Source organism: Podarcis tiliguerta, assembly GCF_965153285.1.
Source record: "Podarcis tiliguerta genome assembly, chromosome: 2".
NCBI classification, from domain to species: domain Eukaryota; kingdom Metazoa; phylum Chordata; class Lepidosauria; order Squamata; family Lacertidae; genus Podarcis; species Podarcis tiliguerta.
Window position 1 is genome coordinate 50,910,537 of NC_139535.1, and position 288,358 is coordinate 51,198,894.

General features: G+C 43.6%; 6 protein-coding genes and 1 long non-coding RNA gene across 17 annotated transcripts in view; 3 read left to right on the forward strand and 4 right to left on the reverse strand.

Moving 5' to 3' along the window:
• Nucleotides 1-7,719: 7,719 nt before the first annotated feature.
• Nucleotides 7,720-19,506, reverse strand: GPR62 (G protein-coupled receptor 62). Of its 2 annotated transcripts, XM_083429493.1 has the most exons (3): nt 18,636-19,506; nt 17,080-17,805; nt 7,720-9,231 (listed from the first exon to the last, which is right to left on the reverse strand). In XM_083429493.1, the coding sequence occupies exon 3, from the start codon at nt 9,127-9,129 to the stop codon at nt 7,894-7,896; it is 1,236 nt and encodes a 411-aa protein (XP_083285619.1). In that variant the 5' UTR covers nt 9,130-9,231; nt 17,080-17,805; nt 18,636-19,506; the 3' UTR covers nt 7,720-7,893. The 2 variants fall into 2 exon arrangements, with proteins under 2 accessions (XP_083285619.1, XP_083285618.1); XM_083429492.1 differs by lacking the exons at nt 17,080-17,805; nt 18,636-19,506 and adding an exon at nt 10,764-10,904.
• Nucleotides 19,507-29,596: 10,090 nt separating this feature from the next.
• Nucleotides 29,597-48,486, reverse strand: PARP3 (poly(ADP-ribose) polymerase family member 3). Of its 3 annotated transcripts, none has more exons than XM_083429445.1 (11): nt 48,344-48,486; nt 44,292-44,551; nt 43,429-43,554; nt 37,912-38,106; nt 36,476-36,611; nt 35,537-35,763; nt 33,721-33,888; nt 33,434-33,520; nt 32,120-32,297; nt 30,213-30,359; nt 29,597-30,112 (listed from the first exon to the last, which is right to left on the reverse strand). In XM_083429445.1, exons 2-11 carry the CDS (start codon nt 44,490-44,492, stop codon nt 29,943-29,945), a joined length of 1,635 nt encoding a protein of 544 aa, XP_083285571.1. In that variant the 5' UTR covers nt 44,493-44,551; nt 48,344-48,486; the 3' UTR covers nt 29,597-29,942. The 3 variants fall into 3 exon arrangements, 2 of the variants coding, with proteins under 2 accessions (XP_083285571.1, XP_083285572.1); XM_083429446.1 differs by lacking the exon at nt 48,344-48,486 and adding an exon at nt 47,845-47,983; XR_014508534.1 differs by lacking the exons at nt 29,597-30,112; nt 30,213-30,359 and adding an exon at nt 30,369-31,659 and having other exon boundaries at nt 31,724-32,297.
• Nucleotides 33,895-43,387, forward strand: LOC310672412. Of its 3 annotated transcripts, XR_014508544.1 has the most exons (5): nt 33,895-35,361; nt 35,946-35,997; nt 39,166-39,339; nt 41,032-41,167; nt 43,302-43,387. It is a non-coding gene; the product is annotated as an uncharacterized lncRNA (long non-coding RNA). The 3 variants fall into 3 exon arrangements; XR_014508545.1 differs by lacking the exon at nt 43,302-43,387 and having other exon boundaries at nt 41,032-43,271; XR_014508546.1 differs by lacking the exons at nt 41,032-41,167; nt 43,302-43,387 and having other exon boundaries at nt 39,166-39,852.
• Nucleotides 48,487-49,345: 859 nt separating the features above from the next.
• On the forward strand, nt 49,346-59,510 carry RRP9 (ribosomal RNA processing 9, U3 small nucleolar RNA binding protein). 2 transcript variants are annotated; one of them, XM_083429462.1, is made up of 15 exons: nt 49,346-49,599; nt 50,241-50,323; nt 50,714-50,820; nt 51,690-51,757; nt 52,271-52,312; nt 52,833-52,959; nt 53,247-53,371; nt 54,064-54,156; nt 54,751-54,851; nt 54,993-55,127; nt 55,979-56,041; nt 56,141-56,286; nt 57,699-57,778; nt 58,730-58,803; nt 59,360-59,510. In XM_083429462.1, the coding sequence occupies exons 1-15, from the start codon at nt 49,504-49,506 to the stop codon at nt 59,463-59,465; spliced, it is 1,446 nt and encodes a 481-aa protein (XP_083285588.1). In that variant the 5' UTR covers nt 49,346-49,503; the 3' UTR covers nt 59,466-59,510. The 2 variants fall into 2 exon arrangements, 1 of the variants encoding a protein (XP_083285588.1); XR_014508535.1 differs by having other exon boundaries at nt 49,439-49,599; nt 56,146-56,286.
• A 6,388-nt stretch (nt 59,511-65,898) lies between these two features.
• Nucleotides 65,899-154,360, reverse strand: GRM2 (glutamate metabotropic receptor 2). The gene is made up of 6 exons (XM_083429373.1): nt 153,522-154,360; nt 103,914-104,673; nt 80,202-81,039; nt 77,622-78,688; nt 70,549-70,723; nt 65,899-68,632 (listed from the first exon to the last, which is right to left on the reverse strand). Exons 2-6 carry the CDS (start codon nt 104,388-104,390, stop codon nt 68,559-68,561), a joined length of 2,631 nt encoding a protein of 876 aa, XP_083285499.1. The 5' UTR covers nt 104,391-104,673; nt 153,522-154,360; the 3' UTR covers nt 65,899-68,558.
• Nucleotides 91,937-94,180, forward strand: IQCF6 (IQ motif containing F6). The gene is made up of 3 exons (XM_083429572.1): nt 91,937-92,085; nt 93,234-93,317; nt 93,739-94,180. Exons 1-3 carry the CDS (start codon nt 91,951-91,953, stop codon nt 94,096-94,098), a joined length of 579 nt encoding a protein of 192 aa, XP_083285698.1. The 5' UTR covers nt 91,937-91,950; the 3' UTR covers nt 94,099-94,180.
• Nucleotides 154,361-171,657: 17,297 nt separating the features above from the next.
• The window catches only part of TEX264 (testis expressed 264, ER-phagy receptor), a 144,390-nt gene continuing 27,689 nt past the window's right edge, over nt 171,658-288,358 (reverse strand). For all 5 annotated transcript variants that reach the window (XM_083429535.1, XM_083429532.1, XM_083429534.1 and 2 more), the window contains 3 exons: nt 272,493-272,714; nt 207,772-207,955; nt 171,658-178,284 (listed from right to left, as the gene is read on the reverse strand). In XM_083429535.1, coding sequence (XP_083285661.1) covers nt 177,962-178,284; nt 207,772-207,955; nt 272,493-272,714 — 729 coding nt within the window. In that variant the 3' untranslated portion in view covers nt 171,658-177,961. The remainder of the gene's footprint in view (nt 178,285-207,771; nt 207,956-272,492; nt 272,715-288,358) is intronic.

Genomic DNA, 288,358 nt, shown 5'->3' on the forward strand with positions numbered 1-288,358 from the left:
CTAGTGCGCCCTAAGCCAGGCCATCTTCAGTGAGGGCAGCCTGTTGCTATGTGGATGAGAGACATGGGAGCCCTCCCTTGCCTTATGCTCTCCGTTGCCACAGCAACCGCAGAAGGGGTGTTTACTTGCCAGCATGTTGGGCTCACGGGGCCAGCTGCAGACATGTGCAACCGACAGAGCAAAATGATAATGTCGCACACTGCTATAGAGGAATGCTGCGTTTTCATGGGTGGATCAGAGCTTGCAAAAACTGCTTACTGCCAGAAGAAGGCTTCCGTGTGGACCAACCATCCCCTGCTGGAACTGTTTGGTACTTGCTTGGATATAAATTGCAGGGCCTTCCTTTCTGCTAGGTCAGTGGTGAGTAGAGATGGCTGAGAAATGTGATGGGGAACCTGCAGCCCAGCAGATCATGCTGGCTTGTAACTCCTTTCAAACCCAACCAGCATGGATGATGGGGGCTGGAGTCCCGCAATACCTAGAGGCCCCACAGGTTAGCTATTCCTGCTTCATTATTATATATCTTTTCCTGCCACTATCCACTCACTAGGTGTGTGTGGTATTTGAGGAAATAATCAGGAAATGCTTATTCCTTTCAAACTAGAATGCAGCTACCGAATGGTCTATCCTAGTAACTACACTCATAACACAAACTAAAAGTTATCACTAATAAAACAACTAAAAGCAGCTAAACAAATAGTGATCAATAGACTACCTGCAACAGACACAGGAATAATCAGATCAGGGAAAGAATGGCATGCAAAAGTACCCTAAGGAAAACACGTTGTAAACCTCAAAGTCGGGAATCACACTGGCGAAAGATGGAACTCCACAGCGCCATCTGATGTCACAGGGTTATAACACATATAAAATGCTTTTTCTTTACTAATGTAGCTGAGTCCTATGTCTAGAATGCCCTCCCCTCTCAAGTGTGAATGGCACCAACTTTGAGGGAGTCATTTCAGCAATAAGAAACAAAGTATGGCTATTCACCCTAGCATTTGCCAAAGTTTTGTCATTACCTGGCTGGTGGTGTTGATATACTGTCTGATTTTGTTTTTTAAGTTGAATCTAAATTAAATTTGGGGGTTTTTTTTCTATTTTAATGTTTTTCGTCTCTCTGAGATTATTGAACAATGAAAAGCGGGGCTAAAAATAATAAGCAGATAGAATGGGAGGGAAGGATACAGGACCGGGGTAGAGGTGGAAAGAAAAAAGCAAGATTGCAAAGTCTTTCACAGATTTGTTGATGTACTTTCCTGGCAGATGCGTGGATTGTGGGTTCTGCTTGAGGGAAATCCTGGGGGTGGATGGTGGGACTCCCACTGAGCAGATAGCACCATGCACATGAAATTCAACATCACGCTGCAAGAACCAAACTACAAGAGAAATAATATCTGTAGTAATGGAGCTGTTCTGCCAGTATAGATGTTTGCTGCCATTAACATGCTGTGGAATGCTTTCAATAACCACTGTGATCCCTGTGCCATAGCTGTACCACTCATTGCTAACAGCCGGTCACAGTAACAGGGATGAGCTGTACAATGTAGCTACTGTGGAAAGAATAATAATAAATGGGAATGGCTGCTCAGGGGTGTTGTCGTCCCCTCTGTCCCAAAAATAGTTCAGAAGGCTCTCACAACATTATACTTCTGGTCTTCCAAACTAGAAAAACTTCCAACATGACAAAAACGCCTGTGTCCTCAGGTGGGCCTGCTTGTATAAAAAAGTAATGTGGGGAGCTGGCCCTGAGATATTACGGATGTGCTTTTGTCCTCCAAAAGCTGCTTGCTCAGCCACATCTCTCCCAGGTGAGAAGAGGGCAGAGCTGTTGAATTGCAACTGTGCTATGGAAAATTGAATCCTTCCTGCAATGCTGTATATTATTAACTCAGAGGCCTTCTGCAGTGTTTGCCTTGGGACGTGCTCATCTACCCAGCTTTTATTCGCGTGCGCTGCCTTTCTGCTTTAATAAATGTGCCAGCAGAGGCTGAGACAATGAAAGCCAGGCACCTCTTTGATCAAACCACTAGCACTGGCTGAAGCCCTTTGAGCAGCAAGGAACGAGAATGTAGCTTCAGTTATTTACAGGGTCAAAGGCAAAGGGGAAAACATCTTGCTTCCTCCAGCACGACATCTCCAAATGGCGGCACATCATAGAAAGGAGTAAAGTGGTCAAAGGGTATGTGGCATCATTGCATTCCTCTAGAGTTATCCGGGGTGACAAGGGGACAGGATCTGCAAGATGGCATGGATCTGAAGAACCACTGCCTTTTATCTTCCTCACACCCCTAAACCTAAAGCACATTCTGTGAAAGCAAAGCAGGAGGCAGCAGATGTAAGCCTTGAGCTCATCTCCTACCTATGCATTTGGAACATGGAGTGCAATCAGATATGTTCATGCGCGATTCTCCATCTCCATATGCATATCCACAACAAAAATGGGCCGGCAGATTGCATGCATGTACACACCCAGTCAAGAGAGCATTCAATGTCATTTGAGAAGGATAGGTACAAGTGTGGGACTTGCTCCTGTGCATCCCCATGTGAATAGTTTATCCACTCAGGATCTGAACGGATCTGAAATTAGTACGACTTACTTCCATACAATATGCAGTCTGTAGTGGGACAATAAACTGGCCAAAAGTGTCTTTCAGGACTCCTAAAAGACAGTAGGCTATTGCAGTAAAAAAAAAAAAAAGCCACAAAAACTTTGGCATGAGAATTTTACAAGATATTGCTCCATAGAACTGATAGAAAAGTGAATTTCTGTGGCTCAAGAAATGGTATAATAAAGTAAAGTGAGAGGGCACCTCTGAAGGCCATGTTCTCTCCAGCTGTTGTATTATTAAGCATCTTGCTACGTAGGCTGCTAGTAGTGGATAAATAGACAACCCCTTTCTTGGGCGTGTGTCAAAACAGGACCAAGGTTATGAATATGGGGCTTACTATAATCAGTGCAACCTTGTTAGCTTGATGGGTGAAATTGTATCTCTACAAAGGGCTGCAATTATAATACAATGCACACCTTCTGATTCAAAGGTGACTGTTGGGGGGAAATGAAGAGAATATTGTTAAAATATAGATCCTGTGAAGGAAACTAGATTGGCAGAATACCCATGATTATGATAGATGAGTGAAAGGTGGGCCTGTGTATTGGAAGGCTCCTGGTTAGTGAATTTGGGCACCCAGGGCTCTTGCACATGACAGTCAATGGTGAACTTAGTGCACCTCATGTAGGCAATTTTTTCCTCAGTGTCCACATGACACCCTCATCGAAATACTGTTCCATATTCTCCCTTCCTGACCCCACTTTTAATCTAGCTTTACTGTTTCCACAAATACATATTTTGTTTGGGTACTCATAATATGAGACAGCATTTTGACAAGAATGACACCGTGTTCTTTGCAATGGGGCTCTGGCAGTTCACACATAGGAGAACTTTGCGTGATCTGATATTCTGCTGGGAGTTTCTGCTAGCTGTCACTCATTGGATCGTCCTCCTCCTCTCTCTGGCTGGGAGGCTGTGTAAACTCTCAGTGAAGGAGCTTTAAAGCAGGAGTGGAGGTCCTGGGGCCACCCCATGTTGTTGGACTCCATCTCCCATCACCCCCAGCTAGCATGACCAATGGTCGGGGTTGATGGGAATTGTAATCCAGCAACATCTGGAGGGCCCCATGCGTGCTTTAAATGAAAGTACAATAAACTACTGTAGCTTGCTTTATTTTTTTTTCAGTCACCACACAGATCTGACTTTGGACAGATTTAGCTGTCCAAAGATAAGCCATGCTTTGTTAACCTAATCTCTCCTTAATCAAATACTAATGGAAGCAGTAGAGTTACAGTGATTCAGCTGTGCCAGAGAGGGCTTTCCATTTGGGTACATGTCCCCAAATCATGTAAGTGAGACAAGAAAGTGAGGTAAAGTGTCACTGAAAAATCACCCACCAGCAGCCATTTAATGCTTTATTTGTTTTTACAACAGTTGGAGTTTTGTTTTGGATTTATTTATTTTTTTGCTTGCTGGATCCAACAAATTACAGAAATCAGATTTCCATTTTAAAAAAAACCAACATTCAGAGAAAATCTCCATAATGAAGCAAAGTGAGGTGGGTCGGTCGGTTGGTGCACTGCAGTGTAGTAACATAGTCCACCCCTGAGCAAAGTCACAGCATCTTCAACCATTTCCCCCACATAGACTTCTTCTACATGCCATGTTTGAATTTACAGGGAGTTGGCCCCATCAGCAAGTGTTTCTATATGGGTTTGGGGTCATTCTTTGACTGAAATGGGGAGAAGGAGTCTGTGGGTCTAATTAAGGGGCCTGCTAGCTCCCCCCCCCCCCTAGTTATGACATGTTGCGTGTGGTGGAAAGAAGAAGAAGAGGAGGAGTTTGGATTTGATATCTCGCTTTATCACTACCCTAAGCAGTCTCAAAGCGACTCACAATCTCCTTTCCCTTCCTCCCCCACAACAGACACCCTGTGAGGTGGGTGGGACTGAGAGACTTCAGAGAAGTGTGACTGGCCCAAGGTCACCCAGCAGCTGCATGTGGAGGAGCGGAGATGTGAACCTGGTTCACCAGAGTCTACCGCTCCTAACCACTACACCACACCGGCTCTCTTTTCCATCCTCTGGGAGAAGGGACTTCAGCATGAGATGGGCCCAAAGCAGCCTTGCAAGGGAAAGTTGAGCCTGTTTTCTAGTTGCCCATCTTCCCTCGACTTGGCAGGAGATGGGGGACGGGAGAAAAATCATGTGTGTCCTAATGCTGAAGAACCTGCGTAGGTTACCTTCTTTCATTAATGTTATTAGTATGCCCACTCACACCCCTTTCTAGTCTCCTGAGAGCTTGTGGAGATCCTTTCTCAAATTCAGCCACAGCCCTTCTTTCCAGCCATGGACAACTGTTTTCCCCACCCTGCAGCTGAAACTGAAGCAGGGCTCCAAGAACTCAGAAAGAAAACAACCACAGCTCATGGGTACTTGCCTTGCATGCATACGATCTCAGATTTAATTCTGCCATCTCCCTTTAGAAATGATCAGCTACCAGGTGGAACCATCAAGTAGGAGAATTGGCATGCATCCAGCTCCAGGCTCAGGCAGCATAGCTCACAACTGCTGGTGGTCCTCAGTGGGGATGCATGCACTGAAACAGGCTGGTGGGATATGGATGAGCACCGTGATGTGGATGGAGGTGTACATTTATATGCATTTCTGATCTGCATCATGTTCAGATGCCTGCTTTGGCACATAGAGCTCCCTTGTTGGATCAAAGGCAACTGGGCTCCTTAATCAAACGTAAGATGCAAAACCAGAAATAACCTGAAGTTTTGCTTCCAAGAACAAAAGTTAGTTAATATAAGTGTGGATAGTAACTATGGCAGGAATGGGGACCCTATGACCTTCCATTTGTTGTTGAACTCCAGCTCCCAGAAGCTCAGCCAGCATGGCCAATGGTCAGCAATGATGGCTGCTATAGAGTCAACAGTGCCCGGAGGGCCACAGGGTCAGCGTCATTAGGACTGAGCCTTCCTTCCTTCCTTCCTTCCTTCCTTCCTTCCTTCCTTCCTTCCTTCCTTCCTTCCTTCCACAAATGCTTCCTCTGTTGGGAGGTTGAAGGCATGTCATATTCATAATCCTTGTACCAGAATCATCAGCCCACAAGCCAATTCCTGTGCAAGTTTCCTCAAAAGCATGTCCTACCTGAGGCTTCCTCTGAGAGAGGTTGTGCGCCTAAGTTTGTAGCCTTGATACATAACCCAAAAGTCACTGCTGGTGAGAAAGTCAGCTCAAGCCAGCTAAGCCACATCACCACCACCACCTCCATCTCCTGTGATTTGTATAAACAGCACCCCATGTGCATGCCCCTGGAACAAATGGAGTGCCTCTCTACTGATGAGTTAAGGACTAAGTCATGCCCTGACACAAACAACTCTTTGGCATCTTACTGTGACAGACCGAATTTGTCACATGGAGCCAATCAAGAGGAGGCTTTCACTTTAGATTAAGGCTGGCTTGCTAGAAGTGCCTTTAGGCAGGCAGGTACTGTGCTGTCTCGCTCAGCCGGCTGCTGGGAGCTGCCTCCTCCACCCCTGCTTTAAGTGTTTGCTTCAGTGGAACTTTCTTCAAGGTCACCAAGGGATTCAGCTACACAGAACCAATGGCTCTGCTCAGCTGGAATGAATTGGCTCTCGCTTGGCCTCATTGGGAGAACAAGGCCTACAGTGTAGGTTCGCCTCGCTTTCTTTCCTTAATGGTCCTATCTCTGACCAACCCAGGATTATTCACAAAGAGCATGGAAACTGAAAAATGCTTCTTCAGAGAAATTCTGTGAGCACCAATCACTCACTCAACACTAAGAACACTGGTGGGTGCCTCTTTTTGAAAATGCCTAACCCTAAAGCAGAGAAAAATCTGTACTTGGTGTTGCTACACTATGAACAGTCACATCCACATCATACATTTAAAGCACGAACAATCATGGCTCCCCCCCAAAGGATCCTGGGAGTTGTGGTTTGCTAAGGATGCTGGTAATTCTTGGGAGGCCCTATTTCCCTCACAGAGCTTCACTTTCTAAAGTTCCCCGGGGGATTGATAGCTGTTCTACTCTTGAATAAAAAACAAAAAATGAAGGGTCTACAGACTTTTCTCAACCCCCCTGCCATTTTTTAGGAAGACCAAGATTAATTGGCAACTGGCGCATTCTGCCTATGCCACAAAACAAAGTCAGGGGCAAGTGGCTTTGAAGGCTTGGATTATATTATCTGAGTTTGAATAATTTTATGGCAAAACAGCAGAAAACCGTCCTAAGAGCCATCTTAATGCACAAACCTTTCAAGCATCTGTTTGCAAATGCAATGGATTCTGCCCCCTGTATCTACAGCTGCACATACACTATACCTTTAAATCACATTCAAAGCACATTCATTCCCCCCCCCAAAGAATTCTGGGCACTGTAGTTCATGATTCACACATTACAATTCCCAGTAACTATTAACAAACTACAGTGCCCAGAATTCTAGAGTTATTCTTGTCTAGGGCCTATACAGCGGTTGTCCATTTGTTGAGTGTGATGCAGTGAACATTTCCCCACCTAGCAGTTGTGTTCCCTGCTTCCATGCCACAGCGCTGAGTTGTTGGGGAAATGCTGTTTCTTCTCCTCAACCAAAGCATTGTAGTTATGAATCCAGTGCAGATCATGGTTGTTACAGCTCTCCTTAACTTGGTGCCCTCCACCTGATAAGGACTACAACTCCCATCAGCCATAACGCAAACAAACTGCTCTAGTATCAGTGGTGTAGGATAAATGCCACATTCCTCCTTCCCTATCCATGCCATTTTGGAGGGTTTAAAAGCACCCCACCATTTCCAATTCCTTTTGTGCAGGAATGCTCTCCAGCACTGGAGTTCACATTTTAAAAAATAAATAAATTACCACTGCCTTCACTATCTATCCATGACAAAACTAAACCTGCCCTTTCCCAATGGTTGGGGAGAAATAGCACTATTGGCCCAACCAGTATTTTAACACTTACACCAACAAGCACTTTTGGAGAGGGGTAGTGTGGAAAGGCTTCCACTTCCAATATTATGCCTGCAAATATAGTTGAGAGTGCTCTGCTTCACAGTGCCCCCCCTTCCCCCAGGTGGATGCCAACAGTAGCCTAATGGTACACCTGGCTCTGATCCCACCAGTTGCAACCATGAGCAAACAACCCGTTTAATCACATTTATTCTCAGAGAGAAAATCAATTGTTCAATTTCAGATTCCTCCCTAAAGGAGGCTTGGTCAGGTCTTTCAGCGCACTGAACCTTCTGTTCTTCCCCTCTTAACTTAAAAGGCAGGTGGAAAGAGATGGCTGAAGTGACTTGAAAGCACTGGTCTTTCGTCAGTTGGTTTCTTCTGGGATCTGTCCTGGGATACGGAACCCCATTGTAGTCTGGTCCAAAGTGTTCCTAGGGCTGGAATTCACGTACGTAGAACGGGTCTCTGTTGTGCAACTGGTCCTCTGCAGGAACTGGAGGAAATTCTCATGGATGGACCCTTCTGGACTGGAGATGCACAGCTCTTGGCTCAGGGGCTTGCTGAGGCAGTGTCGCCCCAGCTTGGACAGCTCTTCCCTGATTTGACGGTTCAGCAGCCCATAGAAAAAAGGGTTGATAGCAAAGGAGGAATAGGCAAGCCAGGTCACAATAATCTCACCATAACTGGGGATGGTCAAGGCAGAGTTGATGGAGCAGTGGAGGTGGAAGGAGAAGAATGGAAGCCAGCAGCAGAGGAACTGACCTACAATCAGGACCAAGGTGAGGGCAGCTTTATTCCCACCAAACAAGCGTTCTGGTGACAGCCTGGGAGGTGCATTCCTGGTTGTGATTATAGTGACTTGGCTGTGAATGGAGTCTGATCTTGGTCTGGGTGTGGCAGTCCAGGATGGGACAGGAGCATGCTGCAAGGATGCGATCCGGGCCACTTTGTAGATGCTGCCATAGACCGCAAAGATGATTAAGGTGGGCACTATGAAGCAGAGAGTGCTGAAGATGATCACAAATATCTTCTTGTGGGCACCTGGGCTCCAGTACACAGTACACTTGCTGGCACTGCTGGCCCCGTCAACTTGGGGCCAACCCACGAGTGCCAAAGCAGCTACGAGGATGGACTTAACCCAGATGAAAGCCACAACGGTAACTGCGAGCCCGGTGGTCATCTTGACTTCATACCTCATGGGGTGGACAATGTAGTAGTAGCGCTCGATGCTGATGACTGAGATGGTGAAGATGGAGGCACTGATGAAACAAACATTCAGGAAGATCAGAGTCTGGCATTCGGCAATGCTGTACAATACCCTGTTGAAGCAGGTGGAGCTGGATATGATCCCCAGTGGCATGACAAAAATGGCAGACAGCAGATCTACTAGGCAGAGGTGGCAGACAAAGATGAACTTCCTCAGCAAAGGCGTCTTGAGGATGACTACCATAACTGCTGTGTTGGCAACCAAAGCAATGACACTCAGCATGACCATGAAGAAAATGCCAATGGCCTCCTGAAACTGGGACACTCCAAGTGAAGAGAAGGCATCAAAACCCTGGGTAGAGTTGATCCTAGTTTTGTTTACCATTGTCCCCATGGTCTAGTTCAAAGTGACCTGTGTCTTAGCAGCAAGAAGTACCAGTGGATGTTCAGAGTATATGTCACTGCCACCATCTTCCTTCCTGGTAGTTCTTGATTCCTGTGGAGAACAACAAATCTTGGTGACATAGGAATGACTGGAACAGAATGTGCTGCCAGAATCAAATGGGAGACAAAGTAGCTTCTGGGAACCAACCATTGCACATGCAATACTGGAACACAGAATGAACACATTGACTATAATGGGATAGGGATGAGACACAATTCAGTAGGACACACAATGAACTAGGTGAGGGTGTTCCAGTGGTTTAAATACTAGGAGGTCAGAGGGGGAAGCCCCGTCAGTTGCAGTTTTGGAAGACTATAGGGGGCATAATTTTGGGTAGATGGTGTTGGGCATGCAGATGTTGTTAAGGGCCCCCTAACTCCTTCCCCCATTACTGGAGCTTTGGGGTGCTCATTGCTATAATAATCAACTGTGACTTTATCTAGCCTGTTAAAAGGTAATTGAGGTGACTGCAGTTGCTCCTCAGTGGTGTAGCATAGTTTGCTGGTGGAGTGGACAATCTGGCGGTGCTGGGCTGCAGTGCAGCTCCCTCACACACTGGAGCCCAGCAGAGGAAAAACATAGTGATGCTGCAGCTGCCTCTCCTCTCCTGCCCTGGGTCAGGCCTGATCCCAGAGTGGAGCTCTGGCATGTCAGTGCTGGGACATCACACGAGGAGCCAAACAGAGGAGAGGAGAGGCATGATGGGGCAGCGGCAGTAACACCCTCCCCCTCTTGGCTGGTCCAATGGGTGTCCCTTCATTGGCCATGAGCAAAAGGTGCTGCCACCACCCCTGCCCTGAAGGCCCAGCTCAGGTGTGGCTTCCTTCCCTGCTGCTCTGGCCTTGATAAGGGGGCCTGTCATATGCCCAGGGCAGCAGCTCCCCCAGCCCCTCCCATGCTATGCTTCTGAGTAGCAGTGATGCTAATGTCAGGAGTGCAGCTCTGAGGTTTCACCTTATCCCAGCTCATGGGACACTACTGCCTACTTCAACCTTCTGCCAAAGTAGGAAGTCCCCTCCTGCATGTGGCCTCAGCTTACAAACCTCTAATAAAGGAGAGCCCACTATCTTCTGAGACTGTCTGTTTCACGGTTGAGCAGTTTGCACCATCAGGAAGTTCTTGCTCTGGTTGGTATGTGTGGTACTTTCAAAATATGGCAGCACAATTATAACCACATTCTCCGATGAGCCCTAGGTGAAGGCCTTGAGGGGCATCAGTAAATAAGATGCAAGGTGGTATTCAGGTGGTTGAGCTAGCTTCTAACTTTTTTCCTGCAAACATTTATCTGGGCTGGCACAGGAAGAGTCATGACAAGGCCACAGCCTCAATATAATTCTAATTCTGTTTACTTGAGCAATTTTCTTATCGCAGTTGACAAAACCCAACAAAACCCAAGAGTGTATCCAGAAATCAAATTTCAGATTAACAGGCTAGCAGATTTTTGAAGTGGAGGATGGAATCTCCTCAGGTGAGATCCCAATAACCTGAAGAGCCATGGCAACCTGGGAAAACTTTCCTCAACTGAATACAGATAACTGCTGGATTCTGCAGCTGATCTAACAGAGCCAATAAAAAATTCCTACCCCTTCACATTTTGGTCCAGTCAAGAGCCCCTTGTTCTGAGAATGTGATGTCAGGAAGAGTTTGCCATTGACTTCCACAGGGGGAAGACCAGCCCCTTTATATGCAGGGCAAAGAAAATGAAACCTAACAAGCCTGCATTATGAAATCACTGCTTACACAGGAGCAGAAATTGATCCGGGAGGTATTAAGTCACCCTGGGCTGATTTCCCCCTCAGGAAAGAAAGGAAATGCTCCCAGGAGACACCTTATCAGGGTCATTCTTGGGAACAGGCAGTGGTGGCTCTTCTGTACACAGTGACATCATCTTAGTAGGTGGAATAGGTTCCTCATTGGTTGCTATGAGCTCTATCTTCCTGGACTCTGGCACTTTCTGGTAGAATAAGCAGTCTGTGTGTGTGTGTGTGCGCGCACACCCTCTTAAGAATGTTGAGGATGGCTTATCTCAACCTAGAATCATTTTCAATCAAAACTGTCAGTGTTGTTACTCTGAATAGTGTGTGTGTCTCTCTCTCTGCATGTATACCTCATTCCAGTAGTTTTTTAGAAACAAGCTTTAGACTTCATCCTTGTATATTCCCTTTTCAGTCTCCAGTAGGGGTATTCACCAGGCACCCCACACTATCCACCATCAATAAGAAATAAAATGAGAGAGGCTTCATTCCCACCTCTAGATTAGCTAATCCTGGAAGTGACCACACTTTAATCCAGTAAAGTCAGCAAAAAAATAAAAAAACCTATCAAACTAACATAAGAAACAACATATTGAAAGTTGCAGTGTCTACCTCATTAAGGAAGAGGCTTGCAATGATTTTATAGTTTAACCTCATTTATGCTAGTCTGCTTGGCTGATGCCAAGCTAAACCTCTGAAAGTCAGGTCAATCTCCCCGCCATTGATGCTCCCTTCTATTGTTTCCGTCACTTTTTGGGGAGGGTGTAATACTTTTACAGATATTCTCTCATTCAGTCCCCTCCCCCACCGCCCTGTGATGAGCTACCATGTTTGAAATCCAAGCTGAGGGCTAAACAAATGTTAGCATTCAAGATTAGGCCAGTTCTAGGGGAGCATGGGAGTGCCTTCCACACAAGTCTAGCCCTACCATTAAGCAGAGTGAGGCAGTCACCTCAGGTGGCAGAGCTTGGAGGAGAGAGTGGTGTGTGACACATACCCTGCACCCCTAAGCTATTCTGCTGCCCTCAGGTGCAGTGGGAGACACTGTCCCATCACCAGTGCTAAAGTCAGATTCAATCACCAGCCTGGTTTGCTTTTGTATATGGAATGTGAGAGGGCGCCATCTTGACGTTTTTCAGGCGGCAAAATGTGTCAGGCCAGCCCTGCTTCTGCCTGTTGATTTCCATGCCACTCTCGAATCATCTGGAAGAAGGAAGCAAGGACAGTTTGGGGAAATGACATGCTTTCTTTCCAAATCAGCATTGCCAACCCCCAGGAGCAGATCAATGCTGGTAGAGGAAAGAACGGTATCATTATTCACCTGACCCACATTACCAGAGCAGCATGGATAATTCCACCCGTGAGGAAGGAACCTCCAACTGTTCTGGTAACATATAAATTAGCTGTCAAGTCTGCTGTAGTAAACAATAACAATGAAAGCTTTAGCCATTAGCAGAGGTGGATTTAGGGTAGAGCCATCAGTGCAGTTGTATTGGGCGCCGTGCTGCAGGGAGTGCTGAAACAGTGCTGTAAAATGGAGCATGAGAGGCAGGGGAGCACCAAATTTCAGCACTGCACAGGGCACCACTGAAATTTGAGAGCCCAAAGTCCACCACTGCCTTTACAGATGGCCCCATCGATTTCTCTCACCCTCTGTTTGTATAGAGGTGAGTCTCCCAGAGCTATGGTCATATGATTGATACGAGATGACCCAAAGCTTATTTTGTGGTACTAATGCAGGCTCTTTCTTTGTCCCCAGTGCAAAGTAATGGGACACCATGGGACACCATGCCTGAAAGCATGGCAAAACATTAAGACAGAAATGTTGCTAGGACACTTCTAAGGAACATCTTCCCTGTGGCATGGAAACATGAGGCTCAATAAGCGATGACAACATTTTGTTCAGGTCCCAATTCTTGATTTGGGCTCCACCTAAGGACATATGAGGAGCTCTGCTCAGTCAGGCCAAAGGTCCATCTAGTCCCGGATCTTGTTATCACAGTGACCAATCTGATGCCTATGAGGAGCTCACAAGCAGGATCTCAGTGCAACAGCACTCTCTACACTTGTGAGCCCTAGCAATTGGTATTCAGAGGCATACACTCTCCAACAGCAGGTGCAGAATACAGCCCTCTATAACCTTATCCTCCATGAATTTGTCCAGAATGTTTGCATTCAATTAAAAATTGTGGAGTCACACACCATATGCTTCTTTCCATTGGAGAGGAGGGATTTTGATTGGGGAAAATCACACTGGGTGGTGGGTGGGCTGGGGAGGATCCCTTCCTGGCTCCACTGCTGTTTTTAACTAAAAATATAGTACTTAAAAGTCAACCTGGGATTTCCCTTGTCTTGAAAAGAACTAATAGACATGTTTGGATTAAACAGGACCATGTTGCCTGAATAATACATGGCCAATTTCATATCGATTAATAGTGTCATATTCACATCCCCTTCAGATCTTTCCAGCCATTCAGAAGGCAAGCTTTTGAGAGGACTCAGCCAATTTCCCTAAAAATACAACTGCACCTAGCAATTTTGCTGGGTCTAGTAAGGCATCTTCTAGCTTCATTAACACTCTCCTGGCCACCATACGCTTATCTTACAAAAACATAGCCGCAGCACAGTCTTTAACAACATGTACACAGAGGAACACTGGCTTACTCTGTAAGTGACATGCATCCTCCCCCCTCCACTGACCTGTATGTATTCTAGCACACCTAGAACTGCATTTTTTCATACACAGGCATGCCCAGTGCCACACTCTCATCTATCCATGTGCACACATACATGCATAGAGCCCAGAGGAGACCAAACACCGTTCTTCCTCTCTTCCAGGCAGGCAAGGTTAGTGTGAAATGGTGCATAGTCTGCTGATCCAGCAAAACAGTTCTCTCCCCTGCCAGGCAATAACAGTGGAGGAAGATTCCTCTTTAGATTGAGTTGCCTGGGCAACTCAACACTTGCTGAAGAGGGCTCTAGATATATTGGGCTTCACCCCAGTGACAAGACCATCCCAGCAACTTCTCTGCAAGGCAGGCCAGCAGTTTCTGCTTATGCTTTTGTAGCCATGCTGCCGTCATCGTCATCTTGCTCCTTTGCTCAGAATCAGCCTTGGACAAACTCCTAGTTAACAAACAAACTAAATTGTGGTGGTGACAAATGTTTGGCTCAACCCAAAGCTGGGAGGGAGGTAACTGGTTGGTCAGAGAATGGGAGATTGATGGAAATTTCTCCCTGAACCTCTTTAAATTATGAAGGAAGGATGTATGGGATAGGAAAGGCTGTGGCTTTGAGATGGGGAGGGGGGGCTTCTTAAAAAAATTGCTTGACATTTCGCTTGGTAGGACTCAGCGCTGGTTGCCCTAATGGACCAGTGCTTCCTGGCTTGAAATAAGAAGTAGGAGAAATGAAAAGTGGAAATAACACAACTAAAAGACTGGCATTCCAGATCCTCCGTGTCCCTATTTTCCAGGGACAGTCCCGGATTTACAGAAGCCGTCCCTGTTTCTGATTTGATACCAGAATGTCTTGCTTTTCCTTAGGACGTCCCTATTTTCACTGGAGAAATGTTGGAGGGTATGGAGTTAGGCAACCCCCGAGCCAAGAGGATAAGTAACTATACAACATTTCCCTGTATAGGAAAGCTTCTTAATGTTTAAAGTTTTATTATATTTTTATATATGTTGGTAGCTTCCCAGAGTAGCTGCGGCAACCCAGTCAAATGGGCGGGATAATAATAATAATAATAATAATAATAATAATAATAATAATAATGGAATAGGATGCTCCTATTTTCATCAGAGGGTATGGAATTCAGCAAAGTCAAATTTCAAAGGTACCCTCTCAGTGAACAAGGTATAGTAGTAACTTTGGGGGGTACTCAGCCATACTAGGCCCTAATTCTGCACATACTTGTAAATCTGCCTCTGGCCCTTGATGATCCTGTGACAACACAAGAGCAGCCAGTGCCTGGCACAGAGCACACAGAGCGGGAGAGTGTGATCTGTGAGACAGGATTGGCTTGAGACCATCTCAGATGTTGCAGGGGCAGTTTCCCCCTCCCTAAAGGAGAGCGGCTTGCAAGGGTAAGGCAAGTCCCAAACTCTGCAATCTGTCCCACAGAATACTGCCTTCGGAATAAGTTTATTGAGGACTATATTCTCCTGTGGTATAAATTTCAGTGCTGACGAGACACTCGGATGTGAGTTGTTCCTCTTCTGTTGAGGGCCACCTCCACAGCATCCGTCAAGTGAATGACTCTAGCAGAAAAAGTGTTTGGAGCTGGTGGTCGAGGGCTATTCTTCCAGTATCTCATTCTATGTGTGCTTGTCTCTGATGCTGTAAACCCCTTTACTGGATGGCCTTTGGGGTCTCTTACAATGCTACAAGTCCAGCAGTTTGGAAGCCACTTCTGCATGAAGCAATCCCAAACTGCAGTGGGGCAGGGGGAAATGTGTGAATAATGCAAACACATTGAGGGACACACCCAATTGCCCCAACACATGTACTTGCATTATTCCCATAACATGCCCCCCTAAGACACCAGATTGCATCATGTGGGGGTGGTTCTTAAGCTGCAGGTGTGAAGGGGGCCTTAGAGCAGCATTGGTTAAACTGTGGCTTGGGACCACCAGCAGTTCATAGAATCATAGAGTTGGAAGAGACCACAAGGGCCATCAAGTCCAACCCCCAAGTTCTCGGTGCACTTTCAGATAATGCTCTCACTCAAATGTTTAAGAGGCAAATGCTGAAGTGTTAGAGCGTTCTTTGGCATGCCCACATAAGCTGAAATGGGATCAATGTTCAGGTTTGATTTTGAAACTGTTCCCTCCATTTCTGATGTTCAGGCTCTGAGCGCTGCTGCTTGTGTTGCCAAAATGGCACCGTCTACACACACAAGAGGGAAGCACCAAGAGGCTTGAGAGGGCCCAAGGCTAACAAAAGTACAAAAACATTTTTAGGGCAAACACTCTAACAATGGGAACCCCCAAAACAACCCAATGAGTGCTACGTTCAGTAACAACGGAGTAGTTACTGGCTGTTGTGGGGACTGGATGGGTGGAGGAATGGAATGGTCTTGAATCTTCAAGAGGGCACGCTCCAATGTTTAAGCTGAAAAACAACTGCTTTGGAGACTCTTGGTGGCTATCCTCAGAGTTCTCCTCATTGTCTGCATATATTGCATTTTAATCTGGAAGCCTCTGAAGCAACCTCCCACATGGTGTCCGTAAGACAATGGGGTGATCCACAAAGATCAGGCAAGTGCAAATAGTGACCTACAATAAAATAAAACAGGTTGCAAGGAAGGGGTATGAAACAGCTTTGCAGAAAGGATGTAGGAAAGTGGGGAGGGGGGGGGGAGGGTATAAATCCAAAAAAATCTGAAGCAAGCCAACAGACTAACTTGAAAAATCACCTCCATAATTCATTTCACCAGTTTTGAAAGCAGGAAGGTGCTTCTATCAGAAACCTTCCTTTTACTACCACTTGGCAGTTTATAAGGCTTATACAAGTATATATCATTTATACCCTTTATTCCTCACTGCTGTATCAACTACTGAAATGTCATTTTAGACTGCAAACTCCTTTTCACCAAGGTAAGGCAGTTCTTTCCATTTCTCCCCTTGAGCAGCTTTTCTATCACAACCTCCTTTTTTTCCGCTCTTCATTTCAGTTTCTACTGAATTCTCCTTAAATGCAGGTGAGCCAATTTTGACCTAGCATTTCAAGCAAAGGCTTTGCTTGTGCCTTCTTACCAGGGTATTTCTAGATTTCCCTGCCCCTTCTGGAATGTCACACCCAATACATTGCAGATACGAAACTGGAGAAGATGAAGGAAGCTGTTTCCCTCAAAAGGTCCAGGGAGCCCGTTCAGTGGAAGGGGCTTGTATTGCTGAGGAACATAGGAAACTGCCTTATACCGAGTCAGACCTCTGGTCCAACTGGCTCAGTTTTGCCTGCACTAACTGGCAGCAGCTCTCCAGGGTTTCAGGCATACCGGGAATTGAACAGGTGACCTTCTGCATGCAGAGCAGATGATCTGCCATTGCACTTCTCCTTACCAGATGAGGTATGTGCCTTTGCCCCAATGCTGTCTCAGACCTACATCCTCCCCAGAATGACCCACAAAGAAGTCACTCACCTAAGTCGAGTGAGGCTGATGGTCCTTCACTGGCCAGCAGCATCTCTGGCTTCTGTCTCCTCCAGAGCAGCGAGTTCTTCATAACTTCCCAGCAAGGGCAGGAGTAGCGGCTTCAGATCTCACCCCTCCTTCTCAGGAGCTGGCAGGCTTATCAGTTTTCCATGCTCTGCTGTGATGTCCATTTTCCTAGACAGCAAACCGGTGATGCTCCACTGGCTTTCGTACCAGCTCCATAAACGGGGGGAACAAGGACTATTGTCCTGTTTACAATGATCTGCTTTGTTTGTGGAATCAAAGTCCTTTCCTGCTGCAGGGAGAAGGCAGCTTAAGCAAGGCAATTATTGCACCCTGGAGGTAGCCCAAGACTAGGAAGAGGAGATGCACAAAATCCCTAGGAAGGGGTTGCTGCTGTTGAATTCTCCGCACCTGGAATGGGGCTGGGAGGCTGCTGCTGCTGCTGCTGCAGTAGTGACTGCTGTTTCGCTGTGGATGGCACAGGCTGTCACATCTGGGCTTTGCCTGGCCTTTTAAAGCACTGTCTGTCATTCAGAGAGAATTCTACTGGGTCCTAAGCACCTCCCCCCACAGAGATGCATAGGCTTGAGTGACCCAGGACACCCTGTTGTAGGAAATGGGTGTTCCGAGGCTGCTGAACCTCTGGAATTTTCAGCTCTGCAAGGAGGATAATTGGGCCAGGCCATTCCATTCAGATTGTACAAGCCATACCTAAGGGGTAAAAAGAGAAGCAGGATGCAGAGGTGTGTGCGGTTTTCCCCCCTGCAGCGAAAGCAGAGCAAAGACAGCTCCCTGCTAGTTCAATGAGGCCTGTGTTACCAAGCGCGGGGTGGGGGGTGGGGGTTTACTATGAAAAGATGAAGCAGTCTCTTTCCAATCAATGTAGATTTTGCACATGTTCATTCATCCTGTCCCATTTCCACATTAATATGATTTTTTTAAAAAAATTAAAACATGCAAGGAAATTCATATTTAAGTACTTCTACGTGAATTTCATCACAAAATACACATTTACGATTGCACTTTATCTCAATGTATGTAAGCATTCATAAATGTATTTTATCCTAAAATACCGTTTTTTTGGTGTTTCAGTATGTTTTTTTGGATCATAGAATGATATAACTGTAGAATGGGCTATCTAGTCCATGGGCAGGCAAACTAGGGCCCAGGGGCCAGATCCAGCCCAATCGCCTTCTCAATCCAGCCCACGGACAATGCAGGGAATCAGAGCGTTTTTACATGAGTAGAATGTGTGCTTTTATTGAAAATGCATCTCTGGGTTATTTGTGGGGCATAGGAATTCATTCATATTTTTTTTCCAAAATATTGTCCGCTCCCCCCCTCCACAAGGTCTGAGGGACAGTGGACCAGCCCATGGCTGAAAAAGTTTGCTGACCCCTGATTCTAGTCCAACCGCCTGCAATGCAGAAATCTCAAAGCATCCCAAACAGATGACCATCCAACCTCTGCTTTCAAACCTCAAAGGAAGGAGAGTCCACCACCTTCCGAGGGAGTCCATACCACTGTCAAACGGCTCTTACCGTCGAAAAGCTCTTCCTGGTGTTTAGTCGTAATCTCCTTTCTTGTGATTTGAATCTATTGGTTCGGATCCTAGCCTCTGAAGCAGGAGAATACAAGCCTGCACCATCTTCCATGTGAAAGCCCTTTAGATATTTGGCATTCATATCTCTTCTCAGTGTCCTCTTTACCAGGCCAAACATACCCTTCCACTGTTCCTCTACTTTTCAGTAGAGAGCTGTATTGCAAAATTCTGAGAATGGTGAAACCTGAAGGTTAATTAGGTTTTGATCCGCACATTAGTCCAAGTGGACTTCACTTCAAAATTCAAAGAAGTCAAAATCCTCAAGCACCCCTAATTTCTTCCCAGCCTACTTAAAATAATACTTGCCAATTTTACAATATGTATAGCTTGTCATGTATATTTTATCTCGGACTCAGAGCCAGGTGACAGGCAAATGTTAAATGTGCGTACATTTCCATGAATTACCATAGCAAATGAGCAATGGCTCTTTGTTTCATTTGATCTATGTGACAACATTATTCTCATGATTGGCTCATAGATTAATAGCCAGCTGTCATGAGGGGATTGTCGTCAAAAAAACCAGGGAGATGTTTTACTGTCTCCCTTGTGGTGGTGGAAGTGTGGAGCTCTATTTGCAAAAGTAAGGAATCCCTGGCACACCCCTTCACTAGATCCCCCTGATCAGGTAGAGGGACAGCAAAGGCCATAGGGACAAGGAGTTTGAGAAGAGTCCATACATGGATCTTCCCCGCACAATAGCTGCAACAACACAAACCATCATCACAGCTCAGTCATTAAAGAGAGAATTTCCGTAACACTTCAGATTCCTGCAAACAGCTTCTGCATTCAGCTGAGAATCATCCAGTGATGTTTTCAAGTGATGTACAGCCATTGCTGTCACCTAACCAGGCTACCTGGGGTCAGAACTCAGGGATATTTACCGTAAGTGCAGTCAAAACAGCTATTCTTGTTTTCCTAGATAGGCACATGTTAGGAGCTAAAGGTCACAGAGTTTCTCCTGTAAATTTGCTAGAGAGAGCTCTGAGACACACTCCCACTGTGCCCTGACAGGAAGAGGGCGTAGCTATATACCCTCCTCACCCCTCTTTCTGCTTTTTCCACTTTCACACACCAGCAATGTGAGAACACCTGCAATCTCAGTTCAGACTCCATTTTAAAGCTACTTAAGTGCAGGTCCCCCCTTGAGCAGGGGTTACATTCTGGGCCCCCAAAGACATAAGTGAAATTGTGTATAGTGGGCAGCACCCTCTAAGCACCCTTTAAATGCCTTCTCTTATGCTCTCTCTCCATTCCACACCAAAAATACTGTAGCAAAAAGGACCACAACTTGAATTGAAGCTCTGGGGCTGACAGGAGTCTGGAAGACATGTGGGGAAACGGCGACTTCTGCTTTGCTCCCCCAAACATCAGCTGTTAGGCGGGGAGGCTGAGCAGCCTAAACAGAGCCCCACTGTGCTTGAAGTCTCTTCCGGGCTTCCTACGTCCTCAATGACGTCTTCTTTGGGCTCCGGGGAAGGTCTCCTCCCAAGCCACGAGAACTTTCCAGCTCTTGCTTGCCATTTCTGGGTTTGAATTTGTTATTATTTAATGATTTCCTGGCGCCCCGTGTATACAGGGTCACATGTGTGTAAGGGGCGGGGGGAGATGCCTGCATGTCTTTGTAACCAAATTACCATTTTAAGCCTGCCTGAATAAAGCTTCGGTATCTGTTGCTCTTCAAGAAGTATTCTGAGTGCGCAAATGTTATTTTTACCTTTTACATCCCTGTTTGTGTGATTATTGATTTATGGCGGAGAAAAGTGAAATCCCGTCCACCTTAAAGCATCCTGGGTTACTTAAACTAAAAGGCTAAAACTAGCCAATCTAAGCTTCCCTTTTAAGCTGCAAAAGGGATAGCACTCTGCTAAACTCACACACATGAGGAAATCAGAATAATATCCAATATCTCCTCCCAGTATCTAATAACACCCCAACAAGAACACTTGCCTTTGTATCTGGGGTGATGCCTATTCTTGTTGCCTCTCCTTCAGGGTAAATAGTACACAGCTCATGAACAGATTATGATGGGCACTGCTGGCTCCAATTTGAGGGGGAAGCATTTATTCTTCATCACTGATCAGCCCTTTTAAAAGAGGGGAGAAATGAAAATGAATTTTATTTATTTCATAAAATTTATACACTGCTTGACTGTAATAAAAACACACACCTCACAATGGTTTCATATCAGAAACTGTGGGAGGGCTTTCTGGCCTTTAGGTAGGTACTATGTTAAAGGTAAAGGTAAAGGACCCCTGGACTGTTAAGTCCAGTCAAAGGCGACTATGGGGTTGTGGCGCTCATCTTGCTTTCAGGCTGAGGGAGCTGGTGTTTGTCCACAGACAGCTTTCCGGGTCACGTAGCCAGCATGACTAAACCGCTACTGGCACAGTGGAATACCATGACAGAAGCCAGAGCACACAGAAACACCATTTACCTATTTATCTACTTGCACTGGTGTGCTTTCGAACTGCTGGGTTGGCAGGAGCTGGGACAGAGCAACGGGAGCTCATAAATGGTGTGGAGGATTGCTAGGTAGTACTGTCATTTGCTTCTGAGCTACTTTGGGATGTGATAGTATTGGAAGCTGTTAATTGACCTATTAGTAAACTTTATGCTCACTTAAATTTGAGATCTTTTACATGAATCGTTAATTGTTAAGTTGTTAAGTGTTTAAGGCTACTAGCCAGCTTTGACACATGGCTGGGACCACTCACCTGAAATTTCTATCGACAGGCAGATAGTTACAAACAGAATATTTCTATACTTGGACCTCAGCTCAGTGACATCAATTGTTCGTTCCAGTTCCGGGGTTACAAACTCCAACCAATAAACAAACTTAAAAAGCATGCATTTGTAACAAATGCTAGCAATATTCTTGCTCATGTATTGATTGAACACTGGTTAATTTTTAAAGCTTCCAATTTCTCTATCAGAAGGGTCAGAGATAAGAACTGTCACTGATCTACAGTGGCTCACTTCCTTTTGTTTTCCATTATCACTGATTTGCATGTAAGAAAGTGTTTCCTCAGACCTTTCTGTTTGTCCAATTAATTAAATGTTTGCAAAGCCCTCAGTAAAGAAGATTCAAAGAAAGCAGGTAGCAGTCCCTGCCTTGCTTCCTTCCTAACAGCACTGATAAGAACCAGTGAAGAAAGAGAGGCTTGCATGCCCTGAGAAGAAAGGGAGGCCTGTAGCTCACATGAACAGGCAACCCACAGCCAACAGCTCTTCATACTTGCCGAATAATACTTAGTAGTTTATATACTGCTTCACCTAAAAAAATAATTTAAAAGGTAAAGGACTCCTGGATGGTTAAGTCTAGTCAAAGGCAACTATGGGGTGCTCATCTCGCTTTCAGGCCAAGGGAGACAGTGTTTGTCCACAAACAGCTTTCTGGGTCACGTGGCCAGAATGACTAAGCCGCTTCTGGTGCAATGGGACACTGTGATGGAAGCCAGAGCCCACGGAAACACCGTTTACCTTCCCGCCACAGCGGTACCTATTTATCCACTTGCCCTGGCATGCTTTCGAACTTCTAGATTGGCAGGAGCTGAGACAGAGCAACAGATTTGAACCGCCAACCTTCCAATCGGCAAGCCCAAGAGGCTCAGTGGTTTAAACCACAGTGCCACCCACATCCTCACATAACTTCACCTACATTGCTGTTTGATAGGGGATACTAAACCAACCCTACTTACTGCTTTGCCAACCGCCATGACCAAAGCCTCTTACCTTTACATCTACCCCTCCCTTCATGGCTTACCCCAAGTGCCAAACCCTTTTAAAAAGAGGAGGAGCTGCTTCACAGAGAATTGGCGTGTGGAATGCCTCCCTGCCTCCACTAAACCTTGCTGCAGGCGTGCTCAAGCTGTTAAACTGTTCACATAGGCTGTCTGCCACTCACACTGCTTCCTTCCTCACCTACCTGCCATTTGCCATGCTGCAGTTGGTGTGGCCACCAATAGGCAGCTATGTGATCTGCAGCATGATGACAGCACTACAATTTTATTTCCATAGGAAGATATTGACGTACGTGACAATTTACAGAATATAAAACAACACATCTACTACAGCCCTGTGGGATGGGCCAGTCTTATTTCCAAGTGTCAAGACTTAGTAGATAATTTGGGGCATTGGAATTAGGAGAGATGAGTTAAAGCCTGATCAGCTCTGTCCTGCCTGGGTAGCTGCCTCTTTCTCTCTGTTGCACATACTGACTATGCCCTAACAGCAAAACAGAAATATTAATCAATGGTCTGCATAGAGTTGCTCTGAGGATGGTTACAATTAAGTTCAGTAAAGTGGTCTGTGTATTAGAAAAGTGCAGTCAAAGGTGTCAGTAATTCTAGAACATGCTCATTGCACAACTGCATACTGGTTTTCATCCTCTGATATGGGTACAGTACCATAGAAAAATCCAGATAAACATCTGCCCTGGGTGATTTTAGGTACAAGGTATCCAGGGAGCAGATTGGACCAGCGAGTTTATAGGCTCCCTTCTAAATATATATGAATTATAGAACTTGGCAGAGCAACAACAATGGCTGTCATAATGGGCCTGTAAAATGTCAGGCTGTCTCTGAAGCAGCACTGCTTCAATGTTCCAAGGAAACAGGAGCCATCACTCATTTCCCAACTCTTGCAGAAAGCATTGATGCAACCCAAAGTTCAAATTGCTACTGTTATTCCACAGATGTTGGCAACCTACAGTAGCTATTACCAGCGACAAAAGGAAAAATAAGGTACTTAGAAGAAGAATGGAGAAAGTCAAGTCAACCTATGATTTGGTTTGCTGTTTTGCTGAAGCAGTTGCCACTGTAGGAGAGATACATTTTATGCCTGAGAGCTGGGTTTTAATTTTTTATCAATATTGCAAACCACTCAGAACTTTATTATGTGGATAAATGTAAATATAAATATGAAATAAATTTGGTCATGTCCACAGAATGGAAGATGGCAGGATCCCGAAGGCCGTGCCCTACACTGCTTCAGGCATCCGGCCCACTGGCAGACCAATTTTGCATTACAAAGATGCCTGCAAATGAGATACAAAGGGTGGCAATATCAGCCCCACCGTTTGGGAATCCCCGGGAGAAGGCCGCAGTGCCTGGAGACAGACAGATGGGTCATGTATCCACAGCAATGACCAGAGGAGAAATTACTGCTGGGAGGAGCACAGAGAGAAGAAATGTCATGCTATGCTTGCATCAGTACAACTGGTTACCTTCATCTCCTCCAGTGTCTCCCAAGATAGATGGATGCTAGTGATGAGAACTGCTGACATACATTGTTTGAAGAAAGCCTCACATGCAGCTCTTTGCACCTAAAACTAAAGAGCATAATTGTACACAAATCCCCAAAATTATATAAACTGGCCTCCCATAATTTGGTATCCTCCTGATGTTTTGGACCACCACACCCATCAGTCCAGAATATTGGCCACATTGGTTAGAGCTGATGGGATAGCTAATCCAGAACACCTGGAAGGCTGATCTAAAATGCCTGGGCAAATAGGAAGGTGCAAAAGGTTGTTTGATGGTCCTGCAACAGTTTTATCCTGTGTATTGTATTCACATTAACAAAGGCAAGTGTCCCTTGCTTTCCAATTATCTTTTATTCTCTCCCCATTGAGCCTCAACTATATGCATAGGCCCCTTCTCGATCTACTGCATATATTTGTTGAAGTGGGCTATCACTAAAGCTAAACTAGTCTCTAGGGGCCACGGCATACTGTGTGCACTCTTAACCCGCTCTTCCTGGAGAATCTACTCTCTTGTCCCTTGTTGCAAAGCATTTTAAAATTATGAAAAAACAAAAACAAACATTTGCATTGAAGGACCACGGTGCATTGTTATTGCTTTGCACAGTGAATGTGAGGCTTTAGAATATGAACACAGAACTGTTTGTTTGAAGCCCAAACTTTGATTCCTAGAGCATGTTTGCCTTAAAATTGTTGTTTGCAATTAGGTAGTTTAATCTCTCGGCCCTTCAGTCTATCCTGGGAACTGTACATCCTAATTTTATTGGGTAACAGAAGACAGGTGCATATATCAGATTGACCTAATGGAGTGCTGTGGTTTTGTTCTGGTACACTAATGTTGCTTTGACTGATCAGTGATGACATGTTTCTGAGGGAACAGAACAATTAATGGCAAGTGACTACTTGCTGTTGTCAGACACTACTTGTTGTTGCAAAGGGACAAAGGGCAGCTTTGTTATGTCATGGTATTGATGTGGATTGTAGAACGCACGCTCAGTGAAGTGCCGCTGTCATTTTAGCTCTGACTTCTGAGACATCTATGCCTGTCAAACTAATGCCTTCTAAACTAAGGAAGGACAGAGCTACTGCAACATTCAGGGAAGTCACCTGCTTAGCTCACGTCAAGGCATCATCCTGAGTTTTGTTCTCCTTGGTTATATAATGACAATGGATTATGACTGCAATCCTTCTTTTCTACAGATCCAGCTATGGTGCATATTCAACTAAAAAAAAAACCCCAAACCCCTTTCAGTTTAGCATGCTGTTTAATATGCTAAGGCCTGTGCTCTTAAAGATACAACTTCAGTGGCCTCTTCTTCTCTGCCTGCCACAGCTGGTTCATTGGGTGGCAGCAGCAGGGGATCGTGTGGGTTCCCATGCCCTGCAGTCTCAGTGGCTAATTTCTGCATGTTGCATGGTTGTTGAAGGCATAGGAGGAGGCCTAGCTGGGAGTTTTAAGGCAAGCCGAGGGCTGCATTCAACTAGGCTTTAGTCAGTAGGCCCATTGAAATTCAATGCCCCAAGTTAGTCATGTCAGCTCTGAGTAGGACTTAACATTGACTACAACCATTAGTTTTCAAAGCAGAGGTTGCCAATATCTTTGGGTCAATGTGCACATTTAGATTTTCAAGGATGTGCTGTGGGCAAAATGGCTCCCATGAAGTGTGTGGCAGAAAACAAAATGGCTGCCTCATCAAAAAGAACAGATAAAGACACAAAATGTAGATGAACTGGGATAAACGCCTTCCCATGTGTACTCCTGTGCAAGATCACAGAGTCCAAAAGACACAGGTTTTTTCAGGGGTGTGCTCTCATGGCACCCCAAAACATGTGTTTGGGGGCATCATGAGGGATTGCAGCCCTGAAAAAGCACTTGGGGGACAAATTAACAGGAAGGATTTGAAACCGACGGGACCAGAAATTTACCAAAGACTGGAGTAAATTTACGAACTATATGAAAAGTATTTGTGATGATCAGACGACGTTTGTAGGTTTGCAAGAAGTTCTGTGAGGAGTATTGTTGGAAATATTGTAAAAATGGAAAAGGGGAGATGGTAAGTTAAGAGAGGTAAAGACAATATAAAATTAAGTAATGCATAAAAAGAGGTTAAGACGGAAGATCATCGGAGGTGCTGATGGAAGTTCAAAAAAAGTGTATTTGTAATAAGTTGTGTGGTACGTTTTATAATTTGTATGTTAAAATTAATAAAAATGCATTCAAGAAAAAAGAAAAAGCACTTGGGTGGGGGCAAATCACACATTATCCCGACGCCCAAAACTGATGTACTCTCATGGGAAGAAACAGGATGTCCCAGTTTTGCCAGGACACTTGTGGGGTATGGCACAAAGTGTCTGATTTAGTCCTTTAACAGCTCCAGATAAAAATGTTCCCAGCTGACTGATGCTTGGAAATAATTTTGACCGAAACCTTATAGAGCAGCTGCCAAATCAAAGACAATACTGAGTTATATGGACCAATGGACTGACTTCTAATGGGGCAGATTCAGAGGTTCACCAACTGCTCCTTACAATGAGCTTTGACTAGACTTTGTGAACCAAAGTTAAGAGCCCAGCTTAAAGACTGAGGCCACTTTCACATGATACATTCAAAGCACAATGACACCACTTTAAACAGCCATGGCGCCCCCTAAAGAAACCTGGCATCTGTAGTTCATTAAGGGTACCAAGAGCTGTTAGGAAACCTTATTTGCCTCACAGAGCTGCAATTTCCAGAGCTCCCTGTGAAGAGGGATTGTTAAACACTCTCGAAGGGACTAGGGCTCTCCTAACAACTATCAACACCCTTAAGAAACTGCAGCCTTCAGGATTCTTTTGGGGGAAGCCATGACTGCTTAAGGTGGTATCAAGAGTGCTTTAAATGCATGATGGGAATGCAGCCTGAGATTTCATTCAGCAATCTTGGACAAACTCACTCACACAAATTAAAAGCAGCCCTAGAATGTAATCTAGCATTTCCTGCTTCAGGCTTCGAGCATGCAGAGGGTAAAAAAGACAGAGCCATAATTGTTATTTCCCTCTGTAAATACATGAGAGGCTCGGTGATGCTATGGTGATGGAAGCTACAAATATATAATTAGATAAGGAGAGATGATGACTCCCAGACATTTGCAAAAATAAAAGCCATTCATCCTTTTTATTTTAAAAAAGGCAGAATTGGGAGAAGCAGAGTGTGAGCCTCATCTTGGCTTACACCAGCTTCTACCATTGTAGAGTTGGAAGGGACCCAGAGGGTCATCTAGCCCAACCCCCTGAAATGCAGGAGTCACAGCTAAAGAATCCCTGACAACTTCCTTAACTTGTCCAAGCTCATAGTAAGCCATATACTTTTCCTATCATTCCATCAAAAGGCAGAGACGAAGAACCTGTGACATTTCAGATGTGGCCAGACTCCAACTTCCATCAGCCCCAGTCAGTATGGTCAATGGTCAGGAATTGATTGGCGGGGCACAAATTCCTCTCCTCAATCTAAGGCCAGGAGTTTATGGCCATCCTTGGAAAACACACATGTATCCATTTCCCCTGCATAAGACAGTTACTAGAAAAAGCCTCATGGTGGCATTCCGTTCTAATACTGTGTTTTTTACTCCCCGAGAAAAGTGTATGCAGGAATACGATAGCAATTCTCCCAAATCAGAAGAGATTGCCAGGACAGTTCAAGCTCTTTCTCCAAACTGTTCAAGTATGCCTACTAAACTAGCATGCCTGTTGTGTGTACCATTTTGTGCACACAAAATGTTTAAGGACTGTGTGACACCTAAGCCCATTTGTGCATGTATGCCCATATCCTCCAAGAATATAAATACAGTGGTACCTTGGGTTACATACGCTTCAGGTTACAGACTCTGCTAACCCAGAAATATTACCTCGGGTTAAGAACTTTGCTTCAGGATGAGAACAGAAATCGTGCAGGCCCCATTAGCTAAAGTGGTGCTTCAGGTTAAGAACAGTTTCAGGTTAAGAACGGACCTCCGGAACGAATTAAGTGCTTAACCCGAGGTACCACTGTACAACTATTTATTATGGAAAGCTGTTGGTTCAGTATACATTGGCACACCTCTTACAATCCTGTAACCAAATTTTTCGTGATGGTTCCCAAGATCAAAGAGCAGGTTTTCATCTGTGTTCAGATACAATTGGATTGAAGCGGGCATATTGACTTTGGATCAACTGATAGATAATGTAGATGAATTTTTAACATACTCCATGTTATGAAATAAACATCAGCTATTGGATGTAACCCACTGGCAATATCTACTGCTACATTTGTTAACATCTTTGTTTGGACCAGCAGCATTTTCAGCTTCTGAGGCACGCGAAATACTAGAATTGGTTATTTCAAACTAAAAAAATCTATGATTACTTTTAATAGATATTTTTTATAAATAAGTCAATTTGATATTAAGAAATGAATGGAATAAAGAATGAGAGGTTCCTCAACAATGGGATTATTTTAACTTCATGGACAAGTAAAAATAAATTTAGATCTCATTTATACAAAATACAGTAGCTTAAAAACTGTAATTGTTAACAATTAACATATGATACCCTATACCCTCTGTTTTTATTTCAAAAATCTCACTTTCTAATTTATTACTTTGGGATTTTTTTAAAAAAATAAATGCAAGAAAAAGATATCATTGGACACAATTTTGGATCAAGATGAATGTGTGAACTGATTTTTTTGTTTGTTTGTTTCTTAGAATTCTCAAGCAATGCCACGTATGAGGCTAACAAAAAACAAGTAAACCACACCTTAGTTCAATCAAGAGAGAAATTCAAGCTGGAGAAGATCTTCCTTAAGTTTGCCCAAGGACAAATTGTACAGCGGCTGCAGAATTTCTGGTGCAAACATTCTCTTTTATTGCCCTTGTGCACAGAGACAACCCACCTATTCGAACCGGCCTTTTACAGGGGATTGATTGCCTGGCTGGATTTTGACGATTATTGTTGTTGCTGCTCCTGTGGTGGGTTTTATCCTCTCCTTTAATTTTCCTGTTCGCATTTTTCATTATTGCTTCTCTGTGCGGCATTGCATTGCGACGACAGGTGGGTTGAAATATTTTAAATAATGCAAATGCAGTAGCAGTTCCTTGACCAAATGGAGGAAACAACAACAAAAACCCAGCCCATATTCCCCCCGCCCATTTGCACTTTGCCAGATGTGCGACAACCCATTTACCTCAGGGAACGCACAAAGGAATACGTTTCAGTATGACTCAGCAGCATATCATACAAATTCTACTGGATTACTTAGCGGAAGATGTGACTACAGTGGGTTTAGGTCACAGGCATGGCCAAACTTGGCCCTCCAGCTGTTTTGGGACTACAACTCCCATCATCCCCAGGTAACAGGACCAGTTGTCAGGGATGATGGGAATTGTAGTCCCAAAACAGCTGGAGGGCCAAGTTTAGCCATGCCTGGTTTAGGACACAGTGCAGTGGTGTGTAACTGCGTTCGTGTCTGAGCATGCCACGTTTGAACCCAGTCACAGCCTTCAGAGATTCCTTTACTTCATTTGGCCTCCCTGTGTACCTTGACTTCTACAGTGGGTGGGCCATATACGTGGATATAAGCTATGTGCCCAGGTAGACAGTAACAGGGAAGGAAAGACCTTAGGTGGGCTTAACATACATTCTTTTATTTACAGGCCTTAAAGTGCTCTGAAAGGAGGAGGTGCACTTGTCAGCATTTGGTTGTCTTCACCTTGTCAGACTTTCATCTGTATTACGGAGCCTAACACAGTCCTAAAACGAACTTGGAGCGTGGTTCTGCTTTCCTCAGCCCAGCTGGGACCCCAGAATTCCTGAGTGAACCACTAAGAGCTGACAAACATGGCTGGCTACACCAAGGCAGTCCGACTGCGGACTGCCATATCACTGTCACGTGCCTGTTCAGTGCTAGGCAGACGAGGACCTCCTTGCTGCATAGGAGGGGCCCAGCAGGCGAGCCGCTCGAGAAACGCCTCAGAAGCGGAGCTGAATAAGGTAGCGAATGCGGCACTGACTCTCCTGGTAGATCAGGTACTCGCTCTGGGAGAAGCAGGAGCTCTTGTACTTAGCCATAGGAACAGGCTTTCCTTGGGATACCAGCACTTTTTTCCCATCCAGGATGATCTCTTTATCCTGCGCAGGGTCTGGGGATAGCACAGAAACAAAGAAAGCAAGAGGGAGGTTAGCATACGATTAACAGGCTGCAAAGCATCACAACTGTTTCTTTCCAACCTTCAGGCTTACCTGGCTCAGTCACGCCGCGGGCCACGACACTGTCATAACCGTCTGGGGGCTTGCGGAGCGAACAGTCATCCTGGGTGATGTGATGCTCTTTACCAAGGGCCACCTCGTTCAGGAACATAATCCCCACCCTATTGGAGGTGGTGCCAACTGGGGGGGGGAGGAAAAAGAGGTCCCAGTGGTTAAAGTGATGGACAGCAGGTACCCTGCTCGAGTCGCATACACCGTACCGTATCCTTCCCTGTGCTCTGCTTCACATAGGCACACAAATCCAGTGGGATTAGGAAAGTAGGAGGATAAATATCTCACGAACATATTCCAGCTTTCAAAAAATAATAATCTCTGCTGAACAGGACAGACAGATCCCATCATGGATAGTATTGTTTTCAGATGGCATTGCCAATATCCTCTTCAAAAATGCAACCACAGGTTTCATCCTCCTGAATGGCAAAGGATGAAAGCAAAGAAGTTGCTCTTTCAAACTGGGGCTGCTAATTTGGACGTCTCCAACTTCTAACTTCTATGAGGAAGGAATGGCTAGTGCACTAATACCCTGTATTGGTCCAAACAGACATGCACATGTCCTAGATCTTCAGCAGGATAAAAGTTGCTAGTAGCTTGCTGCGCCACATCCCATGCTGTTCTGGACTGTCCCATAACTGTCAAAAGCACTTTTTTCAGTGGGCTGGGGTGGTCTTATCCAAGTAGTATGGATTGGCAAAAAAATGGGATGCCCTGCTTCTGGAAGAGGATGTGCTTTCTGCTAGAGCAAAGCCAAAGACCGCCATGGTGTACATTCTCCAATCTGGAACAGGTTTTCACCCAATTGGTGCTAGAAGACTCTAAACTTCATTTCCAGTTTACAAGGTTACAAAAGACCTAAGTGCTTGTGGAAAGCACCAGAAGGGACACAGCCAGGATCACTTAATGGAAATAGTTACCATATTTTTCACTCTATAGGACGCACCGGACCATAGGACGCACAGGACCATAGAAGGGGGATACCGGGGGGGGGGGGGGAATCCTTCCCCTCTCCGTTCAGCGCCCCTTCAGCGAAGCAGCAGGAGAAATGGAGCCCCTTCCATTTCTCCTCCCGCTTCACTGAATGGGCGCTGTGCAGCTCTCCCTCTCTGCGCAGCACCCCTTCAGCGAAGTGGCAGGAGAAATGGAGCCCCTTCCATTTCTCCTCCCACTTCGCTGAAGGGGCGCTGCACAGAGAAGGAAAACTGTGCAGCGCCTCTCGAGCGAAGCAAAGCCTGGAGAGCAAGAGGGATTGGTGTGCACTGACCCCTCTCGCTCTCCAGGCTTCAGGCGGCTATCCACAAGCCTTCAGAGCGCAGCGGGAACTCCTGCTGCACCCCAAAGGCTTGCGGATAGCTGCCTGAAGCCCCCGGAGCGCAGCGGGAGTTCCCACTGCACTCCGGGGGCTTCAGCGAAAGCAACGCAAAGCCTCCGGAGCACGGGGGGAGCTCTTCCTCTGCGCTTCGGAGGCTTTGCGTTGCTATCGCTGAAGCCAAGTAGCCTGCATTCTCTCCATAAGACACACACACATTTCCCCTTAATTTTTGAAGGGGAAAAAGTGTGTCTTATAGAGCGAAAAATATGGTAAATACAGGCATCTAAATGCACACTTTTCAGTTTTACTTCCCTTTCTCATATCTATATATGCGAAAAGTAGCAGTGGCAGCTTTTAAAAGCATGTTGACATGGACCAGGGGTATCTGTATGGACCTGCCTTCTGCCCTGCCACTATTAAGACCAGAGACGCAGCAGCAGCAGCAGCAGCAGCAGCAGCAGCAGCAGCAGCAGCAGCAGAGAAAGGCAGCAAACCACTGAGAAAACGGTGGAAAGAACAAGAGGGGAGGCAGCCCTTGCAGCCCAAAGGGAGCACAGAGTGTTGGTTGCCTCACCGTATCCTGCCGATTTACTGTTCTCCGATGCAAAGTAGAGGCCCTTGCCCACACGCCCGCCAGAGTGTGGCATGATGCGCAGACCACTCTTCAGGATGGCTGCAATGACAGCCACATTGGTGCCGTGCCAAAGCAGTCGCCTGTTCTCCAGGTGGCCGTGAGCCTTGAAACGGTTGCCCTGTTAGCAGAATGGGGTGGGGATAGAAAAAGAAGTTCAGCAAGCAGAGCTCTCCCTCCATGTGAAGGGTGCAATTTTATGCTTATGGGCAGCAAAATAAGCCTTCTCTTGAGAGTGCTGAGCATGGCTTGCACACACCGCAAAGCTGAACTGTGACTAGTCAGCCATGTGTAGCAGGGCGCATTGGAGCATGAACTGATGAGAATGTGTCCTTCCCACTCCCTCCCAACACCAACCTACCACCTACCAGAGGAGACACCTTTACAGAAAAGGAAGTGGGGAAGACGCTTTCTCCTTCAGTTGCTGGTTGTATTTTCACTCGTATAAATTGGGCTCAGATAGTGAGGCATGGAGAGCCACGTCCCCCTGCTTCCCCCTGACCTGAGTTTCCCCGTCCCTGATCTACAGTGACAATGCTGTGTTAAGAGGCAAAGAGTCCTCCTTTGGGGTTGTAGCTGGACTAGAGGGCCTCTGGTCTCTTCTGCCCCCATGCAGCCACTCTGGGTCTTGGGAATCCAAAGCTGCCTTTTCTCAACTACATCCCAGGAGCACCTCCAGCACCACTGATGACATTTGGACACTGCCCCACAACATACAAGTTCTCTAGACAGCATCGGTCCGCTTTGGCTGGCACCCGCAGTGCTGTGAGTGATACCTCGCCACTAACAGAGGGCTGTAGCTCTTTACACAAAAGCACCTGCTATGTTCATTATGGGCCCTGCTGCTATACAGACCAACAGATGCCAACCAGCACAATGGGGAAGGGATGAGGCTCAGTAGGAGAGCCCATGGTTTGCATGTAAAAGGTCCCATAGAGACCCCTGCCTAAAACCCAGGAGAGATACTGCCAGCCAGTGCTGGAATTCTGAGCTCAAAGGGCTCCATTTCAGGCAGCTTCCTATGTTCCACAAGGGACCCTGGCACTGCTGGAACCAAAGGAGAATAAGCCAGGAACCGCCATTCAGGGCCTTTCCTTGTTGCTATGCTCCTAGGTCTATTCTGTCTGGTGCCAGAGGCAGCTGCAAAGTGAGATGCTCTGGTGGTTTTGCTCAAAGACAGAAGCCAATTTCAGGCAACTGGCAGAAGTACACACAGTCAGTTAACAGAAGGGAAGGGGCTCTGCCAGTTGACCTTACCTCGCCCTCTCTGTTCACCTTCCAGATGTTCAGGACTTGAAGCTTCCGATAAGTGCAGCCTGTCTTCTCTACGTAGTTTACAATCAGCTAATTGCAGGGAGCAGGAGAGAAGCAGAGGAAGAAAGTGATCATTAAAGCACTGAGGCAGACAGAGGAAAATGGAAAGTGCAGAGAATCAACATTTGCCCCCTGCATGCTGCCCCCACTTTTCAGAGGTCCTGGGCTTCCAACACAGGGGCATGCATAGCACTTTACAGTACCACAGCAACCAGACTGGGTCACCCTACCTTATAATCCTCCGATGATGGGTCTACCAGGGTGAGTTCGCACTTTAAGAGCCCATAGTCCTTGTCCACTGGGTGTGGGACCTCTTCCACCTTCATTTCCTCCTCTTCTTCCTCTTCCTTCTTCTTCTGGGCCTGCATACTCTGGGCAAGTTCAATATCTGCCAGTACCTATCAGGAAAGGGAACCAATCTTCACAAACACTGGTGGTGGGAGGAACCATTTGACGCTTACACTGCCATCCTATGTGAGCCTCACTTCCAAGTAAACATATCTAGGACTGTGCTATTGGTAGCCCATTTCAGCTAGGGAAATCTCATTGGTGCTCTAGCTTGAAATCAAAAGGGGGGGAGGTTAAGGTTTTTCATATGTTTTCAATATTGCTATTGGGGGTGGTGTGTGTGTGTGTGTGTGTGTGAGAGAGAGAGAGAGAGAGAGAGAGAGAGAATGAATTCAATAGTGTTTCTTTGTTTTTGGTTGTTAGTTTGCTAATGTTAATATTGTTTTGTAGATTATGAACGCTGTAGTGCTTTGTGAATCTTATAATATGACTTGTGGTTGTGCTGCTTGGCTATGTTTGAGTTGCTTTGTTAGTGTTTTATAAAAGGTGGTTGTTTTACAGATGATTTCTAATTGCTTTACTGAGGATTTGTTAATTATTTTATATGATTTATGTTTTAATTGCGATGTTCTATTATGTTATTGCTGTTTATTGTTTGTGAGCTGCTTTGTCAATTGTGCGAGTGAAATGCCACATAGAAATGTAACGAATGAAATGAAAAAAGAGAGACTCTTGAACTCAAGAGTGGAAGCGATTATTAACCCTGAAGGCTGCACCCACTAAGCAGCCATTTTGAGTACGGAGGGCTTATAGTGCAAAATCATAACTGGACCAGAGTTATTGGCCTTTTTGTTTTGTGAGTTCTCAAGATTATACCCTTCAGTTTTGAAAGGCTGCAGCTTGTTGGCAGAACAGCTGTATGCAGATGGTCCATCACAGGGAGCTGCTGCCAATCAGTGTAGACAACATGGAGCTACATGGACAAAAGGTCTGACTTGGCATAAGGCAGCTTCTGTGTTTCCATTGTTTGCAGGTAAGGCTATGGCTTAATGGTAGAACATCTGCTTTCCATGCAGAAGGTCCCTGGTTCGATCTCCAGGTAGGGTTGGGAATGTTCCCATCTGAAACCCCGGGGAGCTGCAGTTATTCAGGGTCAGCAGTACTCAGCTGCTAGATGGATTCATGGTCTGACTCAGTATAAGGCAGATTCCTATGTTCCTTTCTTTTTGTTGTGGTCTCAGCTCTCATTCCTATAGTACTAAACACTGCAGTAGCTGGGACAGAGCAACAGGGGTTCTTTACCTTTTTACCTTTACTAAACACTGCAAATTGAACTGCTATAAAGGCTTCCATTATTATGTTTAATATTAAGATATTTAGTCTGCTATCTTTTAGCACAGGTAGAAAAAGACTGTGCAGTAGACACAGCATGGGACCAAGTGAGCAGAACCTATGGCCACTGGAGCTCTCTCTCAAACATTTAAAACACATTTCTGGCCAATTACCCACACACCATTTTTCTCATTTGACAGGGTCATTGGGCAGCTTTGGGCCCCAGACAGAACCTGTGGCTGTCAGAGCAGGTAAGGAAGCGTAGCAGTACAGAATTTTTGTGGCAGCGAGGATACTTCATTGCTGCGTAGGCAAGACCTTGGTCTCAGTCTGAGCATGCAGGACTCTTGACGGAGCCTTCCACAGCACAGAGATGTCTCTTGCTCTAATGGCGGGGGGATTGGCCCAGTTCTCAGAGCTCCTTACCAGCAGCATGTCCTTCTTGGCTTGGACAACCTCCTGAGTGCTGATGGGTGGAGGCCGAGCCCGGCCAAAGTTGTGGGGGATGATGGTGTAGAAGCGAGAGGAGAGCTCCTCCAGCTGCTTCTGCGAAGGCGGCTGCTTCTGCAGTGCTGTCTCAATGGCCTCCAGAGCTTCAAAGCCTTTGGCAATTTGCTGCTTGCTCAGTTTCCCCAGGGGCATCTTCTTCACATCTGGGAAAGGGGATTAAAAAGGGTGACACGAGGAAGTTTGGCAGAGATCAGTGTAACAACTCTGTGGACTTCCAAGAATCCTACAAATCAGTAGCTGAAACCACCCGGATCAGAACGCCACTACTTAGTTCAATTCATGCCCCTTTTCACTCTATAACTGAACCACTTTCTGCTCTTCCCAGGTTGGTCTTCATTTGTGACCAAGGACCAAAAAATCAAATCTCAACAGTACAGGTGACCTGAACTTCTCTCCATCTCCCTCCTCCCCATAACTGAGTTTTCTCTCACTAATTGGTTTAGCTTGATGTTGTTACAACTATATATACCAGCTTTCTCTATTAGCCAAATGGATAGCAAACCACAATAAACAGATAATGTATGCTTGATGCCAAGAGCAGGCAAGATGGAGCTATCATAGAGTTGGGAGAGACTCCAGGGTCATCTAGACCCTGCAATGCAGGAATCTCAGCTAAAGCAGCCATGACAGGTGGCCATCCAACCTCTGTTTAGAAACCTCCAAGGAAGGAGAGTCCACCGCCTCTCATGGGAGTCTGTTCCGCTGCCAAACAGTTCTTACAGTCAAAGTTTTTTTAATGTTTAGTCGGACTCTCCTTTCTTGTAACTTTAAGCCATTGGGTGCTTCTCCCACCTGCTGCAAAGCAAACAACAACAACAACCCAACCCACCACCAAAAGATCCCTTGACCCTTTACCTAAATTCATGGTCTGCATGGCATCCTTAAACATGTCATTGCTGAAGATGAGGGAGACCAGCTCCTGAGTAGGCTTGTCCAAGGTGCAGGGCCGTATCCTTTGCTTGGATAGCTTCACTCCATCTACACTGTCCACCTTGGAAACAGCAAAGAACCAACCTGGGTCTGGATATACACACAATTCAGCTTCTTCTAGTGGGGCTGGACTTCACCCTTAGATTCACAGTAGGACACACAAGCTTTTACCTGGCAGTGAACACCTTTCAAAATAACAGGACTTAAGCAAACACCCTTGAGCAAATGGACCTGCACATTAACTTCACCAACCCTGACGCAGTTCACTCACTACAAGAGATTATCCATGTTCTCTAACCCACACAGACCTTGAAAACCTGCAGGAGTCCTCTAAATCACTGATAACTGGGAGATAGACTGTGATTAGGCTGCTAGGATAACTTTGTGAGGATTGGATTGGTGATCGAAGATCGCACACAGCCTCAACCAGGAGCCTTAACCAGGTGATGGCGCTCTGCCCGGCTACTGACAGCATTGTTGCCTCTTACTAATGGTGTGGGGCAGAGACAGAATGGCGACTCGGTTGGGGCTGTGCAGGCACACAAGCAGATTCAGCTAAGTAGTCCCGCCAGTTGAAGCACACCCATGTACTTTCGCCAGCGCAATGGGGCTTTCCACCTCCTTCCCTCCCCCAGCACCCCTGGGTCTGATGGGCATCAGGGGAACCCCTGGAACAGTGGGTGAGAGAGAGAGGAAAGGGAAGATAATTCAATCAGGCAAGCAAGCAGAGATGCTTAATGCTATGCTGAACTCCCTCAGTCACTGGTCAGCCCACAGGAGCTGCCTGGTGCTATAATGCCCAGGGATCAACCATCTGGCTCTCCAAATGATGCCTCCCATTGGTCCTTAGGCCAAAGCTATGGTGTGTGTATGGGTATGCAAGGACAGGGACCAGATTCTCCCAGACACATCCCAGGTCTCTTCCCTGAACTTTGTGCTTTCATTTCAAAAAGTCCACAGCACTGTATGTTCTGAAACAACCAAAAAACCATATGGACAGTAATGAATAAGAAGTAAACCCACTCCTGGGCTTAGCGTGTTCTGGACACAGTGTGCCAAAGTATTGGGACGACTGATAAAGAAGCACTGGACCACTATTTTTTAGTATGATTAATCTGTTACTTATTTTACCATAGTGATTTACCGTGCAATCTTAGGTATGCTTACAGAGAAGTTGCATTCAATTCAATAGGACTCTCTTGCAAGTCGGATTGCACTGCCAGCAAATCAACTAACCTAATTTTAAATGTATTAGTCTAGACTGTTTGCAATTAGGCTTTGTTTGTTTCTGCTGTTTTGCACTGACTTATGCCTCTCCCCAGTGTGCCAGTCTGCTCCCAGTGTATTCCTTGGCTCAGTACCTTCACAGTCACCTCCTGCTCGTCTTCATCATCTGCATGTTGCACCTCAATCAAGGTGTACTTGCCATCGTGAGCCACAAAGTTCTCCCGGTCACCCCAGCTGTTCTTGGTCTTATCCCGAAATTTCTTCTCAAAATCCTTCTTGGCCGCCTCCAAGGATGGAAAGGCGTTGAGTTTTGACTGCCCTACTTCTCCCTGCGAGCAACGAGAGGAAAGGAAACACACATCAGCAAGAGACAGAAACTTCTGCATCTTCTCCCATGTATCTTGTGCTTCCTTTCTTAGTCCTGCAATGAAAGAAGGGCAGGAAAGGATGGGCAGGGACACGGCCATCCTCACAGGCAGGAACACTCATACCTTCCACAAAGTAGGGTAACCTATAGAGGGGGACATGTCCTTGCATGCAATTGTACACTTTAGAAGGACATCTTGCATCATCTTGTCTGCTGGCATATGTAGGTTCTAAAGGGACCACAACCTCTTTGTAGAAAGCACAATCCACCAATCCAGCCTTTGATACATGTTCTTCCACCAAGCTTCAGCCCTTCCCAGAGGAAACAGAGAACCTGCCAATTGCACGCACAGTGAGTCTCTGGTGCAGGCTTCTCTGTTGTACACAATGGTTCCCTGAAGTCCTTAATCTCCACTTTGAAGTGGAGGTAGATTTCCTTGCCCACTTAGTCCCATTTGCATTCTTTGCTCCCAGTCTTAGGGTGTTTAATCCTCCCCTCCCCCACCTTCTGTAAGTGCAGCATATTTTAGAAAGGTGAAAATAATCCAGCAGTGACTTCTCTTGATGTCTGAGCAACGATGAATTGTAATAAATATAAAGTGCCTCCAGAGTGGAAACTCAATTTAGGTCATTAGCAGCTGGAGTCTGGAGGCACACAGATTTATCACCTGGATGTCTCAGAGATGCTTTTACAAAAAGAAAGAGAGAAAAATACTGCCCAAGAGCCATTTTAGCATTTGAGGCTGCCATCTTCTAGCCACTTACCTAGGTGCAAGCCCTATTGTACTCATTGGGACTTACTCCTGAGTAGACGTTGCTTATGATTACCCTAGTGCACTGCAAGAGACTTGCAGAGTAGATAAAATCATTCTCTATTTTTCCTGTTACCTCTATTTCTTACAGCACCTCAAGATTCTCATAAAAGTTTTAGTGAAGTAGCTAATAACATGTGCCTAATTCTATATTTCTTTTTTCTCTCCCCACTCCTTCTCCCTTTCTCATTTTGCCTGGAATTTTCTCAGATCAGCATCTGTTACCAAATATTGGAATCTCTCTCCAACAAAAGCAAAGGCATATGACGATAAAATTATCCTACTGATTTGCACTGTTCTACAAGGTTTGGGATGCACCTCCTAGAGCCATATATTCTTCTTGTACCAGGTCCTCTAAACTTGGCTTTCAGGTTTTTAGCATGGGTATGTAAACAGCTGTACATATTGTTCCTCTTTAAATATTTTATACACATTTTTTCCCTACTGTAAAGGAAATTTTGTATTAGTTTTTATTGAATGCTTGTCATCTGTTTACAAGGGACGCGGGTGGCGCTGTGGGTTAAACCACAGAGCCTAGGACTTGCCGATCAGAAGGTCGGCGGTTCGAATCCCTGTGACGGGGTGAGCTTCTGTTGCTCGGTCCCAGCTCCTCCCAACCTAGCAGTTCGAAAGCACTTCAAAGTGCAAGTAGATAAATAGGTACTGCTCTGGCGGGAAGGTAAACAGAGTTTCCGTGTGCTGCTCTGGTTCGCCAAAAGCGGCTTAGTCATGCTGGCCACATGACCTGGAAGCTGTACGCCAGCTCCCTCGGCCAATAAAGCGAGATGAGCACCGCAACCCCAGAGTCGGTCATGACTGGACCTAATGGTCAGGGGTCCCTTTATCTTTACCTTTGTCATCTGTTTATGGAGGCAGTTCTGGCCAGGGGACTCAAAAGGTTGTCCTTCTGATTATATGACAATGAGGATTCATCCTTATCTGTTTGCAGGGAAGTCATATGCCTGCCTGTCCATCTGTTGTTACCCAACACTTTATAGTGCATTTCCCTGTCACTTTCCTAACTGCGAAAGACATTTATATATCTATATCTGTATCTATATCATTTTAAAAAGTGGTTTTGTTGCACTTGAGCACTTGAATACACTTTCATTGTGCAAACCTAAATTTACAGTGTGCCTGTGTCTGGAGTTGGCTTCTACTGTCCTTCTGATTGACTAGGTGACTGGAATGATGAATCATACATATAAATGATGCTGGCAAACAAGCAGAGAGTGATGGGAGAGCTAGGAAACAGAAAAAAGTCACAGTTGCTGAGAATCCAGATTCCAGGGACAAAAGAAGCTGAGCTGAAAGCACTGAGGTTGCCAATGAATTAGGATGGAGCAAAAGGAATTCCTTTCTTATTTGGTCTTAAGCTAAAGTAGGGAAGCAGTTTGTATAAGCCTTACGTAGATAGACTATAAAAATAGCATGGGGGAAAAATGCATCTAATTGCTCTTATCGGCAACTGCTAAAACCACAGGAGCGGATAAGTTAGCTGGTTTGTTCATCTGCTCCTCATGGAGAAGGTTGCAGCCATGCTACTATAATGTCAGCTACAGCCAGTACGGAAAGTTAAAGCTATTGTTAGTTTCTGTTTGCCATCTCTATTTATGTCAAATTATTCAGAAGGGGTTTCTTTTGGCTTGGATGTTCCTTGACAGCAGCCATGAGATTTCTTCCTAGCATCAACTTATAGCGATTTTATCTAACATCTTTTTCCTTCCCCGCCACCCCAGCTAGAGCATAGAGGGACCACTCTGGAATACATAGACATGTATTTGCGTTCTCTGAAGAATAGCAATGGGCCTATCAGAGCTATTAGCCTCTGGAATAAGAGAAAGCTAGCTACTAACTTCAGCTCCTTACCTTGGTCTCCAGAGAAGTATGTTTTGTGTTTCCGCCTAAAATCCCAAGGGTAGGGGGAGAAAGTGTGTCTCTATGTGGCACTCACTGTAGGGTGCATTTGGTATGCAAACAAAGCAAGAGGGGAGGAGGACATGTGGTGAAAATTAGCAAAAGGGTGGCGGGAAAGAGCCTATTGTGATGGATGACTCAGTAGAGCTCCCACTCCAGGTTCTCAAGCACAGAGTCCCTGCCAAGTTATGACAACCTAATTCCAGGAATAAAAACCTTTTGAAACTTGAGCCTCGGAGGAGGAAAAGACTACTGGGAGAGAACAATCCTAGCCACCCACACCCTCAACGGTCAGGTAGGCAAATAAAACCTGAGTCTAAAGGCCTGACATAAAGAGGGTTTCACCCAAGGGGGCACATCAGGTCAAGACAAACTTAATCAGCTTGCATTTATGGCTGCCTCACAGGTTACAATAAAAGGCTGCTTTAAGGTGGACACACAGCTGAAAGTTTTATTCAGAGGAGACGTCTTGAAATTAATGGTCCTAACTTAGTCACGTTCATTAATCTCAAGGGGTCAACTCTGAGTCTCTCTTAGTAGAATACCACCCAATGTTCCTTAAAAGAGATCCCCCCCCACATCAGAAAATGCTGGATCCCAACTCCCAATAGGTTGTCAGGGATGGCAGGAGCTGCAGTTTAGCAAACCTGGACACTCTTGAGTCTCCCATCTCTCCCTATAGCTTCAACAAACACTATTGCCCTGGTTACAAAATTGCAGCTTGGGGAACTGGGACACGTCCTAGGAGTTCTACTGAGAAAATTAATTAAGGCTGCAGTCAGACACCCACCAAAGACCCACCTGATCCAAAGGGACTTCTGAAAAGACATTTGTGGGATTGCAACCATGGCTGTTAGGAAATCTCAACTGCTGAATTACGTTGCAATTTAACAACAACAACAACCTGATCAACATAAGATGTAAACATTTCTTTCTCAAGAGCACATTGTCTCAATGTTCTCTGCATCGATTAGTTTACCGCAAGCTCATGTCTAATTTTAATAGATAACTGAAGAATGAACTTGTGCAATTTTGCCATTGCAACACAGGTCCGGAAGAAGCAAACAACAATTGCCTTGCATTGATTCTCCAAGGTCACTGGCCTCTTACTAGATTAAACGCAAACAGCTTGCAAAACAAACTTTAGGGGGATGGCTCTGAGTGCCCACAAGCTTATTTGAGCCAAGAGCACCAGGAGCTGCACCAGCGAGCTCTGGATGGGAAATGTGCTTAAGCTCCCAGTCGTTCCTTCGCAGTAACACTTTTGCCTCTTCACAGTTTGGGTTAAAACAGCCCCCTGGGCTTAGTCAGGCTTGCAGGTCACCTCTGACATCTAGTGACTGTTGCTGTTCTGTGTTCCACAAGGGCATAGCCAGGAGACAGCTGCCCCTCAAATCAAGTAAATAAATAAAAACACTTAACTGACTGATCGCAACGCAGGTAGCTCAGTTCTGCCCCCCGAAACATAAATCTGGCTGCACCCATGGTGTTTCGCCTTGTTAATTTAAAATGTTTTGCAATATTAAGAAAGCAGGGCAAATAAAAGGGAGAAATGTGTGGCAGTGCCATTAGCCCAAAGCATGCTACTATGCTACAGCTTTCATGATCTCTGACCTTTGGGCCACACTTGCTGGGGCTGATGGGAGTTGTAGTCTTAACAGCATATGGAGGGCACCCTGTTTGGCTACTCCAGGCTCAACAGGGAGTCATTTTAGAAGAGCGTACCTGGATTAGACCAAAGGTCTGAAACACAGGACTTTATTACTACTGGAAAAAGGCTTGTTTCCTCCCCCCAATCGCAAATGCTCAGAAGCCGCAGACCAAGAGAGCTGCACACTGTGGCCATCCTACCTATTACCCTGAAGTGCTGCTCCAAGACAATTATTTTGTGAAACCATTATCTGTAGCAAGTCCGCTGAAACACTGCGCCTGATATACCAACAGCTCTAGGCTAAGCGAAGCGAGAATCCACATTACCAGGCTAAAGGTGTTTACAACCTTGTAAACAGTTTTATGGCAGCAGCAGTAGTCAGCTTGCTTCAGCATAAGAACTGAATGATCTCAGCTCCATAGCCACTTTACCCCAGGGAATCTTGTACCACTTAAATGGTGCCCAGAGGCCCCAACTCTTAGGTGTCACGTATGTGAAACTATTCCTTTCCTTAGTTCCAACTGCTGCTCATTCGACTTTCTTGACTCACTCTCTCCCGTGTTTCAATGGTCAATGAGGAATGGTATTTTCCAGATTTTCTTAATGCTAGGCCCGCCACCTCGCATCTTTTAACCAACCTGGGGAATATTAAGCAATAAATATGGCTAGGAACACAGGGTCTGGACGTGTTATGGCTCTGCAAACTGTCATGCTGGAAGAGTTAAAGCTTTCTTTTAAATTGGCTAAGGTCTGGGCTATCTTTCCCCCTTTATTCCAGTGCTAGGCATCACTATCCACAGCTGTATATAATTATTTGTGTCAGTCTCAGAGATGAAGACCCCCACCCCCACAGATTTTTGAGAAAAGAACAACTGAAGGAGCCATCCTGAGGGCAAGCTACTCACCACACGGCCCCAGCGGTTCCAACAGCTGTACTTCCCATTCTGTTCTATGAGTTGGATGATGTAGAACTTGTTGTTATTGTGGCCAATGTTGGTCTGGTTCAGCATGCAGTCGTAGTCCTCGTGAATCTAAAATCGTAACCGGCAACATGAACGCCCCTAAGACACCCACAGCAACCTCTGTGTGGCTAAATTCCAGCCTGTGATTGACATCTGGCAAAACGGGAGGACAATCAGAGCCTGGCACTTAAAGAGTATTGCAAGAACTAACAAATACCAAGTGCTAATAAAGTCTAGGCTGGACTCTCCCAATGCCATCCCCACCTTGATTAGTAGTTTTTGCTAAAAGATCTATGCAGAAGACAAATGGGCAGAAGGGGTCTTGAAGGACAGAACACTGTCCAATCCTAATAAGACTCTGGTGGAGCAGGGCAGGGACAAGTTTTGGTTTCATTAATTTCCCCCCTCCTCTACTTGGGACAGGCAAAGGCAAACTCGTCCCTCCAGATGTTTTTGGCCTACAACTCCCATGATCTCTAGCTAGCAGGACCAGAGGTCAGGGATGATGGGAACTGTAGTCTCAAAACATCTGGAGGGCCAGGTTTGCCTATGCCTGACTTGGGACATGCAGCCCTGGCTGCCCTGCTAAAGGAAGGCAAAAAAAAGCTTCAGGAAAAGAGAGAAGCCTCAAGATTCAGTGTGAACTTTGACCTTCACTGCCCCACCACAGGTGCCCATAAGAGACAGGAGGACTCCCATTATGCTACACTATGCCGTTGCAGGGCCAGCTGACAGGGGGAATGACCCCTCCCCCCCCCAATGGATGCTGGGCATAGGGAACACTTCAGCCAGAGCTTTGCTCTCACCTTGGCGCTATCAACGTTGCTCAGCTGACAGGCAGAGTCAATTTTGGCCTTGAGCTTCTCTTTGGGAGCTGCCTTCAGTGCCTCCACGGTGGAGCGGAAACTGTCTTCTTCAGGTTCAGCCTTTAGCTCCGGCTCCTGTTTCACTTTCTTGCCCTTGGCTGCTGCCCTGGTTTGGGCAGGGGCTTTGCGCTTTGGTGGCATCGTTCCCTCCAGAGCCTTACCCTGTTTCCCAAAGGAGTCAGGCTGCTGCTCTTATTCAACTGCAAAAAAAAAAAAAAAAAAAGGGAGGCCAGTTAATTCTTGACTCAGGAGGTCACTAGAAGTACCAGTCCCTAAATGACCCACACTGACCTTCTCTGTGATTTCGTTTAAGTGAGAACAGGGAGAAGACTTGTCTACTTCAAACATTACCATTAAATAAATTTTATAAAGGAATACTGGAGTAATTCCTTTCTGCCGACTGATCAGGCTCTTCAATAAAACTCTGGCAAAACACAGACTTTCCGAAAGACTGACTTAGCGGCAACAGCACACCGCTGGGTATTACAACAGCCAAGACCCCAAGGTGTGCTCCTGCTGGCATAATGTAGCTCCAAAGACTTCTGCTTTTCTTTCCTGACAGATTTGGATGACATTCCCACATATGAGAATTCTGAGTGTGGCTGTGCACTCTGCTCAGATCTAGCAAAGGCTGCATATAGATACCTGCTGCATTTAGAAGGCCCAACTGCCTTCTAAATCTGGCCCACGGACGGTCCAGGAATCACTGTGTTTTTACATGAGTAGAATGTGCTCTTTTATTTAAAATGCATCTCTGGGTTATTTGTGGGGCATAGGAATTCATTCATTCCCCCCACCCAAAAAAATATAGTCTGGCACCCCACAAGGTCTGAGGGACAGCGGACTGGCCTCCTGCTGAAAAAGTTTGCTGTTCCCCGATATAGGCTGTGTACATACCATACGGGTAAAGAATATTTAAAGCACATACCTTCCCCTAAAATATCCTGGGAACCATAGCTCTGGGAATTGTAGCTCTGTGAGGGATAAACTACAGTTCCCAGGATTCTCTGTGTGGGGTGTGCGCACGCTTCAAATGTATAGTGTGTGCACAGCCATAGAATATTATGTAAATGTAGAAGCTCAACATGCAAATTGATTATTTATGAAACAGCAGCAACATTCTAATCTAACACTGAGGAGGGAAATGCAAACCTTTGGGTTAACAGCCAGGTGCACTGACCCATTGTGCCACAGAGATGAACATGTTGTCTTTAGTCCTAGGCCCACAGGCCCACACCCTAGGCAAACAGCCATACGACAACTATCAGAGCCAAATGCCGGTTTCATAGCTGACTCAGCCCCAAGCCCTCTCCTTCCTAATCACCCTGTTAGTTCAGACCTTTATTCCTTTGACAGCAGATCTTCCTTTTCGGTTTTTAACTGTATCAATCTGTTAACAAATCAGCCTTGGGAAATCTGGAACCTTTGGCTGGACCTTATTATGCTTCCCATCACCTGTAGGTTTGTCAGCTACTCCAAGCGTTTTAAATTCTGATTTGCTAATCCAATGCCAGGAACAGGCAAGGAGCCAACTTTTAACTTGCATACAGCTGACTGGCAGTCAATGGCAGGAGAATATTTTCCTAATGAGTCACAACTGAAAGTGCACGGTTATGTTCGTGCTATTTCAATAACAGTGCACAGCTTTCACTAACAAGTCACAGCTTTATTGCACAAGAGGAAACTGTCTTTTCTAGGCCTTAGAAACAGTATACTTGCATACAATATAAAGGATTTTGCAAGCATTATAGCCAGAAGGTAAGACTTGGAGAGGAAAGGTGAACCAACGGATGCTGTTTGAGAACAGGTGAAATAATGCTTGAACACAGCAAAGGAAGGAGTCCGAGAAACAGACTGATTATCTGGTGGAGGTGAGAGAGAATAGCAGGTGAGATGGTGGATGGGATCAGATGGCATCAAGAAAGCATGCGCAGGGACAGAGTGAGGAATTCCTAAACTATGGTCCATGGGCTTCAGTCAGGTGGTCTATGGAGCATCTATGAATTGGTGGCTAATGGTGAGAGAAACAACACGTCTACCTCACTAAATAATCACATTGATTTTTAACTATGTTTTGGCAGCTTTTTTATTGCTTACGTTTTATCATGTTACAATTTGAATTCTACAACATTCAAATTGTAATACAATAAAATGCAATAATAGTAAAAACAGCCATACAGTGTCTAACACAGCGCATCACAATTGCTACAACAGTTAGGAAAAACAAATGGTCTGCCCAGACCCTCATCAATTGGTCTGTGGGGAGCTTAGCCACAAGACGGGGGAATAAACAAACAAGTTTTCTAAAAGCCAGGTACAGTGATGCAAGGTTTTGAAATGTAACATCATTGCTATGTAGCATGGTTGGAGGCAGAAATATAAGACCAGCTAACAACAGATGAATGTATGATACTCAGCAAGCAGTCCGCTAGATGCACTAGTGCTCTTTGAACTCAGAACAAAATTATTTGAGTAATAAACAGCTCAAAGTCTGCCAGTGCTCCTGGGATCTGCCTACCTACATATTGTGTTCCGGTAGGACTCAACCTGCTAGGACTCAACCATGTCTGCTAGGACTCAACCATGTGTACATTCACTAGTTTCACTACAAAACCAATAGAGATACCAAATAACAGAAGTAGACAGATCAATATTATGCAAATGTTCTTATCTCTCAGGATCACTGGACTTGCCTCTATGCTTTGCTACCTATATTAATGAAGAGGCAGAGGCAACTTCCTTTGCCTTCATGCTAGTATCCTCCTCCTGCTTGAATTAAGAATGTGATCTGCACCTTGAATTGAGGAATTTAGTGCAAATCTAGTAGAAAATCCTGTTCTTTAGTATTATTTAACATCTTAAAATTGCTGCCTCAAATCAGGGTTGTTTTGTTATCTACACCTCCCGACTCCGTAAAACCAGTCTACACAACAATAATAATTTTTACTATTTATACCCCACCCTTCTGGCTGGGGTACCCCACTCAGCTGACAGCATACAGCAAGCTCAACAGTTCTGGTCCAGAAAGGTGCTTGCTGAATAAATAAGCATACTCAAACAAGCAAGCCAAACCACACAAAGCAAAGATTTAAAAAACAAAAAGCAATCAAATCTTACCAGAGAGAAAAAACCTTCTGAGTCATGTAAGCATGATTGCTTCCATAGCCTGCTGTATGCAAAATGTATAGCATACATACTCTGATGATGGAAAGTATGCACTCTTGATGCACAAATGAAAAGCGCAAATGGTCTTTTTGGGGGGATGGGGCGGGGCAATTAAGAGCCAATATTGGCATCATACTACAGATGGGCAGCCCACCGGCTGCTTTCACAGGTTGTCTCCGAACTGCGCAACTTTTGAAAGACTTGCAAATAATTTCGCCAAAGGTTTCTAGCCATGCAAGAATTTTTGCTGGCCCACCAATACTGTATGGCTGTATTAATAATGTGGAACATAATGTGTGTGGGGAGGAAAGGGGAATAATTTACTTACTGTATTTCTCTCCTGCCCTTCTTCCTGAAGACCAAGGTGGCAAGAATCAGCACTTTCCCCAATTTACCAGATAGGTGTTTACACTCAAAGGATGCTATGTGGGGATTTGCCCCTTTAAAAAGTGGGTAGCGACCCATTAACTTGCGGAGGAGGGTCAAAGCAAAAAGCGCACAGCCCTGTCAAGTACTCGCTTAGGATCAGCGCCAGCGAGGGCGCAACTACAGCGGAGGTTCCAGCCAGGATTAAAAGGAATCCGCAGTACCCCGTTATCAAGATACAGAGGCTCTACGTTGCTTGGGGACGTCTCCTGCACCTCTCTCTAATTCGAAGAAATCAGATCCGGTATAGACAGCTACGGATTCTGTCCACGTTCCCCGACTGTCGCTTTGGGAACGAACCAGAGACAAACAAGATAAAGGGCCAGTCGTCGCCACCCAGCTATTTATTTACTTCTCAAACCCCACCCCACCTCCCGCCTGCCCAGAGTAGCAAAACTCACCGCGGTGTGGGTGGGTGGTGCACCGGCTCTTCGTAGCCCGGTGGTCCTCCTAGACGCGGAGGGCTGCAGAAAGAAGCCCGGCAAAGTGGCAGGGCAAATTTGGGCAAGTCGGAGGGCGACTCTCCCTCGCTTGCCGTCCCCTCCTCCCGCCTGGTGACCTCAGCCTTCGATCAGCGGCTGCAGCAACACGCCTCCCAGGGAAGGAGCCAGCCCAGCGCAGAGGCAAGGAAGGGGCTGAGCAGCAGAGCCCGGCTGCACGCCGAGCTGTCCATCAACGCGTGCTAGAACAGCCGGACCAGCCAAGCCCACACAAGGAGCGCAGAAACTTCTTCTGCATCCACTCACTTGTTTGGGCACTAAATTAAAATAATGTTTTTTATTTAATTAACCCCCCCCCCCAATCTCCCATGCATGAATGAACAGCGATAAGAGCACCAGGGATTATTGAGGGTTGTGCGTGTCCCTGAAAACAAGGGCACCCAGAAGGGGAAACTCTTGATTCATGTCATCCCGTGCAAACTAGCAAGCTGCACGGGCAATCTGCGGTCTCTTCGCTCCCCCGGCTTTGCATAGCTCTGTGGTTCACCCGCCCTGCGCATTCCAAGGGCTAAGCCACGTCCCCACCCACTCCGCCAGCTGGCCTCTTGTGCCTCCCAGCGCCGCCACCTTCCCACCCCTCGTCCCTCCTCTTCTGCCATAAGCCTCCCCAAAGTCCGGGCATGCAAAGGTGCAAGCGCATCGGTCCCCGCGGGAATTGCTCCCCCGCTGCTGCCGCTCCAAGCCCGCCCCCAACTGGTGCGCGAAGCACGATGCAGAAGCTGCGCGCGCCCTGCCTGTGCATTCCCCGCCTACAGAGCAAAGGGGAGCGCACCGCGCTTGCCCAGTCCCCCGCTTCCACAGCAAGACGAGCGGCTTAGCGGACCATTAAAGAAGGCAGGTAGCTGACTCTACGGACCAATGAAAACGAACCCGGCGGAAGGAGGCGTGACGCTACCAACCCACCCGTCTCGGCCTTCCTTCCTCGGGAGGAATCTCAGCCAATGAGGAGAGACCGGAGGCGTTTCCGCCCAATAGGAAAGCGCCGAGGGGGTTGGCTCGGCGAGCCGCGTGCAGGAAGTGCGCTGCGGTGAAGCAGCAGTAGCAGCAGCTCCGGGAGCGGCATGGCGGCGGCGGGGATGAAGAGAAAGCAGCAGAGGCAGCGCGGAGCTTCCGCTTCGGGCTCAACGGCGGGGGGCGCAGCGCGCAAAAAGCGCAAGGTCAGTGGGGAGTGCGGTAAGTGGGGGGGAGGGAGGGGAGAGCGGCCGAGCCCCCCATCCCGGGGCGCCGCGTGGCTGAATTACTTGGCGACATGCTGTCCCCTTTCGGCCGTCGGGCTCGTTTAAGGGGTCCCCCCTCCACTGCCCTAAGCAAGTTATTCTCACGGGGGCAGAGACCAAGGGTGAGGAGGGTGGTGGGGGGAGCGCCACGTGCTTTTTTCCGAAACAGCAAGGAATAGGGTGGAATGAGCACCGGCAACTGTGCAGCGAGCCTTAGCAAGTTTACTCGCGAGGAAGTCCACTGGTTTCAGTCGAGCATGTTGCTATTTTCGCTAGCGGCCTTAAGCGGTACTTGAGGGTACCTCGCAGGCTTAAATTACTTGTTAAATAAGCAGTAGGGGTCATGATTCTGTCGTTTGAGAACTTGCCATTAGCTTTGTACTTCATACCCGTACTTTGGTGGTTATGAGTATCCAGAGAGAGAATTTTGCATGTAGAATGGGTTTTGGTTGCACAACTAGTCAGTTCTCCAGTTACTAGTCATTGGCCATCTTAAAACTCCTGTTCCTCAATACTGTATAGCAATGCTTCATCTTAGTAGACTTGCAATTGTTTTCTAAAATGATTGTTTTGCTTCCTAGCTCCCTGCTGCCGATGAGAAAGCGTGGCAGAAAGCTGGCTCTAAGTTGAATGAGGAGATTTCCAGTGATTCTGAACCAGACATGTAAGGATATGCATTGGTCTCCCTCTGTAGTTTAGAAGGAAAGATGCATGATCTTGAATAAAGATGCATGTTCTCAAAAAAAATGAATTCAGAGAACCAGACTTGGTATGAATCCCCTCCATAAGGGGGGTAAGATAATAAGAGAGTTGGGTGAGAAAATTATGTTCTCCTTGCTGCAAAGCAGGCTGTTATGTTCTTGCATAGGTCTAGACATTTGTGTAATACTTTGCAGTGCAGCTCGCAGGGATCCTTGGAACACAACGCTTTCTTGACCCTTAGGGGCACTGTGGGAGAACTGAAGTCTCCTTTGAGATTGTGAGAATGTTATTTCTAGCTAATGGATGATTGTAAGAGAGAAAGCTTTATGGGTTGTATCTTTCCCACCTGTAGCCCAGCAAGAAAAAAGAACAATGAAGCAGCAGATGAAATCGAGGAGACAGCACAAGAAAAGAAACTAAGATTAGCAAAGTTATATCTGGAGCAGCTTCGACAGCAAGGTGAGATGTTGGATATGTTGTGATATAACATGACTGCAAACTCTGTGAAGTATTATAAAATATCAACCAAATGATTGCAGAAATGTACTGAGACAGTATAGCTTAGGTTGCTGACATATCTCAACTCTTTGACTTTTAGAATCTGCTTAAGAGAAACAATTTTTTTAAAAACTGTGTTGGGAAGGGAGATTGGTTTGGGGTACTTGTTCTCCTCAAAGTGTCTGGAATGGCCTGTGTTTGGGGTCGATTCCTGTGGTTATACAAAAAAACAACTCTGATTCTCTTTGCCACAGCCGCTTTATCTGATAAGTCAGCTTTTGCCAGGGAACTGGTACACCCAGCAATTTCAAGTGGCAGCCATGCATTTTTGGGATATGTACAAATTGACCCCTAGTACCTTGACAAATGGCTGTTCTAGGACAGTATTCTTCAAATTTTGGGTTGCTGGACTGAACTCCTGTCATCCCCAACTAGTTTAGTCAATGGCTGGTGATGGTAGGAGTTGTGGGTTGCATTCAGGCAGCACTTCATTACATTTTCCCAACGTTTCTTTACTTCGTAATTGCTGTGTGTTACGTGATCTGGAAATCTAACAGAATGTAGTGGAAGTTTCATGCTGATTTCCATGCTAATTGCTTCCAGAAAAAAATAGTTTGTGTTGTAATTTACCTACTGTTTGTCATTCTTCATACTATGTGATGAAATTTAGCATGGTTTTCCAGCCATGCCAATTCTTTCCCATAGTTTTCATGGGTGAATCAGGGAGGAACAGAAACACACATATACATCAAGACATTCACATGTTCAATGGCATTCACTCTTTCAAGCCTTGGGTCTTATGGCCTGTTTGTATGTGTTTCCCTGAGCAGAAGAGGAAAAAGCTGAAGAAGAGGCCTTTGAGAAGGACCTGGTTGCTGGCCGGCTGAAGGAAGATGTGGTGAGTAGGATACTGTACTTGGTAAAAAGGTGCTGGGTTTCAAAAGGGCAGAGGAGAGCCAGATTTTCTGCTTTAATGGGGTATTTTCATTAAAGAGTAAAAGAAAATTCCTTTCATGTTGTAGCTGCTGACTGGGGGCTTGGCCATTTCAACAGGCCCTCTTCCACATGATAGCAAGAAGCTGGTTGGTAAGGAGGAAAATCATCTCTGTCAGTCCATCTCTGCCTACCCATGCTTGCCTTTCAAACAGCAAGTGGAAATGAACAGCAAGGGCTGTTGTTATTGGTGTGCAGTTTTCCACCCCTGTCTTAAAGCATATTTGTAACTACAGTCCTCTAATACTTATTTCCACACTCATGAGAGCTGGAAACATAAGATTTTTTAAAAATAAAAGATAAGACAGTTCTGTTAATTCTGAGCAGTGTTGCTTGCACATTGTTAAAACTACTTGGTTTTGGGAAGGGGGAGAGAGGATTCTGTTCCATCCAATTTTATTTTACTTTTCTCCCATAGCTCGAACAGAAAGGAAAATTGCAGCGACAAATTGCCAAAATCGTAAGTAGATACAGCACCCCTTGAGCCTTTTTGCTGCATGATTTCAGAGCAGCTATAGCTCTGTTCCTTGAAGGAGAGGTGGCGTATTAATTTACCAGATTACACATGACACTCTTTCTTCTACTACTTGAGATTTCTTAGAGATTTAGTCATCGGCTTTTAAATGAAAATTGTTCTCTTCTCCTTGGCCATTGTAATGTTCATGGAATAGTTCTGCCAGAAACTGCAGTTTCCAAATTCTGATCGTTTCAAGTTAGTTTTCAAAGAAGTTGGTTATTTTGGTGGCACAGTGCTCCAGTTTTACATAACAAATGTGGCTTGGTATTAAATAAGAGCATTTAGTGCTACTATTCTGTTTATCAAATATGGAAATAGGAGACATAAAGTGCCTCAGTTTGCAGAGTCAGTGGAATGGAATGTTTCCTTTGCGTACTGCAAAGCAGTTAAAGTTTTATCTCTGGGCATGAAATTATTTGTGATGCAGCCTCAAATATTGCTCTTACTGGTACTCTTTGAACAGTTGCAGCCTCCAGACGCATCTGAAATCAGGGTACTGCGAGGTCACCAGCTCCCCATCACCTGTTTGGTCATCACACCAGATGATAAATACATCTTCTCTGCAGCCAAAGACTGTTCAATCATCAAATGTGAGTCTTATTCTATACAAAATGACATAGTGTTACGACTGAGTGTTGAGTTGAACTTAGCAGTATACAACCCTGTGCTGTTGTTTTAAATTTCACCATCGCCTCCCTGTGTGATCTCTGCTAATTTCTCTTTAACTACTGTTAGAAGGCACCTTATTTCAAAAGGAAATCTGCCACGTTTTTGCCTCCTCAACCATGGATTCTACTGCAGTAACTCAACTCCTTGAAAATGACTGTGTGGTATCAGCCTTCTTGTCCAACTCATTTTAGCCCTTGTTGTATCCTAGGGGATGTGGAGAGTGGGAAGAAGGTGCATGTGATCCGCAGAGGAAAGAAGGGGACAAAGGACAGTCACGTTGGCCACACAGCACACATCCTCTCCATGGCTATTTCATCAGATGGCAAATACCTGGTAAGAGAAACTGACACTTTCCCCCCAATAGACAGAGGACTATTTGAGTTCTCAATCTTTGCAGCTCAGATTTCGCTTTGAAGAGGGAAAGCCAGACGACCCCTCCTCCAGTTGTCCTTATTGCTCCTCTTAATCCGCTTGGGTGGGCTTTTGGCTAGCATGATGTCCCTTTGGCAGGTGGTTGCTAATCAAACTCTTGTGTTATTGGTCATGCCAGCAAGTGGGTGCATGTGTGGTGCTCAGGCATTCCTGCGCTGTATATCTGTCCTTTCACAGGAATGGATAAAGTTAGGTACTTCTGTTGTCAGCTGCTAATACCAAGCCAGACCCTTGATCCATCCAGCTCAGGAATATCTACACTGATGGGCAGTGTCGCTCTGGGCTTTTGGCTGGAAGTCTTTCCCAGCTCTATTTGGAGATCCCGGGGACTGAACTCGGGACCTTTTGCATGCAGAGCACTTAACACCAAGTGGAGAATCTATTGGCTTGGATTTTAGTGTGCCCTGGGCCTCTCTAGAAGCTTGATCTAAAAAGCCAAGTAGAGTAAAGGGGAGGGAGCCAACCCAGCAGCCAGCATGAATTGTCGTCGACTGAGGGGTTGTCTTACTACTGCTGATACCAGTAAACGTGTACAATGTTGCTGAAGGGTTGTGGGTACTGATAAGCATCTTGCCTTGCCTTTTCTCTCTTAGGCAACAGGAGATAGGAACAAACTTATTTTGATCTGGGAAGCTGCAACCTGCAGCCACCTGTATAAGTTCACAGGTCACCGTGACGCCGTATCGGTATGTTCATTGCCTTGGTTGTAGAGATGCTGTAGCTTAGGCAGGCACAGGATTTGGGTGTGGGCTTTTCTGGATTTCTTTTTTAAAATGTGAGCTGTGTCCAGCTATATCTTATAGGAAAGGTGGGTGGAAATATTTTAAATTCAAAGAAATTACTGTTAGATATAGATAAATGCAAGGATGTGCCTTTTAAAAGGAATTTGGGACTTTTTGCCTGAGGGTATGTTGCAAAATAGGTGGTGTCCTACATTGTGTAGCAGAAAATCTATCTCAGCCCTCCTTTATTTTTTGGGTCAAGTGCCATGTCACTTGAGTTTAAGCTCTTGTCCCCACCTGTAGCTTGTGCCGGTTGCTTGTTCCATAGTTTTGAAATCTCTGGAGATTCAACTCTGCCATGATTGTGAACACCAACCAAATCCCTGCTTATTTTCATTTTTTTATATTTTTATGTATTTTATATATATATATATATATATTTCTTTTGCAATGACTTTGACTAGACCAGATAAATAAAATAAAAACCCCTGCCAATCTTGCCTCCTCTTCTGCACCACTGTCCCCCTTCTTCTTACTCTCCCTGTTCTCCAAATGCAGGGCCTGTCTTTCCGGAAGGGGACCCACCAGCTGTACAGCGCTTCGCATGATCGTTCAGTCAAAGTGTGGAACGTGGCTGAAAATGCTTACGTGGAAACTCTGTAAGGAGCTTGCCTTTCCCCCCTTCTTCTTAGTGTGTTTATGGGATTACAGAAATAAATGGATGGGATTACAGAAATAAATGCACACTGCACAGCTGAATCTCATCTACTTTGCTATTCCCACACCTGCTTTCCTCTCAGGTTTGGTCATCAAGACATGATCACAGGGCTGGACAGCTTGAGTCGGGAGTGCTGTGTGACGTCAGGAGGGAGGGACGGCACTGTCAGAATCTGGAAGATCCCTGAGGAAGCCCAGCTGGTGTTTTATGGGCACCAGTAAGTACTTACATAGAATTGGTGGGGGGAAGACAGGTTGGTGGGCTACATGCAGCATGTCACACATCCAGCAAGGCACCCTGTGATTTTTGCTGTAAGCTGACCTACACTGAGTCAGACTATCGGTCAGTGTCCACACTAGCTGAAAGCAGTTCTCCTGGATTTCAGATGGGATACTTAGCCCAACCCTTCCTAGAGATGCTAGGCATTGAGTGTGGGACCTTCTGCATGCAAAGTAGCTATTCTACCACTGAGCTATGTTCCTTCCCCAGTTCCTAATGTATATAAAAATAGGACAGGAACGCTAAAGGCTGGAAAACCATGTTGTATGCGCTGGTTTCTTCACAGTGGTTAGGGGCCTAAATGCAGGACTATTTAAAAAGGGGGCTGTGAAGGCAAAGGTTTTAGATATGGACATTGTTTGAGGCACCCAACATACATGAAACTGCTAATCCAGGGGAAGATAGCAGAGATTCTTTCCTGCCTCAAAACCAGCATCCCCACCCCCTTCTTGACAGTGACCCCACACCTGTAGAAATGGCAGTTCATTGGTCTCTATCAATGCAGACCCTTAAATGGGTCCTCAAAGCAGATCTGTATGTTGTGGCATTCTCATGCTAAGGCTTTTCATTGGGCTGTTGAATCTGCAACGCTGTTCTACACTTTCATTTTTTAAAGAAATAGGACCTGTGGGTTAATGGTTGTTGTTCCTTGCTGGTATTCATTCATTCATTATGTGTAAAAGATGGCTGTGGACACACATCTTGGGAGGGCTTGGTCCTAAAAGGTGGTTTTATAAATACTGCAGCATGCTGTCTTAAAAAGGTTAATGGCTTCCTCTTTTGAATTAGGGGCTCCATTGACTGTATTCAGCTGATCAATGAGGAGCATATGGTGTCTGGTGCAGACGATGGGTGAGTACTTCCTCAAGCCTTAACATTGCTGAACTAGCACTTTCACCCCATAGCCTCTTCTTGCACATATGTCATATAATTGTTTGCTATTTCCTGAAGGTCAGTATGCCTCTGGGGTCTCTCAAAAAAGAAACCGCTAACCACAGTGAAGAAAGCCCACAGGCTCCATGGCACAGAGGGCCTGGAACAACCTTACTGGATCTCTTCGGTTGCTGCTTTGCTGAACAGTGACCTTGTAGCCACAGGTACTTTATACTTTGGTCTTATTTGCACATTACTGTAAACCGTAGTTAAGCTTCACTGTGCCTTAAAGGTGAAGGTGCAGTATGCTGGTGCGCAGTGTTAAAATGGAAGGCGCTCTGTTTCTGCCTCGCTCTTGCTGTGTTTCTGGGAGCTAAGCCATGGTTTGGTTTACAGTTATATCTGAACCCAGGCTGGTGGAGAAGGAGTAAATTGCTTGCAAATTTTATTCCATGAATCACCATGCTGTGCATCCATCTTTAAACCAAGATATCCTTTAAAGCAGATATCTTCAATTGTTTCAGACGCAGGACCACTTTTAACCCAAACATTTGAGCACCAATTTCTTAATCTTTTACCATATACTTGTATGGTGTTAGGGCTCCTGTTGTGATCCACATTGCTTCAGGCAGAGACCCACTAGTGTGTCGTCACCCACCAGTTGAAGACTGGTGGTTTAAAATGATGTGTGAACCCAGCATTTGAAACCCTTGCCTTGCTTTTCCTATTGTGCTGTAGCTAAAAGAAGGGAGGTGGTTTTTTTTTTTTTTTTAAGGCCTGCTGTAGTAAAAGGTAGCTGTGTATTTTAGGCTGCATTTCTGTACTTAGAAGCAGGGCTTACTGAACTCAGTGGGATTCAGTGCTGCGTAGATTTTTGGTTGCACTTGTACACTCTGCTCAATTGGAAGCCTGCCTATATTTGGAACATTGAATAAAGCCATACAGTGGTACCTTTGGTTGTGAACGGGATCCGTTCTGGAGTCCCGTTTGCAACATGAGCAGTATGCAACCCACGTCTGCGCGTGTGCACGGGTCGCGATTCGCTGCGCCTGTGCATGCGTCTGACGTCATTTTGCATGCCTGCACCTGTGCGAGCGGTGAAACCCAGAAGTAACCCTTTCCAGTACTTCTGAGTCGCGACAGGACGCAACCTGAAAAAACATATGAAGCAAACGCAACACGAGGTATGACTGTATTCTCCAAGCCTGCCTAACAGGTGTGAGCTCGGAGCTTGCATTTCAAGATCCTTGTTAGGTGTAAGTGGGCCAGAGTGGCTGGGTAAACCCAGCCAGATGGGCAGGGTATAAATAATAAAAAAATGATGATTATTATTATTTATTAGTATTCTTCAGAAGAACTACATGTTAATAAACCTCCCTCGTCTTCTGACGGCTGCAATGCGAGTGTCCTAAAAACAATAAATAATCTGTTTGGGGTTTTTTTGGTGTTGGTGCAAGCTTTTTATTTACGCATATAGGTGAGTTTTGCTTCGCAAGCTTCTCTTCTAGGTTCCATTTAGCAAGGATGTCAATGTCCTGTCCTGTGATGTTGAAAGACATGGCTGGGTGTGTGGGGAAAACTTCATTCTAGTCCCTGAATGTGACAACAAACCCTGACACGCTTTTGTTCTTGGCAGGTTCGCACAGTGCCAGTGTGAAGTTGTGGAAGTGTGGAGAGGGATTCCGGAGGCTGGAGCCACTCTTTGAGATTCCCCTGGTGAGGAAATTGGGGGCATGGAGGAGGATGGTGTTCTTTTCATCAGTAGCGTTCCATTGTAAATCACAGCACACAGTGTTGTTGATAGGCTGAAAGTGACCCAGGGGACTTCTTTGCACAGAGCTCACCTTGACTGTGAATTCTGATCATGGCCCCAGCCTTTCTCTTAGCTCCTCCCCTTGCAATATGCAGATAACTATTCTAATGCCCTTGGCCCTGTTGCTGCAGGGATGATGGAGATCATGTGTATTAAACACTTTGAAGGCTGTAAGTTAATAAATTAATAAATGCTTATTAATTGGGGGCAGTTGAGTGGTAGATAAACTAACCATTGTATTCAGTGGTATATCCTGCTGAGTAGTCATGTGAGCTTACTTTGATATAGAAAACCCGCCCACTTTAAGTTTCCAGCAGCTCCAAACTGCACTATGTATAGCAGAATGACCTCTTTAAAGTTTCCAAAACAGTATTCCCTTTCTTCTGATAGTGTTCTGGCACAGAGGCTTCAGAAGGAGAGCTGCTAGCTCAGAACTTAAAAGAGTTAAGGAATCCTTTGAAGCAGTTGCCATGTTTGCTACTGTACGGAAAACTTGTAGGTTGGCCATAAGGAATAGTAAAATACTGGCTTAAACTACAGAAAGGGGGCAAGAAGGTTGGGACATCCTGGAAATCATGAGTGAAAAATAAAATGGCAGTAGGACTGTGATATAATGATCAAGACACTATGCCAGCTTGGAATATACAGAGCACTTTCAAAACATCTCAGACTTTCCATAATTCTGGTGTGCTGGTGGCTCATTTGCACACTTTGGATGGAGGTGAAATGGAAACTGTCTGCCATGTCAGCATATCAAAGGGAGGCTTCTGGACCAATCATAACTTTGTTGTATCAGTAAATAAGATTTGTGTAGCCTCGAATCTGAAGTTTATATCTCTGGGTGTGTTTCTCAGGTTGGCTTTGTTAATAGCTTGAAGTTCTCGAATTCTGGAAACTTCCTAGTTGCTGGAATTGGACAAGAACACAGGTATCCCGTACTCCATTCCTGTTTTATTACAATGTGTGCATGATTCTGAATTGTATTCTCCATCTTTAAAATAGATGTAAATAGCTTTAAACTGTCACAGTGTGTCCGCACTACAAACTTATCTTGAGGTCTCAGTTTCAAGATGAGATTGGAACTGCCTTGCAGAATTCTTAAATTTCTCATGGAGTTTGGTAGTACTCCTGAAAATTTAACGGTCATAACTTTTTAGCACTTCTGTGCCCTTAAAGAGATTTGTTCCATTTTCCATGAAAAAATATGCCCTGCTTAGCACTCTTATGGGAGAAGTCTCTTACTGTCTTTGCAATTATTAGTGTTTTAGAGTCAACTTTAATTAAATCTAAGTTCCTCTGTTTTTAAGGCCAGGAGTGAGAAATATATGCCTCTGTCTTTTTCTTTTACTGATGATGGCTTCTTGCACCATATAGGGGTTGTGTAATGTTTACTTGATTGTTTAAATTCAGATATACTTTATCACAGCACCTAAAAGGAGTGTATTAGTACCAGATAAATTTATTTCCCCTGGGTTTTATTGCAGATTGGGTCGCTGGTGGAGGATCAAAGAGGCCAAGAACAGCATCTGCGTTATTCCGCTCAAGAAGACTATAGCAGGAAACTCACAGATACCTGATGAAGGCTCCTAATATTCTATAACCTGTTTATTAAAGCCATATTTTGTGTTTGTAAAATGGTAATGGTCATCTTTTAATTATAGTTTCGCTATTTTCCCCACAGGAATTGTGGGTGAGGTTTTCAGAAGCAAGGGGGCTGTGGTTTCTGAAATAAAAGAGCAATCATCTGTTGTGGTCTGGAGGCCCCTTTAAAACAATTGTGTTCTACCTTTTTCTTGAAGAATCTGGAAAGTATATGACATTCTCAGGCTGGTACTAGCCAGACCCAGATCTTTAGAAATATTTGGTAGCTTAAGACCATTATTTGGATATTTTACTCTGGCCTTTATTCAGGAAACCAGGAGTCAGATTATAAAGTCGACTACTGTCCATTTGGACTGGAAACAACTCTCTCAAGATATTAGGTAGCAAGATCTGCCCATAGCTTTTAAATCAGAGATTGACAGTGCAGTCCAATGCATGTATGCTCAGAGAAAGCCCACCTAAGTTACACCCCCACCCCCACACCCCTCCCTGGAAATACAATTGCAGCCTAAACCCTAGCAACTTACATTTGCAAAGGGTGTGTGTTTTCTTGTTCTTTCATTCTGCTTCCAGAAGCTTCTGGGCTTCTATCTAAGAATTTCGTCTAGTTTCAGATTTTGGCACTGCATGACTTGTGTAAAGTTCACATTCAGGATATTGAGTGCTAATTAGTTCTTTTGTTATGAATAATGGCACTTAAGCATGTTTTCTCTCCAGCAGGGGAGACAGTGGGAGAGAGATGCATTTGCAAAGGTCCTTGAAGTTATGATAAGGGTTGCCTGAGTGAAAGCGGATTAGACAGCATGCTGCTTTGAGGGAGATCAGTTGCCCAACACTAGCAGCTTCACAAACCTGCTCCTGGAGCTTCAGCTGTGAGAGCCTAATCAGGGTGAATTGGCTCCTTTTGTGCTGCAAGTATGCTTATTTCTGTATTGGGTTAGGCCATGGGTAGGCAAACTAAGGCCCGGGGGCTGCATCCAGCCCAAATCGCCTTCTAAATGTTATTTGTAGGGCATAGGAATTCATTATTTCCCCCCCCCAAAAAAAATAGTCCAGCCCCCCACAGTGGACAGGCCCCCTGCTGAAAAAGTTTGCTGACCCATGGGTTAGGCATTCACAAGCTAGCAGTTTTGTGTGTGGGTGAGCGGGCAGAGTAAAATTACACCTTGCTCATAATCCCAAGCAAGTCCAACATTTGCAGATGACAAGATTGACTTGCCACTGACATGATGCAGTCACTTAGCTAGAATCTGAGGGCAAGTAAGCAGTTGAAGCTTCTATGGTGGGCTCAGTCAAAGTTGGCCTGCTTGTTTTTGCAACCTCCGCTCTCCCAACTACAAAGAAGATGCTCTTGTCACACAAGGCTTCAATAATAAAAAAGCACTTTATTTACATAAATTACAAAAGTCACAAACTTTCCCACAAAAAAAGCTACTTTAAACTTTTCCATTTTTTTTAAACAGTATGTATCACAATAACACTTGCGTCTTTAGATAAAATTCACATTCTCCTTACCCCATCCCACATCAAACATTTTTGTTGTTGCAACAGCCCCGTCTTCCTCCCCTGAGTGCCTTCACCTTTCACAGTTTCCAATACTAAAGGGATCCCTAACCTCTTATTGGCCTGTTTGCAAACTGATAGAAACTGCTGGGTACAGTATACACCAGGGGTGGCCAACTCCCAAGAGACTGCGATCTACTCAGAGTTAAAAACTGGCAGTGATCTACCCCCTTTTTTTAGGGATTCAGGTCAAAGTTGTTGAGCTTTTTTGAGGCAGGAGGAAAACCCTGTTTTTTGGGCGGGGTGAAGAGCTAAAATTTTGAGCCTTTTGGGGCCAAGCCAAAGTTGTTGAGCTTCTTTGGGGGGAGCTAGTCAGTGATCTACCAGTAGATCATGATCTACCTGTTGGACGTGCCTGGTATACACTGTAATCTCTTCACAGACTGCTTCTTACAAGCTTAATTTCAACAAAGGAAGGGGACCCTTTGTGTGCTGGGAAAAGCCTCATCATGTTGGTGATTCCTGTGGTAAAAATAAAACGATAACCCGAAAAGGTGAACCTTCTATCATTTTATTCAAAATGTTTCCCTTTCATCTAATGTTTTCTTCCTGAGGTGGCAAAAAAGTAAATAGTATGCAACAAATAAGAGAAGAAGTTCCGAATGGTGGCTGTAATTCTTAGAGGAAGAACAATGTGGGCAGTTAAAGAGCTTAGTCTATCTGGGAATTTGATTGCCACATGCTTGTACTCTCCTTTTGCTTGCTTTCTGGATAGAACTGAAACAAATAACTAGGTTCATATTCCCACTCAGCCATGGAGCTCTCTAGGCAATCCTGGACCAGCCAATGTTTTTACCTAACTTCTACCTCACAGGCCGATTGCGAGGATAAAAATGGGGAAGAAGGAAGCCCATGTGTACCTCCTGGCAATGCTTAGGAAAATGATGGGATAATAATACAATAAAGAAGCAAGTGTAGCAGTCTGCCTGAAAACAGCTTGTGGTTCTCCAGCAATGCTTTCTGCATGACTCTTCCTTTGTTCTACTCTTGTTCTTTGCCACAAAGTACATTCTTACATATTCATTAATAATACAGTTTGAAAATCTTACAATGCACAGACCACTGTTTTAAGACCTTTGAGAGTAGACCAGATCCGATTTTGGCATGTCTTCCCACTTTATCCAAAGTGGCTTATAGCAATAGACTTCTGTGAATTTCAGACTCACTGCTTACATAACAACAGTAGAAAGGGTTAGAAGAGAGGAATAGATAGAAGAATCCCACGGGTATATTCTGGAATCTCCAAGCAATGTAGGAACTTCTATACACAATTACAACTGTTCTCTTTGTTAAAGCAGCCGACTGAATGGGATAGGAGCTGCATGCTTTTACTTGTAATCCCGTTTAACTGGATGGCGCTGGTCTGCTAAGGGGTGTCAGGAGCCACAAATTGTTCCTCCCACCTAGGGTTGGGCATTTATACTTTGGGATGCGGGTGGTGCTGTAGGTTAAACCACAGAGCCTAGGACTTACCCAGAAGGTCGGCAGTTCGAATCCCCGCGACGGGGTGAGCTCCTGTTGCTCGGTTCCTACTCCTGCCAACCTAGCAGTTCGAAAGCACGTCAAAGTGCAAGTACCGTATTTTTTGCTCTATAAGACTCACTTTTTCCCTCCTAAAAAGTAAGGGGAAATGTGTGTGCATCTTATGGAGCGAATGCAGGCTGCGCAGCTATCACAGAAGCCAGAACAGCAAGAGGGATTGCTGCTTTCACTGTGCAGCGATCCCTCTTGCTGTTCTGGCTTCTGAGATTCATAATATTTTTTTTCTTGTTTTCCTCCTCCAAAAACTTGTGGTCTGGTGCGTCTTATAGAGTGAAAAATACGGTAGATAAAGAGGTACCGCTCTGGCGGGAAGGTAAACGGCGTTTCCGTGCGCTGCTCTGGTTTGCCAGAAGCGGCTTAGTCATGCTGGCCACATGACCCGGAAGCTGTACACCAGCTCCCTCGGCCAATAAAGCGAGATGAGCGCTGCAACCCCAGAGTCGGTCACAACTGGACCTAATGGTCAGGGGTCCCTTTACCTTTTACTTGAGACAAATGTTCCCTGATGAGGCCAGATTTCCTCTGCCAAGTACTAGTGTAGAGCAGTGTTTCACAATGTGCTCCTCCAGATGTTGTTGGACTCCACCTCCTATCGCCCCCTGATCATTGGCCATTCTGGTTGGGCCTGATGGGTGCTGATGAGTCCAGCAACATTTGGAAGGGTAGTTTAAAGTATTTGAGCAGGGCTTCCACATTTTTTGGTGGGAAGGAGGCGTTTCTATTTATAGGCCCCTATTGAGTCTCGTAAACCGCAGTCTCATGTCCAAAATGTAGGGAAAGATTTCCCTTGCATGCAGTAGAGTATCCGCTCAGCATTTGCTGCAGGTCTCAGGTTCTAGGTAGGGACTGGGAACAACCCTGAGAACCACTACCACTCAACATAGGCAATGCTGAGCTATATGAACCAATGGTCTGATTCAGTATAAGGCAACTTCCTATGTTCCTATTGGTTTAGAATAATAATTTCTAGGCCATCCATTTTCTGGGTCAGAATTTTGCACACAGATTCAGCCCCAGAAAGTTACTACAATGAGATGTTAAAAAGCAGACCTGATTGATTAAAGAAATATTCATGCAAAATCCCACCCCCCCTTTTTTAGGAGGGAATGAGGAAATATCTTTCTTCATCTTGCTGCAACAAACAGGGCTATGACATGTAGTGGCACCTTACAACATTTCACACCTGTTGTCAATATGGATGGCACAGGCGAGGCAGGTCCACGGTATAGTGTAGGTGCCTCAAATCATCACTTGCGGAAGAAATCTAGTATAGACATGCCATAGGTCTACTGCTTTATTTTTTAAAAAATAGTGGCACTGACACAACATTTTAAATGGTATTCTATTAATTATGCCTTGCCTATAAAAAAAACAAAACACTTCTACTGCGACTCATTAGAATACATTGCCTGGTTCAAACATTTACATGAATACATAGGAAATACTGCAATTTGCAAATACCTCATAAACACCCAATTCCCTGTTTTCAGTGTCTTCACAAGTTCGAATAATGTAGTTGCCATTCTACTGATGGCTCCCAACATGAGTTCACAATGGTAAAGTAATAGAGTGATTTTAAGCTCTGCCTTTGAGTCAGTTTCACAACTATGAACTGGGATTCCAAACAGTATATTTTTAAAAAAAGAATACTCCTATCACTTGAAATGTTGATCGTCCAGGGATTGTGAGGTAGCTCCACCTTCCCCCAAAGCTGTAGGGAGAATTGTTCATTCCAGAGGCAAGACTGAGGCCTGCTGCCTGTGTACAGGGGGGAAAACATTGTCCTCAAGCTTCTTGATTTGTACCGGCTTTGGAAGCTGTATAGAATGATTCTGTATAGTTTTGTTACGAATGGAATTGCTTTAGAGAAGAAAAATTGTGCTTCTGACTTGTTTTATTTTAGCTTCCCTTTATTGTGAACAACTAAGGCCTTGAAGTGTTCCCCTTATGCCATCCATTTCCTAAGCTATAAAATTTGTCCAGGGGAGGGGGAAGCAAAGATCTGCCATAGCAATTGCATTGTATCTCATCTTAAGAGAGAATTACATGGGTGATTTCATTTCCCTCAGCTGCTAGGAATTCAATCGGCTCACAAAGAGAAACTTCAGCCCAAGTGATTGTCGAGCATCATAGATAAACAGAGGCGTATAACAAAGACTTCACAAAGTTTGCTACTGCTTGATAGACAACTTTACCCATAAGTGAGAACTGGCAGGTGGGGAGAGGCGATGGTTCGGCAGAGCTCCGCTAGTGGCTAAGTGCATCATTTTGCAAAGCTGGAAGGCTTAGACCAGTATTGAGCTTTGGATATGAGACCTACTGGTCCTAAGCATACATATGGGGTGTGTTTTATGCTTCCAGGAAGAGGTTACATTCCACAGTATATAGTAGGCGTTTCTGGATTTGTGTACAGAATAAAATATAAAGGAATCAAAGTAATTAATGTTGCGTTGATGAGTTCAGTGCAGAGTTGGGAACCTTTTCGTAAATTACTATTTTCCATTTTAGTGGTCTTTCATTAAGACTCCTCGTGTATGTCTCAATCGATGTCAATCTACAAACCAGGTTCACTGTGTGATGTGACATTAAAGAAATGGAGGGAGGGTTACTGTTTGTTATATTCTGAAAAACTTGAGAAACTTAATAGCAAAACGGAAGTATCATTTGCCTTCTTAGCTAACAAAAATGGATGGGACTTGGGACTCAATGTTCTAATGTAGAGTAAACCCTGTGGTACTCAAAACCAGGCATGTTTGTTGTAAAGAAGTGAAAGATGAGTGCCAAAGCTGCTGCCAGAAGTGGGGTCTCTGACCCTTAAAGGACCACCACCAGAACCTTAGGATTCAGTGCTACCATCTTGGTTTTCACGGAGAAGAAGCCCTGACTAGCTCAGAGATGGGAAGTTGTCTCCTTTCATGAACAAAAGAGGGCTGGTAAGGCCCATTGGCAGTGGTGCAGAGGATTCTTAAACCATGCCCCCCTTGTTCACAGTGCCTCCAGTCCAGTGGCGTAGCGTGGGTTGTCAGCACCCGGGGCAAGGCAAGTAATTTGCACCCCCCCCCGCTGCACTGTCCCTCCCCCAGATAGTCCCTCGCTCTCGCTCTCTCCGCACCGCACCGCACGCCTGGCACCCTCCCCTCCACAGTGGGCGGCGACCCGGCGGCTCGGCTCGGATTCGCACAGCCAGCACTGCAGTGAGAGAGAGAGAGAGTGAGCCAGGTAGGGGCAGAGAGCTGCGAGTGCGAGCGCCCCCCCCCATGTTGCGCCCGGTGCGGCCGGCCCCCCCTGCACCCCCCACGCTACGCCACTGCTCCAGTCTTATCCTGACAGGCTTAGGGAGTCCTCCCAGGCCAAAGGTCCTTCAGAAGCTGGAGTCAGCCTTCAAGTGAATCTCCCCTCTCCCCATTTACTTTCCTTTTCTAGAGGTCATACATGTAGCACTTTTTTCATGCTAACTTTTTAGAGGAGAGGAGAGTTTACACTGCAACTACAGAGTACATAGAAAAAAGAAGTCCTTATTTGCAGGGGGCAGTCAAATTTTCCCCTTTTCGCTGTTGGGATGTGCTTCTTGTAAGTAATCATCTGAGAGATGACTGTCTTGGTTTTTGATTCAAAGTCACATTTTTGCCAAACAACTTCCCCTGTGATAGTCTGCTGGGGAATATTCGCTTCAAATCCGCATCGTTTAGAATAAGTAGAAGATATCTCTGTTGATGGCAGTGAGGTTCAGAAAGGTTTCTGGAACAACACAAAATGGTCTGGTGCCCTGGTTATACTGTGAAATCTGTCTATATTGACTGTACAATTTACTATGACTGCTTATAACAGGTTACTGTTAAGCATAGCTAATAACTGACAATGTTATTCAGCACCATATATACTTTGGCCTGAAGTGTTTTCCATTGAAATCTTCCAGTGCTATTTGTAAAGCAAGAGTCTAGGTAATTATGCGCCACTTTCAAGAGCTGTGTGACTGGTATTGACAAAGGGAATTTTCCTTCCAATCTATTCAAGAATACGAGCAATCTGTCCATCATATTCCTTATAACACTGAGCAGTTTGGTTACTCCAGTGGCCTAGCCTTGAAGGATAGAACCAAGATGATAAGAAGAGCCTGCTAGATTAGGCCAATGGCCCATATAGCCCAGCATCCTGCTCTCATAACCAACCAGATGCCTATGGGAAGCCCACAAGCAGCACATGAATGCCACAGTACTCTGCCCTCCTGCAACTCTCATCAACAGGTATTCAGAGGCATTTCTCTTTCTAGGTCAAGTACTTGTACCAGCTTGATACCCTCCAAGATTTGGATGTTCCTGGTCATTTGCCAGGTGCTTGTGAATGATGAACACTGGAGTCCAGAACACCTGAAAGGTACTCGGTTGGGAAAGGCTGCTCTCGACCAGGGCCCTAATATTCTCCAAGTGACCTAGGAAAAAATATGGAGAAACTTGACTCTGGGGACATGCTGGCAAAATGGTGTCTCTCCATTTGGACTCATATAAATAAATCACCTTCCTACACTTCCCATGGCCTTATCATTTGCTGTTTTCTTTGTGAATTCTCATTGCAAGGGAGTCATGGGCGACTTACAACTGCCAGGAGCAGCTCCTCAATGCCTTCCACATGTGCTGTATCAGGAAGATTTTGGGCATCACGTGGCACAATAGGCTCTCAAACAAAGATATGCTCTTCCAAGCCCACACTCGCAGCAGGTTTGCACTCCTGTCTTTCGTGACATCTGTGCTGGCGTAGCCATGTCCGCAGAATGGAAGGTGGCTCTAGGCACCAGGCCTGTTGGCAGACCAACTCTGCTTTACAAAAATGTCTGCAAATGTGACATAAAGGCTGGCAACATTTAACCCGCCATATGGGAATCCCTTGCAGACCACCACAGTGCCTGGAGACAGTTGGGATGTGTATCCATAGCAGTGATCAGAGGAGGAATGACTGCTGGAAGGAGAGCAGAGAAAAGAAATTCCATGTTGCACCTGTAGCAGCACAGCTGGACACCTTCACCTGCCCCAGCTGCAACAAAACATGTCTCTCCCATATCGGTCTCTACAGCCACAGCAGCTGCTGTAACCTCCTAACAGTTTGACTTCACCCACAAAGGTGCACTTCTCCATTGTCTCCTGAGACAGATGGATGCCAACCAAGGGATAATACTGGGCTCATCTGGGATGTGTGTTTTCTTTGTCTCATCTTGTTTCGTTCTGCAGAGCGGCATATAAGATATAACTCACTATTCTGTTAAAAACCAGGTGTGTGGTTCTATTTCTCTTCTCAGATATTATCACAGGAGCATTTTGTCAATTCATTTCAGGAAGCTTCTCACAGAGATTATACTTGCAAACAGCTGGTAGACATATTACAAATATATGTATGTTTGGAGTCATTGCAAGTATCAGTGTGTGCCACCAGGTTTTTAAATCGTGAGGAGATTCTATCCCATCTTTTCAATCCATAGCACCACGGATTCCTTGGTATTCTTCAGAGTTTTAATACTGATCCTCCCTCTTAACAGCAGAAGTATTGTATACGTTGAGGAAAAGTTTGAGGGAATGCAGTTTGTTATAAACAACAACAACCAACAGCTTCACCATTCCTTTTCAAGTGTAGACAAGATAAAGGAATATATGTGGATTCTTCATTGTCACCCTAGTAATCTGATACGGAATCAGTCTTGCATCCATATCATGAGGGCAACATCATGGGCCTCTTCACAGATACATTCTCAACTGTGCCAAAGTTTCCTTGCATCTCTAAACTGGTGCTGGACTTTGGGGGTAAAGGATAATCTCTGTTCTCTTGATTTTTCCTTGGAAAAACCTGTTCAATGGATAGGCATGGGGAACAGGGTTTCTCTCTCTCTTTTTAGGAAACAAGAGGCCCAGTGGGAAAGAAGAAGGCATGTGTTCATAGGGAGCGAGCACAGAGGCAACATACGGTAACCGACAGAGAACACAGAGGCATTCACAAGGATGAAGTTGTGGAGTCCACCACTTCACGGCCATTACACACTGTTGGCACAAATTGAGAAGATGACCCTGTGGGGCAGAGAACAGAAGGAGGTTTCAATGAATAGCAGTTTTTAACAATCCTGCACTTACCCAAACACTACCATCTGCAAGCCACCACTCCATCTCACCTGGTGGTGCTGAGTTCCTATGGATCATAGATGAGCTGCCAATCATCTATTTTCAGCCATGTCAAATTCTAGCACATCAGCTCTAACACAATCATTCTGCATCAATACATTTCATTGATATAAACACTGAGTTGATTTGTTTAGAGCTTTTATTTATATACCATGCAATATGCACAGCTCTGTCTTCATCCTTACAAGATAGGTAAAGGACCCCTGGACGGTTAAGCCCAGTCAAAGGCAAGTAAGGGGTGCAGCGCTCATCTCACTTTTCAGGCCGAGAGAGCTGCGTTTGTCCACAGGCAGCTTTCTGGGTCATGTGACCAACATGACTAAACAGCTTCTGGTGCAACAGAACACCGTGATATAAGCCAGAGCACACACAATGCCTGTGGGCTTCTCAGGGCACTGATTGGTCACTGTTGGAGAAAGGAAGCCATCCAATGGTCATGGATAATGGGAGTTCCCCTCAGATCTGACACAGCAAAGCGCTGCTTATATGAAAATCCTGATCACATGTTGTCTCTGTCCAAATGGACGCAAGTAGCAAGGGAATGCAAGATGCTGTTTGTCACTACATTTTCTTCTAACATACTGCCACTGAGAAGTAGCAGATCTAGCAATAACACACCCTTTTGTTAGGACTTGGACACAGCTAAGAAAAATTATTATTAGGAGTGTTTTATTCTTCCCAGAGGAGGGGATTCGCCACACTCTATGGCCTGTTTTGGATTATCATTCTAGGCTTCTGGAAACAATTGCCTTAGGAAGCCAACAATGGGTGCCAGGATCAAGTCCTCTTCCCCTCCTCTCACATGCCAACCTTAGTGTGGAGGTTTTGGCTTGTTTTAAGCTGAAGTTCCTCATCACATCTGAACCAGGAAACCAGGAAAACAAGCCAAGGCCAAACCGGTTTCCTGCTTTTGAAACCGAGTTGTAATGGCTGAACTGCAAACCCCATGACATTTCTACCCAAGTGTACCTTTACAGGGGAACAGGGAATAAATGGTCTGTGTCATTAATAGAAATGTGTTCTTGGCTTATCTATACTGTTTGCATACTGCAAAGTATAACATGCACAATACTGATTAGCAAAACCAAGCTGTCTTTGTAGCCCTGTGCTTGACCATTAACACACACAATTTTATACCTGTGCCAGAATCAGTATCCTTAGATTTGTATGTTTCACTCACTCAAATTATTTTGTTTGTCACCAGGTGTTTCCAGGTTAGGGTGGGAGGAGCTTAATTTGCAAATGCATCGTTGGCAATAGGTCTGTTCATTTGCTTATCAGATTTTCCCTGGAAAGGGTAGATCCAGATTAGATGGTGTGGGGGTGGGCATGTGGGCAATTCAACAAACTTGCATGCATAGGAGGAGCTCCAATCCTACAATAATGACCCATCTCAAAGCACCCACCTTCGTGGATGAATTACTGTGTTAGAATCTCATGGAAAATGGCGCATTTGCATAGGAACAGTGGATCAGCTGCAGAACATGGTAGACTTGGAACAGACAAGGTGAAGTATTTCATCACAAAACACAACTGGGGGTGTTACTCATTTTTATTCTTATGCTATGTATTTTATGTTTTTATGTTGTAAACTACCCTGTGATATTTGGATGAAAGGCAGTATATAACTTTAATAAATAAAAAACAGCTTATAAAATTCATCACCACTGTGGGGCAACAGGAAGTAGCTTAGATGTTGTAAATAAGGATTAAATAAATTCATGAATCCATCAATCGCTGTTAGGCCGCAATGAGCCATTCAGAATGCAGAGAACAGTACCTAGGGGGAATCCTATGTTACTCACCATGCGAGTGGCTGGAGCTTGCAGCGGTCACACTAAAACGGTTGGTGGAAACACGATGGCTGGCGACATTCTTCTGGGGCTGGAAGAGGATGATATGTAACTTGGGAGTAAAGAGGCAACCAAGGACCACTGTGCCACTGAGGCTAACAGAGATACACATGGTGGTGGTCTGGACCTGTGCAGAGGCAAAGAAAGAAAAGCAGTGTATCAATCTGTAAGGTAAAGAAAGAAAGTGTGCTGTTTACATGTGTCCCTACTTATGTACCCCCACATATAGGAACTACCCAAGTACACACTTCCAACTGGCAGAGAAATAGGCAAGTGCCATTTGATTCTAGACTAGAAGGAGCATGATCTTCACTCAATAAATCTTCCCAAATTGTATAAGCCTATGCAATGCACTCTGAGGAATTCTCTCCTACCAACCATCATTCTCTTGTTTTCCTAAGGGTATGTGCATTTCTGAAGGTTTCTTTCAAGGTTTGGCTTCTTTGGCATGTGGGCAAAAGTCATACATTACAAACCCAACCTATTCACAGTGCTGGTCGCTTAACTTTAGAAAAGGACATGGGGGGAATTAAAAGGGCAACCCAATCACATTCTTGAAAATAAAACAAATGAAAACAAATTTTAAAAGTTGTTTCCGCCTAGGGCTGGACATGTATTGGGTCCCTTGTCAGCAGTCCTGTGCAGCACCTTCAAGACTAACTGATTTAAGCTGCTGTCTTATAGGTGCTTACCAGGTGATTGAGCAAACCCCATGAAATTCAGTCGGGCTAACTTCTGAGTAGAAATGTGTAGGAGTATACAGTTATAAAACTACGCTTGTCCATATAAAGTTAAAGGTAAAGGTACCCCTGACCATTAGGTCCAGTCGCGGATGACTCTGGGGTTGCGCGCTCATCTCGCTCTATAGTCCGAGGGAGCCGGCATTTGTCCACAGACAGTTTTTCTGGCCAGCATGACTAAGCCACTACTGGCAAACCAGAGCAGCGTACTCAAATGCCGTTTACCTTCCCACCGGAGTGCTACCTATTTATCTACTTGCACTTGACGTGCTTTTGAATTGCTAGGTTGGCAGGAGCTGGGACCGAACAACGGAAGCTCACCCCGTTGCGGGGATTTGAACTGCCAACCTTCCGATCGGCAAGCCCTAGGTTCTGTGGTTTAGACCACAGCGCCACCCGTGTCTCCCATATAAGGTTATGTCACACTAAACAAGTTAGTTGTCAGTGTAGCCTGAAGGAATAGGAGTACAGCCCATGAAATCCTGAAACATATCCTTCAGGAATGCAATCCGATAGATCAGAATTAAGCCTCATTGAATTAAGTGGAAGTCATGTATTAGTATATATCTGATGGTTTCAGCTATAGGTTTATGTCCCTGCATATATTTTAAGTCTTGCTCTCTCATTTCTTATTGTTGTTCTCTCCAATTATCTGTCTGTATCTTATCACAGATATGTGGACAACCAGCTTTATCATTTCTTCCTGTGAATGTAGGATTCACATGCCACCCTTGGTCTGGCTCAATTTAGTTTTTATGTTTGTGTCATGAAGTTCTATTTTGTTATTTGGGTTTCATGGATATTTATTTTATTTTATTTTATTTTTTAAATCAACTTTAAAATGTATTACTATAGCTCCTTTGTTGCAATCTAGTTCTACATATACTAACTCATTGGCTTGCGTAAGGTGCGGAAGAAGTTGAAATTCCCTGCCTTTGGATTGCTAAGAAACAAGCATGCTATCTTCTGATAAAATTAATATACTTCTGCAGTTTTTGCACTCAGTACATTCCCCATACTGATGGAAGACAACTCCCATGGCATATAAATGGATTTAATATAACAAATGAGAAATATGAATTGAAAGTTATTATCACAAAGACTCAGGAACTGCCAAGAGATTCAGCTGATTTCATGAACATATACATATATATTTCTTAAAGAAAACGAATCCTTCAACAGATTAAGGAATTACCAAGATGAGTGTGTAGAAAGAGAAAGCAAGTCTCTGACAAAAAGCTAATAATGTCAACTACCAGTTGGTTCCTCTCCTGAGACACATCAACACACTCTCTAAAGTCACAAGAGCATGTGATTTTCCAATCACAGGATGACATCTACTATTATTCCCTGATGCTTCCAGCAATAGCAATTGTCCTATAATTTTTGTGGTTCCTTAGATGGTGGCCTTTCATAACTTAAGCTTGTGGAGGGCATTGGGGGGGGTGACTATTGTAGAGTTTTCATAATCATAAATGCAGTTACCATACTAACATAGTATAGGTTGCTGATGTCATGTCATGGGCCTGAATATTTTTTTTTATATAGAAAAACACTTATTGAAAACTCCCTAGGGCTTCTAGCCTCAGATGATTTGCACAGCAGACTCAGTAATTAAATCAACAGAATCCCTGCCTTGACCTCCAGCTCCACTGAGGACTACTGTACTCAATGGCTGAGTTGCATCAAAGCATCTATAGATACAGATAATCAGTATTTTATCTTTAACATATGCATCTGAGGAATTGTTCTGTGTAACTTAACATTCTCATCTATAGTAGCTGATGCAGCTGGAAGAGGGGCCACAGCTTCTGGTTTACATGCTGAAGGACTCAGGTTCAATCCCTGATGGCTCCAGGTAGGGCTAGGATTGTCCCATATGAAATACCAGAGAGCTGCTGAGTGGAGTTCTGCTCACAGAATTCTGCCACAAGAGTTGGGGAAGGAGGGGGATTTTCACTGTCTACAGGGCTCCTTTGCCAAAGGGTCAGATTTATGCATTTATTTGAGCAGCAGCTAGGAGAACTCTACTCTTGGGTAGAAAAATACGGACAGATTGTTTCAAACACGTGCTCTAAGCTTGGAGCAAAGCTTAAAACACCCTTTCTCGTAGATTACATGACAATAAGAGAGAGGAAACAGAAAGAGAAGACTCCACTTCCTCCCTAATTGGAGAAAAGGGGACATATCCTATCTGAATCTATGAATCTAACTCTGTGATCTTAACCCCTTCATGCACTAACTAGCACTCATGCATAGTTATGTTTGACTGCAATTTCCCACAATGAGAACAGTGAAGACAAAGGAACAATCTCCCTAACAAAACAAATGGATGTGCCAACCGAGAAAGCGTCACACCCCATATTCTGTGTACCCCCTATTTCCCCCAAGAAGGTAGCTACGGTGTAAGTACGTTGTTTCTTTAAGATTTGCTGAGTATACATAATTGATAGAGTGACTGGGGCAACCCAGCCAGATGGGCGGTGTAATAATAATAATAATAATAATAATAATAATAATAATAAATGACTTAGCTGAGATTGGCTCAGTTATCTGGCAAAGGAGTAGAAGCATACTTTTTAGTGATAGCTCCCCAGAGCACAGCACATGTTAGCTTTGCAAGTTTATAAATATTACTACTTTTCTAAAAAATAGTTAATTCTGGTTTAGGAAAACAACACCATACTAATTTAAATGCGTATTTGCCATTCCCAGCTTGTGCAAAGCAAGTCCTTCTTTGCATTTGACTATCTGGTAACTTAATACAAGATGTAAAGTAAGAAGCAGCCCTTAATCCCTCCACAAGTCCAGGGGTACTTTTAATTGTACAGTTGCTATGAAACCACTCTTACAAGTTTCTGTGAAAGTGGGCTTGACATGTCATTGATCTGACCCTCTAGCAAAACTCTGATGAAACATTTCCTCTTGCTTTGGAGCCTTCTGAGACCAGGTATTTGGCAGGCTTAGTGAAATTTTCATTCTAATTTCCTGCCTGTGGGAAGTCCTTTAGTCTGACCCCACATGGGAAGATGAGAGAAATGCTGTTTTCCTCTGTCACCACCTCAAGCTCAGGAAGTGGAGACCCAGCAATGCAATAGCAAGACAGTGGGTCTCTTGCCACTACTAGGTCTTAGCAGTTTGCTGGACTAGTAGGGTTAAAACTTTACAACAAGCTTCCTGGGCTGCAAAAGTACAACATTCAAGTTCAAGCTCAAACCTTGCAAACAGTTGTTGCACACCTAATTTCTCCTGTGAGTTTATTTATTGATTAATACGTGATACAGAAGTCTCTTACCCCTCCACCCCAATTTGCCTTTTGACTTGCAATTATATGCACTGAATGACCCATGTCTTTCTCCCAGATGAGTCTACCTCACAGGGTTTTTGTGAGGATAAAATGGGCAGGATGAGAACCATGCATTCCGCGTTGAGTTCCTTGGATAAAAGATGGGATGAACATATTGTGAATGGGTTTTTTAAAAAAATGCTGCCTTGTCTTATTAAACACCTTTGTGTTTAGAAACTTCTCCTTGAGTTAGTCTAGTTTCAGAGTTTGGGATGGATATTGGAACAACATACATATTGTGCAAAGTGTTGATGAAACAGGGGTCCTACATTATTTAGAGATGGTCAAATGCGCAGCACAACAGAGAGGGGGGCAGCTAATGGCAGTCTTAGAGTACACATCCAAGCTTTTACTGGGCCAGCCCTACCATTAGGCTGAGTGAGATGCAACCTCAGGCAGATTTGAGGTGTCATGAAAGCACAGAAGATGGTTATTTAATTTATTGTTGTATTCTTACTGCCATGGATTGGGAGGAGGGACTTTTGCCTCAGGGATGTTCTGCCTCGGGTACCACAGGAACTTCCCAGCCTTGGGCTTTCTTCACATTGACTTTGATGGGGAGGCGGCACTTGCTGCTCTGCCTCAGGCAGCGAAATGTCTTGCACCAGCCCTGAGCATGCTTGGGTGCTATGCTGGGCTCTAACAAGCAGTTGGGGAGAGATGCGCGGGGAGATGGAGGACAGCAGAGATGTTTTATAAAAGCTTTTATAGTTTTGTACTAGTTTCTAAAGTAATTCTGGGAGCCGAGGGCACAGAGGACCCTGTCACTCAGCACTTCAGAAGGTAGCTGCATAGCAGGATTTTTCCATTAGCCTAATCAAATTACAAACTCAAGTTCCCACATTTCATGCAGGCAAGGTCCCTGCTTCCGGGTGGCTTCAATGGAGCTGTGCTATTCAGCACCCATTAATAGCACACAGGTACTCTTTACAGAAATCAGAAAGCTCTAATAAGGTGCCTTTTGGGCCAAGTTTCTTACAGGCATCGTTCCAAAGTTTCTCACAGCATCATATTAACAAGCTCCCTGAAGACTCTGCAAGCTTCTCAGAAATGCCAAGTGCATTTAACCGAAGACCTTATGGAACAGGTGCCTGCTACCAGTACCAGATTTTAGTATCTATCCCTATACCAGTGACCCACCTCTACAGAAGATGGAACCCAGCTTAAATTGGGATGTTGCCATAGGATGGGTTAAACCAGAAGTGGGCAATAGGTACATTTCAAGCTAGTGGTGGATCTGTGGGTTAGCTCAGTTCTGATACTGAAAGTGGAAACAAATTCATGGTCTGAGCCATGTACTCAGAGCACCCTGTTCCTTAATGATCAGAATTAATTATCTTAATTCCACCACCATGCATCTCTATTTTGCATTCAACTCCAGCTGGTGAACCTTGAAGCTGCAGGAAAAGAATAAAGTAGATCCCAGAAGCCTGCCTGCCTATCCCTGGGTTAAACTGCCAACATCTTTGAAGGGGCTTCAAGATGGAGGTTTGTTTGAATGTTGGGTGTATTAATCTAGTGTTCCCAATACCCACCAGCCAAGCAGACTAGCATGACCCATGACTTTGGCAATAGTCCAAAGGAGCGACTGTCACAACAAATTCCTGCACCTCTTTTTCAGATACCTCATCTTTCCCAGTGAAATTGCCCTAACATAAAACCAGTTGGGGGGACGCGGGTGGCGCTGTGGGTAAAACCTCAGTGCCTAGGACTTACTGATTGCATGGTCGGCGGTTCGAATCCCCGCAGCGGGGTGCGCTCCCGTCGTTCGGTCCCAGTGCCTGCCAACCTAGCAGTTCGAAAGCACCCCCGCTAGATAAATAGGGACCGCTTACCAGCGGGAAGGTAAACGGCATTTCTGTGTGCTGCGCTGGCTCACCAGATGCAGCTTGTCACACTGGCCACGTGACCCGGAAGTGTCTGCGGACAGCGCTGGCTCCCGGCCTCTAGAGTGAGATGAGCGCACAACCTTAGAGTCTGTCAAGACTGGCCTGTACGGGCAGGGGTACCTTTACCCTTTACCTTTAAAACGAGTTGGGGAAAGCTGCAAGGAAGTGTTAACCTAACTCCCTGCCCAACAAGTAGATCAAACACCACAATCCCTGTTTTATGAAGGATAATGTCCCCCAAGGCCACAACAGAGATTGCTTAGCTTTCATATCCAGAAGATTAAAAAAAAACCCACGCAGACCCATATTATAATTATTAAAGATTATTGCATTATTAACAATTAAAACTGTTTTCTGCTTTGGAACTCACAGATATTGAAAACGAACCTCTGTAAGGTCTGCATATCACATTGATGGCCACTGGGGGCTGCTGTTTCTCTAGCGAAACAAACACCAAAGGCAGGGCTGCACTAAGGCCCAGGGAGACTGATGCAGTAGGAATGGAGAGTTGGAAATATTGTACTCATTTTAAAAAATACCTTAAGGTCCAGAAAGTAATTATTTCCTCGTCCCTAATTACCCAGTTGCAGATAATCATTGATGTTCATTGCTAGCAACACACATTCTTCTACGATTCTTGAAAAATTATGCAACTTGCTGTTTTTGACACAATCTGTTGAGTTTTCTTTAAGCAACTGCACATTTGTGCGGGTGGAATGGACTCTACAGTTCCACAAAATAGCTGAATTGCTGTGTCTTCAATATGGCAGTAGCATGCTTACAAACATGCAATTCTTTTCGACACAAGTCACCTCTAAGTGCATTGGAAGTGGCTTTCATGTCACATGAAAGCTCAAATGCAATGTGGAAATGAGCACTTAGCAAAATGTCATGAAAATGGAACAAACTGCAGTGTGGATGCAGCCGGCGTGAATCTGCTCCACCCCCTCCGCCTTATTTTCTCCCCATCCAACAGAATAAGGATAGGTGATCTGAAGGTGCCTCCCACAGGCTACTTTCCGCCCTCATTCGTAGCAAGAGATGACTTACCCTGTAATCGCTAGAGGTGACGTAGAAGATGGGCAGGAAGGCCAGCCAGATGATGCACGTGGTGTACATGGTGAACCCAATGAACTTGGCCTCGTTGAAATTCTCAGGGCATTTCCTGGTCTTGAAGGCATAGACTGTACACAAGACTATCAAGAGCACATTGTAGGTGAGTGAAATGAGCATACTGGAGTCTTGGTTGTTGCACTTGAGTGTGACAATGTACCTTTTGTCAGGTTCAGTCTCCTTCCGAGTGCCGGGAGTCTCCACCAGGAGCCAGATGACGACGATAATGAGCTGGCAAGAAATCAGAGCCATGCAGATGACCACTTGGGAGGTGGGGCTGATGAACCTCGGGCGCTGCACGCCCTCCTTCACCCCGCTGAAGATCCGAGCGATGCGGTTGGTCTTGGTCAAGAGGGCCGAGTAGCAGACGGCGAAGGAGGTCCCCAGCCCCAGCCGCCGCAAGGCGCAGACCGCCGTAGAGGGCTTGGCGATGAAGATGAACGTCATGCTGTAGCACATCAGAACCCCGGTGAGCAGGATGTAGCACAGTTCGCGCCCGGAGGCCTTGACGATGGGAGTGTCGTTGTTCTTCACGAAGACGCCAAAAACAAACAGGGTGGAGATGAAGCCGAGGCAGGAAATGGTGACTGGTCCAATAGCCCAGACGTCCTTCCAGCGAATGTACTCTTGGGGCAGCTCATAGCATGCGTTCAGCATCGCGTTGGGCCAGTAGCCAAGCCCACAATCGCTGCAAGTGAACTCATCCAGCAGATATTCATAAGGCTGGCAGGGAATGCATATCCAACAGCACATGTCTCCCGGCTGCATGCTCTTCATTTCATTCTTCTTGCAGGGATCGCTGCACTGGGAAACAGGGATGGAGGTCTTCACCCAGGGGATGAGGCTTGTGTTCAGGATGAGTCCTTCTGCCCAAAAGCCCACTTTCTGATAGCGATACCTCCCGTTGGCTCTGTGGTAGTTGAATATATTGTAGCGGCCAATCCCATCCCCACAGTGGTCAAATCGTACTGTGCTTTTGGTGTCTAATGATGGTCGAAAGGGAGCTGCGAAGCAGAAGAGCAAAGGCTCATTTAAATGATGGAAAAGCTAAATGATTAGAAAATCAAATGTCCACATATAATTGAATCGCGCTCCACACGTACCTGTCACTCTCCTTTCCAGGGCATGTCTACAGAGGACATACTTTGAAATAAATCTACTTCTGACTAATGGGATTGACAGAAAAATGTTTCACTAAGAAGAGGGGAAAAACACATTTGTGCAGAAAATCCTATTTCATTAGAATGCAATGTATGGAAACCCATTTTTGGTTATTTTTAATTACAAAAATCAAAATGGATATTCAGGACAATATGTTAGAAATGAACCAAAGCCTAATAGGGTGCTTTGTCCCTTTTGACCTTACAGTTTCAATTGCAAGTGCCATAATCATCTGTTTGAGCATGCTAAATGTGCTCACATTTTCTGTTCTGCTGTTTTTCTTTTCCTTTTTGTTATTTCAACCCATAATTTCATGTTCCCAGGCATTGTGATGTTACAGACATGCGTCTGTTGCCCCTACTGTACTTGTTTGCATAGGCTCAGCAAACCTGTGGGTGGAATAGCCCTAAGGACCAATCTAGACGTGACAGTACAGTGGTACCTTGGTTTAAGAACAGCTTAGTTTATGAACAACTTGGATTAAGAATGCTGCAAACCCGGAAGTAGGTGTTTTGGTCTGTGAACTTTGCCTTGGAAGCAGAACATGTTCCGCTTCCTGTTGAGTGTGTTCCATTTGTAAATTGAGTCCCCCGCTGCTATGGGAAAGCACACCTTGATTTAAGAATGCTTTGGTTTAAGAACGGACTTCCGGAACAGATTAAGTTCGTAAACCAAAGTACCACTGTAGTCACATGACTGGCTTCATGTGCTTGTTTTTCCTTTATTAAACAGCAGCCACAAACCCCCTGATCTAGACAAGGGCCTCAAAGGAGCCACAGTGTTAAAGCCTCCCTCCACCAACCTTGCAATCTCAGTCTAGATTAGGGCTCTTCAGGGCTGCTCTTTACAGAGAGAAAACAGGCAAGAAATGGCTAGTTAGATGATTAACACCGTGTCTAGGGAAGATGCAATGTTGTGAGGACTTTCCCCATTTCTTCCTCCTCCTTATCAGGTCGTGTGCTATAAGGCTTCTCACCACTGTGAGTGCTTGCTGGTCAAGAGATGGAGCAGAAATGGAGAAAGGCAACTTTCAGGCTAAGCTTTGTTCCCTTCTCAACAGCAGATCAGAGTTGCATGCAGACCCAGAGCCAGCAATATTAGACGGAATTTGATATCAAGCTAAAGCAAGCATTCTGCCAGGGCAAGCATTTTGGCCGGCCAAACGGAGCAATCCCACATCTCCTCCCTCCCATTGTGCTGTATGTGCCCATACAGAAAAGCACATATTTCTCCCATATAATATGAGAAATAGCCATGAGGCCTCACTGACCACCTTAGGCTGAAGCTGCACCCTTCTTCTCCCATCACACCCCAAACCTTTATTTTCCCACACCCCAAAGCACAACCTCGGCTTACCATCAAATGTCACATTCAGCATGAATTCCTTGTAGAACCTCTTGCCGTTCACAGGCTTCATAGGGTCGCAGAGCTTGGTGGCGTTGGGGCACAGCGCTTGATACATGTTGTGCAGGGCGTGTGCCATTGCGTAAACCGCATTGATTACAAACATGATCTTGGATTCCTGCTCAAACTTGCCTGTCTTCAGGGAGAAGCGGCTGCAGTTCTGGCTGTGGAAGCTGCACTGGAACTTGTGTTCCCAGAACTCCCGGAACCAAGGGTTTCGGCTGTTGTTGTAGGGGTCAAGGTTCCGGAAGTACACTGCGAATTCCTGCACCGGGTAGGAAGCCAATTCAATGGTGATAGCTCCTTCAGCTATTGGCTCACTGCCAGCCACCACACTCTCGAGAGCACCCCAGCCATCACTGGCCACCCACGTGAAGGACACGTTGATCCTCTGAGCGGCTGCCAAGAGCTCTCGGGCATCTTCGCTCCGGGTGAACAGCACAACCACCCTTGCGCTGGGCTTCTGCAGCAGGGCCTTGATCACCCCGTCAAAGGTCTTCTTGTTCATGGAACGGCCCACTTTCTCAGAGGTGGCGATGCAGATGTTGCGAGCCCGGGCTTGTTGCTCAAAGGCTTCAATGCCTGTTTCTCCATAGTCACCTTCTGAGGCCACCGTGGAGACGTAGGTCCAGTTGAAGAAACGCAGGATCTCGGACATAGCCTTTGCCTGGTAGAAGTCTGGTGGGACAGTGCGAGCGAAGTAATCGTAGCGAGTCTTGTCGCTGAGCTTGGCACTGGTGGAGGCATAGCTGATCTGGGGGATCTGGAATAGTCGCAGCAGGTTAGCCACCTGAAGGGAAAGAGAGGAAGGAAGGAAGGAAGGAAACAACTTGATGAGCAACACATAAGCAGCAACAGGAGAAATGGCATAGTTATGAAGCAGCAGTGGCGATGAAGAATATTCTACCTGCTCTGTAGAGGAAAATGTGATAATTTAAACATAATGCCCCAGAAGACTCTCCTGTTGACATTTGAAAGAGGAGGCAGTTCATAAACCTCATGTTCCCCAGATCCTAATTTGAGCAACTCTACCCTGAAAATTCAATTTAGAAATCAGGCCAAACCATTAAGGAAGTTAAGGAAGTTTAACTATGGTTTAGTTTGGGGCCTGAACTGACATAAAAAGCATTTGCAGTCAACCAACAAATCAGAAACCACTGCTTGAAGTGGGTTTCCAAACTATGGTTTCTGGTGCCAGTGGTTTGGCATGACATCTGACTTGACATGCCATAGCTATAGATATCCTTCTGCCTTCAGATGCTGCTTCACCATGTGAAGGAAATGAGCAACATGCATTTAAGAAGCTGAGTCCAGAGAGGATGGAAAATGAAAACGCACAAGAAGCTCTGAATTAAAGCATGGTTTGCCTTCTATATGATTCTCAAACTGTGGTTCAAATTCTAAACTGTAGTCAGTGCAAACCATGGTTTGGTGTTTAGAACAAAATTGATCATAGTCTGTCAGTATACAGTGGTACCTCAGCTTACAGATGCTTCAGGTGACAGATGCTTCAGGTTACAGACTCCACTAACCCAAAAATAGTACCTCAGGTTAAGAACTTTGCTTCAGGATGAGAACAGAAATTGTGTGGTGGCGGTGTGGCGGCAGTGGGAGGCCCCATTAGCTAAAGTGGTACTTCAGGTTAAGAACAGTTTCAGGTTAAGAACGGACCTCCGGAATGAATTAAGTTCTTAACCCAAGGTACCACTGTATCTGGTTTAATGTGATGAGGAAGAGAATGGAAGAACTACAAGGCACAGGTACCCAGATGGCATTGCATAAGCTGGCATCTGAGCCTTCACATACACACTTCCTAACTTTTTGGTGTGAATATGAGGACGAGCAAATTGTCCTCTAAAAATCAGAGCTCAAATTCCGAGTAAATGATATGCTCTGTACCACACTGAGATGTATCTGCACCAGTAGAGGGATATACTGATGGTCTAATATTTAAACCAGTGAAGGTAGGTCCATTAGGGCAATTGGGATGCTGCCCCACCAGCTTCAGCTTGCCCTCAGCCAGCCCTCACCTGCCTGCCTGCCTTCTTGCTTACATCCAGCCCAGAGCACTCCCTGTCAGCTTCCTTTACTTCAGTCTCTGTGTTTCCCCTTGTAAAACTCAGAAGGAAGGCGAATAGGAGCAAAACTAGAATGAGCTAGTTCTGCCTGCCATTGACTCTGGCTGGCTCCACCTACTTCTGGGCTCCTTACCTCCCACTCCACCAGTCGCACCAGCCACCAAGGATTAAAACATTTGCTGTTGAAAGCATATCCTTAATATTGCAACCCATTTCTAAGGCATTAGGTTAACAGCGGTTAACACTGTTGACCTTATTTGCCTTGTCTGAGCTAATCGTTTATGACACATCAATGCTACACTGATGTTTCTTTACTATGGATTTAAACTGTTTCGTATGCAGTGAAAATCTTCGCACAAACGTCTACTAGATGTTGGAGCGCATAAAGAATAAATGACACAGAGTGACACATGTTCAGTGGGCACCTTAAGTCTGAGCCACACAGAATACAATAAGTGTGATGTCCTGCGGTGTTGAAATGGCCTAAATCATCTTCCTGGACCATTGAAATTAACCCCTCGCTGAGATGAATAGGGCATTTAATGGGGAATTTCATTGTGAGCTTCTTGCAGCTTCTTACAGACAGATGTGAACTCATAAATACATGGATGGCATTTTGGACACATTTTCTCTGGAGCTGCAATAGCTAAAACCCTGGGGTTTAATCTTGATCAAATCAATAGGCATTTGCTGCTGGCCTCAATGGGAGGTGGATTGCAAGTGGCAAGATAAGATGATGGTGAATTAGGTAGCAGCTTCATACAAAAATCTGATACATGTTTCCCACTATATGTTCTGACCTACATATGACTGACTGCATGGTTAGCCCTTTATAAGGAACTAGGCTAAATCACACCAAGCTACCACAGTAGAAAAATAAAGCAGGGTCTATTATGTGTTGTACTCAATGAGCCACTCTTCCCATTAGTTTCAAGTTACAGACTCTTTATAATTGGAGACAGCAAAATAACAAGCCTCTCTAGATTGTCAGCATCTTGTTTTGGTTTGTAAAATCCTTCTTTCCTGGCATGTGGAAGAGGCATGGCATTGATTGTCACACACGCAGGAGCACTTCTAACCATGACTGCACATGCAGCCATAACAAATGTATGCATAAGGCATCCTATTGACAGCCTCCCAAGCTCTCTGCATGCATAATTGGTACAAATGTCCATCACATTTGCAGGATATTGCTCAAAGACAGTACTTTGCAACAAGAAAAAAGCTAATAGAAACCTGCCTCTTAATATGAGAGCTCGCTCAAGGATGACCAACTTGGAATGCCAATTCTGAAATCATTTTGAATTTTTACTACGGAAATGTTGCAGTTTAGGCTGCGGAGGGGCAGCCTGCCTCGCCTATATTCAATACCACATATCTATCCGATTACTACGAAAAAACCACATCAAGCACTCTCAAAATACACTACTTTTTGCAATACATCCAGGAAGTGGCCTTTGAATGTTTCTGATAATCTTATTCCTCTATCAGCATGTTCTTGCTCAGTCCACCCCCATGGAAACTGAAATGTTGCATCCGGTCTATTAAGCAGACTCAGAAATTAACGCCCCCTCCTCAGACCATATGCAATGCACGCGCACACACACACACATATACAATGCAACTCAGTATCAGAAAGTAACATAGTATGTGTGCATTTATAGAGTACCCAGGGGATATGGTCAAAGAAAAGGGGAGGGGGAACCCTCCTCTCTAAGGCAATCTTAACAAAGAGTTGTTTAAACACCAAGTTATGAGCATATCCAAGGAGTCTGAATGGAAAGGAAGGGCTAGAATTGCCAACTCTCAGAAGATGTCTGGTCTACCCTTTTGCATTAACAGCATATATATGAAGGCATCAGCAGGTGAGCCATTATCACCTACTAAAGTAGTATCTGTTGATCAAGCTCCTGTAAAAAGGACTATAAAAATATGGAAACCCTAGGAATAATTTTCCTGTAAATATAAAGTAGTAGGTTTATTATTATTATTATTATTATTGCTCAATACTCCAGCATTTATGCACATAACACAGAGCTATATATTCCAAAACAAGGAATTGCACCAAATCTAAATTACTTAACATGTCTCTTTAGTTATTTGAAATATTTTTTCTGCTTTTTGACCAAAAATGCCCAAGGCAGCTTGCAACATATGTCTGTCTGTCTGTCTGTCTGTCTATCTATCTATCTATCTATCTATCTATCTATCTATCTATCTATCTATCTATCATCTATCTATCTATCATCTATCTATCTATCTATCATCTATCTATCTATCTATCTATCTATCTATCTATCTATCTATCTATATCTATCTATCTATCTATCTATCATCTTTCATCTATCTATATGTCTGCCACCTTCTCTTGTCAAACTCTTGGGTCTTTCAGGGACGTGGCAGGCAGAAACTCAACAGATGATGCATGGAGCTTCAAAGAAATGGATATCTTCACCTGTTGAGCTTGCAAACCCTGAGGATATTTCTTATATTTCCTTGATGACGTGGTGCAAAGAAATCCAAAGCTGTTAGCTCTAATGCAGTAAAGGTTGCTGAAAACAAGCTGCTACGACTGAGGCCTGAGTTTCTCCAGAGCATTCATAGAATCATAGAATCATAGAGTTGGAATAGACCACAAGGGCCATCGAGTCCAACCCCCTGCCAAGCAGGAAACACCATCAGAGCACTCCTGACATATGGTTGTCAAGCATCTGCTTAAAGATCTCCAAAGAAGGAGACTCCACCACACTCCTTGGCAGCAAATTCCACTGTCGAACAGCTCTTACTGTCAGGAAGTTCTTCCTAATGTTTAGGTGGAATCTTCTTTCTTGTAGTTTGGATCCATTGCTCCGTGTCCGCTTCTCTGGAGCAGCAGAAAACAACCTTTCTCCCTCCTCTCCTTTTATATATTTGAACATGGCTATCATATCACCCCTTAACCTCCTCTTCTCCAGGCTAAACATGCCCAGCTCCCTTAGCCGTTCCTCATAAGGCATCGTTTCCAGGCCTTTGACCATTTTGGTTGCCCTCCTCTGGACACGTTCCAGTTTGTCAGTGTCCTTCTTGAACTGTGGTGCCAGAACTGGACACAGTACTCTAGGTGAGGTCTGACCAGAGCAGAACACTATTACTTCCCTTGATCTAGATGCTATACTCCTATTGATGCAGCCCAGAATTGCATTGGCTTTTTTAGCTGCCGCATCACACTGTTGGCTCATGTCAAGTTTGTGGTCAACCAAGACTCCTAGACCCTTTTCACATGTACTGCTCTCAAGCCAGGTGTCACCCATCTTGTATTTTTTTTTTGCCCAAGTGCAATACTTTACATTTCTCCCTGTTAAAATTCATCTTGTTTGTTTTGGCCCAGTTCTCTAATCTGTCAAGGTCGTTTTGAAGTGTGATCCTGTCCTCTGGGGTGTTAGCCACCCCTCCCAGTTTGGTGTCATCTGCAAATTTGATCAGGATGCCCTTGAGTCCATCATCCAAGTCGTTGATAAAGATGTTGAATAAGACCGGGCCCAAGACAGAACCCTGTGGCACCCCACTAGTCACTCTTCTCCAAGATGAAGAGGAACCATTGATGAGCACCCTTTGGGTCCGGTCAGTCAGCCAGTTACAAATCCACTGAGTGGTAGTATAGTCAAGACCGCATTTTACCAGCTTCTTTACAAGAATATCATGGGGCACCTTGTCAAATGCCTTGCTGAAATCAAGGTAGGTTACATCCACTGCATTCCCTTCATCTATCAGGCTTGTGATTCTGTCAAAAAACGAGATCAGGTTAGTCTGACATGACTTATTTTTCAGAAATCCTTGCTGACTATTGGTGATCACAGCATTCCTTTCTAGGTGCTCACAGACTGTTCGCTTAATGATCTGCTCCAGAATCTTCCCTGGTATTGATGTCAGACTGACTGGGTGCTAATTATTTGGGTCCTCTCTTTTCCCCTTTTTGAAAATAGGGACAACATTTGCCCTCCTCCAGTCTGCCGGGACTTCGCCTGTTCTCCAGGAATTCTCAAAGATGATTGCCAGTGGTTCTGAGATCACATCTGCCAGTTCTTTTAATACTCTTGGATGCAGTTCATCTGGCCCTGGAGATTTGAATACATCTAAACTAGCCAAGTATTCTTGTACTATCTCCTTAGTTATTCTGGGCTGTGTTTCCTCTGCTGAATCATTTGCTCCAAATTCTTCAGGTTGGGCATTGTTTTCCTTATCGGAGAAGACTGAGGCAAAGAAGGCATTGAGGAGTTCAGCCCTTTCTGTGTCCCCTGTTTGCATTTCACCATCTTCTCCTCTGAGTGACCCCACTGTTTCTTTGTTCTTCCTTTTGCTTCGTGACCAACGGCTGGAATAGTTTACTCTCGGTCATTATTTTACACTGTCATTATTTCCCTTGTGGTCTGAAGCCGTTCTCCAAGCCGTTATGGAACTATATCTTACAGATTAATGGTGTGCTTTTATTCTTCAGAAACCACCAAACAAACAAACTCCTGCCTCACAGGAATGCTGTGCAGTGACACTTGTCCTTCTCTGTTGCACTGACTAGAAGGGGAGGGGAGCGGCTTCTGGCTCTGCAAAAAACGACACAGTACAATGCACTCACTGTGCAGCAAAGCAGAGCCGTAGGCCACTGCACTGTCATGAAAACAGTTGGAATTCAGGTCCTGCAAAATTTCTGGGAGAAGGAGAAGCTTCAAAGCTATGAGAGAGTGGCTTGGATTTTCAGGATCAAGCTTCTGCACCTTCTTTACTGTGTCCAAGATCTTCTCAATGACCTCAGCTGAAAGGTTGGCTGCCCCTGATTTAGAGAAGGCAAACACTCTGCTGTGAGTACCACGCAAACCACTTGGGCTATGTTGGCCAAAGGGGTCATATGCTAGTGGACAAGCCACTCTCTCATAGCTTTGAAGCTTCCCCTTCTCCCAGAAATTTTGCAGGACCTGAATTCCACCTACAAAATATGTCAAAGAGGACATTGAGTCCAGCAAGCTAGAAACCCCAATAATCATTGTGACTGGTAATACTGGGCACCAAAATAAATCCAGTACTGAGGACATGCTGTTGTCCCCCTCTTTAAAATACTTGTGGAGATCTTGATGAAGAATGAAATCAAGGAAACTGTGGCAGTCCATCCCCTTTCTCCACCTGAGGCGAAACAGGAATATGCCGCCATTACCACTTTTACTGTGAGGTGGAATGCCCCCACTCTTGCCAAATTTAGGGAGAGAGGGGGCATTCCACAAGGCCTTGGCACTTGTCTTCTCTGCCCCGTGGGTGAGGAAGATGAGCTGCAACACTTCATGCTTGTAATGCCCCGCTCTTGCCTCACCACTCGGTGAGAGGGTGGATGTGGGCCATGTCAGAGCCAGGGCATCTTCAGTGAAAGCCCTCTATTCTCCCCAGTAGCCATGGAGGAATCTGAAGAAGCACCTCTGGTGAGAATCGATGGCCAGGCACATGTGGAGACAGGCTCTCCTCCAGGTTCCTGTTGGCAAGCCTTAAAGGTCAAGATCAGCATTTTCAAATGGGCCCAGAACCACACCAGTCACCAGTGGTGTCAGCAAAGCAGTGGTGAAATATATATATATATATATTAATTCCCAGGACAGCTTGTTGTCTAGCAGCCATGGTCTAAACTAGCGGTGGAGAACCTGTAGACATAGTTAGGCCTGGCATGCCTCCCCAGTTTTCCCCATGAGGCTGTTTTGGCCAAGCCACACCCACCTGGCCTACACCAAATGTCATATAGGATGTCAGGTGGATGGTAGGGGTTCGCAGCACTGGCAAGCAGAAAATCACTATCAGTACAAGCACTGACAATTAGCTGGTCATCAGTGTCTGAAATGCGCTGTGCCTTTGCCCATGCAATTTGATCTCAAACCACGCAGGCCAAGGAAAGCAGATTACCTGACATCATTGTGATGTTGGGTGATTGATACGTGGGTGGCACTGTCCATCAGTCTAAGTTGGCCCATGGAAGATGAGGGAGGTAAGGATCTGGCTTATGGGCTGGAACCAGTTCCCTGCCATTGTTCTAACTTAACTGCAGTTTCTGAACTGCACTTCCTGAGAGACAGCCCCATGTAAAATACTGCAGTCGTCTCACTAGGAGGTTACCAGAGAAAGGGGTTGACCAAGGCTAGGCCTGATATACCACAAGTTTGATATCAGACATGATGTGAGGTTATGTAATAAACTCAGGTAATTAGTAGGGAATTTGTGAGATGATGCTAACATACTAACGACAAAATGTAAAAGCCGGAAGGAATTTTGCGGGAATGTCTAATATGTAATGTTAGTGTGGAAGATCACAGAATTTAAGCAGAAGTGGTTGCATGGGGTAAAAGCTTCCATTATATTATTAGGAGGGAGAATGACAAGCACCTATTACAGTCTGAAGCCAAACTAGAGCAGACAAAGCAGTACATTTACGGTTACTATGGATGCTATAACGTAGCTCATGTAAAAGGCAGCAGAAGGGAGGCTTCACTAATAAGGTTGTTGCAGATCCGTTCCTCTAAGAGCTGCAAGGCAGGCTACACAATTCTACGACTGATGTAGATCACAGTGATGTACAAGCAGATGTTGTGCAGGGAGAAAGCTAATCTGCTGCCTTTGTGCCTGGCCTAAGAGCCCTTCCGAAAGAGGAAAAACTGAAGAGCAAGTCAAATAATCTACCAGCAGTGAAAATGTGCACCCAGAGCTGCGGATGGTGCTGCTGCAGTCTGCGACTCAAACTCTCCACTTGGTCCAGATGCTCTGCAGTAATGCTCATTATCTTCAAAGGGGAGAAATCCTCACTAATGAGGTTGTTAAAAATACAGACTACAAAAGAGGCAGGCTAGAGGAAAAAGCCCTGCCATCTGATAGGCTCTTCGGAGTTGAGAACCAGAACACACTTCACAGCTCTGGATGTGTCAAAACCTTGCTGCATAATTAACATGCACAAATAAATTTTAAGCAGAAAATTACATTCCATAGCGGCAAGAAGGCACCCGAGATGGCAAATTGCCCTTCAAGGACTCCCCACCGGCAGTGTCAAGGGCATTTGACCTAAAGCCTTGTGTTTAACTGTATACGCTGTGGGGAATGGGAACAATCTTCCACACCTGCCAGGCTTGATTTTAGAATTATTAGCATGATGTTATAATTTCATAACCCCTTGCAGAACCGGGCTTTTGCAAGACTCAGTGCAAAACTCCGGGCTATTTAAGACCTCTACAATAACGCAGCCATTTCTCTCTTGCTAATGGACTGTTGTTTATTTAACAGCTATGATCGTAATTATGGTAGATTGCCTCTGTAACAGCTGGGGGGTGGGGTCTAAGTAGCTCTTTTGTTCAAATGTTAAAAAAGATCTGTAAAAGTAATGCTAGTTATCCATTAGACTTTAGTGAGAACAATTTATCTCTTGTCACCAACTTGTCCTTAGAGCCATAGCATGAGACTCTTAATCTCAGGGTCAGCAGTTTGTGCCCCATGTTGGGTGACAGATTCCTGCATTGCGGGGGGTTTGGACTAGATGATCCTTGTGTTCCCTTCCAGCTCTACAGTTGTAGGATTCCATGATTATCGAAGGGAAAGCACAGATCAGGTAAATCCACTTCCATACTGCATTAGGCTACAATTATCCCCACAAGTTCCAATAGGTGTTTGTGTGCCTACAAATTTGGAAGCAAAACAAAGCGACCCAACATATAAGGGAGTGGTTTCTACATACTGGGGGGACTCCCTTAGGTAAGGACAGATTTAACTAACCAGTCCCACCAGTGGAAGTCCACACAAGGACTTTCACTCATGCAGTGGGGCTCCCCCCCTCTCATCCCCATATGCCCCCCTTCAGATCTGCTCTGGAGGGTCAGGAGACAGCCCCCAGAAGAGCCCCCAGGGGGAGGAGAAGGCAGATCACTTCCCTCAGGCAAGCAGAAGTGCTTGTGTGGCTGGTGATCAGCTTTGTGCTTTAGCATATGCGCCGCCGGGGTGCAAAGATCCGCCCAGCGCCCCCAAATTTAGTTTAGCCCCCAAATTAACTTTGGCATTCATCGTAAAATGAAGAACAAATGCAGCTCACGGAATTCATAGTGTGTGTGTGCTCTAGGTGCTTTTTTGCGGAAATGCGAAACTAAAATTGCGTGCTGAAATGCATGTGTAGAAGAGCCCTAAGTAATAAGTAGTTAGTCAAAGAAAATGCCGACAATTAGCGAAAATAAACATTTTTTTAAACGATTTCTCTAAATGAATTTGAACTGTAAGTGATGAAATTCAAACGCAATTTGCAATGTTTTGCTCGGGGTCAGCGGCACCTTTGACACGACTGATCTCACGCAGCTTGCATGCAGCTAGCAGGAAGGTGCGAGATCAGTCATGTCAAAGGTGCCGCTGACTCACCCCACTGCCACATAGCAGCTCAATACAATACGTAACATAATATTTTGTAAGAGTTAATTTCGCGTGCACGGCGCCATTGAGAATGACAAGTGCCTTTGTTGACTCGTCTGACAAGTGCCGCCATTCTGAATGCCAAGTATCGCCTCTGGCGCGGCGCGTCTTTGGTAAATGAGTGCACAAAGTCGAAAGTCCTTTCGTGAAACAGTAGGTATACATTTCGGTGATACCTAGATATATACGTATTTTGTGTTTCTAGCTTGATCAAAATTATTTATTATTTCATAACAGGTGGATAGTTAAGAGCTTAGGTGGCTTCAGCAGCGGACACTTGGCACCCCCCCACCAGAATTTGGTGCCTGGGTGCCCCACACCCCTTGCACCCCTGGATAAAGATGGCCCTAGTGCAAGGGGTTCCCTTTCCTTTTTGCTAAAGGTTTTGGACGGCCAGAGATGAGATTGCATGGAGTTTCCCACAATATCTCTGTGGTGTGGATGGGGCTGGCTTGAGAGGAAGGACAGGCTCTAGCCACCTTGCAGAACCTCAGGGTTGGCCAGGCTTGTCAGAAGATATTGTAAGCTAGGCTGGCCAAGGTGTCTCTGGTTTGCATTGTCGTTTCGCTGCCTGGTCCTGGACATGGTTGGCCCACCAAGTGCTGTGTTGAACCAGCTGCCCAAAATATTTATTACCCCAGAATGCCTCTGGACCCAGAAAGATGGTGGGGGAATGAAAATGCCAGATGGGCAGAGCTTTGGAGGGTGCCCTGCCTCGTTCCGTTACACACCATGGCTGACCACAGCCACCCCCCAGAACCTGCCATTCATTCACTGGCATCGTTTGTGGGCCCACCCAGACTGCAGCACCCCAGATGCCCCCCACAAAGTCTGACCCTAACAGTGCAACTGCGTCTGGCCATGGGTGTGAAAGAGAAAACAAGACTGAGCCAGGTGCGCCCACAGCCATACAGGAAGGGGGGAAAGGATGGTTGTTGTGCCATCAGTTGGCAGGTGCAGTTGCTTGCTTGTATGAACATCCCTCGCCTAAGCTCAGCCTTCTCTGCCAATTAAAAAAAACTGGCTCCAGAAGGAAAACTTCCTCCTGTTTCCATGGTGCATGCACACACAGAAGTGACATTTCTCTAGCCCAGCCAGTTAAGCAATGACAAATCCTATCTGACAGACTCATTCTTAACTAGTGAGAATTAGAGCAGGGGAGTGTCGGCGTGTTCATTATGACATCAGAGTTTACAACCCAGCTCGATGTTGCGATTCTAAGAGAGCTTCAGTTGCTAGAAGCAGATCATCATTTCCCCTCGAGACATGGGCTTTCCCTGAAAGAGATGATTGCTTTCTGTAAAAAATGTTGCGTAAGTTGAGTGCCGAGTGCCAATCTTCCTTTGCAAAGTGTCTTAAAGGTAAAGGTACCCCTGCCCGTACGGGCCAGTCTTGACAGACTCTAGGGGTGTGCGCTAATCTCACTCTAGAGGCCGGGAGCCGGAGCTGTCCGCAGACACTTCCGGGTCACGTGGCCAGCGTGACGAAGCTGCTCTGGCGAGCCAGCACCAGCGCAGCACATGGAACGCCGTTTACCTTCCCGCTAGTAAGCGGTCCCTATTTATCTACTTGCACCCGGGGGTGCTTTCGAACTGCTAGGTTGGCAGGCGCTGGGACCGACCAAACGACTGGAGCGCACCCCACCGCGGGGATTCGAACCGTCGACCATGCGATCGGCAAGTCCTAGGTGCTGAGGTTTAACCCACAGCGCCACCTGCATCCCCGCAAAGTGTCCTACGCTACACAAAATACAATGCTCAGAAACTGAGTCCTTTGTTGCACTGCCATCCTCATGTCTCCAATGGTATCAGTGGGAGCTTTCATCCCCAAGCCAAACAACAGCTGGGGCAGTTGGCTGTGTTTTAGTTATGATAGTGGAGGAGAGGAGGGTGAAACCAGGGGTGGCCTGTTCAATTTAACCACTTGAGCTGAAACCGGACTTGCCGTGCCACCACCCTGCTGGTGCCACGCCACACCAGCCTTCCTTATTTGCTTTGTGCGGTGGTGCCCACAAAGCACCAGCAACAGTGCCAGCTTTGAATGACGCTTCTCTGCTGGTGAGGGTGGGGAGCCTGGGCTAGAGCGAGCTTTGCACACTGTGAAGTAGGCACATTCAGATACATCAGTAACCCACACAATCTCTGGAATTAGGATGGAACAACGGAACAGTTAGCTTCTGGAACATGCCTGAACCACACATCTATTTTTAGGAAGTAAGCACTGGTTTTCATAAAAAGCAAGATGTAGTGTAGTCAGTTGCTGCACCACCCTCTTGCTCATTAGTCAAGCGCTGGCCTTTTGCACCCAACAAATGCAAAATTACATAAATGGAAGGGCAGCCATTGGTAAAGAGCTTGAATGCTCTTGTAGCATAAGGCTCAGCAGTCCTACAGACTCTTTTGACCCTTCTCTATGCTTATATTTCTTTCTTTTTTCTTTATTCTGGCCATCTTTTCATAAGGCACGCAAAAAATCAACGTCGCCACCACCAACGTCAACGTCACCACCACCTTCAATGCCAGAAACTTCGAAAAAGGAAGTTAAGGTACATGCCAGACTTTCTATACAGGCAATTTTGCCTTCCTAGAGGCATCTGGGGGGCCACTGGGAGAACAAGATGCTGGACTACATGGGCCATTGGCTTAATCCAGCAGAGCTCTTCTTACGTTCTTAAGCGCTTTTCCTTCACTGCCACCATTCCTGCTTCCAGGTAGGTTGTTTTTTTTAGTGAGAACTATAAGGTTGTGGCCTAGCTGTTAGACACAGGTGGGAAAAGACCATTTTCAACATCCAGTTTGCATCTTTTCAGTTTTGTGTCTTGTTTGGCTGACGGAAACTATTAAATGTCTGACACAATATGACTGATTCTTGTATGAGAGAGAAAACTAACAGGGAACGGGATTTGTGCCTCGGCCCCTTTCTGCTTATGTTGTAGTGACAACTGAGTCATTGTTTCCTACTTTTAGGCTGCTATTACCATCCAGAAATGGTGGCGTGGTACTCTAGTCCGCCGTAGCCTGCAACACGCCATCGTCTGTGCATGGTTGGTCCAGAAATGGTGGCGCATGATTTCCTTCCGGAGACGAGAAGAGAAAAGGGCAATGGCATTATCGACGTACATTTGGTCTGAGAAGGCTTCCGTCCTCTTGCAATCAATGTTTAAGATGTGGCTTATGAGAACACGGTACAAGAAGTATCAAAGGGCAGCCCAGATCATCCAAAGTAACTGGCGGCACCACAGCTTCCGGAAATCCTCCGGCTCCTATTCTCTTAGCAACCTGAATCAAGATGGCATAGATTTGAACATTGAGATTGTTGTTGAGTAAAGAGTCTCTGTGGAGAAGGTAGAAGAGACTGCTTTCAAACTCAGACTCCAGGGAGTGAAATAAATGCATGCTTTGTCATACAGTTGTACGGCTGCTGTCTGTTTACTGTGGGTGGACGATTGCCATGGATTTGACTGAAAGCAAAGGCTGATCACACTCTAGGATTTGACAAAATGAATGCTGATGTTCATTAATAGTCCAGGATGGGCAAGGGGTGTCTCTCGATGGGACCCTATTGTTAGATGATTAATTATTAGATTATTTATTAGAGTCTCTGGAATGAGTAAGTCACCAGTGTTTGTAGATTGTGTATGTGTGTCAGCAGTCTGAGGCTGGTAAACACAGGCAGGCACAGCAGATAGGTACACAGAGGGAGCCATGAGCTAAAGGCTGGAAGCATCTTGGAAGCACAGTGCTTCTTTCTAGAGATCTGATGCCAGGGAGCATGAGGGTATGGTACTATGGTGTGCATTTTTGTGTTTTTATATTGTAAACCAACCTTGTGCTCCTTGGCTGAAGGGTGGTATAGGAATTTAATAAATAATCCTAGAATCAAAGAATTGTAGAATTGGAAGGGACCCTGAGGGTCATCTCATTCAACCCCCTGCACTGCAGGAATCTCAACTGAAGCATCCATGACAGATGACCATCCAACCTCTGCTTAAAAACCTTCACGGAAGGAGAGTTCACCACCTCCTGAGGGAATCCGTTCCACTGTTGAATGGCTCTTGCTGTCACAACAAAGTTCTTCCTGATGTTTAGTCAGAATCTCTTTTATTGTAACTTGATAGTTACAAGAATAATAAAAATAGTTTACAATGCATAAATAGCTTCTCACAGACATGGAGTCATTTCCAATGTAATGTTTGGCTTCCGCTGGACAGCTCTTGGGATGTTTCTTCTGGGCAAAATGTGTAAAAGAGTTTAAATGGTTCATTTGCACACAGCACACCCCTAGGCAATCGATGAATTGAGAAGTTCTAGTGTTCATTGTGTAGTCGTCACTCAGAATACTGCATGGATGAACCATTCTGACATGATATTTTCACGTGCAAACATCTAGGAACATTGGAAGCTACCTTATACCAGGTCAGAAAAATTGCCCAGTTTGCTCATCAAGAGACTGGAACTGGCTTTCTAGGCTCTCACAATCTCTCCTACTCAATCCTTTTTAACTGGAGGTACTGAGAACTGAAATTTGGGATAGCCTGCATGAAAACATGTGCTCTGCCATGAAACTATGGACCCTCCACTAAACTAACATCCCTGTGAACCTGTGCCCCCACCCTCTAACCTGCTGTTTTTGGACTACATATCCCATCATCCCTGGCCTTTGGTCATGCTGACCAGGGCTATTGGGAGTTGGCATCCAGCAACATCTAGGGGGCTTGATGTTCCTCAGGGCAGCCATATTAGGAATTATATAGAAGCTGTGCCGCAGAGGCAACACTTTACTACAAAGCTGGCTGCTTGTCCTCCTCTGACCCCAAATTGTGATCCTTTTGCTGTGCTGACTACTGTTCCTTAGATCACTATGACAATGCGAAAGGATGGGTAGTTTGGGGGTCAGTTTGTTAGTTTAATTAGTTCTATCATGACATGAGGCAAGCAAAAGAAGATTCCACAAGAAAGTCTCTCTCTCTCTCTCTCTCTCTCTGTGTGTGTGTGTGTGTGTGTATGCACACCACACCAGGGACTATCACAGCAGGGCCAGGAGGGCCTGAAGCTCAAAGGAGGCTTCAAATTCAGCATTTGTTAAGTTCTGCAACTTGTTTTTATGCACATCGGACCGAAACGCAACATTCACAGTTTAGAACATTTAAGCAAGTAAGAATCGTGATTTGGCAAAATGCTTTAAAAATTTTGTTTAACTGATACAGATAAAGTTATATTAAATAGTTTTAAATGGTAATGACTCAGCAGCAGCAGCAGAAGAAGAAGAGTTTGAATTTGATATCCCGCCTTTCACTCCCTTTAAGGAGTCTCAAAGCGGCTAACATTCTCCTTTCCCTTCCTCCCCCACAACAAACACTCTGTGAGGTGAGTGGGGCTGAGAGACTTCAGAGAAGTGTGACTGGCCCAAGGTCACCCAGCAGCTGCATGTGGAGGAGCGGAGACGCAAACCCGGTTCACCAGATTACGAGACTACCGCTCTTAACCACTACACCACACTGGCTCTCAGAAGGCCTACCCCCCCCCCCTAGTATTATGACTGTGACGTATTATGACCCACATTCCTCTGTGGCAGGAAGTTTGTGCTGGATCATTCTGTGAGCCAAAGTGGTAGGTTGGAGTCAGAGGCAGGCCCTTCTGCCATCTGTTTTCCTTTTATTTTTGGAGAATGTTTGGTTGCAAAAAAAACACACACAAAAAAAAACACCAACACAAAACCACAGTGAAGAACTGATGGCGTTCACCACATTTTGTTGCCTGGAAGGCCTTTTGAAGAGGAGGAGAATGGGAAGCTCTCCTTTCCCCCTTCCCTCATTGCCTAGAATTCCTTCACTGCTATCTACCTAGGCAATTATAATTCCACCATTTCCGCAAGTGTGCCTAGGCGACATTATTCACTCATTGTCTTTGTACAAAAAGGTTATGGTCATTTTGAACCTTAAAACAGGAAAAACCTTGGATCTACCTATCCAAAATTTGGTCGGGTTAATCTCTTGGCTGGCTATTATGTACCTATGTGGGGGGAAACTCAGAAATTTACAGCTGTTCTGGTTTCCGGGCAGAAGTCAATGAGAGGACTGTAGCTTTGGTTTTCCTAATATTGTGAAGGTCTCCCAAACCAATCTGAGGTGAATGTAGCCCCAGTCAAAAGCACTAGAACAAGTTCTGAAGTCAAGTGGATGAGGGGAGAGTTCATGTAGCTCTAGTGCTTCTCCTTGTCCGCATCCCCAAAAAGGTCTTATAATAGTCAAAGTTCTGAAGGATAAATGGATAGGATGGATTGAATGAGAATACAGCTATAGATAAAATGCAAAATTTACCACTCTAGCCAAAACTGGGAGGAGAGAAGAGTGATACTGTATAAGCAACTATTCTAACTAGACTAGTAGTGTAAGTAACTAAGACACAGGAGAGGCAACAAACTTTTTTTTTTTTTAATGAAGAAGGGACAGGAATGGATTGTGAAGGATGGAAAAGAGTTGAGAGGGCTTTGCCCATGGAGGGCTCCTTGAAAAAAGAGGGTGGAAACAGTTTACTGCCTATGGGTGGGCTTTTTCAAAATGGGTGGTGAGTGGGAGAGAAGAAGCATTGGGACTTATTCACCTCCTGTTTGCTTTGCTGGTCTTGCAGAGCAAACAACAGGGACATAATCTCCCCACTGAGGAGTGACTGGAAAACAGGACAGAGAGTGGAAAAACCAAGGGGATTGACTGGTGTGTTGTTGTGTTTACTGTGTTTGTTTTGCTACCTGCCAGCTACATCAAACAAGTATGAAGCTTTTGAGTGTGTGTGCATGTGTTGGAGGAGGAGGAAGAAGCATGGGAACTACTGTGCTTGCTTTGCTGCCTACCAGCCATGTGGAGCAGTTGGCAGACTTCTTGAATGTGTGTGTGTGGTGGCAAGCTTTTTAAATATATATATATGGGAGTGTAGGAGGGAGAGAAGCAACTGCTTGAGATGGGCCTCAGCTGAATGTTGGGGTGAGGATAAGGGAGGATATGGCAGCTCTTCCCTGTTCCTGCTGCATGCCCCATAGCAGGAATTGTTCCAAAGTTGTTGTTCTTTTGGGGTGGGATGCCAAATACAGAGGCATCTTTTTCCTGCTGTCTGCCACACAGCAGGGTACAGGGATTGCTCCCAAGTTGTTGTGAGGTGAGGGAAGCACAGTGCAGAAGCACAGTCATCATTATTATTATCATTATTTATTACTAAAGATAATATGGGGGGAAAACATGACTATTTGTACAATTTTATATAACCGTCTCTCTTCTTTTTCTGCTCTTTCGGAGGTTGCAGTCATTTTGTGTTAGGCCACTACAGTGGTACCTCGGTTTAAGAACAGTCCGGTTTAAGAACGATTTGGTTTACAGACTCTGCAAAACCGGAAATAGTGTCTTGGTTTGAGAACTTTACCTCAGTTTAAGAACGGAATCCGAACGGTGGAAGGGCACCGACAGTAGGAGGCCTCATTAGGGAAAGCACGCCTCGGTTTAAGAACGGTTTCAGTTTAAGAACGGACTTCCAGAATGGATTAAGTTCGTAAACCAAGGTACCACTGTATTTCTTTAAATAGCATAAAAAGTGGTCGTTCTAGAATCTGATATAGTCTGTGTACGAAGAAGACTGTGAGCTGAGGCTTGTAGGCCTGTTGTACTGTGTGACTCTGTGACAACTTCTTGTTTTTTATATCCCTCACTCCAAATAAAGCTTTGTTGCCCTGTTTCAAGATGCCTCATGTGAATCTTTTCTATAAACTCCTTTGCATTAGTGCTGCCAAAGGCCCAGTTCTGAGGATTTCTCCCACTCCATGCAGGCTTCTAAATGTCATAAAATGTGACTCTGAACAAGAAAGCATGTACAGTACGCAGACATGGGGAAAATGTGTGTTACAGTGGTGCATGCTTTGCAGGCAAATTATAATCAATTACATACCCCTGGGCAGTTCTAAATTTTCCCTTTAAAAAGCCCCACACCACAAACCATGTTTTAAAAAATGCAATTCCCACAACGTGGCTAGTGCAATCTTAACCATGTCTGCTCTGAAATAAGTTCTACTAAATTCAATGGGGCTTGATCCCAGGTGAGTGGTGTTAGGATTGCAGCCTAAATACTGGAGAATCTGCAGAGTTTCAATGTGCAAATTTCTCCCATTCAACTTGTATATTTAGTTCTCAGATGTGCAATCTTGCAGATCAATTTTATTTCTTGCACTGGGTTTGAAACAAGGAAGGAAGCAGCTTTTGGTTGTTGAGTAGTGTGTGTGTTATTCTGTTTGCATACAGACTCACCATTTTTAATTTTTATTCTGAGCAGAGCTCTCAAAAGCTGGATGTGGTCCAGGCCTCTTTGAACCCCTGAGAGGGCCTGCGCTCCACTGCTGTAAGCGAGCCTTTCCCTTTCATACAGCCTTTGCCCAAACCACTCTTGGGAAGCAAAGAGGGCTGGAGAGAAGCAGGGAAGGTGTTAATCCACTGCCTGCTTTAGACACACAGTGTCTCAGCTGGATCAAATCTGTAGCTTTCTGTGCCAGTCCTGGGGGATTCAGGGAAAGAATCAGAGGCAGAGAGAGCACTCCGGTCTCCTCCAGCCTGGAGGGGACACAAACCACAGGGGATAGCAGCCAGTGAGAAGAACCCAGAATTATTAATAAAATGCCTTTGTGTTCTTGTTGCCAGTGCAGAACTCTGCAGAGAGGGTTCTGTAGCCAAATTATCTGTGGATCTTTTTAATAAGCTCCCTAATTATCTCACCAACTGTCCCTCGCTCACTTTGTATAACTCCTTGCCCTGCTTTGCTATTTACCCACCTTTTGGGCTGTCAGTTTAGTTAATGATTCCTTTATTAAAAACACAGCCATCTAGCCGGCTGAGCTGGTTATCTTTCTGAATGTTGCGTCCTGCTTTCTTTGTCTGCCCACAGCCAGCACGACACCCTCAGAGCATGAGGAAGGGGGGAAAAGATGACCCCCTTTTATTTCCTTTGTGCCCTGCTCCCCTTAATCAGATCTAACTGCACCTTCTCGGCTCAGCCTCTTTTGTCTTTCATTGTGCTTTTTTTTACTTCCTACGGGTTTTCTTGCTTCATTCCTTTATTTTAAGCAACATCTACTCACTGTACATTTAAAGTCCGTTTAGCGCACATGGCTTTCTTCAAAGAATTCTAGGAACTGTAGTTTGTTAAGGGTGTTGGGAATGGTTGCTCTCTGATGGGTAAACTACAGTTCCCATGATTCTTTGGGGGAAGCCATGTGTGAATGTGTGTGCCATTAAATGTGCTTTAAATGTATGGTGCGGATACTATTTCCCCCACTGTTTATCACCCCTCTTCTTTGCTTCCCACCCACACATCTTTCTTTCTTTCTTTCAGTTATACCTTCTCCTCCCTTAAAAGGTGCGCATGATTTCTGTCCCTCTTTTTTTTTTTTTGCAATTTGGCAAGTGCCTGGTTCAAAGGGACTTCCCTTGAAAGGAAAAGAAATGGTGGTATGGGCATGTGTGGGTGTGATCTAGGGAGTCTGCCATCTACATTTGGCATGGAACAATAATCTATAAGGGGAGAAGGTGGAAGGGGTGGACGGGAAGAAGCATATCTGAGTCTCCCACTCTTCAACTCCCACTGTTGCCACTTCTAAGAAGCAGGAAGGCAGAGGAGTCATGTGATACTCTGCTTCAACAGGGAAAAGGAGGGAGGCGGATGCTGTTCACAAACCACAGCTCAGCAACTTCAGAAACCAAACCAACCCAGAAGAAGAAGAGAAGAGTGTGGATTTGATATCCCGCTTTATCACTACCCAAAGGAGTCTCAAAGCGGCTAACATTCTCCTTTCCCTTCCTCCCCCACAACTAACACTCTGTGAGGTGAGTGGGGCTGAGAGACTTCAAAGAAGTGTGACTAGCCCAAGGTCACCCAGCAGCTGCATGTGGAGGAGCGGAGACGCGAACCCGGTTCACCAGATTACGAATCTACCGCTCTTAAACACTACACCACACCAGCTTCATAGCCCAGAGCAGCAGTCAAGTCATAGGATCTTCTGTGACTTTCAGGGCAGTTATATGGTGGAAAGCCAGTGCACAACCACCTCCCCAAAAAACACTGTGAGGATTTGCTTTGAATTCACCTGCTACCTTCTCAAAATATCAGGACACAGTGGGCCCTGGGGAAGTGTCCTCTGATCTAGCCAATGGGCAGTGCTTAGAGTGCCAGGCCAGAGGAGGGGGAATTAAGGGATGCCCAGCCCAGTCTTCAGCATTGGTGCTGAGCTTTAAAGCCCTAAACAGCCTTGGCCCAGTATACCTGAAGGAATGTCTCCACCCCCATCGTTCTACCCGGACACTGAGGTCCAGCTCCGAGGGCCTTCTGGAAGTTCCCTCACTGCGAGAAGTGAGGTTACAGGGAACCAGGCAGAGGGCCTTCTCGGTAGTGGTGCCCGCCCTGTGGAATGCCCTCCCATCAGATATCAAGGAAATAAACAACTATCTGACTTTTAGAAGACACCTGAAGGCAGCCCTGTTTAGGGAAGTTTTTAATGTTTGATGTTTGATTGTGTTGGGAGCTGCCAGAGTGGCTGGGGTATAAATATATGATGATGATGATGATGATGATGATGATGATTCAGCAGTGCCAAGGTTCTGGGAGCCCTGGCAGATGCCGAGTGTTGCCACTGACCCTGCTAAATAGAAACCCTCTTCTTGCAAGTCCTTCTTGTTTCTTCGGCTCCATCCACCAAAAGCCCAGTTCCAGCAGTGCATTCTTAGTGGCATTTGACTAGGGAAGGAGGGAGGAGGAGTTTGGTCTGGCATATCTGTAGGGAAGCTCCTGAAATTAAGTGACAGATGGCCATGGTCTCAGGTGTCTTCAGAGGGATCCTGTGGTCTTCCTACCCACAGGAATTGGGGTCAAATCTGTAACTGAGGCGAACATAGCATGAGGCTGCAGAGCACAGCAGCAGGAGCTGCAAGCTCTAGGAGAAAGGACAGAACTATTTTGCACTGGCATCGCCAAGGCAAGACCCTCCTCAAACTGCTAGTTTGCTGAGTGCAATGCAAGCCTCCCTCAGAAGGCTGCTCTGCTTTTGGGGAACTGGGCCAGAGACATCTATGAGCAAAGCCCTGGCAACAGGCTCGTCCTCTCTCTGCAAATGAGATAGCTAGCCGTGTTCAGCTCTCTCCCTCTTTCTCTCCTGGCAATGGGCTCTGTACGTGATAATGATATATTAATTTACATTAATTATAGCATTAATACATCCTCAGGGCTTCTCAGGAGCAGCAGCTAATTACTCTGTCACACGGATGCTCTGGGATACGGTCCCTGGGTTAGGAAGCCTAGAATCAGGCAGAGCTTTTGTCGGGAGGGATGAACCCGAAGGCAGAGGTGGCGGTCAGGGTGGGCTATAAAAAGGTCGCTCTGTCTCTCGTACAGGTGTGTGAGTCAGGCTGTGATTACCACGTTCACTGCACCTCAGGAAGCATCACAATAAAACAATGGCAGGGCGTTTGGAAACACCCACAAATCCTGGGCACACAAAGGCTCGCTCAGATAACTGAGCCTGCTGCAAAATATATGCAAAATACTATCCCCAATGGCCAACAGCTATGTTTTCACAAATATAACCTGCCTGTTCTCTGTTCTCACTTCCAAGGTGAGCGTATATCTGATATTAGAATAACATGTGACCTCCTACCATCTCATCCGAGGAGTCTCATCCCACTTCTCATCTCGTTCTGTACAATAGTATGGAGAGCCTTTGAAATCTATAGGGTCCCAATTGATTCCCATTGTAAGAATGCATTGCCTAGAGTTGCAGTTCTGGTGATAGTTTATAGAGAAGCATTCCAAAATATGAGGCATTTTGTAGCAGAAGAATCTGACGTGAGGAGAGCAATTTGGTTTTGCAGAGCTATGATCCACTTGAATATGCAACAGTCTTTCAACATAAGATAAAGTCTTTAAACTTGTGACTATGCCTTCCATAGGTAATCCTGAGAAGCTTCTGCTCTGTCCTGTGCTTAGCTTTATGGAAACAAATTCTTCTGATGCCACCTTATTCTCTTGATGTATCTACTGCACAATCTACAGAACAATCTGCCACACTGAGTTCCAGTGGGCTTCCAAATACGTGTGTAGTACCTGCACCCTTAGCCTGCAAACGCAGAGCCCATTCACTTCTTAAGACATTTAATACAGAATACTGTAGATAGGGAAATCTCGTGATGCCAGGATGGTATTGGTTTTTATTTTCTGACTACTGATTCTGAATTAAAACCAGATAGTGATACCTAAATTGATAATGACCAAAGTGCTTTACAGACATTGTCCCCATCATCCTTGCATCAAGCTATCTAGAGGACCTTTTTCTACAGTAATGCCTCCTTCTACAGAGAGCCAGTGTGGTGTAGTGGTTAAGAGCGGTAGTCTCGTAATCTGGTGAAACGGGTTCGCGTCTCCGCTCCTCCACAAGCAGCTGCTGGGTGACCTTGGGCCAGTCACACTTCTTTGAAGTCTCTCAGCCCCACTCACCTCACAGAGTGTTTGTTGTGGGGGAGGAAGGGAAAGGAGAATGTTGGCCGCTTTGAGACTCCTTCGGGTAGTGATAAAGTGGGATAGCAAATCCAAACTCTTCTTCTCCTCCGACCCAGGAAAGCTGCCCTTAAAAATTTCCCACAATGCCCCAGAATTCCATTGCAGAAATATTTAAGCAGCGGCTTCCCAGACCCAGCTACTCAGTGTGGCCGAAAGCAAGCACCAAGAGATGCCCTACTGGGGCCTCAGCAGCTGCCCAAGAATAACAGTTGCCAAGGTTTGGCATGGAACTGGCAGAACAATATTGGCTTGCCTTAGGACCACTTACTAAACTCATGGCCAAGCAAGTGGAAACCACTATGCTACCTTAATTCACTGAAAGGAAGCTACTTAATGACTTGATTCCTAGTTTCACAGTTGTATTCTATAGCTGCACCCATAGACTCCTCAAGTAACCATCAATTTTCCAAGCCCTCTTATCCAGTGAGCAAATGCCTAGACCTGGCTTCTTTCATTCACACTCATTCTTTTTACCCCTAATACAAGGCCCCAGACACAACACCCCAATTCTAAGCACCACACTCCACATTCCCACCAGCTCCCTCCTGGTTTGCAAATGGTACCTGAATGGAGACGTCACTGTAGGAGCCCCCGATAACCCCTGTGATAGCTGTAGGTACATCATCATGAATGGCATAGGACCCATCAGGGCAGATGTGCTCAGAGCCGTCCACTCTGGTGAGGGAGGCACGCACAAAATCCAGGGATTGTTCTAGGGCATAGGTGTCCTTGGAACAGGTGTCTAGGATGTGAGCTCCCAGGGTGATGCCCGGCAGAAGCTGCTGGTTCTTGTTGATCTCATCTAGGGCAAAGAGCATAGCTTCAAGGCGCTGGATGCCACGATGTTCATTGATCTTGCCACACTCCTCTGTAGGATTTCCTTTCTCGTGGACTGGGAACAGGCCCCCAATAACCAGGTCACCTTCCAAGCTGATCTCCTTCTTGGCTGCCACGTTGTATCCGGGGCTCTGGCCATGAATGCTGGTGTGGCACGCAACAGGATAGACCAGCAGAATCCATAGGGTGGCAGAGGATGCCATTGCACTGCCTCAAGAGGGCAGCAAGCACCTTTCCAAGCCACAAGGAGACCTCCCTGGTCAGAGCAAAGGTGTCAGATAGCCTACCATTTGTTGTGGGCAGTTGTGTCTCTGAAACACCTTTAATTCAACAGCAGTGTCCAATGGCCATCCTGCCGCAAGGAAACTCCAGCCTTAGGTGAATAAACAGTTATATTGTGATGTCCAAATATAGCCAAACAGAAGCAATTGCTGCTGGGAGTTGTGCTTTTTATCAGCCCCTTTGGAGAAAGAAAGACACAACAACCTGTGGGAGACAGAGAAAGAGAGAGGAAAAAGAGGGGAGATAATTAGTTACAGCATGAAAGGCCCAGTGGAGATATCCTTTAAGTTCTGGATCTTTAGTTTTATGGTGCCACAAATGTGCCACTACTGGGTACTATAAATATCATCACTTTTACAGGGGAATCCCTTAACTAGTCACTTCACAGCACATATTCAAGGTAGCTCCCTACTAAGAAAATGGTATTTGCTTAGGATAGGCAGGCGCCAGCTTTTCTGCTGAGCTCAGGCAAGCCTCAGGAAATATGTTCCTCAGGCACAACTAGGATTCCAAGCCATGAAAACTGTACTCATTTCATTGTTTACACAGGCTGATTACTAGTAAAAAAATAGATACCTTATGTCCATTCATTCATTTATTCATTCATTACAATTTCTCAAGAGTTACAAGGCTAACCAGGGAAGCACTATAAACTATATTAGTTACAATAAAAGACAAACAACCCCCCCACTTCTATACAGACTGTTCATATTTTTTATATGATATATACACACACCACATTTTGAAAAACACCCACATGTACTAGTTTGGTTTAATATAATTTGTTATCAGCATCCCTTATTTTGAAGAATTAATGCTTATTTCAAAGAAGTATTCCTTGCTTTAGAATAGAATACCGGGATGGAACACAGTGGACAGACTAGAACAGGGCTCATCAACATTTCAGCCCCAAAATGGCTGCTGTAGGGGCAGAAGAGGGGTCAGCAACATTTTTTGAGGCCGGGCCGGTCCACTTCCTGACAGACCTCTCAGTGGGCTGGAGCGTGCATGCTCACGCCTGTGCATGCACACACGCTATTTCTGGCGCTCTTCCGACCCAGAAGTCCGTCCCTGCAGTGAGAAAAAAATGGCGCCACGGAAAAAAAGCACGGAATCCCCACGCCGATCCACAGAATGGCCGTGGGCCGGTTCCAGGAAGCTCATTGGCCGGACCTGGCCCATGGAGAGGACCACAAAATGGTGCAGGCAATTCAAAGTGTTGGTGTTGACCTTTAAAGTCCTAAATGGCCTTGGTCCAGTATACCTGAAGGAGTGTCTCCGCCCTCATCGTTCTACCTGGACACTGAGATCCAGTGTCGAGGGCTTTCTGGTGGTTCCCTCACTGTGAGAAGCCAAGTTACAGGGAACCAGGCAGAGGGCCTTCTCGGTAGTGGTGCCCACCCTGTGGAATGCCCTCCCATCAGATGTCAAAGAGATAAACAACTACCTGGCATTTAGAAGACATCTGAAGGCAGCCCTGTTTAGGGAAGTTTTTAATGTTTGATGTTTTATCGTGTTTTTAATATTCTGTTGGGAGCTGCCAGAGTGACCTATTATCAGTGGGGGGAAAGGCACCTACATTAGCCACCAAAGCACTTTCACACAGAGAGATGCTCTCAGCACCTCTTCTCCATTCTGTCCTCCAGCAGATTGTGGACATGTTTAAGGGGATGTGTTCAGTGCAGAAGAGGCAGAGCTTCTGCAAGCAGGAGCTGAACAGCAGCAAGAGCAAACTGTCTCTCAAATATTGTGGATTTTTAAGGAGATATTTACTGAGACCGTCTGCAGGCACTGTCATGGGAGTTACTAGCAGTCCAGCTGGGCGGCATGTTGGTGACCCCTGGCATCTGCACAGAATTGCAAAGGAAAACTTCAGTCTAGATTTAATTATATTTTGGGGACTATTCTCTTTTTAATGGATGAAGGTGAATTCCTTCACTTGCTTCAAAATGTGGCAAGGTAACCCTGCTTTGTTTGGAAGTTGGAAGAAGAGATGATAGAAACATTGAAGGGATGGGGAGGGGGAGAGGTTGAGCCACAGGGTGCTCATATCTTGCTACATCAGAATGGTTGAAAATGTATGGCCAGTGCCCCCAAATTCTTTCCATCTTTGCCTCTCCTTTCTCTCTGCTGCTGACAGAATATTCCCCGTCCCATTTTTTAAACATTATATCCTCCTATTTCATTCCTCTAAGGAAATCTTTTACTCCCCATAAGAATATCAGAAAAACCCTGCTGGATCAGGCCAGTGCCCTTCTAGTCCAGCATCCTGACCCCACAGTTGCCAACCAAATGCCCCTGGGAGGCCTCTAAGATGACCCTGGGTGCAAGAGCAGCACTCCCCTCCTCTCCTGTGACTTCCAGCAGCTGGTATGGAGGGGCACAGGGGCTCCAACATGGCCCAAATAGTAAGTGCTTCAGAAAACAAGACTGCAGGCCAATGACCTGCAAACCATGACCAGTTTCTCTGGTATTGTGTTCAAAGTAGCTAAGTGGTTAGCATTTTATGACATCTGTAAGAATTAAATAGCACAACTCGACATAATACGCAATGTTGGTTTTTTAAAAACAAGAAGGGAAAATGTTTTATTTTGGGATGACTAAACATAGGCTGGACAACTGTTTCTTGGACGACTGGAATCTATGCAGGCAACTAAAAAAAAATCCCTTTTACCACTGATGAAGATATAAAACAAAGAGCCGGGGGGGGGGGGGAATAGGCCAGGTGACATCTCTAGCCCCTTGCCGTATGTCAAGTTTTGCTTTTTAAAGTCTGCAACCCTGCAGAGTACACCTTTGTTCCGGAATGTCCATTATTTCAGAAACCCACAGAACAAGTAGCGCAGCTTTGTACTGTTCTGTATTTTAAGACTGCAGATTTCTTCCCTGCGTCCCCCCCTCCCCATTTAACACGAAGAAACTTCTGGCATAGAACTCCCCAGGATTCCTTGTCACCATGGCAACCAGGAGATAGAGAGGCAGGGCGTGTACATGTGTGCAGGGCCAGATTTAACATTTAGCAGCTGTAGGTGCCTTCCTAGGGCAACGCTGTCCAGTGGGTAGTGTTTTCTCTGCAAAATTTGCAGGTAGCAAATACACTGTGCTGGAGACAAGGGGGGAGCATAGTGAGAAAGAAAGAAAGAAAGAAAGAAAGAAAGAAAGAAAGAAAGAAAGAAAGAAAGAAAGAAAGAATCACCCCACTCCTCTTGAATTATTCCATACTCTTTATGAGTGTCTGCTTAGAAAGTGTGCATGAAAAAGGGAAGCTGTGAAAGAGGTTGTCATTTTGACTTTCCGCCTACAATGCCCACTGTCAAAACATCTAAAGCCAGGAAGGGGCATGTGTGCATGTGTAAAACCTAGAATTCCTACAGGGAGAAGTCTGGCTGCCTTTTGGTCAAACCATCTCTTTTCTTTGTTCTTTGCACTATGAGCTGTGTCAAATGTGCCAATTTTATCTGGCACGAGTGCCTCATAGCACCTCTTGGGGTTTGAACTCCTAGCCATTCTGAACCAAATTTCTCTTGCTTGCCAACACCATATATGCCTTGCCTGATGCTTTGCATGATTCTGTTGCTGGAGGAAATAAAGGTTGTTTGTTTTCTTTGGGTTTTTTTTTTTAAAGCTGGTTAAATTCACACCACGTCCTGCTCCCTCGGTCCATCAGTCTCCCCTTGTGACCAAGTGTCTGGGATGAGGGCAGACTGACAAGAAGGAAACACTAGCCAGGATTTGACACTCAAAAAACATAGCTGCTTCCCTCCACTTCTCTCCTCACGTTTCTCTTCCCTTTTCTTCCCAAGCATAGTGCAAAATTTGAGGCTCAGAACACAGCATGTTTAAAATGGGGGGTGGGGGGACAAATTCCTAGGCAGAAACAGCAAGGGATAAACTGAAGTTATAATGATGACATAGGGTGTGGATTTCAAAGGATAGTTGTACAGTATTTTGGTCTGCGTATTGTGTCAGGAAGTGCAAATTAGGTAGTAAAGGGACCCCTGACCATTAGGTCCAGTCGTGGCCGACTCAGGGGTTGCGGCGCTCATCTCGCTTAATTGGCCAAGGGAGCCAGCGTACAGCTTCCAGGTCATGTGGCCAGCATGACTAAGCCGCTTCTGGTGAACCAGAGCAGCGTGCGGAAATGCTGTTTGCCTTCCCGCCAGAGCGGTACCTATTTATCTACTTGCACATTGATGTGCTTTCGAATTGCTAGGTTGGCAGGAGCTGGGACTGAGCAACGGGAGCTCACCCCATTGCGGGGATTCGAACCGCCGACCTTCTGATCGGCAAGTCCTAGGCTCTGTGGTTTAACCCACAGCGCCACCCACGTCCCTTAAATTAGGTAGTGGACCAAACCAAATTAAAACAAATTGAAATTAAATTAAAATCTGAAACGAACCAACATTCTCTCCCATCCCCATCCTGAAGAGAGTGTCAACTTTAGCCTGTTCTTGCAAACCGTGATGGAACAAAAGACACTTGGCAACACTGAGAGCTCACCCCATGATTTCTAGGCACAGGTCTGAAAGGTTTCTCTTTTGTCCTGCCGCTTTCCCTGGGAAAACCCACAGTCTACTGCTTCTAATCAAATTAGAATCCGGGACAGCTTCTGTAAATCTGGGACTGTCCCTGGAAAATAGAGACACAGTTGAAGGGCCTGGATCTGTGCCTAGTAAGCATGGGGCACTAGTAAGCATGGGGCAAAAGTTAAAAGTGCATGAGCCCTAATAGTTGGCCATGTAACAGTGATATTGAAGTCATGCTATAGCTACAAGGCATCATAAAGTCTTGTGCCTTAAGTCCAATGGTTTTCGACAGGAGTTATAAAGCTGCCCGAGATCAGTCACTGCTATTAGCCTGCTTATAGCACTTTAAACTTATTATCACGTTTTGTCTTGTGGTACAAATGTGTTTATCATAATTGCAGTTGATTAAACATTTACAGCAGAAACTCACAGGGGGCCAGAACAGGTTCCTGGATTCTGTGTGGAAGAATTGAACAAATAAAGTTCCAGTCCCAAGATGTACGAGGACCAAAGAAGCATTTCAAATATTTCCTTTCCTGTTGTTCAGGGAGGTTGGTTTCAGCCTTTGAGCTCACTGCATGAGTTGTAAATAGCGTGGAATGTTTCTGTATGTTTTCATTGTTGCTTTAATCATTAGTCAATCAGACTCTCAAGATATTCAAAAGCCAATTCTGCTCCAGTTAGTTTTACAATGCTGTCACCCCAACAATTATTTTTAAACAGATAATAACATGTTCAGAATTTGTGGATAAGAGCTGGTAGAAAGCGCCTTTGAAAAATAGGCATTGTTTAGTGAAATGATCCTCAAAGCATGATGTAGGCTTCCCTAATTCAACTGGATAAACAATTATGCTAAATACCCTCTTGGCTCCCTAGCAAGGCAAGGATTGTGATAGATTGTACAGGCCACATCTAGTTCTCTCTGTGTATATGGCTGTGTATGAAAAGGGCCATTAGGAACCCACTTGTGAAATTGATCTGAGAATGCCTATGACCGTTGTTTAATACCATCAAAGACTCAGGGCCATTGAATTGTCTAATACCATCAAAGACTTAGGGCCATTTAGTTGTTTATTACTATCAAAGACTTATGACCATTTAGTTGTTTAATACCATCAAAGACTTAGGATAACACATGCTGTATATGAGAATAATTATGGGTCTAAGAGAGGTGCTCAAAAAAAATGGCTGTGCAGAGTTTGATGTGTTTTAATTCATTTTGTGGTGTCCTTTTCAGTGGGCACTTGATCTTTGTGTTGTTTATGACATCTCTTTCATAATATATAAAGTCCAGAAATTATTGAGTCCCAGTCAAATGGTGGACTTTCTAGTTACATAATTACTTGAAAGTTTCCAAGTAATTGCCCTTAAAAGAAACAACCAAAAGCCAAAATGGGGCTGAAGAATCATAGAATCATAGAGTTGGAAGAGACCACAAGGGCCATCGAGTCCAACCCCCTGCCAAGCAGGAAACACCATCAGACAACTCCTGACATTTAAGCCTCTGCTTAAAGACCTCCAAAGAAGGAGACTCCACCACACTCCTTGGCAGCAAATTCCACTGTTGAACAGCTCTTACTGTCAGGAAGTTCTTCCTAATGTTTAGGTGGAATCTTCTTTCTTGTAGTTTGGATCCATTGCTCCATGTCCGCTTCTCTGGAGCAGTAGAAAACAACCTTTCTCCCTCCTCTATGTGACATCCTTTTATATATTTGAACATGGCTATAGAAAGAACATACTTAAAATCCACAGTCTATAATCTAGGGAGATGTTGTGCTTCCTCATCCCGTATATATGGTGTGGACTAAGTCAACCGTGATTGCTTCCCATATTCCCGAGCTGTAGCATAGCACTGAAAGTAAGGCTCCATGGCTGAGTCCTGCCTCAGATTGAGCCTTGAGACTATGCCATCAAAATGGCATTATGTACATTTTCGCCTCACAAAAAATTAAATAAGGAAGATATGCAAATTTAGGGAAATTGATTATTCATAATCGTGTCAGACCTATAGCGGTTGAAAACCCCCAAATCTGCCCTTCATATCCCTGTACTAAACTTTAAATGCCATGACTTTTATTTATTTATTTATTTTTAAATGCAAACACAAGACATTTACCCTCAGGCTAAAGCTAAAAAGCTCTGAAGCACCTGTTTAACAAGGACACGCCAGGTGTGCGCTGGGAAGTTTAAATAACTGTTGTCACCCTCTTCTCAAAGCACTAGTTGATAGCCTGCAATTAAAAATGTCAATTTATATGTTACAAGCATAGTAGAACAATTCCCAGCTTGAACCAAATCAGTGTTAATGTTTCCACAATTGCAGTTTCCAACTACTGGAAAGTAAAATTGCACTGTGTAAAAATAACATGGTCCAACCTACCATGTAAGTAACCATCTACTTGTGTGTCTATTTGCCTGATTTGTGATAATAGCAAAGGAAAGGTTGTTTGTGTTTCCGGAAGAGACATTACTCTCTCTCTCTCTCTCTCTCTCTCTCTCTCTCTCTGGGTGTGGGTGGGTGTGTAGGGAAGAGGTCAAATTGAACAAAGCTGGACTTGGAAGGCCAGATTCCTTGCCAAGCAGACGTCAAAAAGCCAGCCATGCTATAATTGTTTTTCCACTGAAAAATGTCAATTTCACACAAATTCAAACCATGAATTTCACTTCAGATATTAGCATAAAAAGATGGGAAATTGTTCCTGCGGTTCTGGGGGTATATCTATTTTTAAACCTTCAGCATGAGGAAGGACCATAGCTCAGTGGTAGAAGACCTGCTTTGCATACAGAAGCTTTTGGATTCGATCCCCGGCATTCCCAGGTGAGGTTGGCAGTGGCCTCTCTCAGAAACCCTGGAGAGCCATGGCCAGTCAGTGTAGACAGTACTGAGCTGCATGGACCAATGGTCTGACTTGACATAAGGCAAGTCATGTTCCATACCTCCCAAGTACCCCAGAAAAATTGGTCATCCAATATTTTCATGTGAGATCATAGCGGCCATTTTGGATGTAGTGATCTTACACTGTGCTCTCATGCCATAATCTTGTGTGGCATGCAAAAACACACACATTTTGGGGCACCGCATAAGCTCTCATCCGGATAAAGTGCTTTTTGGGTTGAGAGTGCAACCTGTTCTAAATCTTCAGTGTTGGCTGAGCCATCAAAAGCATTGTTTCCCAGAGAGGCCCGACCTATCAAGACCTATTCCCTATCAAGACCTATTCCCAGATAGGCACGACCTATTTTGCTGTCTATTAAACAAACACAAGATACAGGTCTAAAGCCTTCCTATGTTTCCCCAAGACGTGTTATGGGGAATCATTCCAGGAAGAGAGCCAGAAAGGTAATGTGGGAAGCAAAGAGTCCACTGAAGAACTCAGCAAAGAGGGAAAATGAAGAGCAAGTACGTAGTTGTAGGGAAAGAGGAGGAGGAGGAGGCAAAAGAGAGAAGAATTCTTTGCCAGCCTCTTGGCTGCCCTCCATGGTGTTGCATCCACAGATTTCCCTACACTGCTTGGTTCTGAACCAAGACTGACAAGCTTATCAGGCCTTGTCACATGGCATCTTTCACTTTCCTAATGCCTCACCAAGGCATCATGGACAGATTGGCTCCCTCCCACCTGCTGCCAGTTTGCCTTTCACAGCATTGACTGATCCTGCCGCTGGAGAAATGAGAGGCTGGGGTGGGTGGGAAGCCTGACTATTGAAAATGATGTTTCCTTGGACCTTCTCAGATTTCACTCTGCGTGGGGGACCAAGCGGTGGGCCTAGAACTGATTACATGGGAGGCGGTGCCAATTCTAGCTTGAAATGGCAACTGCTCTATCACTGTATACCAGGAAGGATTTGTTTTTCTCGTTTTTCCTTTCATCTCTCTCTCTGCCCATTCCTCTTTGCTCGCTGAGGTCAAGCTTCACAACAAAACTTTTTGCAAAAGCTTCAGAACTGAGATTGTTATTTGGCAAAGTGCCGTTGTGCCCGGTGGCCCTGCAGGTTTCAAAGTGAAAAGTGGCCCTGCAGCTAGCAGTTGCTGAAGCTTGGTGCTTGCTGCAATTGTTTTGTTCTTTCCTGGATGGATTGAGGGCGCAAAGGTGTTGCGGGGCTCTTGAGCTTCTTTATTTACTAAACTACATGCGCAATGAGCAGTGGATTAATTCTTTTCTTTGGGAAAGATGCAGGTATGAGAAACAGAGAGATTGGATGCAGCACACATTTAAAGGTGAGTCTACCCAGCTTGCAATATGCAAATCGAAGCACAGCTATCCTACCAAATTTGTATAAAGTGTGCATTAAAATGCATATATTTGTGAAAATAACTTAAATGTATTACAGTGGTACCTCGGGTTACAGACGCTTCAGGTTACAGACTCCGCTAACCCAGAAATAGTACCTCTGGTTAAGAACTTTGCTTCAGGATGAAATCGTGCTCCGGTGGTGCGGTGGCAGCAGGAGGCCCCATTAGCTAAAGTGGTACCTCAGGTTAAGAACAGTTTCAGGTTAAGAACAGAGCTCTGGAATTAATTAAGTTCTTAACCCAAGGTACCACTCTATATTAGGGGTAATACAAATACGCTTTGGAAAATATATAAAGCAAAGTTGCCTTTAAAAAATGTGCATATTGAGAGATATTCACGGGGAAATGTTGAATTTTCATGGGAACCTTTTTTGGGGGGGGGGGGCGGAATGCAAACTGATGTGGAAATGTGGAGAACTTAATTTAAAAATTAGAAACTGAGAGAAACCTGAATTGACATATCCACCCATCCCTGAAAAAGTGTCAGTTTTTCTTGAGCGCTGTGGTTTCAGGTACTTTGGGAACTGCTGGGGCTTCAGATCACCTGCTTTTTCACCAACTCCCTAAGGTAAGGCAGTTGTCAGCAGAAAGTGATCTCATAACAGGGGTCCTCATCGCAATAGTTTTATTTATTTACAAAACATGTAAGTTGCATTGCAGCTGAAGCTTTCAGTATGGTGGAAATACAACAACAAGGCACCATCATTATCTCCCCCTATAAGCAGGAATAAAATTATAAAAATGCCAAAAGCTATACAAAGCCATGCCCTAGGGCAGCTCAAAAGGGCTAATTCCCCCAAAGCACTGCAGAAAAGAATTATTTTCACCAGACCACAGTGTCATTATGGGTATAGGGCGGTACAGAAATAAAATATAAACAAACAACCTGCAGAAAAGCTCCAGAGCAATGAGGGAGATGGCCCTGTTGCAAACCAGTCTGGCTGTATTGATTTAGGTACTTATGACCCACTTTTCAAAGGGGAAAAACCTTTACAGAGTGGCTTATCATATGGCTATACATACAATTTTAAATCAATAAAAATATCAATTAGCACGCCAAACAATCCCTATTCTCTTCCAGTTCCAGCTAAGATTCGAGTAGATGAACAAATATGCCAGAGAAGTTTAGGAGATAGAGGGAGGGTCCTGGTTCAAAAAGAGAAGAAAAGGAAAGAAAAGAACTTAACAAAAAACATCTTTCATATGAAATGTAACTTGAAGCATAGCTGATCATAAACTTAAGGATTTTTCACATGAGTAGAAGTATGTCTTGTTGCAAGGAAAAAATAGCTACAGTATGAAAGGATAAACAAGTTTGGGGCAAGTACTCTTTGGTGAGAGAACCCCAGCAGAGATTTAAAATCGCAACACATGCAGCAAAGGGAAGTGTGGAAATATAGGCTGTAAGACCTTTAGAATATGTCCTTGTGAGTTCCTTCTAAAGTCCCCCTCTTTCCCCAGCCTAGAAAAAGACTAAACGTTCAGTAAGTTAAAAATAGTTTACTTACAAACTCTCCAAAGGTCAGGTTCATGTGTTTTTCCATACATCAGTCAGAAAACACAGATAGCACAGAAGCTGCAACTCAGCTTAGTTACAGTGGCGAAAGTTCTGGTATAAGAACACACGAATGGCTTGTAAGAGCCATGTGGTCTGAGCTGCAGCAACCAACTCAAAACCTCCTCACATTCTGAGCTTCTTGGGTAGAGTGACGGAACAAAACCTTGATTACCTAGACCCTCCCAAGCTGATCTAAGCCTAGCAGGGCAGCTTACTCTGTGGTATTAACCCTTTCATGCATTAATTAGACTTAAGTATATTGGTTATAGGGACACGGGTTCGAAAGCACTTCAAAGTGCAAGTAGATAAATAGGTACCGCTCCGGCGGGAAGGTAAATGGCATTTCCATGTGCTGCTCTGGTTCACCAGAAGCAGCTTAGTCATGCTGGCCACATGACCTGGAAGCTGTATGCCAGCTCCCTCAGCCAATAAAGCGAGATGAGCGCCGCAACCCCAAAGTCGGCCACAACTGGACCTAATGGTCAGGGGTCCCTTTACCTTTACCTATATTGGTTATATGAATCTGTTTATTCCACGCCTCTGAGATAGCCAAGACCTAAAAAATGTTCAGGACTTTTTAAGGGCAATGCCCTTAAAGGTATCTTGAATGGGGCTCAGAAACATTGTTCAGCATTTATTTTTCTGCTAATAGCTGATGAGGGTACATTCAGAGGCATTTTGTCTTCACAAATCATATAAACAAGAGAAATAGCTAGCATTAAGCCTCCATGCAAGTAGTTGCATACACTGATCAGGCATGTATGTCTTTCACTGTGTCCATTATACCATGGCTACCTTATGTGCAAGGATACTGCAGCTGGACACGAGCATACACAGTAATAATATGTAATAATTTAAATGCGCATCTATTTTCTACCTTATTTTCTCTAGCAGTGCTGCTCGCACCGCCTCTCTCAGCTGATCTCTCTCATGCTGGCCTTAAGTAGTTAGTTTTCTCCAGGTGTCTTAGTTTTGATTTATATTTTCTTTTTCTTACTGTTATTGTCTTTATTGCTGAGAGCCATTGCCCTCTAGGAGGTGAAATAATATTTAAAATCAATGATAAATAGATGAGCATATGAAGTGGCACTCCACATTTGAGAAAACTATTCTTTTCCACATTTGAAATCTCTATAATATAACAGAAGCTGTAGTTCTAAGATTACATGAGCCAACTTCTGTTCATGCAAGGGGATTTTTGCTTCCTCTTCTCTGGCCTGCAGCCTGTCCTGCACCCCTCCCAGAACTTACTCTAGAGGGTCTCCCCATCCGGTTGCAGCATATTTTAAGGGGGTGCAGTGGAAGGATGCAATGGGAGGAGAGGAGGAAGAAGAAGTCCTGTTGCATAAGCGGAAGCCTGTTCTCCGTGCACAAGGGCAGAACTGGATTCAGCCATATGTGAAGATGATATAAAAGTAGATTCCACCCTATACGGAGGTGATTCAGAGTCCACTCCTCTTGGGGAGGCAATGTGAGTCTTTCCTTTGCGCTGCTGGCATTATAGTCAAGGTCTAGGTAGTGCTGGAGGTTTTCATTCAAACTATTTTATGTGATTGCATTTATTTCTAGGCAAGTGACCCATTCTGAGCTCATAAGTAAAAGAAAAAGAAAAAAAGCCTGACATAATGGAATAACAGGGTTGACTCATTTTTTGCACATTAAAAAAAAATAGTGGATTCATTGCTTACAAAGAGTAAGTAATGCCTCACATAGCATGGGTTTGTAGGTGTGTGTTTACCCACCCATGTGTTAGATCGGTATGCAGGAAGAGTTGTGCCTCTAGACTTCTGTGCCTCTGTTTGTCATCTCATGGCCTTGCCTGAACAAGATGCGTAGGCTTGCGCACTTCTTACTGCCTATGAGATCGAACTGTTTTGTCTCTTTGTTGCTAATGGGATCAGTCGAAGAAAATGATATAATAATTGTTTAATTCTATAATTAAATCCCCATTAAGAGGAAAGCACTTCTGTTTATAGTGCTGGCATGATTACAATAATGATCGGCATCAATTTGCCTGACCCTTTGGCAGGAATAAGAACAAAGAAGCGGCCGGGCCTGGAGGAACGCAAAGGAGGCTCAATGGGGAGGGAGGGACGCTTAGAGCAGGGGACACGTTTGCTTGCTTCTCCCTTCTCACAGTGTCTTCTAGTCAATTTCACACCAAGGCACCATGTAGTAGCGCTTGGGTGACGCGGTCAATGAATAAAGTGTAGCTCCCCCAGCTTGCAAAGTGAGATGGAATAGAATTCAGGCTCAGTGGCTTCTGCTTGGAGCAGATCTGAAAACTGAAAATGCACAGCAAGATCACCAGGCTGCTTGGCAAAGCATAATGTACATCTCTGGGTTTGACAGGCAGCGTGTCAGGTGCTGAGAATAGAAGGCCCAATCTGGTAGCTTCTCTTGGAGGCAGAAGAAGCAGATGTTGCTCCAACAGCAAGTCACGCCGCAGGAGAGCATGGGAAGCTGAGTCATGCCAATGGCCCACCATCCATCTAGCCTGACTGACAGAAATTTCCCAGCTTCTCAGCCGGGGGTCTTCCCCCAGCTTTGCTGCTGCCTGAGATGATTCTATCTGGAAATGCTAGGGATTCAACCAAGAACCTAATGCTGGTAAGGTATGCACTTTGTCACTCAGATTTTTTTTAAAAATGCATTTATTATTAAAGATTTCTTGGTTTACAAAAGTACAGTGGTACCTCTGGTTGCAAACGGGATCCGTTCTGGAGGCCCGTTCGCAACATGAAAAGAGCGCAACCCGCAGCGGCGCTTCTGTGCGTGTGCGGGTTGCGATTCGCCGCTTCTGCACATGCATGTGACGTCATTTTGCACTTCTGCGCATGCGCGAGCGGCAAAACCTGGAAGTAACCCTTTCCGGTACTTCCGGGTTGCCATGGGACGTAATCTGAAAGAACGTCACATGAAGCAGACGTAACATGAGGTATGACTGTATGTGCAATGTCTCTTTTTTCAAGTTACATTTTCTACAGGTCAATTTCATTTGTTGAGACATTAGTGTTACATTAGGAAGAAAGCGGGGGAAGAGGTGGAGGGGACCATGGTGGGTGGGGTTGGGGTTGGGTGGCGATGTTTCTATTTTACTTAATGTATGGGGGGGGGGGTTGTGTCAGTGTCGTTTGTGCAGGTTCTCTTTGCTATTCGCTTGTCTCCCTTTGGTGGTGAGAGAAGTTGGGGTTGGCCTAGGGTGTGGTTGCTTGGCTGTGGTGGACGTTGTCTCAGTTTTAAGCCCGAAGATGGCTACATGACATCATACTGGTGAGATGTGTGTGTGTGTGTGTGTGTGTGTGTGTGTGTCGATGTTGATATGAACAGAGACTTCATGTAGCTGAATTGCAAGGTGAGACCATTTGTTGTGGGAGCAAGATGAAGGCAAAATTCAGAATAGCTCACATATGAACTACTGTCCGTGCCCTCCAACACTTCTCTGATGAAAATAGGGACGTCTTATTCTATTATTATTACTGTTATTACTGCTATTATTTTACTACTTATCTCCCCACTCATCTGACTGGGTTGGCCAAGCCACTCTGGGCAGCTTCCAACATAACATAATAAAACATTAAACATAAAAAACGTTACTGCGCACAACGGCCCGCAAACGAAGAAATGTATCACCCCACCCCACACATACATGTACAGCATGGGGCGGGAAAACAGCCTTTTCTGCAATTGCATTGTGTGTAAGCAGATTAAAAACAACACCACCAAATGACTATAACATGTGGTCATAACAAATTGGCTGAGAAAAATCTGGGAGATAGCATTAATGACAAAACAAACATACAAAGAGAAAGCTTTAAATAATAACCAACAGGACAAATTCATTGGGAGAGGGGCTTTTTCCTTCCAACTTTGCAATGATAATAAAACCAGATAATATTTCTCCATATACCTCTTTCTCCTTAATATAGCAGTTTATTCTTATGCAGATTTCTTCCCTCCATTTCCTTCAGTTTTTTCAACCCTCCTGTTTTCTCTTCCTGTTTTTCTTTTTCCACATTTTATTCCTCTTTTATATTTCTATTATATAAGCAAATTATAAATATACAATGATGAGACAAATCATGTCACCTGAATTTACTATTATGCAGAAAGCAAAGGTTGCTTCTGAGCAACTTTTTGTGAAGGGGAGGAATTTAAAACAATATCAAAGCCCAAGTATTTAGGAAGTTCTGGGGTGGCTCTTTTGCCTTGTCTAGTGGGACTCCTATGAAGCAAAGCATCAAGCCTCTTAAAACCTTTATCCCAGTTGCTATCAATGTTGGATCCACATTGATTTTATGTATGCTGTTATTGTTCTAAACTGGTTGTTTATTTATAACAGTTTTAAAAAAATTATATACAGCCTGCAATTGGTTTAACTGTTTTCATATATATTATTATATTGCAAGGTTGTTTCGGGATGCTTGATGAGAAGGGTTTCATAAATGAAATAACATCAACAAAGGTAAAGGTAAAGGACCCCTGAATGATTAAGTCCAGTCAAAGGCAACTATGGAGTGCGATGCTCATCTCGCTTCAGGCCAAGGGACCCGGCGTTTGTCCACAGACAGCTTTCTGGGTCACGTGGCCATCATGACTAAACTGCTTCTGCCGCAGCAGTGACTATTTATAAACTTGCAAAAAGCCAAGGATAAAATTTAAAATATTAACAGACGTTAAAGAAAGAGGGGGCTTTGCCCTGCCAGACCTAAAACTCTATTATGAAGCAGCAGCTTTCTGCTGGTTGAAGGAATGGCTACTTCTTGAAAACACAGATATATTGGATTTAGAAGGGTTCAATAATGCATTTGGCTGGCATGCATATCTATGGTATGACAAAGTTAAAGTGCATAGAATGTTCAAAATTCACATTGTCAGAAAAGCACTGTTCAATGTCTGGATTAGATATAAAGATCTTTTGGAAAACAAAACTCCAAGGTGGTTGTCTTCAATGGAAGCTAAGGCAGTAAAGAGACTCAATATGGAGGCAAATTGGCCGAAGTATTGGGAGATTTTAGAACAGGATGGTGACAAACTGAAACTGCAGAGTTTTGATAAACTAAAAAGTAAAGTCCGAGATTGGCTTCATTATTATCAAATAATGGAAGTATTTAAAATGGACAGAAAAATTGGCTTCCAGGTGGAAAAATCAAAATTGGAAACAGAACTATTAGAACCTAAAACAAAAATATTGTCTAGAATGTATAATTTGCTGCTGAAATGGAACACACAGGATGAGGAAGTGAAATCGGCTATGATTAAATGGGCTCAAGACGTTGGCCATAACATAATGTTTGCTGACTGGGAAAGGTTGTGGACCACTGGAATAAAGTTTACGGCATGTAATGCCTTAAGAGAGAACATAATGAAAATGATATATAGGTGGTACATGACACCAGTCAAGCTTGCAAAAATGTATCATATGCCTGATAACAAATGCTGGAAATGTAAAGAAGCAGAAGGTACCTTTTTTCACCTTTGGTGGACGTGCCCAAGGATTAAGGTTTTCTGGGAAATGATTTATAATGAATTGAAAAAAATATTTAAATACACATTTAGAAAGACCCCAGAAGCCTTTCTCCTGGGTATGGTAAACCAACAGGTTCAAGTGAAGGATAGAACTTTTTTTATGTACGCTACAACAGCAGCAAGAATACTCATCGCGCAATATTGGAAGACGCAAGATCTACCCACACTGGAAGAATGGCAAATGAAGCTCATCGACTATATGGAACTTGCAGAAATGACCGGCAGAATCAGAGACCAGGGAGAAGAGATGGTGAAGGAAGACTGGAGGAAATTTAAAGACTATTTACAGAAGCATTATAAAATTACGAACGTTTGAGGTTATCAGATTGAATGTAAAAGAATGTTATTATAAAAATGACAATGTTAAAGAAAGTATATTTAATAAGACATAGGGAAATGTAAGGATAAATAAGACAATAATATTAATCTGAACCAAAGATACGCCAGAGGGAAAGAGTTTACTACCAGAATATAAGACCTAGAATACAGAGTGGGAAGGCATGGGGAAGTCGCAGACCTAAGTTAATGCTGAAGAATATAATGATACAATATTTGTTTTTAACTCTTTTATTCTTACCGTTTTTATTTTTCTTTATGTTTTTGTATAATGTATGTATTGTTTTTCTTTTGCTTTTTTCCTTTTGATGTGTTTGTCGATTTGTTCTTTTTTTTGTTTATTGAATGCGGAAAATAAAATATTATATATATATTTATAAACTTGCATTGGCATGCTTCCGAACTGCTAAGTTGGCAGGAGCTGGGACAGAGCAACAAGAGCTCACCCCCGTCCTGCAGACTCGAACAGCCAACCTTCCGATCAGCAAGCTCAAGAGGCTCAGTGGTTTAGAGACCACAGCGCCACCCGCGTCCCTAACAACAACTTTCTAAAAGCACCAATGAGAAAGGAGCCCTCAGGGTCATTTCACAGCAACAGACCCTACTATTCAACAGGGAGCCACATCCCATTCTGTCTCTTTGGCAATTGGGACTATAGACACATGTTTTCCATATTCACACATGTCAGGGGTTCAGGAGCAGAGGCACAGGAGAGGGAGGAAATGGAGAGCGAAGGGGAGGAGTCCGAAGGAAATGTCAGCGATGACAGCGATCCGAGGTCTCTGAGTCTGTCCAGTGAATCAGAGGATTCACAAAAAGGGGCTCCCATGGTTAGGGCAAGGGGAGTACCCAGGGGGGCACTTCAGGGAGAAGGGGCCAGAGGGGACTCAGAGAGCAGCAGCTGGAAATCTGGACCAGCGTCCACACCAGAGGGAAGTAGGGGGGAGGAGTCCCAGGCATCGGGATCAGGCGGCGCGCTACCAGCGGGAGAACATGAGGCAGGATTGACCACGCCTCCGTCAGGGAGCGAGGAAACGGTTAAGAGGAAGGTTAAACGCGCGCGCGCGCCAAGTTCAAATGTACAGGAAGGCGGCACAGTTGGCAGCCCGGGTAGGGAGCCAAGTCCTAAAGCCCGCCGAAGAGAGCGGGAGGAGTCAGGAGGGTCAACGTCTGCGTCAGAGGAGTCCAGGAGGGAGGCGACTCCGGGGGGCAGCAGGACCCAGAGGAGAAAGGAGAGAAGGGAGAGGTGGAGTAAGATTAGAGTCTTAAACTGGTGTACAGGGGGCGGAGATTCAGACGGAGCTTCGCCGGTCTAGACTCTAGACGTAGAGCTGGGGCGCTGAGGCTTGGAAATGGAAACTATTCTTCAATAAAGACTTTGATACTTTACTACCAGCTAGCGTTGGTCCTTTGTGAGCTGGGACCAGGAGCCAGCTCTGACAGTAAGCTCCGTCTCCAAGTTTTGGCACCAAGAACCTCGCCACGTGAGTCGACGCGGCGAGGGCAGAGGAGGGGTGCTTCGAGAGCTCACACAAATCAGGCAAGATGACTCCAGAACAGCAACTGACAGAACTGCGAAATGCAGTAACTCAACTCAACGCGGAGGTACGCGCCTCCAAGAAAAGGGAAGAGGAAATGGATGCCGCCTGCAGAGATCTCCGAACCAGGTTGGAAGCGCTCACTACACTGGGGCAAATGGGACCCAGGTCCGAGGGCATTGGACTGGGGAGGAGGGGAGGCAGTCTGGTATCTCATTTCGATGGGAGTTTACAGCAGTACCCCAACTTCAGAGCCGACCTGCTGTTTGCGCTGGATCTGCTAGAAAAAGACTTTAGAGAGGAGAGAGAGAAAGTGGGGTTTATCTTGTCCCATTTGCATGGGGAGGTCAAAACGTGGCTGAGGAATTTATGGAGAGATAATGATCCGGCGCTCCAAGATGCGAAGGCTTTCATTAAAGCAATGGATTCGTGTTTTTTATCAAAGATAGACATCGACATTGCCAGAAGAGACATACACGGGCTTAAACAAGGCAGAGCCAGTGTGAGGCAGTACCATGCACGCTTTTTTGGCTTAGTTCATGCACTGGGATGGGAGAAAGATTCTGCTCCAGTGAGAGACCTCTTTTGGGAAGGCTTGAATGCAGATGTAAAAGCTGAGATTGCAAGGGGAGAGAGGCCAAAGAACACTCAGCAAGTGGTCCAGAGGGCGCTGGAGATTGGGGTGCGCTTGGAGGAACGTCCTTGGAACAGAGAAGAAGGACGTTGGGGAAGGGCGCCAGCCAGAGCACCTCCCTTCTCTCCCAAAGATGTAACGCGTGCGCAATCCACACCCTCGCAGGGAGGGGGAGAAGAACCGATGGAGATCGGAGGTGCCAGGGCTCAGTCAGCTACCAGAGCCCTAACACCGGGAGCAGTCAAAACGAAGACTCCTAGAGGGAACAGGAAGTGCTACATCTGCGAGAGTGCTCAGCACATGGCGAAAGAGTGTCCCCAGAGGCTCCACAAGCACACTGCAGCCTCGGCAACAGTCACAGACGCAACTCCACAGGGAACACCGCAACAGGGAAACGACGGAGTCTGGCTGGAGGAAGAGGCACTGGGGTCCAGCCAGACAAGTCAATGAAGCAATCCCCAGCAATTTTGCAGCCCACAGACCCCCTCCCACCCAAACCAGTGGTGCAGCTTACAGCGTCTCTGCAACTGCCCAATGGACGCACTCTGGAAGTGCCGATCACCATTGACTCCGGCAGCAACGCCGACTTTATAGGACTGGATTTCATTCAGCAGCACAACATACCACTACTACCAGCCACGCTGCCCCTGAAGGTTGTCACGGTGGATGGCAGAGAATTGTTGGGGGGGCAGGTGGTGCAACAAACGCAGCCAATGGTGATGCGGATTGGAAATCACCGAGAAGTCATCAGCTTCAATGTCACCCACCTGTCGGACACGCCTGTAGTCTTGGGCATGAGTTGGCTGCACAGGCACAGTCCAGCATTGGCGTGGTACCAGCGCCAACTGACCTTCGGCTCATCCTATTGCGCGGAACATTGCATCCTACCTAGCCCGGAAGAGGGAGGGGAAGACCCGCAGCTACAATTAGGCACGCTGCAAGTAGTGCCACGCAAGTACGCAGCGTTTTTGGAGGTTTTCTGCGAGAAAGAAGCAGACAAGCTGCCTCCCCACAGGCCCTATGACTGCAAGATTGACCTCCTGCCAGGGGCGACGCTGCCAACCGGGAAACTGTATTCAATGTCTGAAGACGAGCTGCAGGAGCTCAAGGAGTTCATAGACCTCAACTTGAAGCGCGGTTTCATCCGGGAGTCGAAGGCAGTGGGGGGCAGTCCTGTATTCTTTGTGAAGAAAAAGGACACGCCCCAAAAGAGGCTTGTAGTTGATTTCAGGCTCTTAAATTCCAAGACCAAGCCCACGGCCTTTCCCATGCCCAAAATAGATGACCTGCTCGCAACGGTGAGGAAAGGACGCGTTTTCACAAAGTTGGATCTGCGAGGGGCGTACAACCTGATTCGCATATGGGAGGGAGACGAGTGGAAGACTGCCATGTTCACGCCCCTGGGCACCTATGAATACAGAGTTATGCCCTTTGGTTTACAAAATGGCTCTCACTGTTTTCAAGCCTTCATGCATCACGTCTTGGCGGGTCTCCTCTACAAGAAATGCGTCTGCTTCTTGGACGACATCCTGATATTCTCAGAATCAGAGGAGACCCACGAGGGAGACGTCAAGGAGGTTCTGCAGAGACTGCAGGAGCATCGGCTGTACGCCAACCTGGAGAAGTGCCAGTTCGACAGGAAGGAGGTGGATTTCCTGGGCTACAAGTTGTCGGACAAGGGGCTCGCCATGGACAGCGCCAAGGTTCGCGCAGTGTTGGACTGGAAGAGCCCGCGCAATCGGAAGGAGGTCCAGCGGTTTGTGGGTTTCGCCAACTTTTACCGCAAGTTCATCAAGGGGTTCGCGATGCAGACAGCGGCCATTACCGACACGCTCAGCTCCAAGAAGAAGAAGTTCATCTGGACGGAGCAAGCGGAGCAGTCCTTCCAGAACCTTAAGCGTCTCTTCTCGTCCGAAGAGCAGCTACTGCACGTGAATCCCAGCAGACCGATGAGAGTTGAAACGGACGCCTCAGACAGAGCCGTGGGCGCAGTACTGTTGCAGCAGGACCCGCATGGGGACTGGAGACCGTGTGCCTTCTACTCTAGGAAGCTCAGCAAGTCAGAGCAGAACTACACCATCTGGGACAGGGAGTTGCTGGCCATTCATGCAGCATTCAAGGCGTGGCGGCACTTCCTCATCGGAGCCAAACACACAGTGCAGGTTCGCACGGATCATAAGAACCTGGAGTACTGGCGTACGGCAAGGTTCCTGAACCAGCGGCACATCAGATGGGCGGAGTTCTTTGCGGATTTCGACTTCAGGATAGAGTACATCCCAGGCGACAACAACATCATGGCAGATGCACTGTCCAGAAAGCCGCAATACCTCGAAGAGGCGGCACCAGCAGCGGCCAAGCACATTTTCGCACCGGAAGCGTGGGCGTGCGCTTCAGCAACCGTGGACCTGGATGCAGTCCGTCGAGTGCTGCAGGAGGACCCCTTCGCACAAGCCAAAACGGAGGAGGTGCACAAGGGCACGGTGAAGGACGACGAGTTCCAAATACGTGATGGATTGCTCATCCGCAGAGGGGCACTCTATGTACCGGGAGACGACCTCCGCGCGAAAGTCCTGCAGCAGTTGCACGACGCACCCACCGCCGGGCACTTTGGCAAAGAGAAGACGGCAGAATTAGTTGCCAGAGATTTTTGGTGGCCCAAGATGCGGGGGGAAGTCGCGGAGTACGTCTCGAGGTGCGACACCTGCCAAAGGGCCAAGTCAGTGCACAAACCTCCGGCGGGACTGCTCGAACCGCTGCAGACACCGAGCGAACCGTGGGAGAGGGTGGCCCTGGACTTTGTCACGGATTTACCCAGCTCGAGGGGTAAAACGGCAGTGCTAGTGGTGGTGGACATGTTCACCAAAATGGCCCACTTCATTCCGTGCGCGAAGGTGGCCACGGTGGAACAGACCGCCAAACTGTTCATAGACCACGTCTTCAGGGTGCACGGTCTGCCACGGTCGATCTTGTCCGACAGGGGGCGACAGTTCATCTCGAACTTCTGGCAGAGGCTGATGGGTTTCCTGAACGTCAAGATCAACCTAGCGTCGGCGAGACACCCGCAGACCAACGGACAAGCGGAGCGCGTCAACGCCATCATGCAGCAGTACCTGAGATGCTATGCAAATCAGCAGCCGGCAACATGGGTGGACTACCTGCCGCTCGCTGAGTTCGCCTACAACAACACGAAGCACGTGTCCACGGGGGTGACACCGTTCTTCGCCAACAACGGGAGGCATCCCAGAACCTTCCCAGGATTAGAGAGACTGGGGGAGGGGGAGCCACAGGCAGCGGAAGTCTTAGCGTCAGAATTGCAGGAAGTTCACGAACAGCTTAGGAGGCAGTTAGAACTTGCTAAGCACGCATACAAACTGCAGGCTGACAAGCACAGAAGGGTCGGGGAGGACATACAGGTGGGAGACTGGGTGTGGTTAGCGGCCCAAGCAGTGCCGACCAGATCATTAGCGAAGAAGAAACTCGGACATAAGCAGCTAGGACCTTACCAAGTTGAGGCACAGATCAATCCAGTGGCCTTCCGGTTGACACTTCCGGAGGGATCCAGAATGCACCCAGTGTTCCATAGGTCAGTGCTCACGCCCTACAAAGCACCTCACCGATTTCAGGCGCAGGGCACGGCACCAGACCCGTATAGGGAGACGCCCCCAAGGAGGGAGTCGCCAAGAGGGGAGCCCATCAACCAGGTCACAGAGATTCTAGACTCGAGATGGGGGGAAGAGGGAGTAGAATATTTTCTCGCCAGTGAAGGTACCCCGGCCAGCGCCAACCGTTGGGTGCCGGACTATGCCCTGAACGAGCCTCTTCTCAAGGAGGAGTTTCATGCCTTGTTCCCACACAGGCCCATGCCAGCCGAGTATTTCGACGACTGGCTTTTCACACCCACGCTTTCAACCAGCACATTCCAGGGGTTCACCTCGGACGAAGAACCGGCAATAGAAACACGTTCCCCGGAGGGATCGCCCTCGGGGTTTGCCTCAGACCGCTCGTTTTGGTGGGACGATCAACCAGAGGAGCGGTGGAGCAGGAGGTGGCTGGGGGGTCCTTGGCAGGCAACGGACCCAGAGGTGACAGAGGGAGAGATGGACATGGACGTGCTGGGGGAGGACGTTGGGTTCGAGCACGGCGGCACAGAGATGGAAGCAGAGGAAATTGAGGTCGGCGAGAGCACGGAGGACGAGCCGGACTTATCCGGCTGGATGCACGCCACGGGGGACGAACTGTATCCGCCATTCACCCCCACAACGACGGAGCACCCAGCACCCACACCTGAGGAAGGGGAGGGGGGGAAGGGGGGGCTTCGAGGGGGGGATGGATGTCAGGGGTTCAGGAGCAGAGGCACAGGAGAGGGAGGAAATGGAGAGCGAAGGGGAGGAGTCCGAAGGAAATGTCAGCGATGACAGCGATCCGAGGTCTCTGAGTCTGTCCAGTGAATCAGAGGATTCACAAAAAGGGGCTCCCATGGTCAGGGCAAGGGGAGTACCCAGGGGGGCACTTCAGGGAGAAGGGGCCAGAGGGGACTCAGAGAGCAGCAGCTGGAAATCTGGACCAGCGTCCACACCAGAGGGAAGTAGGGGGGAGGAGTCCCAGGCATCGGGATCAGGCGGCGCGCTACCAGCGGGAGAACATGAGGCAGGATTGACCACGCCTCCGTCAGGGAGCGAGGAAACGGTTAAGAGGAAGGTTAAACGCGCGCGCGCGCCAAGTTCAAATGTACAGGAAGGCGGCACAGTTGGCAGCCCGGGTAGGGAGCCAAGTCCTAAAGCCCGCCGAAGAGAGCGGGAGGAGTCAGGAGGGTCAACGTCTGCGTCAGAGGAGTCCAGGAGGGAGGAGACTCCGGGGGGCAGCAGGACCCAGAGGAGAAAGGAGAGAAGGGAGAGGTGGAGTAAGATTAGAGTCTTAAACTGGTGTACAGGGGGCGGAGATTCAGACGGAGCTTCGCCGGTCTAGACTCTAGACGTAGAGCTGGGGCGCTGAGGCTTGGAAATGGAAACTATTCTTCAATAAAGACTTTGATACTTTACTACCGGCTAGCGTTGGTCCTTTGTGATCTGGGACCAGGAGCCAGCTCTGACAACACATTACATTTTTAGTCATACACTTTAAGATTATAATGTATGAAGCATCCCACAAACAATGCAATTTCTGGGCAGAATGCAAATGCAGAGTGCCAATGCCAAGTAAATCACCGTGAGCTCTTTTACACGAGACAAGTTATGCATTCTACTCCCAGTTAATTAATTCTTTGTTTCAAACATAATTATTTCAGAATAACAAAAGTATGAGGACTCTGGTGGGGTGCTTTTTTTTTTAACCGTCTTTTTTTTCATAGCTAATAAAGCATTATTTTGTTCCTTGCCATTTCTTTCTCCTCCACCAGTCCCACGGGGATCCCCAGATTATGTATTGATTCCTTTTAAAAAATTTAAACACAATTTTCTCCCAAATTAAATGATATCAAATTATACATACTGCACACTGTCTCTGTACAAATGAATGTGGGGGCTGGGGAATCAAAGCCTTTTGCAACATAACTCCGGTTCTCTTTTTTTGTAATAAAAGTCTCCGTAGAGATTAATTGTCTCTTCCAGACAAAGGAAATGTTTTGTTGTTCATTTAAAGACGCCTTTGAAACAAAGTAAAGATTTCCTTTCAAAAAGCTGTGTTGTTTTTCTGTCTCCCTATAGAATAAACGCAATGGATTTTTTCCCAAGCTCGCATTAGCACATGTAGGGTTTCTAGTCCTTATTAGCATAAGCAGTAAAGACAGACAGCTGCAGGAAATGGGGATGAAAAGAAGAGAGATTCCACTCTGTCCCTTTGAACAATGTGTGCACAAAAACTCATCTTTGAGCAAGGCTGAGTTTACCTTCCTCAGATATAGCTGGTGTTGACCCCTGTATAATTAACATAAGGACTGCCTGGCCAGAATCAACCTCTCCTTCTTTTGGATCTCATAAGGAGAATGGCCTCCCTTTATTGTTAGGAAACTCTAGGCAGAATCCACCAGGGAAAGGGATTCTCTTGTCCAAGCCCAACTTGGACAGCTTTTACCTTGCTCCCATGCCTTTCAATGGGACTTGCACAGGGGAACGGTGTGTTGTTCCCTGGGACAGAATTGGCCCTTTATCTAGCAGTTCATGCAATGCAATCCAAAAAAGGGCTCACAATCAGTTCTGGAAGGTGATATGAAAACAAATCTGTTTCCCAGTCATTTGAATATCTTGCTAGAAACATGACCTACTGCTTGGGTGGTAAGATCCTCAGATAAATGTATTTCCCTCTAAGGTAGAGGTGGGTGGGGAATCTTATCCAGTCCAAAGATTACATTCCCTTCTGGACAATCTTCATAGGAGTGGGGGTGGCACAGATCAGTGGTGAGAAGGGACAAGAGACGAACATGGGTGGAACAATGACCAGAAATTTATCTATGTGCATTACTCTAGCTTCTAGGCACACTTGCACACTCCTCTATTCTGGCAAACAAGAGGCTTTACTTGAGCTCCCAGGTGCAAAGTGTGTGGCGGAGGGGTCAGAGGCCGCTGAATGATGTCACAATGGGAGGCACCAGACCTGATTGCTATCTCTTTAAATTCCTTGCACTCTGCCTCGGGGAGTAGTAAAAGCTGAGTTAAAGACAACATAGGGAGCCAGTGTGGTGTAGCAGTTTGAGTGGTGGACTACAGTCGGGGAGACCTGGATTCAAATGTGCTCTCAGCTGTGAATGTTCACTGACCTACCTCACAAGGTGGCTGCTAAGGATAAAAAGTGAGGGAGGGCAAGAATCATGCATGCCATTTACAGCTTTTTGAAGAAATGGTTGGGTATTATTGTCAGGAGCCAGAGTCAGGGGCAGGTCAGCAATAAAACACCCGGTGTCCGTGAAGTTAACTCTTTATTCAAAGGAACAAAAACAGCGCAGGCCTAGTGATCACAGCAGCTCTTCCCAGTAGGTCTTGCCCCAATGAGGTAGTTGTGAGAACTGAAGGCCCCACCTTTCCACCGTTCTCTAAGGCTCCTCCCCCAGTTCCTCCACCAGCAGCCTAAGGTTTTGCCTTCTTGTCCCTCGTTGCGCAGCCCTTTTCATGTTCTGGGAGACCAGGGTGTGTGGAGCTGGTCACAGCAGGAGGGGGAGACCTCTTGGATTCTTCAGCAGCCTATCTCAACTCTGCCTCTTGGCCATCCTCCTCTCCAGCCTCTGCTTCAGCCTCAGAGTCTGAACTGCTGCCTGACACGGCCTCTTCCTGCTCACTAAACCCGTTACCTCTTCAGCTTCCAATATCTCCTCTTCCCAGTCTCCTGCTCCTTCTCCCTCGGACCACTCGTCGTTGTCCCACCACCAAACCCCTGGCTCTGAGCCTTCTTCCCCTGGTGGTTCCCTTGGGGTTTCCCCAGCTGGTGCCTCCCACCGCTCCTCTGCATCCAGCCAGTCTGTGACAGATAGAATCATAATCCCTCAATAGAACAGGAAATAAGGTATGCCATCCTGTTGCTGATGGAAGTGAATAAAGAAGGACAGATTGCCTGGGGTGGGGTGAGGTGTGCGAGGGAGGCTCTCCAACTGGGCGTAATGGAAGCCTGTGACACTACAGCAGGTGAGTCACAGAGACAGTTAATGAAAGCAATAGCCTTGTCAGCCTTGCAGGCTTTGGGGCTTTAAGTTACAAGAACGAGCCGATCTTCACTTTCAAGTCATGGGACTTGCTGACATCAGTCTCTGAATCTTACTGGATTTCTGCAACTTCTATTATTACCTATGAAAAATACGAATGTACCAAGAAGTGGATAAGAGACAAGGCTATGAAAACTCCTGTACAAAGGAATCCCGACCTCTCTTCTCTGTGGCAAAGTTACCTAATTACAACCCCCCCCCCCAATGTGCTTCTATAACTGTCACAATGTCATGGTGAAGAGTTTTTGTTCAACTTGCTGCTCTTGGCCTAGTTTACATTATTTTGCTGTTGTGTACAACATATAGATGGGCTTCTTCTCCTTGCCTCCCTGCAGCATGTTGCACTTGGTTGCCAGATCAACATTTTCCAAATAAAAGGGACATTGTGGCACTGTTCAGTACTTGTTCTCCAGAGGCTGTAAGCTCCTCTGGGAACTTTCTTAGCTGGAGTGGTGTAAATAGTAAATAAACAAATTACAAAACACTGTATAAACCAGGCCCAACATGCAGCCTGAGAGCCATACACAGCCCATGAGGCCTTTTGGGTGGCCCTTGGCAACATTTGATGCCCCCCCCAGCCTTCAAGCTGCCTTCCCAAAGCCAGGGGGGGGGGAGTGAGGCGCTGGACTTTGGGAAGGAGGTGTGAGGGCTCTGGGACCCTGCCAGAGCCTCAAGCCTCCTTCCCAAAGTCTGATGCCTTGCTTAGCCAACGTTGGGAAGGTAGCTGAGGCCTGGGGGAAGGCATCAAAATTTGGCCTTGCTGCCCTCCACCCTGTGACAAGGCAGTGTGCGGCCTGCGAATTCTGTGTTGAAGTACTCTTGTGGCCCACTTGGTATGAAAAGTTGAACTGTCTTGATATAAACATTCAGTGCAACGGTTGCATCTTTTCAATCCCCTTTAACTTATGACTGTGTTGGCACCATCCACCCTAAGGTGGTAAGAATGAGTCACATACATGTTCATTTTAGTGGTTCTAACATGTCTTCACACCGTTTCTCTCTCTCTCTCGAAGAAAGAAGCCCACTCTAGATACTGGAGCAGGAAAGATGCTTGGAGAGCCTTCCTGCCAATCACATTTCAAGGGTAATCACATTTATCTGAGCAAAAGCTTCTTCTTTGATAAGATGTCTGCCTTCATCTCTACAGAGAACTTAATCAAGAGATGCTGCACCCAAGACAGCAGAGATGCAACGGAAGCTACAAGGAACAGGGGAAAGGATAACAACACCACAGAATGTCAATACCTGGAAGAGAAATAGATGAGGGGGAGGGGTGAGAAGTGACAGGCACCATCAATTAGTAGTTTTAATTGTTTCCCCTCAAGGGAGCCAAAGCCTACACCATACATCCAGCAGTTATTAGTGTTTTAAATGCTGTCTGGAAGGCTGCCAACAGCAGGAATTGGCCACAATTATCTAATACTAATGCAACAAGCTTATGAAGGCTGGAACTATCCTGAGGGGGTATAATTTTGGTAGAGATAATCAGGAGAATCCTCCATATGTATTTCATTAGGGCATGTACGAATGAGCTTGTTGTGTCTGTGTGTGTGTGTGTGTGTGTGTGTGTGTGTAAAATGAGATCAACTTCATTTATACTGTTGTGCTCCTTCTAGACCTGATCATGCGTCAGTAGCATGAGAGAAGGACGGAAGGAATGGGGGAAAGCTGTGCTTCTGGAGGAGGAACAGCTTTGCCTTGGGATAAAAGCCCATTTGCTGTTTGGTTTGTTATGAGGAGGAGGAGGAGGAGAACGCAGGAGTGTGTTTCAGTGCTGGATAGGGGATTGCATAGCCTTCAAATAAAAATGACATGAAAATGTTCAGTAAATGGCAGCATATACACACAAACACAAAGAGAGCGAGAGAGAGCTTTGAAAATAATACTCGGATTTGTGCAAGCATGACTGGCAGGGAAACTGCATTTCTTGTCATGAGAGATGCCACAGGCAGGTACCCATGACAGCTGCACAAGCACATTGCACACAGGATATTAATAATAATAAAAGGTAATGCTATCAAGGTGTGTACGGGGGTGGATGGGTGCATACACATGTACATGCAAGAAGGAAGTGTTTAACCAGCAACACTGGACTGCAACTTCCAAGAGCAGGGTTCCCTGTTTCAGCAAACACACAACTTTAGGTACATGCTATGATCATACAAAGTTGTGGCTAGCACTGGCGCTTTCTAGATATCCCTGATGAAACGCCATTGCTCTTACTACATACCCTCCAACATGGCAAGGTAAAAAACTGGGATGCAATCTTCCGGAGCAGTACTCCTGCACAAATCACATGACCCATGCGAGATCGCAGCCCTGGAAAAAAGCACTTTTGGGGGGGCTAGATTGCAGTGCACAAAATGGTTGGCGTGCTCTTGCACACAAAAATGAGATGTCCTGGTTTTACGGGGACAGTTGAGGGGTATGTTACTGCATGGGAGAACACAATGGACACCCACACAAACTAGCCACATCTGTCTGCGCTTCGGCTCCCGTGCCTGCGATGTTTGCAACTGGATTCGTTACTGTGTGGATTGCGAAAGGAGACATTTACATCTCCTCAAAGTGGTTCAAATAAGAACCACCAAAGGCAGATTGTCCTGAACAAGGCATAGGAATCATGCCACCCTGCGGGCCTCATCGCAGTCGCCAATTACCTCTTGGGGGAGTCCCTTCTAAACACAGGTGAAATTCCCTTGCAGTCCCTGGCAGAGAACAATTCCCACCCAGCACTCACAGCCAGAGAAAGATTTTGGGTTACAAATTCACTGAATAATTCTCAGTAATGAATAAATGCAACGAAGTGCTGATTTGCTCACGGGGATTCCTGAAGCGGAAAAAGAGGCTAAACTCACCCCATGCATTATTCATCATGCCTCTCCTACAGCAGCAAGCACCTCTTCCTTTCTCTGCCTTTCTCTCCCTTTTGCCAAATGCCGCCTAGAGTTGTTCACACTACAGCAGCCCACCCTGGCCTGGTACAGCAGTCTGGAAGCTGGGACTCTGCTAAACAAGGTTGATTTGGTCCCTTAATTCCTGTGTTAGACAATAAGGCTGGGCTGAAATGGGGAGGTGCAAAGCGGGTTCAAGCATTTACTTGCTGGCACTGAGGGCAGGAAGCTCTCTGAATTGACTTTGCCATTTCATATAGCTCAGGGGTAGGCAACCTAAGGCCAGGGGGGCGGATGTGGCCCAATTGCCTTCTCAATCCGGCTCACGGATGGTCCGGGAATCAGCATGTTTTTACATGAGTTAAATGTATCTTTTTATTTAAAATGCATCTCTGGGTTATTTGTGGGGCATAGGAATTCCTTCGTCCCCCCCCCCCAAATATAGTCCGGCCCACCACAAGGTCTGAGCCAGTGTGGTGTAGTGGTTAAGAGCGGTAGTCTCCTAATCTGGGGAACCGGGTTCGCGTCTCCGCTCCTCCACATGCAGCTGCTGGGTGACCTTGGGCTAGTCACACTTCTCTGAAGTCTCTCAGCCCCACTCACCTCACAGAGTGTTTGTTGTGGGGGAGGAAGGGAAAGGAGAATGTTAGCCACTTCGGGTAGTGATAAAGCGGGATATCAAATCCAAACTGTTCTTCTTCTTTTTCTGAGGGACGGTGTACTGGCCCACAGCTGAAAAAGGTTGCTGACTCTCACATGAGTAGAGATTATTACTTCATAATTTCAGGACTGGGCCATACATATGTTATGCTGTGCTCTGATGTGCTCTGGTTCAAATGGAACAATATTTTTTTTCTCTTTGTCTGATGATTGGAATACTTTCTCCTTTTAATTTAGAGGGGGAAATGCTTTTGGATTATGAATAGTTAAGTGTCCCTCACATTTTAAAAGTTGGTGTGTGTTTTTGGCAATGGCTGTGTAGGTTTAAATGATATCTGGGGTTTTTAATGTATGCTTTAAAAAGTTCTATTTTGATGAAAACAGCAAGATTAAAACTTGCAGCCCTGCAAAGCCAAAAGGTTACCAGCCTCCCTGAAGCAGCTACTTGCTCATTGGAAATGCTAATATACACCTCATACACTCCAAGTGTTCCAATTTTCCAGGGACAGTGCTGGAATTACAGAAACCATCCCTGTTTCGGATTTGATCCTGGAGTGTCCCGCTTTTCTTTTTTCCTCCCCTGCATGACTTGGAGAACAAAAGCAGAGTTCTGTTTCTACTGAAAATAAAATACCTGCACCAAATGAAGGAAACAGTGAAGCTGGCATACAAAGCCCTTGCTATAATGTTGAAAGGAAAGGTCACCTATCCGCTTTAAATTCTTTAATTGCAGTGCTTTTGCAGCTGGCCATTTTTAAAAAAGAAACACATGGAGTGTTTACTCCTTTATTATAAGTGGAGCCTGACACTGTCTACTCAGAAGTGAGTCCCACTGTATTCAACGGAGCTGACTCTCAGGTAACTGGGTCAAGACTGAACAGCCTCCCACTGCAATCTGAAGCATTTTTACCCAGAATTAAGTGCCACTGAATTCAATAGGATTTACTGTCTCGTATGCTCCTGGTCATTCTCACAGTTTCTTCCATCACCGTTGTCATCACCCTCCTCATTATACCCCACCTTTCCCCCCTGACAGAGACTCAAGGCAAACTTACAACTAAAATTTTATTTCATTCCATTTATCTGTTGAAGGTGTTGCACATGGTTGCTTCCTTCTCACAATTTTCTTAACAACAACCCTGTGAGGTAGGTGAGGCAGAGAGGTTGCAATTGGCTCAAGGCAACAAATGCATACGGGTCTCTATTTTCATCGGAGAAACGTTGGAGGGTATGCAAACTTTTGCCGCAGTGCCAGATTCACAATCTTGGAAAGAGAGAAAAAATCCCACCCAAATCCTTTGGCTCTTTTGAGACTCAGACAAGTGAAATGCAATAGTAAAATGCTGAGTTATTGAAGAATCCGTGGTGAAAATGTTCATTTCACGTGTATGCAAAAATGTAAACAACTATGCCCAGAATATCGACTGTGCTGAACGATTCCTAGAGAGGTCCCTGTTCAGATGGGAGTGGAGCATCTGCCTTCTCAAAGATTCACACTTCCACATTTGTTGTGCTGCTTGTTGATATGCCCTCTCTATGGCAAACACCTGCCCTGTTTCACAACCCTTCCTCACACGGCTCTCAGTTTATACAGATTGTCTTATGCTTCGTGTATGAATTATAAATGCATACAACTTGCAAACAGGCGGTTCCCTGGCTGTTGACAAACACTTCTCCGCTCATCCGACCTGAAGAATGAACTGTGTGAAGGAACACTAATTACATCCACTAATCTCTGTGTTTGTGTGTCATTAGTAGCAAGCCTTTTCAACTGCTTATTTTAAGGGGGTGTTATTACTTGTGTGTCTCACAGCAAATTCCAGAAGCTCCAGAAAACAAACAGCAGCAGCAACAGCAGCAACCAGATCTGTGCTCAGACTGAGGAATGGCAAAGAGAACCAAGTACTTCTCTTGATCTTTGGTTCCTGGTTTTCCGTAAATAAAAAGGCAAACTCTAAACGCACAGAATAAAATAGGAAAGTGGCAGTGCTGGATGTATTTGGAACACTGACAATCAAGCAACGCTGTTAGACATCCTCCACTTTGCACAGCGTTGTTCACCAGGGAGGGACTAGCCTTTTCACACGTCACATAGCAGCAAATTTGAGTTTGCCACTGTGTTATTCAGCACTCAATCCTGGCTACCTGAAGTGTGTAATTGCATGATAGATGGGCTTGCAAATACATGCTTGTCATATTCAAAACCCTACGCTTTAGAAAAAGGTCATGTGTGCAACAAGAGGCCCCGAACAAAAGCAGCACTCAACTCCATGATGATGACTGCTTCCTCCAAGTTGTACTTTGGGTCCCAGCTTCAGAAAAAAATTACAAGAACCCTGACTCTCAGTTTCTAGTTTTCAATTGCTTATGAAATGTTCCCAACTTCAATATGCCTATGTTTTTGCTACTAATGGTTTTCTATAAGCATGAAGAGTCATTTCAGTGCTGGGTAGATGGTGCCCACCCACCAAGTTTAATTATCCAAATCACAAAATCCTAAAGTTTGAAGAGTCATGCAGTCCAACCTCCCACAATGCATGAATCTCAGCTAAAGCATCCATGACAGATGGCCACCCAACCGCTGCTTAAAAAGCTCCAAGGAGGTAGTCCATTTCACCATTGAGCAGCTCTTACTGTCAAAAAGTTCTTCCTGATGTTGAGTTGGAATCACCTTTCTTGTAACTTGAATGCATTGGTTCAAGTCTTGCCCACTGGAGCAGGAAAATACAAGCTTGTTCCATCCTCCATGTGACAGCCCTTTAGATATTTGAAAATGGCTGTCGTATCTTCTCTCAGTCTCCTCTTATCAGGCTAAACATACATATCCAGCTCCCTCAACTGTTCTCCATGAGGCCTGGTTTCCAGACCTTGATCATCTTGGTTGCCCTGCTCTTCACATGTTCTGGCTTGTCAATATCCTTGTGGCACCCAGGTGTGGTTTGACCAAGGCAGAATAGAGTGTTGCTTACTTCCCTTGATCTGGACACTGCTTGAATTAAGACAGCAAATGCAAAACCCTAGCCTGTAGATCTATTTATAGATTTTATGGCTATGTGGTTCTGTGGGGACTGAGGATCTACAGATGTATGGACCAGGACAGTGCTTTTTTATACATCTAAGGGTTGAGTCAGTGTGTTTTGGGTAATTAAATGTGATGGGAGGCAACTGTGAATGGGGGCTGAGTTTAAGGAGCTACAGGGGCCAGGAAGGGATGAGAGGTGTTGCTACCCCAGAGCACAGCACCAAGCAGGTCAGAGGTCCTGCTGGTAGTGCAGGGGATGCTGGGGAGGCAGCCTGGGGAGATGGGATGTTAATGCATTTGGTGGTGAGCAGAAGCAGTGCTTTGGTTGTTGTGGGCATTGCTGGCACTGTTTTGAATGCCCCCGAAGTCTTTCATTAGCCCAGGGAAGGGGAAATCCCAGGAGCTTCCTGAAACAGGAGCTTATTGATACAGAAGCATGTTTGTCCAGTTGTTTCCCCAAAATGTGAGCACTATCATAAGAGGTACATAGAATAAAAGTTCATGAGGGATATCTCCATGAGCTGGTACTTTAAAAATGCCCAAAATGCAGCTTCTGGAAAGACTGGTCTCAACTTTTTGGAACTCAAAGTCAAGCCACATTTCCCTGCTTTCAAGCATTCTTTGACTTGAGCACATGTTTTTAGTGTTGTGACACCAGTTTTCTGCAATTCTCTTCCCTTCGAAGTGAAGCAATTGCCAACATTGTTATGTCTTTGACATTTGTCAGAAACTTTCTTTTCATTTTAAGAAGTCTTTCATTCTTGCCGGTTTTCAGGCTTCAATACTGCTTTATGATCTGTGCTATATTTTACGTTCCTCTTGTGCACACCACTCAGCTATTCTCTGAATGTAGAATGGTTTATAAATTATGAAAGTAAGTAAATAAATAAGTCTAGCACCTGTGGCACAAGCTGTTTTGAGCTTCCTTCCTTGTCTTCCTTTGCGTAACCAAATTATTTGACCCTAAATTGGTCCAGTCATCCTAAGCAGTCTTCATTAAGCAGTCCAGGTGCCCAGTGTTCACCAGCCACTTCTCCAAAGGCTTAGTAAAAAGGATAGCAGACTCCTAACCTGTTGAGATGATTCTGCAGTAAGAAACAGAGAAAAGAGGCCCCTACTTCAGCACTGCTGAGCTGGTGGTGCTTTAACAGTATTAAGATGCCAATGCTACTGGAGCTGAAGCTTCAGGGTGTGAAAATCCCAGTAATTCCCCTCCGCTTCAGCACATTATCTAGCCACAGTGAGCCCAGCAGCTGTTGGATCACTCCTTGTAACTACAGCTTAATAAGGTCAACTGCCTTAATTTCTGTCTGGCGAGGACTTACAATGCAATCCAGGAGCAGGCTTTGTTTGAAAGCACACTGGCAGGCTGGAAGAAATACAAAGTACCGCACCACTTACTGATGGCTGCTATAAAAGGTAGCAGAGAGAGTGAATTCCTTCCCACGTGAGGAGGATTGTTTTCATCTACCGCTATTTAAGTTAGCTAGAAACTTGCACCAAGGTACAGGTACGTGGCTATGCTTGTATGCAAATCAATTTAACCTTAACTCACTGTCGCTTCTTCTTGGGGGTGGGTGAAACAGACACTGAGAAATTATCATTCTGCCTTCTCCCCAATGGCCCTCTAGTCACATTTGCTTTCTTGGACCTCCGTTTTTAAACTCTAGAGGATGTTAATCTAGGCCACGGCTTGTACATTTTTCCTGTGTGCCAAGGTTACGGTGCCAGCAATCAGGAGAGCACAACTGACATCGCACTGATGGTCACAGGAGCCGGTGTGTGACAAGTACAGCTCCTCTACGAGCCTCACACCCCAGTGCTTCTGGTAAGTAAACCTGCTGGCCTTTCTGATTCTGCTTATTATTTTGCCTCACCGTGTGAGACACGGTAGACCTCAGCCTGCCACCTGACGTGAAGGAAAGGCGCGGAGGTGTCTATGATTAAACTTTCCAAGCTGGAAACCGCATCATCTGTAGAGTACCAATTCTGGGTCTATTTTTAGTAGAGCATAAAACAGCCCCAATGGGCCACTTTGCTCTGCGTTGGCTGCCCGTAGCCAAAGCTGGCTGTTCAACACGCAGCAGAAGAGTGGCACCATCAGGGCAGGACTTTGGGGCAGCTGTCCAGGACCCCCCACCCAGGAGGAATTAAATGAGCAGGAGGCCATAGAGCATTTTGTCCATTAGGGCAAAAGGAACAGTGTCCCACCACCCTCAGTCTGCCCTCAGCCGGCACCCACCTGCCAACCTTCTTACAGCCAGTCTCAGGGATTGGCTCTTCATGTCAGCTTTCTGCCCCTTAGTCTCAGTGTTACCCTGACAGAACTCAGAAGGGAGCAGGATGGGCTTCCCTGCCTTTTGCCCCCCGCCCAGTTCCAAATATCACTAGCTGTCACTGGCAGGAGGGTCACCAAGTGCAGCAAGACTGGCTTAACACATTCTGAGAAATGAAGTAAGATGTATTAAAATACCTCACCCATTCTCCACACCTACATCACGAAGACCATTCAGTCCAGCGCCTAAGATTACCCAGCTGCACCACTGCAGCAGAATAAGGTGCTAAATAAGGAGATGGTAGTATGTTGAAGTGGTTGAATCGGCTGTACCACTTTCAGTTACATATTATTACACAGGAGAGCATTAAAAATGATAAACACGGCACCACAATGCACCCCCTTGCAGGCAGAAAATTACATTTAAGTGCAAAATTGTCTATTTTGCTATTTTCTATTGGTGTGGAGGCTTTTTTAAAACTTATGAATGCACCCCAAAATTTCATCCTCTACTCTCAGTTTGAAGTGCTGCAGTTCGTTTCAACCGCTCAGGATGTTAGAACATCTTATTCAACACCTAAATAAGCAAAGCATTAGGATCAAGCATCAAAGCAGATCACTACGCACCCCATTAGATGAGGCTCCTCCTTAGATAAGGCTGCCAGCTTCAAAACCAAGGGGTGGGCAGCTCAGCCAGGAGACCCATTTTGAGTCTCCTGATGCCAATCTCTCTCCAGTAGCAGAGACGGAGGAAAGGAAACAGAGAGCTTGTGTGGTGTAGTGGTTAGAGGGTTGAACTGGGACCTAGGGGAGCACAAGTGCCCGCTTGGCCATGAAGCTGACTGGCTGAAATTGGGCCAGTCACCATCTCTCAATCTAGCCAACCTCACAGTGTCATTGTGAAGGGTAATACGGAAAAGGGGAGAACCACATATGTCACCTTGAACTCCTTGAAGGAAAAAGGTGGGGTGGAAATGCAATAATAAACAAAACAATTAAAAACAAAACTTTGTTGTGCATTTCTGGTTTCAAATGAAGGCATAAGAAGGGACCTTGGCATATGTCCCAGTCACATCATAGATATCCCAGTCACATCATAGTTGCTCCGTTCATCTCCTCAGCCTTTCCCATCCTGCATCTTCCATGGTGACTACAGTAGACCATTCCAGAGCTGCCATGGAGGGGAAGACTGAATGAGATATAAATAGAACAGAAACAGCTTTCTTGAATTAAACATTTGCTGAACACCCCATGACCTTTCCCTTGTTAATGGCATGATGGGGCAGTCAGGCATGTCCTGGCAATCCATGCAGAATTGTTGGCCTATTGCATTTCATAAATATGGTGAAGCATAATGCTTAAGGAACAGGAGACCTGATCAGATGAACTCAAACAGGCAATACAGCAGCAAAATGGGAAGGGTGAGATACATGCAAAGTGGGTTGAAATCATGCAAGTTCAGGCCTGTGGGGAGCTCAGAGGAGGCTGAAAGACATAATAACTGAGTACGGATATTATTTCTCTCCTCATTGCAGGGAGCCCTGGTTTTGCTCCTGATTAGGCTCACAGCAATGGCTTCTGGCTCTGCACTGAGCATCAGTTGCAGCATCAGGGGTAGACTTAAATAACAAGGAACAGAGACTGCATCTGGTCCATGTTGACAGAGCTACCTCTGCTTTTAGCATTGTGGGGAGGATAATAAACAGCCCATCAACAATGCATCTTGGCTTCATATCTCACTTAGCAAGATGGGACTCACACAACACCATGAGGTAGCTGAATGGACCAGGATAATTACTTCAGCAGAAGATTCTCATTGGCTTGGTAAGGTGACAAGGGAAAATGAGTAAAAGTGGGAGTCAGTACTTTGGTCTCTGGGGCTCAATCAGGTCATGGAAGGATCTCCAAGTTTAGGGGAATCACATGTCCAGCAAAGTTATGGAAGGATTCTGTTCAGACCTAATGACTCTCCCTTGGAAACGTGTGAGCTTCAAATTGCCGCATCATTTCCGTATTTAATTTGCATGTAAGTAATTTAATCTGTATGGGATTTGAATGCATGTATTGGATGCCAAGTCAAGGCTGATGGAGTTTTTGCACTTCTCATGGGGTTGCACAGGTGGAGCGAGATATCAATGATTCTACAGAAAGGGCAGCATTTCAATGTAAGGAAGCACGTTCCTGGAAGCATGACCTACCCCCACTCCCTAGGGCCTCAATCCAGCCAGTTGGGTTGACCAGAAGATTTGTAGTCCCTTTCAGGTTGAGATTAAAATTGTGATGCAGCTCCTCAAAATCATGAGATATTTGAAATCAAGACATCTAGGAAATCTAGGTTGTCCTTCTTTTGCATCCAGATTCCAGAGGCTTTATGAACACTCTTTCATCCCTGTTTGAATGGAGTTTATTTGTGCAGGAAACTGGTATATAGATTTAACCAAAAAAAGAAATTGCACTGAAATAAATCATGTTATTGGAACCACATGACTCCATTTGTGTAACCTCTTCACAGGTTGCTGGTTTGCTTTCAGAAAAATTCAATGTGCTGGTTGAATTACCTTTAAGGTCCCAAATGGCTTAGGGCCAGCACCTATCATGTGAACTTGCCCACTCTCTGAAATCCATGGGAGAAATTGTACCATTTGATGGGAATATGCGATGACAGAGTCTTCTCTGTTGCTGTGCCCAGGCCTTGGTCATCTTTGGTTCCCTCTTGGATGATGCCCCATTTCAGGGGGAATATTTTCTGTTGTGGCAGACTTTTGGTCTTCCTCCACCCCACCCCCACCGCTCCTTTAGTATCACCTGCTTTTAGATTCTCTGTTGCTTTGTATTTCTTATTTTTGTTTTCATTTATATGCATGAGTTTTTATTGTTTGGGACCATTACCTGACAACAGTGGAGAGTACTAAGTACTTGAGAGCAGACACAATAGGACAAAACAGATGAATGTCTAGGAGTGGAGGCATCAAGTTGCATATTTTATGGATATTTTGCACTGAAACTTGGGGAGAAAAAAAATACTTCGGTTATTTTAAAACTTAATGTATCTTAACTGAGTGCAGAAATGTTGGTACCGTTCCCATAAGAAAGCTTCCCTGTTCCCAAGAGCAGAAAAACAGGCATCTAAAATTTCAAGTAATGCAGAAGTACCTATGGACTGATCCAGTCTGCTCTTTATTCAGCTCATAGTGGTGAGGAGGGATGAAATTTTCCCCAAAATATCTGCTTTATATACATTATTTACACAATGGGCTGCACGTGATTGGCTAATTCCGGGATTCTCCTGTAGGCCAATCAGGTTGTGGATTCACTTCCACCTGGAGCTGGATTGGGTGGCTCCTGCAGACCAATCATACTGCTGCATTCTGAATCCTATTGTTCTAGGACCAATCAGACAGCTGCATTTTGGATCCTATTCAACTCAGTACATAACACCCTTGAAAGTGGTAATTACATGTGTGCATATGAAAGACTGTGCGAGAGCTGGACTAGGATCTGGAAGAGGCAGGGGCAGCTGGTTCTGTTTTGCTGCCTGAGATGGAGTGAAAAGGTGCCACACCACCACAGCCTCACTTGTTGGGTTTTTGCAGTGGTGGCTTCCAGCAAGATCACACAGAACTCTCACGAGATCTTGTTGGAAGCCACCACAGCTGCTACTCGACCCTCGCAGCAAAGTTCACTTGGGTAACTTTGGGCCTTGGGCCATCCACCAACTCTCAGCCTAAACTGCATAACTGTGAGGATAATATGAAGAAGGCAAGAGCCATCTGGGCTACCTTGAGCTCCTTGGAGGAGAGATAGCATCTAAATACAATGAGTAAACAAAGACTAGGGGCCAATGAAGTGTGTGTGAGTGTGTGTGTGTGTGTGTGTGTGTGTGTGTTAGAGAAAGGATGTTCTAATCATGAGAAGAGGATGTGGTAAGGAACCGGATTGTCCCTCTTCATTAGTAAGTTGAGTAGATGGAGGAGGAGGAAGAAGAAGAAGAAGAGGAGATAAGTAGCTGCATTCATTTGAATGTTTTTATTGATATGTGGCTAAGTTCCCAGGGGATTAACAAGCAATAGGCACTATAATACTGGCACTAACAAGATTTAGTTGATTAACCATCTGCCTTGTTGTAAACAATTGATTACACTCAAATAAATTTGCCTACCTCTAAGGACTAAAAACAGGCACCTTTCCCATGATGTTGAAGGCAGAGTGCGAGAACTAGCAGCCTAGCAGGAAAAATATTTTTAAAATATGCCATTCCAATTCTCTTTTACTTAACCTGTCCAAGCTAGGACAACTGCAAAAACACTCATTAGTTTTATTAAGGGATTAAGGTACCTATCAAATCAATCCATGCTTGCAGTCCAGGATGTTAGTCTTCTAACTACCGCAGTTTGGCTATGCACAGAATACTTCACAGAATGGAGACTGAGAGGCAGTCATCTTTATTTTGGGCTGTTACAGCATTTGAGATGTTCCTCCCAGCCCGTTATTTGTTTTAACACAAATGGAATGTTGGTCGGTCAGTTCATCTACCCTGAAAGCCTGACGTAGGAGAGCTAGAGAAGGATGTGTTACTGAGTCTCAAATGGCTTAGATCAGGGAATAGGGCAGCCACCAGGCTAGAGAGAGAGAAAAAAAATATGTGATTGGATGCTGTTCCTGAGATACTGCAAACATGATGTTGAGGGAGATTCCAAAGCAGGTGAAATGAGGCCTGTGCCAAAAATCTTGAAAATTTATTACTTCTTTAGATCATTTATATACTGTCATTTGCACAAGCCACAGAAAAGTTTATGATAGGCAAATAGATTTTAAAGTCTATAAAATCATATTACAAACAAGCCTATAGTACATATTACAAATCACAATACATATTACTAGTAGCAGCTGCAACCAGCCATCTCCTTCATCAAATGCCAGCCAAAAAAGATGAGTCTTAACTAGCTGCTAACTACCTGTTTTCTCTTTGTGGAGCAGGGAGTGTGTCCCTTGCCTTTTAATATAAAAAACGCAGGCTCTCTCTGCAGTTTCTTGCCAGCTGAACTTCCTGAAATGCCTTGGGACTGATGGGACTTCCCATTGCATCTTGCCACTTCCAGGGCATTCCAGAAAGTATGGCTGTCAGGAAGTGGCACCAGGCTCTCTCCACAGCTTCCCAGTCATCACATTTCTGGGCAAGACCCAGGGAAGTGAACAACCGCCCACTCTAAAAAAATAATCAGAGCAATATATTCCCCAGCCAAGAAGGTAGCAGAAAACTGGTGACAGTTTTCACAGCAGGAGATTATGAAGTACCACCTTGCTGGCTTATTTAGAAGTTGGTGCTACAGGTAATGATGGCAATGGCGCTTGGATTAATTTGTAGCTCTCAAGAAACCTTATGCTAGCCCTATGACACCTTGCTCTTATCCCCACTTACAGAACAACCCACACAATTCAAATTACAGAATAACAGGACTCAAAGGGATTGCCTTTAGTTGTTGACCTATTTATCCCACTCCCTCTGATAGGATTGTGGCAGCCTACACCAGGAATAATGTCAACATTTTGAATTCGTTCCTGTTGTAGGTTGCTCTGAGATTATCCCTGTGATGGGTTTATAATTAAATAAAGTCAGAAAATGTCAAGATTGTGTAACTATTATGAAAAGAAGCATCATAATATCAAATGACTACTATGACCAGAAAAGATTTTATGCACATGTCCTAATAAACCACCTCAATAGAGCGCAGAAGTTCACCAAACATTTGCCTAGATCAAATGGCCTGTGGAACAAAACAAACAAAAGCCTGTGGAACAATTAGAGCTGGGAATTCCATAGAACTGGGGCCACTACTGAGAAAGCCCTGCTGCATCTATCTGCCTTTGGGCTACAAGCTGATTTTAATAGTTGCACAGCCTCTTCTGGGGAAGAAATATTGCCTCAGAACTGGCAGAGCTATCTGGATCAAAACCAGCATTCTGTAATGGGCCCAGAAGCCAACTGGCACCCAGTGTTGTTGACAAAAGCTTGACTGAATGTGTTCTCTTTCTCCTACTGTTGTTAACAATCAGGCTGCTTCTGACCTGTTTCAAGCACAGCCTCATAAGAAGTGTATTGCAGTAAATTATCCTTAAGGCTACATAGGCAGAAATAATGGGTGTCAGGACCTAGATCTCAGAAAGACCCTGATCTGCAAATAACAGAACTGTCAGAACTGTGAGCTGTGGCTGTTAGTCACTGACAAGCCTGGAAATCTGCCCTGCCAGAGGTAGGGACATTCTGGTTCTAGTGGACAGTGCCTTCTTTCCTACAGACCATCTGGATTTCCCACCATCATTTCCATCTTGTTTAGATTCAGGCACAACATGTTCACTCTCATCCACACAGCTTGTTCAAGTGTATGAAGGGTTTTTAAGAATAATTACTTAATACTTAATACTTAACATAATACTTATATTCTTGCTTTGCTAGGCATGCTTTGATGTCAATGAATGGTTGGGTTCTTATTGGTGAATGAAGAAGAAATGCTGCTTTCTCGCTTATAATCAGTTTGCCTTGGCCTTATACAACTACTTATATCTGCCTTACATCTCAACCTAATCTGCCAGTTCCAAACAGAGGGAGGTAGTAGCACAGTGCATATGTAGAATCAAGGCAGGCCCTGACCACTTGCCATTAACCACTTTTAAAAAAATACACTGCCAAATCCCTTAAGATTTGCCTTCTAGCCCTTCTAAACCGTTTAAACATTTGCTGTATTCACAGGGAAAGAATGAATTGTATTCAAAGCAGCACTGCAAGGATCCTTGTGCAACGAAACCTTCTTACAACAATTATGTGACCATCTCAAGGAGGTAGAGAAGATAGACTGAGGAGTGATTTGACTTCTGACCCCCCTGGTCCCAACCAAGCACTGTGTCTGCCTTTAATGTCAGGAGGTAGACAACCTTGATTTCATTCTGGTGGCAAGGAGGCAGAACCCAGGAGGCAAGGGGGGTGGCATAGAGGGAGAGGGAGAAGAGGGTGGTAGAAATTGTATCCATGTGTTGAACTAAGTGAGAGACTCGGGAAACTAGATAGAGGAGACAGTCATGGAGAAAGGACATGGTTTGAGGGACCTCCCCCCCCAACACACACATACAAAATGATGCAGCACATAGAGCAAGGAGTTAAAGCATGAGAAGGCACATTTAGTCTGCAGAAATAAAGCCTTCATTTTTAACAAAACTCTGGACTTTTAATTAACAGCAAACACTGTTAGAAACATGGTGGCAGGTGTGTAACAACAGGACCCCCTGTGGAGCAAGAAAAAAGAGGGGGAGAGTGCCCCTCCCACTTTTGATCTTGCCCTGCCTGCCACTAGCTCTAACTCCTGCCCCCAGCCAGCATGTGATGCTACACAGGAAAAAAAACCTTTCCCAGCTTTGCTTTATATCCACCCACTCTTTGAGGGAGTCTTCATGGATGCTGGTCTCACACAATTTTGAAGACAGCTTTTAAAACCGGACCTCAATTTTTTTAAAAAAAAAATACAATGTGAATTTCTCCTGTGTTAACAATCCAAATACAAAGGAGAAGGCAGGAATTCAAATGTTGAAACTTAATCAAATTTTAATTGCCATTCGGCAAAATGTGTATAGAAGAGATTCAGAACTCAGCCCCAGTACCTGGCTCCTCCTGGTGAAGTAGTGGTTATCTTTATCATGTTACACCTGACAGATGGGTGGTATCCTGTTATATTTGTATCCCTTGAATGGAAACGTGTTGATGATATTTGAACACATTTGTTTATGTGCAAATATATGTATATATGCATCGATACAGATATGGCTATTTAGATATGGATATAATCAACAGCAGTAAATCCACCCACAGAATGTAAACAACTACCAGATATCATCGAAGCACAATTTGACAACAAGCTACAAGCATGGAAAGTTTCCTTGCAGTGCACCCAGTTAGAACAGAAGTTCTGAAACCGTGATCCATGTGGACTGGGGGTGGTCTGCTAGCTCCATTTAGGTGGTCCAATAAAAGGTTGTGGAAAAGTTGAGAAAATTTGTACTTGGCCCTTCATTTGATTCCCCACCACAACCACCAACAGGAGAGATTGGCTCCATTTTGATTAAGGCTGGATTAACCAACATGCTAACATTAGCCTGTGATGTTCATAATATGATGCTGGGGCTGATTCTGGGAGTTTCTGCAAAATATATGTTCTTTCATTGAGCTCTGACTGCTCTCCAAATGTTTAAAGCTACAAATCTCCATCTCTCCTTCAGCAACTGAGACAACACAGCCAGCCAAGCAGCCAGTCCATGAGGAGGATATAGTTGTTTTGTTATATAGGATCAACAAATATATATTCAGCAACTAAACATTAAAGTTTTCAAGGAAGCATGCAGGTTGCAAAACGTTGAACCCTGGTCTCGATACAAATATTCATTCCGCAGGCAAGAAATATGCTCACAGAGGCAAACTACATGTTACACAGAAAACTGCAAAAGCATAGCAAAACTGACAGTTTCTTCTCCTAGGCAAAGCAGCTTCAGAAAGGGATGTTGTGAAGTGGCAAAGTGCAGGGTGTGCTTAATTCATCCCATACCAGGTGTATTTTCTCCATTTCAACTTCCCCAATTGCCTCTCCACTTACAGGATTCCGGACATGTATCTGCAAATTTATGAGATTGCACGCATCTGGAAACTGGCTGCAGAGTTGCAGAAGGCAGGTATCTGGCAGGAAAGAGTTAAGTGCATGAGCACACCAACTGCTTCTCTCCTACAGACTGTGCTCGCAAACCTCCTTTCTATAGAAGCAGCAGCTATTTAGGTTTCTATTTCCTACATTCTCATGTAACAAGTAGCTTGTTTCACAGAGACAGAATCAATCGGCTCTTAGATTGGAACCAATGCTTTCTCCATAATCTATTAGGACACCAAAGCAAATATTCTGGAGATGGCTCCTGTTTCACTTCCTCATAAGTGTTGCTGGGAACAAGGCACCCATTGGGTATCCTACCCTTTTGCAATGGATTGTGATAGTCAACAATCATGTCTCAGAAAATGTTACAATAAATTAGAAGGGAAGCCCTTTGGTATCCAGTAGTCACTGATCCAAAACTGACCCTTGTTGGCCTGCTGTCTGTAGTTCTAGGAAATATTCACTGCCCTGTGGAGCAACATATCCTCTTAGTGGGGATTAAGTGCTAGAGTAAAAGGTAAAGGTAAAGGACCCCTGGATGGTTAAGTCCAGTCAAAGGCGACTATGGGGTTGTGGTGCTCATCTCGCTTTCAGGCCGAGGGAGCCGGTGTTTGTCGACAGACAGCTTTCTGGGTCATGTGGCCAGCATGACTAAACCGCTTCTGGTGCAATGGAACACCATGACAGAAACCAGAGCTCACGGAGATACCGTTTACCTTCCTGTCTCAGCAGTACCTATTTATCTACTTGCACTTTGACATGCTTTCGAACTGCTAGGTTGGCAGGAGCTGGGACCAAGCAACGGGAGCTCACTCTGTTGCGGGGATTCGAACCGCCAACCTTCTGATCAGCAAGCCCAAGAGACTCAGTGGTTTAGACCACAGTGCCACCCCCAGCCTGATGCCCTGCAGATGTTTTGGACTACCCTTCCTTCCCATCAGACCCAATCATCATGGCCAAGGAACAGAGATGACAGAAGTTGTGTAGCTAAAAATATATGGGAAGCACCAGTTTAGCGAAGGCTGCTCTAGAGCGCAGAAAGTTTGTTCCAATCTGACAGAACAAAAAATATGGTTTCTTCAAGACCCAGTGATAAAAATTTGACCTCTCAGTCTCCTTCTAGTCAAACATTTGTATAATGTCACATTTTAATATCTATTCCTGGAAGAACAACTGTCATAAAGACTTCCAGAGGTTGCAAACAGATTATAAACACTCCACTTCACTGTCCCACTGATAGGCAAGGAAGGATCGCTGAGGCAATTTTACACTAAGAGAAAGCTGTAATTGGATCAGACCAATGGAATATTTAGCCCAGCTTTCCATTTTTTAATAAAGACTACTTCTGCCTGATTTAAATAAAATGTCTAACAGAATGAAGTACTGCCAGAGACATCCATTTACTATCAATCATTTGGAGCCTCCAGCATTTCTGTGCTTAGAAATCCATTCAGCAAGACGGCAGAGATGCCTTGGCCACCTTAATTAAAAGTCTTTGTCAATACGCCTCTCTTTTATGAACTTGCCTTGTTGTTGTTGTTGCTGTTGTTGTTGTTTTAAATCCACTTGCACATAAGAATATACGAAGAGTCCTGCTGGACAAGACTAATGATTCTGTTCCTCACAGGGGCCAATCAGGCGCCTCTGGGAAGCTCATAGGGAGGGCAGGAAGGCTGTTGCCCTCCCCTGTTGCTTTGCCCTCTCAGCAGCTGGTAAATCACATTCCATTGCAAAAGGATCCCAAGCGACAGTTTTGTGGGAAAGAGGGAGAAGAGCTCCTTTTGTTCACTTTGCTGCATGTTCATTTCAGTAGGTGCCCTCCAATTCTGGAATTTTGTAGATGTGCAGTGGAAGAGCAGTTCAGGGGGGGATTTTTAGTATTATTTTGTTTTCCTCTTTTGCCCCAGGCCATTCAGAATTGTGTACATCTCTATCCAATTCTCCCTTGGCTGTTACATATGTAAGAACATATTCTATAATAGATATTTCCCTGTTTCATTAGATTTGCCTTGGTAAGGTGGGGCTACCATAATCGATACACAAAACAGGGGATATAGATGGTCCATGAGTTAATAAAAGGGCTCAGGGATACTGTATTGTCCTCTATTCGTTCCTTCTCTGAAAATGCCAATGCTCTATGTGTTGTTTTGAAGAACCGTAACCTAATGATGCCCTATCCATGCAGTAGCAACAGGGCTCACTTGGCCATTTCTCTATTGCTGAGGCAGAATGAGTCTTCTAGGAAGCAGCGCTGTCCGCCAACCTTCGGATCAACCTGTGGCTAGCTGCTTCCTATGGTTCCAGAAAAGCAGCGGGCATAGCAATCCTAGCCCTCATTGGGCAGCATTGGGCTGTGATGGAGCTCTGTAGCCACCACTATATCTGCAGCCCTGCCACTCACGCTGGCTGACCGAGGGCGGAATGCAATGGGGCAGGCAAACCCCTGCTCCATGTTACACCAGCCTAGATGTCAAGTGATGGCACTTGGGGGGCACTTGGGATCCAGTAGGTTGCGGGCTGATTCAGCCTCTCCCCACAGATTGTTCTGTTTTGGGGGTCTCTGTGTGATACCACTCATGGGGATCCTGTCCATGGTGCTTCCATGATACTTCCACTCACTTGCATTTGGGGTGGGTGAAATAGGGGACTTCATGCTGAAGAGTGACACTAGCGTCACTCCACTGGCAGAGGCTGGCACAGCCCTTTTGGGCTGAGTGGAGACTGCCACCCCATTTCACCCTTTGGTTTCGCAGATCAGGGTTTGGCTACAGTCACAACTGGTAACTGTTATCAGGATCTCCATGTATGGCGAACTCTGGATTGTACTTTTACTTGTCACCGCTTTTAGATCCACTTGTAACATTAATTCCTGCTTAGTTTTTGCAAGACATGTGTTATGAGGGTGTTCAACTCCGTTTGGCCCTGCACTGTATATTGACTCAAGCAACAATTATTTTCATTATTTCTCAGTTCCTCTTAGGCCAACAGGTGTACCTCATTTGCCACAAGTGGATATGGCCCTGTTGTTTCCAGTGAGATAAACTGGCAGAGCCTTCCTCTCTAGACCTCACTCCACACACACCAATAAGATTCAAGAAACATTGTTTTATTTTTCAAATGTTATCCTGCCCTCCCTGTATGGTGCCTGAGGCAGCACCCATGGTGTTTTCCCATTTTATCTTCACAAAAATCCTGCTAAGAGACTTGCTCTATGCCACTCCATAAGTGAACTTCATGACCAAGATAGGATTTGAATCCAAGTTATCATCAGTTCAGGTCTCACACTCTATACCATGCACCACACCACTCTCAGAATCATAGAACTATAGGGTTGGAATGGACCCAAAGGATCATCCCCTGAAAAGCAGGAATCACAGCTAACACTCACACACTCAACTTTAATATAAACTTAAGATGTATTCCTGGATCAGGGCCATGCAGTAAGAAATTGCCCCAGTTGGCAATGCTCTTCCCTTAAGGCCGTTTGGATATCTGCCTTCATACACTTGTGGTCAAAAATCTCTGCCAAGACCCTTCTAAGATCTATAAGTGTCTAGAAGGACATCAGTGGTACATCGTTGTGAGGGCAGGAGCGATGTATCTTTTACATAAGAGCAATGGCAACATGCAAGCTGCCACACAGCGCTTCGATCTCCTGCTTCTCTGCCTTGTTCTCACCCACCCACCAAATATTAGAGTTCTAAGGCTTGGGTTTGGGTGGTGATCTGCATTCAAAAACATGCAAGGAGATTCTGAGGGCAAGAACTAGGCTCCCATGTCTCCTTGCTTAATTGACACCATCAGTCATTTCAATGCATCACCCCAAAAGAGACATTCTGTAGGGGCAGCTTTCTGAGTGGGAGATGCTCTGTCAGTCGTTGTCTGATGGATGGCAGTCCAGGGTGATTTTAAATTCACACAAATTAATTCAGACTGCTTTTCAGAGTAGCTGGTCAAACAGAACATTTGAAAGACACCAGTGGGGAAATGGACATGCTGATCAGACTTTCTATTTTTACAAGTATTCATTGGTTTGTTTTTAAAGGAAGCAATGCAATAAGTTAGACCTTGCTCGTTTATGAAATAGAATCAACTTTTTGGAAAGGTATTTGAGCTTTTTTAAATTCAGTGAATGATAAATAATGCTCTTTGTTTAACATGTCTTACAGCGTGGGCTTCATCTGGCTATTTCTTTTGAGCTGAGAGACAAGCTACCTTACATCCTCTCCCTTAGGAGTTCGTTAAATGTTCTAGCACTCTATTCTTTAGCCTGCCTCTGGCTCTAGATTATAAAGGATATCCCTGCTGGGAACCAAGAAAGAAGGAAGGAAGGAAGGAAGGAAGGAAGGAAGGAAGGAAGGAAGGAAATAGAAAGAAAGAACTTTTCCTGCTCTCAATCTTGATTTTACCTAACTTGTTAATTGTTTTGTGACTTTTTTTATTTACTGTTAGTATAGAAAAATGAGAAGAAATAGATTTTTAGATTTTTATTTCCAAATCCCTGTGGAGGACATCCACATATGTGGCAAAATGTAACCTGGTAAAAGTATTAAACCAAGAAATATGAACACTTATAAGTTAGAATGAAGTGGCAAGGCATTACAGGTTTGGGACAGTGGAAGCAAACCCGTGTGTTCATGCTTGCCTCCTCCTGTCAACATCTTCTCATTTCTTAAGTTGAAAATGTTTCAATTTTTTAACATACATCTTGAAAAGCTAATCATTTGGGGTATTATCAAACACTTTTATTTTTACCCCCACATTTGTCTTCTAAAGTATCAGTGAATAGCTAGAATCACAGAAAATCATCAAACAGGGTCACCACTGTGATACAGCTGATAGTAATGTTAAACACACACACAAAATTCCTTTCCTAGAAGCACCAGTTACAAAACTTAATGTTGTTGTTGCTGCTGCTGCTGTTGTTTGCTACCTGTGAGATCTCAAATAGTGGTTCTCACATCCTGGATCAAGCTCATACAATGAGCTCTGAAGTGGATTGATATGACTTCCAAATTAAACTTTGAAAGATAATTAATTACCAGAAATGGTTGTGGGCGTTTGGCAGAGAGACAACTAGCTTCCAGTGCAATCTTCTATTAGCTTCTAAATCTGTTGGGAAGAATAGGATTAGATGCCAAGGATATCTATAGGATTAAAAAGCAACGTGTTGGACTAATTCATCCCACCACAACCAAATGCCAGAGACTGGCGGGGGAGAAAAGGAGGACAGACGGGAAACAACAGAAAATATCAGTTTGATGATGCGAGATAAGAGCAAGAAATAGCACTGTAAAGCCTTCAGAACCCTCTCGAAAAAGAAGCACTGTGTAGCAGCATGTTTCAGAAAATGACAAAATAAAGAGGCACGGTTTCGAATTCCACTCATTGTCGGCATTTTTGAATAACAAAGCTTACCTTTGCGAAGCAGAGACACCTGTTAGGTGATGGGGAAGCGTCTTTCTTCTGTGCGAGGTTTCCCAGGCGAGCTGGGCAAAGATGCTCTGACTTTCTTTCTCCTGGCGGACTGGATGCCTGCTCCTTGCTGTAAAGATGCCGCCTCTGTCAAGTGCTGGAGGTGCTGCGCCTCCGAATCCTCTTCTCTTGCATAAGTAGCTGCCCACAGCTCTGGTGTTGAAAGCTCTTGATTTGCTTAGCGTACAAGCGGGTCTCTCGCTCGCCGCGATGCTCACACATTTGATTCACGTTTGAAACTCCTCCAAAGACGCTGATGTCAAGCAGCTTGCCAAGCATTTATTATCTCGGCAGGGAGCTGTCCGAATCCAGGGTGCTGAAATCAAACTCCCCGCGCGGGGGCCAGGAGCACAAAGCCTTCCCCGGAGGGAGCTGTCCAACAACGTGGTGCTAAATTCAAGCTCCCGGGGCAAGGGGGCTTCAGCATGCAATGCTTCGCGCAGGAAGCCACAGCGAGCACACCCTCTGCTTAAATTCTTTGCTCCCAGGATACCAAAGCGATGGAAGAAAGGTCTGAACCTTGTAAAGGGCTTTCATTTGTTATGGTACTGATACTTCCTTCTGGTCGTCAGGATCAGTACTGATCCTTAGAAACAATAGGAAGGGGAAGAACGTTGTCCTGTTTGGATTCTGTAGGTGGATCCCAGTACAGAAACCACCATAAAGGGGTCCCCTCCCCAAGGCTATTAAGGGACTGGAGGCAGCAGAGGGTTATCTCAGGATGCCTCTTCACAATCCTCAAGTGGGCGTTAACCTAAAGCCATAAATGCATGTTTGTGACAACATCTATTAAACGTCCTGAAATTTCTAGCTTCAAGGGTTAAGGGTAAGAATGTAAATTAAGGCAAGTTATAAAAGAAATATTAGGGAGAAGAAATGACAGGCAAGTAGATATGGCCCAAAGCAGAAAGGCAAAGCCTTGCAGCATTTTTCACATGCAGCTGCCATGACTCCAAGATAGTAGCTGGTGGGATCTATTTTGTTGTTTCTAGAACTCCAAGATCCACCAGATGGAACCGAGTGCAAAATACTCAGAGAGGAAGGCAGGGCACCCAGGAATTCGCTTTTAGTACCAAAATTGAACTCACTGTCCTTTCACACAAAAGTCCATTCTAGGTTCTCTCCAAACTTTCTCAATTTCAGCAGATCAATGTGGCATTTGAAAAAGTTGTTGCTATTGTTAAACAGCTGGGAGTCAGAAATCCTTCTTCAACTACTGCAAACCACCCAGAGATCTACCAGATTAACGTCTGACAACCCCTACTGTAAGAAATGCACTTGCCTCTCTGGTGACGTCTCTTTCTAATTCCCATGAATTTGTGGGTAAATATGATGGTTCAGTATTTTAAGAGTTTGTCACCTCTAGTTAAATGCATCTCAACTCTTCAGCATTTGTGTCCTCCTTTGCCTGAGCACCCAGATGATCTGTACCGGGAATCCCTGAGAAACATATATTCCTTTAGAAAATATATAATAGATTTTTATATAGAAGAAATTAGCAGCAATTTTTAGCCCAGGATGAAAGAGCTTGAAATACCCCAGATTTAATTATGGAGGGGGGGATCATTCTCTTAAGTTTAATCACATCCTACTGGTGGATAAAGCTATGGTTTGAACTTAATTTACTAAGTGAGCAGATCAGCTTGATGGTGTGGAAAGACAAATTATTCTCTTGAATTGCTCCCAGTCTAGGGATAGTTTGTGTTCAGGGCTGACATGTTTTCTCCCTTTCCTCATGTTAATAGCCTCTTTAATCAGCTACTAATTATGTGCAATGGGGAAACAATTCAGTCAACAGGCCATCTTTCCCTTTCCATTTTTTTAAAATCAATTGAATACCTTAAGTTGAGTACATCTACAGGACATGGGCTAAAATGTATTTATAATATATTATTAGTGATGTGCTCTCAGACGTTTAACATACGTGACTTTGAGCTCTAGGCTCCTGCAATACTCCCGTCCTTGAGTTTTTTCTTAGCAGAAGATCTCTTGGGAAAAGGGAGTAAAGCTCCTACATAGAGCTGCATATTGTCTCTTGAGGCCCCTATCTGGAATTGGGCACAGATTCATGACTTCTTGCTCTCCTACAGCTGTCATCACCAAGGCTGCTCACACACCATACATTTACAGTCCACACAGCCCAATAATCATGGGAGCTGTAGTTTACCTCTCACAGAGCCAGAATTCTAAATATCCCTGAACTACAGTTCCCAGGATTCTTGAAGGGAGGGAATGTGTTAGAAATGTATGGTGTGTACACAGATAGGTTCAAAATTTTAGGTCATCAGGAGTATATATTTTTGGTACTAAAAGAGAACCAGTGATTTCCAATCTGTTTTCGAAGCTCGGTTTATGGTACTAGTGCTTACCTATAAACCCTACATAGCTTGATATCCAGGAATTTGAAGGAACTCACCCCACATATACCTACCCAAACTTTGAGATCTTTCTGTTCTCCAAAGCTTTCTAGAGTTTTAAAGAGTTTACTAGCCTATTGTATTTAGCTACTGGTTTATTGCCTTGTGGGATATCTTTGGGAGGGGAAAAGGTTAAGGAGGAAACCCTACACAAATCCAGAATGGAGTCCCTAAGATGGTTGGATGGCATCTTATAAGCCTCCTTCCAGCAACTCCTGCAGACAAGCTGGTGCCAAACGTATTACAGTCGTACCTTGGAAGTCGAACGGAATCCGTTCCAGAAGCTCCTGCAGCCAATTGGAAGCCATGGAAGCCCCGTTGGACGTTCGGCTTCCAAAAATAGTTCGCAAACTGGAACAGTCTCTTCCGGTTCAGGAGTCAAAACGTTCGAGAACTAAGCTGTTCAGAAACCAAGGTGCAACTGTACTTTGTTTTCCTTTGGACCACATCAGTGATGCTGAGACCTCCAGCCCAGGCAGCTCAGGACCTCCATGCACACTGTCCAGGTTTGCACCCCAGAGAGGTCACTTCGGTGCTGCTAATGCAGCAAAACAACATGGAAGGCAGCAGTTACGAGTTACTGGCCTCTGTAGCAATAGCAGGCATTGTGATTCTCCAGAAGTTCGACTTCACCCCTGGAAGCACACTCCATTGTTTCCTGAGACAGATGGATGCCAACATTATCACTGTGGCAAACTTAATCTATTGTGATTGTATTTCAGCCTTAATTTTGTAAACCATTGTAGAATCTTCAATGAAAGGCAGTAGAAACTCATAAATAAATACATAGGTTTTACTACTACATAGTGAATTTTCCTACTGAGCATTCTACTAACCTGCCATTGCTTTGAATCCTGGTTCTCCAATTGTGAGTTCTATGATGATCGTTGGGACACGGGTGGCACTGTGGGTTAAACCACAGAGCCTAGGACTTGCCGATCAGAAGGTTGGCGGTTTGAATCCCCACGAGGGGGTGAGCTCCCATTGCTCGGTCCCTGCTCCTGCCAACCTAGCAGTTCGAAAGCATGAAGTGCAAGTAGATAAATAGGTACTGCTGCAGCAGGAAGGTAAACGGCGTTTCCATGCACTGCTCTGGTTCGCCAGAAGTGGCTTAGTCATACTGGCCACATGACCCAGAAGCTGTATGCCGGCTCCCTCGGCCAATAAAGTGAGATGAGCGCCGCAACCCTAGAGTCGGTCACGACTGGAGAGCCAGTGTGGTGTAGTGGTTGAGAGCGGTAGTCTTGTAATCTGGGGAACCGGGTTCGCGTCTCCACTCCTCCACATGCAGCTGCTGGGTGACCTTGGGCCAGTCACACTTCTTTGAAGTCTCTTAGCCCCACTCACCTCACAGAGTGTTGTGGGGGAGGAAGGGAAAGGAGAATGTTAGCCGCTTTGAGACTCCTTAAAGGGAGTGAAAGGCGGGATATCAAATCCAAACTCTTCTTCTTCTTCTTCTAGTGGTCAGGGGTCCCTTTACCTTTACCTTTATGATGATGGTTGTGGAAGATGATAGTGATTGTGAAATCCTCTAATGTAAACTGGGTGTAGTCTGATCAAGTGGAAATGAAAGGAAGATTCACCTGAACAATATGCTTGAAGAATAAATTTACCCTGGCAACACACTACATTGCCCAGTGAACATTGCAAGTAGGGATGTAAATCATTTTAGTGCAAAAATATGAAATTTTATGAACATTTAGAATTAATTGAAGCACATTTGACTTTCCATTTAAATTGTTCCAGGAATCCCACAAAAGGCTGTTGCTTCTCATTAACTGGTATTTGGTAGCATACTGCAGATGTGGGGAACCTGTGACCAGCCGGGTGCTGTTGGACTACAACTCCTATCATTCCTGAACACTGGTCATACTGGCTGGGGCTGACGGGAGTTGGAGTCCAGCAGCATCTGTAGGTTCATGGGTTTCCCCACCTCTGGCACAGTACCTACATATTTAGAGATTCTATATAGCCATCATGTCTAATAGCCAATGATAGGCTTTTCCTCCCCCTTCAAAAGCCATTTAAGCCAGTGGTAAACATTACCATACCTTGTGGCAGAAAATTCTACAAATTCATTATCCACTGTTTGGAGCAGCACTTCCTTTTATCTGCATGAATCTATTGCCAATCAGTTTCACTGGATGATCTGAATTCGTAGTACAGTGGTACCTTGGGTTAAGAACTTAATTCGTTCTGGAGGTCTGTTCTTAACCTGAAACTGTTCTTAACCTGAAGCACCACTTTAGCTAATGGGGCCTCCTGCTGTCGCTGCACCACTGGAGCACGATTTCAGTTTCTATCCCGAGGTACCACTGTATTATGAAAGGGAGATAAATATATATCCCTCCACTTTCTCCACATCATCTACAATTTGATAGAACTGTTTTTGCACCTCTTCCAAATATTTCAGCCTTTCCTTGAAGGAAAATCACTCTAGCCTCCAAATAATGCCCCTTTCTGTACCTTTCTCAGCTCTGTGATGTCCTTTTGACAAGAAAGGACTGTAGCACAGTAGGCAAAGGATCTGATTTCAACTCCTAGCATCTCCTGGTAGGGCTGGGAAATACCCCTGTCAAAAACCATGAAGAGTGTCAGAGAAAGTAGACAGTACTGCTCTAGGTGAACCAATGGTCTGAACTGATATAAGACAGTTTCCTATGTACCCAACGTTCCCTTTCTGAGATAGAACTAAGGATTCTTCACAGCATCCTGAATGTGGCTGTGGCATTGATTTATATGAAGGCATTGCAATACTGGCATCTTTATTTTAAATCGCTTCCTAGAAGTCTCCAGCATTGAATTTACATTTTCCACCACCATTCATGATTACTATTGATCTATCCATCATGAGTCCAAGACCACTTTTTTGGAGAGCCATAGCCAACTCAGATCCCATCAATGTGTATGTAACCTGAGGTACCACTGTACTTTGTGCCTCATACATCTTCTAAAATTTACAATGATCACTTGGGCGGAGAATCAGACCTGTAAGCCACCCCTGTCCTAAACACATGTATACCTATCCACCCTATCCACAGAATGTTTCTTCTTACCTGCAATAAACACCGAGACAAGCAAAATGATGCACAACTTCCTTGTATACACTGCAACACAGAAACACATATGTAACCATTTCGCAAGTATTTCATCAATCAAGCTCGTGCCATTGGCAACACAAAGAAATCTGGGGAGATGCATTTTCATCGTAAGAGAGCTGTGACTGCAAAGGAAGGAATTTATTTCCTGTTTCCCTACTACACACTTTTACATTTCACTTTCTACCACTCCCTTGGTGACTGCATGGAAACAGCCAATATTCCGCCCAATCCCCTGAGCACATTTCAGACTGAAAGACAAATCCCCCCAGGGAATTTTCTGTTCATCTATAAAGCATCTCTTTTTACTCCTCTCCCTACAGCCAGCAGATTTAGATGAGATCAGATGAAAACCTTTTACAAGGCACTGAGCAGTATTGAGCAATGCAATTGGAACCCAAGGCAGAGTTGAGAAATGGATAAATGTCCACCACATGTGCCATGGCTGATAACAGCATCTTGTTTGGAAGAATAAGATGTCATTGAGCAACATGGCTTGGTACATACACACCCAATTCTAGGCTCAAATAAACCTTTATTATTATTTTCAAGACAGATGTGTACTTCTGTGCTCACTAAGCATCCCCAGCTCTCACTGGGCTGTATTGCGGTTTCTCAGCTTCCATTATTGTTCTTTTTTAGGTGGGGTAGACACACTTTGTGCTCAACTCCAGCTCTATTACATTGTTTAACATATGTCTGTTCGTAGCCTTTCTTCCATCCCTGGGGACATTTAAAAATGGCTTCTCATCATGAACCAGGAAGTGACTTCCAGACAATTAGATGGTACTTCCTATCCTTTATATATGTGAACTATGTTTCTCTGCTCTGTTCCAGCCACTGCATTCTATTCCCTCCTCCCACCCATTAGTCAGTTCCCCCCTCCACTAATCTTTCTGCATGTCATGCTATTATTACGAGGCTACCATGAGGTTCCTTCATCCTCCCCCCTTCAGATCTATTGTATTTGTGTAAACCTTGAGGTTACTCTGAGTCTGCGGGTGCTTTACCCTTGGTTATCAGTGGTGCAGTTTTGGCTACAAAAGCATGAGCATGGGAAGACTTAAATCAATATTAATATATAGAAAAACATTGCAGTTATTTTCTGACTTAATCTTAATAAAATGTGATGGGGGAAACCAGTTTGCTGCAGGGAGAATGTAAATTGACAATCCTAATTAAGGCTCCTTCTGAGCTCTGTTTGTCAAATGTAAATGGCCATTTCCCAACAAGCATTGTCTTAGGTTGTGTCGCTAGAGCAGTTAAATTGGCATGATTTTGATCTAGCTCCTGGGGCACTGAAGATCAAATAACAACAACCAACAGATCCTTTGAATCCAGATTATTTTTTGCACTTTGTGGGGCTAATAGTCTTACCATAGTCAATGACCATGCTAGACTCATTTTGTTGGGTCCCGTTCATGTATTCATGCTCACCGCGATAATCATGGGGCTGTTCAATGCTCCATGGGTCCAATGCACATTGCAGGACACACTCTTGACCTGAATTTTGGAACAGAGTAGATTGGGAGAGATTTGGTGGCTGGAGGGTATAACCATACCCCCTTGTCATGGATGGATCTCTCCCTGATGTTGTTTGGAGTGATAGCAACTGACTACCCCTGAAGAAATGGGGCTATTAATGTGGTTTGCCCCTAGAGACTTAAAAAATCAAATGTATTCTTGAATACATTGGGAATTTTTCTCATTTGAGTAACTGCTGTTCCTACTGAGGGACTGGTTGACACAACTCCAGAATCAATAGTTTGGCTTAAATAGTTCCAGGGAGGTGCTCCCCTAAGCTGACTTCAAGAGGAAGCAAGGCAACAGTTCTTACCAGGCAAGGATGGAAATAGTAGCTGTCTCCAGAAAAGTGTGACTAGTATGACTGCATGAAGCTCTCCACCCATGCCTTTAGCCATCCACACAATGGCTTCCCTACCGACTTCAGTGACCCAGCAAATCCACAGCCTCCTATGATATGCATTAATAGCAAATCTCCTGAGAGAAGATGCACAGCCTAAGTGTCTTTTTACTCTTGTAGTGGGATATGGAATTGGAATAGATGGAGTGGAAATTATGTGATATCTTATGCCTTGGAAATTCAGGCTGCCATCCTAAGGCAAGATAGGGAGGGAACCAAAGGCAGTTTAATCACCTGATTGCTTTTTCAGGCAGGACAGGAGAGAAGTCTGGAGGAGTGCTATTGTGCTCTTTTTACTATTTCCCCTATTTCATTTGCTTTTTAACAGTTTCAGGGTGGGGGGTTAACAGGATAGATTTATACCAATTTAGGAGCTGCCATCCATCTCTTTGTAGGTTGGGAGCACTGGTGGTGGGGAGAGCAGCAGAGAAGTCCATGGATTCACTTATAACACACCCACCATACACACTACCCTGACATGTCTTCCTTCAAGGCCTGCTGATGTTGGAGCTTTGACATCTGCCAGATCAGGACTGCAGATTTTTCCACAGTGTTGGACAGGTGAGGGGTCTGACAAATAGATTCCCTCTTAATCACCGGACAGAGTAATTTGATAGCCCCAGGATCACAGCCTGACAGAGCAATCCAAACCACACCAGGGCAGCAGTGAAACATGATGAAGTGGCATAGTTACCACCTCATCCATAACCCCATCGCTCACCCCATTCTTCTGGGGCAGAAGGAAGAGAGGCAGACAAATATCTGATGTTGGCTATGCCAGCCTGGGGCTGGGGTAGTGATCAGGTCTACACTTGACTACCTCAAAGAGTTCTTGTAAGGATGAGATGATGGGGGAGAACCACGAACACAGCCATGTGCTGCTTGGAGGAAGGGCAGAACAGAAATGTAACAACTAAATAATATATATTTTGCTTACATGAAGCACCTTTAGTAAAAGATCCAGTTCAAAAGCCTTTTGCTTCCAACCTGAAATGGGCTACATTCTCTGGTCTTGTATGCTTAGGAATGATCCAGAGAATTTTGCTTGCCTAATGATAAGTTATTCACACTCCCTGCTTTGCATTAGTCTAATTCTGCAGTGACTTTTCATCCCACCCTCTGCAACAGATGAGCTATATTAATTCTGAGCCAGTTTGCTGGGGACATGAACTCATGTGAACCACCAGTGTGCATAACGCATAGGCAATATTGCTGCCCCTTTGACTCTGGTGGTGACTAATCCACTGTAAAATTAAATTAAAAGGAAACCCAGTGTGTGTGCTGTTGCTTGAGCACAATGCAGGCTGCCTATCAACATTCCTTTTAGGGATTCCTACTCCTGTACTCACCCACTCAGTCTAGTATGAAAGCACTCCCTACACCAAGCTCCCCAGAGGATTCATTACATACAGATCTGCAAAGCCGTGCATGTATGCAAATGCATCTGCATGCCTACTTAAGGACTGAAGCCTGCTCTATTGCCAATCAAGATGTGGCCCGGTGGATATGGATCATATTCATGCCAGTATGAATTCTACATATAGCACCTTTGTGAGGATCTCAACACAGCTTGTAAGGATTCCTAAAGGAATGTTACTTTCATGTAGTAATGCTAGTTCTCTCACAGAACGACAATACCAAGGACTCACATGCTAGGAACTGGTTTGAGTTTGTAGCACAAGACTTTCCTGAACTCTAGAGAGTAAAGTGAATAAAGAACAATGAGTCAAAAGGGCTAAAATAGAGGAATCATAGAATAAAAGAATCATAGAATTATAGAGTTGGAAGCGACACTGAGGGTCATCTAATGCAAACCCCTGCAACTAAAGCATCCATGACAGATGTCCATCCAACCTCTGCTTAAAAACCTCCAAGGTAGGAGAGTCTACAACCTCCTGAGGGAGACCGTTCGACTGTCGAATCTGAACTGGGCTTCTCTACCCCCTTTTCTGACCAGGGTTGCAAGCATGATAACTGTCTATGTCACACTTCCTCCTAATGCAACTATGGAGCTAGGGTAATCATCTTGACCTTCTGGGTTTGTGTACAGTTAAAACTGATCACATTTTTTTGCAGCATTTGGCAATCATTGGTGAAAAGAGGGCATTCAACAATAAACCTTAAAACTGGTCTGCTCCCCCAGGAGATGGTGATAGCCACCAATTTGGATGGCTTTAAAAGAGGATTAGGCAAATTCATGGATGAGAGGGCTCAATGTCTACTAGCCATGATGCTTATGCTCTACCTCCACAGTTGGAAGCTGCAAGAAACCATGGGAAGGGAAAATGCTGTTGCGCTCATGTTCTGCTCCCACAGGCATTTGATTGGTCACTGTAAGAACAGAATGCTGGACTAGATGAGCCATTGGCCTGATCCAGCAGACTGTTCTTCTGGATAAAGGCACAAGTGATAAAAGAATGTACTGAGGCATATTTAAGGTTGCGATCCTAGAATTAAGCCCCTTGGACTCAATGACACGTTGGAGTAGACTTGCAGGTGTTTGTGCTGTTTAATCACTAGGGATCAATTTAATGCTTGATGTTGACTATTTGATATTGCATGGCCTGAGTCAATCTCTTTGTCCCAACACAATGACTTCTAAGATCAGCTGGGAATGTTTCTTAATGATGAGCCAAGCCAGGATCAGACGGACAGGCGTAGAGCAGCAGCTCACCAAAGCAGTAAGATTGCATCTTTTGGAAGCAATGTAAGACATTTTTATTCAACCTAGAAAGGATAAGTAGAATAATTAACAACATCTTTATTAACCTGTCCTGGGGCCTTAAGACTGAACGGGCTCTAAATTCAACTGACCAAATAAATAAAATGCTGGCACTTCAGTGTTCATAGAAATTGCTACAGCTGTAATCCATTAGTTCTTGGCTCATGCCTCACTCTAGTCACATGATAAGATGCCTTCCTTTTGGGGGCAAGCATCAGAAATTAATGTTTGAACCAGCTCTAAGTTAAAAGAAATAAGAGAGGAAGTGACTGATTGCACAAAAGTTGCAACAGGCATTGCTGGATTGGAATTGACAGAAGATCTAAGCCTTTGGTCTCAGAACTCAGATTGCAAGTGAAGGGAATATTAGCAGGGAAGTCTGAGGGAAACGATGAGGAAGTTGGAAACTGTGAAGATGGTTGGAAACTGCACAGGAGGAATGGTGCCTGAAAAATGCAAGGCCGAGAGAAAGTTAATTCAGATTGGATGAAAGGGAAAATAAGGCAGAGGCCAAAGCAAAGAGGTAACAAGCGATGGGGTGGCAGTGGTGGCGATGGGGCTGGACTGGGATGCTACCACATAGATGCTAAATTGGTTGTGCATGTAACAAGGGGAGAAGAAGAGACAGCTGTGGTCACAATCAAATAGGTGGGTGGGGAACAGATCTGAGAGTATGGCAAGTTTAAAGAGAAATCCATGTGGAGCCTGTTAGAAATGGCTGCATATCTGATGTTGGTAGAGAATTCAGAACCTACCAATTCAGGCTCTGCCAGCTTTCATCTTGTGCTCAGATGAGGGATATGGATGTTGGGCAGATGAAAAGTTAATGTAAACTGAGCGGAGCTGCTGGAGTTTCCCCCCACTCCCTTTCCTGCAGATCACAAAACTGCCAAGTGAGATCAAACATCAGCTTAGAGCTTCTTTTTTTATTGGGTTATGTTTTCCTGAAGATGACCCTTCATGGGATTCTGAGACCAGTTAGTCTGTTTTCTTACTTTGCTTTCCAAAGTGAGCAAGAGGTTGAACAGCTGTTGGTGAGAGACCTTTGCCTGTCACACAGCTGTTGAATTTTATTCCGCTCTCTTCCCCCTGCTGAAGCCACATGGCATCCCTTCTGTCATGTGCAGGCCGTGTTTCTCAAAGACACTTTTATGCACTGTTTCTCTGGTGTCAATAAGGCACTCTGTGTGATAAGAATTTGGAGGCCTAAAGCAAGTGAACCAAATATCCATTATGGGGAAAGGGGGTGTATTACTGAGCACAGTGGATTCCTGTGCTCTGTGATTCTTAGGCTCCTAAGCTCCACTTTAATAAAATATGATACAATGCATTCCACTTACACCATGCATTGCTTACTACTAAATGCTGTACTAGACAAAATAAAAAAAAGTTTGATGATTATTTGCCATCCAGAGCTATGATGACAACTGGCTACATGCATGCTGTCACACTATTATCAGGCCGTGTGTTCACATACCTACATGTTGCTATTTGATACATATTCTATTACTGAAAATGAAAGTTGCATACTTAAACACCAGATCTCACTGCATGCTGGCAAAACTGGAAGAAAGGCCTTTCGCGTGAAAATGACAAGGAAAAATCACCCTTCCAGTCTTCAGTTCGGCACATTTCCATATCAGTTTGCAATTTATTCATTTATTTAAAAAATCTCTCGTGGAAACCCATCTGCATTTTAGCGCCAATTTTTCCTAATGTGGCACATCTCTATGCAATTTTGCCTAGTATAGGTATTGTTGTGAAGCAGTTTCCTTAATATTTATATTTTCCCTAATAGCATGCATTCCCTCCCCACACATTATTTTCACTAATATGTGCATTTCTGTGCACATTATTTGGCTGGAGACCTGCACTGCAAAATTTGAAGAAATGCAAATTACACAAGAAGGCTGTGTTTGCAAATTGTTTTGGAAAGTAGAAAAAATGGGTAGATTTACCTTTTACTCTAACCTGAAACAAAATTGTCCCCCCTCCCAATCCTTACCTTAGGGTGACTTTAGTAAATCAAGAATGAGCATGAGAAATGGGCCTTAGCAAGCGCTTTTTTCTTTTCCAGCTTCCGGTTCTGGTGTTCTTTGGCAACACCAGCAGCTGCTTCCCAAGGCTCTCCACCAGCTGACAAGGTGAGAGGACAAGGTGCCTTTAGGAATCTCAGTCAGGTAGCTGCCCTCAGTACAGAGGCAGCCTGGCATAAATATTTCAGGCCTTTTTGTTGTTGTTTTGTAATAACGAGGAACAAAGACAAACACATGGGGAGAGAAATATTTTCCACCCAGGCTGGAGGATTTTAATATTTTATCAGGCAGAGCACAAAATAGTCCTGAATTATCACATGTCAATTGTTATTTTTGAGGATTATTTCTGACCTTTTCAAAACAGGATGCCCATCACGTTTCCAAATGAATGTGGCTAGAATGTTTGCCTTTCCCTGGAGAAGAGTCACACTCACAACCCCAAAGACACCGCCGATTTCCTAATGAGAGGAAACAAAGACCCTGGCAACTGTCACCTTGAGATGTTAGGGCTCAAACTTTGCATTTGCTTCCAACAATTTTGGTGTTATCTTGAAGCATGATCTCTCTCCCCAAAGAGACTCGGCTTATTGGCATGTGAGAACATCCCCTGCTTTCCCTGGCATTATATTCCCTGGTATTATATTTAGCTCTCTTTTCTAAATATTTCTTTTAAAAAGGAGAATTGATGAGTCCTTTTTAAAAAACCATAAGAAGATGGGACTTGGTTAGCTGTGCAACTGAACTAGATTTCTGCTGGGTTGTTTTTAAGTCTAGTAATTTCCTTTCAGACTTTCCATTTTGCAACAGGAAATCAATTGGACAAAGCTGTTAGAACACAGGAAGCTGCCCATATACCAAACCAGGCTATTGGTGCATCCAAGTCAGTGAGGTCTACACTGATTGGTAGCAGCAGCTCTCCAGACACAAATCATTCCCAGCCAGCCCTCCCTGGAGATGCACCTGTTTGGTGCAAAGGATGTGTTCTACCAGTGAGCTGCCTACAGCAAAGAAGCATCTGCCCAGTATGTCTCTCATTTCTGACATTTCTGAGCCACAGATGGCCCTTGGTCCTTGACCATAGCAATCTGGGACAGACATGACTTGAACAAGATCCAGATCAGTCCTGCACTACTTAGAGAAGCCACGGGGGGAGGAATTGCCCTTGTGTGGGCTCACTAGCCACATTTGATGGGCACTTTTGAAAATGGTCTTGAAGTCAGCATGGGAGCAGCTTTCCTGCCATTAGGTGGTTGAAGCAAACAAGATGACTGACCAGTTGTTCTCATTTCTGTGCTGTGTGGTACTGACCTTAATCAAGAGCCTTCTTATTTGTGTCTTCATCCCTTCTCCATACCCCATCCTCCTTTGCCACTGCCCAACCTTTGAGAGCCCAAACCCTTTCACTGGTCTTAGCTGTCCACATACATTTTGACTCAGTAATCAAGAATGGATTTTCTCCTTAAAATCCCAAAGTGTATTCCTGTTTCTTTCTATAATTTATATCCCACCTTAATAGTGCCAGGCTGCCAGTGTTTATGTGGCACCCCTGGCTAACTGAAGTGTGGTGCTGTGGGCTGCATTAAAACTATACATCTGGAAAGCATCCGAAAGCTCATCTTGTCCGACCATCATACATACTTAAGAGCAGAAACCACAATGTCCTAAATGCCCCTAACAAATCCATCTATTTAACAGATGAAAAGAGCCAATGATCAAACCTTTCTAAATCTACCCTCTGCTGAATACATCCCTAACTGCATATTTTTCAGTTGGCAATACTTTTTTTTTTGCTAGTTTCCTGTCCCCATTAATTCTGCCACACTTTGTAGTCTTGCCAGCTCTCCCCATACCTTCTTGTCTGGTTTCAAAAGCTGCCCTTTCATGTCCCTGCCTGTCTCACCTCTCATGCTCTTAAGATCTTCTCTTAACATCTTTGGCTGGCTAAAACTTTTGTGTAACTTCCCCCACCCCTTATGCCTCATTTGTGCTCTATTTAGCAATACAGAAGCCCCAAAAGGAAAGTTGCTTCTCCCCATTAAGAAAATGGTGAACACTTTGAGGAGGAAGTAAAGAATTTAAAGCCACAAATACCCTTTTGAGGTGGCTCAAATTAGAGTATGGAACATTGCTGGGAGATAGCAGGGGTGAAACTGCCCTTCACAGCAGGCCATTTTGCATGGCAGCAGGAATCGGGGAGAATTCAGATGACCCTTCTGTAAAATCTGAGCAGGCTGGTTGAGTGGGGGTGTGGTTAGGCATGACCCCAGGCACATCAAGAAACATCTGTCATGTACTAAACTTGGATCCTAGAACAATAGCCAGGCAGGATCCTAGAATGCAACAACTGATTGGCCTACAGGAGCAGTCCAACCAGGCTCCAGGAGGGAAGCAGAAGCAGCCAATCAGATGGGACCCATTGTGTAAATAATGTATATAAAGCTAGAGGGTTTTTTTTTGGGGGGGGGGGGTTCATTCACTGTTTGACGAGCTGCAATAAAGAGCATGAAATCACTATGCGACTCTGAATATATTTCAACTTCCCTGCTGTATGCATAACCGGGTGGGGAAACCTCTGGCTCACAGGGCTTCAATTGGTCTCTCTTCCCAGGCCCTGTATTCTTCTTGGCTTTGACCATTTGCTGCCTCAACGGGGGGGGGGGGGAGCGTGTTAACACCCTCCAAATAGTGGGTGCATTGTGCCCCCATACAGCTAAGTTCCACTGGCAAAGGCCACACATTCTGCTCCAACCGTTCTTACTGTTGTTCACTCATGAGCAATTTTGCCTTGCAGGAGCACAGCCCAGATGAATGGAGCAGAACAAGCAGAAACACACTATAGGAAGAAGGGTTGAGTATGATCAGTCACTGCAGACAGTCCCTCTCCCAGAGGCTGCCTACAGCAAAGGAGCAAAAGGAGGCTGAGAGATGTCCACTGGCTGGAGCACTCAGGCATCACTGCTCACTCTTCCTTCTCACCTCTTCACTTGATGCACTGGTGCATCCAGCTTCAGGAACTTGCTTTTCCAGAGGACTAGAATTGTTCATCTCTCTTTCTCTCTCTGTTCTCCATGGATGACACCCAACAGATACAGCTGATGAGAACAAGAAACTGTTCCATGTAGACGATGAAGGAGGCCTCACCAGCAGTGGCCAGATGAAGCCCGCTGTTCCCCAATAAGTCGCCAACCTACATACACAGAGAGAGCAGGCTCTTAAATCCTGGCATATTCCATGACAAGACAGCTCAGGGGAACAGACACCCTAAGTGAAGCTTCTGCTGGGTGCAAGTCATGCACTCCTTGCCCATTTCACCATTGTCTCGGTCCTTTCCAACCACTATCAGGGTGTGTGTACCATGTTTTCCCCTTGACGTATTTGAACCAGTGAGCCTGGGAGAATGTGTGCATTAATTTATGTCTCTGCCTAATGAAAAGCCCCCTTTTCATATAATTATGGTTGCCTGGAAAGGGTAGGGGGTAACCAGAAACTAATTTGAACCAGCAACCCTTAGAGCAAGTTTGCATGTTTGTGTCCACTTTGCAGACCCCACCAGAGTTCCCTTGCATGCTGCTGCTGCCTTCTGAACCTCTTTGAATTTGCTTGAGATTTCATCATCCTGAACAGAATTACAGAGTTGGAAGGGACCTCAAAAGCCATGTAGTGAGTCTGGGAAATGTGTTGCTTCAGTTTCTCTGATAGGTGCCATCCACAAATATGGCTACTCCACTTTTCGCCCCAGATTCCAAATCTGTTATAACTCAATCACTACATGTCTCAGTGTAGGTTCTCAGGGGATCAGGTTCCAAAAAGTGTATCCGGTCCTGTGATTCCTAGTCCACTGAAGGAAATTCAGAACCTCTATCACTTTGAAAGCCACATACTGTTATATTAAAAGCATCAAGGGAACTAGGTTTACTGTATGCAGTATGCATATCTTGTAGCCAGATATGCACACTTATCGTTTGTTGTTGTTTAATCGTTTAGTCGTGTCTGACTCTTCGTGACCCCATGGACCAGAGCACGCCAGGCACTCCTGTCTTAGTCAGTACAAAACAAAGTGAGAAATGGCTCTGAACCCCTCCCCACCTTCCCAATTCACTGCAGCTCCATTAGTTGGCCTATGTAAGTCACATTTCCACTGTGTCGATACCTGTCATTTCCCCTTAATTCCTCTATAGATCCTGACACCAGCAATTTAGTATTCTATTTATAGATCATGGTGTCAAATTGTGTGAGTAGCTTATAGTTCTACAACTGTAGAAGTGGATCCTGCTTTTGCAGCTGTGTTACATGACATCTTGCTGCCCGTAACAGTATTTCAAGCCCATTCTTCTAGCAATTCTGCATCAGGGAAACTGAATAGCACACTAAAGTAAAATATATCTCCTGGTTTTGAGATTATTTTACCTGCTTTTAGTTTCTAGAGGGATTACATTGTACAGAGCCTTAGAACCCCTGATAAGCCCTATAAGGAAATAGTGCAGTAAAGTGCTGCATATGCATATTACATAATTTTAAGATACTTTAGTCACATGGGAGCTTTCATCCACAATCAATTCTAAGCCTCCAACTCAAGTTATGCACTTTCCAATGGGATAATGAGTAAATGGCTGTTTATTGTGGACTCAGTGCTGCTTATACATCTGGGTATTCCGCATGACACCTTCCTCTTAAAAATCCCATCCCATACTATTTTCTGCAGAAAATTGGATAAATAAAAAAACCCTGTTGTAATGGTAACTCTGGATTAAAATAGGGGAGGGGAGAGAGAATGAGATAGCAATTGATAGGGCTGTCATGAAAATGCTATGAAAAACTTGTATGCATGAACAGCACCAAGTCCACAATAAACTGCCAGTGTGGAAGTGCCCAATATATCCCATTATTGTTGTGCAATGGTGCTATTTATACCTCTCAATTATCCATAGGATTTACAGTGGATTTTTTTGCTGGCAAGTGTAATATGCCGTAAGTCCTTTCAAATGAGACTTAAAAATAAACAAATCTCTCTCTCAATGTCATCTTCCTGGCTTCTTTTATTCTTGAGGAGCTACCAAGGCTTCCTGGAGCATTGTTTCAAATTTATAATCCTTCCCAACCCTTGCAATCACACTGGGAGGAAATTATCACTTAATATCAGGTCCAGCATCAACTGATGGCACCCTTGAGCTGAGGGCGCATCAGTGCTGACATCTGCTGTGGACTGGGCCACCTACCCACCTGATCATGAGTAACTGAAACCTACCCATTTAGTTTTTCACAGTGCTGAAAAGCAACATGAGGTCTATTGCCATTAAGCCCACAGGGGAGGGTTGTCACTTTGCTACGGGCCCTTAAACTTAGAGTCATCAGTCCTATCTCATCCAACTCAACAAAGACAATTCTGTAATTATGCTAAACCAAATCCAAAGAGATTATGTCAGCTATGCGTATCTCAGGAATGTTTTAAGTTCAACTCTATTCAGTAGGACCTTCTTCAAAGTACATGAACATAGGATTGAAACCTTGGTAGTTCTCCGCAATTCATCTACCTATAGGCTCAATTAAGAGATATGTGGAATGAAGCATCCATGAGAGCAGGGAACATGTGTGTCTCTCCCCAGATGTTGTTGGGCTACAGCTTTGAGCATTTTTGACTACTAGCCATGCTGACTGAGGCTGATGGGAGTTGGAATCCTGCAACAACTGGAAGGTACCAAGTTCCCCATCCTTGCATTACAGATATTCATTAAGGACAGGAGAAGATCTAGCAAATAGGTAGAGCGCAAAAGGCCTCATCTATGGTTATTGGAGCCTCTGGCTGAATGACCTCAGCTCATAAGGCGAGCTCTTGAGAGAGCCACTACCCGTCAAGAGTAACAGACAATATTGGGCTCAAGGGCCTGACTCAGCATAAGGCAGCTTCATTATGTGCAGCAGAAGAAAAGCATTCAATTTTATAAATCTTGAAAAACCAGAAAGTTATAACACGGCAAATCCATGATATAAAAGATCATTATACATTTCCAAAGTGTTGCTTTTGTAAGTACTATACATATTTCAGTACCTGAAATGTAGTCTCAGGTGTTTAGCAGTGAGGCATGTTTCACTTCAGTCAGAGTTCAGATTTTGTTTTGAAGTGTTCACAGAGTGTGGAGGACAGGGGCTTGCTTTTTGTTTGCCATTTTTAATTTCAACAAGGATTACCCAACCCACCCCATTCCCAACAACTATGTCTAAACCAGTCTGGCACATAGATTACTTTAAGCCTTATACATGATATCAAAATAGTGATTAAATACATAACAGAACAAGTGCTTTTCACTTCAGGACCAAACTAAAAAGCAAACTTCTCTGACAGCTTTGCCAGTATCTTAATGACAAACGGGAACTGAGTTGTCATATCTTTTTGCTTTTCAGTGCAGGCTGCTCACTCAATGACAATTTGGGGCTTTCAGCTCCAAACATAGTACCTACTCCTGTATGCACACACATGTGTGTGTACACACAAACACACACTGCCTTTTGTGTATGCAAATGATTGGATTCAAAGTCATAAACTCTACTTCTGCATATAAAACCCAAATTAACTTTGCTATGGACACTTTGCAGCTTATGACCAACCAGCTTTGAATGCAAGCAAAATGTACCATCTCCAAAACTGTTGCAGTCAAAGTGAAGTAGCCTTGCTGAACTCATCATCTGTACCTGCAAGTATCAGTATTCAAGTTGGGAATGTAAGTGAGCTGCATGCACAGAATGAACAAACACAGAAACGTGAAAGGTGTAATCAAATTTAGGGCAGCTAAGAGTTAACATATACAAATTAGTCCATGGAAACGTGTTCTTCTTTATGTTCCTCAAGCAAAGCCAAATTTCTCAATGTTTCTCTTCCAAGAAATGTTGTTTTCAGAATGTTGTCTGAAAAGCAGCATCAACCATATGTAACCTACGAACTTTTAAAGTTTGGGCTTGGAATTCCAAACACCTCTCTGCTATGATCTGTATGTACCTATGCATTAGCATTTGAATATAACCATGAAGAAAAGAATAGGGCAGAGGTGGGAGATGGCAGTTGAGACCTACCCTTCCTGTAGGTGGCTGGAGAAAGAGGTTGATTGTCATGAATCTAGACATCATTCAGATGCAAGTCTACTATTGTGGGGTGCAGTTGGGATGTGAAGGGAGCCTTCTGCATTTCTCTTCCTGCTAAGGGTGGTTTTGCAACTGAAAAAATGTTGTGACACATTGATAGTTAAGTGGAAGAAGGGAAGCTTAAATGTAAGTAAAGCAATAAAATAAAATAAAACCTCAAACATTAAGATGTCCAGAACAACCATTAGAGGGAATCAAACCTGCACTCCTATAGTTTTTTTGGATTCACGTACACTAACCAAGAAAAATGAACCCACAGGGTGCATTTTGTGTTCTCTAAAAATCCTGTTGCACTGTGCATTCATTTTTTAGATTTCTGGGCTCCCAGGCTGTTATTTCTTAGTATCACAACTTCATTGTGATTAATGACAGACTCTTGTGAACTTAAATGGGCTTCTGATCAGGCATCAGAGTTCTTTCATAACTCAGTGAGAATCTTAGTGATGACACAGAATACGGTGCTAATGAAAGTGAGATGCAGACACCGATGGATATTTATGCCTTCAAAATGAAATTGTTAGGAAAGCTGCATGTCTTCAACTGTAAAATGTCCCAACAGGCAACAACACAAATCTGCCCATGTGTGTTAATTGTGTATCATCACATTCTATCCCAGGTGTTGGCTACAAGGCATTTGAAACTGCCATTATAGCAAACTGTGTCAGCTAGGGTTAGAATGGAAGAGAAGAAACATTGGTACTCCTTGGTATGCTCTGATGTGTTCTCATCACAGATGGATGGTAATTTTATTCATCACCCAGTCCCTTCACAATCGCAGCAAGTGCCAAGAGAGAGAGAGAGGCCAGCCCAGCCACAGAACAAGCAGAGCATCTTAGAGCAGATTGCCAGACAGCTGCCTAATAAGAGCAGGCTCCAGTTATGCCTTCGGCAATTCAATTCTTTGGGAAGAAGTGGACATGTGAAAGATTGCCTGAAGCAGCCTGGGAAACATTAGCGGGCAGGTCTCTCAAATACTGTGACAATCCCTCTATTGATTGTCCCAAGGGATGGTGGCATACAACACCAGAGCTTGTTAGGATTCTGGACTCATATCTGAAATTATTTGTCTGCAAAATGCTGGACGTTCACAAAGATGACAACTCAGAGCTTGTAGACTCCGTTAAGGGGAGAGGTGGGCTTCAGAGGAAGGAGACACTAGGTCATGTGCTCGCTTCTGGAGAAACTATGTATAACTACTCAGGCAACTCTCACACAAAGCACCGTTTCATTGAGGATTTTGACAAAAGGAGAGTATACGTGAAAGTATATGTACGGATGGCTTCTCCTGTTCATGGTTCAGATCATGGCAGGTTAATCAATGTGCTCCTCTCACTAGTTTGAATCTGTACTGGAATATTTAAAGCACAGTTGATGGGAAGCTGTCATTTTTTACCCTTCAACTGTAATTACCATTACGGTATGTCTACTCCAAACTAAATGGCTTGTGGATAACTGCCGTTGTCTACACATGCCTAGTGAAGGTTGCTTCCTCATCTCAGCAGAACCAAAGAAATGAATTCAACAGTGGCTTAACACATTAAACTCAAACAGCTCCAAATACTCAGTGAATCTGTTCATGCTCTTTACCTATTACCAACTCAACTCTTAGGAGGAGGAAGAGTGAAAAGTAACAAATAAACTCCAACCTTAAACTCACCTGTGCTCCTATTCAGAGATGGTTATAGAAAATTTGTACTCTGTCAACAAGCTAACACAGTCCAATTAAAACTTCATACATTAGCCTCTGAGCTATTTGGGCTGGAATGGAGCAGATTTCTTCACATGAATGGAATATATGAGAGATTATTGATGGAAAACTTTTTTTAAAAAAAACCTCCCTGCATGTGGAAAGCTTGCATGTCAGGGAGAAAGCTAAACTAAGATTTCTAAGCTTTATTTTCTTACTAAAATGCAAGTTTTCCACAATACGGAAATTTATCTCATGTTTCCCAAGTGCACATGAATTGTGAGATGATACAGCCAGAGTACTATACATGTGCCTTGTTGACTTCAAACATATAAACAAAAAGATGATTAACATATAAGAAGCACATTCACCTGTGCTTGGCTACATAATATAACAAGGGGCTGTATGCATGTGGGAACACAGAATTTATATACCATGACATAAACACACACGAACAAGAAATGATGTAACTTACAATCATGTATATGTGTATGCACATGGCACACACAAGAGGATTTGTAATGTCCTCCCATATGTGTATTCACAATGGGAGGTAAACAAGCTTTATACAAACAAGCTATCATGGGGGGGAAATAAACAAGTCATTGATGCTGGTGTCTTTGCCTCCATTACTTCAGAATTCACTAACAAGCAGCAGTTATTATAAGCTGAAGATATTTTACCTGCTTCCCCTATTCTACATAACAGAGAGAATAGTATTTTTGTATCTGTCAAATGAAATATGAGGGAAGCCATAATACAGTCCTGTCTATATGTCTCCTGCTAGTCCTGCAACTTCCTCTGTTCTAATTACATCCCTATTACTCAGAAAAAGGAGCATTTATGCATATGGAAAATGGGAAGACCACAGTATGAGGTCCAAATTAAACACGACACCATTCAATACATTGCAATTTCATTTATGGTGTCGTGTCTGTTCTGTTTCCAAGTCTGTGCACATGTGCATACAGGTCTATGCACAAAGTGAGCAGACCCAGGCACTCACAAGTGCACAGAGCATCACACATACCCAAGGGTACTTGTGGACATATACACTCATTTGCATATAGATATACTCACACGTAGAAATATATGAACAGATGCTCTATGCTGCACGTTTGGAAGCCATGCTCAGCAATGGGCACAAGAAAATCTACTGGGTGCTAAATTGGGATAGCTGGAATGATGCTCATTCAAGTAATTCCATGTACCATACTAACATCAACTGTGTAGTGCCAGTGAATGAAATTAATATCTAGGTGGATGGGAAAGCTACCCGATAGCATGTGTGAGAATGTTATACAGAATCCAGGCACAATGGGAATGGAACATATCCAGCTCCCCATATATTCAACATGTGTCTGCTTGCATCATCCCTACTAATTTCAGGGACATTGTAGCTAAAGTGGAATTACTGATTTGGATATCATGGTAAATCAGGATTGGGGGAACATCAACATAGAATTAGATACCAAGGAATAGTAAGTCAGAAGAGAAATATAAAGGTTATAGACCACAGCAACAAGAGCACAAAGAAGAAAGGAAGGAATCAATGGTGATTGCTTGGAGAAGGGAGTTAGCAGCCTTATGGACCACACAGCCCAAGGGAGAAGGTTCTAACACTGCATCCCATTGATTTCCCACCAGGCTGAGTCAATGCTCAGAAACAAAGAAGGTCTTGAAGGTGGCTGAACGTCGAACTTCTCTGCCCACTATATGGATCCAATTCCATTAAGAAACAGAGTGAGCCATTGATCCAAGACCTCCAAGAGAGGATGTAAGCAAGAGTACGAAGAATATGGTGCATTAGAACTTTCCAATATTTCACACGCATACCCCAAATACACACACATATGTATTTCTTTCCTCCTGTGGCCTTGATGCCTTCCTTAACCCACAATAGAGCTCTGAATTCAGACTGTGTGACATGATTCTCATCAGTTGATTTCTCAGTACAAGACCTTCATTAGAGTGACAGCAGTGAAAAATCTGGTACAGAGCCCTCAGCATGGTTTTGATGGAAGCAGGTTTGACCCAGCCCAGCATCCAGATATTATTACCAATGTAAAATGAAGACTATCTTCATTTCATCCTTCTAAGGGGTGTACTGCAATGAAAGCTATAGAAATTCTTATCTTGCATTAAGGGTAGACTCTGTAACTTGTTTCTCTGTGCAGAAATTATTTGTTCCAGAAGAATATGTAGAAATTGTGAGAAGAATTAAAATATAAACTTCCAACACTGGCACACAACATTATGTCAAATCCACTATGGTTACCACTATATCTGGGATATTACAGCAAATCTGTCACTTCACTGCACTGAACACAAGAATATTCCATTCCATTCCTTCCACTGCATCACAGCCTCTGAGAATCAGCACTGGAGAAAACATGGTTGTGTCATTTCAGTTGTATTGTTGCCCTGTTTTATTGCAATAGTACCCATTCTCCACAACCTCTTTGCCCAGAATGCAGGAAGAGGACACCATTTATGTCAAGTGTGGTGGCTATTCCTTTCATGTGGACTTTTTTTTAAAAAAAATATCTGAAACTAGACAAGGAACTTCTCAAGTTCACTTCCTGGAGGCATAGCATACAATGTTAACGGGTGCTACAGTTGTATGTGCATGATCATGCAATCTAAGAGAGAGAAGACAGTGAAAGTGGGTTGCACAGGCAAGTGAAGAAGAATAGGAACGGGAGCAGAAGCAACATGTGAGTGTTTGCGATCATGATAACCCTGCTCAGAAACTTTAACCTTTGAAAGGGAAGCTGTTAAGTGCATTACTGATCAAGAAAACTCAGGCATCCATTTAAGGGTTAAAGGTTTGCACTACAGTTTTCAATTTCAAATGTAACTACTGCTCTTTGGTGTCAATAGATGTGGTGCCAATGAATGTGCGTGAGTTGCACAGAAACAGTCTGATTAGGGGGTAAATGGGAAGGAGCGCGGGAAGCAGTAAAGAGATGCAAGAGGGCAGTCTACACGCAAATGCATCTACTGGCTCATGAAGAGTGATCTCTGCATAGTTATGCACTGACTCTTATACACCCACATACTGAAATACACTGTGCAGTTCAACACTGAAGCTCCCCAGCACTACTTCACACCATCCCACTCCCAGTTTCCTGTTACAGCACACATCTTTAAGTCTGGCTACAGGAGAGTGGAAACCAGCTACAATTCCTCTGGCTATAACTGCTCTTCCTTTATAACACCCCAAATACTTGTCTGCAGACAAAGAGTAGGACAGGTCTCAACATAGATTAGTGACCGAAATCTTTTGGCTGGACAGAAAAGAAGCAAGAGAGATGATCAGTTTCTCTTTCCAATCCCCAAGAAACACGAGAAAAGAAGTGGCTTTATTCTTCGCCCCTTTCTTTCTCCAGGGCAATAGGCTCCTTGGTCCATTTGGCCTTGGCGGTGTCCTGGTCCTCAACAGAACCAAGGTCAGCCGACAGACCTGCCATTCCATCACCATCGCCATTGCCTTCCAAGTCCAGTTCCTCAAAGGAGGAGCCACTAGCCCCTGACTCGCTGTAACTGTGCTCACTGCGATTGTCCACCTCATCTCGGCTGTGGCCAGACGTGAAGGGGGACAAGATGGAGGTAGCCACTGAAGTATCTCTGCTGTTGGTTGTAGTCTCCAAGCTGACAGAGCTGTTCTCACTTAAGGTGTCGGTCCCTTTATGTAAAAGAAGAACAAAGAGTTAATACTGGGGAATGATTATAAACTCAGAACCATGAAGAAGCATCCACTACACATCTCCACCCTTGCAGTTATTTGAACATACTTTGGATTCTTCAAGCAATAGGAGTTTAAAAAAAACCATGCAATTTCATCCCACCAAAAAGTATATCACAAGGACATGGGGAGGGTTTTAAGAGTGTGATAAGCAGCAAAAGCCTATACCAAGCTAAATGGATCCACTGACTGTATAATGGACTGTATCATATGCTTTGACTGTATAATGGACTGTATAATGGATTGACAGTATAATGGACTGTATCATATGTTATCTTACTAATTTAAGACCCTTGGGTTTGGCCAGAGACATAGTTTAGAAGATAAATCTACGGTCCAAAATAGCGATCTTGTGGTGTTCATTCCCACCAAAGCATTCAAGAAGGCAAAGCTAAGGCTTCTAGGCTTAGATGCTTCGCTGTCAGGATCCTTGAAGACCACCCAGATCAGCACACGGCAAAATTGGCAAACCAGTAGCTATTAAAGCAAGAATTGTTCAGGAAGGCAAATCATAATTTAATGCATTAGAAAAAGAAACATTAAATAGCATTCTAATTCATTGTTCTTCCAATCTTGTGTTGATAGTAAACCAGTATTAACCCTTCTCTCTTAAGGACTCTGTATCTACAGTTACTTACCTGGATGACCTGAGAGAGTGACAAACTGTTCCTCCTAGTTGGGCAGAGATTTCATGAGCAAGGGGTGTCTCTGTACAGTTGGTGACCCCCTTCCCCCATATCAGACTGGATTATTCCAGGGAAATAATCTTTTGACAGCTTAGGTCCTCTTAGGAAAGAAAACTGCATGATTGAATCTAATTAAATAAATTTACTAGTAACTCAGGATGATTGACTAAGGCTTGTCTCACAGGAAAGTATGGATGAATTTTTAAGAAAAGAAAGAAGAGTAAGAGCTTTCTGATCTCCATTCAATAAAAAGGCAGCAAACCCCAGCCAAGTTTAGTGGTAACTTGTCACAAGTTAGTACAGAAAATATAGCTACAAAATTGGAAAGCAATTGCAAAATAGTGTAGGCATGGTGCCCATGATTTGGATCACACTGTTATTTCCCTTCTCAACAGAATGACCTGAGAACATTTGTACAACACCGTGGCCCAACATAAAATTGATCTCTAAATGTATTCTCTGCTTGAAATGCAAAAACAATGTGTGTTGGAATATCTGGAACATATCTGGAATGTATTAGAAGATACCTTTACTAGGAAACATTGGTAAACATACTTTCACATACTCTCTTTGGTTAAACCAAAGAGCTTTAGAGAATGTTGACATGAGGAAAGTGCATTCATATTGCCCTCTACTGGACAAAATGCATCTCCTATCTTGCAATCCTGTCCCCTTACTGAAATGTCATGGCTTTCCCCTTAACAGGCTTAGAAGTAGAATACAAAGATTGTATGAAAGAACTTTGTTAACATTTCCAGTTTTGCCAGAGACTCCTTCTAGGGTTTCCTACAGCAGCATTTAGTATGTAACTAAATACTGAAACTGAAACACGAAGAGAAAAGAGAGGAGGAATGGAATCACACAACAGCTGAAACTTGATAGACAGGTAGCCAAGGGCAAGCTTGCTATTAAAAGTCATAAAAACATGATTATATGCTCAGCTGTTTAAAAAATGTATTGTGGAATTCCCCTCATAACAACAGCAGCACTCCAGCAAGGAGCAAGCCAAGGCACACATGTAGCGGATTAGAGTGAGTGGGTGGATGGGTAGTTCCCACTTTGCATGCAACCATTCTTGGACTGGGGCGAGGGCTTCCAGTGGCAGCCAATAATGTGTTCATGTTTGCACAAGGCAAGCTGTGTCTTCTTGCATTTCATAAACTTACAGTTACCAGCTTACCCAGCAGGGACATGAAAATATCCTGCGCATACATATCTTACTGCCTGCTCACTCAAACTACAGAACTCATCTATAGCAAAAGGTGGAACAGAGCCTCCCCCCTTTAAATTTCTATGTGGATATTGACAGATTTTACATGGATACTCCGCAGTGAAGTCTTTGTTTAGGAAGAATCAAGAAAAAAGGGAGCAGGGTGGTTCGCTTGAACCAAAGTCTCTTCCTAATAACAATGTTTTGAACATGTGCTGTAGGAAAATGATCTTTGTGAGCTCCTTAAATTTAACAGGAGGCAGTTACACACATAATATACATTGGGGGTGGCTAAACACCAGTTGGGGGGGGGGATCACCTACATCCAAAGGCAATGTTTCTCAAATTTTGGCAGTGGCAGAAAAAAAAAGTCAAATTAAAGTAGACACAGTAGAGCAGTGGACAGAAATACAAATCATCTGGCCCTCATCTCAACAAATCAATCATGTGATGGGTGGAGAACGGTGATAAGCCCCTCCCCTCAAATGGTTTGTATGGATCAGATGAGAAGGGAGTCTATGTGCCTGTGTGTGTCCTCTGTATGTGTGCATGCATATGACAGTGTGCATATGTGTGTGCATGTGAGAGTGTGCATGTGAGAGCGTGATGTGGCCACACCTACTTTTGTCCATATTTGCTACTGGTATGTGGTCCCGAAGGGTTGGGAAGGATAAATGTGGCCCTCAGCTCCCCGCACACACAAAAATAGCCATCCCTTATATAAATGACTCCAAGACACATTCCGGGTCCTCCAGAACCTTTCCTTCTCCCCCTCCTCTTTCCACTTTCAACTACCAGACCTTTATCCAGTCCTTAACATACTGGTGTAGAATACCGTATAGATTTCTGCAGGATGTTGGTGCTTGTTAGCTATTCTTGTTTGATTCTCCCTTAGTGTTGCCTGGTTCGCAAATAAAAACAGCTTTATTGTTAAGAGAGTAAGTAACTGGCCTGGAAACCTGAGTGCTTTTAAAAGAGCACCTTTATTCTTCAGATGCTTTTTTAGCATTAGGTCCAGCTCCCCGCACTTCCACAAAGGCAGCACTAAAACCTGCCCCCTCCAGCACTTCTATCCCCAGTCACGAGTGACGCATGAGGAACAACAAAGTTTGCATTTTGGGAACACAGTGTGCCTAAGGCTTTTTTGTGTGTGTGGTCAACAAACTTAAATATAACTCCAAAGGGGACATTAGATGTTTGATGGAAAGTTTCCCTCTCCTTTCACTGCAGTTTGTGAAGTGTAAGCCCCCTTGGTGATGGTGTTGCTCTTTAAGCTAAGTCCTGTTATGTGATGCCCCTACACTGCAACAACCCTGATGTAAATAGTTTAGCTCCTCCTGCTAGAATCTGTGGGGCCAGACAACGGCAAAGTATACAAGGAAGTCCAATCACATATTTTAAAAACAGAGAAGGATGCATGCATATATAATGTCTTCTAAAGCCCCCTTTTAGCACAGTTGCATCTGATAGTCCATAGCACATGCTTCCTTGTGGAAGATCCCATGTTCAATCCATGGCATCTCCAGTTAAAGGTTTTTGGTAGCAGGACTGAGCAAAATTCCTGTCTGAAATGCAGGGTTGACTCACTTTAAGGCAGCTTTCTGTATCTCACAGAATTGTGAAGATATGGTCACCAACCTCTTGTTGTTTGGATACCCAGTGCTCGTTGTAAAACTAGATAAGCTTGTTTTCTTATCAACTATATTCTTCTAAGGTTCAATTATTTATTTCTAAAATTTTGGGTCTAATTTTCCCAGTATTATTGTTTTGTTTTTAGAAAACGAGAAACTTTCAATTACGCAAATCTCTGGCATTCTCTATGTTATACATGATCATATTATTCCATACACAACTCATGTGCTCTTCAGTTAGAATAGTGACTACTACACAGGCTGCAGGAAGCAAGCACGTATTCACAAATAGCAAAGGTAAGTACATACATTTTTTTTCTGAGGCAACAAAGCTAAGCTAGTATTACTCCAATTCTTATTTTATTAATAACATTGGTTCTAACTGCAGTTTGGGGAACTTCTCAGCATGGCATGTAGTGGAGCTGAAAGATAAGGGCTACAAGCACCATAAGTTGATCTGGATTCAAGAGAAATTGTGGGAGGAATTTCACGCCACACTCTTATGAACCTTCTGTCAGGGCATGTATTTTGTCTTGCCGGATGGAACAATCTCCTCTCTCCACCCCAGGGGTTTTCTTAATCCTCCAGAGCCACTTTTCATGGGTGCTATAGGGAGGGGCAAAACTCATTGCACAAGTGGAAGTCCTTGCGCAGGGCTTCCACTGATGGGACTCATTAGTTGAATCTTGCCCATTGCCTCCAACAATGGAGAAAGAACATAGCCATTGTGGCCCAGTATTCATTACTCGCCAAGAATTTGTCTAACCCCTTTTCAAAGTGATCCAAATTGGTGGCTGTGGAGAAATGCTGCTAGATAGATATAGATAGATATAGATATAGATATAGATATAGATATAGATATAGATATAGATATAGATATAGATATAGATGATATAGATATATAGATATAGATGATATAGATATAGATAGCTATAGATATAGATATAGATATATAGATGATATAGATATAGATATAGATATATGTCTGTCTAGGATTGTTTATGAATGAAAACATTCTTTGAAAGTTAGATCCCTTGTACTGTTACGATGTTGCAAGTCTGTGTAGTAGGAGATCTTGGTAACAGGTGAGAGGAGAGATACAAAATCATTTTGTCAGAGAGAGAGAGACGGTTGTGATTTGGACAGTTGGGGGTTGGAGCAGATGAGGGAGGGAGTGGGGAGAGACCAGAAATATGTTGAGGGAAATGTTGAGGCCTGAAGATCAGGAATAGGGAGTCAGTGGCTACATTGTTCTGAGAGTAAAGGTTTTACCAGAGGAAGGTTACACAAGCAGGTATTTAAAGTTGGCTAAACAGACAAAGCAGCCAGAAATACAATCAGAGGAGCTTCGGGATGTAGACACAGACTGTCCCCTGTTGCTGGACTGGGTTGTGGGAATATTTCACTGGGGTGGAATTTGGCTCGAGGTAAAAGTCACTTCAATGGAAGGATAGATTCTGAAGCTGAGACTCCAATACTTTGGCCATCTCATGAGAAGAGAAGACTCCCTGGAAAAGACCCTGATGTTGGGAAAGATGGAGGGCACAAGGAGAAGGGGACGGCAGAGGATGCGATGGTTTGGATAGTGTTCTCGAAGCTACCAGCATGAGTTTGACCAAACTGCGGGAGGCAGTGGAAGACAGAAGTGCCTGGCATGCTCTGGTCCATGGGGTCACTATCTACCTGAGGTGTCTTGTGTGAAGGTGCCGCAGGGCCAGGGAGGGATATGCGCCGATGGCGATAGCCGGGTTGTGGCCATGCAGCTGCACCCAGGGGACCCTGGCCCTCCCGCTGGCATGCAAGGAGGTCCTTCCCAGAAGTGCTCGTCCACAATCTGGGTCCCTTCTTCCGCACTGACAATGATTCTTTCCCCCATTACACCCACATGGATGTTGGCATTAATAACAAGAAAAATCTGCTGGGATCTAGGAAAGCAGCCTTTTATAGTTGTTCTGACTATTCCCTTGAGAAGACTCATCAATAGCTATAAAGCACAATCTGTTCTCCCTTAGCAAGCACTTGTCAATAAAAGAATCAATAAAACAATGGACTTGGAAACATCACTATTTCTACAAAGTACACCAAGAAACTTAACCCCACATGTAAGTGTCCTGAGACCTAAGCAATTGACTCTGGCCCCCAGGAACAAATCTCTTGAATAAGAGTCTGTTTACAGTTACTGCCACTGGAACATAATCCTTGTCTTCCTGGCCAATTCAGGGACAAATGGCTTTAATGCACACAATGGTAAAGGCATCTCCTCATCTTTTCTCCCGATCTTGTGAAGTATTATTAAGTAAGAAACATGAACAATTATTTTAAGGCTTCAATCATATACCTGCTTCTTGGGAATAATGCAGGGGCAAGCTCTGTAATTCTCCCTAGCATAAGGTTTTTTTAAAAAAAAAAGTGTGGCTACTGCTTTCATCCCTAACTGCCTTGCATATAGAAAAATGACTGGCCAAAACAGAGAGAAGAGGCTGGAACAGCACATCAGATAAGAATGAAGTAGCCAAACAGGGCTGAGGAATCATACAGGTCTATGTCTAAATTTGGACCCATGGCTGAACTGCGTTAGTATATGAAAATGAAACAGTGGGACTATGCTTCAGACAGGCAGAGCATCTCAGGGAAAACTGAAGTACCAGGTGAAATAACAGAACAACCAAGTGCCAGTAGCATGTCTTCAAATTATTGCCTGGCTCCATGCCTTAGATACAGGTTTGCTGATATTTAGGCTGCTTTCTAGCATTTTCTAAATGCAAGCCCAAAAGGCTTCAACAAAAGGTGTCATGTCATTCCTACAGATATCCTAGGGAGGCAAAAGCTACCCCCTGAAAAGTATGAGGGCTGAGGTAGCAGACTAGGGGTAGTCATTATGATGCTTCTCAAATATTGTGGACTACAGTTCCCATTAGCTCCAGACAGCATGGCCAATGATCAGATATGATGGGAGTTGCAGTCCACAACATCCAGAGTGTATATTGCTCACAAAAGCGCTCAGCTTCAGAAACTGTAGATCCAGAATAAAATAAGGCTTGCGGAGGTGCTTGGCACCCACCTCCCCCCTGCCTTTCCTTATACAGGACTATTAGCCTCCCTGGCAGGAGAGTTTGCATTTACTTTAAAAACAACTCCAGCCTTTCTTTGCACAACTGTCACATGAAGCTAGCTGCGCTCTCTCCAATGAGATTCTCACAGGTAATTGCTGCCCAAGGAGACAAGTGCTTGCATGAAAACCACCGCAAAGCCTGGAGAGGGAATAAGTGATTAGAAAAGCACAAACTTTAGCACAGGCAGGTAGTACATCTTCACCATTCCCTTGAGAGAATGCTGAGAGCACAGGCACAGCGCTTCCTTCCTGGGGCTATGGTGTCTTACAAGCACATCCAAGTACGAAAAATATCTGACAGCAAGCAACACACTGTCAAAAATGGTCTGAGACCTTGTGAGACTCATTTGGTGGACTAAGTAGACAGACTAGCTACAAAAGGGCTCACATTCTGTAACACTCAGGCTATGTATACCACAACAGGTGCCTGTGCATTTTGGAATTTCCCAGGGCCCTGGAGTGGTATCACAGTGTATCCTGCATCATGTATACTCAGATGTTGGAAACTGGTGCTTTTACAAAGACTACCCTCATTGTAGCTAGTGGAGGAGACATTGGTATCAAAGAAAGGGAGCTCAAGTGTTATATTTCTTTATGATAAAGAATGACTATTGGTAACCAAGAGTACCCATCCTTTAAGGCTGCATCTGTTAACAGGAAAGAAAAGGTGTGCATGCATCAGACCGTTCAAATGTAATAGCAACAATTCTGGGGACTACTGTTTGAGTAGAAAGAGCTGTTTTTCTGCCCTATCCAACTTGAACCACATTCACAAGTTTAAACTAACCCCACCCACCTCAGGACAAAAATGTGGTGAAAGTGCTCTGAGGCCATAAGCAGATGTTACATGGGATGCAGTTGTTATCTCTTAAGGAGAAATCTAGGTTGCAGAAAATGGAATCTTCACTCTCTCAGCACTTGAACAGAAGCATCTTGTAGTTCAAAAAAGGAATAAGATTATTTCCCAAGGAAAGTTGCTATGATTTGGAGAGCTGTCTGGAGTGTGACTGCAGTAAGAATTAGAACCTCTGACTTCACTGATTAGTAGTGACTCCCATGCCACATTGCAATGACCCCAGAACCAACCAGTATTCAACACAGAAATAGGTGGGAGCCAAAACTGGCTAGTCTCAAGGCAAAGCATGGAGAAGCTCCATGGCATTTCCACCTCAGTAGCAAAGGCTAAAATGCACTTAATGAGCTGGTTGTCTGGATTAGCCAAGAATCAGCAAGATCCATTATTTTACTGAGAATTCAATTTGAAGCAATCAGGTGGTGTGAGAAAAAAGACCAAGGCAAATCCGGTGGAGCAACTGAGCTATTTCTACAGATAGGTAAACAATAAAAATAAGAATTATTTTATTAATCTGATTAAGAATAGTCAGAAACTGCTTAAAAGCCGCTGCAGTGCAGTTACTGCATTCATATTTCAGATATACAGTATGAGGCATAAGATTTCAGAAGATGTTCCATTTCTTGTACATACGTCCACCTATAGATTGTTGTGTCTGTTAACTATATCTCATATTCCCACATAAAATCTCAGCACCTTTGCCCCAGTTTCAAATCCTTGTCTCAAAGACCCATGTAATCCATTGCTCTGAATGACTATATTCCTAGATTTGAGAACAATGCAACTAAAGTGTAAAGAAGAGATAAATTTGTCAGATTAACAGCAAACAAAAAAATCCTGTTGTTAGTTGCCAGGGCAACACAGCAGATAACAACATATTTGTGTAAGCCATTAACCATTTTTAATTATGACATCACTTTCTGCTATGTTCTCATAGCTGAGAAAAGGACCAATGCCCTCTATGTTTGAGCCCCATTTGTGTGTTACTCATGTGTAGGACATAGTGGTATTTATGTTGGCATGGTCCCTGCCCTCTCCCCGATGTCCCTTCTTTCTCTAACAACTACTAAGGACAATCCTCACTGAAGTGCAAATATTGCAAACCATAAGTACTCTTCTTCCTCTTCTTTAAGTAAAGTACAGAAAAGGATTAGGCCAATTCCAGTCTTGCAGGAGGCACACAGGTTTCTCATCTATCAGAAGAGTCCAGATTCAAAGTTCTCTGCTGCAAGTGGCTTTGTCAAAAATAGCCTTGCAGTGAGATCTATTCTCTAGCAATTCCAACCTGGATTTCCCTGAACCCCAAGGGGGCACCTCTGCCAGCAGATGCCAACAACTGGACTATAGACTCCTTGGAGGATCAAGGAAGCCACAATGAGCTTCCCCTAAAAATGTCCCTGCAGTTTAAAATCCACTGCCCCTAGAGGAAGCCAACAGTTGCAGAAAAACCAGCTGGCCCTTTAAGTGGTGTAGATTCAGGGGGCAAGGCTGTAATAGTATCTAGCTCAGACTAGAAAACTCTTGTGGTTGCTCCAGAATAGTGGTGAGACGATGTGTTTCTTTCTCTGGATGGATAATCATGATCCTGAACTATAAATCAGCATCTTGGTACTTTGTCTAGACCTCCAACCTTGTCTGAGTTTCTAGTCTATTCTGGAGCCCTGGACCTCCTGGTCTCCATCTTACTTGGGTCATCACCACTTCTTGATAGTGGACACTGAACCTTTCTTTCAACAGTATGTTTAAATAATCTTGGCTGGTTTGCAATTTCTTTTGTACATTAATTTGCAGTCTGTAGCCATGCATCTTTGTTCCACAATTTCCTTAGATGTTATAAGATCAGGGGAAGTCAGAATTTGATTCGACACCTCAAGGGACCATTAAATTACTAGGGACTCAGTAGGCATCATTCTTTTTTGGTCAGTATTGAGTCATGTACTAGTACCACTACCAGGCACTATACACTACGGGTGTGTTTTGATGCTTTTCCGGGGCTAAGCAGAATGTGCCCCTATCAAACAATTTGCATATGTGAAAAATGGGTTGGGGGGGGGCAAAAGCTTTTTCAAAACACCTCTAAAAGCTCCCTTCTTTTGCACTGGTTCACAATTCTGGCACCTGTAGCCTCAGCTCCATTTTATGTCTGAAAAATGTTCTTCTGAGTAATAGTGAGATTGCTAGAGAGCTAATCAAATTTGGTGACATAGTGACATCACTGGGAGCAATACTCTCTTTTTGTTGACTGTATGCCCTCAGTGACATCATCACATAGCCAAATCTTACAGGTTGTATAATGATATCACCCTAGGATGAAAAACTATTTTTCAAACAATAGCACCGAAATTGCTGCAATTTCAGGATGCACAGAGGCTCAAAATGGAATGCTGTCAAATCACACCTTATGCTGATTTTACTTATGTGATTGTTTGTTTATTATGTGATCTGCATAATTCTACAAACAAACAAATAGTGCAGGAGACTCTTGCTTACCGGGCCCTGGAAGCTGGCAGCCTCCAAAACTCCCATGCAACCATTCCAGAGTCTGGTAAACAAGACGGAGGGCTTAAAAGCTTTTTCCAGGAAGGGTTTTCCCACCACGGAAAGCGTTTTTAAGCCCTCTACCTTGCTTACCAGACTCTAGGAAGGTCTTATGTGGGCTCTGGAGACCTTCTCAAGATCTCAGGTGGATGGGGTTATTCTGATTTTATACACAACCCTCAGGACCATAACACCCAGGTAACTCTTCAATATATGTTAAGAGTTGTGCATCTTCACTGCGGTGCTCTCACATTTGCAGAAATTAATTTTTTAAAAAAATAACCCCCCAAACCCTGATCTCAAAGTTGGAATCATATTTCAGAGGGGAAAGAGAATACACACAAAATGTGCTCTCTTGTTTCGGTTATAGTCGTACCTTGGTTTTCGAACAGCTTAGTTCTCAAATGTTTTGGCTCCCGAACGCCACAAACCCAGAAGTGACAGTTCCAGTTTGTGAACTTTTTTTTGAAAGCTAAACATCCGACGCGGCTTCTGCAATCAGAAGCTGTGCTTTGGTTTCTGAATGTTTTGGAAGTCAAACGGACTTCTGGAACGGATTCTGTTCGACTTCCAAGGTACGACTGTATTGGACTAGGTATATTTTACTATATTGTCCTAGTGTTCCTATATTCTGCCTCAGAACTGTTTCTAGTATTAAGGCTTCTAGTACTACTACTCTTTTGGAGACACTGCTGTGATCTTAACTTTGCTGCCTTAAACCCCTTTGGAGAAAAGTGTGGTGTATAATTCTAACAAATAATGAGTAAATAAATCCTCCAATTCAATAGCACAGCAGGTTTGGGAAATGTGAATATACATACTCTGAAGAATGTGCTCTCCCCTAAGTGTGTCTGTGTCCTCTTCTACCCCTCCCATTCAGCTTTGTGTCAAACCTCTCTATGTGTGTGCCCATGATTGGCTTTTGTGGTTAGTTGTGCTTGCGTCTCACATCACAGACCTCCTTTGGGCAAGTCAGCACCTAGTCCCAGTATTTCCCATCTGTAAAACAGGTAAGCATTACCTATACACTCTGTCATCAAATGTTGGCAGCATTCTGTTACATATGTGTTGACTATGGCTTCACTCACTTTCTTGACTGTTTAATACTCTGTAATGTATTTATTTGTCCTGTGGACTAATCTCAGCTTCAATGTGTGAACATTTTTAGAAAACCTTAAATTCTTATTCTTTATTAATGTGATGCAAATATGCTTCTCTTTGTATATCTCGACCTGCACTCTACAACTGGATTAACTAAATAACTTGAAGTTCTTCCTTTGTGTTTGCAACATGGTTGTAGATTGGATTGCATTAGGTAATGTGTGATGGCCAGATATCAGATGTGGATGGCACCACTTGGCGACAGGGGACTTGAAAGAACATGATATAGATGGATAGACTGCTATGCTCCACCCCTGACCTATCAGACTCCATCCTCAACAAACCATTCTGTGTCTAGGTTCAGTAACTGAACCTCAGAGTTCTGGTAAAAGGGGGCGGGGACCATGAATGACAAAAGTTTGAAGTCTGCCCTCCCTGATCTACTGCAGAATTTGCTAGTTTCCCCCCAGTTATATGCAATTTGTCCATATGGTAAGAATATGAAGAGGGCAATGTAACTGTGTAGCACACATCTGAGGCAAATTTCATGTCATTCCTCTTCCCTGTCCATAGTACTGCCAAAATCAAACTCCACATATTATAACTCTTGTTCCCAAAATAGAACAGTAACATATTCTGAACAAACAGTGTCTGAGCTGCAGCCACAATGCATGTCTCTGCCAAGAATGATAGCATCTGCCAAATACCTTGAGATTAAAAAAAGAAAAAAGTACTTAATAAACATTCATTCACTGAAGGGGAAAATACCATAAAATTGCAGTACTACTCCTGCAAGATCAGGGAACCCTGACATAGAAGTTATACTTTCAGTGAGTTAAAAATAGGTTGTTCATCAGGAAATAATCTCTCAGCTTCTGCTCTGCCAGAATGTTCAATGGGGAGGAAATTATGTGAATTGCAAGGAAAACAGGTGTTACTGGTAAATAAAGAATGCTGACTCCCCTCTTTATGCATAATTCACAAAAAAGCACATTTTAGGTTAGCAAATCAGGTGAGCACCTACCAAAGGACTAAGCTCTGTCATATACCTGGGCAGGCTGGGCACCAAGCAGGAAGAGTTAGGAGGTACAAGAGGAGAACTGGATGCACCATCTTTTTTTTAAAAAAAAAACTGTTTATTCAAACAAATAGAGTCATAAATGGGTCATAAATATAATGTCAGTAGATGGCTTCTGGGCTGTTTGCTTAATGCAATTCTTTGGGAAATACATTCAACCATGGTTTACAGCAGGCTCCACACTTTTCTTTAAACACTTCAATGAAAATAGTGTTTATCTAGTATAATTAGGGTTCTTCAAGTAGTCCTTTGTGCAAACCCATAATATTTGGCGAAATGATATTATGGCCTTGTACATTTTTTGTTTTATTGCATTTTATTGTACACCATTTCAGAAAATTTGGGCCGCAAAGTGGTTTATAAATATGCAAATACATCAATAAATGGTTCTGCTCCTTCAATTCCTTCTGCATAGCTACAAAAGTAAGAGACAACAGAGGAGGAGAATGGGGTGCCTGGATGACCACTTGAAGGGCACCTATGAACAGGTATGTCAATTGTTTTTCTTCTTTCTGGGCTACATGAACTCCTACAATTGACTGACTAGTAAGCCAACTAGAGCTAGACACTTCATTCATGGAAGATCTCACAAGAAGTATCAGCACAGGAATTAAGATCCAGAGCACAGTGCCTGATAAGTAGGTAGGACAGTACATGTGGCAGTTCTGCAAAGTTCAAAGAAGGATGTTTTATTAAAGTGTGCTGAGGAGGTAGCTGTTCTATGGAATGAGTTGACAACTGGGTTGTTTGGCTAACTGGTAGCCCAGATCCCTAGAAGACACTACCCAACAAAATAGTCTTTTGAGATGACACCTAATTACCTTTATGAGAGCCATTACATACAAAAGTGTTATTCTTCCAAACTTTGTTGTCCTAAAAATATTACAAGGCTAGCAGGTGTGTAGTGTGCATTTGTTGTTGCTGTTTTTCCGTTCTGGGTGGAGAGCTGGAAAGTTTATGTCCTGACTGAGAATAAAGAGGGACGCAACCTTTGGAAGGAAGGATACCTCCATAGTCGGAAGTGGTGTGCTTCCAAATACCAGTTGCTGGAAACCACAGAAGGGTTGCTGTTTTACCCAGATGCTGCTTGTGGGCTTTCTATAGGCACCAGGCTGGCCGCTGTGAGAACAGGATGTTGGACTAGATGGGTCACTGGCCTCATCCAGAAGCTCTCTTAAGTTCTTATGGTACACTAGAAAACCACATTTATTCTGGTACATCTGCTGGAAAGGTGAATCATAGCATAAAACAGACAAGAAAGACTATCATGAAAGGGAGATAGCAGAGATCACAGGTGGCTATAGATTCACAGTGATTTCTCACTTGTTGCTTGAGAACTAACACCAGTATCCAGGGCAGAGTGGGTGACAGGAGGGTAGCTGTGTCCAGAAAAAAACATGTAAGACAGAAAGTTTGAAAATGTTTAATAATCAACTACTGAGGGTTGTATTAAGAGACAACAGTTACATGAGAAGAAATGGACAGGCTGTGGGAACAAAGGTGAAGGCATATGTCAATACATTTGATACAGAAGGGAATTTTGCATCCATAACATGAGAAGCAGTCATGGCATAGAATGAAGAATGAGAGTTAGCAACAACATCTAATTGGAAGTCTGCCATGGCAAGCAGTTATCTATGTAAAAAGCACCCAGATATCTCTTTTCACTTAAAGAGTGTGGGCACTACTATAGTACATTTCTGGATGCCATGGAGTATTCAGGGAGAAGAACCCAGTAGAGATAACAGTGGTCTCTAACTGCAAAACAGAAACTTAGAGACAATGGGTGTCTTTAACAGATAGTTATGCGGGAAATAAGATCAATTTGCACGGATGATGAAATGTTAAGAAAAGTCAGAATATTAGCAAGAGAAATAATTAAAAGCTTCTTTTGACTATTCATATTATTTGTATCCTGGTCTGGTGACAGAGTACAGGCATTCATTTAGGATAACATTTTCTTTGGGAGGCTGAAGTACTGAAACAGGAACAATATTCTATGAGGATGGAATTGGATCTATATGTTCTATGATAAGCAAAGAGTATATTGCTTGGGATAACGTAGAAATAAGATGGACACTTGAATAATTGAGGAGGAAGGGTATGGTATGGTACTGTATTACATTAGAGTATGTAACTTAAGATTTTGAGAACCCATACCAAAGAAACATGAGCGTATGTCACCAAAATGAATGGACAGTTTCAGGAAAAGCCAAAGGGAGGCAAAGATCTTCATCTGGAAGTCCCTATATTCTTGGAAGTGGAGTTAGGTGATATATCTTTGTTTTGTTTTAACAATTCAGAAAGGAGAGTAAGTTATGAGATGACACCTGAGAATAATGCAAAATAGAGTAGGAGTTTACTCCCTGGTAATTTTGAGGTGCCCTTTCTGCACCTTTCCCAGGTCTACAATATTCATTTTGAGGTGCAGTGATCAGAATTATACAAAGTATTCAAAGTGTAGTTACATCATAGATTTGTATTGCAGTGGAATATAGGCACAGGTCCTAGTGGAAAGCCATAACCTTTGAACTACAGTCCACTACATAACATACTACTGTGTTGACTTTTTTTTTCTTGGAGAAAGGCTTCAGCATAAAATAATGTTGCCAGTTACTGTCCTCTGGGAAGGTGTAAAAAGCGGAAATACATTTTCTCACAAGAAATATTGAGATCGTGCCATACACACTTGATAATTGGCAATATACAGGGAGAGCAGCATAGTAAAAATTGCTCCCCAACATGTCCAATTTCCTGCTGCCTTTATCAGTCAGTGCAGAATGCTGTCCCCCCCCCCCAAACTACAATGGGGAAATTTGGAGCTGAATGGTTTTTCAAAAACACACCCATTTGTGCATTTTGTGTCTGTGCATTTTGTCCCCGCACGCATGAGAGAGAGGAAGTAGGTGGGTGCAGGGAGGAAGAAGTAGGTAGTGGCTTTATTCCAAGAGTCCTTTGGTACTTGTAAGAGTGCAGGGCACTGGCACCAACTATAGGGAGCCCTGTAGTTTTGTGGGTGCTTGGTAACCATGCCATGGGGCTCTGACGCGATGTCCGAGGAAGGCCCTGCAAAGCCTCCGATGCAACTTCCAGTAGAAACCGGAAGTTGCATTGGAGGTCTCATGAGGCCTCAGATGTGACCTCCCAGGCCCCGTTGAGGCAATTGGGCACCCATAATCAGTGGTGTAGCTAGCCGCTTAGGTCCTGGGGGAGGGGAAAGCCACCCATGGGGGTGGGACAAGCAGGCCACAGGGTGGGGTGTGGCATGGCAGGACGCAGGGCCTCCCTGGAGTCTGCCCACTGCCTCCCCCTCAGCTATAGGGCGGCGGGGAGGCAGAAGACAGATGCAAGCCTCATGCTGCCATTTGGGCAGCCTAGAGCCTGCAGGTGCCCGAGCCACCACGTCACTTCCAAGAGAGACACATAGTTCAGGCATGGTGCAGGCCCCATGGTAAGTGCCACCCCCACAGTGTGGCTCCCAGTGCGTCCTAACCTCACCCCCCAGCTACACCTCTGCCCATAATCTGGGACCCAAGGCAGTGCCCCTGTTTAGGAGAGACAAACTGGTTCATTTGTAAGAAGTGGTGCTTGCTGCAATTTTTATTTCAACTTGCAAAGAACTTACTCTGATTATAGTTGGGGATCTTGCATGTGGATGGAAGAGATTTTGAGAGTGCATAGGGAAAGAAGAAGAAGGGAAAGTTCTATTGCACAAGTCGAACTCTGCATTCACAGCATTGGATACAACCCTAAAGTTCTAGAGAATTCTCAGGGTGTACAGCATGGGAGCAAACCCCAGTTTAGAACTGCACAGGGACCATATAAAGAAAAAGCACAGCAATATATATCGGAGACTAAAGCCATAAGAAAGGGTAAGGAGGACATTTTATCTCATGACCTGTAAGGCCAGTAATGTTACTCAAAAAATACACAAAAATAAAACTGGAATCTCTTCAGCTTCATGCTAGGCTTCAAACTATCCAAATCTAGTTTTGATGTTTCCCAAAATAGAGTCCTTGGGTTGCATGTGCTGGCTGAGGTTGATGGGTGTTGTAGTACGAAACACTTGAAGGGTAACAGGTTGGGAAAGGATGTCCTTTCAGTTATTGGAATTTATTCTTTTTGAAGAAAAACTATTTCCCCAGTATATTTTTATTTCCTGGTTGTGTGTTTTGCTGTTTAATTACCATGAAGACTGAAGATCCCAGAAACAGTAGCTTTAGTCAATAGAATAACTAAGGAAACATTAATGTTGCTGTATTTTTACTAAGAAGGTCATGTGCAGGTTTTCTGTTCTCACAATTCTACAATGATGTCTACGAAAATTGGGGGTTATTGTCCTAGATCTAAACACTTCAATAGATTGGAGATTAATACACAGATACCAACCAAAGTGCTCAGCCCCTCCTGGCAGACATCCAGAAGACCTCTCAAGTGCAGGGACTTTTTTTTTATACCAGCTTGTGATGTATGCACATTCCTGTACAGAATAAATTTGAGGCTTCCAAATTTAATTGCTAAGTAAGTGAACCAGAGATACATGATGTTAGAATAAAAGCATCTTTTAACTCATTTAATTTGATACACAAAGCTGTAGTGAAACCAGACATAAGACAGTGCAGTGTAAAGAAAAAATAGAGCATGCCTTTAAAGTTAAAAGCCATAATAAAGTTTAACTATGGTTTCAGGCTCCACCACTCTGATCCAACAATCTTAAGACAACTCCATCATTCAGAAATCCCCAGCAGCTTCATCCCTTTGTTTTGCATTGAGGGTGACAGTAAAGACATTCATGTTTCCTTTTAGCCAAGCATTTTTATACTGCTCTGTCACTTTCAATCATGTCTGAACAGCCACACTTGACAGACTTGGCCATTCTGGTAGACATGTCCATTTTAAGGAGGGATCTGCTCTGTCTGGACACAGTTGAGGTGTGCCCCAAACATACACAAAGGGCATGGGGCAAGCAGACAGGCAGTCTAGTCACCAAAGGCTCAAGCACTTGGTTTGCTATGGATCACCATGCAACTGCAACATGTGCTCTCTAGAAGAATCATAGCAATGGATTTCAATAACAGCCCCACTGTGTCTCCTTCCCATCACTGTGTAGCTTGGATTCCCCAATTCTTCAGATTCCTTGAATGGAGTGCATTCTAGAGTTGTAGAATTTGATTCTTTGATGTGTTGGGGACCTCCTCCTCTCAGGTCTCATACAACCCACAGGTACTGCACTGGTGATCCAGGTGCCATAGTAAGATCTAGGTATGAGAACTCTCATATGACATATGCCATTCTCATCATGCTGCTTATTTCTCCATCTGTCCCATTCTCATAGTTCTCTCCTTGAGAAGTTGAGGATCTCAGATTGGTCCCCTGTTGCTCTTATTTTGAAGCTCCACTAAACTCTGCTTCCAGCATCAGGAATTCTTGATCTGATCCAGAAGAATTCTTTTTATGAACACTTTTCCTTTGTATTTAAATGATATTGAAGATGCCAAATGAGCAACCATAGAAAATGATGAGTTCTTTTGAAGGATTCCTACTGAAAAATACACATTTTCACAGAATCCAAATGACTCATCAGCTGATTGACACATCAGACGTTCAGAGCCTCCATTTAAAGAAAATTCCACTGAACTAAGCGAGGTAAAATCAAAATATTGTGGCTTGACAGGGCTATGGATGGGGCTATCAGTGACTTGGATCGGTTCCTGGAAGTCATTAATCTATACCACTAAACAAGGAGCACTGGCACTTGGGAGTCTTACAAGCTGAGGAATAAATATATGGAAAATAAATTCAACTTATCACATGGAAATTCAACTATCAAATGCAAGTGCCATGCGTAACAGGTCCGGGGAGTCTCTTGGGCAGCACAACGTGGTTACTCTCAATTACTTTCAACAGGGCATATTTGACCAGCACTGGATTTGCCCATGCACATCATCTTATAGAGTCAGTATGCTCCAAAGGATAGTAGGGTTCAAAAACCTCATCAGACAGGTATTCACTGTTCAGCAGGCTCTCTCATACAAAATGGAATTGTGACCTATTTGAGAGCATAGGCAAAAACATTACTAGCCTTCAAAGGCTTCCTCAGACAATTCGATCTTCAGCTGGATTAAAAAAATTCTAAGAGTCAGCACCAGTTGTATCTAAAAACGGCAGACATTCCATAATCAGACCCTCATCACAAAGACAACATACATAACATTGCGGGACATAAATATATATAACATTGGTGTCTCTTTCTGGAAGTGGTTTGAGACTACCATTCTGCACTGATGAACATGGGGATAAGGAAAGTGATTAGGTTATGAAAACTTACCATTACATCTTTCTATAGCCATCTGTTTGATGTTGCAGAACAAATAAAGAATGCAATATCATAAATACTAAAAAATTTAAAATGTTTATATACACAAGAAAGGATAGAAAAAAGAATTGCTAATCCTCCCCTTACCACAAGAAGCCCACCCCCTTCCTTTTTAAAAAGAGTAAAATGTTCCTATCCTGGGGTGGCAGAGAAGTTTTCCATTAATGAGATTCGATTCCCTGAAGCTAAAAATACCTTCCCAATAAATTGTAATGGGGCATCTTTCTGTTCCTTGCAACTACTTTACAGTGCTATAGGACAACTCTGGAACAAAAATTCGCATTATTGCTCCCTTTTGCAAGATGTGGGTTGCAAGTCATGTAATAATTAAGTTAAGTGACTCAGACCATAAGCTACAAGGTCAGAAAGCCTTCCCGCCGCCGTGCTTCCCGCCGCCCCCCCCCCCCCCGGAAAAAGCACAAGTTAAAAAGTGAAGCAAAACAAAGCTCTGAACATTGTCCCCAACCCCAAAGGAGAAGAGCCGGAGGAGAGGGTTTGCCCAACTCCAGAGGACTCCTGCTGTGGCAAGAGTACTTAATCCATAATTCTTCCCTTCAGTGTTCTGGCCTTCTTTCCCCAGCCAGGCTCTGAGCTCTATCAAATATTCATCTCCTCTCTCCTTAAATAATAGATCAATGTAATAACAGGCAAAGCACAGTTAATCACAGCTTTTCAAACCCCACACAAAAGCCACCAGGCGATGGGTAGGGACAGGCACAGCAGTGCGGAGGGGGCAGGGACCCAAAGCATCAGCAGCCTACAATGACAGCACACACAAGTGGGAAAGCAACTCCATGCCTAGCCCCTAGGCCATCCCCCGCAAAAGATGCAGCTGCAGGCCTCCTTCGAGGAGAACTTGTCATGACGTAGCCAGAGCCAACAAGCAGGTCTTTCTGGCAACAAGTGCTGGACAGAGAAGCATATGCTCAGTGGAAAGAGAATGCAAAAGTGAGGCAAGGCGCATAGGAGAAGTGTTCATGTTTACACAGAGGTTTAGCATGCTAGCTTCCCCAAACCAAGGACTAGAATTTAAAATCTATTATGTAGCTAAAGCAAGCAAGCATGGATAGCTTCAGTTTAGGTTTACTGCCCATCACAAAGTCACTGTACAGTCTAGAGCACTGTCACGCTCAGATTCTGAAAAGTACAAGAAATGATTACAGGAGGTATTTGCAAAAAGGAGTTGGTGTCGACTGACCAGCTGAGCTTCATGAGAATTGAGGACAATGGAAGAGGGAGGTGCATTGTTCAAAATGTGCTATACCAGTGTAGGAAAACTTCATTACTGTCTTTCTGCTACAAAAGATTCCCTCTAGATCTGTTGTGTTGGGAGTGAGCCCTCAAGAGATGTAGGGATTGCTGCCTTCTTTGTTTTAAGCAAGTACCAATAGCAGGCTGAACTGTGAAGATCATCTGCACCTCTGAAACTGTATATCCCTCTCTGAAACTATATATATCTCTCTGAAATTGTGTATGCAGAAACTCTCAGAGGGACACAGTCCCTTATTGCTCCAAGAAGCGCAATTCTTTCCCTAACAAGAGGCTACTTTTTTTTAAAAAATTGACCTTCCATTCATGGTCACACAAAAACCCAGGAGACAGCCCTGCTGAGAGCAAGGACAAAGTGAATGCTCCTAGGACCTATAGCTAGTGCTTGAGCATTGCATGACAATTAAGTGCAAAACAAAGCTAATTATGATTGACAGAAGCCCCAGAAGCATTCTCGCTCCTTTCAAACCACCCCTCCCTTTCTTGTGACCTTCATGACTAACGAGCAGCAAAAGGGATCAGTTTCAAATTGCATAGGTATCCAGTTGTCTTCAGCTTCTCCCAATATGCCCAGAGTACAGTATATATACACATGTATCCTGAATGCTCCAGACGAGTCTTCACAGATGCAACAGCCATGTTCTCAGTGTGCCGATATAGATGGTGTGATAAAGATCCCAATTCAGCAAAGGTCTCGGCAATCTCCCCCCAGCATCCAAGTTGTCAAGCATTATTAGTAGTCACTGCCAACAGTAGAAGTAGAAAGCACTTAGCATCTCAGAGGAATGGGCTCGAAGGAAGGAAGGATGATAGATTAGATAGCAAGACAGATGTGGTGTTTCTTTCAAGGTCACAGGATCACTGCTCGACTTCAAAAATGCAAACTATTTATTGGCACATCTACAGGTCGCTAGCTTTTGAATGACATCAGTTGCATCAGAAGTCAACAGGGAAAATGGCAGAGGCTTCTGCAGGGAAATTCATAAAATGAAATCATTAAATCAGACAGACCTGGGAATTTTTAATATAGCTGTTTGTAAAGAGCTCAGGGAACTTCAAAGGAAAGGTGTTATATTAGGGCAAAGTATTATTAAGGATGAAGATGGCCTTTGAAACAAACAAGGTGTAACGAAAACATTCTAATAAAGTCCCTATGGAAGGTTTTGTTTTTAACTGCACAGGAGAATGAGATTGGAAAGAGCAATCTCTTATACTGTTATTATTTCTAGATTGTTGTGGATGCCAAATTTTGCCCACTGAGCAGTAGCATCCTCTTAGAGAAAGGCTAAATGAAAAGACAGAATGGGAAGCAAAAGATGAAGAAAAAAATGGCTTAGAATCTTGCAAGCTGCTCAGAATCTACAGTCCCCATTTTGTTCAGTGCTCTGAAGATGGGAACATAAGATAACATAAAACCTAAGAAGAGTCCTGCTGTATCAGACCAAAGGTCTATCCATTCAAGCAACCTGTTATCATGGTGGTCAACCAGATATGGTTTGAACCCTACATGCAACAGGACTTGAGTGCAGCAACACTTTCCCCAGTTGTGATTCCAAGCAACTGACATTCAGAGGCATACTGCCTCCCGCAGTGGAGGTAGAATATAGACATCATGGTTAGTAGCCAATAGGAACCTTTTCCTCCATAAATTTGAACAATCCTCTTTTAATAAGAACATAGCGACCTGCAAGATAAGCTCAAAATTCTTCAGGATTAGGCTGGATCATTTTGTGATCAGATACCTCATGCTATCATGTCTAACTGAACTGTTATCATGCCCAGTGCTTAAGGTATTCAGTACCACCTTGGCTGATATTTACAACCACTTGAATGATAAAATCCCTTTTTATTTCCTGAATAAGTTTCCATCCTGTAAGAAACACATCACAACATTTCTCCACTGCAACACTATGCAGTCCCAGATAAGGCTACCAGTCCTCACATAGCCAGCCACAAACAGGATGTAAGAAAAAGTCTGTTTGCTTGATTTGTGTATCTGTTCTCTGCATTCAATAGAATTAGCCATGACTTATCCCAATCCAACATAGGATGGAACCCAAGAACAACATAACTAGATGTGCATGCCCAAGAGACATTCTCCCACTGCACATGGTTGTTGTTTTTTTGGACTGAGTGGATTTTCAAAACAACCCACCATGGGATGTCTAAAGCAAATATCTAGATCCCAGTGAGTTGCCATTTCAAAGGTGCAAAAATGCTCTTGATCATCCACTATTTCACACATTACTTGTACCTGTTTGCAGTCATGGTTCCTCAATCTGCTGTTGCAATGTGCGGGGAATACATTCCCATTACCAGAGCAATGGAGCAATGGGATGTGCATTCATATATATATACTGAAAAGTAAATCAGTTCAGTGGATTGATTCAAGCATTCAGTTGTACACTGAAGATGTTGTTCCTCTGTGCTGTCTTATTTTCACTGGAATGAACATCTGAATGTGCATCACAGCATGAGGAAGAATTGGTGGATGTCTTTGTGTACGTGTGCATATACACACACATACCCTTGTTAACAGTTGCATTTTCTTGTGCAAAGTGATTGCTAAAAGACGAACCTTGTGCTGTGTGCAGAGGGGGCGCTCACAAATCTCTCCTCTCCCCATTTTGAGCTAAACGTTAATCCCAATCCATATATGGATACATTTGAGATCACAACTTGAATGATCTTCCATTCTGTGTAATTAAAAGGTAAAGTAAAGGTACCCCTGCCCGTACGGGCCAGTCTTGACAGACTCTAGGGTTGTGCGCTCATCTCACTTAAGAGGCCGGGAGCCAGCGCTGTCCGCAGACACTTCCGGTTCACGTGGCCAGCGTGACGAAGCTGCGTCTGGAGAGCCAGCACCAGCGCAGCACACGGAAATGCCGTTTACCTTCCCGCTATAAAGCGGTACCTATTTATGTACTTGCACTTAATGGTGCTTTTGAACTGCTAGGTGGGCAGGAGCTGGGACCAAACGACGGGAGCTCACCCCACCGCGGGGATTCGAACCGCCGACCATGCGATCGGCAAGTCCTAGGCGCTGAGGTTTTACCCACAGCGCCACCCGCATCCCTCTCTGTGTAATTAAAAGCAACCAAATCAGGTTATGGTAGCTTCCTTTCTTCCCAACATAGCCAACCACAAACAAAGGGGATAAAAATCAATCTGAATTGAATACATTTGTGTTGGGAGCCCTAATATGTAGCAGTAGCAACACTAAATTGCTGTTGAATCTCCCAGACTATGTTTTTGAAAAAGCATTACTTGAGATATCTTTTCTGAACCACTCACCAACATATCCTAATATATAAAAATGGGAAGAGGGAAAAAACCATCCTATTCAGTTTACAAGTGAGTCCTGGTTGCAGGCTGCTTGTGACCAGAATGAAAATTCTTCACAAAGACTTGTGGAGCCTTAATATGTAGTAGTGGGTAAAATAACAAGATGGAGAGACACATATTTTATTCTTTTTAAAATTCAAAGTCATAATGCTGAAACATGTCAGACTGACAAGTGTGAATACCAGTGCAATGTTTCTAAAATAATAGGTGCTGTTGAGCAAGCTGCCTTGAAGTCACACTCAGTAGAACGGAAGCTCATTCCCTACATTCCAGGTGTGTGGGGGACAAATTTCAAATGCTGGGACTAAGAAGGAGCGAAACAAAGCCAAACAGACATGCCAAATGGCACTGTTGTTCTAAATTTGTGAATGGTGTACGAACAGTTATTTCTACTCCATTATTGAATAGAAGGGTGTGCGGTTTTGATCAGTGCCTTCATAAGAGACTACTGGAATCCATATGAGCTAGTCTGTTTACCAAACAGGAAAGCCAAGGTATGTATAACAAATGAGTAAAAGTATTGATTTGCATGACTGTAGACTGAGTCTTGAAGCTATAGGTGGTATCCAGTGAAGTAGTTATGGCGTATGGGATGATAGGGGAGGCACTGTACCTATGGTGGGGGACACATCATGCTCCTTCTTGGGTAGTTTGTCCACGTTTGGTCCCCAACCTATACTGAGCTCTCACCGGTAGCTCCTAGAAGCTGTCAGTGTGCAACAGTCCCCAAACTCCTGGAATGGCCTTGACTAACTGACTAAACCAGGTGAGGGTAGCTAATGGGTCTGAAACCCTAAGTGAGTTAGGGAGTTCCCCTGCATGTGAAGACAGGTTCTGGTGGATTGAACGGATGAGACCAATAGTGGGTCGAACAGTCAAGAAGGTGGTTTCTGCACATGCTGTAGAGTGAAATTAGGGACAGGAGGGGCTTGTCAAACTGGGAAGGAAGCCCATCTAGGAGAAGGAAAACTCTGATCCTAAACTTCGGCTGTCTTGTGGGATATCTTCAGGAGAAGAAGAAGATGAGGAGTAAACCCTACACAAATCCAGAGTGGAGTCCCTAAGACAGTTGGATGGTGCCCTGTATGTCTCCTTCCAGCAACGTCTGGAGCTAAGCTGGTGCCAAATGTATTGCTCTGTTTTCCTTTGGACCACATTAGTGATCCTGAGAGGGGGATCTTGCTGTCTGGGCAGTCCAGGACCTCCATACTGCTCAGGCTTGCACTCTGGGGAGGTCACTTCGGTGCTGCTAACACAGCAATTTGGCTTCACCTGCGGAAGCGCACTCCACTGTCTCTTGAAACAGACAGATGCCAACAAAGGTTAATCTGAAGTCCTGCCTCAGATTAAGGCCTGATGGAAACTCTATTTATAACCAAACCAAACCCAGCTTTAGCAGGATTGGTGGCACCTAATGTTATTTATCAATGTTAGAGTGCATGTCAGAAGTCTTGTGCTATATATATTGAGCACGGCTTCCTTCACTCTTTTTAGACAGCAGGAGAAAGTAAGGTCAGCCATTTGGAAATTATAAACAAGTTACCTCGTGGTAAATTTGTTTCAGTTGATAAGCAACATAGTTGTATAACAGATAGACATTGTTAATTATCACCTATCTAATAAGAAATTCTCTAAAAGTGGAATTCATTCTTCACACAACAGAATTCAGGCTAAAACCCTCCTGCAAATCCCTAGAAGACCAGTATAGTGCTCCTGGGATGAAAGGAATCTGGGTTGATGTTCTCTTAACTCTAGTTAAGGCAGAATTAAGCAGAAGATGCTAAAGCAATAACACAAGGTACTACAATGCTGTTTAATCTGTTCTATTGGACCTCATGTTGTTTGCATTAAACCAAGAGCTTGCAGAGAGGTGGTCTTTGTATTCCAGCTTCTCCACTGAGGTTTTAATGGAAAAGAAACATTAGAGGAAGTGTTAATAGATCTAAATGACATATTAATGGTTACTAAGGTAACCTTGAAAGTAGCTTCACATGCAAGTGAAACAGTTAAAAGAGCCTATGTACATCCTGGCACCTGCATAGCACCTAAACAGCGTAACAGAATGTCTTCTACATCTTTTCCCATTTCATTTTACGACTGACCAGTTGTAGACTCCAAGGCTTACTTACTGGATTTCTTACCCACCCTTCATCATAAGGTCCAGAATAGATTACAATATGAAAATACAGTATTAAAATCGGATTAAACAAGTTACAGGCAGAAGAACATGGGGAACAGGTGTCAACATCAGCCAACATTTTTTCTCTCCCAAGACCCAATTGTTCTGTTTATCAGTCTACTCTGATGAAGAGTTTGAGAGCTTGTACACCTTTTTGTGTTATTTTGGTTGCCAATAAAGATATTGTCCTAATATGAACATTGGAAGTATCCAAATGCTAGTTTGTTTGTTATATATTTTTTTAAAAAATATCAATGTGGTTTACAATCTCTATATAATAAACACACATAATAAAAACACATTTAAAATCAGAGACCATCAGCTAACTATTATGGAAATATATTTCTCTAACTGTCTGCATAAACCTGGCAACACAGTGAACTTTTCAGCAGGTTGAAACAGAAGGTGCCTGCTGAATCTTTATCGGCAGAGAAAGGTTTTATTTCATGTTGATGCCAAATTGAGCCTCGCTAGCTCAGGGGACAACCAACGTCATACCTGCAGATGATCTCAGTGAACGAGCTGGGATATAAGGGTTTAGACGGACTTGAAGGTATCCTGGACTTACCTTGTGCAGGGCTTTGTAAATTAATACAAGGAATGGGCTTTAAAGGGTAAACCTCTCACAAGATGAAGGTGTTCCTCTGATATATTTTCAAGTGCCAGGCATCCCTTTAACTTCAGTGACTTCAACATTTTTACCTGCTGCCCATATGTCAGTGTCTACCAAAGGGCATAAACTGCAGAATAACCAACCATCAAACCATCAGGCAGTGAAACTGGTATCTGCTGCTAAACTGAACAACAGCAAGCAAAAAACATTAAAGACTCAACATCTTCTCTTATGAATACAGCTCAGCCTCCTTCTCAGTGGGAGCCTAAGAAGTAGGCAGCTAGTAGCTGTCTGTCTGATGTGTCTTCAGGATCTGGCTCCCTGGGCATTTTTATAATTTACCACTATTACAAAAGGAACGTATTTTATTATCGTATCTAATTTGAACTATTACATGCATTTTGCTATGTTTGTGATACACGCCATGGAACCTCATGGTTGTTTAGATGACAACAAATTTATACGCCATGTGTAATGCATACAGTATTTATAAATAGCAGTTGCAGGCGATGTATATTTTTGTCCTACAAGTTGTGAGCATATGGGCAGATCCCAGTAGCTAGCAAGTCTGCAGTACTCTAGCAACAGTATCAGGAGAGCTTCAGATAGCACTGATGTCATGCTCCTCTCAAGATTGCAATTGCTTCCTTTATATATGCATAAATCTTTTTTACCTGTCACCATAAGATAACAATCACTATCAAGATGTCATCTAAAGCAATTCAATATTCCAAATAAGACAGATAAACAAGAATTATGTGATGAGCACAGTTAAATGTGGCTTATCCAAGAGAAGATACAGACCTAAGCACAATCATGTTCTTTCTTGGATGTGTTACATGTCCAAGGATGGACAAAGCAGTCTATTTCAGTTTCTTTCATTTTTTCAGTCTTAAGATCAGTTCACCACATTTCATCATTAATTTGTAATTTTTAAAAACAAGTCCTCACAAACATTTATCAGCATTTTAGCTGTATTTCTCCTAATACAGTAAACACATTTTATTATGTAATTTTGCCTAATGTGCTTATATTTCCCAATGTAATGTGTTAGGTTGCATTTCCCCTCTCGCATATGCATTTTTATGTGCATTTTTATGTACATTTTATGCATTTTATGCTTATATGTGCATATTTGTACGTATTTTTTGGTTGGAAACTGTACCACAAAATTTGGGATGATGTGATTTTTCAAAGGATTGTTTCATTTTGCTTTGCATAATTTTTTGGGAAGTGTGAATTAAGAAGGCTCACATTTTAATTTATGAACCATGGATAGCATATCAGACAGGAGAAAAGAGAGAAAATGATTCCTTTGAATAACCCCAGCAAATAACCTGTGCTTCCTGAAGAGGTCAAAGAGAAACAGCAGCAGAAAAAAATAGCAAGCAGGAGATAGCATGTCTGATACTGAGGGATGTGATTGGGCCATCTAATTCAGTACTGATTGGCAGCAGCTCTCCAGAATTTCAGATCAGAATCTTTTCCCAACTCTTTCTTGAGATTCTAGGCATTGAACCAAGCGAAACACACACTCTACCACTATCTATGGCCATAAGAACCCTTTGGGATAAAGAACTGCATTTCCACAGACACACACCCATATCACACCCCCACCAAGGCCATCAAAAGGTAACTGAATGGAACTATAAGCACCAGTTGTCCTGTTTTGAAGAGGGCAAACATTGTAATTAGAGTCTAAGAAGGAACTAATGTATAAAGATTAGTGTGAACATTAAGCCATCATAGTTGCTAATAAGCAGCTGGCCTTTCTCTTCCTTCACATGACACAAAAAAGCCTGGGCCACAACATCAGGTGAAGTTGGCTTTTGCGATCAGGGTGAGAGAAGGACAGGAAGTTCTGGTAGTGCAGGATATATTCTTAAACATGCAGGCCATCGCCAGGATAAGAGTATTTAAGCCCTTTTGCCTACCCTACCAACTTCTTTGAAAATTCTTGCCACCCTTTCTTGGGAATAGTGCAGGTGTTTTCCTGTCAACTCAGGACCAGATAGAAATTCTTAACCTTTCTGTATACTGGGCAGCCAACCAAGGTGTTTGTTTTTGTTTCTTTTGCCTACTCTGTACTCAAACCTACTCTGGTGGTTTAAGGGCAGTTTGAGTGGAGGTCCTGTTAATGAGGTAAATTAGCCACATTTAGGAAGGTGGTGTGTGAAGGTGAACAGGTAAAGAATGGGTTAAAGTGAGTACCTTAGGTAGCTAGCCACTCTTCAGAGGGATAGGTGCTTTCTGAGGCAGTGTATGGGCAGTGTACAGAGCACATTTGAGTCACCCCATGGGAGATGTGGGACCCCAGCAGCTCTTGAGAAGGTTTCCCTACTCACCTGAGTGGGCAGGCCTTAAGGGAAAGAGCAGGGATAATTCCTGCCACTATCATTAAGCAGGGGTTTGCTCACCTCATACAGGTAATGCTGTATAGATCAGATAGCTTCCTAAACTGTCACCATTTTTTGCCAAATTTAAGTGTAAATTAAACATGTGGCTCTAGTGCCACCCAACACTTTGTGCATTGCTTCTTTATTTCCACCTGTGTTCACAAGGTCCATTTTCCCCATTTGTTCACAGGGGTGATTGGTTTTCTTTCTTTCTTTCTTTTTTGCTCAATTGCAAAAAATACATTTCCCATGAAAATGATGATGAATAAAAGAATACCAATAAAGCCAAGAATAGCCTTTTAGTCTTGGAATAGCCTTCTGCTGTCAAAACACAGCATTCACTCATAAATTTGGCAACAGTTAAAAGAGAAGATGGTAAGCCACAAACGTGATACAGGTCCTCACATATCAACGCTCCATATGTTCAAACTGCATTAAACTACAAAATAACCAGCTCTTTGAGCCTCCGTTAGAAACAAACAGCAGTTATCTTGTTGGCTAAAGGATCTATACTGAGACAACAATGAAGAATCTCTGTCTTAGATAAAGTATCTAAGAAGGCAAGAGCAGTATGAAATGAAGTTGTGAACTAGTGTATATCATTTCTGACAATTATTGATTTAGGAATAGTATGAAATTTACTCAAATCTAAACCACCATTCTGGTTATAGTCATTAAATAGCCTTGCTTGTTATAGTAATGCACTGTAGCTTCATATAAATGGGAAAGGCCATAGAGTAGTAGCAGAGCATATGTATTTATTTTGCATAAATATGCATGTCAGTCTTCAGTATAAAATATCCTCAGGGCAGCTAATAATAAAAGAATTATAGAAAGTCTCAAGTTCATTCCTTCTTGGAATCCCTGGTTTAAAAGACTCCCCAAGTTGCTTCCAGTCCAAATAGAAGTGCTGGGTTAGATGGACCAATGGTATAAAGCGTATCTTTGCATCTTTAAAAAACGGACTGTTTTCCAATACAAGAGGCAGATTATTAGCATTGAACTCAGCAGATTTCCTCTAGTATTTCATAGTAGCATACCTGTGATATCTATTTGAGCATCTTCAGCTTCTGCTACTGCAGCTGCTGCTGCTGCTCTGCTTTTCTTCTCCAACTCTTTCATTTCAGGCACGTAGAAGTCCCCTTGACGGGCAAGGGGGCATACAAAATAGATTTTGTTGCCTTTGTAGATTTCCAGTCTGGGATGGGCACACAGTTTCCGCTCCTAAAAGAGATAAGACACACAGCATTGCAAACCCATTGTGTTACAACAAATGCATACATCCACAGACAGATTTTCCAGAGGCCCCAGGAAGGACCTGCATGTGCCCAGGTGGCCCTAATCTATATTCACTGTCTCCTCCACCAACCACTTCCCTACTTTGGTCCCCTCTGGAATTGCTGCTTCTTTATCCCCATAGTCTAGGGGTGAGGTGGGGATCTAAGGCCCAGGTTCCGATATAGCCCTCTAGGCTTCTCTATCAGGACCTTAGGATTCTCCATGGGCCCCACACTCCCTCTCCATGAACCACACTCTTCACTAGAAACTCTGTTCTGCAAGCTCCACAAGTGCTTTTGCCTGGCACATCCTTGCCTGGAGGAGACTTGTGTGTGTGCACAGAGAAACCTCTGGCTTTTGCTTGGCCGGAATGGAGCCAACTGTACATGGTGAGAGTCACATGTACATGGTGAGAATCACAACCATTGCTCCACTCCCCTTTGCCTCTGGCCCCACCCACCACTGGCATGCAGCTCCCAGAAGCGTGCCCATTGGCAAATGTGTCCCCCAGACTGAAAAAGATTTGCTCTAGTCCCTATAGGCCTATACTTTATTGCAACGCACTGTAAAATGGAAATTTTATTATTCCTCCCCTGCCTATTCACGTCTCCATTTTCCCTCTTCTCCTTTGTTTCTCTGTGCCTATTTTTTTTAATTCTGTGTAGAGGCCTGTCATTCCTGTTCTATCATACCATATAAATAAGTCACAACTTTCCAGATCAGCAAATCCCGAAATGTGATATCTCAGCACTCCAAGGAGATTGGCACGCATACCGAGACATATTTGTCCAATTCCCAATTCTTCTGTCATTTTCCGACACCGGGAGACCAAATTTTAAAATGTTTGATCATCTAGTGAAAGGGGGCAAGAGCCCTCATGCTCCAAGATAAAACAGATAATAAACTGCAAAAGGTGGCTTAGCAGATCAATGAACTATATCTCTGAAGCAAATCCATATTCCATTGTTCAGAATTCTAAAACTTCTGCCTTAAGCATCAATATAAAATACTCTGGGATTCATTTCAGAAAGAATATGCAACACATAATCAGTGGGTAAAATAGCTTTAAAAAGTTCAAATTTTCAATCCTTCCTAAATTATCATGCTATTAATCATGTTTCCACATTATCTTCTCCCGATTCATTTATACACCAAGCTCAGCTGGTGTAAAAGCAAAATGGTAGAGCACATAATTTCTACACAACATGGCCAGAAGTTAGTCCTGGCTGAGCTAGTTAAAAGATAGGAGAAAAAAGACCACACCCCGAAATCCTGGGGTGGTGAGGCCAATTAGTATCAAACCATTATTTACTCAGTATAAGGCACCTATCAAGTTTATGAATTTGCCTGGCAAGCAATACATAGATGAAGCCAGGTCATCTGTTTTTCATAGAATCATAGAGTTGGAAGAGACCACAAGGGCCATCAAGTCCAACCCCCTGCCAAGCAGGTTGCAGGTAATTAACCTATTAATATTTACTCATTTACTGCTCATGGTGTTTTTGTCATCTAAAAGAAAGAACAAAGTAGAACCTTCTCTCTCTGCATGTTATTGCGAAGTAGTCCAATGGACATGCAGGTAAAGTTGTCCCCCATCCCCCCCAGTGAGGTCTCTTTCCCCTGAACTAGCTGGCTCTGTGCAGCTACTGCAGTGGAATGCACTTCCGGCCCTTCCGGCTGAGATCCTTATAAGTTCCTTTCACATTGCATCCCCAGCAAGGGAAGGACTCTCATGCAGGACAACAGCAGACCACTCCCTCGTGGAGCGGCAAGCCTGCCAGAATCATCTTGTCTGCAGAGCACTGGGCCAATATCAGCTCCTGAAGGTACCATCAGTGGGCCTGGGAGCACTGGTTCTAGATTTTGTGCCATTCATTTATTTTAGTACAGTAGCACCTTGACTTACGTCACCCTCAGGTAATACAAACTGCGGGTTGCAAAAGCGGCAAACCCGGAAGTGTTTTGCCGTGCGCAGAAGCACTTTACCGTGCCGTGCGCATGCGCAGAAGCGGTCCCTCCAGTTGTGGAAACCTCGGGATCTGACTGGAGCTCCGGAATGGATCCTGTCCAAACTGGAGTTACCGCTGTACTTAAAATTGTAAACTGCTTTGGATGCCTTAGCAGAAAAGGTAGTTTATAACTGCAATAATAAATATCCCTCCCTGCTCCAATCAGTCTCCTCACCCACTACTGCCCTTGGCCAGGCAGTGCATTTCCCCACACACCTGGTCTTCCTGGCCTTGCCCTCTCATTGATGGCATCACTGCACCACAACTGTCATTACAACTACAGTTATTGCTCACAACTACATATGCCAAATGCAGCAATAAAGTGAGGGCAAAATTTGAACCATCACAGAAAAAGTAAAGTGTCTTTGATCTCGCAAGGGGGTCTTTCCCTCTCATTCCACTCACTTCAGCCTGATTCTACCCTAAACAACCTGGAGGCAGAAGTAAGTTAAGAAATAGTTATCGCTTCCACACTAATACTGAGTCAAGAGGACAGGGTGTATTTGAAGAAAAGATGGGGAGTGGGGATGGAAGATTAATATTGGATGATATCTGGGGGAAGTTTAATAATAATATTTATTATTTATAAGCTCCTCAGACACTCAACATGGTACAGTTTTTTATATATATTCTCTCAATTTTGTCTTATTTATCTATTCTATATAAAATGGTAAGGCACCCAGAAAATACTGCATGTTACTTTTGACTGGGGATTTTGTTTTCATGCGGTAAGTGCCCCATAATCTTTGAAGCACAATAACAGCACCAAAAATTTAAACAAACATGAAAACAAACTAGCAGAGACCTAAAGTGCTTTACCTCTGTGTTTTCAAAACTAGTTTTCTAATTCTATGGGAGACAGAAACCCTAATATTTTGTTCCAAGTTTCAGGTTTAAAATGTGTTTGTCCTAGTGATCAATTTGGCCCAGGGACTCACATTTCTCTTTGGTTGCTCCCCGGAAAACAGATGTTAGTCTGCTGCCCATTTCTAAAGCATTTTGCAATGTTGACCCAAGCAACGGGGTTTTAGAGGAGGCCAGCTGCTGCTCCTAGCAGGGAGCTGACACAGCCAAAAACCTTCCCCTCTGCATGTATGTAAGACTCTTCTGAAGAAGCCCCAAGCTTCACGGAGTAATTAATCCAATCCAGGAAACACAGATAAAAGTAGCTCCATCAAGGAAAGTTCCAAAATAGTGTTTGTCAGAGCCTGATGACTCCTGCCTTTTCCTTTTCCTTTGTGCCCTCGTCTTTAGATACAGTCCCTTGATTCTAGGTGAATCCCTGGCTTTTAAGCATTCCACACTGCTTGATGTGCAGCACCCGTTTGGGAAGTCTACAAATGCCAGCTGAGCAGGAGAGGGGGCGGATGGCAAAAGCGGGTGTTATAGATGGATCAAAGAAGCAAGGCCCTGATGAGCTGTGCAAGGAATGGCCTTTGCACTGAAAGAACAGCTGGCCATTCTAATGAACGCCCACATTCTGCCCTCCCAGCAGCTGTGTTGCTTGACATGTATTATGGTTTGCATGGAGCGTGTGCCTGAGGAGTGGGGAGTGAGATTCTTTGCTAAAATGCTACAAATGGGTGGGAAGGAGGATTAGTTGCTATCCTCTAAAATAAATGTCATCTACATTGTGCGTACAGACTTCTGCTCATGTCCCCAAATAGCCCTTGTTGATCAGAGTGTTGCCAGCATACTCTGTAACATGCTGGCTGCTCTGTAGCCAGAAGGCCTGTGAAGCAAACTCCCCAAGAAGGCTGGAAATGACATCACACAGGGCTGTACCATATCAGCAGAAGAGTGGATGGAAAAGGAGGACACGTTTAGAAGGTCAAATGAATGGTAAATAAAGGGGAGGGGGACACCACAGGGAATGTTAACCCACAAATTAGGAGGTCAACTTTTTCTTTTTAGGTAACCAGCTCATATTCACCCAAGGCTGTCAGTTCTGTCTGACAGTTTTTCAGCAGTGATGACAGTAAAGAGAGTTTAGAAGTCCCAGTCTACTGCATAATGAGAAAAATTTCCTCTATCATCTGTTGATGTGGACTCAGTTCCATGAAAGCTTATGCCATAATACAATTTGCTAGTCGCCCAGCTATTCTCCTCACTAACAAAAACAGACATTATTTTAAAATTGAATGGTGTGTGTACATGTGAAGAGCAGCACTAAAAAAATAATGGGGGGGGGGAGGTTGACAAAAAAATTGCTGCAAGCTAGTCAAAACCTTCTCTGGGAATTGAAACTTACACAGACTGTTGATAAGTTTAAGTGCTCTCTTTTTCCTCCATTTCATAACCAATAAGAACCGAATGGGAAGTCTTAAGGCTAAGATATGGAAGTGACTAGCTCTGACAAAGTTTTATTGCTTGTCAATGCAGATGTCAGTCTCTGTCCAATAGCTATCCATGACACTTGCACAACCCAATCCTACTATTGCTTTTGCAAGGGAAATAAATTTGCCAGGTGACAATAATCGTCTCCATTTTCTCAGCAACAAAATAGTCTAATATTCCAACAACAAAAGTCGAACCTGAGCTCATGCAGAAATAAAGCTTCCCATTGATTAACCATAGTTATGGGATTAGGAGCAGGCTATGGTCAGTGGCATTTTATCACCATGTTATTTGTTTGTTTGTTCTAAACATGTCTTAAGTTTAGGCCCAACTGCACTATTACTTTCAACAAATGTTTTTAACATGAATTAAAGAATGGCTTTTTAAAAAATGTAATGATGTGCTCAGAATAATTTCCTTCTAGCTTCATGGCTATGTCACACCCATAAATAAAATAAATAAAACTAGTATGCAATGATGTATATACACACAAAAAGTACTATACCCCCTGAAGTGTGGAAAGTCAATTGCAATTCCATATGTAGCTTACCGCAGAAGAGCAATGACTAGGTAGTACTAGGGAGTCACCAACCTTGAGGCAACCCAGGTGAAAAATCATTACAGTGCAATTCCATTATGTTGCTTCAATGTTAATATAGTGCAGTGTGAGAAAACACTTCCTTGGAGTCATCTAAAAGAGTACCTTTTTCTCCAGCATTTTCAGATTCACAAGAGGAAATAGAAGCAAAGAGGAGCTGATTTATTAGCTCTGCAGGGAAGTTTGCCTCAATCTAATTATTAAAACCAAGATCTGATTAATTCCTCCACCACCCCAACTTCCTGGTAGCTTAAGCAAAATCCTGCCTATGAAAAAAACACAATATATAGCCAATCACGTCAGACATCAACTGCTTCCAGAGGTTAGTGATTTCCAGCATTTTGCAGACAAAGATAGCAACGTGTAGGTATACTTGTAAAATCTCTATTCTCACACCAATGACCATTGCACGCCCATCCCCATGCTTTAAGATGTTATTTGTTGTATTCACTTACGGTCCTTCAGATGTTGCTGGACTACAAATCCCATCCGTCCCTACTGGGATGACCAATGATTGGGGTGATGAGAGTTGTAGTCCAGCAACATCTGGAAGGCTACAGGTTTCTCATGCCTACCTTATGTTGATGGACAGGAAGCTCCATTTGCACTCTGGTGCAAACTAACCTTTTAAAAAAGATACTCCCGAAGTAACTTAAGAACAAAATAGGGACAAGTGATTTAACAGGGGAAGATACGAGAAGAGGACTGTTCAAGTATACTCAGTAGAATTCAACATCAGGCTCTTCCAATTGCGCTGTCAGCTCAAGCACTGCAGCTTGCCAGATTAAATGACCCCCCCCTCCTTCATCCATGTGACATTCTGAGGGTTCTCCCAACCTCCTCTGAGTTAATTTCAGTGCAGGTCGTGAAGGAAGCACCACCTAACGGAAACTGAGATCCATAGGAAGTGCCATTCTGATAATCTGCCAGGCATCTTCTGTTAATATACAGACCTCTCTGGGAGAAGACGAGAGCATTATATTAAGAAAAGCTATGTGCTATTCCCTAATTCAGAATGTGCTTGTTCCTCTTTTTCTACAAGCACAATTATCCCATGGTACACAATTACTACTCAGACCTCACAATTGCCTTCAACTGCAAAGCCAAACCTCCTCAACACATTTATTTTTAGTAACATACTTAATGAAGGCTCCTAAACAAGCATAGCATTTACAGAGAGTGAAATGCTTAATGCATTCAAGTAAAAAACAATTGGTTTTTAACAAACTGTATATCATCCAAGCCAGTTAAGGGACACAAGACTACTGGCACATATGTGATTGATATTTATTATTTTCATTATTTATGTAGCATTTTTCTGGTACCTAACAAGACCCTACTGTATTGTAATATATGAGACTACACTAGGTTACTTCCATAGTCCCCTTTGGCTGAAAACAGTGGGAAACTCAAGGAGCAGCAACACTGAAGACATGCTTCAGATAATGGTTGGTTAGACTCTCAAGTATGGAAGAATGACAAATCTGTTGAGAAAGTTAAGTGTTCTAGGACGCAGATCACTTTTTAAATAAGCCTGAGAGATGTGAAACACAAGGGTGTGTATGTGTGGAAATGAAGCCATTCCTGGTGTTCTTTTTATCCAGAAGCCAGTTAAGACAAAATTCTCAAATTCAACACAGTCCATGCCTAGCGTTACTGGGACAAATTCATTTTAAATTAGAGCAGTCAAATACCCACCCTTCTTTCAGCCATTCGTGGCATGTGAAAACCAGTGACATTTTTGCTAATTTTTGGAGGGGTTGAGAGAAATCTTAATTTTCAGTTTAATTTAACTTACCATTAAAGCAGCCGTTTTCAATTTCCAAGGCTGCAAACCTAAGGCAGGGGTGTTGGGAGGAAATTGAAGGTGGCTCCCCTGCCTCCTCCAGTGCTCTGCTGGACTCTTAAATACTGCAGAACTCAGGGTGGAACATACCCATTCATTCTGTAAATTTTCACTCACATGGTGAAAAATGGAAGGAAAATAAACCATGCCAGCTCTAGAGTTAGTTTGGTTTACTCGGTGGTTGAGTTGGGACTGGAAGGATTCTGGATCCTTTTGATCCAAGCCTTCTCCTGGTCCTCCTCTGACACACCTCCAACTGCCTTTCTGATGTTGGAGCTCCAAAGTTGGTAGAGCAAGGGCCTCCCAGGAGCCATAAGATTTCAGGGAAGGGGAAGAGGAAGAAGAAGGAGGAGGAGGAGGAGGAGTAAGTTCTCCCACCATTTCAAAAAATTGCTACATCATGGCAGAGTGTGTTTCCACTGAGCTGCTCTGCAGCAAACAGAAATGTGGTCAGATTGCTTTGACAACCCCATCAACATTTGCCACCAATGAAAATGAACAGGTTTCTCTCAAACTCCAAAGATTTGGGACCACTCTCAAAACTGATGGAAAAGTTGGGGCCACATTCCTTGGCTCAGCTTTCATTTAAATTTATGTACTTCACTTTAAGTTAGTTGTGAATTGGGCTGCCCATCTGCTCGGTCTAGAAACCAGGCTCTCTTTCATTTGTTTGAGTTATTATGATTTCTGGATGATGGATGTCCTGTGGCAGTAAGACTTGTTTTGAAGTAAAATACTGAAGTGTGTGTGTGTGTGTGTGTGTGTGTGTTTTAAGGAAAACAGTATCCTTTCAATCAGAATGCACAAATGTCAACATGAGAGGTTAATGTGAGTTATTAACACACTATTAGCAAAATATTCTCCTGAAAATCAAGCCATAAGTGTCAACACATAAAACTAGAACAATTAAGTAATTTATGCAATAAAAGGCACAGGGAAATGACTACTAACAAAATGCCTGCCACTATGATGCAAAGAAGGTTGGGACAGAAAGAGGGGCTCATATTGCAAAATGTCAAAGGAGGGTGCACGAAATCACCATGCTTTGTGCTCAGAGACTCATTTTGCTCTGCTGTGGTTTCTCCCTCAGTTGAAAGCTGGGCTGCTGAATGTCAAGGTCACATTTTCCTCCCACCATATAGTGTCACCAAGGTAAAACTTTACTTTGGAAAGATATTAAAGTAACAGTGTGTGCACAAGGACAATAATTAGGAAGGGGTGAAAATTATCTTTAGTGACTCCAATTTCTTGGGCTATGGGAACAGGTTTTGTTGTTCAAAGTCTTGCTAACTGTAGGTTGGTTACTTTGTCCCACCGAATTTAATGGGAGCCCCTGAGAATTGAGCCTATTCCTAGCAACATCTCTCTGGAATCAGTTTCTTGGGCTCTTTTCTAAAGAATTAAAGGATATGGTTGAAATGCAAGGATCACTGTTGTTGGCAGGATTAGGGTCATGTATTCTGCATTAGCCAAAAGCTAATCATCACAATTATAACAAATAAAGGCTTGACATATTTTGCTTTGCATGTCATGAGTCTATCTCGTATATTAGTTTCACCTTTTAAGCTGAATTACTGAAATAAATGAACTTTTCCACAATATTCTAATTTTTCGAGTTTCACCTGTAGCTCTTCTGTCTACCTCCATTTTCAGAGCCTGCCACTTCTCCTCTCCAGGAAAAACTGTACCCAGAGGCAATCCCCAAATCTTTATTAGGGGAATTCCCATTGTTGTTGTTTTTCCAACATGCCACATAAAAAGTATTGGGGTGTGGAACACTGATGGAGCTACACACATTCAGCTTTAATGGTGGAGAGACCGACTACAATTCCAGGAGAAAGAAATAAGCCAGTGAAAATTAGTACCGGGACAGTGTCAGATAGAAATGAACTGAACTGTAATCAGAGGGCTGGTCTGAATGAAAGCCAAGATTAGCTGTTTTTTAAAACCTCCCTCCCTCTGTGATAAAAAGCCATTTGAAATCAATACTTCTGTATTTTAAATAACACAGATTCTATGGCTACACTTGAAAAGATTTCTTTCCTTACAGATTGACCTACACACTTGGTAGCAATCATGTATCTGAAGTTGTTGACTGTTACATATCTTCCGCAAATCAAAGGCACCATCCTGACTTTGGAGCAGAAAAATGGTATCTGGAGGTTCCTGGACCTGATTGCCCCTGCAAAAGAATATAGTTCAACTCTTCATTTTTAACATATCACTTCATCTTGGGTCATCCAGAGTCAACTACCACATAAAAAACCCGCTCAGCTTTTTTGGGTGGGTGGTGTTGCAGCAAGGATCCAAGCACCTGCAGTGATCTGGCAGTGGGGGTGGGGATTGACGCCCTCTCCATCACCTTCTGGGCTGTGTCGCCGGTGCTGAGCAGGGCCCTGCCCATAGGTGGCCCTGCTGACCAATCAGCACCAGCAGGGGCCATGGCTGCAGGAAACTTAAACCACGGCACGGCCAGGGATCCCTCCTCTTGGGCCCTTCGCCTGATCTCCCAACCCACTTGCCCTCTCTTTTTATGCTTTGCAGCAGGTGGCGCTGTGGGTAAAACCTCAGCGTCTAGGACTTGCCGATCGCATGGTCGGCGGTTCGAATCCCCGCGGCGGGGTGAGCTCCCGTCGTTCGGTCCCAGCTCCTGCCCACCTAGCAGTTCGAAAGCACCCTTAAGTGCAAGTAGATAAATAGGTACCGCTTTATAGCGGGAAGGTAAACGGCGTTTCCGTGTGCTGCTCTGGTGCCGGTTTGCCAGAGCAGCTTCGTCACGCTGGCCACGTGACCCGGAAGTGTCTGCGGACAGCGCTGGCTCCCGGCCTCTAGAGTGAGATGAGCGCACAACCCTAGAGTCTGTCAAGACTGGCCCGTACGGGCAGGGGTACCTTTACCTTTACCTTTATAACATGACCTTGCTATGGACAAATGTCGGCTGCCATATTGTTGGGGTCGTGTAGGAATTTTTTCCACTTGGCAAATTGGCACCAACCACTTGGTTTTCACCTACCTTGTAGCAATCGTCACAACTTTGTGAGGTTAGGCAGTGGGTAAGCCTTTGTTTGGACTGAGGGGTGGTTGTAGACTCCGCCTGCCCCTCCTCCTTAAGGGTATCCTGTTAAAGGGATCTGGGGGGCGTGGATTCTGTCGGATGCCCAGGTGTGGGCTAGGGCCATGCCACGACCCCAACAGGGACGCCTCGGGGTCCCCCTATTTGATGTAAGCCATAGTGCTCCCCCTTTTGGTGATTTATACTAAGATGGACTTCCTGCAGATGGGCAGGAGTCGAGATATAGCCTGGCTTCACTCAATGCCTAAACCAAACCACTCACCTCTGTAACCAATAAAGTTCTGGCCTATTTGAACCCATAAACCTAAATATTCATGTTGATGTGTTTATTATCCACTAGGGAACTGTGGGTCATGGGGCCTTGGCACACAACATCTAATAGATCACATGAAACCTGCCTGTAGCTCAGTGGTAAAGCATGTGCTTATGCAGTTAGTCCTATGTACAGTCTCTGAGGTTGAGTATCTCTAGTTAAAAGGTAACACATCAGAACTAGAAAAGCTTACTATCAGAGCCCTTGGGAGAGCAGCTGCTAATCAGTAAATTGTATGGACCAAAGTATATAGGGCAGCTAGTTATAATCATGTTAGGTTTTTTTCTTTTTGAGAATGTAGTTACAAGGTAGCTAGCACATGTTAACAATAAAAAAAAAAAAACTGCAATCTTATAGCAGATTTCCACTGGGACTTGATTTATTATTACTGTTATTGCTAATTCTGACCTATTATATTTATTAAAATAAGCGGAGCATCACATCCCTTTAAGGGCCTACATATATTGTGACTTTGTTGAAGGCAGAGCTATGAAAAAAAGAAAAGAAAAGAAAAAAGAAAAAAATGCAGACTACTGACAAAGAGATAGATGCCTCCAAGAGGTTATAGGGAAGGGAAAGAAAGGATCCATTCCAAAACAGGTGAAACAATATCAAACACAGACCAAAAGTGTATTAAATAGAAAGTCTGAGTTATATTTTTTTTAGGCAGAGCCGACACATCTCATAACTGTTGATTTTTTAAATGACAAACCAAACAAGAAATGTCCCTGCTGCTCTGTCCCTTGGGCCTCAAACTCAACAGCTAGCAGCATATCAGAAAACTGAAACATAGATATTTTTGGCAATAAATTCCAGAGGCATGATTTTCAAAGACTTACAATCTACACTGGGTACAGTCAAGTAGCACTCAGGCATCAAGAATCCACACACCCAACACAAAAAAACCCTCATTTATTTTGTACTGCAGTGGATATGAGAGACTTTAGAAAGAGAGCCTGGTTTCACTAATATCTACAAACAAAAGCATCAGTATTTCAGCTGATATCCAAATATTGTTTTCAAAATTCAAACCTATTGTTATTTTTTCTCCCCATCTCCACCCCCAAGCATTTCAACTAACCAGCACATTTACACATGATTTACAGTGCAATCCTATTCATGTTTGCAGTGTTCAGTGAATGTTACTTCCAAGTAAGGATGCATATGAATGCAGCCTAAGTTTTTGATGTATACAAGAGGGGATCAGGAACCTATTCTTAAAATGTCCAAAGGAACAATAGGCAAAAGGGTGAAGGTAAAGGACCCCTGGATGGTTAGGTTCAGTCAGATTTGACTTTGGGGAACAACAGATTGCAGCCAATATACCTCCTACCTCTCTGCTCTACCAATCCCATTAAATATACTGCTTATGCTATAAAAATGTTTAAAAATCCAAGCCTTCTTCCCTAGTGTTCAGAGGAATAGCTCAGTAGGTAGAACATGAGACTTTTAACTTAGGGTTGTGGGTTTCAGCCCCATGTTGGGCAAAAGATTTCTGCCTCGCAGGGGGTTGGACTAGATGACCCTTGTGATCCCTTCCAACTATATGATTTCTTAATGTGTTGTGTGTGTTCTGGCTTAATTTGGTGGGTGTAAGAAGCACCCATGTTGTTTTGCAGGGATTAAGAAAAAGCTGCATCCTGCTTTAATCTATGCTTCTCCTAGTTCTTTTAGAAACACAGGCATGCTCTCTGGATTACCACCTGGCAGTCCTACAAACATCAAGATGAGGAAAGTAGGTGTCTGTATAGAACGCCCTAACTTAGTTACAAAGCTGTACTTTGAAGAAAATAGTGGATTGTGCTTAATTTAAAGCAGGAAGGAACCTATGTAACCCAAATAAGATCCTTCAAACATCTGAGCACACCAGGAGGAGACGTGGAAGAGAATCAAAATGGTATTGTCCCAGCTCCTAGGCATATTCTCTTTTCAGACCATAATATTGTGTGAAAAAAGGAGCAGGTCCTTTACATGTTATCCACTTACATCTTTGAAGGCAGGTTGCACTTTGCAATGATAGCCAATGCATCAACTGAAGTATTGGTAAGCCTTGTTTCCAACTGTATTTGCTGTTTCTCTTGTTCGTATGCTTCATTTTGCAACACCTCTTGTTAAGTTGTCATGGGGGTTTTTTTGGGGGGGGGGTTGCAAGTACATCAAGGTTTAATATTTCATATAATAGGCATGGTTTTTTTTAAATCAGAGACATAATCATTGTAACTAGCCAAATTTTGAATTATAGAATGTGGTATAATGACCTAGTCATTTTCCTTCATCTAGGAAGTTCTCTTGTAGGCTCAATGCTTCAGATGAGCTCCTTATATGTTAGAGTGATCTGGGATCATTATCAGGAAGCTTATTGCCTCAGAATATGGCTTAATAATAATAATAATAAGGCTTGATAAGTATAAAGAGCATGCTTAGGTTGAGGAGCTAGAAAGGAAAAGGAGGTTGGCTTTTGTGATTGATTCACTGGTTTAGCTATGCAGTAAAGCTTTCAAATGTTCCACTACTCTTCCGGCTGAAACTATGACTGCTTAATCCAGCTTGCCTGTTTACCACTGATGGATTCGCAACGTCAATTAGTAAGTTAATAATAAATCAGAATGCAATAGATCTTGCACAAGTTATTGGATTTACAGTGATCCAAACATATCATCCAAGTCACAGTGACCAAGATATATCTGCACCTTAGAGATGAAAAAAAGGATACTCAATTAAGGAAGTGATCATTCCTGTAAACGGCAATTGAAAGACTGAATAGGGGAAAGGTGGAAAATTAGAAAGCTTAAAGAGGTATGTTGGAATCCTCAGAGTATGACCATATGATAGGATGCATGTTTGGCCTGCAGTTAAATCTCAAGTTCAACCTTCTGCATCTCCACATAGGGTTAGAAAGAACCCTATCTCAGAACCTAGAGAAAGCCACTGCCAGTCAGTGATACTAAGCTATATGGACCAGTGGTCTGCCTCAGGATAAGGGCAGCTTTCTGTGTTCCTAATCAGAAGTTCAGAACATGTAAGATGAATTATGGAGGTTCTGGAGAGAAAATGTAAGTGAGGTGTCAATGTGAAAGCAAAAGCGTTGAAGGCAATAAGATAGAAGTATAAAAAAGTAAAAACTGTGTGTTGCATAAACAAAAAGATTGCACAGAAGGGAAGAGTCCCAGTGCTGTCCTCTGATTTCTTTGTCTGGGATTTAATAAAAAGAAGATGAAAGGGAGAGGCTATTGAGACAGCAGCTGTAGAGGTATTATTGAAAAGGTGGCGTCCCATTTTTATTCAAATTCAAATGATGTGGGGCTCAAGATGTTGAACAGGTTGTGGACACCAATATTAAGGGTGGGTTTTTTTGTTTGTTTCTTATGATGATACATTCTGAAAACAGCAACCAGAATAAGGATAGTTCTAGCAGGTGAACTTTGGGTGAGAAATGAATGTGAAGCTAGCTGATAAAAAACAGCACTGGCCTAAGAGAGCAGCAGGAATGAGTAAGGGAATGGGGCTTAACAAAAAAGACAACACAACAAAAGACACTGGCATTGGGCGAGCTTTGATCTATCCCCAGTCCTTTTGAGGCTCTGGGAAAGAGATTGGCAGATTTTTACTTCTACTCTTAATGGAAATTTGATGGAAATTGATAGGACTACAGAATCAGCTGAGAAAAATACATATAAATCTGTATTGATGACTACAGATACTAGATTGGGACTGGAATTTATGCTATTGCTATTCTAGAGAATGAAGTGTGTAACATTGGACTCAGCTATACAGCTGCAAATAAAACATTTTAAGTGTGTTTTAAGTGCAATATGCTATGTGACACTAGATGGTGATGGTGGGCCTTATGGAAAATTCAATGTATGTTTAAAAATGCTTTAAAAATGCATATTCAGAATGGTTTTTATGTGTGTGTAGATTCCACCATTGTGTGCTAGGGAATGGTGAATGTTTGTGATTGTTACATTTGGTCCTGCTTTTGTTTTCATTATTAATAATAAATAAAAAAGGCAAGAGAATGTAGATATCACTGGCATACATATTTTTGGATTCGAAGGAAGCAAAGGCAGCTAAAGAAAAAGAAGTTTTTGAAAAAATGCATTTCAAAGTGAGAGAGGAAAATTGGGAGAAAGAGAAAGAATGGGGCAATAATGGGAGCCCTGTGCTTGGCTGAAATTTATGACCGATCAAGAAGAACAGGCAGTTGGTTGGTTGGTTGGTACTTAACCAAGTGGCAGAGGTGGCTGAGAAGTTAATTCACTGGCATGTAAGTCAGTGCTGATTGCGAGAAAGAAAGAGACTAAAGTGCAATTACTAAAATACATCGACAGAGCACATCTAGATAGAAAATAGAGGAAACATGCCATAATTTAGTGACAATTCTATAATGCAGTAGATCAATAGTGCAGTAAGAGAAGTGGCTGATTTAGAAACAAATTAGAGACAACCTCTGTCGATTTTGCAGGTAATCAATAAATGGAGTGGCTGGAAAGAGGAGGCAGAGTTTATTAGGCAAGACACTTGGTCAATGAGCTGGTATAACCTGTCAGCAGGGATGCTGCTCTTTGTGTTCCTCCAGCAACACACAGAAAATAGTTTAAGTATGTTTAATGGATATAGACTAGCTAGCATCAGGCTTTAAGACTGGGCAAATAGAGTAGGCAACTAGAGTAAATAGGGACGACTGGACTTGTACAATAGCAATTATTTGTATAATACAAAGAAATTAAGCAAATCAGCATTAAAACTGGCCAAAAATATCTTAATTCTATCTCAATCCTATGTTCAGTTATGAGAACATTCTTTTATTCTAACTTCAATATATGCTTTTTGCTAGAATTTGGCGTGTTTTGAGTCTAAATGCCATGGAGAACTGTGAAACGCACAGAAACCTCAACACTGTACACATACATTATTTTGTTTATTAAGTCAATAGTGTATAATCTTGATGCATAGAAATTTGTTGTTGTTTTTTTAAAGCTGAGATCATCAGTATATCAAATCACAATTCCACTGTGTGGATACAGTAGCACATACCAGTTACGACCTTCTCAACTGCGTTACTGCCTTGTAGCTTTCTCCTGTGTTTCTGCCAATGCACACACTCTAGGAGACAGTCTGCACAACCCAGCACACACTTCAGATAGGAAAGGCACAAGCCACTTGTGTCTCACATCTGCTCTTGGATAGGAGGTTGAAAGCAAACAGCTACAAGATGAGTTCAAAAGGTTTCCAAAAGGAAAGATGAAAACATTCTAGACTCAACACAAGTTGTTCCTCAGGACCAACAGTTAGAAAGAAATCCTCTTTGATATTTCACCCCTGACTTGTGGAGGAGAGGGACTGTTGCACACAAGCTCCTATTCCCCATGCCCCCAACTAATTAACGATCCCTGTTACTCTGGTGCCTTTTGCCCAGATCTCTTTCTCCATCTGGTTTAAAGGGCAACTAACAAGAAACACAAGCACACACAGTCTGGCTTGCTGCCCCACAGCTGGTGCCCTAAAATGCTTGGCACAAGATCATTTTATTTCATAAAGGGCAAGAAAGTCCCAATGGCAAACCAGCTCTCCTCTGCTTATTTATGCCACCTGTTGTCTACGTAGTCTCAAGTCCTTTTTGCCGCTGCCAAGGCTGTAAGCTCTTTGGGCACAATAATCCTTGTGATTGCATTCCCTCTTCCCAGAAGTTATGTAGAGTCTTTGAAGTTGGGGCAGGCGGAAGAGTTTATTTGCTCAATCTGCTTTAGAAATAACTGTTTGAGCATTTATAGTGCTCAGCTACCCAACAGTGCCATTCTGGTTATTGGACTAAACTGCTGGGAATAACCAAAGTGAGATAGAAAGCAGGGTGCCCTCATGCCAGAGGAACAGACTTTGAAGCTTAAGGGCAGAATGAAGCCATATAGAAGATATATGGATATATGAATAGGGGCCTCCTTGCTTTTCTTTTTCTAAAGTGTCCTAACCATGTCTACTCAAAAGTAATTCCCACTGAGTTAAAAGAGGCTTACTCCCAGGAAGTGAAGCTGAGGCTTCAATACTTTGGCCACCTCATGAGAAAAGAAGACTCCCTGGAAAAAACCCTGATGTTGGGAAAGATTGAGGGCACAAGGAGAAGGGGACGACAGAGGACGAGGTGGTTGGACAGTGTTCTCGAAGCTACAAACATGAGTCTGACCAAACTGCAGGAGGCAGTGGAAGACAGGAGTGCCTGGCGTGCTCTGGTCCATGGGGTCACAAAGAGTTGGACACAACTAAACAACAACAACAACAACTCCCAGGAAAATGGGGCTAGGATTACAGCCTTAATCTGCTTCCTACTGTGAATTTAAAAAACCAATGGAATGCATCCTTCATTATCTTTTCACGTGGAAATATCTCTTTTGTTACATGTACATTTTATCCATGCTCCTCAGTCCAAGCCTCTGTCAAAGTGGGGATTTGCATCCATCCCCCTAAACCTTTGTTTAAAAATCTTGCCCCACTCCCAGGCAAATCCCAATCTTTAAAACATACCGTATTTTTGTGTGTATTAGATGACGTTTTTTGACTAAAAAATTGTGTCAAAAAACTGGGGTCCAATACATGGGTAGTGGCATGGGGAGGAGAAGCGGCGTGCCAGCCAGCCAGCCAGCCAGCCGGCTGGCAGGAGCACAACTTCCCCCAATGCTGCAGCGAGTGGGAAATGATCTAGGGAGTGTTTCCTGCCTGCAGCTGCGTGCGGGGGGGGGAGGGGCAGAGAAGCCATGTGCTGGCTGGCGGGAGTGCAACTTCCCCCAATGCCGCTGCACTCAGGAAACTCCCTAGATCGTTTCCCGCATGCATCGGGGGAAGCTGCGCTCCAGCCAACTGGCTGGCTGGCTTCCCTTGATCCTGCTGCACATGGGAAACACTCCCTAGATTGTTTCAGTGTGCAGCGGCATCGGGGGAAGTTGCGTTCCTGCCAACCAGCTGGCAGCATTGGGGGGGTGGGGGGAGAAACTCAACAACTTTGGGCCATCTCTCCTCATTTTCTTAAAACTGAGTCCTCCAAAAAAGGAGGGTGGTCTTATACATGTGGGTGTCTTATAGACTGAAAAGTACGGTAAGTTAGCTGTGGTGTTAGGTTTCAGCAGACACACACTGCTATTTTCTGAATAAAGTATCCATTTATGAAATAAAATATTGCAATATTCAAAGAATTTATATACCATTACATAGCATTACAACTGGGTGAAAGAATAATTAATATGATCTGGGACATAGAGCAAAATGTCAACAGGGTGCTAAACTATTCCTCTCAGATGCCTACATGAGGGAAATGAGACAGAATAAAAAATTCATACTGAACTGAAATCACGCTAGTGAGATAGGTTGCAGTCCTAACCTAGAGTTTCATCTGTTTTCCACAAGAAGTGCCATCCCCTTAATACAGGGGTTTATATTTATGTTGAGGGTAGTTGTGTCCAGCAGTGCATATTAGCAGTGGGTGGAGCCAAAGCCCAAAGTGGGTGTAGCCAGCCCTTCTCTGCCTCTCTCTCTCTCCCTCTCTCTGCTTGGCTTCTGTGCTGGGCAGTGGGGGGGGGGGGGAGGAGCTTCTCTTTCCCCCCAACCAGCACATGATTGTAGTGGGCAGCCAGAGAAGGGGCAGAGCACTCTGTCCTGCCTCCAACAGCTTGCCTGGCTTCCATGCTGGACTGGGAGAAAGAGGCTGACAAAAAAGCAAACACAAGATTCCATAGCCATTTAGACCTCGACATCAAGTCTCAAGGAACCCTTTTATTTTAGTTTCCAATCCCCATGACTGAGCTCAAATGTGTCCAGGTTGCCAAGTGCTAGTTCTCCTGGGGGCTGCTGATGGGGGGGAGGTTCTCACCTCTTCCATCTCACTCCCCGACATGCCTCCCCCACAACTCCTGCTCAGCTGCTGCTCTGTCTTCCTCCGAGAAGGCCTTCTTAATTGCTAGTAAAAGGGACTTGCTCTAATTAAAATTTAATTTACAGCTCAACCTGAATTCATTAAAATACAAGTTGAATCCTGTCAAAATTATTAAAACAATATATATCGAGGGAGGATTTTTTCATTCAGCACAATGCCCCCGTGGTGTTTTGTTGGGAAACAGAAGGCAAGCAGGGGCACTGAGGGAAATGATTTTGTTGGGCTCAGCTGCACAGAAGGGGAAAAAAATCAAATGCCACCATATAAATGTTTCATAAGTCATCACTCTTGGGGTGCTCACACTGGTTTAATTCACTATAAAATCTGGCTTGGTGAGTATCCCACCATCAGCCTCTGTGAGATGGAGTAGACTGTGGCTTTTAAGACTCACCCATTCAAGAATTTACTGAGATCTCTTTTTCTGTCTGACCTCAAAGGGTCAGTCTCAGTGGTGGACAGGTTGAAAAACCAGTGAACTGCAGTGAGAGACAAGATTAAGTGAGGATATGTGTAAATGAAAAAAAAACACACCAAAGGTTCAGCCGTCTGGATGGCAACTAGCCTGGAAACAATTTCAGAAACTGCAGCTTTGTGGTGGCGGCAAGTGGGCTAAATGGATGCAAGAGCGGAGGAATATCATTTTGTCCATTATATATGTTCAATGAAATCTGAATGAGAGGATTGAGAATTTGAGTTTCCACAGGTTTTCAAACTTTCTACCTTTTACACATTACCAGTCTGACATTGAACCTCTGAGTGTCAGTCATGAAACTCCACTATATTCCCCAGGGTTCTGGAATAGTGCGATCATGCAGCACTATTTGGCCTTGCCATCATCCTGCAGAACACAACACTTTGTGGCTGTGCATTGCTGAAGGAAGATTGGTAGTGATGGCCCAGGTGTCTTACAGGGAAGCTTGTTGACCGTACTGATCTTCTTATTAAGAAATCAGAATAGGGCTTTATAAAAATCCAGGAACAGTATTTAAAAACCACAATGTATCTGAGATTGTCACATAACCGATATGCATTTGTGTGAGTTTCCGTGCCCAATTCATTTACCCTGCAAAGCTTTCTAATGGAAGGCTGCTATCTGTAGTCACAGCTGCAGTATGGCTTCAGGGTGGTTGTTTATATGTTATCTTGTCACCAAGGGGATTAAAGTGTCAAGCAGTAGGGCATTTTACCTTCCTCTCTTACAGCCAGAAGAATTACAGTGTACATTACACCACATATGAAATGCACTATAAGTAAAAAAAACTATGGGGATCAATTCCTACCATGACAAATTATTATTATTATTATTATTATTATTATTATTATTATTAAATTTAATTTGTATACCACTTGCATGGGAGGTGCCTGAAGAAGGGCCTCAGATTATGATTGCAGGGTCCAAGTCAGTTCATACTGAGAGGTGGACCTGAGGTATTGTGGTCCTGAACTGTTTAAGGCTTTATAAGTCAAAACCAGCACTTTGAATTGGGTGCGGAAACTAATTGGAAGCCAGAGGGCCTTCTCGGTAGTGGCACCCGCCCTGTGGAATGCCCTCCCACCAGATGTCAAAGAGATAAACAACTACCTGACATTTAGAAGACATCTGAAGGCAGCCCTATTCTGGGAAGTTTTTAATGTGTGACATTTTAATGTATTTTTAATCTCTGTTGGAAGCCGTCCAGAGTGGCTGAGGAAACCCAGCCAGATGGGCGGGGTAGAAATAATAAATAATAATTATTATTTATTCAATAAGCAGCCTGGCCACCGAAATCTGTGCTAGCTGAAGTTTCCGAACTGTTGTCAGAGGCAGCCCAATAACACATTGCACTAAGTTAACCTGGAGGCTCCCAAGGCAGCCTGAACAGGTTGGGGGCAGCGGCATGGTGGTGGTGGGTGTCCTGGATTTTTGTTAGAAAAAGTTGGGGGTGTATGTTCTTATATAAGGAACAAATAGAGGAAACGATGGAGGAAAATAATGAACACATTAGTTGAATGTTTATGCTTTCTTCATCTAGGAATTCAGCCAGGAGCTACATATTCCATGGGATGTATTCCTAAGGCCCCAAACAGAAAAAAATTCAACACCATCTCCTTTCATAAATAGTGCGGTCTTGAAATACTGCCTCATAGTACTCTGGGATTGGCTCATCTCATGTCATGGTGCCTCAGAAGTGCTGAACCTGAGTAGGACTGTTGCCCATTGTTCAGTCTCGGCAGTATGGGGCTCCACTAAGCAGCAATCTCGGATTTGGATGGGGTTACTTCAAAAAACACAAAAACCCATTTGTTTCCTTTTATGAGCTGTTACTACCAGGTTAGGATGATCCTGTTTTCTTAAAAGGCTCTTCCAATATTAAAACAGCCAGTGCAGCTAGCCCTCCAAAGCAGGGAGGGGGCACTACATCTATAGTCAATACTGAATGTTTTAATATTAACTGTCCCTTTCCATATATTTGAGGGGATATAAAATGCAATGAAATATTATAGAAAATATCTATACCATCAGGTCGTACTGCAGCATATCATATCAGAAAGCAGCATCTTCTATAACAAAACTATGTTTCTGGGGTGGTGAATGGTTCCTAAAAGCTAAGTTAATGTAAACTGCCAGTGCTGACTAATAACTCACCCCTGGTCTTCTAAATTTAAGCCCCATACTTAATAGCTGTAAGATGGTATTTCTTCTGTGAGGACTGTCTCACCAAATAATTTACATCTAACATTTAAACTACATTTCTCTGCAATCATTTATCCTCTCTCCATTATCAACTAGCATTTAGGACAGCAGTAGGGAACCTCTGGCTTCTGGGCCTAATTAAGCCCAGCAGGGGTCATAATTTGGCCCATGAGGCATTTTCCCCAAGGCACAGCCACCCACCCCACACCTGATGTCATATATGACATTAGATGCAAGACAGTAAAAGGATGGCTGCAAAAGAACAATCAGGAGCCTTAAAATGTGGTTGCAATTGTTTCGTGGCAACTGCAGTCCATATTTAGTGCCTTTTCATTCTGGCACTAAATGCAAGCCACATTGGGATTGGTTCCACTAGGGAGCTTAAAGAATATCAAACTTACGAGGGTAAACATTACAAATGACATTGTAAGTAATAAATGACATTTATACTTGTGGATTCCAACTGGACTTGGGGACATCCTAAGGACTAGGATTCAGGAGATGCCATTCTGCTTTTTATTGCTGTGGTATTTTAATTGGTTTTATTGTACATATTAATTATGGATATATTTTAATGTTTGTGTCAGTTGTTTTTAGACTTGTAAGCCACTTAGAAGCCAATTTTGACATTAACTGGTATATAGTATGGTACAGTATAAGCAAAACAATAATAATATTAGGCTGTATAAAGGCTTTATTTAGTTACAAACCAATATATTTTAATTGTTAAAGCAACAAATTAATATAAATGCTAGTTCAGTAAATATATGGCTTTCAAATGAGGAACTATTTAAATCAATGACTTAGTAACTCATATTCAGAGGAAATGAAGGTAGCCTAAGAATAGAGAATGATGGAGGGGGTGTTGGGTGAGCGAGGAGAGAACCTCTCTGCATTTAGCATCAGCAGAAGTACTTCAAGTTGAAAAACAATGCTAGGGGTAGGATACTTTTTAAAATTTTATTTTAAATCACTGAATTTTCATGCAGCCTGCTTGTCTCTCACTCATGGGAAAGAAAAATATGAACATTAGCAAAAGGATCAAAGATTAGTTGTAGAGCACATATTTAGCATGTAGAAGGTCACAGGTTTAAACCCTGGCATCTCCAGCTAAAAGGGATCAGGCAGCACCGTGATGGGAAAGACCTCTGCCTGAAACCCTGGAGAGCTGATGCGTTAGAGGAGACAGTACTTGGCTAACTGACAAATTTCTTTCTTGGTATAAGACAGCTGCCTATCATCCATATCCCTGCAAATGAGGGCTGATTAATAAATAAGGGAGAAGCCATTCACAGCTCCTTTCATACCTAGAAGGAAACTTTATGTCTGTTGTTCTACATAAGGAGCTTGGGATGCACTTCTGCTAAACACAAGGACTGGATCTGTCAACTTGCCCACTTGCTGTGAGCAAAAGAGGGGTAGCAGTTTCAGGTTCCAAACAGATAGCCAGATCAATTGGAAGTGACTCCACCAGCTGTGTGTTAGGATGGGAAACCTGTGGCCCTCCAGATATTGTTGGACTAAAACTTTCATCATCCTTAATGAACATTAGCCATGCGTACTGAACCTGGGTTATAATCAAAACCTTACAAACATAACAGGTGAGACATTGATGATAAGCATATATATATCTCCCATTCTCTCTTTACAGTCTCCTCAATATAAACGCAATCTGATTGGTATAGCCTGTATGTGGTGTTCGCATTGCATTTTTATTGTTGAAAACTGGCTTGAGGCTTCTTGGGTATAAGGCAATTAACAGATGAAATAATAATACTTCAAAGACTAGTGCAGTGAATCAGCAGTGTCCCGTTACTTCAGCAATTTCAATTTTTTTAAAATATAATAATTATAAGCCAATAATGAGATTATTATTAAGTATTTAAAACTGGAGTAATAGTAATGGCAAACAATCAAGGACCCTTCTAGCAAACGGAAGGTGACCTGGAACATTTGGATGAAGAAGGTGAAGCAAAATATTCAACTGAAAGAGTCAAAGAGTAATGACAATCAGAAAAGGCATTTCCAGGAAAAGGAAGTCAATAAGGGACAGGAAGGGCAAAACTCTGTCATGTTAACTGATCTCAATGGAGAGGGAGTGGCTCCCAGGGCTGGACTGCGGCTCAGCTCCTGAAAGGTCAGGGACTGAGTCTGTCCTCTGCCCCTGTTTCTCCCACAGACCCAGAAGTGTGAGGTCATTCAATTTAGTTAGCTATTAACCTAGTTATTTTTAAAAATATGGCTGTCATAGAAACCCATGGGGTTGAATCCAATTGTTGAAGTGCTTTTGATTCAGCAGCCACCTCCACAAATGAAAGAGGAGGGATGCTGATGATCACTCTGCAGATCCATCACCTTCAAAAATGTGCTATAGAAAGCTAGGGGACCATTCAGAACAGTGTGGAAGATGGCTGCAGGGGGAAATCACATCCCCTCTTCTTCCATTAGCCTATGCTAGATCAAAGACTCTTTTGTACACAGGAGGGCTCCTGTTCATGGAAGGGTGTAACTGGATACAACTCACAGATATTCCTTATCTATAGCAGATAAATACATATTTCCAAATGTTCTACTACAGATAATCAACTGAAAAATTAAACAAATATTCACTATCAATTGCAATTTATTTACATCTTCTGTGCAATGGAATAATTTTGAGAACAGGAAATAATTTAAGATACCCATGCTTTGAAATAGGACTAAGCAGCTTTCCCCATTATGGGAAACTGTGTCTTCTCCCCAAGGTGATTTAAAAACCACTCCAGTAAATACCATGCCAATTCTGGATTTGAACACACACCACTATGTTCAAACAAACAGAAATCAGTCTCCTTTGACTGAAGCGTGATGATGTCTGAGGAACATTCTAAAATTATAATAGGTTTTTAAATAGCTTTTATACTGCAAGCTGGCCTAACATTATTTGAAATAAGCTGAATTTAAAAATTAAATTCAAATTTGAAATTCATTTAATTGTTAAGGGTATCTGCTTTAGATGCTGCACTAAGGCTGCGCCTACACACACTTACCTGGGAGTAAGCCCCACCGAATTTAATGGGGCTTACTTCTCATAAACATGCCTATGACTGCAGTGTAAATGAAAAATGTACAGGCATTAACCTCCCCTGCCCCTTGCAAAGCATGTACCAGGACACACAATCTGAATTCTTTATACTTGCCATACTTTAAAAACTCACTTTGGACTCACTTAAATGATCCCAAATAGCCTAAGGGAAGGAAGCTACAGACATTCATAGCTATGCTGTATTTGCTAAGTACAGTACAAGCCTTGTATTGTTATTTATAAAGCTGCATTTCTTTTTCTTTTTTTTCAATCTACCATCTCATTACAAGCCAGACCCATGGAGGCACCGTGCATCCCTACCCACCTATTCGCTAACTAAATGATTTGGTCTTATTGCTTTGGGTTCTCATTCTGGAAATAACATGAACAGAGGGTGTGAGGAAAATAGCAGTGCCTCCCTCCCTCCCCTCCCCCCCCCCTGTTGCTGAGTGACAGCTCTTTGAATGGAAGTAATAAAAAGGAATTAAGGACCGCCAAAGTGTATAGAGAGATTTCATTTTATTATTTAACCTTTAAACAAAACAGGATTTGGCACTTAGAATAAAGTCCCTCAACTCACTCCATGGGCACACAGACAGGAGTGGTGCATATATGAATGCAAAGACACATGGGGCACAAAAACTGCACCAGTTTAACTCCCCAAGGGCTTTACTTTCCTGCAAAAAAAGGGGTTTTTTTGTTTTGATGAGCTGATTTTTCTTTTCTTTCCTGTAAGAGGATGCCTACCAGCTTTCAACCTTTTCTGGAGATAAAATACTTTGAACTTACTATTGAAACAAAGTCAATAAAAATAGTGCATCAAGCCAGTCTGGGGAAATATTCTTATTCTGCTTGAAAATGGAGCCTGTGAGATTTTCTCTAACTCCATCAGCCAGTTATAAAATGACATGTATACACATTGGTCCCACAGATGGGAAAGAATTGATTAGTGTTACATACGGCAAGTACTCTGTTACCCCTGTCATTGGTTATCTTCACTTCTCCCTGTCTAGTTTCAGAAGAAAGTGCCCAGTTCCCTTCCTTTCATTATAAACTCTTTGGGCCATACCAAGTGTACCACAGTTGAAAGTACTGAATGCCCACCTTTTGTGTTGTACCTGTCCAAGGAAGGTGTTGCTAAGGCATATATGACATGTCATTGTTATAGCAAGAAGTATATAGTTGGTAACTCATACACTGTAAGTTCATGGAGGAGTTATTTTGTTTTCTTAACCATTGTTTTGCTCTGTTTTTCTCCTTTGTTGGGGATGGGCAGAAGGTCAGTAACTCATCTCTGTGCAGCCTGCCTTGGAAGCTCTCAGTTGAAACTTGTAAATTGTTAGACTAGAGATTTTTTTTAAAAAAACACCAAGATTATTTTTCTTTTTTTTTTTAATTGATGCTCTAACACTCTGGCCCACTGGAATCCTAATAAAGTCATTCTTTATAGTTTCATGTATGGTTGATTTTTAGCCATAACACAACTTTCAGTTTAGGAGTACCCATTCATTCCTGTATGGTATTCCAGACAAACATCTCCCCAATTATGCTACTTGCTGCTAAATGTGATGTTTCTTGCATAAAGCACTTTTGGGGGCAAACAGTAGAAAAACATCACAGGAATGAGAGAGTTAAACTCTATCCCCCACCTCCCCTACAAAAAAATCCAGATGAGCAGATATGGTTGCTATAACATGCATGGTTAACATAACATGTAGTTTATGTAAATACAAAATGGTGGTGGCAATAATTTTGTATTTTGATATAGTATGGATGTGTGCAGGTGGAAAGAATGTCATTTTTATACATCCTTTCCCATAATTCAACCTTGGCATTTCCATAGGTCATATTCCTACAGTATCATAGGAAGTGAATAATTGCCAGAAGATGTTTTATTCAGGATTTATACAGCACTCAGGATCCCCCTCCCATTCTTGATCAGGCAGGATGGAAAACAACTCTGTCCACTAATTCAAGCCAGGTACTAAAATTGCAAGCATTACAGAGCTATCAGAGCAGACACTTTACTGTGCATATGCACCAAGGCAACCTATTCCTCATTATTCCCATTCTTTTCTTTAGCCCACAACCCAGCCATTCCAAGAACTAAAGAACTGAAAAAGAGAGAGACAGCAAAGTGCCCTTTCTCCAGCATTATAAAAAGCCTTTCTCCATGTCATGACTCCTGCATCACTAGACACAATTCAAAATACATAAAAGCAAGAGCTGATTAAATGGCAACTCCTTTGCTCAGAGATAATACTCCACTTCATTAAAACTAGTTACTCCCTTTTCATTATTTGTAACAAGCCTCTACAGAATACAAATGGAAGCCCCCAGCATTTGTAGGAAACTTTGCATTGGTTTATGCTAGATTCAACCCCCCCCACTCCTTTCTTTGCACCCCATCCTACCAAAAACATAGTGATGCAATCAGCTGAGGCCCTCTTGCAAACCAAACTTTATTAGCCATCAAGAAGGGTGAAGATAGGAAACAGGGGGCACATCTGTATAAAAGTTATCCTCAAATCATTTTGAAACATCATCTCTGCTCTCCCCCCCCCCATCCCCACTTATCTCAGCACCCTTGCTTCTAAACCCACCCTTTCCTTGGCTCTTTGCTTCATCTAATCCAATTTCAGAGGCGCCTTCTGTCTGCTGTTTCCTGCACTACTGGCTCCTTTTTATCTTCCATATTCATGACATTCCAGACATTTCTAAAATGAGAGGTACTGGGATTCTTCTGCCTAGATCCTCTGCCATAGAAGCCATTTTTGCTAGCTCCACATTTGTGTTTGCACATCACAATAAATCAGGATTGTTGGCTTATTGCCACTTATCAGGAACAAGTAGAATACTGCTCGATTACTCCCTCCCTGGTGCAAATGGAAGAAAGGCGCAATTAAGCTTGGCTTCTCATTACATCCAAAACCAGATTAGTAGAGAGTGTTTATTCTTTCCCAACAAGCCAGGAATAACATGCTATGTTTTAAGGCTGGCTAGTGATCCTGGCTTGTTAAGAGTGAAACAACCACAATCCCAGGTCCAGCTGTCATGGGAAGCCAAAGCTTATTTGCTACTTCTGAGTTCAGTGGTTGCCAGCCTTTTTGGACCCGTCACACTTCAACCAGTGTGATCAGCAGAGTATGCACAGCTCCAGCAGTGTCTTCCAGCAGAACATCAGAGTTTTCCTGTTATCCAGTAGTCAGCCCTTTCCAGAGTTCCCAGTTAAGAAAACTCCTTTCCTACTCAGTTCAGTTCAGAGTCTTTATTGTCTCCGGGCACAAGACTAACAAACACACTAGTTACATAAACTTTAAGATGTTGGTACATCATGAACTAATTTACTCTAATACCATTCTTCTGTTCTTGGAAGTAAACCTTGCAAATATATATGTATACAGAGAGATCCACTAGCACCTTACCACGCTAGCTCACCATGCTATACTGAACCATACAGGATGTAACCTTCAGTTTCTCTGCTGATACCTTGCACTGAACAAAAATATCTTCTCAGTGAATACGGTATCTCACACTCAGTGGCAAAGCTGCATGCTCCGGCACCAGGGGTGGAGAGCAGGCAGGGGCGTGGCTGGCGTGCATCCCCGGGGACATGGTGTGCGTCCCAGGGGTGTGGCACGTGTCCCCGTGGGGCGGGGTGCATTTCTAGGGGGCCAGCTGCAGTGGTACCCCCCTCCCCGATGGTGACAGGGGCGATGTGCTCCTCCCGCCAGTGCTCACACTCCTGCCACTGCTGCTGAATGCAGTCTTTATACCTGCCTCTGCACTACACACATTCCTTAGGGGAAAGGGTGGCGGATGTGTCAAGCACCAGGCATTTAGCCTTGGAATGATTCTAAGTCACCCAGCGCAGCTAGGTAACTTTAAACAGAATCTAGATGTGGCGGGTGGGCTGCTCGAGTTACACCAACATGCACTCCTTTCCGGATCTCCTGTCCTCTGTCCCCAGCACTATAGCTCCTCACTCATATCCCTGGCAAGCACCATTTTAGCACTGTTGTGAAGATGATTCGAACTGTTTCACTAAAGTGAAATTGTGCATATTTACAACAACGATGATGAAACAGCAGAGGGAGGAGGAGGAGAACAATGAATCAGTTAAAGCAATATGTAGGAAGCTGGAAGAAAACTGACAGGGACAGAATGAAGCAACAACATCTGTGGGGAAGTGAATAATAAAAGCAACCATGAAGAGGTGGGAGAAAGAGGAGGAGGAAAGTGCTATATCCCTCACATGGAGATGCTTGGATGCAATTCCAAATGCAGTAGAAAGTGGAATGGCAGCCACTGGAAATTGCTGAGAACCTTCTGTCTGAAATGACACCTAGAGAAAGAAATGGTTTCAACAATGTAGAAAAAAGGATATCTGCTTTAATGGGTTATAGTAACATTTGCCAACCTAGTGCTCTCTGGAGGTTTGGACCACAGCTCCTTTGCTTGCTGGGGCTAATAGGAATTGTAGTATAAAACATCTGAAGGCCACTAAGCTGGTAGAGTCTGGGTTATAGTTTACATGGAGACCAAGAAATAGACACTAATCAAGTTTGCTGGGCATCCTTTTCGTTTTTGTTTTCATTATGCATTTGCATTTTTATATTGTGATTTTCTGATGTAATTCTGTAATCCTGGCTGGACTGGTCTCATGGGTATTTTAACTACTTAAATGAAAAGTTGCTGAGCTTCTTTGGGGAAGTGGTGCTGTGGTCTAAACCACTGAGCCTCTTGGGCTTGCTGATCGGAAGGTCGGTGGTTCGAATCCCCACGACGGGGTGAGCTCCCGTTGCTCTGTCCCAGCTTCTGCCAACCTAGCAGTTTGAAAGCACAAAGTGCAAATAGATAAATAGGTACCGCTCTGGTGGGAAGGTAAACGGTGTTTCTGTGCGCTGCTCTGCTTTCGCCAGAAGCAGCTTAGTCATGCTGGCCACATGACCTGGAAAAACTGTCTGCGGACAAATGCCGGCTCCATCAGCCAGTAAAGCGAGATGAGCGCCGCAACCCCAGAGTCATTTGTGACTGGACTTAACTGTCAGGGGTCCTTTACCTTTTTACCACAAAAATAGTGCCATACCTGTGGGTTTTCCCAGACATTTTGCCACATTTTGCAAAATTGCCCCCTAACACAATTTTTACACCTGACATGTAGCTCCCCCCCCCCACCCCAGCAGAAGGCAAGCCTATATTCACATGCCTCTAGTTTATCCCCCTTAAAGGGTTTCTATGACTTCACAATAGCTCTTGATATTTAGTACTGTACATCAAATATGGGACATTTCTGCAATGATAATCAGACCAATGCTCTGGGAGACCATATTTTGTCTGATATATCAAGCTGCAGTCAATAATGCTGAGGAAGAACTTGTGAACAATGCCATTGTGATCACCAAGGGTCAGTAGGATGATTAATCGGGGAATCAAATGCCACAATGGTCTCACAGTTTTACAATCTGCTCAGGCTAGCTCCTGCCAGCTCCATCAGTAATAGAGTAGTACAATTATATTTTTAAAATAGCCTTTCTGGTTGGACAGGCAGTGACCAATGTCATAAGTAATATTTTCAACCATTTCCTTAGAAGAAGCAGCTTCCAATATTAATTCTAAGATTGCAGGGCATCACAGTGCATGCCTTTTGATAGGATTAATATGTAATTTGTAGAATCATTCTTGAGCAATAAAGGAATAGAATTTTCATATTATCATTACTTACAATTTCATCAAATCTTGATATGCTAATCAACGTCTGAACTGATCCATTTTGGAATGCAAAATTTACAAATGATAGTCAGCACTTAAAGAAATACCTAGAATGACATTAGTGCAGAATGAAAATACTGTGTTGGCTGAAGCAAAAGACCCAGGTATTCACTGCATGCAGATATAAAAATACTGTAGTATTTTAACTTGCAAGATTTACTGAGAGAGAAAATAGCAATATGGAGCTTTCATGTAATTAAAACAGCTGCTGAAACCCTTCATATAAAGGACTATGTTTTATCAATAGGTACAACACTTCCTGTAATACTCAGAATGGAAGGTTTTGTGGATGTATGTGCAATGCTATATTGCATCAAAGAACACCCATGGCACATTTCTTTTACCTGGATGACAAATATCTCCAAGTAATTAAATATCATATGAGTCAGGAAATACAAAACAAATTAAACATCAAGGCAAGATGGCAAAATGGTCCAAGCAACAAAGTGCATCACTTGGCAATTAACACTTCCCATTCGCAGCGGTACCTTTGTTTGCAACTCTGCACCCTCAGCTTGACACATTTTATTACTCCTCAGGTTTTTCTAGAGGCTTCAATTTAAATTTAAGACATAATCTTTCTGCTAGGACAAATACAAGGCGAGCATAATCTTGGGAATCAATAACAAGCCCGACTGCTGGAAACAGAGGGGGAAAATAAGCTTACAAGATGTCCTCTGAGAAATGGGGGGGGGGGGCATTTAAAGTCTTCCAGCAGCTGGAAACTAAGAAACCTTGGCACAAAAGGCGGGCGAGTTTTTCATTTTCACCTAAACTAAGATAGCCCACCATGCAATTTACACCTCGGCTGTCTCCCTCACACTTCCTGGAACTTACACCCCAGAACACACACAAGCAGGCACACCCAACTGTACAGCTAGATGAGCTGGAAAGTGACAGCTGTCAGACTTGGTAAAATCTTTAAGTGCAACAATGTACAAGTGTGAACCTTATAGTCCGAGCCCCCCTCTACCCAATCAATCCAATTTAAGGGCCTACAGTGACTACCTCTTGGATAGCGCCCACATGCACGTACAGATATTCTCTCTCTCATACACGACTTCTCACACTGCAGATCCCCTAAGCAAAGGAGAGAAGGATTTGCAACAAGACTGCCCAGCGGACATATTTAAAAACCATTCTCTAGAGGATTCCCTTCTTTCTGGTCTCTCTTGGCAATCTATTCAAACCACTAGGATTGGCTTTGTTCATTAGACTGCAGAGCCTCCCCTCCCAGGCACACACAAAACTGCAATGCATGAAAAGGGTAAATTTGAAAGAGCACATTCAAAGTAACGTGTTCCTTTATTGCCTTTGGGAATAGGGTCAGCTGAAACTCTGAACTCTACTCCCTTGAGATATTACAGGCCCCCATTTAATGTCAACTGACTACTCTTTACAACCTGAAACATCCACATTTTTTACAATATTTATATAATGTGTTCAAGTTTTACTCCAATTATACATTATGAGGAGCAGGGGCAGGGAGAGACAAATAGCCATATCCCAAGTCTGAAGATGTTTTGCGCTTACTGCGTCTCACTTGAACAGCAACAATTGCTATCATAATTAGCTAGCCTTATTTACACTACAGCTTTTGGGTTCCTCCCTGACCCCACAGCTAAGATCAATGTTCTCTTAGCCAGAATGACTTCACCCCCATTGGGATAACAGTGGAGATCAGCACACCAAGTATTCATACACTCCCTCACCTTCAAAGTGTAGGAAATTCTTGGTGCACAAACAGCATTGTTCTAGCAACACTGACGTTTTTTTCACCTGCATGCTTCTGCCAAAATATGCAATATACAGAGATTTATTTAGTTTTTTTAAAAAAGAGAATAAATATGCCAGAACACATGGTCTTGTACAGCCCACATGTGGTGGGAGCATTGGCCATATGCAAGCAGAAAACATCTGTTCACTGTGGATGAAGCCTGGTGTGAACGCTCATCCAAAGGCAGAACAATATGAAATGTGAAGGGCTGGCATTGTCATTCCCTACATTTAGTCATAAGAAATTTTCTTCCCAGAGAGTTAAATGGATATAAGAGATCTTGGGGCGGGGGGTGTCAAAGCTGCTGTTTTCTATTGCTCAACAGGGCTATTATCAGTTGTCTTTTCAAGGAACAGCAAGTGTATGTGCAGGCTAGATTTCAGCCAATCTTGTACTGTATTGCACTTCAAGTAATAAAACTTTGCCATGAGCATGTATCTCCATAGGTGGCGAAGGAGAACCAAAGATGGGGTGGGGAGCAAGACAGAAGCATTGGCATGAGAGAGACAGGGGAAGAAATTATTGGCGAAAGGGACTGAGATGAATGGTACATACATAAGAAAGAGACAGATGAACTGTACTCTCAAGAAAGGAAGCAGACGGGACAGAAAGGTTGGGGGAGAAAGAATGATGGCACAACTGGAAGGACGAAAGACAAAAAAAGAACCTCCCCCAGCCCACCAACTGAATAGCTGGGTGGGGACAACAGCACAGGTTGGAATTTACTAGCCAAAGCATTAGCCACCAAACATTCCAAGTCTCCATAGAAATCTATGGGTAGAATTTGGTGTTGCACTATGTTGAACATTCGATCTGCACAAGCATATCAACTTGCCAGGCAGAACAATCCCCCCTCCCTTCCCCCCGTGTTGTTCTTGGGGTTCTCTAGACACACACACCAAGCCTATTCTGGGGGACGTGTGGGAGAACAGAGTCCTGTTGCACAAGCAGCAGCAGCAGCAGCCACTGCGCAGGGTTTCCACTAATGGTGTATGTTAAATGAATCCTGTTCTGTATAAGGAAACAATTAATATTATCACCTAGGACACTTCTAAGAAAGGAGCATTTGTTGTTCCAAACATGATCATTGATGGTTTATTCTGTAAAATATATGTGTATGGGAGAAGAGGCACACACAGTAGCGAAGTGAGCAGAAGCTTGTGGGGAAGCTCTTACATAAAGAGAACACAGGTAATGATGCCTCTAGAGTCTACCACTTTCCAGATATTAAATTCCTCTTGTAAACAGAACTAAGAAGTCTCAAAAGTAGACAGTGACAGGATAAGAGATAGTAGTAAAAAGGAAGAAGCAGGTGCCAAAAGAATATGGGCTTCCCTTGAAGACAGTGTAGAATGCAGCCACCAGCGTATTGGTAGGTGAATCTACATGTCATCATTAACATGTATTTTTTTGAACCTGCAAAATTATAAAGCCCTGGGTGGCCTGGGACCCTGGTAACTGTTAAATCACCTCTCCTCATAGAATCCGACCCAGCTTTGAGTTCAGTATGGTGGTGGTGGTGCTTTTCATTGTCCTGCTGTCAGTTGTTGTATACCAAGCAGTGGCACAGGGTCAGTCCTTCTTTGTGATGGTGCCCTAAGTGTGAATTTCTCTTCCCCTGGAGGCACAGAACGTCCCAACTTTGATGGGATTCCAGCACCAGGTTAGCATATATCTGCACAGTTTTACCATATAATAGGCTGCACAGTTTTATTATATAATGAAAGTCCAGAATTAGGATAAGTCCACATTTTTCTCATAAAAGATATATTGCTAGACATTCAGGTGGAACAAACCCTCTATAAAAAGCCTTGAGTGAGAATGTAAGAGCAGCCTTTAAGTGTTAAAGATTGGTTTGAAAACTGCCTGCGCTGATGGTAGTGTTAATTATGGGGTGGGGAGGTAGAAGACTCATTCTTTGTCATATCACAGAAAACATGGGACCAAATAGGTGTTTCAAATTCTAGTGATGCAATGTCTCTAAGAAAGCAAAGACAAAACACAACTGGGTTATCCCTGATCCTCAAGCAGAAGAATGATATGCAAGCAGCTGCAGCCAGCAGAAAGAAGGATCCCATCTTTTGCTTTTAATTTAGACACTGAAATGCAAGATGATCACTACTTGGACAGAGTGACCAATATATTCATTGGTATTCAGGAGCAATACAAATCAGAGATGAATATTTGGAACAAAAGAAACTGTGCAGGGGTATCCAAAGTCAACAGACCATCAGTGCTCCACAGACTTCATTCAGGTAGTCTATATCATGTCAGTAAAAGTATAATGAAAAACCATTCAGAACCTCACACAGCATATTATAATTGCTACAACAGGCAAAAAAATCATTAAGTAATCAGCCAAGACTCAGCATTTTTCAGGTGGTCTGGTAGGAGCTTGTGTACTACTGATATCAAGTCAAATCATGGGACTTCTGTTCACAATCTTCTATTCACACTGGATAGAACTCTGCTAAATGTAACTATATTTTAGTCCCATTGAAATCAATGAAGCTCATGATAAATCAAGAGTGACATTGCTGAAATCAGATACGGCATCTAAATCTAAGGTTTATTTTGTAAACTGTCCTGTGATACTTGTATAAAAATTTATTTAATAATATTTAACAACAACAACAACAGGTAGAAGAAGAAAATGGTGGAGTTTAGGCCTTCAAAGCACAATTTAGATGGTTAGTACAAAGGAACAGGGGAAGCTGCCTTACATACCAAATCAGTGTGGTCCATCTAGCTCAATATTGTCTATTCTAACAGGAGGTGGTTCTCCAAGGTTTCAGATAGGAGTCTTTCCCAGGCCTATATAAAGATGCCATGGACCAAATGTGGGATATTTTGCATGCAAGCCAGATGCTCTACCACAAAGCTATGGGCCTCCCCCAACATCTACAGTATGTTGTCACTTTAAAAAAAGTGGAGGCAGGATGGAGATAAAAATATAGTAATACATGCACCTAGAGGACAGTGCAGGGAGGTTCAGCCAGGGTTCTCTTCCAATAGGGGAGGAGGGGAACCGAAGTGACTAAGCAAGTTTCCCAGTTATGGTCCTTAAGAATTTTATTCCTAAGTCACGTCTGAGTTCACCTCTCTGTGAATGGAATCCGGAGAGTGATGTCAACTGAACATAAACATTTTGCAGCACAGAATTTTAAGATCTAGTGGGAAGTAATCAAAAGGAGCGGAAGGTGTGGAAAGCAACAATGTGTGTGATCCGGCTCCCCTTTTCCAATCAGCCTCCTCCCAAATACCAAATCAGCACAGCTGAGGGATCATGTGCACTATCCCAGGAGGTCTCATTACCTCAACCGAAAAAGAGTGAACTAGCTGAGCGCTCTCCACTGTGGTGCCAGAATGGAAGGCAAGCCAATTACCAGCCTATGCTGTCAGGAAGAAGAGATGCAGAGACAGAAAACAAGCTTATTGTAAGAGAGGGTTTCTTTTTCTTTTCAAAGCTAAACACTGGCAGCAGGGTAAGAAAAGGTTAGAAAATGATTCCTTTGACCTTTGCAGCTGCTATGCTTTCTATTAACAAGCTCAGGATCACATTCTAACCACATGGATTAATCAGAAAATCAAATTGTAGGGTATAAGACAATGATATAAGCCAGTTTGCCTCTCCCCAGTCAATAGCTGGATCTATGTTGTGCCAAAGCATTTAACACATCACAAAATATATAAATAGCTAGCATTAAATACCCCCATTGACTCAACCCCCCACTTTCAATCTTCCATCAATCTTCTTCCTTCAGGAACTTGAATATAATATTTTGTTTCAACAATTAGCTTCTATAAGGTTTCTCCTATCCATAACAAATAGCATGAAATGCCTAGCATTAAATCAGGCTTGTCCAAAGTCCATTTTAGGGGCCTAATCTGGCCCGCCAGTTGGTTTAATCTGTCCCATGTGGCAGTCTATTTCCTGGGGTAAAATCCTAAAAAACCCTCAACAACTTCAATCCTCAACAACTTTGGTTGGCCCTTTGGTCGACCCCCACGGCCCTTCACTTCATCAAATCTGGCCCTCTTTGAAAAAAGTTTGGACACCACTGTATTAAATGAACGGAAAGGAACACAAAAGGTCAACTTGTTAAATTCCCTAAGCTTCCACCCACCCTACATACCAACCAATGCACTTGTGTGCCAAAGTCACAGAGCAACTTCACCACACAAAGGGGCCCGCAGAACATTACCTCTGATGAACTACTTGAGCAACATGGGAAGGCAAAAACAACAAATCCAGAACAACTCACTAGCCAATCTATTTTCCATGAAAATTATTTCCCCAAACTGCATGGTAGCCAGTATAAATGTTGAACATGAGCAAAATCCATCTACAAGATCTTCACCCAACAAATGTAGGTAGAGTGTCAGGGAACTGCCATCGGAGCGAGAGGTGGAGAGGAGGCTCCCGGACGATGATGGAGAGGGTCCTAGTAGAAGGAGGGATAGCCCATCCGCTGGGGAAGGTAATTAGCGTAACACCAGTGGGAAAGGGGAGGAGATGGAGGAATCAGAGAGGTGGCTCTAGGACTCTTCACAGGAGACCAGCGGAGAGGGCACGAGTGCTCCATTGCCCACACCCACCTTGCGCAGAAAACTTTCGCGCAGGCAACGGGGGAGGAGACTGGGCGTCAAACAGCTTCTATGCTGGAAGCGGTTTAAGAAACGCCCACTGACGGATTCTGCCAGCGACTGAGGCAGCCACGGAACTTGAGGCTGTCCTGACAGAAAGGGTTCAACCATGCAACCTAGCCAGGAGTAAAGGCAACTTACGCACGAGCAATCCCTAGAACCATTACATAGAGGCGGCGTAAAGTTAAAGATATATACTCCACACTTAAGGTTGTCAACATTGGCCCCTGTATCTTAGCTTTTAAAAGCCACTTGATCTGCAACAGTTAGAGGGGAATTGCCTCCACATCATGAAAGTCTTCATCTACTTAATTTTCCTAGGAATTAGAGCTGGCCAGCCTGGGTTTGGTTTTTCTGGTTAATTTGAAACCATAACCACACCACAGTACCCGGGATTCTGGCAGAAAGTAGATCCTTTTTTACTTCATCACCATGAGCTCAGAATAGGTAATGTCAACAAATTCTTTGGAAGTGACAATGTGTACCCACTAGTTCTTATCTCAAACACTTAAAACACCTCTCTCTTCTGATACATTTGTAGGGGGCTATCATATTTCCTCTTAGCCTTCTTTGCTTTATCAAACTTAAACAGAGCAAATATATTTTAGTTGCCCTCCTTTGCACCTGTTCTAGTCTGAATTTATTCTTCTTGACTACAGGTGACCAAACCCGGAGCGTCATTGATTTCTCAGCTGCATTGCTATTGCATGGTGCTATATTCCCCAGAACTCCTTATCCTGAAAAAAGAAAAGGTAGTACTGTGGGTAGTTGCTCTTTTCCATAGTGGAATATAAGACTTGACATCCCACACTTCCCTGGAAAAGGATTGGACTAATGCATGGAGGATGGGGCTATCAATGGCCACTAGCAATGATGGCTATTATCTGCTTTCACAATCAGAGGCAGTGTGCTTCTAAATGCCAGTTGCTGCAAACCATAGGTGTGCTTTGCTTCAGGCCTGCTTGCAGGTTTCCCACAGGCATCTGGGTGGCCACTGTGTGAACAGGATACTGGGCTAGATGGACATTGGCCTGATCCAGCATGGTTTTCTTATATTCTTATTTTTTCCAGTTGGACATCCCAACAACTATGCAGTCTGCCAGGGCCCAAAGTCTGTCTAGCCCTGTGATTACCTCCTAGAAAAAAGTTTGGAAAACAATGTGGCAAGGAACAGAACAGTTAGCAGTTTTGTGTATGTGTGTGCGCACATGTATTTGGGTGTGACTAGGACAATTTCTGCTTATAAAATGATGACAGAAGAGCTAATGGGATCAGTTTCTTTAGAACAATTAGTGGGGAACTGAGAACGTAAAAGGGAGTGGATGCTTTATGTGATAATCAAAGTCGAGGGTTCACATGAACAAATTTATCAGAGAGAATTAAAAGAATTCTGGCAATTTAGCCATTTCTAAGGCATAAAAAGCATTTTGATGTACAGCCATCCAATACAAAAGAAAATCTGAGAGGAGTTGCAGGACTGTGATGCAACTGAACGAGGAAATTACAAGGGAAACCTAGAGAAAATGAGAGAAAGGGCATGGCACTAAAGGAGGAGATTTATGCACTTGATGTGATAAACCAGAAACAAGGCGTCCAAACAAATTGCAACTGGAAATCAGTAAGAAAACATTTTGCAAGTATGCCATAAGGAAAACTTAGGACGCTACATGACTCAGCTCCTTCAAGGGGACACTAAGGAAAGGTGCAAAGATATTAGAATTATTCAACAACCAGCTTGCTTCAGTCTTCCTAAACAAAGCAATCTGTCATCAGATCAGCAGAGGTATCATTAAAGGAAAAGCAAGGGATGCAAATCAGGGTAACAAAAGAATATTGAAGAATATCTGATACTGTTAAATGACTGTCAGTAGGAGCTTAGGAAAGACACCCTAGGCCTAGAGTATTGACAGAAATGACTGATGTCAGAGCAAACCATGAAGGAGGTCAGTTACAGAGCAGTGGTGAGAGCTAACACACAGAGGTGTGGAAGGCAAATCCCAATCCATTTAACAATGTTTTTAAACTATCTAGTTTAGTAGAATACTGTTATTTATTTGCAATATTTAGTGCCACCATATAACAAAGTTCTCAAGCCAGCTCACAAGAAATTTTAGCTCACAATTTCATTTAATTATTATTTAGCATCAAGGGGATTGTTATTAATTGCCAAGAATACAATATATATTTCTGCAAGTTGTACTTGTATCAACAAATATAAAATAAGTATAAATGCAGCATTAAAACATCACAGAGGGTATGAAGAGCTGAAAGCTAAAAGATTTAAAAGGCTGCAGGGAACAAAATAGTCTGGCATTGATAGGACATCTGCCTTTCCGGGGAAGGTATTCCACAGCTGGGGTCCTACTGCTGAAAAGGTCCCGGTCATGGTGAAATAAAAACTGAATACTGCATCTATACATCACAAAACTTCTGAAACAGTTCCAGTTGGCATGGTTATAAAGAAGGTGGAGGGATGAAGAATAAATATAAATTGCAAGAGGAAGGTACCCAATTGTTTGAAATTCTGTATCCAAAACCATTAGTAGATTGATGCTATTTTGAGCAGAGTTAAAAGTTCAACTGTATTTCAAACACTGTGCACAGTTCTGGTCACTGCATCTAAGAAGTACCGGTATATTGCAGAACTGGAGAAGGTCCAGAAAAGGGCAACCAAAATCATCATGGGACTGGAACAAGTCCCCTATGAAGAAAGGGGGCTTTTTAGTTTGGAAAAAAGGCAAGTAATTAGAGAGGGGGAGACATTAGAAGTGTATAAAATTATGCACGGAATGAAGAAAGTGGATAAAGTGTTTCTCCCCTTACAAACTTAAGGCCTTGGGGAGCTGATTGTGGGAAAATTCAGCACAATTCTTCACACCGTACATGGTTATACTATTGAATTTACTGCACAAGTGGAGAGAGTGCTGTTGAACTGCTTCTGTTTTTAGGCTTCCCACAGAAATATGCTTTGCCGCCGTGAAAACAGAATGCTAGACTAATATGGGTTTTGGGTTTGACCCAGTAAGGATCTTCTCATGGGATTTCATAGACACCCCACCTAAGTTTGCATGTAATCAAAATGACACAAGTACAAAAGCAGTGACTGTCTTCTCAAAATTCTAGACGCATATATATTAAAATTCTCACATCCATTTAATATAAAAGAAAACTGATGTGTGATTTATGCGTCTAATTTCCTACCACAATCTGCTATATACCAAACAGAACATAAAAGCAGCTTTAGATAAGAAAAATCTATCTATTTTTTGGCCACTGACCCATCTTTCTTTTTATGGGAAATGACTGATCATGTGGCAACAGAGCAACTCCAAGCACTGCTATTTCATGCTATTTCCTTGCATGACTTCTTTTAATCTGGCACCCATCTTTAGTAACCCTGAGCTACAATGCTATCTGCATTTGTCTGGAAGTTAAATCCCAATGTACGGTAAACATTGTGAGTAGACTTGTACAGGATTGCACAGCTGGTGGATAATCGTCACCTAAGAACAACAGAGAGGTGTTGCCCCTTTGATCTCCAAAGGATCCCTTGTGGCTTTTGAAACTGCTTCATGTTTTTGTAACTTTCAGATATGAAATCTGACCTGACAACAGGCAGAACATAGGATGCTGCCTTATACCAAGTCAGACAATTGGTCCATCTAGCTCAGTCTGGCAGAGGCTCTCCAGGGTTTCAGACTGCTTGCTTTCCCAGCCTTACTTGGAGACACCAGGGAGTGAACCTGGAACCTTCTGTATGCAAAGCAGATGCTCTACCACTGAGCAAGTTTAGAAATAAATAATAATAATAATAATATATATTTTTTAAAATTTATATCCTGCCTATCTGGCTGGGTTTCCCTAGCCACTCTGGGCGGCTCCCAACAGAATATTAAAAACATCATAAAATATCAAACTTTAAAAACTTCCCTAAACAGGGCTGCCTTCAGATGTCTTCTAAAAGTCGGATAGTTGTTTATTTCCTTGACATCTGATGGGAGGGCGTTCCACAGGACGGGCGCCATTACTGAGAAGGCCCTCTGCCTGGTTCCCTGTAACCTCACTTGTTGAAGTGAGAGAACTGCCAGAAGGCCCTCGGAGCTGGACCTCAGTGTCCGGGCTGAACGCTGGGGATGGAAATGCTCCTTCAGGTATACTGGGCTGAGGCCAACTTCGAATTGTGCTTGGAAATGTACTGGGAGCCAATGTAGGCCTTTCAGGACCTGTGTAATATGGTCTTGGCAGCCACCAGTCACCAGTCTAGCTGCCTCATTCTGGATTAGTTGTCGTTACTGTGTCACCTTCAAAGGTAGCCCCACGTAGAACCCTTTATTTTATATTGTTATTGTGTTGTAATCCACTCTGTCACCTTCAGGTAAAAGGTAGGTCATAAATTATAAAAATAAACCTATGGCTAAAGTTGCAGGTGACCAGCATCAGTTTCTTTTTCTTCAACTCCATTGTGCTAATAATTATATGATCTGATATTTCTGCAAATGGTTATTATGAATTCCTCATAGTAAACAGAGATAAACAAGTGGCACAAAACCAGCTGTGGATTTAGCATCCAACTGTAGTAATACAATCTGTCAAAAAAAAAATCACCTCAATTACTGCAAAGAAACAGAAACTCAGAGCCCATCTCACTCTCCCTCAAGCCCTTTGAAATGTAAAGCTATGCCGTCTGGTGTAATTTAATTTGAAGCTCATCAGTTTCCTGGGCCTTAGATCAGAAAAGTCTCACAAGCTTTAGGAAGAAAACACACACATATACACACAAAACACAGAGAGCTAAAGGCAGTCAAACTTCAGTGGTTTGGAAGATTCAAGCACTCCCTCGGCCTCATTAGTGCTTTCATTCCTTCTTTACAGTGTCAGAGAGAGCAGGCTTCTTTCTTCATCCCCGTCTGCCACCCACATTTGTCTCAACACTAAGAAACCTCAGGCACCTATCTGCTTGCCAGGGACCTGCCACTTTCCCTCAAAAAGAGAGATGGCCAAATCTTCAGGTAGGCATCATTCCATCCACTGTCTAGGCTCAACTATTTGCTGTAAAGGCAATTCCACATATCCAGTTCACATTCTGCTACATATGTTATGTACACAACCCAAAAATGCAGTTCTTCCGTGCTCCAATCATTTCAGGTGTAAACATATGATTTGGTTAGGATGTTTTCACAAGCAACATGAAGTAATAAAGGGCACTGAGTAGAAAGCGTGCCACTTGAGATCACCCTTCCATTGCTCTGAGCATCCTTTTAACTGAGAGTGGCTAGATGTCGCTGAACTATAGGGGCTTCTGGGAACTATAGTTCAGCAACGTCTGCAGTAATACAGGTTAGCCACCCCTACTTTAAACACCACCCCGCTTCAAACTAACAAGATCTCTGTCAGTCCCAGACTTTAGGGATCCCGTGGCAAGATGCCCTTAGTGGACAAACTACAAGAAAGAAGATTCCACTTAAACATTAGGAAGAACTTCCTGACAGTAAGAGCTGTTCGACAGTGGAGTTTGCTGCCAAGGAGTGTGGTGGAGTCTCCTTCTTTGGAGGTCTTTAAGCAGAGGCTTGACAACCATATGTCAGGAGTGCTCTGATGGTGTTTCCTGCTTGGCAGGGGGTTGGACTCGATGGCCCTTGTGGTCTCTTCCAACTCTATGATTCTATGATTCTATGACATTGGGTCCCACTGTTTTCTATTGTCACCACTGCCCATTCACTTGACCTCTGCATCATAGCTCAATCCATAGCATGGGGGAAAGAGAAGCCATGTGGAAGCTTCTTGCTCCTCACACTGTCCCCATATTGGAAAGAGCAAGTGACTAGGCAGCAAGAGCAATGAAAAGCATAGGGCCAGAAAGCTCTAGAACTCAGTAGCAGGCCCCAGCAGGTATAGATACGTCTGTGCTGGCTTCCTGACACTGGCCCTGAACAGGAAACTGACCTTCTGTTACACAACAACCAGAGATAATTGAAAGTGAAAGAATGGCTGAGACAGGGCTGAAATAAAGTCCTCCAAACAGCATTGGCCTTCCAGGGAATCTCCACCCAGCCTTTGTAATGAATATTCTGTGCTGTCTATTGTCCCCTTTCATTCCAACTTGGATTCCAACATGTAGATGTCATATTATGCCATTCATCTACTTCCAGGAAGAGAGGGAAAGGCAAGCAAAAGGGTACTGATCTTGTCTGTCTAAGATGAAGGGGAAAGGATCAAGTGTGTCTCTCTGCTCGTTAGTCACTTGTCAGTTTTGTCTTTTTGACCGAATAGCGCCAGGTAGCATGGGAAGCCAGATATTACTATTCTGTCAGGGGATGTAGGCTGGAAACATCCATCAATTTTACAATACAATAGTTCCAGTCAGCATATCATCCCTTCAGGGTTGGGGGAAAGGCAAGAAAAGTTAGGGGCTGTCTTTACCTAGTAGCTGCAGGAGTGGGCAGGCTATCAGTGTTTTTATCCCATGTTCCAATTTATCAGGAGTTCTATTTGACTAGGGAACTTAGGTGAGGGTTTTTTAAAAAGTCAACTAGCTCATGTCATAGCTTTTCCCATTGTTTTCAACTAAGGTCCCCAACATCATCTCTGTGGGTATAAAGGCACCCTTGAGGACTTTTCCTGCTGCCTTTGAAGTCTCAAAGCCTCTTCCTTGCCCCCAACAACTGCCCCTCTCAACATGAGATGGCAAGCAAGGACCGGTAACTTTCCCGCCTTTTGAAAAAAGCTGAAGGATGCCAAGGGAAAGAATGCCACACTCTTTTACTTTCTTTCAACTCAATGTGGGAGGAGGAAAATGGAGCAACCCATGGGGAGCCAGGGGGAGAAAGTGGGGTGTCATAGGAGAGGGTGAAAGAAGATGCCCATGGACATCTAATCCAGTAAAATGGATTCCCCTGAAATTGTCTTCCCTACCCCACACCCCAGGGTTCCCTCCAACCCAACCATCATCAAATTATAGATCCTATCTGTCTCCACTGACTTGTAAAGATTACAGATCTAATGCTTTCTAGCACTGCTGTGGTTCAAAAAAAATTTGATCAGAGATATGGGTCCTTATGGAAACCATTTTTAACAAAGGATCCCCTCAAAACTAACATTAAATCATATATACGCTCTGTAATTTATTGATGATTTTGTTGTCATTCTCTGTAAAAATCTTGAAAAACCATTAGGATCTGTGCCTTGGATTAATATTTTTGTGGTGATGGCAAACACTAGATCTGAGACTTGCTGTGAAGTCTAACAATGGTTGTTTTGGGTGGAAGGGTGTACAATTATGCAAAGTGAATAGGATCCCTTTATTTTTATTTAACAGAATTCATATAATATACTGCTTAATTGTAAATAAAACCTCTAAGCAGTTTCTAGTGGATCTGACTTTTGCGTACACCCATTGGAAGGGCAAATAATTTCTGTGTGTGCGCACACTCTGGCAGGAGTAGGGAACAGTGACCCACAGAAGCAGAGAGATAAGCAATCAGAAGGTGTGAGGCTCACAACATTCTCTCATAATTCATAATATGCCCACAGGCCCAAACAGTTTGGCAAGTCCCAATATACAAGTTAGTTTTCCTCAGCCCAGGATAAACTAACAAAAAAGAATCAAGAGCCCATGGAAAATAAATAAGGCTAAACAGACACCAAAGTATTGCAAACATAGCAGTTGGAAGGTGAGGTAGGAGATATACAAATGAACTGAAAGCAGAGACAAACTACACATGCCCCAATTCTGGAATTAATTGAAGTAATTATCTTAGTTAAATCAACATTTAAGAGGAACAGAGTGAACCCATAGAATAATAAAAAAGAGAAGAGATTTATTCTCATTCTTTCCACACAATCATGTCTGATATGTGTTCCAGGTGCCTTCAATAAATGACCCAATTTCATTTCCATCTTTGTCCAGTAAGAGCCAACATTTGCCAGAATATACTAAAATGCACCCATGGCCACAATCTCATTCCTTATGGAGCAGGACTATTTCTTTATCAGTGAACACAAATAAAATTCATTTGCTAATTGCAGCATTCTGGGAATAAAGATTTCAATAAAATCTGCTAACTTGTTCAGCCTTGTTAAAATAGAGGGGAATGCCTGCTGGCAATAACTTTTTGCTGAAATAATTATTATTCCCTTCTATTATCTTACTAAGGCTGAGGAAGGTCATTTCCAGACAACCTATATAGTTAGCATTTATTCTGATTTCTTTGTGGGGAGGTTATATGACACTGCATTAAGCAATTGTTATCCCAGTTTCCAGTGCATTTCTCCATCATTTTCCTTAATACAGAAAGTACAGGTCATTTGTTGGGGGCTGGGATTGGAAACAAATTTCTCATAAAAGAGCACAAAATCCTGTTTAGCTGCAAAACCTTGAATTTGCCATATTAGAAAATGGGCTCTTTGCCCCTTCCCCCCAGCTTTCACAGAAAAGCAGGACCACCAAGTTTCCTTAAGTTTGTTTAGCCCTCATCTGGTTAATTTGTTAAGAGTTATGAAGACCTAAAACATTTCCTTCCATTCTTTAAGCAGTCTGCTTTTGTTTTACTGAAAATTGTGCAGTGAGGACCCAGCTGGTATGGAGATGAGTGCCCTATGAATGCTTATTGGTTGTAATTACAGATTACAAATACATTGGATGGACCTAATTGTCAAATATGGGCCTCATAGTAGGTCAGTCCATTCCAAATCTCACATCTGGATAATCAAACTATCATTAAATCACATTAAGTGGGCAGTTATACAACTAAGCACTCATGCAAGAAACCAGTTCTGTGGTTTGTCATCCTTATAAAGCTCATAGTTTAAAAACAAGGTTCAATGACTATTTATATTTATTATCCTTGCTAACAGATTGACTCACTGTTATGGCTTGAGAGATATTATTCCTGTACAAAGACATACACAAATTTAAAGGCTATATAAAGTGTGTAGTTACAGTAACTATTCATTCTCCCTTTTCTTCATTTTGGAGATTCAGATACGGTTGATAATCAGTCTAGTCTAGCAGCCAGAGGAACACAAATTGCGATGTTATATCAATTAAAAGGTTATTGGTCTCAAATACTGTCAAGAGTATGCACAATAAATAATAAACAAAATAATGAAATAAATCTATACAACCAATGTTTTGCATGTATCATTTCTTCAGCTATGATAAAGTGCTATGATTAAGCAGACTTGAATGATAAAACTGGTATTTTTTGCAATTATCTCAGTTATTGCTGAACTAGAAAATGACTGCAGTCACAATCTATTTTAAGATACAAAAAGGCCATTCCATTGGCAGTTATACAAAGGAATTGTAACTAACCAATAAAATGGCTACTATTTACATATGGGCAAGTAACCCAGTTGTTTGGTCTTTTATTAAAAGGATAATACAGATGGACTTCAAGATCTCATCAAGTAATGATGAGACTCAAATCCTGCGCCACTAAGAGTCTCTCCAGAATATGAGATTCTCATCTAAGAAAAAAAGAAACTCTCCCATTTGCAGTACAGTTGCAGTATAGTTGAGTCAGAAGGGGTACCCAGCTCCCAGCCCTGTTTTCTGACTGCAGGAAGCTACAGTAGAAGATCCCAGAAAAAACAAACCAAGAACAGCAGTCAGTGAAGAAGTAGCAAGATGAATTTTCTGATTGACACTAGTGGCAGGGAATTCCTTCTCATCTGGGAGGTAATGTTTCCCTTGCCCCCATGATAGGCTGAGGGTAATACATCCCACAGCATTCACAAAATCAGTTCCCATTTTTAAAAAAGTTGACACATAGTGACCACTATTTGATAGCTACCACATAAAAAGCGACTGTAGTGAACATGACAACAATCGTGTGGCAACTGTTCAACTATTTACACCATTCACCGCTAAAAGTGTACTATGCATACAGGGGGTCAGTGAGACCTTATGCCTTCTGTTATATCTCCTTCCTTGCTGAGATGAAGAGGATACCTCTCTGCCTTTGCCCCAGAAGTGTGATTCATCCTTGGTAGAATGATTGAACCACAGTAATCAAAGCTACAGTCATAAACTTTAGGGGAGATGTACCAACTAATGCCAAAAGTAAAATACATGCTTGAAATTTAAGTATCATTTTTTGTAACTTTTTTGTAAATCTTACCTGACAAAGCCAACAGATACAGAAACTCTCTTATCTCGTGGAGACATTGTCTCACAGGCATGAGTAAAACCACTGGGGAACTGTAACATGTGTTTTGCAGAAGCAGACCTGTTTCAGGTTTTGAGGAAAATAATGAATGATAACTTAGGAAGCTTCCACTTCTCAACCCAGCCTCTGCAGCACCAACATTCAGAGTATGCCACCTCCTGTGGCCTCTCAGTCTGGTTGACAATGTGACAAGCAAGGCAGTCCGAACCTAAGGCAGAAGGTCCACAAGTCATTTCTTCTTGTGTCCCGAGGCACTGGCAGCTATACTGTGTTCAGCCATACTGGACATGACACATCCACTCCAAGACCTTTTGACCCAGTGTCTAGACTCTGGGTCAATGGAAAGTTATAGGTCACTTACTAGACTCTGAAGATCACTGAATATTTGACAGGTGGTAAATAACTATTAACAGTCACAAAACATCTCCAGCAGAAAAGAAAAGAAAATGTATGAAGCCTAATGGGAAAACAAACAGAAGAACTGGACACCCTGAATTTTGGGGATATCCATTAAAAATAAAAATATAGAGTTGTATGTATAAATAGTTTAAATACAAAGCTCCACTATTTCACAAGTTCTTCAAGAGGCCTTTAGGCTAATTCAAACAATCACGTTTGCATTAGTGCCTGACTTTTTTGGTGGGAGAATCTAATCTTGTGGAACTTTTCATAAGGATTCTAGTCACCCCACCACCTCATGCTAGGCAAGATTTAAAACTAAGCATAAATGTTCTCCTTATACCCACTGGTTCTGATATATAAATGCCTCCCACTTCCTAACTTGTATAGCTTACAAGATATAAATAAAATAAACACATAAGGATGACAGCTTGTGATGTGACAGCAAGAGGACTGAAATGGTTTCATCTTGCTAGAGCCGATCTTCACATTTCTGTCAGTGAAGTGGTGTAAAGAACAGTCCAAGGCCAATTCACATGACCTCTTTATGATGATTATGTAGTAAAGCCACCGCAGGTTGACTCTCCTTCCCCTCCTTTTTTCGGCACTGACTAGTCTTGAGAATGCTCCACTACATCTCTAACATGTGTGGAGTCTACAATTCAGCACCTCCTAAAAAAGCTTTGAAATGTAAATGCAGCCAGGAGTGGTGAGGTGCTATCTCAACATGTCTCACAGCATTCACAAGACCAATTACTAAGCCCAAAAAAGAAAACACATGGTGACTTCACCATTTAACAGCCATAACATGCAAAAAGACTGTAGAGAACTGAACAACAATTATTACAGTCTCTGTAAATGTTTCTCAGATAATTATACACAGAAATGGGAAAAAGTCAGACAGTTCAGAATTTGGGGAGGAATGATTCACCTAGACGTGGGAGAGAAGCTATGAGACACCCCCCCATGAGACCCCCCCCAGCCATTTTCTCAAAACTAAAAATCCACCCACAGTTCCAAAAAGACTGGGGATGCTTCCACTGACCATCTGAAGAAAGGACTGAGGGAAGTAATTTGGAAAATCATATATCTGCCTACGTTCCTCCATGATTGGGAGGTGGACAAAACTTTCTATAAATTGCTTCAAAGTCCTGACTGGCCAAAGGTTCTGCAATACTAGTGTAAGGAAAGGACACTAAATGGATCTCGCAATGGTGGGCAAGTGTATGGGAGTTATTACCTATAGGTTAAATTATTACAATGTGTTATACACAGAGCTGCCTCTGAAGTCAGTTTGGAAAGTTCAGCTGGTGTAGAATTCAGTGGCCAGGTTGCTCAACGAGGCAAGGCAGTTTGAGCATATAATGCCAATCCTTGACCGACTGCACTGGTTACCAGTTAATTTGTGGGCCCAATTCAAAGTGCTGCTTTCGACCTATAAAGCCTTAAACGGCTCAGGACCACAATGCCTCAAGGACTGCCTCTCCCCACATGAACCAACCCAGACTCTGTGATCATCATCTGAGGCCCTTCTTCATGTGCCTCTTCCATGAGAGGTCCGGAAGGTGGCAACACGAGAACAGGCCTATTCTGCAGTAGCTCTCTTCTTGTGGAATGCTCTCCCTAGGTAGGCTCACCTGGTGCCTTTGTTACATATCTTTAGGCAGCATTCAAAAATATTTCACTTTTCCCAGGCTTTTGGCTAATTAAACAATCTATGGCCTTCTAAACTGGAGGTTTTTGTTTTTGTTTATTATTATGGTATGCATTTTTGTGTTTTTATATTGTAAATCACCCTGTGATCCTTGGATGAAAAGCAGCATAGAAATTTAACAAATAACAAAGATAATTAGACAAATTCTGTAGTCTCTCCTATTTAATCACAGCAAATGTCGGTTTTAGAGAAGGGCTGAGAACCTTTGGCCCTCTATATGTTGCTGAACTACAACTCCCATCAACCCCAGCAAGCATGGCCAATGGCCATGGGTGACTGGAGTTTTAGTGCACCTACATCTAGAGGAATAAAGGTTCCCCACACCTGTTGTAGAGTAAGACCTCCAGATATGCTCTCAGTGAATTATGAGAAAGATATGGCATTAGGTGCTACTGGTACTTGAAATGTGCAGGAAACAAGCCATTACAGTATTTAACAGTGAGCCCTTGAACCCAGCCAGAAGTAAACTGTAGGCAGCACAGTTACATTAAACCATAGTGAGGTGACTTCTGAATTTTAGTCAAAGCACAGACTTCTGAATCCTGCAGTAACTGAAAGTTTCTGAGCTAACTTCAAGGGCAATCCTGCAAAGAGACTATTAACAGTAGTCTAAACAAAATGCTACAACTGTATGAATGATGAAAACAAAATGTCAATCAGTGAAATTGGGTTGCAGTCAACCCACCAGCAAGCAATAGTAGAAAGCACTCCTGAAGATTTAGAAGAGCCTCAAAAGCATTCTTGTGTCAGAATGAATCACACAGTGATTGCCAATGATGTCTGGTAGGTAGCTGGGTGTTTACAATTCCGTATAGAAGCACTTAATTCCAACAAACATCTGGTGGTTGACAACCATCAATATCCTACTTCCTTCAGTAACTGGGGAAAAAAATCTTATTGGAACACAAACATATTTTAGTTCAGATCCTTCTCATTTTACTTCTTGTTCCAAATATTAACAAAATGTAAGTGATAGTTAATCAACCCCCCCATTCCAATATATGAAGAAGCATTCCCTTCCATAGCCTATCAAATTGTACAGAATGCTGTTGCATCTCACACCATATCCTAGACAATCTTGACAGGTTTTGTTGTTGTTAAAAAAACATCAACACTACCAGTTACTGAGAATCCACAAACTGATGGAAACTGACATGCAGCTGGGGGCTGCCACCCAACATGTAGCCTGTCGGTTAAAAGCCATTGAGAACCAGCTGTCAGCAAACGTCTGTGGAAATGTACACGTCAGTAAGAATGGCAAGATGGGTCATAGGCAGTGCTTCCCCCAGACTATGTGCTTGATCCTCGTTCTGAGACAAAAGAAAACAAGCCCATTGTTCAATCTCTGGAATGCGGTCCAAAGCATAAGATCAATGTCATCTATGGAACACAATCAGGTTTCATAAATCCCTGGCAGCTGTTCCAGCAAAGAAGCCAGTCTTGCAAGAATTCAGGCTTTTTAAAAGTGGAAAGGGTGGGGAGGGGAGCAAATCAGTGCCTGGCCATGAAAACAACCAGATATATAATCTTAGAGCAACTAACAAGAGCACACTGAACTAAGATTAATTTTGTGATGAATCGAAAAGAAAGATTTCCCCCACTCTGCAGATTCCTACCATAAAATGCTACTCTGAAGAAAGAAAAACGTTAGGGTCAAGTTGAATTAGCATGGGACCTCTGATAAATCAAGGGTAACATTGCTGCGATAAAGGAAGATACAGCATCAAAATCTTAAGTGAAAGTGAAGAGGATAATTTTTGAAGAACAATTTGGATTCATAGATGAGTACAAAGGAAGCTGGGAACCCAGAAAACTGCTTTATATACAGAGCTCTGGAGCCAAGTGAGGATTCCCAGGTAAGATCCTCCCTCTATTGTGTGGGCAGGTAGTCCCTCCCCCCACCTGGCCTGGTCTCCTTGGCAACGCTTCCCCCAGGCAGGATTGGACAACTGACTGAGGTAGGCGGAGACCTCCAGGTATCCCACCTGAGGGAAGGCGAAGCCAAGCCTATGCTGATGGAGCTGCTCCAGATCCAGGAGCTGCGCGCGTCCATGCAAAGGGCACCCCCCGTTTTATGCGGGGAGCGGTCATTATATACTGAGTGAGACCAGTGGTCAGTCTTGCTCAGTTCTGGCTCTTCAGGATTTCAGACAGGAGCTTTTCCTAGCCCTACTTTGAGATGCGTAGGACCTTTTCTGTTCAAAACATGTGCTCTACTGAACTACCGCCATTTTCCATCTTTGAGAATCCACAGATATGAACACATCAGTTAATAGATCTCTCTCTCTCTCTTGCTTTTAAGCATAACAATCAGGACTTTAGTACTGCTTCAGTGCATACAGCACACCAGTTATAAGTAATATATCAACATTTCCTACCCAACACATTGAGGCAGGGGAGACAGAGTTGTTCCCCAAGAGATGCTATGAAAATGCCATATCTTCTCCAAGGTACATAATGTCCCTAGTGGTCTGCTCCATGGCCCAGTCACCAAAAGAAAGCAACATGGCTAGATCAGCTCTTCCTAGTCAAAAGATGTACTTTAAAAAGGAACACAAGCAAAACAATTCCATAAGGACCTCCCAACGTCTGCCTGGTGGTCTCTAGAGCTCTCTAAACTGCAAGTTCTATTAATCTGCAAAATGTGCCACTTGATTTTTAATTTGTGATACACAAACTGTGGAGCCATTAGGAGAGAACAGCAATATAATTATTTTGACATGATTTACATGTGGAAAATAAAAACAATTGTAGTGGATACCTCTAGAGGCCACAGAAGTCAAAATTAGATTCTCTACATAAGTCACGTTAAATTCTCTTAAGAATCATTGAAATGCTTCACACTAGATTCTGCACCTGGCATTTTCCACTGTTGACCAGACACCAATCAAGATGTTGCTTTTGCCCATAAAGTCCTGAATGTCCTCAGACAAATATACCCAGGGAACATTTTCTTCACCCATTTTGCTTAATTTAAGCTGTTTTATTTTATCCATTCCAATTCAGCAAAAAAGAATTTGACTAATAGAAGATTAAGTTATTAATTGGCTTAAACTATACCACCATTCAAATTCAAATTAATGACAGGTCACAAGCAACATTCCTTAATCCTTTCAGCACTTGGGAGACAACTATTCACTGTTCCATTTTGATGAGTATTGTCTATAAACTTCACCCCCTTCCACTTGTGTCCCAATAATGCTTTCTTATCCAGCCCACCTACTCCTCTTCCTTATACATTCCCTATTATATGGATACAACTAAAACTAAATATTCAAGGACAAAGACTTTGGAAGCATGTGGCTTCCTAACTGAGGACTTAGGCTTGCCTATAAGTGACATGATCATGAGTTCAACACAAGAGTTTATTCTCACCTTAAAACTTTAAGGGTGAAAGAGCCTTTTCACAAGAACTGGCAATACACTAGTCAGATATAAGGCAGATAGTTTAAAACAACCTTTCTAGCCTGGTGAACTCCAGATGTTTTGAATTACAACTCCCATCATCCCAAAACTTCTGGAGGGCATTAGGTTGGGGAAAGCTGATTCAGAACATCTGCTTCTTGGTCACTCTGCACTTCCCCCTGGTGGTTCCCACACATCCAACCTGTTTTTTTCTTTGGAATAGTTTTCAATATTTGATAACTTTTTTTATTTATTATAGTTATACAAGCGTATTTTCTCCCTTAGGACTCCTGAGCACTTTATAATCTACACATTTAAAAAAGCAATAGGCAGCATCATTAGAATAAATGAAGAACACAGCATCACAGAAGTAGCTAATTAATCAAATCAATTAAAATCCAATTTCCATGACAGTACAGCATTGTAGGCTGTGTTAATTCTTCCAAAAATAAGTATTTAGTCCATTAATCCAAAATAATTATTTCATATTTAGTGGAAGTGTCATCAATCTGGCCCAAATTTGTGATGTGTGACAGCACCAAAGAGGTCTGGCTAGCTTAGATGACCCCAGGGATCCTATAACTGTTATAGAATAACCCATTTACAGTGAGACTGCAAAAACTAAATAATAAAAAAGTGAATTCCAGTTTTAAAAGTATGCCAGGGTTTGGCTAGTTTTGTTCTCATGTTCCTTTCAAAAGGAAACGAAACTGAAAAAGCCCTGTTCCCATGGAACTTCTCACTGCTTAAAGAAGTAGAATGAGCACAACATTTAATAAAATCATAGAATTGTAAAGTTGGAAGGGTAATCTAGCCCAATGCCCTGCAATGAAGGAATCTCAACTAAAGCATTCATGGCAGATGGCCATCCAGTCTCTGCTTAAAAACTTCCAAGGAAAGAGAGTTCACCACCTCTCATGGGAGTCTGTTCCACCACCAAACAGCTCTTATTGTTATTCCTAATTTTTAGTCAGAAGCTTCTTTCTTGTAACTTGAATCCATTGGTTTGGGGCCTACCCTCTGGAGCAGGAGGAAACAAGTTTGCTCCATCCTCCATGTGACATCCCTTTAGATATTTGTTGTTGTCTATCCTATTTCTTCTCAATCTCCTCTTTACGAGGCTAAACATACCCAATTCCCTCAAATGTTCCTCATAATGCTTGGTTTCTAGACCCGTTATCCTTCTTAAGTTGTGGTGCCCAGAACTGGGCACAGTACTCTAAGTGTGGTCTGACCAAGGCAGAACAGAGTGGTACTATTACTTCCCTCTTGATGGCTCCCCAGTGTTGTAGACTAAGGCAGGGGGTACTTTTTGTGTAAAGGGGTCTGTACATGCCTAGCAGTGTCTATGTTAAGAAAGGCTTTGTTGTTGTTGTTGTTGTTGTTGTTGTTGCTGCTGCTGCTGCTGTTTCCATTTCCAGTGGGCATGAGCAGGGCTTCTGTACTGACATAACACCATGACATCTTGTACCATGCTGGTGCACAACACTTATGAATATGTATAGTGCAGCTTTACAATATCAAGGAAGGCTTTCAAGTGTTGCAACAGGAGTCCATAATCTCCACCAAATCCAGATCCTTGTCTGACTCAGCTCCTCTTTGGGCATAACTTCAATCCTGCCATCAAATTCTGCTTCAAAGTGGAATTGGGTAAGCCCCCCCACCCCCCAAAAGCAGAACTGACTGAGGTGTTCCTATCCTCTCTTCCCCTGCCCCCTCTCTTTCTGCCACAGACAGCGCTACAGTATGGTTCACCAGTTCTAACTCTTGGACGCTTTTTAAAATTCCTGCAGTAAAAAATGAACCAGACTGGAGTTAGCTTTGATTGTGGAGACTGCATTAGTAACACCTGTCCTGCAATATGTGGCTTGGAACTATGGCATCCTCTACAAAGGGCAAAGACAGATGGACTTCTCAGCTAGAAAGCAATTAAAACACCTCTCAAGCTATCCAGTGTGCCACAGGACAGAAACCACAGAGTCCTAAAGGCCTTCTAATGAAAACATGGGGGGGTTTATTTTGTTTGGTGAAGATATTCATATACTCTGCACACGTGCTCACAGGTACTCACACTGAGACTGCCACAGAGGGATAATTAAACTGAGAACATGAGTGAACGCTCCCAGAAATGGCAGGTTACAGTTTAATAAGCAGCTCACAATGTCATTAAAATGCTCACCCTGGGAGAGCATCTTTAGAGAGGCTTTCATTTGCATTCCATGACCTGATATTCTGAGAACTTGGCAGATAGGAAGAAAGAGCTGGCTTTTGGAACTAACAGGATCCAAGGCGCCCACTCGCATTTTCTCCCATCTTCATCCCATACATCAGAATCTCAGTGCTTCAGAGGCAACACATCACTTTTAGCAATTGCAGAAATGCTGATTGGAATAACAAAGTACTGTACCCAGCACTCTCTAGGTACTAGGAAAATGGATATATATGATTGTGGAAAGAGCTCTCCTCATGACTATTTCTTGGGCTACCTATTTCCTACACATTTTTGTCTTGACCAGCTTCACCACCCTGAGCAAAAGAACCACCAGCAAGCTGGAAAATAGGCAAAAATAACAGGCTATGCATGGAAAACCTGTGACCTTTCACTTAGAAGACAATCCTAAAATGCCTCTTAACTGTAACTGTAACAGGAAAGTGATAAACTGGGATTCAGCTAATGAATCCTGTCAGCAGATGCCCTATACAAGGACTTCCACATGTGCAACAGGCTTTCGTCCCTCCCTTCGGCATGCCCCTCAGAATTGGCTTGGGGGCTGTCGAGAGAGGGAGAGGAGCTGTGAGTTGTTCAGTCAAGCAAGCTGAAATACCTGCCATGGCAGAACAATTGTCTTAGCGCAACATTAAATTCATTTCACAGTAAGGCAGAATATACAGGCTTCAGTCCATCGTGGCATCAATAATCCAGCAGCCACTTTCTTCTCATTCCTCCCGGTAGGACTGCAAATCCCAAACTCTTAACTCATAAAATGGAAGCACACTATACTGGGAACTGTAGTCTGTTAAGGGTTCTGGGAACTGTAGCTCTGTGAGAGGTCAACTACATTTCCTATGATTTTTCAGGGGGAGGGGATGTGTTAAAAGTGCTTTAGACGTATGGTATGTGTGTGCAGCCTGTACTTACCTTGCTGCAAATACAAAAGGATTGCCTAGCAACCAGCTGGCCCATACTTTAGCCTAAACAATTTACTTTATTGAGGCTGTTGTGAAGGCAAGTTCTGCAGCACCTGAAGTACCACTTGCGTTACACATTCACATTTGGAGGGGTTCAAGTAAACAGGTGAAGGACTTGCCAAGCAGAAATACAGACACCTATGCTAGAAAGGGCAAGCAGCACAGGACCAAGAAGCTATCTGCAAGATATCCAAAAAGGAAAGCCAATTAGAGCAGGTAGCTCAGAATGAGAGGCTCAAAATAGATGTTGCAAAAGGTGGGAGAGGGAAGCCAGATGAAAGAGAGCAGTACAGAATTTTTCCACACATTTCCTGTCATTTGTTGGGTTTCAGGCTCATAAATAAGTAATGCTAAAATTACCAAAGGAGACTGGACATCAGTAATTCATAAGTTCCATTCCTGCTTGGCTGCAGAATGGCCAAAGAGAGTCTTGTCCTATGTACCTCTCTGTAAGTCAGTTTCCTCTTATAAAAATCAAATAAACACATTTTATATCTTACCCTTTATGAATGGCTTAGGGCAGGTTTTAACATGCTTATGATCAAAAAAATAAAAACAGAGTCTAAAAAACATAAACTGTAAACTATCAAATATCACAAAAAACAGACCTTATTATAACCCCAACCAATTCCCCCTGCCTCCCGTCCCAATCTGATAATAAATGCAGTTGCTAAAAGCTAACAAAAATAGAATTGCTTTATAATTTGTTTGGAAGATGCTCGAGTTGGGCTTTAATGAATCTCCAAGGACAGAAAGTGAGTGTCATGGAGTTGCTGTCAGCCATCCTTCGAGATTTTAAAGTGACACAGGGGAAGAAGTAATTTGTTAGATATGAGATGCCAAAAGGCAAACTATCACCAGGTCCTAGGAGCAAGCAGGTCATCAACACCTCATGATCAGTAATATCAAAAGGCACTGAAATATCCAGTGGGGTCCATAGGACATTATTTACCCTGTTCATCTCTGGGCTCAAAGAGTTGATCAGCGCTAGAAAAGAAATCCTCAAGTCATACCTGGGCCAGACTAACAGTTTTACAGAAAACTGGTAGCATCTTGGGGTGTCTGAAGTTACAGTGACCAGCACAAGAGGACTGAAATAGGGCAGTGATTCTTCCTCAATGGTGCCACACAATCAACCCAAATAATCCCCATCCCTGGGAGTAGCTGGGGGGGGGGGACAGCTGCCCTCCCAATCAATAAAAATACATAGCTAACTGAGGTTCTACACACACACACACAACCTGCTTTAAAGCTCTGTGTCCAAATGGGGCAAAAGGTAAGTGTGTATAAGCCCTCAGTCTGGTAGTGCTGATGGAAGAGCTGGGTGACCCCCCCCCCCTTTGACAAACTGCCCAGAGCAAGGGAAAGCAGCAGCTCCAGAAACCTTTTATCAGCTGATGGCACCAGACTGGTCATCTGCTTTCATTTGATTTTCCAGGCCAAGAGAATTATAGATTGACAAATGAATGCCACAGCTGAAATTGTCTATAAGAACTGTCTATGCATTCCCTCATCTGACCAGCAGCCACTAAGAAGGAAGAAGTCTGTGACCAATCCAAAGGCCTCTTGGTTTAAGCCTAGAAATGTCTGACAGTCTGCACGCCTTTGAAAGTCCTTCCCTGGAATTTCCAAGCTTGCAATTTGTATGCCCTTTATCCACTTCAGCCCCTCTACTGGCTTAGGTTTCACAACTTTTTTTATCCTCCATTCTCTCTTACTAAGCCCTTTTGCTGGTTTGTTGTTCTGTTTAAAAAAGACACTTCCCATCCCCTTGCCATCTTGCTGCTCATATTGTGCTGCCCTCAGTCATCATCTCTATTCTCCACCATTCCACCTTAAGCTCTCTCTTATTCTTTTGTCTTGTTTTCCCATCTCTTTCCATTTTTAAATAGGCTGTTAAGTTGCTTGCCTAGGAAGAGAGGTGATCCATTTGAACCAAACCCTTCTCTCTTTCTCTCTCACTCTCTCTCAAAAAAAAGATGGGGGGAACCAGAGCCTTCATTTCATTTACAACACGGAGACCCTTTGAAGAGACTTCTTTTTCATAAGCCCGTTTGCCTGGCTCGGTGCATCCCGCAGGGACAAAGCAGCAGAAAGGGGGTCTCCTTCGCTCAGCTCGCCTGACCTACGACTCTCATTAAGAGAATCTTTTCAAACCAGACACTGCAAAAATGTCTTGCTTGCGCCTCAGTTGCTTGGGGGAGGTGGAGGGGAGCTATTTGGAGAAGCTGTCTCCATGGCAACACATATTCCCATCAGAAAATGTGCACAGGTCACCTGTTTCTGTGAAAGTTTCTCTCTTGTTTTCTTTCCCTGTCTCTCCAACAGGTGCCAGGGGAGCAGATGCTGTTTGCCACAGGAGCCAGGAGGGGATGTGAGAACATCCCTGATTTGGGAGCAATGCCTCAGGAAAGCCATCCCCCCCCCCCCCAAACCCGGCTGTGAAGTTGGCAAATGTCTACTCTGGTATGTGAACAGTAGCAAAATGCAGAGATCCCAGTGCTCCATATTGTGGGAGGGAAACAAGAACCTGACACTTCTGAGGGCTCAGCTGCAAACTTGAATGAAAGGGGCAGCCAAGTGACAAGCCTGGTCTCCAGGTGCTCTTCATGTCAAACCTGCCATTGTGAAAAGCAGTTCAAAGATATGGGAAGAAGAGGGAGTTCTAAGAGAGGAGCATTGGCAGAATTGGCTTTGCAAGGAAACCAAGCCGTAGGTTTAGACAGTTCTGCTAAAATGGCTTTCACCCTCTTCCTCCAAGCAACAGAGGTGAGAACCACCTAGGGAAGTTTGAACAGTCTTTGCTTATTTGTGGTATATGGCTCTGGTGACTGCAAAAATTGCCCTCCTATAACATCCTAGGTGTTCTTACACAAAATGGCACAAGGTGCATGGTACTGATGATGCATCATTTCCAGGGCTCCACAGCTGTATCTGCAGGCAAATCAGGGCCAGGAGATAGGCACACTGTTGATGTGGGCCTCAGTTTATGAAGCCTTATGCTATAATAAGCAAGTTAGCCTTTACGGTTACAAGACTCTATATTGCATTTGCCAGGATATTGGAATTAAAAAATCTAGCAATGGAGCAATTCTGGGTGCACTGGCCTTGTGAGAGTCCTAGACTCAAGAAAAACGAAAAGGGAAGCAAGCAAGTAGGCAAAGAGGTCTGGATAACTGTAAAAGAAGGTCTTACCTGGGCTGAAAACAGATCCCAAAAAGGAAACAAAAGTAGCCCAGATCAAGGCGCTCTTGCTATCATCTCTTGAAGAGATTCTAAACAGCTCTTTTTATTATTTTTTCTCTTAGTTTAGTACTGAATTGTAAACTACCTCAAATCTCACAGCAGAAAGGCAGCATATCAAAGCAACTCCGAAAAGCCACAGTCTAATTTTGGAGAGTTACTGTAATATACAGTAGTGCCTAGACAAGTGTCACAGGTACTGTAAGCATGTAGCACACCCCTGGAAAGAACCTATGGGTTTGTCAGGCCAACATGCCTGACCCCTCCTCACCATGGCACGTGGCAGGGTTGCATATGCACTTTCTCATACTTTATACTTGACTCAAGGACACACTCTTGTCAGAAAGGCTGGCCACACTGGAGTTGAGAAACCGAAGACAGAAGTGCAGAAGACAGAAGGTTCTGATCTGTTGACTAGTCTACAACAGATGACTAAGCTCCCACTATTTAATACCAGGTCTGTCCAACCCAGCTACTTCAAGCTCTCTAGCAATGACTGGAGGCCGTGTTGCACACCCCTGTACCTTTACATCTGAAGGCAGCCCTGTTTAGGGAAGTTTTAAATGACTGATGTTTTAATGTATTTTTAATCTCTTGTTGGAAGCTGCCCAGAGTGGCTGGGGAAACCCAGCCAGATGGGTTGGGTATAAATAAATTAATAATAAAATAATAATAATAATAATAATAATACTATGGTTGAAAAGTGGTTGAAGCACACACTGATTGGATAGCTCACCAAACCAGGTCCAAACATCAGGCCATTCAAACAACTGAGTCTATAGAGAATTTACTTTTTTAGGATTATGGTTCTAGGAGCCTCAGCAGCTAGAGACCTTGTATTTTTCCAGCTCTAGTCTTACATTCAGGAAATCAATAAAAGGTAAGGAAGAACATGCCTCTAAAAAGAACAGGTAGTTCTGATAGCAGTCCCTTAGTAATTAATCTGTGTTCTGCTCATTTGCCTCTGGTTTTGGTTAGAATCACAACTCTCAGATCCACAAGCACACACCTAATTAACTCTTTCTTCCTCACGTCGTATTATTTCAAATTTCTGAATTTAAACTCCATATTTGTAAAAATGGAAAATCTTTTCTGTCTGCTTTGAGATTTACTTATAAATAGGGTCAACTGAAAGACCCCCAAACCTATAACTGACTAACCCTCTAATATGCCCCATAACCAAGTTACATTACCTCAATAACCTCAGTCACAGAAACTTCATGACTGAAATCTGCAATAAAAATATCCAGTTTCAAGTTCCCAAGAGAGGCACTCACACAAAGCAATCATAAATTTGACGCACATTTGCCCAAGATTTCTATCTCACTAGGTTGAAAAAGAAAAGTTTCAACCTAGGATAAATCTCTGTTCTTCATTCAGTTTGAAAAATATAAGCACGTCCAAGGATTTTGGACGTATTTATTTTTTAAACCAGAAAGGCAGCTCTCATTAAAAAGCTACCAGGTGTTCCCAGCACTATCTGTAGCTCCTTTTTTAGCTTTAATGATTTCACTGCTTATGTTACAGATGCACTCTCCAGGACCTTTCCTGGAGCATCCAAATGTCATCTCTGCACCCTAAAGCAAGTGTAAATTTGGTAAATCTGATGTTGCTATTAAAAACGTAGACTTGCACATAAAGTGCACACTTAATAGCATTGCTTTCCTTACTCACTTTCTACTGCCCATATTATCAGCAGAAGCTACAACAAGGCTTGTACATTTACCCATAGTTGTGGCCAAAGTAAACTAGTGTGCAAATGCTGAACAATGGACATTTGCACACAACCATTTATTATGGAAATAGCGCTGCCCATAGACACAAATTTAGCCAATACCATCCCCATGAAAATTCCATTCCACATTTTTTCTACCCTTTAATCCTGATTTACCATGGGTAGGGGGGGGGTGGTATTGCAGAATCATTAAATCTGGGGATGTTACATGTATGTTGCTCAAAATATGCATGCATGATAGGCACTGAGGGCCCCTCCAGATGTCATTTTTTACTTCACATTCAATGATTATCTGTGTCCATGATGATATCAGGGCTATAATGCATGATCCCACCTTGAATAATATTTGTAGGTGCAAAAGTTTTATGATGGTCACACTACTTCATTTCCAATCAGTAAATATCTCATAATCAGTGTTAGAAGCTGGGATACAAAAGTTAGGAGCAACATTGCTCCTGGGACTTGGACTGTAGGCACAAAAACAGAATGTCTAGTCGCCACTTTTTTATTTATATAGAGATTTCTTTTTTAAAGACACTACATGTTTTCTGTTTTAAAAACCAGATTTTGGCACAAATTTAATCCAGATATGTTTAGTAACATGAAAGAAATAATAGTTAAGCAGGAATTTGTTAATACAACTATGTGAGTGTCATAGCTACCTGGCAAGAGCAACAGGGGGAATCCCATAATAAAAGCTCTGTCATTTCCAACAGTCTATCCATCAATTTCCTTACAGGAATATTTGTGGGAAACAACCTGCTATAGGAGATGCAAGAGATTCATTGCAAACAATGATAAGTTGGAGTGGGGAAGATGATACAACAGGAAACACAAAGCACTGATGCTTCCTGTTGCCGTTGCAGGTCCCCTTTGAAGGCAGTCTAATATCCCCAGCCACATTATAAAGAAGGAAGTACAGTGGTACCTCAGGTTACAGACGCCTCAGGTTACAGACGCTTCAGGTTACAGACTCCGCTAACCCAGAAATAGTACCTCGGGTTAAGAACTTTGCTTCAGGATCAGAACAGAAATTGCAGGGTGGCGGGATGGCGGCAGCAGGAGGCCCCATTAGCTAAAGTGGTACCTCCGGTTAAGAATGGTTTCAGGTTAAGAACAGACCTCCAGAACGAATTAAGTACCACTGTATTAGGACACAAGCATTGCTGTCTATGAATTCTTTAAAATGCCCAATTCAGCACACAAAAGTGTTGCTTTTAAAGAGGTAGGTGCAGATAGAGCCTTGAGAAAACATTTTGGAAGTGTAGCTCGGGGTTCAAGTCAGGCCAATTAAGAAAGGTGGGTGTTTTAAATGTTATCTTTTTATTTAAAATAAACAAAAATAATCCAGTAAGAACAAAAATGCAACCTGCTTTTTAAATCAACAGTGATGACTTAACATTCTAAGATTATCAGTTAATAATGGTTTATACACATTGGTATCAATTAGGGAGAAAGGGAGGCAAGTACCAATCGACATCACCATCATGCTGAACATGTGGAAATGCCCTAGCTTACAATGAACACAGGAATTCTGAAATTCATGATCAGTAATATTTCCCCCCATTGGAAAAACATAAGCTCTCTTTCTCCTAACAACATCATATATTGCAATCCATGGAGGTTTCCAAGTTTGACTGTTCTTTTGTCTTCTCCTCAAGATCGCCTGCATTCTAAGCAACATAGGGCAGGGTTGGGGAAGAGATAAAATTCCAGAGAATGGGGATGACCTACATGAAAACTGAATTGAATTGCACTGTCCTTTGGTCTTTAAACAGTCTCTCCCTTCTGAACTAAATAACACTCTTGCAGGTTACAGTATGTCCATTCAGCTAGCTTCCTTATCAGAGATGGGGAATAAACAAGATAACTGAATGGCAGTCTTTCCAAAGAGTGTTCTTTGCTGGCTCGCAGTAGGGCAGGCAAAAAAGCACGTAAAGCTGTCAATTCTGATGAAGGAAAACTCTCATACAGGGTGCTAGGAAACAGCAGTACAAGAGTCAGATAAGATTTTAGGGATGTGTTTTTTAGAGTTAAAAGTTTGTGATAGGGAATTAGTTTGACAGGAGATGGGAATCAGTTGTGCTCTATTATATAGGAGAGGATACATGAATGGAAACATTTGTGATGTACAAAACGTACATGGGAACCTAAATGCATTCCCTTCAAAATCACATTCCTGTGGTTTTTTTCCCCTCTGTCTTCCTCTAGGCAAGACTGTTGCTGTGAAATTGCCATGTCTCCTTTGTGCAATTTTATGGAGAGTCCAGACAACTTCATAAGCCAGTTGCAAACCTCCCATGTTTTCTTACCTTCCTCTACCTTTTTTAAAAATAAAATAAAAAACCCACAGAAAATCTGCTAAGGAGGGGAAGAACAGAATAGCAGTTCAATCTCTTTGCAGGTATGGATGGTAAAATGTGTGATGGAGGCAGAGTGAGAAGCAATGTTCCCGGGGGAGGTAGATGACATGTTGGGACAGCCTCTCCTCCTCAGCTGCTTGCCATGAATTTCTGGGTTCAGAGCTGTTTCACATCCTGCACCATAAGTCCTTTTTCTCCTGATCTACCAGCTCTCTGCCTTAATTAATTGCTTCCTGTAATGAGGTTCCCTCAACCCACACAGTTCAAATAGTTATTTAATTAGTCGATTACTTTGAAAACATCAGTGCTTACTTCCAAGTACAGATGTGCAGGTGTCTCTGGCTAAAACCCTATAAGGCTGCAATCCATTAACCCTGGACTGCAGTCGGGCACAATTTGTTTTTAATGCAGTTATACTACAGTAGACTGACACAACTAACAAGGAAAAATCAAGGCTATAAATTTTCGATCCATATTGTAACACTGACTGGATCAGGATATCTGATTAGGTTCCATTGTGAAATTACCGTATTTTTCGCTCTATAAGACGCACCAGACCATAAGACGCACCTAGGTTTTTGGAGTAGGAAAACCAGAAAAAATATATTCTGAATCTCAGAAGCCAGAACAGCAAGAGGGATTGCTGCGCAGTGAAACTTTTTAATTTTTTTTCAATTGTACTGCTTCAGTAACTGCATACATGTACACAGGTACAAATACAAAATAAGGAGTTAAAATGGCACTGAGAAGCATCTGCTTCAAAATATCAGAAGAGAAAGTGACAAATGAGGGGAAAGGAGAGGAAACAACAATTCTCACAAAGCTTTGTCTTGCCCATAGTGCCATGCATACAGGCCCCCCAAAAAGGATAGACCCCTGAAGTGTGGATGGCTAATGCAAGCCTGCTTGCAGTTTACAGGACTAGAGGCCCTCCATCTATAACAGTGGTTCTCAAAGGGGAGTGGATGGAGTGGATGGCAAGTGTGGCAGAACGATTCAAGAACCATCAAATAAACATTTCGGTACAGCATAGCATAGCACAGCACAGCATAGCATACTTTCTGGATGTCCCAAGATAATATTATGCAGTGGTTATGTTCTATGTTATAGATTAAGCACTGCTAGGAGTTTTTTTTTTATTTTCCAATATATTTATTATGAATAAAAAATTTGGTGTGGCATGAACAAATGTTTATTCTGAAAGTGTGGCCGAAAGAAATGAATTTGAGAAGCACTGATCTAGAAGCATCCACCCACCCACCCACTCATTCATTCATACATACACACAAAATTGGCATTCCCTGAGGAAATATCTATGAGACCAACAAACTTTTAGTTTCAAACATATTTAGCAAAAAAATCATCCCAGTCCTTTGGGGATGGTAAGAAAGTGTCTTCCACTGGTACACATGAAGAAGATTACAAGCAAAAAACCCCCACATGTTTCCATCATAACAGTGAATATTTCAAAACCTTGTGTAGAACATTATACCAGGAATGGGGAAATAGATCTGGTCTGTGGGCTGGACCCCTATCTCCCCAACATCCTCTGGGTCAAAGTTGACAGGTGGTAGGGCTGCCTACTTATCACCTGATGTCAGAATAATATCAGGTGACCCATGACATGGCACTTTAAAGTCTCCAATTGTTGAGTCTTCAAACCATTGTGCAGAGCTTCCTGCAAGTACAAATGATCAGTTGATTATTAATGCTTACAGAGTGCCTGTACAACACTTTGAAGTCCTTAATATCAGATAACAGTCAGGGCTGCAAAGTGCCATGGACAGCCCTCTGAAAACACAGCCCATCAACAGTGATTGTGAAAAGAAAGGAAAAGCCATGCAGATCACTTATTGGCTCAGCCTTGACCTTACTGGACCTATTTCTGACATCATACATGGTGTCAAGTTTATGGCAGGTGGGGATGGTTTCTCGTGGACAAAATGGAGAGGCCTGTCAGACCTAATTAGGCCCAACGGTCAAAGATTCCCCACCACTACTTCATACACTCCACTGATCCCAAAAGATAACTGTTATCTTTGCAAAGTCTAAAGGAAAGACGGTATCACAGGTAAATAATACTTAACAGCCAGCAACAGCAAAAGGATTCAGGCTGCATGATTAATTGGAAATACATAATATAAGATAATGTGTATCACCTTCACAAGGCAGAAGTAGGAGAGGGTTTTACCTAGCAGTCGTAAAACAGAAGACTTGTTACATAGGATCACTCACCTTGATGTATACGTCAAGGGCTGTGTGGACACGGTTCACTGCCAGATGGATGGACAGTGGAGTCGTGTAGGGAAAAGTTGCCATGACAACATGGCTAGGGGCTGGGAAGTTGATGATCTTGAAACCATACTTCAGAAACATGCGCACCACTTCCTCAGATGGCTTCTCTTCTCCTTCACTCAAGATGCTACCCACAAGATAGCGGCATTTCTCTGGATCCACCTTTAAAGAGAAATAAGGGCTGGCATTAGACAACAAAGGGCTTCAAAGGGCTCATGATACTGTGTTTAAAATAATGGAATAATACCAGCCTTATCATTCAGTGATCCTACCTATAGCTTAAGGCAGTGGTTCCCAAACAATGTTCAGGAGAGCCCTAGGGATTCTTAGAAGCTTATTAGAAATTGCAAACATTTCCCAGCATGATAACTTGCCTACCATTACTGACATTTATGTGCAGCCAAAGAAGAGTGCTGTACAAATTGACTCAAAGCCAAACAACACAATTTTGAGAACCTTTAAGTCAAGATGGGACTCTGGGTGGTTTATTAAATTGTGCATCCAATTGTCATATTTGCCTGAAAAGGGGGTTGTGGGGAAATTGCAGTCAAATATAACTACCAAGCTTAGGGCTAGTTAATACATGAAGGGGTTAAAGGTAAAGGCAAAGGGACCCCTGACCATTAGGTCCAGTTGTGGCCGACTCTGGGATTGCGGCGCTCATCTCGCTTTATTGGCCGAGGGAGCCAGCATACAGCTTCTGGGTCATGTGGCCAGCATGACTAAGCCGCTTCTGGCAAACCAGAACAGCGCACGGAAACGCCATTTACCTTCCCACCAGAGCGGTACCTATTTATCTACTTGCACTTTGACGTGCTTTCGAACTGCTAGGTTGGCAGCAGCAGGGACCGAGCAACAGAGGCTCACCCCGTCGTGGGGATTTGAACACTGACCTTCTGATCGGCAAGTCCTAGTCTCTGTGGTTTAACCCACAGCGCCACCCACATCCCACATGAAGGGGTTAAGACCACAGAATTATATTCCTAGACTCAGTTAGGTCATGGGCCCTCGTCTCCAGAGAAGAAAGTAAAGCTTCTTTGTTCATTTTCTTTCACTATGTGATCTCATTGAGTTAGGATGTGCCTGAGCTTGCTCGTTACAATCTCAGACCATGTGCTTAGAGCTATTTCACTAGATTTTGTATCCCACATTGCTGCTGCATAGAGTAACTGTGCACAGAATGACTCTGACCTTTGGAGTTTGTAAGTAAAGCATTTAAACTTACGAACAGTTGTGGTCTGTTCACTGCAAGATGGGTAGAGAGGGGAAGCACTGTGAGAATTGTGAACCGTCCAGAACAAATTTGGGGGGGTGTATAGGGAGAGGAGAGGGAGGGGAAGTTGCACTGTGCAGTTGGAAGTCCTTGCTAAAATGGAACAACTTTGTTGGATGCAACTCTATGTATTGTGTGGTTTGGCCCTCAGTTTATGCAGGAATTTGGCAAAGGCCAACTAAACCTATTGAGGTATAGTTGGTAACCTACGTGAACTGAGAGGGTGACAAGGTTTCCCAAACTTGGGTCTCCAGCTGTTTTGGGACTATAACCCTCATCATCCCTAGCTAGCAGGACAAATGGTCGGGGATGATGGGAACTGTAGTCCAAAAACAGCTGGACACCCAAGTTTGGGAAACCCTGCCTTAGCAGATGCCAAGAGATTTATTGGCAAGACAAATCAATGTTAAAGGTCACTCTGAAAGTTGGCATTTTGGAAACCACTGCTTTAAGAAAGCAAAAGTTATTCTTATTACATTTGTTCAATGCTTTTTACCATCAAAGCAACTTACAAAAGATCAAAATGCGGAATTTCTGAAACATTTAAAAATCACAATGCAGAATAAAACACAATGATAAACACTTCAACAGAAATATCGAATTGAGTCTGAGGGATGCTTCACATATTGCATTTTTACCATATACATGCTTCATGCTTGCTGTAAGTGAAAGGCAAGCAAAAGCAAATTAGTTGTTTTTACTGCTGTTTGGTTCATGAATACTGTCTAATAACCAATAAAAATTCAACCAGTAACTATATGACTAGTATTTATCAATATAGATTGGTTAATTGTGCCATATTACTGTTGCCCTCTGCTACACAAAAATAGCTTTTCACCAACATCATAGGAGGCACAGTCACACAGCTCACAGCCACTAAGTGGAAAAAGTACGTCCAGCTCTCATTAGTCCTGCATTTAAAAATGATTCTCAGAATAAAGATGGAAAGATCAACTTTAGGAATGTGGTAAAGATTACTCCAAACTTAATTTGAGCCTTGTATCTCCCTTGGAACCCCAGAGTTGCAATGAATAAAAAAGGACATATAAGCATGTGCCTTTCTTCAAATACTAATAATCACAACATAAGCTGCCAGGTACACCTGGGGTTAGGATTAGGAAAAAGTTTTCCAGGTTAGAAGGGATTATGTCAAAATAGGTTTGAGCATTGTCACCACACATTTAGAGTACAGTCATGAAAATCATGTGTTTCCATGTTTCATTTGCTCATAGGTAATTTTACTGTAGAGTGGATGCTATTTGTCCCCAAGGTTACAATTCTGGATTAGTAGATTATCACAAGTAGCCACTGCATATGGATTATATGCATTGTGAGGATCTCTGTGTAAACCTTATTTTTGGAGTAATGGAAGACAAAAGTCTATATAAGTTAAATGAATGTCTATGAATCCAAAAGGCTGGCAGTAGACTCTAGTCTGTCTTGACAAACAAATCAGACCAAACTTAAGGGTCAGATTCTGAAATCTGAAAAATCTTTCTCATCTGAGCAACAGAGAGAATAAGTGCTTCACAGCAACAACTATGCACAACATAGACATTATCTGGTGGAAGGCTTCATTGACTTCTGTAGTGGCTGATCTATTTGTTACTCAACAATGCCAATTGTAGGAAAGAGACCAATTAAAGCCAGTGCCAATTATCTGTCTATTATGAGTGAAGCAACAAGTGAGCAGCAGCAGCTGCTGCCACTGCCAATCCAAAGGTCTTACTGCTCTACCTGCTAGCCAAGGACCATGCTGTGACATTTTAAAAAATATATGCAGACAGACTTTTAAGGAATCTGCCAGCTGAATATTAAAAACAAACCCCTGACATTCTCAGGGCCGTCATCCAGGCCAGCGCTGCCATTTCTGCTGCGCGCTGTGAATGAGTTTTCCTTTTCATTTTACTCATTCAATGACAGGTATAGATCACCATGGTCTTGAAAGCATGTTTTAGATGTTTTTGATGCTTTCCTAAAGGCACTAAAGCCAAGCAAAAGGCCAGGCAGAGGAAGAAGATGCTGTTTGCCAGAGACCAATTCTCCTTACTAAATATGGAAACGTGTGAGTCAAATCAAGTCCCCCTTTTCCCACATCAGTAATAAGTATGGAGTTAAAAAGACTGATAATGCAAAGGTAAAGTTAAAATACGTAGGGAGGCTTTGGGTGGCATTCGACTAAGCCTTTCTCAGAGCAGACCCATTAAAATTAATGACCATAACTAAGTTAGCTCTATTAATGTCCATAGGTCTACTCTGGGTAAAACTTAGATGAATAGCACAACTAATAATTACATACCAGAGGCCTGCAAGAGGGAGAAGATAATATATCACATTTTGCATTTTTTAACTTTCTCTCACACACACTCAGGACTTTGAGGTCAAGCTGCTGATCATTTGCCCTTTCCCTTCCGTTTAAAGCCTTCTACCCGCCCCCTTCCTTACAGGACATATGGGAACATAAAAAGAGCCTGCAGAATCAGGCCAATAGCCCATCCAGTCTAGATCCTGTTCTCAGGGGCTGAATGGTTGCCTCTGAGAAATCCACAAGCAGGATTAGAGTCCAAGAGCGCTGTCCTTTCTGGTGGTTTCCATCAACTGGCACAGTGGTACCTCGGGTTACGTACTTAATTCATTCCGGAGGTCCGTTCTTAACCTGAAACTGTTCTTAACCTGAAGCACCACTTTAACTAATGGGGCCTCCCGCTGCTGCGGCACCGCCGGAGCATGATTTCTGTTCTCATCCTGAAGCAAAGTTCTTAACCTGAAGCACTATTTCTGGGTTAACAGAGTCTGTAACCTGAAGCGTATGTAACCCGAGGTACCACTGTATTCAGAAGCATACTGCCTCTGACTGTGGAGCCAGAGCATAACCACCATGGCTAGTAGCCATCAATAGCTCTCTTCTCCATGAATTTGTCTAACCCTCTTTTAAAGCTATTCAAGTTGGTGGCCATCACTGCCTCCTGTGGGAGGGTGTTCTGTAGTTTAACTATGCACTACTTGAAGAAGCAGTTGCTTTTCGCTGACCCGAATCTTCCAACATTCAGCTTCACAAGTTCTATTGTTATGAGAGAGGGGAAAGAACTTTGCACTATCCACTTTCTCCATCCCATGAACAATTTCGTGAGCTTCTTTCATGTCCCCTCTTATTCACCTTTTCTCTAAACTAAAGAGTCCCAAACCCTGCAACCTTTCTTCACTGGGGAGTTGCTCCATTCCCTTGATCCCCTTTTCTGAACTTTTTACAACTCTACCATAACCTTTTTGAGGTGAGGTGACCAAAACTGTGCACAATATTCCAAATGTGGTCGCACCATAGATTTGCATAACAGCGTTATGATATGGCCACTTCAATTCCTTTCCTAAAGATCCCTAGCATGGCATCTACCTTTTTCATGGCTGCTACATGTCAACATCTTCTATCTAGCTGTTTGCTATGACCTCAAGGTCTGGTTCCTGGTCCATCACTGCCAGTTCAGACCCCATGAATACATATGTGAAATTAATACTTTAAATTTTTAACTCCAAAGCACAGCACCTCTTTACCTTGGCTTTTGAGGTTTATATTTTTAGGACCCACCTTACTTATGTGATTGTAAGTTGCATTAAAATAATACCGTGTTTTAACCACCCTGGGACCTTACGGTGAAGGGCAAGTAAATAATAATAATAAAGCCACCCACCATCTTCATTTTCTTAGCGTTATCTATATAAATAAGCATATTCAAAGTTTCTGCAGCTTTGTGGTATGGGCCTGTGCCTTAAATCCTTTAAGTGCCATACAGAGACACTCCTGTAGACCAATATGCACATCCAGAAAAACTCATTCAAAATCATGCTATCAGGCTACAAGAAAGAAGATTCCAACTAAACTTCAGGAAGAACTTTCTGACAATAAGAGCTGTTTCGCAGCTGAACAGACTCCCATGGATGGTGGTGAACTTGGAGGCTTTTAAGCAGAGGTTGGATGGCCATCTGTCATGGATGCTTTAGTTGGGATTCCTGCATTGCAGGAAGTTGGACTAGATAACCTTCTGGGTCCCTCCCAACTACAAATCTATGATTCTATAAATCCCTTCTTATAGTAGATACCTGCCTAGCTTCAGTTGACTTCAGAAGTTGTTCCTGTAAGAGATGGCAATACTTATAGTACACAAACTTTGGAACTGTAAAAAAAAAGGTAAGAATCACTCCTCTAAATGGAGACTAGAACAAGTAACCAGTACAGATTAGAATGTTATCTTCTGGATTACTGTTCAACCATCCAGACACTTTTTAAGCTGCTCCACATATTGCCTGTTACAGTAGCGTCTTTTCAAGAAAGGGTACACCTGGTTAAAGACACTCCAAGGTACCAGATGCCCAGAACAAACCCTAATCTGGCCTAGATATAAAATGCACTCCTTCACTCTATTATATGAGCCAGACTGAACTGTGTTCCAACAATGCAGTCTACCAAAAGATATAGCAGGATGATACAATAAAACACCCAATAGTTTAGGAAGCTGAAAAGAAGAAGAAAAAAATGGTCTATTTAAAGGTAATTTAAAGATAAACATAACTTTTAAAGATCTGTGCTGTATTATTGCAGTTCCATTTTTCATTTTTTCAGAAGTGAAATAATGTCACCATAAACTACACTGTTATCCTGCATTTATAGATTAGAAAAGAAGGCTATTTATTCAGACATGCAAGATGGAAGTGGTAATAGCAAGAATGACATCCAGGCATTCTGTCACCCACTCAACAGATACACCTGCCTCTTATATCTGTACAGAAATATCCCCTTTGGCAATTTGTCAGAGTATGTATGTGAAAAATGAGTGGTTAAAGTATTCACCAAGGAGTCAAGCTTGAGGGAATCAGACAAAACAAACCATCCATTTGCTTCTGTAATCCTTCTATAACCCTTATGAAACTGCTTAGTAGAAACACACCTCGCATCACTCATGCCAGAAAGGCAATCCAATCTAACTCTCATGAGCCATGGGAATAGTAGTCAAGGATGTAGGGCTTAGAGGCATAGTAGAGTAACTTTAAAGCAGAGTAAATTGAAGTCTAACCAGAGGATTTGCCCAGCAGTAACCTAACCTGCAACCAATATGTATATATTCCCAAAATATTTGGGGGCTTGGACACACACACACACACACACACACACACACACATTTATTATGTGTCTGCAGCAGTTTACATTCCCATTTAATTTGCATAGTTCACATGACGGTTTCCCTCTGTAAATTCAGGCTCACCCGATATGGGGATAATCCAATCAGTTGGGAGCCACTGGGCTCCAAGGCACTTCACTCGACATGTCACAGACTATTTGGTGTTTGGGGATGGGTGGATCAATCAATGGTCACTTCCTGCCATTCCCCTTTCCATGTCTACTATGTCCACAATGCTTTCACTCTTTTTTGGGCTGTGCTTGTAACTATTTCCAGTGTACTCCTGAACAAGGAATCCCACCCCCCTTTAATCCCTCAGATTTGCACAAAACCAGAAAACTGCACAAGCAAATCTTACAAAGTTACCCTGTTCGGCATGAAACATTCCTACAGCAAGTAGCATATACCCTGCATCAAATTCTCAGAGAGCAACCCTACACACCAAGGTGTTTTACTTTCCAACTCAAAAGCTCTGTTCTCCTTTTCCATTTAACTGCAAAATTGGCACCAAACCTTCTCTGCCCCCAAACTGAGCTCTGCAGGCACTCCAAAATGTGATGGATATTGTATTTCAAATGTTAGAGTGAGATTCTCAGCTGTCAGGAAAGCATCTCTGGTCATAAAGGACCACAGAGATTATTTTTGTTAGTGTTCCTGGCTGTCTCATCAGTTGGCCATTCACACTGACCGAGATTGCCAAACTAATAACAACATTCACCTTGAAGTTCTTAACAGAAGCCAAAGTAGTTTAGCTTCAAACACATTCAAGCTGCAGGTACAAGACACAAAAGCATGGATATGCTTATCACTCAATAAGAATAGCCTACTGGATCAAACCAACGGTCTGTCTAGTCCAGTATACTGTTCTCACAGTTGCCAGGTAGATGCCTGTGGGAAACCAGCAAGCGGAATATGAGCATAAGAGCATTCTCCCCTCCCATGGTTTCCAGCAACTGGTATTCAGAAGCACTGCTGCCTCCAAATGTGGCTGTAGAGAATAGTTATCATGGCTAGAAGCCATCTATTAGCCCTCTCCTCCATGAATTTGTCTAATCCTCTTTTAAAACCATCCAAGTTGGTGGCCATCACTGCCTCCTAAGGGAGCCAGTTCCATAGCTGGACTATGCAAAGTGTGAAGAAGTACTTTCGTTTACCTGTCCTGGATCTCCCAGCATTCAGCTTCATGGGATGTTCAAAGGTTCTAACGTTATGAGAAAAAGGAAAAAACTTCTCTCTATATACTTTCTCCATGCCATACATAATTTCATAAACTTCTATTGTTTTGCCTCTTCTGTAAACCAAAGAATCCCAAACGCTGCAACCTTTCTTCACAGTGAAGATGTTTTATCCCTTTGATAATTTTGGCTGCCTTTTTCTGAACCTTTTCCAACTCTACAATATCTTTTTTTGAGGTCGGGTGACCAGAACTGTACATAGCACTCCAAATGTGGTCTCAACAAAAATAGACTTTACATCAAGTTCTGTCCCTGCTGAGGTCTGCAGCGTGGTTCAAAGTATTTCCAAGTTACCAACCTTCTCAAATTGTTAATGTACAAAACGCCGCTTGCTCAGTACACATTTTTAAACTGTTAGCATATCCTTTTCACAAAAAGGAAACATTTACACTTCCCATCAATGAAAGCCAATATACTTTGATCAAACAAGAAGCGCAAAGGTCCAACTTCCAATGACTCTCTTCTAACCAATTCTATAAATCCTTGAGAAAGGACTGAATGTTTGCAAAGTGGATGCTGCTATTTGAACCACCCTTGACAGTATATGTGATTCTCCCAAATCCTTCCTTTGAAAGTGTTATATTTCATAATTGTGGGGCGAATATAACTACGTTAGTCAAGTTCGCTGATTTTAATGAGGCTGCTCAGAGTATGACTTATTTGCATCCTACCTCTAAGTGAAAACAGCCTCAATTTATAAATTCAAGAGCTATATGTACAGTGTAGCTCATAGTCATAGCCTGCCATAGGGGATGTGCTTTTTTATCCTCACAACAAATCTGTGAGCTGAGAGATGTTGAATGGCCCAAGCTCACCCAAGAGCTTCACCACTGAGTGGGAATCTGAACCTAGGACTCCCAGTTCAAACCTCTACCACATAACACATTCCCTTAAGTTAGGCATGATGTGCCTGTTTGATGTAAAAAAACTAGAATATCTGCTTTTTGTGCAGATTTGCAGAAACTAAGGCCTCATCCACACTTCCACTTGCCCCATTGCTTTCCCCCAGGAAAACCCGCTATTTACCACTGAATTGGAGTAAATGTCAATTGGGCTTTCTCTGTATTGACATTTGCTTCAATTTAGTGTTAAAGTGCAGGTTTATTCAGGGGGAAACTGTGGAGCAAAGGCAAAACCGCTTGGACCAGTGCCGAGAAAGCATAGGACAAGCGGAAAACCACCCAGACCCATGCTTTCTAAGCACAGGGCAGGTGGAAGTGTGGACAAGCTCCAACTATGCCTGAGTTTGTCTCTTTAGTACAGCACCCAACTCTTTTCCTACAATTGTTTGTCTTTAAAAACATTAGCAATCTGTGCAGGGTTTCGAAGAGGAATTTCTCTAGTGCAGTGATAGCCAATGGACTACAACTCCCATCATCCCTGACCATTGGCCATGGTATCTGGGGCTGATGGCAGCTTAGAGTTCAATAATATCTGGAGGGCACCACATTCTAGTGTTTCAGAAAATACTCTGGTTCCAAAAACAAGTACTGTTTGCTATATCCAAAAAGATGGTGAACAGGAAGTATGAATGTTTATTACTTGAGCTAAAATCACTTGCGTCCCTTATGGGGGCTGTAACATACACCACTCAGTAGTTAAAAAGAGAAACTCTAAGACTTATATACCTAGCAGAGGTTATATAGTTTTATTTCCCCCCCCCCCTTCCATTCACCTGTAGTCACACAACAGATTGAGAAAAGGCAAATATGCTTTAAATCAGAGATGGGAACCAGCCAGAATTCCTTGGAGGTAATCTGTTGGGGGCCACATGCCAACAGTGGGCGTTGCCATCTGTTCTCACTTTCTCTTCCATAATCTACCCCAGGCTTCCTCAGCCTCGGCCCTCCAGATGTTTTGAGACTACAATTCCCATCATCCCTGACCACTGGTCCTGCTAACTAGGGATCATGGGAGTTGTAGGCCAAAAACATCTGGAGGGCCAAGGTTGAGGAAGCCTGATCTACCTGCTTCTCTTGCTCTCTTTCTGAAATTTTGTTATCTATTATTTTGTGATGTCACATTCACCCTGAAAAGGGCATTTCTCTTCCTATCCATTCTTCCACCTCTGCAGTCTCACCTCACAAAAACATGGCATGAAGTGCAGGTGAGTCCTCCAGAAAGCAAAAAATATCTATAGTGCCCAGAGAGCCACATAAAACAAGGCCACAGGTGTCCAACTACTGTTTTATATAGATAAGCTCCAACTTATATAACTATTAGACCTGTGGACTGACAGAAATAGAACAGAGCAGGAAGCACTCACAATTAAAAGGCTATAAAATGAAAAGAACAAATCCTTTGGGCTTGAACTATACAGCCACAGCTCTGTGGTTGGTGCCCAACAGTTCCCTATTGGGGGTTGTGCATACAGCAGAAACTGAAAAGAACAGAGTATCCTTGCAGTATTCCTTGAGCCTTTGACTTCTCAAGCTTCTAGAGTTTTCCTTGTGTCAACTTCGGAAATAAATTGTATTAAAGAATAAATGTTGTCAATCCATAAAAAGCCAGCCTTGAAGTGGCTCTCTTATGAAAATGCCCCAGACATCAGTATGTGGATCAAATGGAGTGAGAATTCCTGGGAGAAATGGTGCATTTAGCCAAGGTGGGTGTGGTTGTGTGTCTGAGGGCCCAAGCCCCATTTCCTCACAGCTTCAAGGATCCAGAGAGAGGGAGAGTTTGGGGCTTGAATCCCCAGTCTGAGCCTCATTCCTTCCCCCTTTATGTCCTAGGTTAAATGCCCCCTTACTGCTTCAGCAAACCACTTTCTATTTTCCAGATGTGGCTGCCTTGGACGCCTGCTTACATGCTACGTTCTGCAGCCAACATTCTTGGGCAGCATGAGCCCAATAGCCAGGGCCACAGTTAGAATCACAGATTCATAGAGTTGGAAGGGATACCCAATGGTCATCTAGTCCAACCCCCTGCAATGGAGGAGGCTCTTTGGGGAGAGGGTTTGGAGCTTTGGTCTTCAACCCTTACTGTTTGTTAGGCACAACTCACCCTATTTCTCTTTTGCCTTTGAGTCATGCCTGCAGACCAAATGGGGCACTTTAGGGTGTTTCCCCCACAACTAGCCAGTATAACAAATGGAAATGCAAAGCCCAAACTCCTAACCATGTCTGAAGTCAATTTGCAACCAGGTAGAGCACAGAGCCTCTGCTTCAACAGACTTCAGGAAAATGCAGTGCTTTGTCTTTGTATTTGGCTGTTATTATCAAGGTCTAAAGAATTCCTCTGAGCTGTACCAACTACACCTGGGGAAATGAGGCCGGAGGCCCCAGGCAAACTATTCACTTAGTCACTTCAGAGTGATACTGCTCCTAGGAGCTCATCTATCTGTATTAAATGGGTTGACAAATGGCTTGAGGGAGCACCAAGGAGAAACAATGTTTGCAGGATGAGTTCACGTGTGAAAGAGGGAAAGATAGGGGAGAGGCACACATTAGAAAGGAGTGTGTGGCCAACTGTGAAGACAGCCTGGGTAACAGAGGAGAACCAATTGTTCACACAAGCCGATCAAGGCAAGGATTTGCAGATCAATCTAGAAATGTACAGGGAGGGTGTTATGCAATCACTTTAAGCAGTCATCCATCAAGCACCTGGCATTCCTTTCTCTCTCTCTCTCTGCCATTTACCACATCCAGGCAATCTGGACTAATCTATAAATTAACAGACAACACAGACAACATGCACTTTATGATAAACTGCTTCTCATGTCTGCTTCTATTTGCCTATGGCTGCCATTTCACTTTCTGTCCCTTGCCTGGGCATACTGTAGCTAGGATGTAGCAGCAAATTCCTGAAATCCCCTTGTATTTTAGAAGGGAGTAGAAGAAGCCCTCATTCATCCCAGTGCACCCCAAGACACAGATACTAAGTGTAGCTTGTACTTTGTGGGTACTAGGACCTCTGATCGATCTCTAGACTTTGCAAACACATCTTAGCCTGAGCTACCAAAAAATAAAAAGTATTGGGCTCAGCATACATAGCCCAATAATTATGCATATAATTTATATAGCATTTTTGAGTGCTCAATAGATCCATAATAATCTCACAACCTTTACTTTACAACAACCCCGTATGATAAACCAATATTATCCCCCATATTGCAGACTGGGGGAGAGGGGTGCTAAGGTTTAAAAATACCGTATTTACATGAAACTAATGCACCATTGAATCTAATGCACACCTCAATTTTCCAAACCTTGAAACCAAAAAAGTATTTGCTGGTTCTGTCAAATCTAATGCACATGCTAATTTCTGTGACGTAATTTGGCCCCCCAAAAGGTGTGCATTGCATTCAAGTAAATATGGTAGTGGCTTGTCTAAGATCCAAGGTCAGTTCATGGATAAGATGACATTTAAACCTGTGACTCCCCAGCTAAAATATCTCCCAACTCACAACCACCCTTCTACACCAAACTAGGCTTCAACTATCCTCTCTTAACATACTTCTACTGTGCAGAATATTTTGTTCTTCCCTGTCTTCACACCCACGCCACATAGATATGCACTTTGATGCTACAGCATGGGGTTTCCCTCCCCACCCACTGTGAAAAAGAAGTAAATAAACGGACAGAAAAGTCTATTGGTAGAAACAATGATGTGCTCTGTAGAGGGAAGAAATATTATAACAGCACATTGCTGCCACCATGTGTCCATAATACAGCTTTCAATGAAGCATTTTCTTACTGTCAGAAAACATGAATTCAATGCATACAAATCATAATCTGGTTATTAAACAGAACTCAGAAACTAATTATTAAACATTATTAGATGCCATGCTAACTAGATTTAGAGTTGAATGGCAACTTACTTTTTTATAATCACCCATCATCAAGTAAATCATACGGCAATAAAATACAAAACAAGATAAATACCATAACCCTTTTCAGTGGATTTTAATCAATAAAAATAAAAATGTATAATTCATTGCAATACAGCAGCAGATCAATACAAAACACCAGCACAAAACATTAAGATGTCCCAAAAGCCCAGGTGAATAAGAGAGCCTTAAAGTGAGGATAATTGACACAACTCCAGGGGAAAGGAGTTTCACCAAATGGGCTAGTGCCACCATAGAAAGGTCCCTCTCCCAAGTCCCCTGCACAATATACAATGCACATCATTGGAACCACAGGAAGGGCCTCCCTTTCACACCACCTGAAAGGCCTCAGCTGGCAGATATAGGAAGAGATTCTCCTTCAAGTATCTGGAACCCAAGACATTTAGGGTTTTATAAGTCAAAATCAACACCCCAAACTGGACTTGAAAACATATCAAGCAGATAATGTAGAGCTGATGTAATGTGGCTCCAATTTGATGCACCATTTGGTTACCCTAGGAGCAACATTCTGTATCAACAACAGCTTCCAAATCATCTCCAAAGGTAGCCCTACATAGACTGCATTATAGTAAACCACACAGAAGCTTTAGCTAGCAACAGGCATTTCTTGCCATTGTGGCCACTTGGACCTCAAGTGATGGTGATGGATTCAGGAGTACCTTCAACAGGCCTGCAACCCCATCCATAATAGGCTGCCTCCCACTTCCCAAACACAAGAACCACCCACCAATAGTGCATTTGTCTTGGCAGGATTTACAGCCACTGGTTCAGCACTTGCACAGTCACACCTGATTCAAATGGTATGCAGAGAGAGAGCTGGTATCATCCCATCCCATCCCATCACTCAGACCAAGAGACGCTCCTCTTCAAATGGCTCCACTGGCTCCACCTTCTGCATCAAGCACAAATTCATTGACGCTATCTTTAAAGCATGTTGTAGTCTTATCCTACTCTGTCTTTTAATCTTACTACTTTTCACTCAAGCATTCACATAAGCATCTCCTTGCTCTCAACAGCAACCCAGTAAGGAAGGTCAATTTTATTACACTCATACTACAGATGGGGAATTGTGGCTGACCACAGCTACTTGTTACGGGGAAGCATCACAGAACAACTAATGAAGTGGAGTGACATGTGAACATTTCAGCAAAAGCAGACATAGAGACAGTTGGAGAAGCTGCAAGAAAACTAGCACCTTATTCCCCTCTATGTATGGGCTCATATTTTCTGTTTGAAAGATTATTATTTTTATTTAAATAATAATAATTAGAAAGCAGCAGAAACTGTTCTATGCATTATTTTTTCTTAAAAGAAAAGGCAGAAAAATAATGTCCAACAGGGAAGAGCCATTATTTTGTTTGGCAAACACGTATGTGAATTTAGCAGGCAATATTACATTTCAGCTTTAGTAGCAAACACTACAGGATCAAAGTAATTCCTCAAGGCTTATCCACACTTACCTTCCCTCTGCACTTTCCAGGCACGGTCCATGCTTTAAAGCTCCATGTCCATGCTCCAGAGCTTTCCCCACAAAATCCACTCTTTACCACTGAATCGGAGTGAACAGCAGATTTGTGTTGCTGTTTGTTGCACTTCAGTTTTTTAAAAAATGGGTTTTCACAGGAAAAGCTCTGGGGTGAAGAAAAGAGCGCTTGGACATGGAGCCTTTAAAACACAGACCTCTTCCTGGAAAGCACAGGGCAACAGGAAAATGTGGGAAAGCCCTTAGTTTAGGCACTACAGCATATTCATTTCTCCACTAGGTGGTGACCAAGATCAACAATCAAGATCACAGAAACTTTATCATAAGTAAGTTTAATTTTTTATTTTATTTCATCTCTCCCAAAATGCTAGTTCTCTTTGCAAAAGTCCAAGCATATTATAAAAAAGTTACTTAGAGATGATTCTCACAGGTGCTCAATGCTTATTTCCCCCCCGTATGATTCCCGTGTTTTGCTTTCTTTCACAGTTATTAAAAATAGCACATATTCCCATGTGCCTCCCTCTATGGCACAGAGCTTCATGGGTAGCCCTGGAAACCCAGCTTACCCAAGAGCCTGCTCCAGAAGTGACAAAGAAGGCCCTATTCTATGTTGAAGGTTTGCTCCTATTAAAGTCTATTCCTCAGGTCCAAGGGAGTGCCATTCAACCTCTTTTGGGGTAGCTGGACTAATGTCAAATGTCAAATATAAAGTCTTTATGGTGCCATGGTCACCCCACTGGTCTTGGGATGGAAGAAAGCAGAGAACAATTCCTGGATTTGCAACTCTAGTCCCAGCTTCACTATAATGTAACGCTAAGGAGGAAAGCATAAAAAGAAACAGGTGACAAAGTCATTACATTGTTAACTACCCAAAACTATACTAATAATTCAGGCAACACCAATTATTATTATAGGCTGGTTTAAGAGTGTGCAACCAACACTGTTGCCTAAAAGGGAAGGAGAGTTGCTTAGCAAGCTCCCAGAGTGGCTATAAACAATGACATCTCCTGGGACACAGGCTTCAGAACTATGTACAAAATACCTTCTAGGGGGACAGTGGATATGGTCTTCACTGCTTGACAGTTTCAAGAAAAATGCAGAGAGCAAAATATATTGACCTGACTAAGGCCTCAACACTGTAAATTGTACTGCCCTTTTGAAAACTGGCTGCCCAGATAAATTTGTTAACATCCTTTGGCTCCTCCACGATAATATAACAGCAACAATCACAGATAACAATGGCTCTCAAAGTGAACCATTCACAGTGGGATCAGGCATTAAACAGGGATGTATTATCGCCACAACTCTGTTTATTATCTTCATATCATGATCCTACACATTGTCGAAGGGAAGCTCCCCACTGGGATAGAAATCATATATTGAACAGATTCAAAGCTCTTTAACTTGAGTAGGCTGAAAGTAAAGAGTAAGGTTACTATAACCTCTGTCATAGAGCTTCAATATGTTGAGGACAACGTAGTTTGTGCACACACAGAGGATGACCTCCAAACCAACCTAAAAGCTTCACAGAAGCTCACGGAAAACTTGACCTATTAATTTGAGGCTATTCTATTGAGTTTAAGTTACACATTAAAACAGGGCATCTCGTGAATCCATTGTACACAATGTGGCCTAAGCTGAGAAGCTTCCTGGTCAGCCCAAATAAGTTTAAAGGGAAAGCAAATAAACAGATATGCTGCCATGATGGCAAGTCTCTAACTGGCATGCGCTAGTGCTCGGGACCACTGCTGATTCCTTTCTGTCTCAGCTACTACATGATCTTCATTTCTGAACT

Excerpts from the sequence above, each read along its gene's own strand:
- GPR62 (XM_083429493.1), bottom strand. The coding sequence starts at position 9,129 with ATGGGGACAATGGTAAACAAAACTAGGATCAACTCTACCCAGGGTTTT.
- PARP3 (XM_083429445.1), bottom strand. The coding sequence starts at position 44,492 with ATGCCACCAAAGCGCAAAGCCCCTGCCCAAACCAGGGCAGCAGCCAAG. Across the intron at positions 38,107-43,428 it reads GGAACCGCTGGGGCCGTGTG|GGAGAAGTAGGGCAGTCAAA; the intron begins GTGAGTAGCTTG and ends CGTTGCTCGCAG. Across the intron at positions 30,113-30,212 it reads CCGCGGCGTGACTGAGCCAG|ACCCTGCGCAGGATAAAGAG; the intron begins GTAAGCCTGAAG and ends TGCTATCCCCAG.
- RRP9 (XM_083429462.1), top strand. The coding sequence starts at position 49,504 with ATGGCGGCGGCGGGGATGAAGAGAAAGCAGCAGAGGCAGCGCGGAGCT. Across the intron at positions 55,128-55,978 it reads CTGGTGTTTTATGGGCACCA|GGGCTCCATTGACTGTATTC; the intron begins GTAAGTACTTAC and ends CTTTTGAATTAG. Across the intron at positions 57,779-58,729 it reads CACTCTTTGAGATTCCCCTG|GTTGGCTTTGTTAATAGCTT; the intron begins GTGAGGAAATTG and ends TGTGTTTCTCAG.
- IQCF6 (XM_083429572.1), top strand. The coding sequence starts at position 91,951 with ATGACATCAGAGTTTACAACCCAGCTCGATGTTGCGATTCTAAGAGAG. Across the intron at positions 92,086-93,233 it reads CTTTCTGTAAAAAATGTTGC|GCACGCAAAAAATCAACGTC; the intron begins GTAAGTTGAGTG and ends TCTTTTCATAAG. Across the intron at positions 93,318-93,738 it reads CTTCGAAAAAGGAAGTTAAG|GCTGCTATTACCATCCAGAA; the intron begins GTACATGCCAGA and ends TCCTACTTTTAG.
- GRM2 (XM_083429373.1), bottom strand. The coding sequence starts at position 104,390 with ATGGCATCCTCTGCCACCCTATGGATTCTGCTGGTCTATCCTGTTGCG. Across the intron at positions 78,689-80,201 it reads GCTGAATGTGACATTTGATG|CTCCCTTTCGACCATCATTA; the intron begins GTAAGCCGAGGT and ends TCTGCTTCGCAG. Across the intron at positions 68,633-70,548 it reads AAGCTCCAGCCACTCGCATG|GGTCATCTTCTCAATTTGTG; the intron begins GTGAGTAACATA and ends TCTGCCCCACAG.